General features: G+C 36.7%; 12 protein-coding genes across 22 annotated transcripts; 5 read left to right on the forward strand and 7 right to left on the reverse strand.

Moving 5' to 3' along the window:
• Nucleotides 1-8,179: 8,179 nt before the first annotated feature.
• Nucleotides 8,180-18,489, forward strand: LOC137390075 (serine-rich adhesin for platelets-like). Of its 3 annotated transcripts, XM_068076319.1 has the most exons (11): nucleotides 8,180-8,239; nucleotides 8,686-9,499; nucleotides 10,102-10,161; nucleotides 10,878-11,039; nucleotides 11,151-11,297; nucleotides 11,387-13,107; nucleotides 13,633-13,821; nucleotides 14,860-14,959; nucleotides 15,395-15,568; nucleotides 17,591-17,770; nucleotides 18,073-18,489. In XM_068076319.1, exons 2-11 carry the CDS (start codon nucleotides 8,752-8,754, stop codon nucleotides 18,213-18,215), a joined length of 3,624 nt encoding a protein of 1,207 aa, XP_067932420.1. In that variant the 5' UTR covers nucleotides 8,180-8,239; nucleotides 8,686-8,751; the 3' UTR covers nucleotides 18,216-18,489. The 3 variants fall into 3 exon arrangements, with proteins under 3 accessions (XP_067932420.1, XP_067932421.1, XP_067932422.1); XM_068076320.1 differs by lacking the exons at nucleotides 8,180-8,239; nucleotides 10,102-10,161 and having other exon boundaries at nucleotides 8,623-9,499; XM_068076321.1 differs by lacking the exons at nucleotides 8,180-8,239; nucleotides 14,860-14,959; nucleotides 15,395-15,568; nucleotides 17,591-17,770; nucleotides 18,073-18,489 and adding an exon at nucleotides 14,120-14,659 and having other exon boundaries at nucleotides 8,623-9,499.
• A 1,442-nt stretch (nucleotides 18,490-19,931) lies between these two features.
• Nucleotides 19,932-23,684, forward strand: LOC137390870 (T-box-containing protein TBX6L-like). The gene is made up of 5 exons (XM_068077186.1): nucleotides 19,932-19,958; nucleotides 20,666-20,822; nucleotides 22,102-22,372; nucleotides 23,029-23,178; nucleotides 23,298-23,684. The coding sequence occupies exons 2-5, from the start codon at nucleotides 20,800-20,802 to the stop codon at nucleotides 23,682-23,684; spliced, it is 831 nt and encodes a 276-aa protein (XP_067933287.1). The 5' UTR covers nucleotides 19,932-19,958; nucleotides 20,666-20,799.
• A 428-nt stretch (nucleotides 23,685-24,112) lies between these two features.
• Nucleotides 24,113-41,794, reverse strand: LOC137389699 (ATPase MORC2-like). Of its 3 annotated transcripts, XM_068075777.1 has the most exons (23): nucleotides 41,730-41,794; nucleotides 41,511-41,589; nucleotides 41,312-41,400; nucleotides 40,999-41,067; nucleotides 40,639-40,835; nucleotides 40,348-40,413; nucleotides 39,719-39,924; nucleotides 39,238-39,498; nucleotides 38,381-38,653; nucleotides 38,032-38,186; nucleotides 37,257-37,391; nucleotides 36,912-37,177; nucleotides 36,504-36,622; nucleotides 35,522-35,816; nucleotides 35,204-35,320; nucleotides 30,963-31,049; nucleotides 30,728-30,822; nucleotides 30,548-30,619; nucleotides 28,967-29,018; nucleotides 26,691-26,803; nucleotides 25,413-25,527; nucleotides 25,050-25,250; nucleotides 24,113-24,513 (listed from the first exon to the last, which is right to left on the reverse strand). In XM_068075777.1, the coding sequence occupies exons 2-23, from the start codon at nucleotides 41,570-41,572 to the stop codon at nucleotides 24,436-24,438; spliced, it is 3,123 nt and encodes a 1,040-aa protein (XP_067931878.1). In that variant the 5' UTR covers nucleotides 41,573-41,589; nucleotides 41,730-41,794; the 3' UTR covers nucleotides 24,113-24,435. The 3 variants fall into 3 exon arrangements, with proteins under 3 accessions (XP_067931878.1, XP_067931877.1, XP_067931876.1); XM_068075776.1 differs by lacking the exon at nucleotides 41,730-41,794 and having other exon boundaries at nucleotides 36,513-36,622; nucleotides 41,511-41,632; XM_068075775.1 differs by lacking the exon at nucleotides 41,730-41,794 and having other exon boundaries at nucleotides 41,511-41,632.
• Nucleotides 41,795-43,452: 1,658 nt separating this feature from the next.
• LOC137391605 (coiled-coil domain-containing protein 42 homolog) lies at nucleotides 43,453-46,537 on the reverse strand. 2 transcript variants are annotated; one of them, XM_068078118.1, is made up of 6 exons: nucleotides 46,412-46,537; nucleotides 45,640-45,744; nucleotides 44,492-44,663; nucleotides 44,088-44,320; nucleotides 43,891-43,990; nucleotides 43,453-43,576 (listed from the first exon to the last, which is right to left on the reverse strand). In XM_068078118.1, the coding sequence occupies exons 3-6, from the start codon at nucleotides 44,636-44,638 to the stop codon at nucleotides 43,466-43,468; spliced, it is 591 nt and encodes a 196-aa protein (XP_067934219.1). In that variant the 5' UTR covers nucleotides 44,639-44,663; nucleotides 45,640-45,744; nucleotides 46,412-46,537; the 3' UTR covers nucleotides 43,453-43,465. The 2 variants fall into 2 exon arrangements, with proteins under 2 accessions (XP_067934219.1, XP_067934218.1); XM_068078117.1 differs by lacking the exons at nucleotides 45,640-45,744; nucleotides 46,412-46,537 and adding an exon at nucleotides 45,044-45,124.
• A 6,126-nt stretch (nucleotides 46,538-52,663) lies between these two features.
• LOC137389878 (protein NipSnap-like) lies at nucleotides 52,664-67,064 on the forward strand. Its single transcript, XM_068076029.1, has 8 exons — nucleotides 52,664-52,836; nucleotides 58,113-58,249; nucleotides 58,445-58,490; nucleotides 62,514-62,605; nucleotides 62,735-62,805; nucleotides 63,136-63,276; nucleotides 63,832-64,042; nucleotides 66,550-67,064. The coding sequence occupies exons 1-8, from the start codon at nucleotides 52,742-52,744 to the stop codon at nucleotides 66,612-66,614; spliced, it is 858 nt and encodes a 285-aa protein (XP_067932130.1). The 5' UTR covers nucleotides 52,664-52,741; the 3' UTR covers nucleotides 66,615-67,064.
• Nucleotides 67,065-67,787: 723 nt separating this feature from the next.
• Nucleotides 67,788-96,885, forward strand: LOC137392112 (bromodomain adjacent to zinc finger domain protein 2B-like). Of its 3 annotated transcripts, none has more exons than XM_068078736.1 (31): nucleotides 67,788-67,835; nucleotides 71,848-72,040; nucleotides 73,774-74,007; nucleotides 74,340-74,746; nucleotides 75,011-75,136; nucleotides 75,433-75,600; nucleotides 76,139-76,359; nucleotides 76,806-76,947; nucleotides 77,048-77,155; nucleotides 77,384-77,480; nucleotides 80,246-80,584; nucleotides 80,715-80,992; nucleotides 81,196-81,351; nucleotides 83,018-83,215; nucleotides 84,060-84,125; nucleotides 84,240-84,368; nucleotides 84,502-84,753; nucleotides 85,674-85,781; nucleotides 86,212-86,396; nucleotides 88,458-88,617; nucleotides 89,480-90,162; nucleotides 90,503-90,669; nucleotides 90,933-91,094; nucleotides 91,485-91,663; nucleotides 91,802-91,971; nucleotides 92,072-92,218; nucleotides 92,384-92,567; nucleotides 93,281-93,450; nucleotides 94,240-94,419; nucleotides 94,830-94,973; nucleotides 96,735-96,885. In XM_068078736.1, the coding sequence occupies exons 2-31, from the start codon at nucleotides 71,944-71,946 to the stop codon at nucleotides 96,883-96,885; spliced, it is 5,808 nt and encodes a 1,935-aa protein (XP_067934837.1). In that variant the 5' UTR covers nucleotides 67,788-67,835; nucleotides 71,848-71,943. The 3 variants fall into 3 exon arrangements, with proteins under 3 accessions (XP_067934837.1, XP_067934838.1, XP_067934840.1); XM_068078737.1 differs by having other exon boundaries at nucleotides 80,718-80,992; XM_068078739.1 differs by lacking the exon at nucleotides 83,018-83,215.
• A 293-nt stretch (nucleotides 96,886-97,178) lies between these two features.
• LOC137392113 (Krueppel-like factor 7) lies at nucleotides 97,179-100,224 on the reverse strand. Of its 2 annotated transcripts, none has more exons than XM_068078741.1 (4): nucleotides 100,021-100,224; nucleotides 98,187-98,507; nucleotides 97,541-98,075; nucleotides 97,179-97,437 (listed from the first exon to the last, which is right to left on the reverse strand). In XM_068078741.1, the coding sequence occupies exons 1-4, from the start codon at nucleotides 100,132-100,134 to the stop codon at nucleotides 97,196-97,198; spliced, it is 1,212 nt and encodes a 403-aa protein (XP_067934842.1). In that variant the 5' UTR covers nucleotides 100,135-100,224; the 3' UTR covers nucleotides 97,179-97,195. The 2 variants fall into 2 exon arrangements, with proteins under 2 accessions (XP_067934842.1, XP_067934841.1); XM_068078740.1 differs by having other exon boundaries at nucleotides 98,187-98,510.
• Nucleotides 100,225-107,208: 6,984 nt separating this feature from the next.
• LOC137392114 (centrosome and spindle pole-associated protein 1-like) lies at nucleotides 107,209-139,202 on the reverse strand. The gene is made up of 24 exons (XM_068078742.1): nucleotides 139,130-139,202; nucleotides 138,235-138,360; nucleotides 137,702-137,902; nucleotides 137,089-137,231; nucleotides 136,891-136,945; nucleotides 136,271-136,314; nucleotides 136,084-136,141; nucleotides 134,555-134,778; nucleotides 132,868-133,390; nucleotides 132,407-132,545; nucleotides 131,564-131,763; nucleotides 131,205-131,258; nucleotides 130,900-131,049; nucleotides 130,486-130,656; nucleotides 129,926-129,994; nucleotides 129,626-129,694; nucleotides 129,238-129,334; nucleotides 128,934-129,022; nucleotides 126,841-126,887; nucleotides 126,553-126,653; nucleotides 123,901-123,954; nucleotides 122,548-122,651; nucleotides 110,068-110,225; nucleotides 107,209-107,888 (listed from the first exon to the last, which is right to left on the reverse strand). Exons 3-24 carry the CDS (start codon nucleotides 137,807-137,809, stop codon nucleotides 107,840-107,842), a joined length of 2,706 nt encoding a protein of 901 aa, XP_067934843.1. The 5' UTR covers nucleotides 137,810-137,902; nucleotides 138,235-138,360; nucleotides 139,130-139,202; the 3' UTR covers nucleotides 107,209-107,839.
• A 3,600-nt stretch (nucleotides 139,203-142,802) lies between these two features.
• LOC137391822 (alcohol dehydrogenase-like) lies at nucleotides 142,803-155,136 on the reverse strand. The gene is made up of 9 exons (XM_068078361.1): nucleotides 154,992-155,136; nucleotides 154,482-154,627; nucleotides 154,060-154,150; nucleotides 150,733-150,844; nucleotides 148,924-149,084; nucleotides 148,036-148,163; nucleotides 147,316-147,498; nucleotides 145,435-145,584; nucleotides 142,803-143,513 (listed from the first exon to the last, which is right to left on the reverse strand). Exons 1-9 carry the CDS (start codon nucleotides 155,020-155,022, stop codon nucleotides 143,394-143,396), a joined length of 1,122 nt encoding a protein of 373 aa, XP_067934462.1. The 5' UTR covers nucleotides 155,023-155,136; the 3' UTR covers nucleotides 142,803-143,393.
• Nucleotides 155,137-155,198: 62 nt separating this feature from the next.
• Nucleotides 155,199-178,628, reverse strand: LOC137391820 (MYND-type zinc finger-containing chromatin reader ZMYND8-like). 2 transcript variants are annotated; one of them, XM_068078358.1, is made up of 20 exons: nucleotides 178,386-178,628; nucleotides 177,828-177,942; nucleotides 175,900-176,084; nucleotides 175,552-175,689; nucleotides 175,317-175,430; nucleotides 173,773-173,953; nucleotides 172,260-172,393; nucleotides 171,867-171,982; nucleotides 169,801-169,926; nucleotides 169,490-169,637; nucleotides 169,175-169,226; nucleotides 168,909-169,047; nucleotides 168,324-168,817; nucleotides 168,107-168,203; nucleotides 165,960-166,011; nucleotides 164,582-164,963; nucleotides 164,261-164,385; nucleotides 163,857-164,048; nucleotides 163,244-163,402; nucleotides 155,199-155,905 (listed from the first exon to the last, which is right to left on the reverse strand). In XM_068078358.1, the coding sequence occupies exons 2-20, from the start codon at nucleotides 177,886-177,888 to the stop codon at nucleotides 155,729-155,731; spliced, it is 3,072 nt and encodes a 1,023-aa protein (XP_067934459.1). In that variant the 5' UTR covers nucleotides 177,889-177,942; nucleotides 178,386-178,628; the 3' UTR covers nucleotides 155,199-155,728. The 2 variants fall into 2 exon arrangements, with proteins under 2 accessions (XP_067934459.1, XP_067934457.1); XM_068078356.1 differs by having other exon boundaries at nucleotides 163,244-163,414; nucleotides 168,107-168,219; nucleotides 168,346-168,817; nucleotides 169,175-169,228; nucleotides 169,459-169,637.
• Nucleotides 178,624-196,725, forward strand: LOC137391821 (coiled-coil domain-containing protein 6-like). Of its 2 annotated transcripts, none has more exons than XM_068078360.1 (8): nucleotides 178,624-179,026; nucleotides 182,546-182,695; nucleotides 183,056-183,288; nucleotides 183,577-183,728; nucleotides 184,414-184,570; nucleotides 185,909-186,054; nucleotides 191,964-192,148; nucleotides 196,157-196,725. In XM_068078360.1, exons 1-8 carry the CDS (start codon nucleotides 178,796-178,798, stop codon nucleotides 196,205-196,207), a joined length of 1,305 nt encoding a protein of 434 aa, XP_067934461.1. In that variant the 5' UTR covers nucleotides 178,624-178,795; the 3' UTR covers nucleotides 196,208-196,725. The 2 variants fall into 2 exon arrangements, with proteins under 2 accessions (XP_067934461.1, XP_067934460.1); XM_068078359.1 differs by having other exon boundaries at nucleotides 185,909-186,033; nucleotides 191,952-192,148.
• A 187-nt stretch (nucleotides 196,726-196,912) lies between these two features.
• Nucleotides 196,913-200,227, reverse strand: LOC137391823 (F-actin-capping protein subunit alpha-2-like). The gene is made up of 8 exons (XM_068078362.1): nucleotides 200,174-200,227; nucleotides 199,605-199,668; nucleotides 199,407-199,458; nucleotides 199,070-199,204; nucleotides 198,584-198,799; nucleotides 198,338-198,494; nucleotides 198,172-198,234; nucleotides 196,913-197,363 (listed from the first exon to the last, which is right to left on the reverse strand). The coding sequence occupies exons 1-8, from the start codon at nucleotides 200,207-200,209 to the stop codon at nucleotides 197,226-197,228; spliced, it is 861 nt and encodes a 286-aa protein (XP_067934463.1). The 5' UTR covers nucleotides 200,210-200,227; the 3' UTR covers nucleotides 196,913-197,225.
• Nucleotides 200,228-224,163: the final 23,936 nt, after the last annotated feature.

Consider the following 224,163-nt stretch of genomic DNA (forward strand, 5'->3'; position numbering starts at 1 on the left):
GCAAATAGGTCAAGAGTTTGAATTTGAAACAGTTTGAATGCTTTACCAAAAATTTGGAAAGAAAGATTATCATGTTGCTGTAACGCTATACTTCGCCAGACAGTAACGGATTCCTCCAGACAACAAGTTTTCTTAACTTTCTAGTATTTGTTCTGTTTATCCAGAAAAACGTGTAATAACGGAGATGTGTCTCGTCTATGTGGCAACGACTCGTATTCTCCTAGACATATGATAAGAAGGATATGGGTTTGTTGCCATCAGGCAAGCAACTAACTGATAAGTGTTTTTATTTGTTTAAATGGCCGTTTTATCAGTGATGCACAAATAGCTACATTCACTTTAATACAACTGGCACAATTCATTAGAGCTATGCGCTAACTAGAGGCTCTATGAACTCAGTTATCCGGCTACAAGCTACACGCTAAAAATTTCTACCACGAGCTTCCCTTTCAGTTGCATCACGAACTACATACCAGGTTATGTATCTTCTCTATATTTAGGATGGGAAAAAATGATAAACAGTGATTACTATTAATAAACGGGTTGCAGGCTGTCATATTTTGCCGACTGCTGTCACAGTATCTCTACAATAGCAAACTATGCTGTCACAGTATCTCTACAATAGCAAACTATGTGCTGTCACAGTATCTCCACAATAGTAAACTATGAGTTGTCGCAGTATTTCTACAATAGCAAGCTATGAGTTGTCACAGTATCTCTACAATAGCAAACTATGTGCTGTCACAGTATCTCTACAATAGCAAACTGAGTGCTGTCACAGTATCTCTACAATAGCAAACTGTGTGCTGTCACAGTATCTCTACAATAGCAAACTGTGTGCTGTCACAGTATCTCTACAATAGCAAACTGTGTGCTGTCGCAGTATCTCTACAATAGTAAACTGTGTGCTGTCACAGTATCTCTACAATAGCAAACTGTGTGCTGTCACATTGTCTCTACAATAGCCAACTGTGTGCTGTTACAGCATCTCTACAATAGCAAACTATGTGCTGTCACAGTATCTCTACAATAACAAACTGTGTGCTGTCACAGTATCTCTACAATAACAAACTGTGTGCTGTCACAGTATCTCTACAATAACAAACTGTGTGCTGTCACAGTATCTCTACAATAGCAAACTGTGTGCTGTCGCAGTATCTCTACAATAGCAAATTATGTGCTGTCACAGTATCTCTACAATAGCAAACTGTGTGCTGTCACAGTATCTCTACAATAGTGAACTGTGTGCTGTCACTGTATCTCTACAATAGCAAACTGTGTGCTGTCACAGTATCTCTACAATAGCAAACTGTGTGCTGTCACAGTGTCTCTACAATAGCAAACTGTGTGCTGTCACAGTATCTCTACAATAGCGAATTATGTGCTGTCACAGTATCTCTACAATAGCAAACTGTGTGCTGTCACAGTATCTCTACAATAGCAAACTGTTTGCTGTTGCAGTATCTCTACAATAGCAAACTGTGTGCTGTCGCAGTAGCTCTACAATAGCAAACTGTGTGATGTCACAGTATCTCTACAATAGTGAACTGTGTGCTGTCACAGTATCCCTACAATAGCAAACTGTGTGCTGTCACAGTATCCCTACAACAGCAAACTGTGTGCTGTCACAGTATCCCTACAATAGCAAACTGTGTGCTGTCACAGTATCTCTACAATAGCAAACTGTGTGCTGTCACAGTATCTCTACAATAGCAATTTGTGTGCTGTCACAGTATCCCTACAATAGTAAACTGTGTGCTGTCACAGTATCTCTTCAATAGCAAACTATGTGCTGTCACAGTATCTCTACAATAGCAAACTGTGTGCTGTCACAGTATCTCTACAATAGCAAACTGTTTGCTGTTGCAGTATCTCTACAATAGCAAACTGTGTGCTGTCGCAGTAGCTCTACAATAGCAAACTGTGTGATGTCACAGTATCTCTACAATAGCAAACTGTGTGCTGTCACAGTATCCCTACAATAGCAAACTGTGTGCTGTCACAGTATCCCTACAACAGCAAACTGTGTGCTGTCACAGTATCTCTACAATAGCAAACTGTGTGCTGTCACAGTATCTCTACAATAGCAAACTGTGTGCTGTCACAGTATCTCTACAATAGCAAACTGTGTGCTGTCACAGTATCCCTACAATAGTAAACTGTGTGCTGTCACAGTATCTCTACAATAGCAAACTATGTGCTGTCACAGTATCTCTACAATAGCAAACTGTGTGCTGTCACAGTATCTCTACAATAGCAAACTGTGTGCTGTCACAGTATCCCTACAATAGTAAACTGTGTGCTGTCACAGTATCTCTACAATAGCAAACTATGTGCTGTCACAGTATCTCTACAATAGCAAACTGTGTGCTGTCACAGTATCTCTACAATAGCAAACTATGTGCTGTCACAGTATCTCTACAATAGCAAACTGTGTGCTGTCACAGTATCCCTACAACAGCAAACTGTATGCTGTCACAGTATCCCTACAATAGCAAACTGTGTGATGTCACAGTATCTCTACAATAGCAAACTGTGTGCTGTCATAGTATCCCTACAATAGCAAACTGTGTGCTGTCACAGTATCCCTACAATAGTGAACTGTGTGCTGTCACTGTATCTCTACAATAGCGAATTATGTGCTGTCACAGTATCTCTACAATAGCATACTGTGTGCTGTCACAGTATCTCTACAATAGCTAACTGTTTGCTGTTGCAGTATCTCTACAATAGCAAACTGTGTGCTGTCGCAGTAGCTCTACAATAGCAAACTGTGTGATGTCACAGTATCTCTACAATAGTAAACTGTGTGCTGTCGCAGTATCTCTACAATAGCATGCTCTCATACTGCTTGTATGTTTAATTTGAGTTAAAGTCAAAGAGCTCGCAGTTATTAAATATTACCACTTTGGTTTGCAAAATGCTGGTACACAGTAGCTCTTTTATTTCTTCCCCTTTGTTTTACACAGTTTGCCGTTTCATTGATTTGCAATAATATTCCCTCTGGTACCAGCCGTTTGTGCATTGTGCACCAGTAAGACGCTATTTTCCATCACAATCGCGTCATATCGCTATTCGTCTATATTAAATGATAGTTGTCACGGGGTTTCACCCAATGTAAATGTTCGCTTTGCATTCACTTCCTGTGAAGCGCTTTCTTTGGCTTACAAACTTACAAAACTGGCGGTATTTTTTTGCATAAACTTTTTCATGTTCAATACAACTACAGCAAATTTATAACAACTGAAATAAAAATTGCAACAGGGTAAACTTTTTGTGTGTTTGATTTTTATTGTGATCTGCTTATGTAGCACTCAAATCTACGGCATTTCTATTTTAGTTTCTCCGAAGTGCAAAAGAATCACATCAATTCATTTCAAACTCCTATTAATTATCATCAATAGTGTACAGTTGTGCATCTAGTAGTATCTCACAACATACAGCTACAGTGTCAATATTGAAACTATCAATTACCGCAGACAGTATGGAGAAACAGTGCCATGGCAGCATATTAATTAATCGGAAGATGAGTCAGACCTCAATGGCTGCTGCTCTTGAATTAGCGTGTAAGATATAAATGCTATACACTAGTGTCTTTGATCAACTGGTTTGTACTTGGGGTAAGTCTATTTTCCAATAACCTTTTTAATTGTACATACATTTGCTTATGAGTGCATCATCAGTGCCCAACGAATAACTATTAAGAGCTTTATAAGCAGTTTGTTCACAATGGGGACTGCAAATTATATCTTTGAAAAATCTATGTCTGGCTGTATTTGATCACCAATGTACAAAAGTTTTATTATGTCAACAAAAGTAGTGTGCCATATTATGGCTTGGGTATTCCAGTCATCTGGTATGTTTACTAGCAAACGCATGAATCAGATCTTGGAAACTTTAGAGAGTTCTAATTAGTTGAGGAAAGTCTAGTAGTGAGACAGTGTGTTGTGCATGGTATGACAACTGTGTGAGCAACCGCTCAAAGATCGAGTAGGATATCTGCTCAACGTATTGCTAGCAGCGGCTGCGCGTTTTTTTTAAGAGCATTATTGCACAAAGCATAGCTCTGTGATCTTATCTGGACATGTCTAAGTCCTGTGGCAAAGGGATTTCGACGAATGAAGACATGCCCGTTGCAGAGATCAATCCAAGGTTGGATACCATTTCTGTCACCAACAGTCTGGCCATTTTTGGAAATTCAACCTGACCTGTTGTTTGTTGGTCAGATGACCTAGACACCGGCCGCGACTGCTTTCTGACTAGGGCATCACCCGAACCATAGATCTTTTTCCATGTTGATCTGGAGTTGTTTGTGTAATACAAGATCCGTACTCAAGTACGTTCTCAGAAGCATGAAGTGGATGGCTCTACGACGATTAGTCGCTACTTGACAGTAAAGCTTTCACACGGTCTTTTGTTAGTGTGATTGCAATTTTTGTCTAATTGCATTTGTATGATTGAATAAAAGGTTTTTATATTATGCACAATAGCCATCTAACACTTTCGTCAATATGTTGACATTAGGGGGTCTTTCTGTAGCCTGTCTGTTGGATGTTAGTCTCTAGTAGACTACTGAATTGTATTAAACTATCTCGGAGATTCTAGGACCCGTATTCTGCATGGCAGTAGGTAAGGTAAACCTGTCTGTTGTAATTGCCTTTCATATTCCCTATAGCCTTTTGCTTATTATGAGCTTAGAGGATGCGACACGGCGAATTCATATCTATGTCGCGTTTTTCAGTGCGCTGGTAAACATAGGACATTTTTTATCACGCATATTTGTCATAACTATGAGCATTATCCCGAAGACTTGGGAAGTTTCTTGTGACCTGTCTCAATATTAGATAGACGAGTAATTGAATGAATAGCTTGGGTGTGAACAGCCGGCAGCTATCTGTTATTGAACAATTGGCCTCGCTCTTCAACAAACTTTTATAACAGACCGGCAGTGGCCTAGTTTGCTCTATAAAAATTTCATTTGAAATCAATTTCTTTCATTTTTATTGGATGCATTCCCCAGGTGTATTCTCGTTTACACGCGTACAGAAAGCTTTTTCATGTTACCCGCTTCCTTTATCACAGTGGAAGTGCTATCATCGCTTGGGCTCTACTGAAGGTTTTCCGACTTCGCAGAAAGTTTAGTAAGTTCTAAATAAGACAGACAGAACTGATATGGATGCTTTCAAGTGTTGCTGTGGGAAGAAAAGCGGAAAGACAGGAAAAAGCAAGTATTATAACTTTCTAAATTTTAGTGTTTTATATATAGATACTGCATGCATATCTAAATGTTGCAATATTGCTAAGCCTATTACAACTTTCTATGTCTGTGTACTCTATTATTACATAAGTTACTATGACATATTCTATGTCTGTGTACTCTATTGTTACATAAGTTACTGTGACATATTCTATGTCTGTGTACTCTATTGTTACAATAAGTTGCTGTGGCATTTAACATCCATGTGCACAATTATTGTAAACTACCACAACATTCTATGTATTCCATTGTTAGAACTCTGATAAGACATTCTATGTCTGTACACTCTGTCAGGGACTGTAATATTCTCAACTATTCCTACTATATGTATGTGTATTTCAAAAGGATTGCTTGTACGGCAGAACCCCGATTGTAGCTCTTAATTTCCATGCTATACTGTGTTGTGCTTTCCATATTTATTGTTTTATTATTGCCAGAGTGGTATCACCCTGTTCCCAATGATTATAAAAGTAGCAGTTTTGTGTATCTATTGTATAACATTTCACTATATATCTTAGCATATAATTAGGCTGTTTTTCGGGATGCAGCAGACAAAGCAGTGTTAATATTGAGAGGCACATGTATGCTATGCGCAACAAGAGACACAATCCTGCAACATCGACGTTAGCCGACTTGAGCACACTAAGTGTCACTATGAATATTCTGCTCAAATGCTCTTGGTCAGCAAAAAAAGCTCTGATTCTAGTCGCAGACTTGAGCATAAATATAGCTGCTGAGTTGCATATATAGGTTCTGTTTGTAGGCGACAAGACATCTACATAATTGTATGCGCGCTTATAGAGTCTATCTACATATCAGCATGCATAGCTTTTACATTTATGCTTGTTTGTATGCATCGGTTTGCGTGTGTTTCTTGCCTTCTCCATGTGAAAGAAGTAGCAAAGTATTGATTATGCTGACAGTTTGTCATGAGAGCTTTAAAAGCTTCCGGCCTCAAGGGTATAGTTACTTGTTAGTGCGTTACAAATGCTCTTTCTCCTCACCATCGAGCTCGCGATCTTAAAAACTCAGGGCTAAACCACGCTGCCATGGTTGCTCATAGTAGTAAGGCTGGTTGGCATATTTGGGGTCATGAGGGGGTCATGAGAAGGAATAACACAATTACCTGATTTCATTCAGAGCTTAACTCTTAGAGTGATACCAACCAGATTGAAATTACAGTGGTCCGTCCACAAATTGGACAGGTTGTGTTTACACAACTTATGTGAAATCAAACCACGCAAATTAAGCAATCACAATACAGTATCAGTTGTGTTGACATAATTATATTTTACTGAAAGGTGTGAAGTATCAGTTGTGTGAGGGTCTCACCCTCACCTTATACTGGCTCAACTTCTTTTGGAAGTAACTACGGTACCTGCAACACCACATCTCTCTTTTGCTCGTTAACCAAACAACGCGCGAGGTTGAGTTTTTTACAAGCATACAAGAATACATGCTTGTAATTTTTTTAGATATATGTTTTTATGTATCCTTTTTATGTACACAAGAATTAGCTTTACCATCCTATCTTATCTGCAGAAAATTTTGTTTTTTGTTGTTATTATGACAGGAAAGATAAATCCTTCCTTCTTTATCAGGCTATTGTTTCAATATGTATTTGTATTTGTCTGTCTGCTTATGATTCAAAGAGTCAAGTCAGCACTATTGTTATATCAGGAAAACAGGAAGCTGTCCAAGAATACTATTGCTGTAATATTTAGAGGTCACTTTAAGTCACCATAAACACTAGTAGTTTTGCGCTCCTTGTTCAATCAAGGGTAGACAATTACTGGATAGGTAACATCATTAAACCTTACAATTAACATGTGTAATCATTAGTTAGATGAAATTTCATGGCCTGCATGTAATGTACATGTGGTAATTATCACTCTGACCTTTTCAGAGCAACGCTTACTATCTAAAGATGATTTTAGTTACATAGGTTAGAATTCATCCACAACTTTTTTAAACTCTAATGGAAACATGTTTACAATTGGCTTTCTTCTTTAATTAGATATATTTGGCATGCAAGATGAAATTTTGAAGGTTGTAAGAATTAGTCAAGCGCGGTATGAAAAGATGGACAATATGGCACTGTTTCTTCTTTGCTTCACGTATCAATAAAAAAAAATTTCCAACTCTAGAAACGCTGATAAACTGCAGAATACTTTTCATAAAATAAATTTATAAGGTATTTGTCTAAACCATTAATTCATGTGCTTGTTTCTATTTTTGCCACTTTCTTATTGATATAGTGAACATGACATGACAACTTTAAATATTTATACAATAAGCATGACATGACAACTTTAAATATTTATACAATAAGCATGACATGACAACTTCAAATATTTCTATAGTAAACATGACATGACAACTTCAAATATTCATATAGTAAACATGAAATGACAACTTCAAATATTCATAAAGTGAACATGACAACTTCAAATATTCATATAGTAAACATGACAACTAGAAATATTCATTGCTTTTCAGTCAATTCAAGTCAGCCCATATATATGAAACCTGAATTATGAGAAACACAAAACCATGACTTGGTAGTCATATAGCTAGGTAGTCATGACTAGGTAGTCATTGTTAATTAAGCTCACATTGTTAATTTTGACGTTGTTTAGCAAAAAACTGATTGATTTGGGCATTCACACTTTGCATAGCATTGGTTTCGCGTTGCCTTAAAAATGTTTTTTGGTGTCAAGTAATCATTTGTGTAGATTATGCGCATGACTGACTTAAATAAATGAAGCAGTAAATACTATATATTGATTGTTAAATAACAATAAAAAGTCTAGCAAACAGAGATGCCAAGCTGCACCCTTCATTACACATCAGCTCTCATTGCTCTGCTTGAATGAGCATGTATACCTACATATATACATTATTGCATACGTAGAGTGTGGAGCTTACAGCTCTAGGAATGACCGTGTCGGCCTGCAGTCAGCTTGTACAGGATATTATTAGGTAAATAGATGAAGTATGATTGCGGCTTACAGGATATTGATTTAGTGGGAATTGATCTCATTTTGTTGACCGACACTAAAGGAGCATGTAGTTTGGCGGGGAACACAGAACGAAGAAAAATGCTGACTTGGCTGCCATTGCAGGGCAGGCTGTTTGGTATTTATGGCTATAAACATATTTATTGCATTCTACAAACATAGCGGTAACATGATTGTTAACAATGTCAGATGAAAGCAGCAGTTGATCCGCATTCTTCAAGTTATAGTATTGGCTGTTTGCTCTGTAAATAATGCCGTGTGCTCTAGCTCTACCTGTCGATTAGTTTATCATAATTTGCTGATACAATGGAGCTGCATTCACGCAGCTGACATCATATAGTAAAGGGTGCTTCTAGTTATCAGTTTTCTATCGGCGAGTGAACGGCATCTAGTTGTTATATTATACAGCCACGGATCGATTCACTGGTAATCAGAAAACAGACGGCGGATAGTGGCAATTTATGGCTGGCACTGATGCCTGCTAGCAGACAACAGAGGGTTGTAGCTACAGCAGTGTGTATTGCCTTGGGAGGCACTGCTCTTCTTACATGGGCTTTCTCCATCTTTACAGAAGAGAAATCTAAACGACGCCCTAGCAATGCTCCCTCATCACTCCCTCAAGCGACTGGAAGTCCTCGCCCGGACACTCCTGGGGCTAGCGACAGAAGTGCTGCTGATAAAGAGAGTGTGGCGAGTTTAGCTGCGGAGCAACTAGCGGGTCAAGGACAGGAGGGACCAGCGTTGGTGATCGAAAATACATCCGCCGTCGAATCAGGCAAAGGAACTGGCACTCAGTCTCATCCTTGGTACAATCGCTCCAATGAACAATCTCCGCCGACCACCGCTGCCAACCGTTCAGCCTCACCACTTGGCTCTAATGAAACTCCACCACAACAATCTGCTGACTTCTTTAAAAACTCTCCTAAATTTGATGAGAAATACAACTCATCACTGAGTAAAACGCCGATAGCCGATGCAGTCTCAGAAGAGCATATCGGTGTTGTAGAAAGAAAACGTTCATCATCACCTAGGCTAGTAGAGCAGCGAATTTCACAGTTGGACACTAAGGTTACAACATACGAGGAAAGGCAGCCTGTCACGCAGCAGATCTCTTCTGAGGCAGGAGAAAATGTGAAGGAATCCATACCAGCAAGTGTAAGCTGCAAGTCATTAGAAAAGGCTGTTATGTATGCTCCAAAACATGAAGCCCGTAGCCGGACAGGTGAGTCGTGTACATACACAAAGTATCACATTACACAAGCACCCTGCACAAGTGTCAGAGGCTTAAGAGACGTGTGAGCTTGATCCGCTCAATTCAGAGCATACGCTATGTTCAGATATTCTCACATCAGCCATTGTAGATGGTTTCATTTGATTTTACATGAATAAGTGTTAAAAACAAATACACAAAGCTATAAAGGCAAACTCAATGTAGCTACATAGGAACCTATTTTCCCTAGAGAGCTGAGAATCAATCATGTTCTTTATGATTAATCAGTACCACCTCCAAATGTCACAGTGGAATTCATTTCTACTGAGCAACATGACTGTCATATGTTATCTAGTCCGAAATCCATGATTAGCTACACGATTGTTTAAATTTGTATAAGGCTGCGATGATGTTATTCCATTTTCTGGCTAACATATGCTGAATTTGCAATCACTTTATCAGATGTTTAAAATCATTGCCAAGCTGTTAGTCGTTATGCCACCAACTAGTATCACTCTTGGCTAACTTTAACCATAAGTAAATGTACTAGGTATGATGTTAACAGTGCATGTCTTTTGCAATTATAGCAAAGTAAAAAGATATGACTTGTGTAGGTGTGCCAGCAAGGCAAGGAGCTAGATTTGTGCCCCGAATTAGTTCTGTGCGCACAAGAGGTGAGGGAGAGGCGTAGAAACTAATACATGTAACTAACTGCTTGTAGATTGTAATCACATTCAGCTGATGAACACTAGCTAACAATTTCCTGTTGCCCGGTAGCCACCTTTTCTAACATTAGCGCTTAATTAATACTAGTAAACTCTGCTATAGCCTTGGGCCTTACTCGTACATTCGCCTCCTTACTCATACATTTGCCTCAATGTTCACTTACCTCTAAGTCTAAGCATTATATCAGCTGAACTTGTAAAAAAGTTTCAAGTCCGTAACCTTAGCCTATGGAATGTAAGTAACTGTGTTATATGTTGGTTCAATTGCAATGAGAGAGTGCAGTAAAGTACTCATGCTTTATTCAAATGCTCAAGGCTGACTGCCCCAAAATACATTACACAGGAAGCAAGCTGGCTCACACTATGATGCAATCTACTAAAAATACATGACTCACTTGTATGATGCAGTCTACTAAAAATACATGACTCACATGTATGATACAGTCTACTAAAAATACATGACAAAGGAAGCAAGCGTGCTCACGTGTATGATGCAATCTACGACAAACTGTTAGCTGCAAAAAATTAAAGTTTCTCTCATATTATGTATGCTTCAAGAAGTTTTTATTTTGTTGAAGTCAACCCACACATCATTAACAGCCATTTTAGCAACTTATACTAGGCCTCGATGCTACTTAACACTATTTTGGTGTCCCCGGTTTTAGTTTCTTCAAGCGGAGTAGACAACTCCATAGCAGAGCTTAAAGGAGCCCCAAGGGAGGTGATGCATCTAGAATCAGGCGATGACTCTCAGGAATTTACATACAATAGATCTACCTCCTTTCTTTCAGAGAATGAGAAAGGTCAAAGTAAAACTCCACCATTAAGTAAGTAGCTACACCATCAGGTATTGCTACTCAAAGCATAGGTGAAACTCGTTTAATATAATTAGGAAATTAGTCAACAGAAATGTTTTATTTAGTTTGTTTCATTTTAAGGTAACAGAAAGAATCTGCAAAAAAGAGAAGGTGAGCAGCCTAGCTCTTTGGATGCTTCAGACCATTATAGCTCTTTAGCAGCATCTGACAATATGCATATATCCAAAGAAGAGAGCACAACTGCTTCTCAGCAAAAATTGATCACTGGTTAGTTATTTATTTTTAACAAACGTGTATTTTTGCAGTCCTTTTACAGCTGATGCATCTAACATTTAATTTTTTTCACTTTATTGCAGCCGCTAGTAGTACAGAAAGCGGATCTCAACCAGTTGGCCAAGTAGAAGACAAAATTGACCTTCGTGATCGGACACAGCCACCCCAAGGGTTTTCACAAACCGGAGATGATGCGTTTGATATCAATGACAATGTTTGTGCAGGAGTCAGGACAACATCAATTGAGCTGTTACCAGAAAGCATGAATGCTGATGAAGTCCAAGAACCAATTGGTTCAACTGCTGTTGCAGCAAGTTCACAATATCATACTGAAATTCATTTGCAGTCACCCATGCAAAAGGAACTCACGCCTGCTTCGTCACACGAATCCTGTAGTTCTTCACCCGGTTCTCATTCTATTGAGCGCTCTGAGATGAATTTTCAAATTGGTGTTGACAAAGTAGTTAGTTCTAGTCCGGAGTCGGGTTCACCACGGCATATCAGTCATTCACCTTTGTCTAAGTCTCAACTATCTGTGAATTCGTTGAGCGACACGCAGTCTATTGGTTCTATTGAAAGATCTGAATACTATTCTCCTCCCAAGTTAGAGCGTGAACTTCTTCCTGAGGTGTCCGGCTCATTGCCACAAAGTTTCAAATCTCTTCAACGTTCTGAAGTTAATTTTCAATTATCTGGCCAGAAATCTAAAAACATGCTGAATGATGACGGAATTGGAGATGCTACAGAAAAGCCAGAACCAGATAATTTAAACGTAGCTACTGCCAAACCTAGCATGCCGACAGCAGAGTTAAATGAGGAGAGTGAAATGAATGATAAGATGAGGAGACCTGGTTCAAAGTCCGTGAACTCGGTAGAGAAGAACGGAGCCGTTGGTGAACAAGAAAAATCTAATGTAACTTTGGAAAGTTCGGCCAAGGATGTCAATGATCCACATAAAATAACACAAGACCCCAACCTAACTCAAGAGCTTTCGATCCACACATCAAGTCCGAGACTTGACAAGAGCGCACAACTGCATACGGAAGACGTGCACCCTGAATGTCAGGAGCAGAGTTTTGCATCTAAAGATCCTATTAAACAAGCAATAATGTCAAACACAAACTCGATTTCTGATGTCGCTACTCTGAATGAAAAAACTCATACCGGAGATGGCCCAGAAGTAGCCGGGACGCAGTCCACAGTGGCTCCACCAAAATCAGCTGGCCTGCTTGACAAACATGCATCAGATGAAGAAGTAGGACCAACCACAGCAACAACATCTGCGATGAGAGATAAAGACCTTAGCCATGAGAGCACCACTGCTGCAAGTTCAACTCTTGAACCACGAAAAGCCACAGAACCTTCTTCTACTGATGCACAAAAGTCTGCTCCTCTAGATGCGAAGGATGACCCCAATCTACCGACAAGCAGATTCACACCGTTAGGTAGTACTCGGTCAGAGTCACTTCCACCTTCAATTGAAAATATGGCAACAGAAGTGAAAATTTTCGAAAATACTCCTACAGAGTCAAAACAGATAGATGGTTCGTTAGATAAAAGTGGTTTAGGGTGTGACAAAATGCCAGAAGAGGAAGTTATTAGTCCAAGACTCACTCCTGAGAAAACTTCCTTGCTTGAGCGTGAGCCACATTTCAAGATGGAAAAAGAAAAGCTTTCACCTGATTGTTCAGGCTTATCAAAAGACCAAAAAGAATTAAGAGATGACTGTTCAAGTACATCAAGTGAAGGCCCAGAATATTCTAGAAGACAATTGACTGAAACAGAAGAAGTGATAGAAACATCTGTAAGTTGATACTGTAGTTGTTAGACTCAACTTTCTATGGCAACAAATAAATAAGCCTAATTTAATTCAATCTTAATTAAAAAATCTTATCTAATTATTTTGTGAGATTGTATTTTAGTCACAATAACCTGGGTTTGTCCGTTTACCAGAAACTGTAAACTTGTATCTTATCTGGGGAGCTTGTTTCTCTACAATTTGCATCACAACAATTCTACGCAAGCATGAGAAGCTTTTAAATTTTTTGTAAACAACTTTAATGAGAATTTTGAATGTGGAAATATTTTAGTTTACTTTTGTATAAAAAGATTTTGCCGTTTTTATTTAGTAGTTGTTTCACCTTGAGCAAAGGAAAGACAACTCTAACAAAGTTTTCTCTGCATCAATTTGGTGCGGCTTCACTCAACCAACAAATAGGAGACTCTTGAGCATGCTGTAGCAATGAAGCTGTCCAAATGTTTCAGATTAATTGTGGGTGTATAAAACCTGTTCCACCAGAAATATTTAGCGTGTGGTTCTATTTCTTAGGTAGAAGAGACTGTCACCATGGTTATTACTGGAGTTGTCAGTAATCCTGAAGGAGAAAACGAAGAAATACTTTCAATGCAGGATGCTGTCAATCAAGGATTGCTAGATCTAGAGAATGGATTGTATCATAATCGTACAACTGGAGAAAAGATGTCTATGATAGAAGCAATGAATGCAGGCTATATCAAGGTAAAGGATTTATGACCAGATCGTTTTTATGATTTATGATTTTTTGTGTGCACGGTAATAAATGCCATGATTATTTGGAGACCCACTAAATGTGTGTATCATTTGTAAAGTAAGTCTTTGAAATTTTTTAACCGTGTGTGTTATTTGTTACATAGACATGTTGAACATTATATACATGGTGACTGCCGTCATTTCCTCCAAATAGGTTTAGCATTAAAAGCAGTGCTGTGAATTTTTAAAATGTTTTACAATTCAACAGTTTGGTACGTTAATTTGTGAGTTGTGATTAATTGCACAGAGGATCATCTCAACAGCGAGCCAGTGATTGGCCTTTGGTGATACTCAGCTTTCGTTAGCCTTCTATAACCATTGCATGCCTCAGCAACTCGGCTCTTAGTATTAACACAATGAGCTTGCTTTGTCCTTTTTCTGTTTTCTTTGGAGCCTGCTTTGCAATATTCTCTGTTGTGCCTCAATCCTGCTCCCGCATCCTTACTTCGTTTTAATATTATCTCTAGTCGCTGTCGGAAATTGTACAGTGTACAGTTGTACAATGAGTAAAGGTGTCTGTATATTTTTGACAGACTTACACTTTTTTTAATTATGTATATTTAAACACTTTTTATCAATTATTTGTTGTATTTTTAAAGTCAGTACTAAATAATCCATGTGCGATGTTGTAACTTTCTTAAAGAAATTCAGACCAGTTTGATTTGTGTACTGTATGAAATAGAACAGTGTCATGTTGTTTGGTATATTATCACGTCTTATGAGTGTACTTATTACACAAGAGACTTAAGTTCAATTAGCTGGCATATTGTTGTTCAACATTACTAAAGACCAGACTGGAAGAGAGGATGAATAGGTGAGATCCTATCAACATTCTGAACAGTCTTGACAGCATTTGATCTTGGGTGATAAATCTGGCTGCTTGGGTGCATTTCCTTTCTTATGCCACATGTCTTTGGGTAGTAGTAAAAGTGTTGCCCTCACTCTGTCTCCAAGTTTCACACCCTCTCACCTCTTTGTCTTCATCAGATGGGACCGAAGAAAGTGGAAACGTCAGAAGAAAAAGTCAAGTCTGTTGGAATTATCACGATAAAAACTATGCGAGAGACGATGCCCTATACAGTTAAAGGTGCTGTGGCCTTCTAATAAACTCTTTGACCAATTCCGATTGCTTAAATGTTTCCATACAAATATATTATACCGAGCATAACACATATCGTACATGTAACACATATCGTACGTGTAACACATATCGTATGTGTAACACATATTGTACGTGTAACACATATCATACATGTAACACATATTGTACATATAACACATATCATACATGTAACACATATTGTACATATAACACATATTGCACATGTAACACATATTGTACATGTAACACTTGTTGTACATGTGACACATATTGTACATGTAACACATATCGTACATGTAACACGTATTGTACATGGGATACGTATTGTACATGTAACACATATTGTACATGTAACACGTATTGTACATGTAACACATATCGTATGCTTATCTGTAAGGTTGTTTTTGGAAATTTTCACAGCTGCCAAAGACACTCGAAACAACCAGATGTACCACATCTTTCAAGCTACTAGAAGAAAGATTCTTGATTCCGAGAAGGGCACCTTTACTGATCTGCAGACAGGATCAAAGATGCTAATGGGAGATGCCATTGATCTCGGTCTTGTAGAGGTAGACTATGACACATCTGCCGCAGGTAAATAAAATTGATAAATAAGTAAATAAGTAGATAAGTAAATGCAACAGCCACAAAAGCTAATAAAACAAAAGTTTTGTTAACATAGTTTCATATGTGTAATGTTGATGTATAATGTAATGCAATGATAGTGTAATGCTGTGTATGCTCCACGCACAATATGGGGATGTGCGAAAAAATGGCAGCGTATTGCTAAGATCCACAAGCAAACCCAAATCACATGCTAAACAACACTTCAAACAATGATGGTAAAATGAATATTCTATGAATGATTCTATGGGCATTGCTATAATCGAATTACATGTGTGTAAGTAGCCAATCAGATGACTCAGAGTACAAAATGTGATGGAGCTTATATGGATATATTTGCGTTATTTTAACTGTTGGTCCTTCCTCGCTTTGTTTCTTCAACGTTTATGCAAATTAGCATCGTGGCAGTCTAGTGTGCTGTGAGAGATTGTCAGGTGTGCCGATAAAACACAAAAAATGACTATCTACATGGTTATTCCGAAATGTCAGAAAGTGTTTCATTGGTGTCGGTGTTGAAGTATTACACTACCAGGCTGAAAGTTGTGGGTTCGAATCCCATACAATGCAGTTTTTTTTCTAAAGCTTCAACCATGGCTTCAGGCAGACAGACAAACAGACAGACAGATGTACATGACCCATATTATAGAAAGATTATTATTATCAAATTATCAAAAAGTGTTGTTGTCATTTTAACAAAAAATTTCGCTAGAGACCGCAGTATAGTAAAGATTTGGTCAACAGAACAGTTTTTTTGGTGACAATGAAAAGCTAGAAATTGTGAAGACAACTGTTTTTATTTAAAAAAAAGTACCATTTGATGAAACTCTGTCTGTAGCGGGAATGTCAGTCTGCAAGCTTAATAAGCTGGGAGTGTGTTTAAGGAAATTTTGATTCTTATCGTATGTGAAAACTGTCACACTTGTGATGTAACTCCTTGGAATAGTGAGTCTCTCCCAACTTATCTCTAACACACGAGTTGGCACATTACGCTGTTAATAATCATGTATTTATGTTCGCATTGTGTAATTTACTTGCCAAGTCTCTAAAAGCACCCCCTCATCTGAATATCACATCATGGTTGAAAGAGAATGGGTTTGCCATCTTTTATATTATCTTTAGTTGGATACTCATTTCCTGTCAGCTCAACCGCGCGCTCCGCTCCGATCATAAACAGCAGGTCTATATTAATACTTTCCTCTGGATATAACTAGCTCCTTCTAGTGCTCTTGACTTCAGCGCATGCCTCAAAGAGCCCTCGAGAAATATCAACCATTCAAACTTTGTCTCGAGGTTCACCACTTCTTTATTGTTGATGATATTGCACAGTTGATTTTTTGATTTTAAATGAAAGCATCTCTCTCAAAGTCGCACAAAAATTTAAAAAATATGTATTATATTTTTTAGTTTATTTTATTCTAACATATGAGTATAGTATAATCGACATATCATATAGTATCCGGTATAATATTTAAAAAATTCGAAGGGGTGAATAAATTGCATCCAATGTGTGTAGAAACTCTTTCTTCCAATTGAAAACCCTTCCAAAAACTTAGAATGTGACCTGTGGCAGCACCTATGTACATATTAGAACAGGTATATTTAAATGATCAGTCCCAATGTTTACACTCCGCCACCTGCTCATGTCGAAGTTATTGCCAATCAAAGCCCTCGTTTGTTTGTTCATAATATTACATTCATTGTTGTTAAGCGATTCACGTAATTGTGAACAATCTTTTTTTCAATTTGAGCGTGTGTCCGCGTGTGTTTGATTTAACGTCAATTTAAATATTGATTGTACTTGAAGTTGCTGAACTATTCTGATCTCCACTTGACTCTGGCTATTAGAGGTGTATAGATTGGCTAGAGAATGGGCCGAGTTGATTACATTTAGCCTCAGATTCTAATCTTCTGTCTCTACTTATATGACTGTAAAACAAAAATGTGTTAGAATGTTCTCGCTCTAATTTGTGACCGAGGTAGTTCTATTTACAGAGACATTTCAAGAAGAGATAACTAAAACGTACTCAGTTCATGCTGTGGTTGACCAACAAGAGAGGGCGAGAGTTGCCTTTCACGAAGCCGTTTCTCGTGGGCTCATAGATCCTGACACAGGCGAATATGTTCATAACGTCACAAATGCTCGAGTCTCGGTGGAAGAGGCTATCAGCAGAGGTAATATAAACTTCTGGCCATCTTAATTAGTTGCTTTATTTTAACAAAACTAATTTCGTTATGCTGAAAGCGCAAAGACTTTGGGAACGTATCATTACATTCAGCCGATTATCTTACTCGCTCATTTTCCCTTCTAGAAAATGGCGTAATCATCAGCAATTGTAAAATGATTCGAATCTGTCATTACATTTATTTAGATGTTTGAAAACAAGTTAAGCTTGCTATGTTGATATTTTAAAAATTTAAGAAAAATATGTCTACTGTTATGTAAGATATTGCAGTTACCGATTTGTGTCATGTAGGATTTATCAAGGCCACACTCGCCAGCAGCGCAGAAGATATATCAGTGGATGGAATGGGAAGCAGAGTGGCCGAGCAAGGGGTAGACGCTATTCGCAAGAAGGTTCTGACACCTCTCCACGCTTTGCAACAAATGAAACAGTAACTCTTGTGGATTTTATGTATTTAGAAAGAAAGAAACAAACAATATTCTACCAGTCTTGATTATGTTTCTATTCATTTTACGTATTGAAAAGTTTTTGGAAAATAACTCTCTGTAATTTTTCCTTTTTTATTCATTATGTTGACGTAACGGGCTGGCAAGATTTCTTTATTATTATTATCATTTTTAAGAGATTGTAAAACGTTAAGGCCATTTTCTGTATTACGCATATTTTTTGATATTCAAGTAAATAAATCCACAATTTATTTACAGCAAACAGTTCTTAGTAGATTCAGTATGATACTATTAAAATAATATGGAACACCTGCAGCTGCTGCCAATAGAGATGAAAATCCACAGTACACTAAGAGCTGTATAAGATTTCAGTAAAAAGGTGAAACGATACTGAGAAGTAAGGTTGACTGTTTTTGTTCAAGACGATTTGTGTGGAACTCACAGCCTGTACTTATCTATGGAGATAATTGACAGGAAATGAATGCTATTTTACAAACATTACAATTACAACTGTAGCATCAAAGTACAAATGCGTAACAGAGTTTGATAAAATTGTATACATTTTTAACAGAATATGTAGCAAGACGTGTTTCTAGATTGAGCCTAATGTCTTGTTTAGCACAACATCATCCTGCATTAAGTGTGAGGATAGACACGAGAATCATCAGCATTATACACAACAGCTCACGCTTGGGTAGACTCCTTAGAAACACTCTCGAGGCGGGAAGATGAAAGGACTCTAAGCTGCTGTTTACTGAGATATAATTTAAGGTTTTGCATTTCTTCTCCTGCCCAGCGCAAAGGTCTCAATGATGGCAAATTATAATCAGTTGCGAAATTGAACATGACCCAAAGAGCCTTTTCACCACTCCTTGAAAATCTTCAAATGACCGCAAGCGCACGAAAGCAGTTGAAAGTTTTAAAAAGGGTTCAAGTCAGTCTCCAAAGACAATCTTTGGAACATTTTAAAGAGCAATAAAAGTATTAACATAGATTTGGGTTCAAATTATATAAATATATTTTAAAAAGCGTCAAACATGTTAACATATTGACATAATTATTTTTTCGTAAAAGAATAATACAGCCCGCCTGTGTGGTTTAACTGAAATCATTTAATGATCCAGTAATAGGAAAAGATTCTCAGTGAGTCATAATACCTGTTGGCACTGATAATAATATATGTATTACGATTATATCTGCTCAGTAGTGATACGAAGTAATAGCAGCGTTGATTTAAACTTCATCCACTTATTAACACCACCATTAGAATTCCACGCCATAGTTTGTATTATGTAAAATTAAGGTCGAACCAATGGATTAGTGTCTAGATTGCCCCTAAATGCCATTATTGTCAGTTGTAACAACAAAATTCATTGAATTTCATGGATTTGCCCAACTCTACGCTCTGATTGGTAGTTTCAAGCTGAGCAAACAATTGATAAACAAATTGTGCAAAACTAATTGGCTGTTTGTCACAATGGCTTACTTTCATGAAGCGGAGATTTCTCAAACAGTTGCAGAGTTGAGACTCTAGTCGAAGATACGTAGGTAAGGCTGTTAATAATATCAAGGCAGTGTGTTGGTAAAATATGGAACCGTGGAAGCCTTATTCCTTCCTCCTGCAACACTTTTACAGAAGACCATCGGCGGCAACCCCAACATTGCCAACCAGTTGCACGTCTTCTTCATTTCCTCCCCAGATACCAAATTATCTTCTATCAGGGCTATCAGGTAAGTTATTGGCAAACCTATGACTTATCTGGCTATGCATCTATGAATCAAACCATAGTATATTCTTTAATTAAATTTAAAGCAAAAATATTTTATCATGGTTATAAATTAATATTATTTTATTAATGGTCATAATAAACAATTATTACTTTTTTGAAACTGAAAGTTTTATACATTTTAAATATATTAGCCATAAGAAAATTTTAACATTAAATGAAAAAATATTAAATATTTGGTATTTTATTTTTAAGTTAATAAGCAAAATTTATATTATCCTGAAGAATGGAAACTAAAATTTCTATAGATTTGTCAATATTCTATAATTATTTTAAGATGCAATGCAAAGTAATATGGTGATGGAATGCTTAATACTGGTATCTAAAAGAGAAGTTTCCAGATCTCTAGTGAAACTATTTTAGTCTCTCAGCTACCAGCCAACATCAATACCGTTTTATAGAGGCTGTCTTATACCTGGACATAGCCATGTATTAACAGCATTTGTCATTGTAATATCTAAAAGGCTAATCATATCACACTTTACACAAAACATGAGAATATGTCAGGTGTTTGGACTACTTGCAAATTAGCATTGAGAGAAAATATCACTCTTTCAAATTGATTTACTTGAATGCGTTTTCACCTGCTTCTATGTCAGTACAGTACAACAAATACAAAGTCAACCTTTTATATTTTTGGGATGTCTGTAGATGCATCCTTGTCCTCACCATATAGCGGCAGCGTGAGCACGGACCTGCTGTCCCTGACAAACAAAGACAGTGCTATTAAAGTCACTCTGGATGAAGAAGACTTGTGGCAAAAATTCCATCAATTGGGAACAGAGATGATCGTGACTCGTTCCGGAAGGTTGGTAAATTCGGTGTCCGTAATTCAAGAATAACTTTTGTCATTGTAGGCCAACGGCAGCCACGCTGCTTCTATGTAATTACCCCTAATCAATTTAAAATAAGTTTTCAAGCTCCATATAAACTCATGATTTAAGCTAATTCCAATTTTAAATATTAATTGATGTATAACATGTTTTTGTTTTATTTATATGTTTTTACCTCTTTGTAGAACAGTCAAAACATTTTTAAATGTTTGAAAAATTCATAAGCCATTCTACTGTAAACTCAAGGAGCACAATGCACTTTACATCATAATAAAGCAACGACAATGCACTAACAATGCTCTCGCCATAGCTAACAGATTCTTTCCATCACATCATCAGAAACTGTACTATTAATATTTTTATTCTAAGTCATATTTAAATACCTTGCTACTATGATCAAAATTGATATAATAAACAGGTACTTATTATTGAACCAAGAATAGAAACAATAATTAATCCATCAAGGTGTAAGAGATCACAAAACTAGAATAAATGCTAGAAAATTTTTTAAAATAATGTCTCCTCTAAAATATTATTTGAATAAAAACCATTGGTTTAAAACAAATTATTAAAAAAATACACTGTCAATTGTCAGAGCACTGCTGAAGTTTGGAACATAAATATAGTGTGAGAAATAGTGAAATATGAAAATTGATAAACAAAAGATACTTTTCAATAAACAATCTGTTGACAACTTTGAGAATTTTACAGTTGTGATCATGACATTGCGAAAATATTATGCAGTCAGTGTGACACGGTTGAGTCCAAACCACTTCAATCACTTAATTTGTAAAATTTGTTGAAATTTATCCTCACCTAGCTTTCGCCCGTTTCAATAGCGATTTGGGTATTAAACACTTGAGACTGATCCACACGCCTTCTACAAAGGCTGACACTATCAGCAGGATTTTAACTCTAAGCTTCAGAAACTGGAAAGAGATGAAAGGACAATATCTTAAATGCCTGCTGTTTTCGCACATCATACAAGGTCGATGATTACAGCTGCACTATCAGCAGCAGAAAAGTAAAAGAATATAGCAAACATGGTGTTTAAATATTCAAGTAGGATTCTCAATGTATTTTAATATTATTTTATACCAAAAAGTAAAGCGCAGAAAAGATCTTTATTTAACTTTATTATCATATATGGGAACCTTGTATGGACATGAAGTCCTATCATACACCCGTGTTACCCTTCACTTGCTCACTAATAGATGATTGTGAGATAATCACAAACTATCATAATATTTGTAGGCGGATGTTTCCAATCCTGAAGGTGAGAATAGAGGGTCTGGAAGCGCATAAGAAATACTGTGTGATGCTGACTATTGTGCCACTAGACGAGGCTAGGTACAAATTCTGCAATGGTCGATGGGCTGTCTCCGGTCGAGCTGAGCCTCATTTTCCTGTCAGATATTTCATGCATCCCGACTCTCCGACGACAGGAAAACACTGGATGGAAGATGGACTTGTATCGTTTCACAGAGTTAAACTGACAAACAATAACAAAGACCAATCCGGAAACGTATGTTTTAAAAGATTTCTGGCATCACTTCACTAAAGCATCAACATACAAGTCTTTTTTCATTAGAAAATAATTTTAGGTAAAAATCGTCATGCAAATATATCCAAGGCTTTGCAATTACTCAAGCCTCTCTCAAGGGCTGTGTGATCGGAGGCACCTGAGGGACAGACATGTCTTTTGTGTAGATTGTATTTACTCCGTAAGACCGCCTGCTCGCTCTTTAACACAGCTGCAGGTAGTTCACTCATATTTAATCTCAGAATTAGCAAACAAAGTAGTGATCTGCTGGAGAAGAAATGGTTGATGTGATTGCGCCGTTAACATGTGTGATAATTACCACCTAGAATAAAGGATGGGCGGGGCTATGTACACATGTAAAACAAGCAAGCATTTGTAAGCTGTGTGGACCAGCTGACTGCTGTTTGCATCATTTTCATTAGCGGTCTAACTTTAATAACAATATACTGTCACAGCAGAACATTCTGATTAAAGCCTGGTAATGGTTTGTCACCTTATATCCGCCCTAACTCGTATACACGCCAGATAAGCTTTCAAACAATCCTTCCCGTCGGGGAAGGACACACGTGGGTGCCAGATATCTCATATAATAAAGCGTTTCACTGTCTTTATCTATATAGGCCTGATTTCTGTTGCAGATGCTGCTCAATTCGATGCACAGGTACATACCAAAAATCCACATTGTCGAGGCAGATGAGGTGCCATACTCCATACAGTTATCCACCTTCCAGACATTTTCCTTTCCAGAGACAGCATTCTTTGCAGTGACAGCTTATCAAAATGAAAATGTTAGTGTCTTATACCAAACATTGGATTATAAGGACGGTGCCAGTTGTTTGTGGCGTATATAAGCTTATTGTTTAGCAGCTCAGCACCTTGTTAATTCTTGACTATTTATGAATTGTAGATAACCCAGCTGAAGATTGATAACAATCCATTCGCGAAGGGATTTCGAGACCGCGAAAAGGTATTTCCACAAAAACGTGGAGCACCATTTCTGGAGCAGCTACGCAAGGCTGCCAGCACAGAAACCGGTGTAGCAACCGCGGAATCAGAAGGTGAATGTTCTCCACAGAAACAAGAAAGACTAAGTTCTAACCAGCTGTCCGTAAACCCGGTCACACTGTACAGCAATACAAGATTCGATCTATGGATGCAGCAACAGCGGCTACAGTTAGCTCAAAAGCAATCTGGTATCACAAACCCTTTCTTCAGTCTCGCGCTCAACAACCTACCGTTGTTAAACCATACTGATCCTCATTTTCCTTTTCTACCCAACTCAACAGGCACATAGAGTCAAAGCTGCAGGTGGTACACCAAAGTGATGTAAAACTGGAACCATCCATCCAATAGTTTTTAGTGTTACATTATATAATCTATTGTCAAGCGCTATTTTCAGAATGAAGTTCTTGTTACCTTGTTACTATTTATGCACGGAATGCCACAATTTTTGAGTACTAATAATGTTATCATAAACTATTATATTGTTTTGTTTCATAAGAAAACAGTTATTTTTATGCTATTTAGAAATATGACAAATCTGGGGTGGGATGAATTAAACCAGCTATTAGCGCAAGTGAGATATATTTTGTCCCTACTGTCTTGTGACAAAAACTTTAAATATTTCTTGATTTTGTATAGTTTTCGTTTCATATACAAAGTAATCAAATATACATCTACTGCAGGTGAGAATGGGCTGGTGAATGACAGAGTGATAAGAACTGAGGCAAATACATAGCTATTATTTATATGCATTCATGCATATCTACAATAATTGAAAACCAATCAATAAGTATTTGTGCCGACAGATTAGAGAGTAGCAAGCAGTTGTCTTCAGACTAAAAATAGAGATGAATGATAGATACCTTTCAAGCGTGTCACAGCTTCAATAGAAGCGCGCAACACCTATTTCAGGCCATCGAAATATATAACATGTATGTACACTTAAAACCTACACAAGCGGAGACAACTGAAGGCTCCAAAATGTAAAATTATGGAGCCAGACTGACTGCCCTTCTAAGCTGTTGACACCTAAACTAATTTCATCAATCTGCTAGGCTCGTAGCAATGTTTTCCAGCAGGCTGACCAACTCTTCATATGTTGTGAATCTTGACTCGGGGCCCTGTAAAAACAAGATAAAAAAGACTAACGCGCTTTTAAAATAGTAACAACCTCTACAAGAAAGCACCTATAAATCGACACAATGAGTCTTATAGAGACACCTTCCCAGATTAAACATAGGCTTGGAATACTTCACGTATAAGCTTTCATCTGTGGTATGCTACGCTAAATGGTGTGTGTAAAGGCTTTATATTCTATTCTTCATTCTACTCTAATCGCGAGTTCATTAAAACATTGGTGTCAAAGAGTTGGTGTGATTATTACACAAAAGTTTAGACAAATAGACTGAGATCCAACTACAGGCACACATATTTACGCTTAACCACTGTTACATCACTTTTATTTTTAAGCCATGAAACATGTGGGTTATATTAGTTCACAAGAAATAATGTAACCCTCATGTTTCTGTTCTTTACAATAGCCTGACCAGTGTGTATCCCATAAACATCTGTATGAAGCTGGTTGTTTTTCTATAGCGAGTCGAGCACTAAGGTGTTAGAGTAATGATGTAAAATAATGAAAAACAAATAAACTTACAGCGCCGATGCAGACAGTTAAAACTCGTGAAAATAGTTCCCTGATTCTCTCAAATCTCTCCGTTTCTCTTTTTTGCCATCTAGTATTTGTAGCTGCCAACTCAGTTACTTGCGCTTGCAGTTCTGTTTCCAGGCGGGTCCTCTCTGATTGCAGGGCATCAATTTCCCTGCGCGACTCATTCAGACTAGCGCCAGCTGCCTCCTACCATCAGATAATAACTTTTAACTAGCCACCATACAGACAGACACAACCAAACCTCTAGACTATCAAAGATAAAAACGCACTGCAAACTGAAATTCAAGAAGCTGTAGTCTCTGTTCAATAGCCTCTTGGTTTGAACCTGAGCGAGTGTGGCCTACTAACCTTCTTAACTTTGCTGGTGTATCTGTTAAGGAGAGCGAGCACATCGAGGTCGGCAAGATTGGAGAGACTCAGAGAGTCAACATCAAGAGATCTGTCTAAACTCTTTACCAGAGATCTGGAAGCAAAAGAACTGCCAGCTTCAAAATATGCGTGAATAAAAGTGTCTCTAATAGGATGTCATATAGAACTTGTTAAATTCCTATTTCTTAATATTAAACTTTATGTTTTAAAGTTCGGTTTTAGCAAAAAAATGTTGATAATGAACTTCTCTAGTAAGCAATTATGTACAAAGCGGCTAATGTATCAAGGGCAGCATTGCATCACTTTTTTGTCGACTCTATATGACAGCCTGAGTAACCCTACCGTTCACACAAACGCCCCGCAGTACTAAATAAATCTTTTTCCCGGCCATAAATAAAGCTCTTTATAATCAGACAGAATGAGAAAATTCTTCATGAAAATGACAAGAAATGAAATGAAGCGGAAGAAGATGAATGATGACGCTTACACCCGGTAGATTGAGAGTCAGCAAGGCATATTAAACCAGCTGCGGCTTATCAAAACACAAGCCGTAGACCAACGGGTGTTTGATAAGCCAGAGACACTGATCATGCGTTGGAATGATTTAAATGATAAAGTGTGTATGTGTACAAGGATTACTGGCGAGTGATCAACGTTCACATACAGGGATCAGAAGTTGTTTGCAATAGGTGCAAGATAGCACAACAAAGGTGTCGCCCAATTTGCTTACATTGTCATCAGACGTGTATTTACTGTAGACTATGTTTAAAAAATAACCTCTAGATTTATGCGATTATGTTGCACCACAAGCTACAAAGTGTTTATGAACCTTTGTTGGCCATGAAGACCTTTAGTATGTAGACTTCAAACATCTAATCAAACTAATTCTGCTTCTTAAATCTTCATATTTGGTAAAAGACAGCCGACTTGAAAGGTCAATTAAAGGTTACAGTTTCTTTAATTCTTGTAGTTAACTTCAATTTCATTAGAGTTGAAAATTGGGAACTAAGTTTTTGCTTAAGTTTAAGCTTTTATGCCCTAAAACGAACACAAAATAATTTATGTAGTTATGAGGCAGCAATAAATGTGACAGCAACTGACAAGTAGCCCTTTGTGGGTTCCAAACACAGTCTCAATTCTCATCAGCTCGGGTTCTTTAATAAATTAAATCCTCAGACACTGAAAAGAAATTCGACTAATCAAAACAGTAAAATGTCTCGCAGAACTCAAGAAACAAAATAGATTTAAAATACGCACGTGAGTTTTTTGTGATGAACGGTGGAGTATTGGCTAGATGGTGTAGAGAATGATTCATCGATGGTGGTTGATGAGGGCTGAGACATTTCTCCTAGATCTTCTTCTTCTTCTGTCTGTAAAAAACATGAGCTAGATATGCACACCACACTTCCATACACTTCATAGATGCAACACTCCCATAGACTTCATAGATGCAACACTCCCATAAATTTCATAAATGCAACACCCCCATAGACTTCATCGATGCAACATTCCCATAGACTGTATAGATGCAACACCCTCATAGACTTCATAGATGCAACACTCCCATAGACTTCATAGATGCACCGCTTCCATAAACTTCATAGATGCAACATTACTTCAACAGTCTACATAAATATCCACTGTATACATATGGCAGATAAGTTAGTGTATTAGTATATTATATTATGCTAGTACAGCCAGAAAAATACAGATGCATGAAACTATCAGTAGCTGGAAACAAAGATAAGCACGTAAACTTACTTACATATAGATATATATAGGCCTACATGTATATGTATTATAATATATATTATAATATATATATTATAATATATATATTATAATATATATATTATAATATATATATTATAATATATATATTATAATATATATATTATAATTATATATAATATAATTATAATTATATATATTATAATATATATTATATAATTATTATATAATTATATATTATAATTATATATATTATAATATATATATTATAATATATATATTATAATATATATATTATAATATATACACATGTATATATATCTATACATGTATATATATCTATACATTGCAGAAAAGCACTTTATTGGGAACGCCTAATGATCTTAGGCGTTCCCAATAAAGTGCTTTTCTGCAACTCACTTAATATATATTATATAAATAATGTATAATACATATCAAGAGAGTATTAATATTAATGCATATATATAATGTATTGTTATATCTAATATATATGTTATACATTATATATATGCACTATACATCATATATAATGTATATATAATGAATATCATATAACATAATATATACATATATTATATATATATAACATAATATTATAAGTATAATATTTTGTTATATATATAACAACTCACTTACAGGTTGACTTGCAAAAAATTCACATTGCAGTTATTTGGTATCAAAAGATTTACCAAGTCTTACTCTGCTGCGTTGTAGGTGCAACATATGTGGAAATGTGATTACAAGCTCTTATAAGCTCAAAAACGAAGTTAATTGCAGCCATCACGAAAACTCCGTAGATTGGAATCCCTTTCCAAAACGGCTCAAATGGGAAGTAGTTGAACACAATGTGCTTCTGTTTACACTTTCACGCAACCTCATTCGTCGAAATACTTTCACAAATATACTTCACGCATTTAATAAAACCATATCTATAGTCCTTACGCGTCTTTTTCATCATCATTGTAATGCTGTCACTTTGAGCACTGATATCTCAAAAGATACCGTAAAAATTCGTTTAATTTTTTAAACTTAGCTTGAAGGAGTGCATATCATCCCCTGATAAACATGACGACCCTGTTGGCCACCTGTGACAGTCAAAAAATGCTGCAGAAATTGTTCGCGCTATTTGGCAGAAAGTATGGGTCACACGATCACATTATGACTAGATGATTAGACCAGGCTGGAACGAAACTGTAAAGTAGCGAGCATTTATATTTGATATGGGCTTTCTGGTAGAACCCAAAGTGCTTGTCATAAAACTAGTGCTACGAGAAGTTTTATATTGAGCTTTTTATTTCACGTGATGACATCACATGTCAAAATAATAACCATAATGTTTGAGCACGTAATTGAAATGTGGATATTCGTCATTGAAATATGGATATTCCACACTACGACGTTTTCTTGATTGCTGCGATTAACTGTTCGATTTTGAGCTTTTAAGAGCTTGTAATCACATTTCCACATATGTTGCACCTACAACGCAGCAGAGTAAGACTTGGTAAATCTTTTGATACCAAATAACTGCAATGTGAACTCTGTTGCAAGTAAACCTTTAATAAACATTAATGCATATTATATATATTGATATATACATTGATATATTATATGTATTGATTCAGGTTGATAAGCCCGTAAAAGGGCTCACGCTAAGTGTAGCAGTATATTTCAAAAAATACCAGATTTTCTAATAGTTACATCTTTTCAAAACCGATTAAAAAAACTGAGAAAAACAACTTCCTGCCATAATAATATGAAGTACTTAACACAATAAGTCTTACCTCTATACGAAGTTCACCTTCTATGTTTTTCTCTGGATTTTTTACTTTCATCCTAAAAATCACCAAAAATCATCCTAAAAACCATTTGAGAGTTAATAGAAATATTCTCTAAACATAAGCAACTCTTGCCTAAGATATGTCATGTGGCTAACCATTTATTTACAAGGATAAAAATGACAACCTCGACAGCATCATGTAACATCTGCCAGCAAGCGCTTTATGCTAGATATCTAACAGCTGTGTTTGGTGTAATCATGTCTAACTGGGTATTTAAACATCAATTAGATGTCCAAACACAAGCACACATATCTATCAGTTGTCATACCATATACAGCTAAAAAATTCATCTACTGTTCCAGCGCGCCACATAAAAATTTTTTTTCAGAGAATATTAGGCGGTTTAAACTGACCCTGAACAGCGACAATTAATTGCAAAACTGACATTGAAAAAAACTAGTTCACCAGAATAAACAGAGAAATCAGCTCCTAATCCTTTTCTCAGCACCCGGAAAGGTTTGCTCTCCATTGTGTAGTTCGAGGTGTCATAGTTTAACATTAATTCGTAACTTGATTAAAATGAATGCACGAGGAGAGGTAATTGCTACTCTAACCTCTAATTATCCCTCATACCATGCAGTAAGGACACTTCAACTTCTGTGACAAGCTGAGCTCACGCCAAACTATTAGATATATTTCAATTAAAATAACTTGTTATCATCAATCATAAGAATATTATTCGATGTCAAAACAGCTTTGATATTATAAACTAATACTACTGTACTAGAGCATATATTAGAAAGCAGGAATGTTGGATGTAGAGAGAATTCTCATACCTTTTTCCCCGCGAGCCTACCCATTTCTCACATGAACTACTGCATGTGCATGCACTGAGTTATGTTCCAGAATTTCTTATGAGAAAACAAAACAAAGTCCTGACTAGAAACCGAAAAAAGATGAATGGTAAAAACTACTACTTTCATGAAGTAAAACAGTCTGATGGACGATTAACATAACGCTAAATCTACCAAATGCAACTCAAAAGGCAATCGATGTGAACATTACCAGCGTGTCAGATTGCCATAATTTTTTACAAAGAAATTACGCCATAAAATTTCTCACAAAGTGGTCTAACAGCTATAATCTCACACACTGCCAAATTATTGTTGTGAAAATCCTAAGAGCTGACACGCTGCCTTTATGCAATTCAGTTAAATGCTATTTGACCAGCGTGTCAGCGCGGCTGAGTGTAATGCTATAACAAGGAGAGTACGTGGCAGGGTGCTAAGCCTCGCTAAGCGTAGCGAATGTGACACATGCTTTTAACTTTCAAGAGAGATTTTCAGATCGGTACATTAATAGCACGAGGGCAATAGAGTTTGCCAATTACACGCTACGCAATGCAGTTCAAGAGGCTCTAGTCTACTCGAGTCCTTTATATTGTTTGTGTTTTTATACATGTGACGCCCTTCTTACAAATCTCTAATACCGAGATTAAAATATCTCTAGATATATGCGATCTATTGAACGACGAATGCCCTTCAAAAGGATAGCCTAGTTTCACAGGCTGTCTGCTGTACTTACGCTAAACTGATCTTGGACTTATATTTTACTAGAACATTGTCTGGACGAATTTCAAGAACCTCAGCATCTTGCCTACAAACGAATCAAATCAACGCTTTAACAGACCACAAAAATATATACAGATATGAGAATCTGTGCAACTATGGAACATGTGAGCGCAACCAACGTAGATTGACTTACCATTTGTTTTGGTATCTGCCTTGCACCTTATTACCTACTTCAAGCTCTCCAGTAGTGAGATCAGCAATAGTAATCACGCGGTACTTTGGAGTCGTCTGACAATGGAAAAAAAATATTGTACCATTTGAAACAAAAATGGGAAGCCTAACGAAACAACTAAGAAATTGCAAAAATCACTTCCTTATGTTCTGCATGCTTCAACACAGCACCTAAAATAAACAAAGTTATACCATACCTTGGGTGTCCACTTAATTTCCGCCTTTTTGGGCGATGTGACAGTGGATCTTGGTGTGGCAGTCTCCACTTTAATTGCTGATATCGACTGTCAAAATATGGTTGCCATGAAAAACTAAATTGTGAAGAAATAAAACCTCCTTAGATACGGAATAGTCTTTTCTCAATTTATTATTTCTGATACTACCCATAGAATAGTTCTTCTATGCACACGAATGTTAACACTACTACTGATAGACAATGAGAGTTTGTTATATCCGTGCTCAACTATTACATACAGTAATCCTTCATTTTCCGTAGTTAATCGGGACCAGCGCTCCCGACGATAAGTGAACATCCACGAAATAGAGACTAATAAAGTCGTATCTAATGAAGCCACATTGTTATTAATTCTAAACTATGTCCTCTTTTTTAGGTTCACTAGATGAGTTTGAGGGTTGAGTGCGTTTAAGAGGCATGATGAAGGGTGTCACAGGTACTTTGCTCATTTAAGAGACATGATGAAGGGTGTCACAGGTACTTTGCTCTTTTACACTTCATGAAATGTCACAAGAAAACAGTCAACTGGGGGCTGCTACCATAATGATGCTCGCCAAGGGATCTGACTGGACCAGAGTATGAGATAGATTAATCTATTTTAGTTTTTTATTTTTATTGATTTTCGCTGATCTTTGATTTTTTTAATGAAATATTAGTACCCTTCCAGATAGGTGAAGTAGCGAGGATCATTGTATGGCATGATAAATATACCATGACTAGTTAGCAGAATGACAGTCGTATGCCACCCAGCTAATATATAGAATTTAGAACTCCCGCCAGTCGACCTTGAATAGACTCTACCATACCGGTATGCTCACACTAGAAGTATTTCATAAAGCGTACTGTAAACAGACTTGTGACCCTCATGATTGTCTGTTATCTTTCCTTACTTCAACTTTACATTGATGCTTCACTCTATGCATTATCCTATTCAGTTTTTCCCTCGTTATTGCTCATCGGAGTTGCCCCAAAATACCATTTTCATTGCTTGTTTGTTCTTATAACCTTATTGCCTTATATGCAGGCCCAAGGTTGAGGAACTCCATAACCTTTTCAAAACCACCCTTACAACTTAGTAAAGACTGTTTTTTGGTACTTGGCATGCTGTGCGTAAGGTAAGACAACTTCAACTGAGAGTATAAATTATGTATAACACAAAAATAGTCCTGCCACTTCACTTTTTTATCACTTCATCTGCATGTTTAGTTATTTAGTATGATTCTACGAATTGCCCGCTTTCACACAACTGTGAATTTATCATAAAGCATGTTTACCAAACAACACTTGCATTCACCTAATACCTATGGCAATAGGATGCAATACTACTTGATACATGTGGTACAGTGCACCCTTGGGTTATGACATCCCTGTTTTACGGTTTTTTCGCCTTATAATGTGGAACACAATGTTTTTTCATCATATCTATACGGCATTATTTTCGCCATACCTCTATATGGCATTTTTATTGCTATACGACATCAACAAAAATGTTTCTCACAATTCAAATTTGGCAGTCGGTGTGCTGCATACATCGGAATAATGGCGATGCCGATATGCTGAATCCCCTTCCACAATGTCTGAAAGAGATACAATGCTCGCACTCTTTCAGTTCAGGATTCTTTGTGTTTCTCAAATGCTTAATATTGCGTGAGTGAACGAAGACGAAAATTTATTGTGCATTTTAGTGTTTAATATAACAATTACTATAAACTTTAATTCATTATACGTATATAACTATAGAATTACATAGGCCTATATAACTTTACTTCATTAGCCATGGGTCCTACGATTGATAACGATGTTAAAGGTAGAAGTATGAATCATAATCATAAGCAGATCATAACCACTAATAAAACATAAGTTACTGTGGGTAACTATAATTATTATGGTGAATATACTATTTTGTTACTAATTTTTAATATGTACAGCACATACATGTATATAAAATTTTGATGTTTTTACCAGGAGTGTTTACATTTGATATTTAATACGGGTTTTTCTATTCCTCTGTATGACATTTTCGCCTTTTATGATGCCAACACCGGAACAAATTAATGTCGTATGGCGGGGGTCTACAGTACAAAGATATAATACTACTTTATACATGTGATACTAAAATGCTGTCAAGCCTCTCTGAGACCACCGTTAGCCACTACGCGGGTCTCAAAGGCAAAAATTCCATACAACAATGTACATATCGAAGTAATGTTACATTTTATTGCAGAGCACAACAGGTGAATTACGTACTTGCTACTTTGTTAGCGTAAGTACTGAATAACAACAGTTATAACACGATTTTCCACCATAATACCTTGTTTTGTGTGGTTTTTCATAGTATGGTAACGGACTAATTTGTATTTAGTCTTTTATATAGAAAATAGTGCCTTGAGACACGAGTAAATTGATGTACGAGCTCACTCCCAGAATGCTATGACTGTAATTGATATGGTACTAAAATATAATACTACATTGGAGCCCCACCATACAATATTAATCCGTTCCAATGTTGGCAGCGCAAGGCGAAAATACCGTATAGAGGGGTATAGAAACACATAGTAATTATCAAATGAAAACATCCCCTGGTAACAAAACATCCAAATTTTATATACATACTGTACGTATTAAAAACTAATAACCAAATAGTATATTAATCATAGTAACTATAGCTACCTACAGTAACTTTAGCGTGTTGAGTGCATTTAGTAGTTATAATCTGCTTATGATTATGGTTATGATTTGTACTTCTTTCTTTATCACTATGCCATAATCAATCTTAGGACTCCTGGTTAACCAATTAAAGTTATATATGTAGTTATTTACGTATAATAAATTAAAGTTGGTAATAAATATAGCTTTCAGGCGTTGCGAGAGGGATTTTGGAAAATTGCATATTTTTATCTTTGTTATTCCGATGTATTCAGCACATCGACCACCAAATTCGAATTTTGAAAGATAATTTGGTTGATGCCGTATGGCAAAAAAAACACCATGTTCCACATCGTAAGCTAAAAACACCATGTTCCACATCGTAAGCTAAAAACACCATGTTCCACATCGTAAGCTAAAAACACCATGTTCCACATCGTAAGCTAAAAACACCATGTTCCACATCGTAAGCTAAAAACACCATGTTCCACATCGTAAGCTAAAAACACCATGTTCCACATCGTAAGCTAAAAACACCATGTTCCACATCGTAAGCTAAAAACACCATGTTCCACATCGTAAGCTAAAAACACCATGTTCCACATCGTAAGCTAAAAACAACTGTAAAATAGGGACGTCCTAACCTGGGGTGCAGTGCACTTAATTTATGCAAAATTGAGATATTATACAACTGCACTTTGCATACAACATTAAGATATAACTTCTGTGCATGACCATGCACTGCAATATTACTTGCTACATGTTACAAGAGCATGCAACTACAAATAGCCCAACATTGATATTTACTACAAAACCAGATTCGTAAAATTTGCAAAATGCTAATATAAACAAAAATGGATTTATTAATTAACAATGCAAAAAAAATTGCATAATAACATCAACATTTGGTATACAATCAAGGTTTGTGAGATTATGAAAACCGTTTTATAAAAATAATGGCTTTCAATGTCATTTAAATGTGCTGAACTAGTAACAAAATAGTACACTCTAATAGTGCACAATGATGATTTTAATCTCCAATGACTTACACTGTAATAATGTACAATGATTATTGTAATCTACAATGACTTACACTGTAATAATGTACAATGATTACTGTAACCTACAATGACTTACACTGTAATAATTTGCAAGGTTTATTGTATCATATGATGATTTACAAACATTGACATAACTCCGAATTGTTTAATGTAATTGTACGGTAAGATTATATATATTTTTAATCCAAGTATATTTAACCGTTACAAATCTTAAACTTTTAAATATAATTTTCCAAGGAAATGATTTCTTCAATGCCAGGATGAGTAGGCTTCTATAGTTTAAGTAGTCAACACTGTATCATTTAGTTCCAGCGAAGATCACCCATACTTAACACGTATTTATGCTGTAGGGTATCTTTACAAACTCTCTAGCTTAAACCAATCAATAAAACAAGCACAATCATGCGTCACAATGTTATTAATGTCTCATATGTTACTCTTTTCAAACTGATATAATCGAGCTCTTTAGCTTCAAAAGGCCAGATAGTCAACTCACCATGTTCCCATTCACAACGCTGGACTGTTTAGGAGAAGGTTTCGATGAGTCCGTGCTCGTGTCCATTGACTCTGGTAAGCCACTAGGTTCAGGTGGCTCGCTAGTCACTGCCCCGATCTGTCAATATAGCTAGTTTGTTGTCTTTGTATTTCAATCATAAAAGTACTACACCCTAAACACTAAAAGCCAACCATTTGTCATTACTCTATCGACAATAACTAGACCTGTAGCGCAGCGATCTTAGCTGTGACACAGCAATTCATAAATTGACTAGTCGAGCTGAGGAATACAAGCAACAACTCTGATCCTCCTACTCACATTGTTATGAGAGGACCGGCTGGCTCGTGTTGGTGTGGTCATGGATGGCGTTGATGGTTCTTGCTTTTTGACAGTGCGGGCAGGACTGGAACGCCTGGTGACGCGCATAGGAGGTAGTTCAGGAGAAGCCTCTTTAACTTGACCGGGAAGCGTAGACACAGCTGTCTTGTTGTTGACAGAAGGTGGTGAACTTAGTTTACTGCTGGAATTTGATGCAGACGTGCTGCTGATTCTTGAGCTGGAGGCACGGGCTGCAGTAACCGCAGTTGGAGGCCTGCGAATTGGTGAGGCAGCCCTACAATACATGACAGTTGATCTTTAATGCCCACTCATAATTTTTGCTGAGGTCAACAGTAAACATAACACCTAGCGTGTAACATAAACCCTAGCATGTTCGGCTGTTTTTTATCAACCCTGCAACAGCAAAGAGAATTGCCGGCTTTTATAAATCCTGTCTAGTAACTTTGATAGCAACGACTTCAAGTCCTAAACAGAAATTGATAACTCTCATGTGTGTACCCAACATGCGCCGGTTGACCTCTAGCACCCTAATGACATAACACATCTACTGAGCAAATACACAAATATTCAGAATTTGCAGATAAAACCGCTAAAATAGCTATCATAGGGTCTTATTTAAACAGCTTGCAGCTTGAAGGAATCATCTGGTAAATCATGGTGAAACCGCACTGGCATGCAAATAATTCTAACGAGGCAGATTATCTACTTGAAACAGAACAAAAAGTGCTCCCTAGGAGACCTTAAAATAGATAAACAAGTTCATGTACTTACCCTAAGCAGATGGGCTACAAACAACTCAGACATTTACCATTTGCTGATACGCTCCTATCGACCGACTACATTTGAGCAAACAGCTGCAGCCAGCAAGGCGCACATGATAATGACATCTACGGCAGGTTGTACAAGGTGAAAAACGAGCAACACGTCACATGACAGATATAAACATACAAAGAATTGTTACATTATCCACCTGGGAGGTGTTGGCTTAGATTTCACTGGTACCGAATCCTTCACAACTGATGGCTTGCTCTTCTTCTGAGCTGATGCTTTGGCAGCCTCCTCCGCAGCTTTTCTCTTTCGCTAACCAACCAAATCAACATACGACCAATATGAGTTTAATGACAATTGCTGAAAACACGTTGACGAGCCTTTCTGGGCTCTTTGCTTGATATTGCAATCGGAAAAATGCAACAGGTTCCAGCTGATGGCACCTTTTATGTATTTGGAATTTTTAATATTGTGCTCCTACCTTTTTGACTTCTGAATCAAAAACTAACATAAAATTAAAATACAATTAAAACGATACAATTGAAATCTGCTAAACATAATTCCTCCATCATCCTCCATCAAACATCATAACAGCACCAACCTCTTCAAGCCGTATTTGTTCCTGCTGGGCAGCTGACATCTTCTTGGATGGAGCGTCTCTCTTAGCTGGCGGCGTAGCAGCTACATCGGGTGGTTTCAACAAAGATTTGTGTTTAAGCGCGGAGCTGTCTATCTTTGGCAGCTGCTCAGGTTTGCTGCAGCTATTGGAGGCTGGGTCAAGTGAGTTTAGACATTGCCAATTGTCTGGGAAATCTTTGTAAAGATAGTTCTTGTGATACGGAATTACTCTCCATTTGAGACATTTATCTACAGAATATCCATGAATAGAAACAAATGTTCCAAATAAAAGCAAAGAAGACTAGCTCACAGGAAAGACGAGACTAACCGCACTGCTGCAGATGTTTCACCATCCTTGCTCTGCGTATCTTAAACTTTTCGTCCTCGCTAGGAGGCTTTCTCCAGTCATTAGTGTAACCTAATTCAGCCCAGAGGTTGAGGAGACCACGCTTAGCCCATTCACCTAGATAAGTTACATACGATACATAAGTGAAGCATCGATTATCAACATAGAATATGGCTATGATGGATAACAAACGCCGTTGTCTTCTGCGTGTTTCTAAGCTGCTAGGATGAGATATGCACCTTCAAAAAGCTTAAAGGTTCAAATTCAGCAACCGATATGTAAAGCCATATGCTACATTAAAGTGGAGTTGTTTGCTATTAGTAAATATTAGGATGAAGAATAAAGTCAATTCTGCAAGTATATGATATAAAAGATGATGCGACAAGAAGAACTTTAATATGACAGCCACGTAGTATACAGCTTTTAGTCATTCAAACCTAACAAAATAACTTTGGACAGTTTTCATCTAAAACAAAAAAAATTTCATGTTTTTAAAATAAATTTTTTACACAGGTAACTCTATGAATAGCTCTATGAATAATGCATTTGGCAGAGCTAATTGTTAGTATAGATGAGCCAACTTGAACGAATTATAGGAAGATGATAATGCATCCAACCTTGCCGAGAAATACAGAAACAAGGATGCAGACCTTGGCAATTGGTAAGGAGTAAAATATTATCTCTTTGAAACAGAAGCTTTAGAATAGCTATATTATTACATAAGGAATAAACAACACAATAAATATATATGACTGACCCATGACCACTTCCTCCCAATACTGCTGCATAGCCTGATCCACAGTCTTCCTCAGCTTTTTGTACTCAGCGTGATCATTGAAATCTTGTTTGTTGTGAGTCGGCAATAAGCTGCTCTTTGGTACACTCACCACTCCAATGATTCCACGGTATGTGCTGTAAAGTGCAACACAACTCGCTCTCACTGCTCTCATGTGATAGCCATTTTGTCAGGCTCGACCGTAAAAACCACTCAGCTAGTCTGAAGCACACGTTAATTCTGGCAATACAAGCGAAGAAGGGTCAGTCAAGCTAACCATATATTAACCATACAAATATAAAAAATATTAGAAAAGATTTAATGATCTTACATCTCCTCCTTAGACTGTAGTGTTCCTTCCTTCACATACATTTTGATGAGACGGTCAGCGTTGTAAAAAAAAAGGCCATCGTGATAACGCTCATTGGCATTTAGTCCAAAGTAAAATTCCAACTGTTCACTTTTCTTAGACTGCTTTTTCCGAAGTTCCATTATGCCCTTTTTCTCTGAAAGCTGCTGACTAAGCTCCGCCTCCACATTTTGCAACTTCCTTAACTGAATCATGTGGCTCTTATTAGCGATGCTGGTTGACTTGCTCAACTGGCTGGTTTGACAAATAACATAAGATGAAATGAATAGCTAAAAATATGGCTTCCTGTCTCAAAACTAAATACTACAAACCAATAGAACCAAAGACAAAATAACTTGTGAGCTGCTTCAAAAACACTTAAAAATTCTTAAATGTAATGGCAGCCGTGTATGATAAAATACTTATAAAAACAATCTTATGTGAATCAAACAATTGCAACTGTTATGAGAAACAACACCTTGATGACTTTGTACGGCTTCCATGGATTTGCATCGAATTTAGCGTACATAATTCTAGCGTACATCTAGTCATAGTTTGCCGCAAAACTTTAGTTGAATGTTTAATGGTTTCCTGCAAATGCGTGAATGTCGCATAAAACCTATTTGTGATCTTTGCATACTATTTTAACATGGAAAGGAAAGCTTTTCATAAAAAAGTCCCTATTTCCATCACTCATACATAACATATGATTCCCTTCTCTGAATTGCAATATCAGAATCATTTATATTGCAGAAGAGTCAAGAAGTATCTAGTTGAATAGAACATGCAAAACCACCTACTGAGAAATTGATAACTAAATGTTGACTTTTGCAAATCACCTGATTTGTGATTGTACTTCAATCAGCTTCCTTTTGGCCACATCAATCTGTTTTTTCGCCTCATTGACTTGCTTTTCACTCTGATTTTTAAAACTCTTGTAATTGACGAGGATTCGCTTTGGAAGGTAAAGAGAGAAGGCGAGAAGACGAGTTCTCACACGCCTGTTTTGCAGTATGATCTTCATGCGAGGTGATTTGTACAGAATTGAACAGTAAGCTCTAAACGATCTTCTCTCAATCACATCTGACATGTCATTTTCTCTACAATCCACGTAAAAACTTAACAATTTCGTACATAATTGTCCGAACTGCATAAAACTCGAGAAAATCATCTCCACAAACCCGAATGGGTTCATGTTGAGCATTGCTCTAGAAACTAATCATGAAAAAAATATTGTGCAAATATACAAATTTAATTCTGAACCAATTATTTCTAAGCAATGCTAAAAAGTTCTGATAGCTAGAATAAATAAAAAATTACACGTCGCTTTCCATGTTGATAGACGCTTTCATGTCGAGAGGGTCAGATTTAAAGTCCAGTTCTAGCTCTCCATTGGGAGTTGTACTTAGATTATAAACAATGATGATGGTGCCTGATGCCTCCTTGATAGAGTTGAACTGTTTAAAAAGAGCCTGTTCCGTCTTAAATGGCGAGTACTTTGTGATTAGTTGAACTTCCGTTGAGTGCTGAAAAATTATGACATGCTGTTAACCATATGTTATAATGTTAACTATATGTTATTATATTAACTATAGACAATTAAAACAACCAAACTTGCACACCATGCGCTACCGTTAAAGGAGAGAAAGTTTCCTAGATAGTCAATCAACAAATACAGGGTTTGTTACATAAAATGATGCTCTCATTTTGTAACAAAAACAGGTGAGCAATGCTTTGAAAAAAATTTTCGCATTTCAGTTAGCAACTCTATTAACTGTTAAGGTGACAGCAAGTCTTTTGTATCAAAATGTATCTACATCAGTGTTCTCCCACAATAATATAGTTAAATTGTGTAAATTTATTGCTAAAGCACTGTCATCTCAAAACCTTCTGTTCACAATAAACTCATAAGTCAAAATAACTGATACACAAACAATAGTTTATTTTACCTTCTTCTTGTCAGTGCCTACCATAGTCTTGGTACTCGCATGAAAGGCTGGCACTGGCACTTTGATCTAAAAATTCATACAGACCGGTTAGACAATTGAAATATAGCAAAATGTTAGTACCTCAAAGACGCATACATTTTCATACCATTGTAAAGGAACTTAGATATCATGGAATCTCTGTGCATGAAACCAAAGACACCAAATTCTTTTAATTTTTTACAAGATTGAAAAATTATATAATTATAGCTACTGGTCCAAGCAAATCGTCCAAACATGCGTGACGAATTATACCTGTGTAACATTCTCGGCCTGATAGAAAGTTCTGCTAATCATGAGACAGGTGCAGACATCATCCTTTTTTGTGAACAGTATCATATCTTTGCCCAGTCTCATAGAGCCTGACTTAAGACCATTGCCATACATGCCAATAGGCTCTTCCTGCACAGTCTTCTGACTTGAGCCAAATATGAGCACATTCTCAGCTTCCTCTGTTGATGATAAGTATCATAACTTTCATTACCTTATCTTCATCAACACCCATAGTTGTTTGAAAAATATATTCACAAGGAATATTAAAATAGTTTGCTCAAAAGTATAAACAGATCTAAGAGATCAGTGAAATCTTTTGACAAATTCTAGATTACATCCCACCTTTTGACATGCCACATCCATCATCCTTAAAGCAGAGTAATGGATTGCAGCTTTTTTCTTCTCCTTCCACTAGAAGACAGAAGTGACTAAGTTGAACAGTCTCTAACAGAGTATTAATAACTTACTTTTAAATGCATTCAACTGTCATTTTACCTCATGTTTACCCAATTTAAGGATAAAATAGAAGCATCAGCGCAACTTGAAAAAAAATACATCATGCGCAATTGACTAAATGTCAGCGCCAATCATGGTACATTCCACTATAATATAACCAAACATAACATCAAAATAGCTAACAAATAGTTTAACTTACTGGTGTATATTTCAAGTTTAGTTGACTTCGCATCTCTGGCATTATCAACTAACTCGGCCATGGCTCCAAAAATAAAACTATGTGTTGTACTATAAGAGAAAACAATGATAATAATGTAGATTAACTAAAGAAGCTTAATATCATATTTGAAAGCTAGTTGCTAGAAGAGCAAGGTATGAATTTAGAGTATAACACTTACGCATTTGTCATAAGATACTCAGTATCCAAGGAGGCAGTATTTAAATTGTTATACTCATCCATGATTGTCTTCGTCTCTTCTAAAAATAATTCAATTTTTTTGACCATAATTAAAAAGATGGTAAAGCCAACATACTGCTTTTCGATAAACAATAAGCTTTCGTTACCTGAATGGAACCACACTAATACAAACGTAGGGCGAAACGTCTAATATAGCCACCTGACAGCAAACACTGTTGAATTGCTTCAAAAACACCGCATAGCAATACAAATCCCACCAATGCCCTAGCCTACAAAATAAAATATTTACAAAGAACTATCGAATGATAAATCTTACAATATGACAACAATTCAAATTCCAGTTAGTTTGAAGTTTTGCGAAGTTTCTCTATGTGAATAAATGTTTCTAAATATAAACCTCAAAATAAAACGATGCTAATGATTAACGCAACAAAAGTTATAGACAGCTTTTTTTATTAAAAAAATACCCAAATAATCTAATACAAGTTGTAAAAAAGTATTCATTTGCAAGCCTGTTAGCTTTAATACAATCATGTAATGTTTTTAATCGTATATGAACATAAAGCTAGTAATTAATAAGATTAGAAAACCGTAACAACTTGAACATTGGCAATTTAAAAATACAATTTCGATTGATGTACCATATAGTGTACATTCTAATTTTTATTTAGATATTAGTTTTTAAAATGTCATCGCTACAAAACCAAACAGTTGGCCGCCTTACCGAAGCGCGGCATTACCTTCGTCGCAGTGATGTTAATGCGGTACGCGATTAGCATTTACCGCTAATTCGCTTTCTGGGAAAATCCGTTCTACGGGAGGCAACCCTAGAGGACTGTAAAGAACCGGAAAAGTCCTTGAATGTACATGTACTCTACTAGTGTGTACAAAGACGTGTTGTGACGGACGTAGAAAATAGCCTTTAAAATTCCAAAAGTGCTTTAGAAAGTTTAAAGGTTGACTCGCAACAAAATTCACATTACCGTTGTTTGATATGAAAAGATTCACCATGTCTTACTCTGTTGTGTTGTAGGTGCAAAATATGTGGAAAGGTGATTACAAGCTCTTAAAAGCTCAAAAAAGAACAGAAAATCGCAGCCACACGAGACCTAATCTAATCTAAAATTTTCCCACAACACCCTTCTAGAAGAAATGAGAGGTGTGGGAACTCTTTTATTACAAAAATTCTTTACTAAAAACCTCTCAGGTAGACCGCCATAGTTTGGATTCCCTTTCTAAAACGGATCAATGTGGGTGTAGTTGTGAGAGATGGTTTCTGTTTACACTTTCTTGCAACCTTAATCGTCGAAATGTTTTCACAAATATACTTCACGCATTCAATAAAACTATGTCTATTGTTCTTACGCGTCTATTTTATCATCACTGTAATGCTGTCACTTTTAGCAGTGATATCTTATAACTTACCGTAAAAATTCGTTTTTAGCCCTTTTAGCCTAAAAAAATCTTTTAGCCATTTCTTGCAGGAGTACATATCATTGTCTGATAATCATGACGAGCCTGTTGGTCACCTGTGATAATCGAAAAGTGCTGCAGAAATTATTTGCGAAGTTTTGGGTCACCTGATCAGATTACGACTTGCCAATTAGACCAGGCCGAAACAGAACTGTAAAGTAGCGAGCATCTATATTTGATACGGGGTCTCCGGGGTCAATCACACATTGACACGGCCATGACTCGCTCTAAACTCTAAACTTTAGAGTCTAAAGTATAGGTAAGTTTAGTTACGGAATAGTCTATATAGCCAGATCGCAAGCGTCTGAATAATGCATCATCGTTTTGGAAACATTTTGAGAGGTTCTTACTACATATATTTCTGATAATGTTTCTTCATTAGAATGAAAAGACATTCAGAAAATACAACACAAGATAAAGGAATCACAAAAAAACGTTGAACGGGAAATGCTGGACAGAGCATCACTCGCAAGCTTGGTACTTCCTCAAGGTTGTGTTACTTAGTTGACCATGAATACCAGACTTCTTTATATCATCAAGGATATGTGTCAAGTCCACGATATACGTGCAAATCTAAAATATCAGCAAAATAGGTTTTGGTAAAGGTCATACACAATAAATGTGTAAGATTCTGTTAATGAAAACAAACTAACAAGCACAAAAAATACTTCAAAGATTTTTCCCAACATGACTATATTTATTATTTTTTGCCTTGTGAGTCTCCAATATTTTAACTAATGTGTTACATTAAAATTGACATCAATGCCACAATAACATAAATTGCAGACATAATAAACTGAACAGCACATGTATCACCTACCTATTAATTTCACTTTTAGCCTCATCGTAATACACCTAAAATTAACACGCCTAAAACTAACACCTACCATGTCAAGCTGGTCAACAGGGTCAGTGATATCATTGAAATTATGACTGGACATCCTTGAGCTCTGGCGCAGCATAAGATGAAACATCGCATAGGTCGACCTGAACATGACACAATAAGGTAACTTAATAGTAGCAAGTACATATTCATACACAGTAAAAACGTTCAATAAAGTATATTACCTTATGCATAACTTACATGCGAATGCGCCCTAGCTCAAGTGTCTTATTAGCCGCAGTGTTCTCTATGTGAGTCATCTGGTTATCCAACCTCTCTGATCTCACAAGCAGTACCTCAAGCTCAAGCTGCAACTCGGACAGCCTGTTAGTAAGGGAGAGAATTTCTGCATCCTTCCTCGCAACATACCTACTCAACTGCTGCCGCTGTGACTCACCAATGGCATGAGAGCTCTCTTCCTTGCTGTACAACTCCTATAAGACAACAAATGGGCTACCACCACTACATCATGACAATGAGAGTTTAAACCCAAGCAGAACATAGCTGAATAGATGCGAGCACAAGTGATAGTAATATCGACTGTAATTGTTGTGCAGCAAAACAAAACATTCCCTAGTAAAATGCAATTTGTTTCATGAACAAACCTTATGAGTTTGTCGAAGAGTTTCGTATCGTGAAACAATATCCCTAACTTCATTAAATTCCTCTGAACTTTTAAGAAGTTGCTCCAAGAATTGAGCGTAATTGCGAAGTTTGTCTAGCATGGCCTTTAGAGCGTCTCGTCTCTCCATACACTCTGACAGACGACTCTCAAGCCTAAAGAAAAAGACACATAAACTACAGCTGCATAGATGGATAAACATTTCGGTACAGCAACCGATCAAAGCTATCAACTTTGATCCTTCTGCTAAAAGACTAAACACGCAACACTAAAAACTCACACAAGCAAATTTAGTGGTAAAATACTTGAAAATATACACACAATTCCGACGTTGCATTGCTTAAAACCCAAATTATGATAACTGGGACAGACCCGGTAGAGCTAGCCATATGTACAAATCTTACCATTTTGCATTACTTTTTTTACTCCAGTCCACCTAGTATGCCCAGCCCTTAATTTAGGCAACACTTTAAATGAGACAGCAACATTGCAACAAAATAACGACAAAAACAGCTCAACACAAAATGCTACAAACTCAGCAAGCTCGCGAGCTTTCTCTTCAGCCAGCAATTTTTCTAGACGCGCTTTCTTCATTGCCCGCAAGCTTTTCATATCATTTTCCTGCAATATTGTGATGACTGTTCGGTTAGTGGCAGTTATAATTTAATTACATAATCCTAGATGTAAGCATATTACACTTAACACTTCTCCAAATTACAACAACTTCCTGAGTTGATTCAGGCAAAAATGCAGTGAAGGTCATATGGGTTATACCGTTATAAGGTCATATGGGTTAAAAGGTAATATGGGTTATAAGATCATATGGGTTAAAAGGTCATATGGGTTATAAGGTCATATGGGTTATATAAGGTCATATGGGTTATAAGGTCATATGGGTTATAAGGTCAGGGGTTATAAGGTCATATGGGTTAAAAGGTCATATGGGTTATAAGGTCACATGGGTCATAAGGTCATATGGGTTAAAAGGTCATATGGGTGATAAGGTCATGTGGGTACATATGAACTTCATACATATGGGTAGTTACAAAAACTGAACAATGCCTTGAAGCTATTGATAGGCATTGTACAACGATAGGAGCTGATGATTATTATAGATAGAGATAAACTTACTCGAATATAAAACTCAAATCGAGCTAAGTGACTTTGCAACTGCTGCTCTTTTATTTTGAAAGCGACCCTCCGACTCTCAAGCCCAGCCATTTTGATTTTAAATTCCTACAAATATAACAAGCTGTATACAATGGTGGAAACTTATGCTCTGGCAGCTTAATTATCGCGTAACAAACTGACAGCCGCTGCTCATACAGCTGTTTTAACTGCTGATCAGAAGGGAGACAAAGACAGCAATGTTTCCAGAATCAAGCAGCTCGAATAATAAGAGTCTGACAAGATTCCTATTATCATTATTACTATTATTATGCATTACATATGCACGCATGAAATGGATGAACGGTTGTAATTCTGTATGTACTTTTATAGTGTTTACAGCGAAAGGTCTGCAACAAGTCCAGTTCTGTTTTAGAGAAATTAGACAATAAAACATTTTTGGCAATAATAGGTATTTCAACCCCACCTGGTTGGCTCAAAATATTAAAGGTTGACTTGCAATAAAATTCACATTACAGTTATTTGGTATCAAAAGATTCACCACGGCTTACTCTGTTGTGTTGTAGGTGCCAAATATGTGGAAATGTGATTACAAGCTCTTAAAAGCTCAAATTAGCTATATTAGTCCCTTTGCCATATTGCATAATGTTGGACTAATGTAAAAAGTACTACCAGACATTTATTATGATAATCTCTATACATAAAATAAACTCTAATATAATTTTAAAAGTACCTAAGGATAAACTTTAAAATAAAAATACGAAAATTGTTTGACCTCTTTTTTTATGGACAGAGTTTCGTCTAACTCAGCTAGCTGTTGTCGAGAGCTCAAAAGCTTAGCAGCTGCCGAGAACTTATCTAGTTGACTAGCTTCAGGTATTGGCACGAATGTTTTGTCAAGGAATCTATCAGATATCATCTCATCCATCTTCTTGTTAAAACTCCAAGCCATGTTACCTACAGTAATAGCACGCTTATACCATTGGTGAGAGTCAACTTCCAGAAATGTTAGCAAACAAAATAATACTTTTAAAATACATGGATAGTACATTTCATCATAAGATAAACTCAACTGCTCAGTCTGATATCAAAATTTATCAACATATAATAGCATATTTATTAAATGAGGGCATAAAATCCCTTTTAAATTTTTGTTCTACAGACTTATCTTTTCAAAGTAGTATGATCAAATTTTAATGTATTGTCTCAAGCCCATAGCTTTCTTTGACTTGACCCCAAAAATATGATAGAAGTATATATGAATGTATTATGACACCATTTAATTGGTTGTTACCACTTAAAGATCTTGCTTTGATATGGATTTCTTTGATTGAATCACCTTTATACAATGATATTTTGATATGATATTTTCAACATAAAAATCTAAGATAAATTTGAGAGCATTGAATTGACTCAGCATCTTTAAGAGTCGAAATACTGTCTGATTGTGCATGAGTGAACGAGTGACAAATGGGCCGGCCTTATGCCAGCTGGCTGCCAGTTGTGTGCAGGCTAGTCAGAAACTAGTTGCCAGCAAGACTTCCAAATAGTAAGTTCATACTAGCAACGTTATATTGGTATAACATTAAATTGATATTCATAAGACTTAATGTTTGATGTATTTAATCATCTTTATCTTGTTACACTTATTATTATTGTGTTAGTCTGGATTTATTTCGATGCATAACAATCCAATGAATGGGTGGAGCTGTTGTAAGAAAATTGGTTGGTTGCTCTGCAGAAGCCAGTTGGACTACAGTATTTAAACAAATATATTTTGTCAAATATATACATGTCAATAGTTTTCATTTTATTCGGAAGGCACCAAACTTGATTTAAAGGAGGTGAGGCATGAGAATTTTTTGCAATCGATTCTGGAATTGTTCACCTCAATCTGCCCTTTGGGCAATGAACTGCTGAAATGGTGATGACAATACATTTAAAGTGCTGACACAATACATCATATCAAAGCATGTTGCGAAAAAATGGGCTGATTTTTAATACAGTTGAAAATAGGGGACTTTGCATGGTTGTTTTTTTGCAGTTATTACATAAATTTGATGAAAACAAAGCGAAAATTTGAATAAAATTAAAAATTGCCAGATGGTCAAGCTATTGCAGTAGTGATATAATATTAATTGTATAGATAGACAACGACATGTAATAGACCGAAATTCCTTAGCAATGCATAGCCAAAAATTATGTAAAACAACAGCCAACCCACAAGTAGGCTACATATATTAGTGATAAAATGCCTCTTCATGAAGAATATCTTGATCAGTGTTCTTGAAAGCTTTGATAAGTCGAAAATGTTGTTGGAATAATGTGTAACTCAAAACATTAAATTTCTCAGTCAAGTAAGTACATAGGCAGCCACATAACTGTAAGAACAAGACTTCGGGCTTTTTGTTGACCCAAGTTTATGACCTGCACAAACATGCCAAACGATTACAAGTCATCCCACAATGAAACTATTTTCGATTAAAGTTGACTTGCCTGCCCTGCAACCATGTTTGCAAAATGTGCAAACTTAGCGGCTGTCACACTTGCTTTAAAAGCGGCACGCATATCTGTAGTTCAAGTATCATTAAGTTAGTTGTTATAGAGCAAGACATCTGGCTAGATGCAGGATTGCCAGTATTGAGTCGAGTAGTAGCTGGTTGGTATAGTGCTGCGCTATAAAACGATATCATTCAATGTGACAATATATGTCAGCGAATGATTTTATATTTGGTCAGTTTTCAAATCGATATGAATATCGAAGCCGATATTTTATCATTCATTTATTTACCCGATTTTATAGTCATATTGACTAAACTGGAGTTATCCACTCTCCTTATTGTAAAGAGGGAACAACTCCTGTTTTTCAACCGATAGTAACTAATATCTTTTCATATCGTCAATGTTAAAGGTTGACTTGCAACAAAATTCACATTACAGTTATTTGGTATCAAAAGATTCACCATGTCTTACTCTGTTGTGTTGGAGGTGCCAAATACGTGGAAATGTGATTACAAGCTCTTAAAAGCTCAAAAACGAAAAGCCGCCGTAGATTGGAATCTCTTTATTTCTCTGACATGTTCATTACAGTTTGGTTATCGTCTTGTCACGTGATTTTCTCACGTGAATTGAAGGCCAATAAAAAGCTCAATATAAAACTTATCGTAGCACTAGTTTAAGACAAAAATTCGGGTTTTACCGAAGACCCCGTATTAAATATAGATGCTCGCTACTTTACAGTTTTGTTTCGGCATTATTCAATCGTCAAGTCGTAATCTGATCACGTGACCCAATACTTCGCAAATAATTTTTGCAGCACTTCGATTATCACAGGTAATCAACAGGCTCATCATGATTATCAGACAATGATATGTACTCCTTCGAGCTAAGGTTAAAATGTTTAACGATTTTTTACGGTAAGTTATAAGATATTAGTGCTAAAAGTGACAGCATTACAATGACGATAAAACAGACACGTAAGAACAATAGACATGGTTTTATTGAATGCGTGAAGTATATTTGTGAAAATATTTCGACGAATGAGGTTGCATGAAAGTGTAAACAGAAACCATCCTGTAACAACTAGGTCCCATTTGAGCGGTTTTGGAAAGCGAATCCAAACTACAGCGGTCTCGTGTGGCTACGAATAACTGTTCGTTTTTTAGCTTTTAAGAGCTTGTAATCACATTCCCATATATTTTGCACCTACAACACAACAGAGTAAGACATGGTGAATCTTATGATACCAAATAACTGTAATGTGAATTTTGTTGCAAGTCAACCTTTAAGAAAATAATTTGTGGTTCGCAAGGCGAGTTGGATTGAAACAAGTAATATTAACAGCCTAACATTATATATCGATAGAAGACAACTCCAGTGTTCGATATTTTCCGCTATTCAATATACATGTATTTAGAGACCAAATAGGTAATCAAATGTGAAGATATTGTGCAGCACTAGTTGGTAGCATGCTGGATACCTTATTATGCTGGATACCTGATGTCTCTATTAATCGGTGCAGGAATAAAAGGAAATACTGCCGGGTTGCCTTTAAAGTGACAAAATAGTCTTTTTAAATTGGTAGGAATGGTGTGATCTAGAGAATCATGCACTTACAGTACCAATGATCATAGATGTTGATACCTTGAATACCTGATGGTTTCTTAAATGTGGCAGCCTAGCTTAAAAGACGTATTTTGATTCTTGCCTGAGTTGGATTGAAAATGGAATCTCAGCAACTTAAGCAAAAGTATTTATGCAATGGCATAACAAAATAAAGCAAAAGGTAGTGGCAAAAAAAAACACACTTGTCAATTTACTCAAAAGATTACCATAATTCCCACATATTAGCTGATTCTAAATTGAAAAAATTTTACCAAACCAAAGGGTCCAGCTTATATGCGCGTCACTCCGATTGAAAACAAACGAAATGACATTATGCTAACATAATATTAACAACTACAACCACAATTGAAAAACATGCAATGGAACCGGTACATTTAGCCTTTTTCTGTCCAGCTTTTGTTCTGACGGTAAGAGCGTGCATACCCACGCGAATCAGCTCTTGTTTGCTAATAATACACTATGGTGACAATAATGGTCTATGGTTGCTTACCATACACATGATTGCTTCCATTTTATCTGCGTCTCATGTAGTTGCATTGATAGTGTCGCTAATACAGTTAAAGTGATTTTACCTAAGAAAGGAAATGAATGCATCATTATTACTGTTACAAATAAATACTCAGTCGCTACTGCTATTGCTCAATAGATAATCATCATAAGTCCATTGATCTACATTTTGTGAAATCTATGTAGCTGTAATGCATATGATCACTGCAAAGAAGAAATAGCTATCAAAAGTGTTTTTGCAAAGTGAAACTACAGTCAACCTGAGATGCAAAAATGTTTTCCACTGGCTCAACACAAACAGATGATTGTTCCCTTTCGATTAAGTGAAGACGGGATAGGCTGATTATAAAGCTAATCACCACTTAAAAACGTTTTTTTTATTAAGCCTACAAAAGCCGCTCCACTTTCGCTATCTTTTGCTTTGATAGATATTTATGACATGTTACGATTTATGGGATAGACATATATGCGAGATAGGCTTCTATACGAACAAATGGTAACAAAACACACTTTTTACTGACTGCATGAACTTGGTAATACAAGAAAAACTAAAAGCCAATTCAGCCCAAATAAGCTGGCAGGACAAGTCGATGAAGCCTAGGCAAGGTGGCTAAAACTGTCCATTACACGAAGGTACCAGCAGGCAACACAGACAAAGAACCGATAGCAACCCTTTGTAGAAGGTGTTCCCATAGAGACTGGTACGGATGAAAAATCAGCTTCAAACAAAAGAGGCTGTACCACAACCAACAAGCCAGGGTAGCTGTTTTAAAGCGACGGAACGTAGGCGAGGAGGCAGTAACATCTGCTTTAAAAGCAACAGTTTCTAGGCTTGAAAGGCTATGTAACAACTCAATTAGTACTGGTCAACCAGAAGCAGAAAGAACCAGAAATTACTGCAGCTCAGGTGTTCCAGAGATTGTGTACCTTGCATTACGATTTCATTGATACACACTGCATTGCAAAGCTGCTGTCAAAATGGTTGTTAGACAGGCTTACAACTCCAGGTAAGAATTCGATAGCAGGATGCATTTCTAATGGCAAGATGGCTAATCAGACAGGGTGGCCATTTTATGGTGCTCAGAGGTTGCCAACGCAAATATAGGTCAATAAGATCAAAAAACAAATGGTTATCCTAAGAAGGATTAGTTTGGTCATAATCTTGCTAAGGGCTCATGAATTTCTATCAGTTCATATAACATGTAAACGGTAAAAACTAAGGTGCACCGATCGGCTAATCAGCAACATATAAGTAGCTATAGAGCTGTTAATTCATACCCCGACCATGGCCATGACACAGCAGTGTTGGGTAGCTGCCAAGAATGAGAGACGATTAAGGAAATTGTTTTTTCTGCTAGAACAAGCCTGATGACCATAGCAGCGTGACAACTATGTCATTGAATTATGCATACCAACTAATATGACTGAAAACTGGAACCACCATAGGAATGTTCAAAGGCGCGGAGGAGCAAGGAATGGATCCTACACAGCCATTGACAAGACATGAAAGAGCAATCAGTTTACCACAGCTTCAGATAAAAAAAAGTTGCTATTGATTCACCAACCAACATTAGGCTAGCAGAGATAGAGCAGGACTTGTATGTTGCTGATTAACTCGGTTAAGAGCACTTAAGTTGGTATTGAGCTAACCACCTGCCAACTGGCCAGCCGAAAAAAGATGAAAGTTATATTTTTGTTAGTTGGTACCAACTTAATAGGGATTATTAACAAGATTGCCTTGAAAGTGGAAAGGTACCAGCTACCTTAGCAGGTTTTATGTGGGGATGTATATCATTGCTTTCTTATAATATAATTCTATGCCGAAACAGCCAGCTAGCAACTAATTAGTAGCCATTTTTCAAGATAATGTCACAATTTTGTTATCGAAATAGAAACTTGGCAGCAAATAACAAAGTATTCCTACTGCAAACCTTTGTTATTTGTCCACTTGCTATGCCACAAATTTGCTAAAGGTATATCTGAAGCAGTAGAAAAAAAGTAAATAAATATTTAAAGGGAAACGGCTATGAATCCGATAGCCCAAATACTAAATTTGGTTGCAACGCTGGGTCGTCACGCTCACGTCTTGCCAGAAATGGTTACGAACACAAAATACAATGACTTCTTTAATGTGTTAGGTTTTAGCTGTATATACCTTGCAGGAGAGATTTAGCGTCAAACTACTAAAGCAATGAACGTCGATGACAACGTACGTCAACACAACATCAAACGAAAGTCGACACTAATACAGCAAATATTTTGGACATTATCGTCATTTCGCCAATGTTCGTTAGCTGCACAAACGTTACTTCGACAATGTCGAAGTTCGCGATAGATCGTATCGGCTTTTGTTTCTGTCAACGTGCCTGTCAGTCTACGCTCGTTCAAAGACTGTTCATTTCCACCGTCTAAAACAGTTGTTTGCGTAGCAAAGGTGCTAACTAGAGTTGGCTTTCGCTAATACTTGTTACGCATGATCATTTTCGAAATGTCTTTAAATGCCATAAAGTGTATTGGTCGAGTCAACAGGAATTTGATGCAATATGCTAAGGTTGTGTCTCAAACAAGGTACATGCATCTATACGTATATCACCCGATTTTGTGTATTATTTAACCAATGATATACGGCACCCACTGTATATAGCTGGGTTGTATATCATTGATTTAACTGAATGTAGACCGGCTAGAGTTTTATACCCACTGTGTTGATGGAGGTAAAAACGAATAACCTTTGCTTTTATCATCATAAAAAGTTATATCGCAGTGTTACACGTATCTTCCAGTTTTGTGTAATATTGTAATAAATACTTATTGGCTAACAAGAGATTGATTGAAAGCAACAACTCCAAACTTTTACAAGTTAGACTTTAACTATAAGCCCGATGTTATAGATTTGCTGCACCTCTGATTAATCGATTGATTGCATTACTTAATTAGGATGCAACTCTTGACATAGCTATATAGTACATAGTGTGTACTCAGACGCAAGCCCAGAAAGTGCATACATCATGTTGCAGATAAAGTGCACATGTTCAATACTGCTTAACACAATTTTTATATCAAACCACGTGTTTTTAGCACGGCGCTTAATTGTGCAATTCTATACACTATTTGGATAATTCCTTTCACCCAGCAAATAGCAGAGCAGTTTTAGCTTTTTATGGTGTTTTATTATTGCTGTTATTAGTTTTAGCAGTTTTATGGTGAATTGTGCTTATTTTGCTCATCCTTCAACACCAAGTTGTATTTTGTGTGCACACCATCTGCTATACTTATGTGGAGAGACATGGGTCGATAAACTCCGCTCTGTGAAAAACTCTCAGCCAGCTTTCAGTCATCGCCTACCTCCCAGATTGTCTTATACACCTTGATGAGGTTTAATCATAACAGTTATGAAAGCTCCTACCACTTTTTTTAGATAGTCACAGCTGTATTGCTACAGTGACTAATGTGAATGAAAACCTTCTTGAGTAGCATTTGCCTCACTTACCAAAGTAGCAGAATAACTTTGACTAATGTAGTAGTTGAGAACAGCAGATAGCTGTAATCACCAGCAATAGCTCGACTGGGCTGAAGATGGTAATTGCTTCCTTTTGGCTTGAGAGCGCTGCTGAGACTGACATCAGCATTAAGCGCATAAAACTGGCGCGAGTATTTTCTTATCTTAATGAGGGATGTTGTGATTGATTTACTACAGTGGTAATGAACTTTGTTGAACTTACCTGACATTCCATGATCTTACGAACCCATAACAGAAAGTGATCAGTATAATAGTGTCCACAAAATGGTGTTAATAATGACTCGATTACATCAATAATGATTAATTCTTTTGTTGTTACTGTAGTGCTTACCGAGGTTTTAGTGACGATGTATCTGAGAAAATTGATCATCACAATCATCAGAACTACACTCCGATTTGAAGGCACTAAGGTCTAATTCATTGTTTTCAGATTCGTCCATAATGTGGTTTACAATCTGACATAAAAACTAAAGCGTTGGGATGAACGATGAGAAGACTCTCCAGGAACACCGTAGGCCTACGGCGTAATAATAGCCATTGTTTTGGCATATTGACGTCCGTTTTCTAATTCTACAGCTTTATGATTTTTTCTTTAAAACTTTAAAAGTGACACCATTGAAATAATTAATAACTGTATCCAACTAACATATTGCAATCAAAGTAGTCCCTTGTTTAACTTTATCTGATACTTCAACATATAGCGTATAGAAAAAATGGATTACCAAAAATGCTGAGGCCTACGATATTAATGTCACTTCACTCGAAGGATAGTGCAAAATATAAGCGACATTAGCATCGCGTCGCTCGTAAAAAGGTTAAATTTATCTTCCATAAATTCTGACGAGTTAGCTGAAAATCGAGTGCCACAATCTATTTAAACATCACCTCTAATAAGAAATTAAAAAATATTTCACTATGGCATTCAAATAGAGGTTTGGCAGTAGTTGAGGAAATTATAGTCAAAAGGACTCTGATCACAGACAAATGTTAGTCAAATTATAGTTGAGGATTAGTTATAGCATTATTACCTAGCATTGCAAATTGCAAATGTTATACCTAATGATCAAAGCATATCAAATAATGAGTATCATGGTCTAAGTGTTAAGATAAGCTGGGGTCTGGGAAGCTCAGTGATTTTGTGAGAGAACGTGAATAGTAAGTGAATTGTGTTATTAGTGTTATTGAAAGTGTTATTATTTCTGGATGTTACTTTTGTCTCTCCTATCAGTAAGAATTTTTTGGAAATACCCAGTGATATGCAATTCTGGGTATAAATCGCAGCAATAATACAATGCTTAACCCAGTGTATTGACACATCTCAGTCAAAAAATTTTTACTATTGTGAAGGGACCATTCATTGACAAGCTCTCGCATTTCCGTATCTTGGAAAAATGAATCTTCAACATACATGTACATCTCGTGAGTGGATAATTAGTGAATGAAAGTAGATAAAAATTGGCATTTGGTTAACACTAATAATGAAGAAGAGCGTGTCTTCTCCACAGTTGCCTGTGCTGCTAAGTTTTACATGTGTTTTATCAAAGTATTAATATTGGCAGTATGTAGACATGTAATTAAAATGTCGGGCTAGATACCCATTCTAAAATACTCAGGAAGAAAAACCAAATCCGCTTATAGATTGTTCATATGCAAATTTTATTTTACATTTTTATTAACTTTATAAACATACTAGATGAATGCCTGCCGTTGCTCGAGTAATATAAAAGTCTTTGCATTGTTATTTTTATTTAACAAATAAAACATTTACCGTTCTAACTTTCATATCATGAGAAAAGTGTTTTGGGAAGTTTAAATAAATTAAGAAAAAATAAATCACTGTAAAGGTTTGTAAACTTTGTCAAACAACTGTAACTTTCAAATTTCATATCATGAGAAAAATGTTTTGCGCAGGTCGAATAAATTAAGAAACAAAATAAAACAACTATAAAAGGGTTTAAATGTAAATGTGAAATAATTAGCAAGTAATGGTTAAATAGAGTTTGTTTTGCTACAATTATAATGAAAAATGATTGGACAATGATACAGTTTGATACGAACTGAGAAACCAAAATAAAAATATTAATCATGCTGGATTAATAATAGCAATAATTAGTGCTTAAAAGTGTGTGTATAAATGTTACTGTTGCGGCAGAAGCTATCCATCAAGACTTGGAATACGATGATATTGTTACCTCTCGATATTGGTACAAACGTACAGTTGAGACATCGGGCTGTCTTTGCCTGGTACTTTGTCTGACCGAAGGGAGAGAGAATGTAGAGGCTATTCCTACTCGAGATAATACGATTGTCCACGTGAAAAGAATATATATAGCCTTTACAGATCTGACAAACAAACATTAGGAAAAACCAGAAATAGTATTGTAACGGCACATTTGAAATTGAAATGACCATTTAAAAATTACAAATTAAAAAAATAGGTAATGGCAGCCAAAATTAATTTAAAAAAAAAAAAATGCAAAAGATGATATTAATTAATAATAAAAAGTGCACATTTAGCGTGTGCAATCGCGAGAAGGATATAGAGTATGTATAAAAGCTATGGAATCATAAGAGCCTTCTTAGACTGGTGGTTATACAATTGGCTTACAAATATTTAGTGACATTCTTCATGAGTACAAACCCACGATGCAACGGATATTTCATTCCATTATTTTAATAGCTATAGCTGGACACAACGAGGTACAAAATCACAGAAAACGCACAAACCTTTGAGATTTATATGTAGAGACTATCTGTTGTATTCAAGTATAGAGAAGACTGGGTTTCTATGGTGTTCTCTAGCTATTCTAATTTTGGTTAAAGCCATATATGGGTTTTCATGATCAAGAAACATACATGTATGAAGTCGATCCATATTTTGCAAATGTGGCAGTCTAACTGCTGCGTTACCAACTGTGTAATAAAAAAAATTAGGCGTGTCCTATCTTAATTGATTTGTAAAATGATGTATGATAAAAAATTCTCTTATTTTCATAGTAAGGCTTAGTTTATACATTATTGAATCTAGGGTTTTACATCTAAGAATTAAAAACATCAGTTGTCTATAATCAGCTCGATGTAACTATTCCATCAAATGAGATATTCAATCCTTGATTTGCCACTAAATACCATTAAAGGCAAATCAATTAATATTTCTTGTTTCAATCCAACTCGCCTTGCGAACCACAAATTATTTTCTTAAGCCAAAGGTTTCTTCCATTTTACCAAATCCATTAGTTTGAATAACTAGGTGCTCGCTAGTTAATCAGTCTAAAAGCAACAATGTTAAAATTACTAACACCAGAGCGGCCATGAAATTGTAAATAATTTTTTTATTTAGCAAAGAGTAAATATTCAGAGTTGAAAACTGCGACCAATCGAGGCATCATGTGTAAATGTATTGGCAGAATTTATGCGTAATTAATTTTCTACTATCTTTAACAACACTTTCAGCATTTACTTTGTTCTCCATAGTTTAATAGTTTTATCATATATAAAAAAATCTGTGACTATAAAACATTATTACCGTATATTATATTATGTATATTATACTTGTATACAATCATAGAATTATAGTCTGTGCTGCTATTTGGTTGTCAGTTAGTTTCAAGATTTAACAGCTGTTACCAACAGTGATGCCGCCGGTAATTTCAACATGTATGAGGCTAGCCAAAGTTTAGGAAACAAAGTTGATCTATTATTTTATTTATAGGTTATCATTCTCATCAAGTTTTGTGTTTCCAAATGCTGCTTTGGGTTCAGGATTTATTTGGCTTATCTTATCTTCTTCTTCTATATATATATTTCTCAAAATATGTAGTACGCATTCCGGCTATAGATATAATTAGAACAGCGGAGCTGGACAACAATGCAGATGCAAAGTCATGGCTTACCATCATTAGAAGCCTAGCCTTATTAACTAGCTTAGTGGAATTTTCCAATGGTAATATGCCAGGCTATTAGCTTGAAAGGTACAGTTGTTTGACAAAGTTTTAAAACCTTCACAGTTGTTTTTATTTTTCTCTCAATTTATTTCAACTACGCAAAACACTTCTCTCATGATATGCAGTTTGAAAGTAAGAATGGGAAATGTTGTTATATGGTAAATACAAATCAATTTTCCATCCAAAGACTTTTTATTACCCAGGCGGCAACGCGGGGTGGTACAGCTAGTTAGTTAATATAATGTAGACGTATTATTGTTCTGTAGTATTCTCTGAAAATTAAAATCATTTGTAGACAGAAATATGAAAAAATTGATTGCACAATCTTATATCATCACTAGAGACCATTTTGCGCGTACATTTACATTGACACCTTACAGATGCTTCTCCGGCACTCCAGCATTGACGACCGATTCTTGGTTCAAGAAGATTATACCCTCTCGTCAACCAATGGACACCCCGAGTGAAACACAGTCTAAACTGCTGTCAGAACTCGACAGCGTCTATGAGCTACAATGTGAGTTAGAAATGGAAATAATGATTGCTTTGACTTACGTAGCGGATGCTTAGAGAGGTAATTAACATCCAGGGATTTGCTGATGTTATTGTACTGTTGGCAATACCTCATCTTTATACATGGCATCTGTCTTCAGTAGCCAGCTGAAATTTATTTTATCATGTTATAGCGTGTCTGTCTGGTGGCTTGTTGTAGTCCATAAAGTCAAGCCTGAGAACATGCTGACTTACCTGACACAGTTGTAAGTTGCTAGCATTTCCTAGTGCCATCTAGCTGTAAGTAAACCATTATTCATTCACTTACGCTGCCTATACCTTTATAGTTTTTTGTTATATTGGACATCGTGTTGGTAGCAGTAGAAAATAGTCACTTTTAGTGTCAGAGTGTTAAAAAAATAAAAGTTTTAGAAGATAATCTAATCCCACGACCAAACGAGCGGATGCGAAGTTTGAGAGTTTTTATGATAAATGCATGGGTACACAACTTACAAAAATTATTCATCAACAATGAGACGAACCCTTGTCTTGAAATCTCATCAACAAATTTAACCATCGTTTTGTAGAGTCGTTAAAGTATAATAACGATACAAAACACATATAAGCCTATTTAAATATATTACCAAGTCTTTGTATACCGTCGGCATTATCTTAAAACTTACCCATCTGATCGTATTATACACAAATAGACAAATTAATTTGGCTGAAATTCTTCACAAAATGCTTGACAAGTTTGGTTTAATAAAAGTTAAGACCGGAAATTGAAACGCCGAGCGACAAAGAATAGAATGATTAAGTCGTGCGCATTTCATGGAAAAATAACGTGCACATTTCAACCAGTCTGTAGCATTGTCGAATTGCCGAAGGTTTCTGTAATTAACGTAGGAGTACTGAAATCATTTCATGAAAGTTTCATTTTTGCCGATTTCAAAGTAACTGACATTTTAGTCACTCTTGGTATTCTAACTGATGTCCATCGCAGTGTAAGTAAAGGAAATGACGATGATTTTTTTTCTAACAATCCTAATGAGGTTATTACAATATTTAATTATAAGTTTGGATGACTACAGAACAATGACTACGTAGTACAGATTTTCTAAATATCTATATAAATATCACAACTTTTTGATATAGCTATGACGTTTTGAAATGTAAACGAAATTGTGCATTGGTTTTATATTATTACTACATTAATAATATTGGTTATTCTAATAATATCAGTACATTTTACTTCTAATATTGGCCAATATTGCATTTCTCCTATTGCAGGGGGAGAGATATAAACACATAATCTTTTCCTTTCATTATTGCTATTTGTTGTATATAATAACACCCAGTACATTACAGCTACCATTGCAGTTATCCTATTGCACTGCAGTGCCATTTGACTGCTAATATTGCATTTCTCAACCATCAGTACCCTTTCTTTTTTCCAATATCTCTTTGGTCGTGGGCTGTATGACAGGGGAATTTCTAGTAATATAAAAAGTTATGGGTAAACTATTTGTTTGTTATTGCTTAACAAGACTGATATTGAACTCATATTATTAGGTATATTTTTGATACTTATGATTACCCTTAATATATATACATATATATATATACTTGTTATATGTGTCTGTTATATATATTGTGGGCAAAGCAGGGGTACATCATAACAAAGGCTAGGATTCCTTGTGACAAAGGAGAACGGGATTTTTGGAATAAACATTGATCTATATGCCTTTATTTATATCTATGTATTTAGCTATTTACTCATCTACATATTTATATATTATCTTTTTTTTCATGTGTTTATCTATTATTTATGTATTCATCTATGTATGTATTTTTTATATGTATTTTTTGCATATTTGTCTATACTTCATATATGTGTCTGTTCATGTATTTATGATGGATAAGTAGTCAGGCCTACTGCTGAAAGGCCCTGAAATGTATGGCGTGTTATAAATAAATTTAATTACTTAACTGTACATAAAATAAGAAAAAGACAAGTACAATTAACCCATTCCATTACTCTAATCATTATCTATGTATTTATATATATTATCTGTGCATTTATTTATGTTTTTTTCTATTATTTATGCCCCTCCTTATTTTTTGAAGAACTTCAGTTACCCAAAGATTTATTTTTCTGTCTAGCACAATTTATCCGTTAGAATGTTTTCATTCGCAAGAACCTACAACAAGGTTGGCTCGGTTTAAACCAATTGTTTAAACCAGCCGAAAGAACTGGTTTTTTCAGTTTTTTCATTATTTTTTGTGAAAAACATAATATTTTAAGCTCCTAGTGGTTCGCGTGCGATAGATGCAATTATATGTAATTATCAGCTGTGGAAGTTTATTTAGGACACAGTAGTAAATTGATGGCAGAGCTCAAGTTGAAACTACATGAAATCCTAGCACAACAATGAATTAGCGAATTTCATTTTCATTTGCTTTTAGCAAGTGATATAATGATCTCTTTAATGATGAAATGTGAACTATGTGAAATATACTAATCCAATCATCGTCTTTAATAAAGAATGAATACTTTCTCAAGTCTGGCCAGGGAGGAAGGATTACTTATAATTAGAAATTAAAACAAAAAAATCCTTTTGGGCAGAAGCTTTGTTTGCAAACTAATATTTCATTTATTGGGCACAAGCCAAAGTAGTTGGATTGTTAGAATTCAGTTTATCAAGTTTTTTGTGTTTTGAAAAGTTAGTTGTGTCTCAAATTTCTAACACGCCTCGCAAACAAGATCCCATTTGGCAGTTTTTCACTCGAACTGCAAAAGGCAAAGGTTTCAAGGCAAAATGTAATAGGTGGGCTGTCGTAACGCAAGGTCACGCAGATAGGCTTAAAGCTCACGTAGCAAAATGTCAAGCTGAAAACACCAACTTAGACAGTGATGCTAGAATTCAGGTGGTAGAAGTTGAGTCATCTGCCACTGCTCCAAACAGTAGCAATGCATCTGCATTACAGTAGCAATGCTCTGCTCTACACTACCACACGACTAATCACTTGGATTAAAATTTCTACTTATACATAGAGCTGTATGTAAAATATTCACTTTGTCATAAGATTTATGCTCTGTATTTCATCAACCATGTTTGATTAGAGACTCATTTCGAAATTTCCATGTTTTCTCTTTTTTCCCATAACAACTCTCACAGTACCATCTTTAACAGATGATTTCACATATGTATGTTCAATACTCAATCATGCAGCTAAAGTAAGGGATGTTAATTAGACTTAAAATTGCAAAAACCTTAGTAAAATTATAAAAACCATAAAAACTGGTTTAAACCATAAAAACTGGTTTAGACCAAAAAAACCTGGCTTTTTCATAAAAACCATGATTTTTTCCAACCCTGACTTACAACTTTGTCAGAAACATGAAACTTTTCCTTTTGTGATGAAATGCATCTCATTTATTGGCTTATCTTCATATTCCAGTTAACTTACAGATGAGTTTGTATATAGGTCATATTCTACGGAGGAGTTTGCATATAGGTCATATCCTACGGATGAGTTTGTTTATAGGTCATATCCTACAGATGAGTTTGTATATAGGTCATATTCTACGGATGAGTTTGTATATAGGTCATATCCTACGGATGAGTTTGTATATAGGTCATATCCTACGAATGAGTTTGTTTATAGGTCATATCCTACGAATGAGTTTGTATATAGGTCATATTCTACGGGTGAGTTTGTATATAGGTCATATCCTACGGATGAGTTTGTTTATAGGTCATATCCTACAGATGAGTTTGTATATAGGTCATATTCTACGGATGAGTTTGTATATAGGTCATATCCTACGGATGAGTTTGTATATAGGTCATATCCTACGAATGAGTTTGTTTATAGGTCATATCCTACGAATGAGTTTGTATATAGGTCATATCCTACGGATGAGTTTGTATATAGGTCATATTCTACGGGTGAGTTTGTATATAGGTCATATCCTACGGATGAGTTTGTATATAGGTCATATCCTACGAATGAGTTTGTTTATAGGTCATATCCTACGAATGAGTTTGTATATAGGTCATATCCTACGGATGAGTTTGTTTATAGGTCATATCCTACAGATGAGTTTGTATATAGGTCATATTCTACGGATGAGTTTGTATATAGGTCATATCCTACGGATGAGTTTGTATATAGGTCATATCCTACGAATGAGTTTGTATATAGGTCATATCCTACGGATGAGTTTGTGTATAGGTAATTCATAGTTCATTCGTAGGTCATTCGTAGGTCATTTGGTTATCTAGTGGGAAGTTTGTGGATCTGATGGATGAGAAGAACACAGGCGCCCAGCTGATGGCAAGCTTCACTGTTATGATTGGAGACCAGGATGAAGCCAGTAAGCTTCCCTTTTTTCTACTTGACCCATGAGCATTGTTCCGATCTACCTATATTCCCATGTTATTAAGCTTGTGTAAAAGTTCTTCCTGTTGCTGGTTACTTTTAGAATGCGCTTTCTATGTTGTAGTACATCTATGGAAATATAAAGGAGGCTACGCAGCATACAACAAGGCTTTGATGGCATACAGAACTGATCCTGTAAATATTTTTTTGGTTTTTACGTGCAGAAGCCTTGAAATGTTAAAACAGAAACTTGCTGTTGTTTTATCCCTTCTGTTGATGAAATATATATTTAATACGATAAATCACAGTTGACAAATCGAATATGAAAGCTCCTTTATCTGTCCATATCTCAAGGCCATTTATATGACAATTATATAATTCTTGGGGGCCTTGTCTTTAGTACTTTTGAGTACTAAAATTTGCTATTTTTAGTATGTTAGTACTTTCAGATTTATGTATTTTCTTTGCTGTCTGATACACGTACTCATAACTAATAGAAATTATTCTGCTCTTCCATACTTGCAGGATATCCTGGAGTACAGGCTTGAAAGAAACTCCATGCTAAGGTCTAGATATAATCAAATACTGCTTAGATTTGGGTTCTGGGAATTCAAACGAGACAGAGAGCCAAATAACATGTACGAGCTGAGAAGTTATGATTTGAAGGTAATGTTCACTAGAGTTAACTGAAGAGTGAGGGCTTGCAGGTGCTGTTCTCTTGAGCTCACTGAGTAGTAATGGCAATGTTCAGTATGGCTTGCTGTTGTAGCATAAAAATGTTGAGTAATGCAGTTGAAATGAATTGATAGAGTTAACAGGATGATATGGTTGACCTGTGGTCAGTATACAAGTCACATAACTGTATCAACTTTATCTGCCTAGTTCATAAATTGTAAGGAATGTTCCTTGAATGTAAAAAATCCTTATGAAAATCAAATTATAACGTATTGGAAACTATAGTCTTCTAGTATTGAGTATTCCGCCAGTGTAGCGCAGTGTATTCATGAAAGAAAAGGCATCTACAAGTTAGTTGTTTACTTGACCACATGTGTTAAACAGATTCAAATCTTGTTACATGTATAATTATGTAATTGTGTAAACTGTATCAAAATACAATGCACGTACATGTTGCGGTGTAGACCAGCTCAAGGTATTCTATGGTCGGTAAATTATTTGTCATATATTCCAAAATACTGACAGAATATGCACTTGTGGTTGAAGGCAGGATCTATGATAGAGTGGGGCAATCACTGGGCTCGCGGCCTTAAACACAGACAAGGCAACAACGAGGCTGTCTGTGGCTTTTTCTCTCACATCGGAAATCTCAACCAGTGTCATCATCTCTGGGCTTATAAAGACTTGCAGACACGGAAGGAGACGCGAGATGCTGCATGGCAGCGCCCTGGTTGGGATGAGAATGTTAGATACACAGGTAGGTACCTCTGAGTGATTGATATTACACATTCACTCATCCACAGTCTAGATCACTCCACAACTCTGTGTTAGATTTTATGTACATTCATTGCTGAGTGTATCACTGTGTTTCCTTGCTTTGATTGGGTTCGGAGTTGTCCATTGTCGATAAATTTACACCTTACCGTTTTAACAATTTGGAGTTGTACTGTATAGATCTTTCCAAGATTACTCAATGTGTTCCTCAAAATAAAACTCATTAAAGTAGACTCGGTTACGGGTCACGGTCACTTTTCAATTCATGCATAGCCAACTAGCTGCACTAACTAAGCCAGGGATGCCTGATCGCATTGCTAAGATATCTTTACCTCCAGCGGGGAAGGCTTAGTCTAGGATTATTGATTTGGATCCGTCAGCTCGTTTATGATGTCGAATAGTACTCTTGCAACGAATTTACAAATTGAGTGAAATGGCGTCAAATGCGTCTGGATTTTACTGTCCATGATTTAGAGTGAACACAACTCCAAGCCCATTCGAAGCATGTAAGCACATTGTATGAGTAGTTGTTAAAGGTTGACTTGCAATAAAATTCACATTAAAGTTATTTGGTATCAAAAGATTCACCATGTCTTACTTTGTTGTGTTGTAGGTGCCAAATATGTGGAAATGTGATTACAAGCTCTTAAAAGCTCAAAAACATGCTCAAAAAGCTCAGCGTTTTTGAGTTTTTAAGAGCTTGTAATCACCTTTCCACGTACATGTATTTGGCACCTACAACACAACAGAGTAAGACATGGTGAATCTTTTGGTACCAAATAACTTCAATGTGAATTTTATTGCAAGTCAACCTTTTAACACTCACTATATATAGGACAAACCGTTGCATGCATGCTCCCGGCTGAACAGCTTTTTTCACTTGTCTGTGAAAATGGTTCTGAACAGAGTTAAAAGTGTTAATACTTTCCTTCAGTCTCCAATTTTTTTGAAGCATTTTTCATGCCCTCCTCGGATATAGTCACTTATGGAAATTGTCATTTTCCACAAGAAGTATCTCTGACATCTGTAAACATACATGTGTCAGATAGTTTGGGGTTTTTGTTTATTCAAACTGCACAGGTATCATACTGTTATAGATCTGTCATTTCTGAAGTACATTCATTTCAGCTTCTATTTACTTGCTGATGTAGAATGTAAAACTCTGTTGTTAGTGTTAGCTAGTGTTGTCTTCTCTTTCTTGCTAGCCATGATTGGTATAGAATGATGATTTCTATCAATAGAATCCTGCAGCAATCGTTTTGGTTATTTAAAGATGGCGTTTTATGGAACTTGAAAGCGCCTCACGTGCCTCACTAAACTACAGAAACAAATGACACACATTTTGCTTCATAACTTTTTGAAGAGTATTAGGTTGCCTGCAGAGATTGCATGCTGTCATCAATGATATAAAACCCCCCACAAGGGTAGGCGAAGGCTATCATATGGGTGGGGTTTAATGATCGAGCTCTGTTGGGATAAACTCGAATGTAGCATCAGAACAAAGAAATATGCTGAACAAAGCCCTTTGCAAATTTACAAATATTATGAACACTTGGTGTTATTCTACTGATCTGTTGGTTTCGTTTTGTTGTCAAAAAATATAGTTGCCCAATATTGTCACCGTTATGATCAGTCAGTTGCCATTCACAAGCATTTGTGATATTAATAGTCACCATTGTGAAATCGTCCAAATTAGGTTTTATATTTAGATTTAGAGTATTAAAACTACACTGCACAGCTTTGCCTGCTGTCCCATCTTATTGGCCAGGTCAAACGATGTGACAACGATGAAAGACTGTCATTTTATATTAGGGGTGGCAAAATATTAATCAAAAATTAGAGGAAAAAGGACATTGTTCGGGTGATTTTGGGTAAATTATATTTAACTTTAAGCATATATTACAACCCTTAATAATCTCAAAATTGGTAAAAATAGGTAATTTGAAATGTTTTATTTTCCATGGATCAATTTTTCTGGTTAGGTATTACCCCTAAACTGTAGTATTTCAAGGTTCACTATTGTGAACCGCTGGGGCTACTGACTGAATGAGCTAATGTCACGATAACAGCGAGTCGTGTTTTCAAAAACCTAACAAGGCGACGCGACTGCCCCGCCAGAACTGTGTTAGCTCCGAGGCCCAGGCTAGCACAACCCCAACAGAGCTCGATCATTAAACCCCGCCCATATGATAGCCGTTGCCTATCCTTGTGGGGGTGTTTATATCATTACTGTCATGTAACCTATACTCAAACTATCAACCCCACAATCTGGGTATTCGCTGACGTTGCTGAGCACCATTTCTTAATTTTTGAGGTGGTTTGTATGTGAAAAAGGGTTGTGTGTGTGCGTGCTCCAGTCTCGTGGAGATTTTTCAATAATTTTCTTGGTTTTTGCAAGTTTATACCATTTTTTCAATTATGATTTCGTTCAAGTTCAACTGTTCACAGACTTTTACTCAATGAGTGAGTCATTCTGTTTTTCACTTTCAGTGCCCCTCATCAGGAACCATCAGTCTAGAATTCTCATACCTACTCCATCTTCTCCTCTACAGTAACTCATATAGATTCTACCAACTACCTGCATGATGTCAAAGGCTACACGGCTATATCTATGCATGCAGGAAGAAATTCTTCAATGTTATTTTTCAGTGAATTTTGCAGCCTTTCGTATCAATGAGTTTGCAAGTTTCTTTGTGACTGGGTTGGCTCTGAGTTGTTCACAGATTTCCATCACTTTCACAGAATTATGATGATAAGGAGGATGATCTGGTTTATTAAGAAACTGGTGGTTTTTATTTTTCAGCCTGGTAGTTCAGTAACCTATTCAGCTGATGCTTGTATGTTCGAAATACCTCAATAACCTACGTTATGCCGTTTTGTTGATGTGTTTTTTAAGCACAGGGTGCTCAAATGTATATAAAATTGGCAAGAATAGAAGACTTGTTTTCTCTATAGCTTTTTCATCTTTGGTAGACTTGAGTTATTCACATGGCTTCTTTGAAAGATATTAACTCTCTCAATTTATTGACTTGAGCTTTCAAAGCATCACACTTGGAATGGTTCGTATAACTAATCAATGCAGATCCTTTAGATTCATCGAATTTTTAGCTTTTTGTCAGTAATACTAAGCTTGCTCCTTCATACATTCTTGACTTTGACATTATATGCCATGTGATCTGTAGATACCAGTTGGTTTAAATTTTGTTGCTTCTGATTAAGATCATGCAGAACTTGGAAAAAATTATTGGGTTTATTATTTCTTGTACTGAACTACATTTTAAAACTATCCAGTCTAGAGTTGAAATTTACTTACACCGAGATAGCTGTACACAATACATATTTTGCATGTGGAAAAATCCTTATTTTTATTGCATTATGTTGTATTAAAAAAGTGTCTGTCAGAGATACAGATGCTTAGGCTTAGCACTTCATGCTCTGTAAGTTGCCTGTACAGCCAATGCGATATTGGTGTTATTTTTAGTGCTGCAAGCTTGTTCTCCGTGGAACAGCAGTTTTCCATTGCTAGTTTTAATGTTAGAGTTGTCTTCTTCGAACATCGGACAGCACTAAATCAGATCCGGTGAATCATTCGCTCAGATGATAATTAGAATTCAGTCTTCTATAATTTTACGAACATCTACACTACGTTCTATAATCTATATATTATTACGGCTAAGGCTATTTGAATGTCACGACTGTAGGCTCAGCTTACATTCTGTGAGTTAATTATAAATAACAACGTTTTCTGGAGCAGGACGCGTCGAATACTTTTAAAGGTGAGATTTCATTGGTGTTATGCTAATGTGTACTAATTAATAATTAAAAACGCTACTTCTAGGTTGTTAGAAAATAATTCTTCAGGCAACGACAATGGAGAGCTTCCGTTGCATAGTTTGCCAGATTATATTGCTCACTCTTCGTAATCTCTTGTGTTCTTTCAATGAGTGTCAGTGTCTTAAATGTGAGAGTTGAACACATTTTGTGCTTTTCAACTCTTTGGTTAATCTTTCACCATTGAACGTCGGTAGCTGTTGTATCTAACTTTCTTTTTTACTATGTGCAGTCAACATTTAAGCGAGGGTAAAAACCCGATGCTTGAAACCATCTTGGCCTACAAGAATACATGAAACTCGATCTTACTTGTCCGAAATTTGGAATAGCTATTACTATTAAATTAGTGGTTTCATCAAGAGTTTTGTTAGCAAGCTAAATTAAAAATTGCACAATGCTTGTTTTGCTTTTACCAAATTTGTTTTCATTTGGTTCACTGACGATTGGTACACTCAACATGAGCTGCTGAACGTTTTTTCCCAAATTTGAATAAAATTGTTTTATTTAAACTATGTGATGTTTTACTTGTATCGATTTCAATGCTTGAAATAATATATATACCGTGTATTTGATAGATTTAAGCTATTCTCAACAAATATCCGGATTTTATCTCTCGCTTACTATGCTAAGAAAATAGCTTAATAGCTAAGATTTTTTAATAGTTCAAACATGTAATTTGAATGCAAGATAACTCAATAAGCCTAACTCTACTAGCATTAATTTCAATTATTAGACAAGCAAGAACTATTTTATTATATCTCATTAATATTATTGTTAGTACTATTCATGCAATTGTTAATAATTACTAGGTTCATTTGGCTGTACATATTTGCAACCTGTACATGTTGGTTATCTTATTGAGAATTGTGGTGTTTCTCAGCAGTTAAGCTGTCGTGCAGTTGTTTGTTGTCAACAAGTTTGTTGGATCCTTGACCAGTCAAAGCTCCATAAGGCTACACAGCCACACTGTTCCTAATTCATTTTAACCATTATAACATACTACCTATATGCATGCTAGGAGTTGCTATGAAAGCCTTTAAATCACGTAGCCATTCTGCAGTCAACGGATTGCTATGCATATGAATTCGATGATTTATATTGTAATGGAAGAGAGTGCAGAAGAGTAATGAATACGTAATCATTTACATAGGCTTAAGTGTTTGTTACTCTATTGACTAGTTTTCTGAGTGTTAGTAGCAGCCATGCAGACAATGAAACCACCTATTTACATTTCATTTCACCGTACCTTATTAGACAGACTAATAGACAGTTACTGCGTGTACAGAGCCGTGCAATACATAATATGCTACACGCGTGTTTGGCGATACATCATTGACAGGCGCCATACTATTGCTTGTCAATCCATTCTCTGTAGCATTTTAGCTGCATTGCTATTTCTTACCAGTAGGTTAGCCATCCAAGCATCATCGTCAATTCGTGCTTATCACATCCCGCTTGATCTAGTTATACCTGTCATGTTATATACGCAGTCTATTGATTTGATATGAGTCCTGTTAGTTGCATGTTAATTGCTCTTTGTACAAAACAGTTAACATATTTATAGCAAAGGAACTGAACAGTAAAGTTGCACTCCTTATACATGAGTTTATCTGTTACCTACAGTTAAGCAGGTTTTCTTTTCTCAAGGAATCAGTTGAGCAGGTGTTCTTTTTGGTAATGTTGTGAGTCAGTTTTAACATTTATTCAAACGTTTATGATAAGTTGTGTGACTAACTGCATAGTGTCTGCTGATAAAACTACAAAAGTAGGTAAATAGCTGATTCTGCTGGACTGCTCTCATCGGCCTCCTCCCTCTAGTCTAATGCATGTTGGTAATGTTTGTGTTATGCTATACATGACTGCATTTGGCATACGTTTCAAGGGACACTATTAGCATTTGTTATGCATTGTTTTTGACCTAGCCGTTTCAATGAAACATCTCATAATCTTGGCTTGTTGTCATTCAAACACAGCTCTAATAGTAGTGCTGAGTTCCCTTCTTTGCTGCCAGTAGTACCTCCTCGTCTGCGCGTCTGCTCGCTGTCAACAATTGAGAACTGTAGCCTACTTGTTAGTTGTATCACTCTAAAATATTGCTAGCTTAAAGGCATGCTAAATTTTTGTGGTTGTAAGTGTACAACTGCTGTTTGCTCTCATCTCTAATCTAGATTTTAAATTTTCTTAGGTTAATCAAATGTTGCCTATATGATGTCTGATTCCGCTATGTTCTCACAGCTGAGTAGTACTCGGTCATCCCTGAATGACATGCAGTGCCAGTGTCTGGGCTTGTTGTTAAAACTAGAAGGTTGTTGAATCGCAATGACTGGCTGTCATTTTTGAGCAAGCCACAAAGTTGGAGCTAGCAAGCAGGCGCGTGAAATCCTAAAGGGTGTCTGCATTCTAGCACAGGTCCGCACACTCAGTGACATGAGATTACGTATGCAGACATAATTATTAACTCGCGTTTTTCAAATTTTTTTGAAATAGCTTATGTATCAAGAATATTGAAATTCCTAATGAAACTTGACCAAAGTTGCTGATCAATGTAGTGAACTGTTACTTATGTTTACGGTTTCAGTACACTAACCAAGTCCATTAGGAAAATCTGTTATCAATAAACCCAAACTTTCTTGTCCAACTTTTTAATGAATCATGGGCTCAGCCATCCTTACTTTTGACTGTTAATTACAAATTTATAACAATTCTTTGTCATTGCCGCTTAACTTCCATAGCCTTAGGAATGTGTACAAAATGCAGTGTGTGCGCAGATGTTTTCCTAGTCTGATTCTGATCTACATTAACTTCTCAAAGCAGATGCTGGTCAGGTAGTTATTCTAATTTCGCCATTTTTAACCATTCAGAAAGATGCCTTCACACATGTCTATCTAAATGTCTTGTTGGTAAAATATGGCCAAAAGGCCATTGTGCAATACGTTTAGAATAAACTGTATCCTTTATACCCTGTTAATTATCTCAAAAGTTTAAATTTGTGTCGCTCAATCTAGCCATAGTAAATGTTGATAGAATACAAACAAAATGGCATAACTGGTTGACAATATTGTTATAACAGAATATAACCTACTACATGCCAGCTTTCATACATCTATCATCATTAGATGATAAGTTACACTTTGAGATTACACAGACTTTTGTGTCATAAGTTAAGTATTTTTAGTGTGCATTTTGTTGGGTAACTGTTCCAGAGCTATGCCTACTCCTGACATCAATATAACCTCATTTTGTCCTGTGAAGTTGTCGGAGAAGGAATGCTTTTTCATGCAGTGTTATAATCTAACAGACATGCTGGTGTGCAGCGCATCTTCCTAGTAGCCCACAACGCCTGGCCTACAAACAACGGGTTTATGTTGAATTCCCAAAAAATGCTATTGGTGGTGACAGGAAAGATATACAACCGTAAGTTGCTCTCTGCAACTGGACATGTCTCCAGTCGTCGAGGTCCCTTGCCAATGGACTCAGACATGTCCAGCCAACATAACAGAGCCGTTGTTTGTCCAAAAATGTTATTAAAAAACGTGCCCAGTCTCTGCTTGCTGTAAGCTAAGCAGACATACTTGACTTTTGAGGTCTTGCTCACACCTATGCTGCAATATGCAGTTCATCCGTGCATTGCCTTAAAGTGTGGTGAAAAGAGTTTAGAGATGATAGGGCAGAGGCCTTAGTGACAATGGCAGTCGTTATTCTGGCCGAATGAAATATTGACAAATGTCACCCGCAGACGATTAGACTGTTAGGATTGCTGTGCATAGCTAGTGAGCTAAACAAAGGCAACAAGTATATGCCACTCGCTCGGCTGATAGTAGTACGCATAAATTACATTTCTATATCTCACTCGGTCGGTCGAGAAATAGTTTTGCCCTACTCAAGCGTATTTCACATCATTGATCATTGTGTGTTGAATGCCTGCGCATTACAGCCATTCTTCCTTGTGTTTGATAGGACGCAGATTGATTAAAACGCTACTAGTGGCTAGAGGAATAAGATGCTTTGCTGAAAGGGCTCCCATGCAGGCCCTCTCAGCCATACCAAGGGAAAATGGATAATGTACGAGCTAACAATGCTACAACAAATGGATCAACGAGTCGTGCCGACTCGTCAAATATTTCCTCGGCTGAAAATGCCTACGCTCAAGGTAAGTGTATTGGCATATTGTGTTAGTGGGAGTTTATAGTAAACATCGTAAGCTGTATTAAGTTTACATTGGTGAGTATATATTCCCGCTTAGCATTTTCAATGTACTTTTTATTCAGTCCTCCTATGTAAGTATTCCGTCAGCTGATTAATATGTGATATAAACTATAAATAGGATGGAGGTGGTAGACTGGAGACTGGGGCTCCACGAAACATTCTTGCAACATTTTGTAGTACTGCCTGTTCATTTTTACGACTATCATTTATATGTGTATCCACAGTTATAACTGTAATTCTTTCCTTAACTACTTAAATATGTCCATTGGGCTGTCTCACCTTGCCAGCATTCAAGTGTTGATCTCATTGAGTATTTGGCATTGTACATGTGGAGTTCATAGCATCACAGTTGGACTGTTTGCTCTAGGTTAGAATCAAATTCCTGATGGTAGCTAGATAGAGAAGGAATTCATAACTGTTTGTCCTGTCATGTTAATCCTTCTCTGTCATTACATAATTGCCATATTTAATACATTCAAACTCTTACTCCCTGATCTGGTAGCAAGTTAAGGCTGGTTCACATTATATTGAACGTTGATGCCGCAATACTTCATTGATGCCGCAATACTTCGATGATAACAATGTTCACACTATCACAGACGCATTTGCAATTGCATCGGCAAATATTCCGTGGCGTAGTGTTCTCATTTATCTTTTTTATTTTTCGCGAAAAAACCTCTTTGTTTTTGTGTACTTTAATCAAAACTAGTCTCGCAACAACTATCATAAATAGAAATAAATAAATCACGCTATCCGCGACGGCGAATTACTCTATCAAAAATTGTTCTCACTTTGCAGGCTGTCGTCGATGCTCGGCGAAATATCGAAAAAGTTTGCCAGCTAAAAGTTTTTCGACGTATCCGCATTGTTTCGTCGATGCTATCGGCCCCGGTTCGCATAATCGATGATGAACACCTAAAGGAAAATGTCGACACATGATGATATAGTGTGAAGCAGCCTTTAGTGTACTCACAGGAGGTCTGGCAGATTTTTGAGGCCTCCAATGTCTCAGCCTCTCAAACCAGCCGCAGTTATGTATCAGATTAATTACACCTATCAACTTGATTAGCATGACTACTCAGGCTCCCTTATCAATACTATAATCTAAACCTGCCATCTTTGTTCTCACTCGCTACTTGTCGAGGGATGATTAGGCAGGCTTGTGTCCAAATGTAGTTTTATTAAGATGGCCCTGCTTGTCATTCGCTCTTAGTACAGCATCTGCATTATTCACTAGCCTCACTGGCCGCAGCGATGAATAGTGGCCTAGCGCCCAACGGGTTAAAGTGTGATCGTGTGTTGACAGTGTTGGGCTGGCACACAATCCTGCTGATATTCTTTAGTAGCGTTGTGTTACTTATTCAATGTGAGCAGAATTGAACTTCAGTACCGCAGTTGCTGACAGAGACTAGGCAGTGATTGGCTGCTTATAAGCTCGGCAGTGCATCCAGTTGCCATTATCGCTTGGCTTTTGGATATGTACTGGTAATAGCTAAATAATCAATGTCATTGTTGCCTCTAATATTATATGTAGATGTCATCTGTTTCTACTGCCCAATTGTTATTTAGATAAAATAACTTTCAGTAGCTATTCATTCACCTGGCCTGTCTAGCCTCCAGTTGTCAGGCAATCTATGAATCTCTCGTGAACAAAGTTATCTCTGCTCTTGTTTCTAGCCATGCAGCGGATCCTCGAACAGCAGCAGATGGCCAATCTCGCTGACATAAACCAGGCCGCCGCTTCCAGCATGTTGGCCTACAACAACCCGTATGTAATGGCTTCTTTGGCTACCCTCGGCGCTGGTTTCTCTGGAATGCCTCCCTTGGCTGGACTGCCGGGTATGGCTGGAATGATTGGCCCGGACTACCAGTCAGCCATGGCAGCTATGGCTGGTAGTTTTCCTGCTGCCGGTGAGTCGCTACAATGGTTCTTGTACAATATCTTTTCAGCGTATCAGAAGTTCTCAGTCATCTCCATCTGATGGTCACGATTGCATTCAGATCTCCAAATCTATCTTACAAGACTGAGGTGATTCGAGGGCAGATGTGAGTGTAGAATGCCCTGCTGATGCATTCACAATTCACCTTTCAATTGAAGGCATGACTATGCTTTGACATGCGTTGTCAGTGATTTATAACACGCTTCTTAAAATCAAAAGTGTATGGGCTCTTACATGAATAATATTGATGGCCATTACCGTAGTCATAGAGTAGGAACCTTTGTAATGTTTTCTTCGTTGCAGCTATGTACTCACCGGCGACCCTTGCATATCCGTCCATGCCTTTTACTGCTGCGGACTACGCGAGCACTCTGGCCGCATATGCCTCCTCTTTGGCTTCGAACCCCTCACAGATTACTCAAAGCAGCGCGGTGTCATCAGACAGAGAGCACGCCAGTCCCATTCTCTCTAACAGATCCAGCGCTGGGGGAGCCGCTCGTAGTGGTAGCTCTAGGCAGAGCACGCCTCTCCGGACCAGCTCTACGCCACTCCAGTCGACCACCTTGTCACATAGAGCTACTCCGACTGACCCTAGTTCCACAAATAAATCCTTGGCACCTTCGCCGAAGAAACCGCGACTCTCTGGTAGCAAGAGAGACAAAACTTGCGCCAAGGAAGTGCCTCACACAGATATGGACACTTTCTACAAGGTGAGGGAGCTGGCAAGCCGCAGCAAGCATTATTAACTGGGCGAGTTTGGCCAGTTGTTACTGTTCTTTGTCATTACGCTGGCTCTCCGAGTCACATTAGCATCTCTGTTTTTGTTTGTCAATGCGAGTGGCTGCTAACATTCCAATGTAATCCTTTTGTGTTGGATACAGCAATGGCTACAGGCACTAGCGTATGATATGAGCAGTCAATATTTTACCGACTAGCAATGCGCCCTCTCACACTCTTTTCCTTTCTCTCGTCAGGGCCTGACAGCCGATGAGTTTGATGTAAATACTCATTTTAAGAATTCTTTGGGCAATCTGTATGACAATGGTTTGTTGGTCGACAAACAAAGCAGTCCTGTTGCGGTCTCATCATCTCATTTACATGTAAGTATTGTTTTTCATGCAGCAGGATATCATCATTTCGGTTGTACAACTAACTGTGTGGCATTCGTCGCTTCCATTTACTCTCAAAGCATAACCTGCCAACTAAAAATGACAGGTGTAGCGAAGCTGGCAGGTAGTAAGTTACATTCTGTTGTAATAACATTGTCAACCAGCCCGCCCGTTATGTTTGTATTCTCCGAAAGTTTACTAGGGTCTGTGTGGATAACTCAAATTTCCATTTTTAGGATGAATAATAGGGTATCAAGGGTGCAATGTTGTTGATTGATTTCTTTTAGGATACTGGAGGAGATGCAGCGGTAGATGAAGAAAGTGCCGGACTCGATTTATCTGTCAAAAGCAAACCAACCGCTACTGCGGGCCAGACAGAATCTTCTTGCGATACAAATGATACAGCAGTGCGCAAGTCTGTCATACAGGTTTCTAAGCCTCTTATTCCTGCAACAGTAAGTCCGAGTATACCGCTATTTACAGCTTGTGTATATCTCTGTTACTCGCGGCGTACCTATCACAAACGCTGAGGGCCAGCCTAGTGAGTCAACAGGAGTGAGGTTACGCTTGCTAATCAATTGCTAACAAGTTGCTAGAAATATAAAGATGAAAAGACTCGAGTGTCTAAGCTAGTGGTTGATTCATTGCCGTGCGCAGCTCGGTATGATAGGCCAGCGATCTGTCCACAAACACTGCGCAAGCAATGGCATGTCCTAATATGCTGTTAGATTGTCACCAAGGAATAAGATGTCACGGGTATTGACTCCCGGAGTGGGACTGCGTATGATAGCCAGTTATTTCAAGCTTGACCACGACTGTGTGTGGCAGGGCATTATTCCTCCTATGTTTAGTGTGATACTATCAGTGTGCTGGGCTCCTAGTTATGGACTGCGCAAATGATTGTCATAATTGTTAATCTAACCAGAGAAATGTTTGTTTGTGAAACTTGTATAATCTTGTAAACGCTTATATTTCTCTTCCCTCTCGTTTCAGGTGAGTTCTACGCGGCTCAGCGATGCTTCAAAATTGTCACATTCAAGTGAAAAAGCTTCGTTGTCTGCCCTCGGCTCACAGTCTAAGCCATATTCTAAGATAAGCAGTGATGGTGCAGCAGGAGAGAGGTCTGGGGACCAGTACTCTGCTCTGCCCAACCTCAAACGACTTTCTGAGCAGTTGAAGAATGAGCCATCTGAAGTATCGCTGCCATCAAATGAGTATGCGCTGCCTAGCCTCTGTTCTCTGTAATATTGCTTTGCCTTTATTATTTTTTGTATTATCTAATATCTGTTATTTGGCGTAGCCTCTGTACTCTGTTGTACTGTCTAGCCTCTGCTCTCTATTACTTCAACTTGCTTCTTTTTCTAGTCACATTGCCTGGTCTCTGTTTCTAGTTGTAGTGCTCAACTTCTGTTCTCTGCTGCATTGCCTAACCTCTGTTTTCCATTATATTGTTTAGCCTCTGTTCTATGTGTATTAGTAAACTGGTGTTATTCTTCATGACTGGACATCTGTAATCTTTAGATTAGGTGTGTTTTGTCATATTCATTTTAATAGATTTGGATATTTTGTGTTAATGTGTTTCTTATTTTTGCCTCTTATTCGGTTCCTTTCAAGCCCATTTACATTCCTTCTACTATTATTATCTTTGTTGTTTCTGCAGGACCAAGTCTAAGAACGTTCTGTCATTGCTCAAGCGCAACCCAGCGGCACCCGCGGAGACAAAGGTCAAAAGAAGGGCGAGGAAGGCTAAAGCTTCTATAGAGTTGCCATCAACAACCTTGCCACCAATGGCTCTCTCACAGGTTCATTTGGACACTCCTTGTTCTACCTTATTACTGCTGAGTAAGTCCTCAACTTGACCAGCGATATACAGTATTAGAGATATCTCTGCTTTATTTATAGCCCAACCTCGAAGAGGAAAGAGATGAAATAAAGAGAAAGTTAGAGAGAGATATGAAACAGCCGAGGTTTGCTGGCCGCGGATCACAGAAGGCTGGACGACCTCTCCAGGTACCGCTTGTCTTTCCTTTCTGTATATATACATCCTGTTTTGCTGCTTTTTTGATATGCTTTTTGAATACCTGGAGTTACAAAACTTCTCAATTTCTCATCTGGTGATACTCGATATATAATGGACAATCAGACCTTGTTCAGGCAGAATATCGCTATGAGATTAGGGTGCAAATTTGTTCCAAAACAAACTAATATCGAGTTCATTTGGAGTGCGTTGTTTTGCAGAAGCGTGGAGGTGGACGGGGTAGAGGTCGTCGTAGAGTTAATCAGGCTCGACAAATACTGGATGGACAGGACATGCCTCCTGAACAAGCCATGCCAGGTAGGTGCTTGACTCAACGACATCTTCCACTTATTCATAGTGGACCACTTCTTCTTACAAGCATCTCGCTTGTTCCCCCATTATGTGGTTAGAGTGCGTGAGTAACCATGCGGAAATTTATTCACCAATTCTTTGTCGTCAAGCGTCTGCTGCAGTGTTTCTTATGGAGGAGCTGCTATACCCAGCACTATATGGTTATACCAATAGACTTATTAGTTCACAGCTATTATTATTGATAAATAGGCAACACAGTATCCAAGTTCTTACCCTTATTAACCTAAAATCTATGTTCTACAGTACGACTCTTGACTGTAACTTTGAGACTTAACACTAACAAGCCTGGGTTACTTGTGCATATTTTGGCAGTGGTGCTATTATATTAACGATAGCCGCATTACTGACAACATGGTTGAGCGTTTAGGTGGCTTCCAACTTTTCTGTAAAACATTGAGACATAAAGACATATAAACATAACGACATTGAAAGTTTTATGTTTGTAGCAGATGGTTTTTTATTTTATCGATTTTACACTTCATATTACAGCATTGATGGTTAAATGATTGTTGGCCAAAACATTAAACGTTATGTACTGTATTACAGCTTGTATTAAAATATGCCTTTTGTGAACATATGTATTCAGAATAAGGCTCAGCTATATCTATTGTATTAGATCACACAAAACTTTTGAATTGTTTTTCAGTTTTTAGGGTTCTTCTTCATTTAAATGAGTAAAAGAAGAGGCAAGACTTGGAACAAATATTTTTGTGTGTAGCAAGTTATGTTGGCATTGTGAGAATTCAAAATAGAATTCACTCTTTAATAAACAAAATGAAAATGGGAAAACTGGTGTACTGTGAGCAAGTTGAGTCTTTTCAGCTGCCAAGAAATCAGCTGATGACATACAACAGTATGCTGCTGTTATAGTGTGTATTTAGTACATTATTACCAATTATTGCAACATCGTTAGTTGAGGCAAAAAGTGTGGTAGGGTAATAATGAAATCATCGGTTCATCCAGTAAAAGTTAATGATTAGTACTGCGTATGAAAGTTCTTTTCAAGTGTCTATTTTGTTCACAAAATATGTCTAAACTATAACCACTTGAAATCTCAGTTATGTTAACAGTTTGCGTAAATAGCAGTTCGTGTTACTATGATTATAGCCTTTCTTAACTCGTAGTACCAGAGCGCATTGTTCCACATCTCAAATATTTTATTAGCCTATGTGAAATGTTGTACCGTGTATTTTAGAGTTGGATTTGCAAACTCGAGGTCTTATGAGGACAGTTTTACGATGAATTGGTTGAAGCGAGGTTTATAATTTAGTGTTTTCTGTTGGGCTCTAGAAATGGCTCGGGTACTCTATCAAACAACCATCTTTTGGTAAACATAGGCTAGTCATAAGCTAGTATTATATTAACTGGAAGCGTAATAATGCCCATGATGGAACTGAGTATGCCACTGAATGATGATAAGATGTTGTGTGTTTAAAATAATAAGTGTTTACATGCAAAATGAACTTGTTTTCAGGGGACTTGCATGGCAGTATCTACTCTAGACAGTCGTAGACAACGACCAAGCGAGGTTATAGGTCGGGTCATGTGCAATAAACTTCATTTCATTCAATTAACTATGAACGCCAATGAGTAGTTGAAATGATGCCTAGCGCTGTGTAGCGTTGGCAAATACATAAGAATAAATATTTTTTCTAATCTTTAATTCTGTTGGTTAGTATAACGGTAGTCAAGATTGCACATCGACTCGCAATGTTTCTCCAAGTGAAACTCACCCAAAATGGCTTTCTGCTCTTTTATTGTATCTTTATGCATTTTCTGTAATAGCTTATTGACAATAACTGAAAAGTTTAGTAGAACAATATGACCTCTTCTAGTCTAATCATCAATGATATTACTCATTGACTCTACACTCGCTGGCAGTGTGAGGAATTCATGTGACACAGTTAACTCAATTTAAATGTCATGTTATCTTAATCATCTACCCAGTACACAAATGCATCTTCAATGTTTGCATTCTTTAATTAGAAAGCTTTTAGTTCTGTTAAAACTAGCCTTAGATTGTGAAAGAATTATTCACCGAAGACCAATCCTTGAAAACATGAACTAGTGAACACCCTTTGAAATTATTATTCATATAGACACATTGTACATGTTCGTATGCAGCCTAGCTGTTTGAACTATAACTACGTTGGAGTAGTACCGGGTGAAGTAGAAAAATAAATTGAATCGAGCCATCTCGTCAATGGCAGCGTATTTTAGCGGTTGGGTGGTCATCATATTTCACAAGATGCTGTATGTTTTACCTGACAACTGTAACATGTCGCGGTGTTAACTACTAGAATGCAAAAACGATCTATATTCTCATAAACACTGCGGTGTTTTGTCTCATGTACTTTTTGCATTGCCCACTTATGATTATTTAAACCTTAGTAAGCATTAGTTATGCATTGTTTGAACAGCATTGAATGACGTTTTGAATGGATTGAACAGTGCAGTATTTACATTTGCCATTGTGGCTCATAATACTAGACCGGTTTGTAAAATCTCAACTCTGTCATTATAAAAATGATATTGCGATCATCTCATTATTTTGTTTGGGTGCTGCCACAGCAGATATCTCAATTACGTTAAATGCTACATAGGCCTAGGTATAAAATTTCGAGCAGAAGCTCCAAAAAAATGAAAACGTATTCATTACACGTTGGCTTTCTCAGTAAGGAAATATTGCAGACACGCTCTTTTACTTGCAGAGCCGATCAGACCCAAACGCTCATATATCAGGACCAAAATATCCAAAGAAAAGCCAGTCAACATGGAGAAGCTAATGATTCCATTTGAGTACGACTGGCGAAGAGAAACCAGGCTACGGGGCATAAGCAAGAGCGGTAAGATTATTGGAGAAGTGTTCTATTACACTCCGAGTGACAAGCGAGTGAGGAGCTACAACGATGTACACAAGTACCTTAAGCAAGTACAAGAAAGCTACAAAAGAGGCCTAACTGATGAAAAAGGGCTGCCGATTGGCAGCAAGGCTTCAGAAGACTCTCTTGTAGCAGAGGAAGAGAGGGCAACTCCCCCTATAAGCAACAGTATGTCTGTTGTGTATTCATTGCAGTTCAAAAAAGCAGTGTTTTACATACATATATGACCTTGCACTGATCTAACGATTGTATCTGTCTTTAACTTGTTCACAATACATTTGTTGTTTGATTTTGCTAGCAGATCACCTGATTGACAAGTCGGCTTCGACTAATGACTCTACAGCTACCACTGGAGAGAGAGCTGTCACATCAATGACTAATGGTTGGCCAGAGTCAGAACAAAAAGAAAAGGAATCATCTGCTCCCAAGACAAGAGTGTACGACTCCAGTGAGGACAAGACACATTCTAAAGGAATGAAGATGCCTCATCAATGGGAGATGCTGACGAAGGAACACTTCTCATTCAACACTAGAGTAAAGCTTGGTGACTTTATGGAACAGAAACCAGGAGAAAAGGTTACTAAGTAAACAGTTACCATAGTAGGACTGAAGTTTGTCAATGTCGAATCAAGGTCAAGATAGAACGCATGACAATTTAATGCATGTTTCTCATGGTGATGTTAATGATCTTATCAGCGCTTGTAATGATATTCTTGCCGAAGCTGCATAAACTTTAAATAGCTATATTTGTATTGTTGAACCGCTTGCTCTGATCTTAGTATGTGCTGCTCAATGACACGGAGAGAGACGAGAGGATTGAATCATCTAATGAAAAGCGTAACAAACAGCTAGAAAAATTTAACAAAATGAAGGCAAAAAAAGAGGCGGTGAAAGAAACAGCCCGTAGATTGGAATTGGCGAAAGTTGAGAAAGAGGTATAGCTGATTTATTCTCTTAGACTGCATTTAGTGTTGTTTATATTATTCATTGCGTCGCATGGAGCACCTATGGAGTGACTTGCCTAGCTAGTGGCTTCAGTTTACCATGCATCCTATTGGCTATTACTTAGCTTCGTAGGGGTAATTCATGAGGCCTTTATTTCCTACAAATAATGCTAACATGAAGTTTTACGTTTTAACAATTGCCTAAGAAAGACTTAGATGAGTTAAATGAAGAGTTCAGTCGTTTAGAAGAAGCAAAACATTTGCTACGAAGCTGACAGCACTCTCTTGCTAAACATAATAATATTTATTTTTAAGTTCCACAAGTTTCAAAAATTCAAAAAATGCTTGGTTTTCCTCCACATGCGCACGAATAACTCAGATTTTGCCGCCGAATATTGCTTAATGGTTTTATGAATGTAATATGAATAAACAATGTTACTCAAAGTACTAGCAGTTGAGATGGCAGTTCGTGAATATTAAGATGGCTTTTGTCAAATTTTAGACCTTTGCAAGCATTATTTTGGGGTGCGATAAGATTTAGATTAACAATATTCAGTGTTGTGCGCAGTAATGTCGAAAGACGATGCTTTTTCTTATTTGAGTCTCACCTACTCTGTTGATAGTCAGAATGGATATTGTCAAAGTTTAGGCTTTATAAATTGTTTAAATCTATGTGAAGTCCCAGTTTCACAGGTCAAACTACTCAGGATTTCATCTGGTTTTAGAACAAATACAATCCGGCGCTTTACAAATTAACTATGTTTTATTGTAGTACTTCCTGTTTACTCAGCTATATCGCATTGTGTATAATTTTTACGTTTGTTTAGTTAACCATTTTTACTAGACATGCTCCAGATTTGTCTAGTATTTTTTGAAAATTTTGTTTACAGTGTAAAGAGTAACTCCCATGAGCCTGATCTTTGATGTACAAACTTTTTATTTTTCCGATTACTGGGTTAGTCTGCGACATTGTCACGAGTTGGTTTGAACCTTCTACCATCAATGCTACGACACGGAGCGTTGTTTTGTACATATAGTGAGTTTTAAGCCATATATCATCGCTTCTCACCATGAACAGCTCGGAGTGTTTGCATTTGAACATTTTTTAAAAAGTTTTCTATGAGTTTTATTGGCTGGAGGATTATGCCTGCGTTTACCCATCGATTCGAAACTAGTTTCTAAGCATTTGCAAATCATCGACATAATTAACTAGTAGAATCATCTCTTTGGTTCAATTAGATTGATTCAAACCAGTGGCCAGCTTTTAACCAAGTTTATAAGGTCTTTCTTTACATATTTTTTTAATCTTTTGTGAGACTGTATGATATTAAAATCTCTGTTTAGTTATATCCAACATCTAATTTAATTATAACTTCTACCTCATCCCATTTTATAATAGGAAATATCTGCTTACACAGAAGCAGACAACCCCTCGTAAGATGTTGATTTATGATAACAACTCACTAACTACATATTTTTACATTTCTCTTCTTGATGAAGGGTTCTATTGTCAGCAAAAATATATGTTACTTTAAAAGAAAAATATATACCAGTATACCTGGATATACATTATTTATGTCACATTTCAAGATACTTCAAAGTTGAGTCTAGAAATGAAGGCTATCTTGTCACTGACCATTCCTCGTATTTAACTCAGCGAAAACACATGGAGACAGCGCAGAGGTCCTTGCAAGCCAAGCTGAAGAAACAGTTGGAGAAGGCGAGAAGCAAAGCTCAGCATGAACTGCTAAAGCAGCAGAGAGCTGTCGCTGTGCAAATGAGGAAGAAGCAACTGCAGGAAGAGCGTGACCGAGATCGTTTGGAGAAACAGGAACGCAGTAAACACCTCTTAGAGGTCAGCATTCAAGTCCTACAAGTGTTAACGCATGTGAACTTAAACGTTTACTAGGTTAGATATATCTGCCGGTAGTCTTACGCCTGGTAAACCCATCTAAATGGCTTGGGGGAACCTTTTTTGGACTAACATTGGAACTGTCTCACTGTAGCTGAGAGCTTGGATAGTTTTTAAGTTTAATAATGCCAAGTCTATATAAGCTATGCTGTGGTTAGGAGCGGCAGAGACAGCTGACTCTAGCGAAGCAGCGTAAAGCTCAGCAACGAGTCGAAAAAGCAATGGTAAAAAGCTCTCGCAGGCACTCTTCTCTCCCTCTCGCACTCAGTTTACTTTTCCTGCCTTCTCTCAGGAGTCACTGTGTCTCTTTATTAGTTACATTCTCTGCACTCGCTATGCGGATACACGCTTCCCTCCATCTGACGGACAGTCCTAGGATGGCTGACAAACTTCATTTGCCTATTCCGCTAGATTTGCTCTCCCCAGTAGAATGTGCGCTAATAGAATCTAGGTTTCGTTCTGTTTGGACTGTTGTGTCAGCCTACGTAGATGAGTTGCACCCAAAAACTTAAGATAGATTTCTCTAGAACATTTGTAAATATCTGTATCTGAAATAAACCTGCAAGCTGCTAAACATGAATGCTAAGACACACAGATACAGATAGAAAAATGTGTACTATTTGTAGAGAGTTTTTGATTGTAATTCGGTGGTGGGAATTCTTTCTTTGCTCTGTTGGTGCTCATTGTAGGAAATTGTTTCAATAACTTTTCAATCAGATTTGAACTTGTTTCTAGATATCTATCTTATTTATAATAAATAGTTTATGAGTTGTGGCTCCTTTTTTAGATCAGAGAGCGGCAGAGACTTAGTCTAATCAACAGTAAGCTTATGGAGACGCGGCGTAGAGAAGAAGTATGTATTTTCATTTACACCCGTGTTTTGCCACTTTATTTCATTCTTCCTACTCTTACCTTGGCGAGAATTTTGTGTTAATAGTCGTATTGTTAAAAGACTCTGTGTTGCTAGGAGCGACGACGTCTGCACATGGACAAAATCATTCAGAAAGAACGGAAACATGAAATTAGAAAGCGTCAACTTGAGCTGACAAGGGAGCTTAAACAGCCAACTGAAGATCTCAGGCTACCTAATGTCAAGGTAAAACTGTGGCCTTCTTTTCACTCGGACTTTAGCACTATCCTCATTTTGAATGTGAATACAAATTGTGTACTTTTCTATTTATCTGTCATATCGAGCCTTCCGATATTACATATAGGGTACTATTTGACAGGCCCTTCCCACACTCAACAGAATTCCAGGGATGAAGCTACCAGCAAAAGTATTTGCAAATGTGCTGCAGTTTCACCAATTCATCACAAACTTCTACGATTGTCTGGAACTCAAGCACAGCATTCCAACACTGAACATGTTGCAGCAGGCGCTGCTAGCTGATAATAGGCAAAGCAAGCAGGCTCTTGACAAGGTCCTATGTCATCTCCTCGGTTTCGGTCTCTCTGATCCAGGTGTTCGTAACTCAGCCAAGGTTAGTTATAAGTTTCAGCTTTAACAATAGTTCTATGAGATTATCTTTGGAGTTGCTGTCAGAATTCTGTACTTAACAAGGAAAATCTTATTGCTTTCACTGTTTGTGGTTAGTTGACGATGTAACTTGTTACTGGTTTATATTTATTAATCCTGACAGTGTTTGCTGTGAAGTTTGCCCCAGAGATGCCTTTAGTCAAACTACATAAGCAAATCTGGACACCAATCCAGTCAACAAATCTTACATAACTTATTAACTTGCTCCAGATACCCATCTAAATCGTTGGTGTAGAGTGTTTGATGGTTTCTTTTACTGCAAAAATATTTATACGAAGTATGCTTATATTTATTGGTTGATAGTTAAAAAACGTACACCTGTCTGTTTAATTTGGTAATGGTGATAAATATAGGTAAATATTACACCAAATTATCAGCCCAAAATTGGTTATAATAATTTTCATCAATGTAAATGGAAATTGCGATACTCATTATTTACATCCTGATTGAAACAAGAAAATTATTTGCTGAGTTTAACAACTTTTTTGCTCAAGTATAAATTAAAATAATTTTTTAGTATCAAAATTTGCAAGACAATAATATTTGAATGATAAGATATTTCAGTTTTCTACGATACTATTACTGTGGTCGATGGTAAAATTCTAGAAGGTATTTCAGGTGATAGATATTCAGTATTTAAGAAAAGTTGAGCTGATTCCAATCCAGATACTTTCACTCTGTATCGACTCCGATACAGAGATCAGGGTATTTCATGTTGTTTCGATATATATTTTTTGAAGAGTTGTTATCCCTCTAATGATTTTATTCTTAGGTCAGCCACTTTAGGTTAAGAAAGCAGACAACTCTACAAAGCCTTTAATTTTATTTCTTTTTGTGATTTCATTCTATATATAACTCTTACAGTTCACCAACGAGTTGGGGCAGAAACTCAGTAAGTGTATAGTGGATGAGTTTAACTTCTCGGAAATACTTCGAATTTTCATTATGGAAAGGAACGGCTCTTGCACTCGGGTATGATTTTGGTTTATCATCTATTTTTGGTAATAGGAACACTCATCTTGTACTACCAGTTAAGTTTCAGTTGGAAATTAAAGTAAACTTCAAAGAAAACATGCTGCGCATTTTATACAACTGTATTCTCTGTGAGTAAATGACCAACATGCTGTTATGATTACAAAAAAAGTGGATGTGATAGGTTAACCTCCGGCTAAATTTCACACTCACTCTGGTGAAACCTTGTGGATTACAGGAACATCATTTAGTTAGTAAGAATCGACATAGACATTTCATGTCAGCCAATTCAAATTCAACTGATTTCTTTTTCTAGTTGTTTCGCCAAAATGTGTGATTACGTAGGTCTAAACATGTTCAACCCATATATTTGGTCTCGTCCAATTACGCTCGCTTCATACTTCCATAAGATATGTATGTTGCTTGGCAGCTGTCTCGTGAATTGGAGACGAAACCATTTGTGTCACTAACGGCCGAGCTTAAATCGGAAGCTATGGTCTGGCTGTGTGATGAGCTGAACACGAGCCAAGCTGTGACGAACGAGATAGATAACAACATGGAGCAAGTACTGAACCATCGGAGGGATAAGTGGGAACTCGAAGGCAAGATACGAGAGTGAGTTTAGTAGATGTTACCTGACCCATTTTATTGCGGTTTCGCTCTTGCATTGTGGGATCTACACGTATTAGTATATAACGAGGGGCCCCTTATTTACAGTCAAACTTTGACATATACAATGAATTCGTTTTAATATTTGCTTCACATGTCAAAACTGTTGTATGTTGAATCAAAGATTGTTATAAGAAAGCGTTTTTATTTGTTTAAATTGCTTCACTGCCCAAAAACTCAACAATGAAGTACTTATTCCATGAAAAGAAATGCATTATATCAAACTATGGAAAAAATATGACAAATATATTGTATGTAAAACTCAACGAAATGAAGTTATTATCATTTTAAAGAAGTCATTATTATTACATTGCCTTCGCTTTAACGGCAGGCAAGTTGAGGTGCAACATTGGCAATACAGGAGATGAAAAGTACATAGATTGAGATGCTGATAGAGACATGGAGGATGGAGCTGGTCTAACTGAAACTATGTGAACTTTTTTTGGTGTTTACTTAAAAAAATTTTTAATTAAATTTTAATTACATCCAGCCTCTCGACTTTTAGTCTTTTCAGGTTTTACTTTCACTTTTTTAACTTATGATAACTTTTAGATAGCTTCTGAAATTTTTTTAAAGACCCGCTCCAAAGATATTTGATATTTTTATATTAGTTGTTGTTTTAATTCTAATAACAGCATAACCACCACATAACCACCACATAACCACCACATAACCACCACATAACCACCACATAACCATAACTCTGTCTACCACTACTACTGCTGCTCACACTAATCCTGTAATTTCGTGGTTTTCAAATTAAAAATTGAAGGTATGAAGTTTAACATCGTTTGAACAATGCCAAAAAAATTATGTCAAGGAGAACTGTGTTTATATATATTGATTGCCATTATTTGGAGAAAATTTGAACATGGTGTATTTGAAATAATTTAGTACGTTTGGACAAATATTTGATGAAATGTTAAAGTTTATGTTCCGTCTGCTAATCTGGAGCGGTGTTAAATGATTGGTATTAGAATAAAATTTCTTTTGCGATTTTGACCAATCACCATTTTTATCAACACAAGTCATGAAAATGGACAAAAAGATTCGCGACCTTTGCAAAATGTCAAATGGAAATAGCTGCAACGCTATATAATTTTATTTAAATCCCTCGTTTTTGAACTAGATTATCTAAAGATTATCTGTTCAAAACTCTTATCCAGGAAAGTAGAGCTTGCGCTATAAGGGTTTAAAAAGACAGCTTCCAAGATTAGCTAATTTTTATGGACAGTTTTTTAAATTTGTTATTTGTGTGAAAGAAGAATTGCTTGCTAACGCACTCCAAAGATGATGCGCATAAACCAATTAGTATAAATAATTTTATATATTCTACATAGTTGATTTTTGATATTTGCAGAGTCTACTTCAACATTGTGTTAAAATTTTCTGCCATGTTGGGTAACCAAAACGTTTACCATATACAGTATATGGTAAGTGCAATGAGAATGATAAGAACGGCTTAGCCTTATGGTTACGCGTGTTTGTTAGTAGACTTGTAATTTGGATGTCACGAGTTCAAATCTAGTACAAAGGTGGTTTTATCCTGCTACAACTTTATTCCTGTGACTGGGCAGACAAACGACAGACAGACAGACAAACATTCAGATTTATATATATAGATTATGACTAATGTTTCTATTATTCACTTGCTTTTTAATAATCCAATAGCATATTGCCATCTCTTTCATTATCGGCTAAATTTATGCTGATTCTGCGACAGAATAAGTTTAATTTCATCAATTTGTTGTTATTACAAGTTAAATATTAACTTTATGCTGGCAAGTATTGGTATGGTTTTTGTAATACTTTTATCATCTATGTGAATTGATATGTCGAGTGTGACCCTTTGTTGTCTCACTTGAATATTATAAACCAAATGATAAAGCAGCAAAGATGCGCCCTGCATGGGAGTTATGCTTTCATTGTGTGTGCAACTCCTTTAGTTTTAATGCATAGCATATCCATATAGATTTTTCTCAGTACATTGCATTGCTGGTAATATAGAGTAAAGACAAATGCAACCCTAGAAGGAGTCGGGAAAGCGAGTAGACCCAAGGATATGGACCAAAGTGACCAGAGTGATAATGATGAAGATCAGAACACAGATCAGTTGCCCACATTTCACTCCAATAAATCTCAAACATCCGGCACCCCTACAAAACAGGTTGGTAAAAGCTTGTCTCACATGTAGGTTTTGCAGCAGAACCACCTGAAACATTTTGAAACAAAGGTTTTAAAATCTTCATTTAACTTTGTGTAATGGTTACAGTCATGAATTTATGTTCTGTTGGATTCCATTATTCACCTATACAAATAATACGATCTATAGAACTATCTCAAATGCGGTGTTCGTTACTGTTATCTCAAACTGAATACAAGTATTTTGAGTTGCTACAAATAGCGTTTAACCTCTATTTGAATGTCACCTTTGTCCAATTCCACTTTTAATAGAACGCCATTATAGGGAAAAGGTTGAAAAATAGAGCACCATGGCGTTCAAGTAGAGGTTTTACAGTATGTTCAGTTAGTGTGGATGACTTGCGCATTTATTTCTCATATTTTTAGTTTGTTTAATTTTAAGCCGTGACCACAAAACTGAGTGATGAACAAGTTTTCAATCATTAATTCTTAGTGAACTTCTCAGCATCCATAGTTATATCAATATATAAAATTTGTAAAATTTAAGAAATGCATCAAAAAATGCATTTTGTATTTGCTGTTTTTGCAGCTCTCTTCCTCTCGCTGTGTCCTTTGTTAATATTTTTAGTGTAGTTGCAGTGTGAATATCGCAGACTCGAAATATTTTAACGATCTATAAAGGAAATTTCATGCTTTTGGTATTAATTGCGGATGACTAAGCTGAAACATGCGTTTTAGAACATATGTTTAATGGACGCGTTAAAAACAGAAACTAAACACTTTTTTGGCACGGAAGGCATTTATTGGATGTTTGTGCCGCTAAATTGAGCCAACAGAGAAGGAACATATTAACTGTGCATATCCTTGCTATCCTTTCTACAATGTAGATGGGTGAAGACAAACCTGATGGGGAAGACAAGAAGCTGGAAAAGTTACTTAAGCAGTACAGCAAGTGCTGCAAGGATGTGGTGACTCGGTCAAGTACTGTACGTACCTTTCCTTATGGCATGGACAGGTACCGGCGATATTATTGGTGTCTCCCTTCTTTCAAAGGTATTCTAGTCGAGTCATCCGAGAGTTCGGTACATAAACTATCCAGTGATCCCACTGACCTCAACCTCACGCTCAAGAGTCCAGCGGAACTCCCTCCAGCTGACTCCCGGCCGGAAGTAGATAAAGAAAGTATATCTCAGAACGTTCTAGAAGCTTCTGATGCAACTAGTCTTGAACCAGCCACAAGTTCTATTTCAACCTCAATATTGTCTACCTGCGCAAGTTCTATAGCCTGTGATAAGACTATTAGCCCTAGCAATTTTGACTTGTCTCGTTCTGTTCCAAATGGCTTAAAGCCATCTAACCATAGTATATCCTCCTGGCTGTCTAGTGCCATAGATCAATTCTTTGCTCCTAAGTCAACTAACAACTCGTCTAGTCAAAGCTCTAGTCCATGTGCAGCCAGTACGTCTGCTGCTGATCTCAAACCTACTACCTCCAACAGCTCCGTCAGCATGGCTACCGGAGCAGATTTCACCAGTTCTGACGGCTTGGATACGTGGTTTGAATTGGACAGGTCTGTACTCAGATAATTTGTTCCGCATTAGCATATCTTTTGTTCTGTTTTGGAGTTGCCCTTGTTAAAATAGATTTTGTACAAAAATGTATGTCTATTTTTGTATAATCAGGATATCTGCAATTGGTTAAAGGCCGCTAAGAGAGCCTAGAATGGCAAGCTTTTAGGTTTATCAATCTAAGAAGTTTCTAGATCTACCAGTTTGACGATACAGTTTGCAATTTTTGAATAATTTCAGCTTCAGACGTTAGTATTGGTTGAGAATCATTGAGTAACTAGAGGCTATCAATGTTTTCTGTTAAGTTACCGCTTTATTGTTAACCAACTTTATCTGCTTCAGGAAACTGCCGTGTGACAAGCTGCAGAGGTTCAGCTCACAACTGATCGCCAACTCGTTGGCATTCATGAACTGCGTGACTGGCAGTGAAGAACAAAAGGAATTGGAAGCCTTGGAGAGACTCGCTGCAAAGGCTGCTCTGTTGGACCAAGCTCGGCCTCTACCCCCAGGTACGAGTTGTCCTTTTGGCCTATCTGACCTTGCATATATTTCGAACATGTTTGTTGTACTACATGTGTTCAATCAATCATAAAATGACAAACTTGGTAGCAAATTTTTATTAACTTGTTTTCATGTTCTGCAAAGAATCCTACAGTACGGAGTTTACCTCCTTTTATTCCAATCTATTATGTTTGAATATGCCTGACTCGCCAGTGGTGAGGGTCTATTGTAATTTGTCAATTAGGATAGGCTCAATACTTTCTCTATGTAGATGTTCAGAAGGGCTGGTGGATCATAACCGATTCCGAACAAGTCAAATCAGTTTCTACCTCCTTGCATCCAAGAGCTCTTCGCGAGAGACTTTTGAATCGATCATTGAACAAACACAAAGAGAAGATAGAAATTATGTGCTCTGATCAGAATATGCGTACAGGTAAACGTAGTACTAGTACTAATGTCCACTTGTATTAATTGTTTCACCAACCCAGACTTGTCGATGATGAGGGAGAAATCTTTTGAGAAGGTATTAATCTCAGAGCAATTGTAATGTGGTATGTGCTTTACTTGTCATGTACGTAAAACTTGAGATTTTGACTGAAGCACAGTTGTCTTTGATATACTCTGTTTGAATATGTTACGGTAAGCGAAAATTTAAAGTGATAGCCTAGCTTTTGAGGTTGATGCTACCAGCTAATAGTATTCCTAATTTCTATCGAGCAAGGAAGTCACCATCAGGAGATTAGAATGAGTTGAGAAGCTTGCCAACACAGCTGTACAGTACCTTTCTCTAACAGTATGTAACCCCTTGAGCACTTTACTGCAGATGTTGATTTTGAATGTGATGAGAGGGACAGCGAGATAGCTAAGTCTGCCTACCAGGCTGTTGTTGTTGACGACTCAAGCACGTGGTTGGAAAAGCAATGCAGACCCATAGAACTAACCATCCTAGACAAGGTGGAAGATTTAGAAGAGAGGGTATATCAGGCCAGCATTTACACAAAGGTAAGCAGTTCTTCTTTTGCTGTGTCGCTGCAATAGCTGTTCATTTTATTCACAGAAGATTTATGGAGCCAACAGTTGTTGTAACTCAGGAGATGTTCAAATGTTGAAAGTTGTAACTCTTTGTTTCTTCTGTGTTAGAACTGGGCTGACAAGAAGAAGCACGACGCAACAGATCTTGAGCTTGTGGTAACACCAGCTACAGAGGTGGCTGAAGGACAGAAGAGGATTATAGATCTGGTGAAAGAGAAGCTTTTGCTTCTGGAAGCGGGTGTTGAGCGACGCTACCTCAAGCCTCCGTTCATCAAAAGGTCGGCACCTCACACGCCTATTAACAGTTAGGTTTTCATATAAGCAGAAAAGCGAGTGCATGATATGCGCTAGGTTCCAGCTGTGATATTCCTCTTGCAGCACAACTCTTCATCTGGCTGATATAGTCTCTTCGAAGTCATCGGTAAATGGAACCGGAGAAGGTAGTGATGCTGATAGCGAAGACACGGCGGAAGACTCAAAGGCTAGCGAAGACAACTGCAGCAAGGGTCTGCTTGATTGGCAAAGGTATTCTAAATCACTCACAAGAACTCACTTGCAAGGGCAAACCAAATGCAACCGTGTTGCCAATAACACAACATTATTATTATTATAATAATCTCTGTGTTATTTTATTTGAAGCTTTTGCGCAGAACTGTTGCCCTTGTTTTATTTTTAACTTATGCGATTTAGGGCGGTGCGAGGGGCTGTCAATATGTCTCAACTTTACATAAGTTTAGTGCAACTGGAGACATGCATAGCCTGGGAGAAGTCTGTAATGAGAGTGCTGTGTCAAGTGTGCAGGTCAGATGACAAGGAGGACCAACTTTTGTTGTGTGACAGCTGTGACAAAGGCTATCATACCTACTGCTTCAGGGTGGGTGGCATTGACCTCACATCGCTAGCAGTTTGAGATGCAATAGCTAGGGTTATACTACTCTATAGGTGGTTTGTGGCTAGCCATCTATTGATCTTTATTATCATGAAATTTGCTCAAAAATATACTTACAACTTCCCTTTGAATGGATAAAATTTGCAGTTGCTTTTGCTACTATGGCTATTCCGTCGTCGAATGGATGGTTTAGTGAAGTATAATTTTGATCAAGGCGGTCTTGAACACAATGCTGCTTTTAAAAAGTCGAAATTGCATACATTATGAATGGCAAGCCAACACGATTCAGCTGCATATTTAGAAAAGGTTTTTTTTTCATCACCAGATCGTTTACAACATTATCAGCTTAGTTTCTTCATGCGTGGAATAACTTATCTCTGAATTCATTTGTTACTTGTGACAAGTATGAGTACATTTTTATTGCCGCAAATAGTCTATTGTAAATTGAGCAAAAAAAGGCTGATGCTCCTGACCTAATACTGTCAAATCTTTACTAACAATCCTTTCTACAATTGATCAAATAGTTGTCTTGGCATACAAAGTAGTCTTTAACATACAACGTTCGAAGTTTGGAAGCATACGCTTTTCTTCAAATAGTTTGTTTCTACATAAGCGCATGATATAATTCTGCGAAGCTATCTTTTCCAATGCTCTAACGTTCCCTACGAGTAACAACGAGGCTCTTCTTTACTGTGCAGCCAAAGATGTTAACGATACCAAATGGTGACTGGTACTGTTGGGAGTGTAAATCTAAGGCTTCAAGTATCGCTCACTGCATCAGATGTGGCAAACCTACCGGCAAGATGGCTCAATGTCACAAATGTCCTCAGGCTATTCACTTAGACTGCTGCTCTCCTTCTCTCTCTAGGTAATCATATTACGCTACTATATCTCCAACTTAGAGTAGATCTGGATGCCCTGTGGATTGCATAGCTCCCTGCACTAGTAGTAGGTTTTGAAAGGTTATTTTGTGGAGGCTTTTTTCACAGCTAATTTATATGGCATCTAGTGAGTAGACTTGATTTCCTTTGGCCATTGTGCAGCTGGCTTTAAAGGTTTAGTCAAGCAAGATTTTCAACTATCAGCAGCTGAGTTATATTGAGTGTGCAAGTTGCTTGTCATTGGTTATGGCAGCGCTTCTCTATTTGTTTTCATTGCCGAACTCCTTACGTCTGACGAGGCGAGCTCGCATCTCCTTGTTTTGAATGAAACTAGAAAGGTTCAAACAATGAAAAATAGATATAATCGCGGAATATATAAAACAAGATGTTATTCAAAGGTCACACTAAGAAGAGTCTAACGTTTTCACACAGAAGCAACATATGTAAAAAAAAAAACTATGATCTTTTACTTTGTTACCGCCTTGTTTCCTCTATTATCTGATCAAAATGTGGTTTCTCGCAGGTAAGTGAAAAGCGCAGATCATTTTCAGGATTGATGGCGTTACAGTATTATTTCTGATGTATAGAAGAAATGAACATCTGGCTTCATATAAGCCAGTTGACAAAGGAAGCGTAGTTGTCGCAATAACAAATACGCTTTCTTTGTCTTCACAGTTGATTCTTGCATTCCCGCGAATAACAGCTTGCATCCCTAGTCAGGGAGCCCTGGATTATGGTTTTAAGTTCATTCTTGCAAATTATCTTGCATTTTTAAGGGTGCCAAGGAAATACACTTGCGGACATTGTCTACAATTAACTAATCAAAATACCCATAAGAGAAGGCGGCGGTCTAAACACAAGACCTATGAGAGTGCAAGTGAAAGTGACGACATGGCTGCTCAAGAGTCGACTGATGAGGAACGGGAAGAAGATTCTGCAGACATGAGCGTGTGTCGGTAAGCTGTCAGCGCTGACTGCTGCTGAATAGTTAACAGTAGTTGAACTTGCTGAGTACTCCCAGCTTATGTAAACAGTATTGGCTACTTGTAAAAATGTGGGTATGAACATGAATATGGGAATACACTCAAATGCAGCATTGATCATAGAATCATATACAAAGATATTTACATGTGTTGTTTGACATCACTTCAAGGCAGCATTATTTTACATAACTTCTCTGTCTTTTCAGCATGATCAGCATTTTTCCGAATATTATAAGTAATTCGCAAAAACCAGCAAACAAATCCATGACTAAATACATATGGAGTCGTCTTTCCATCGCCTTGTCATTGAAGTGGTGGAAGCAACACATGAGCCGAACAGTTTTGAACATGGCTTACACCACTTGACCTTTGGTGTGTTTTAGGGAAATAATGACAGAAATTGAAAGTCACAAAGATGCTGAACCATTCCTGGAACCAGTTGACACCAAAGCATTTCCACAATACAAAAAGTACATTAAACAGCCTATGGACCTGAGTAAAATCTCTGAGAAACTCACTAACAACCAGTGAGTACAACTAACCTGTTTTTAAAAATCTTAGGGATACGCCGAAAAGTTAATTATGGCAACTAGGAAACAGCTCAGATTGTCTTTATAGTTCTAGGGTTATGCTGGGGCTGGGGCGTTACGCTCTTCTTTGGTTTAGAGCTACACCATGTAGTGCAACATATTGAACGTCAAGTAAAGCGAAGTTGTGTTTCACAGTTTGGGGCTATGCGAGAGTTGCTACACTCGCAATTATTGACCATCGCAGCCATCTTCTGCTTTCTACTGAGCTATTTTTCTAGAGCATGCGCTCTCACCCTAGCAGTTGACCTTTTGCTTTTCCGGTTGCTGATGTCATAACCCTGGAATTTTGATTCCATGGTTATGACATGGAATCACCATGTCATCCAAGGCTGATTTAAAGGTTGACTTGCAATAAAATTCATGTTACAGTTATTTGTTATCAAAAGATTCACTCACCATGTCTTACTCTGCTGTGTTGTAGGTGCAAAATATGTGGAAATGTGATTACAAGCTCTTAAAAGCTCAAAAACGAACAGTTAATCGCAGCCGTCACGAAAAGGCTGTAGTTTGGAATCCCTTTATTTTGACGACGTACTCAACCCGACGTGGTTATTGTTTTGACACGTGATGTTATCACGTGAAATGAAAGCCAATAAAAGGCTCAATATAAAACGTTTCGTAGCACTAGTTTATGACGAACACTTCGAGTTTTACCGGAAAGCCTTTATCAAATATAGATGCTCGCTACTTTACAGTTTTGCTTCAGTTTGGTGTAATCATCTAGTCGTAATCTGATCATGTGACCCATACTTCCTGCGAGAACTGTGAAAAACGGGAAAATGGCGGGACCAGTTTCTGCAGCACCTTTCGACTATCACAGGTGACCAATAGGCTCGTCATGTTTATCAGAGGATGATATACCCTCTTCCGAGCTAAGGTTAAAAAATTAAACTGGTTTTTATTTTAGGTTTTGAGATATCAGTGCTCAAAGTGACAGCATTACAAAGATGATGAAATGGGCGTGTAAGGACAATAAACATGGTGTTATTGAATGCGTGAAGTATATCCAAAGAAAATATTTTGACAAATAAAGGCTGCATGAATGTGTAAACAGAAGCTATCGTGTTCAACTACGTCCCATTTCAGCCATTTTGGAGAGGGATTCCAACCTACGGCATTTTTGTGATGGCTGCGATTAACTTTTCGTTTTTGAGCTTGTAACGTTTAAGAGCTTGTAATCATATTTTGCACTTACAACACAGCAGAGTAAGACATGGTGGATCTTTTGATACCAAATAACTGTAATGTGAAGTTTGTTGCAAGTCAACTTTTAAGGTAGCCTGTCTTGACAAACTGTTGTTTTTGTGGAGTTGTCCCCCAGCGAGCGGAGTGAGCAAAACAGCAGCTTGGCACCTGATGCATCAGCTGCCCTGAAAGGGAATTGTTCTCTTCAGTCCATGCAGTTTGTTTGCGATTTTATGTTGGTCGCTCCATTGATAATCAACGGATTTTTGTTGATTATCAGCCTGTCATTTGTTGCTAGTCAACCTTAGACCACTCTTGGATTTAAAAGCTTTACATATGTATTCACGTTGTCAATACTAGTGGCATCACGAATATTTGCCTCACTGTATATTTTATATGGTATCATTTGTAAAAGGAGTTTTGAACATGTCTCTCATTTGCAAAGCCCTCACTTCTTGGAAGGTTAACTCGAGTCACGTTCTCTTGATCAAATCTTATTGACATTAATTACAGGTATGCAAGCCAGGTGGAGTTCTATGATGATATGATTCTCATCTTTGACAATTGTTTGCTATTCAATGAAGATAGTTCAGTCGTCGGGAAGTCTGGCAAGGTGTTGAGAAGGCTCTTTCAGAAGAGATGGAAGCAGTCGACTAGTTCTTAATCCGCCATATTTTATCTAGAATTTTCTTTGAGAATGTAGTATAAAACTCAGATGTATGTGCACATATGGTAGCTACTGTTGCATCTATTGTACATAGACTTATATATTTTGTATATATTTACGAGAATTAGTAGTAATTATTACATTTCCTACTGTATTTACTGATACTTGGTTGTTCTCTCTTTGAACGTTTTATTGACTTGTTCTTAAAATAAATATCTATATGATATATAATATAGCATTGAAATGTTAAATATGTATAATAAATAACAATGAGGATGAAAAATATACATAAAAATTTTGGTATGCGCTATGCAGTTCCAACGTGTAAAAGTTCATTGACTCTTCTCCACTGTGGCGCCTTCACTCTCATGTTGATGCTGTGACGCTTGAGATGCTTGGCTAAGTGATCGGATCTCATGAACTTTCGCTCACACATTGAACAAACAAATCGCTTTTCCCCGGTATGGGTGTGTTTGTGTCGAGATAATTCGTCAGATCTGGCAAATTTCTTCTCACACTTGGGCCATGAACATATGAATGGTCGTTCCCCTACAAAGGGAACAACAAATGAGTGCCTATTCACGGAATGAATGCGTGCAGTTTACGCGATCTGTTAAAATGTGGTTTCGTGAAACCGCTGGTAGTCACCTACCTGTATGAGTTCTGTTGTGGGCCTTGAGATGTGAGCTTTTAAGGTAGGTTTTCTTACAGCCGGTATATGTGCACACATATGACCTTGACCTCTCTTGCTGCCAGCTAGAGCTATTCTCATTGCCCGCTGATGTATAGATGGCGGGAGCAGGAGCTATCTTGCAGGTACTGTTAGTGTGTGGAGTAAAGGTAGTTGGAGTAGTGGCGTTACTAGGGACGGGAGGTTGGAGAACTATAAGCTGGATGACTGGTGGACTGGACTGGGCACAGGAAGACTCATGCTGACTAGAGCCATTTGTGCTAAGGTTAATCGGTTGTGTAGTTGTACAGTCCATAGCGGATGTATTGTCCTGGTTCTGGTGAGACTTTGGCAAGCTATAGTCAATAGGGGCAGTCTGACAGGAATAGGATGACGAAAGACGTAACTGAGAAGCATCAGCTGTATGACTGCAGTCTAATGGTGTGCTTGGCGGGTCACCAGATAACGGGTGTGTGAGGCAAGTGAATGAAGAATCTGTCATTACACCAGCTTTTTCCTACAATTAGCATTCAACAAATTATTTAGTAGTATATACAGGTGTTGGATATTGACATCACTCATTGCAGGAATGCCATTAGCAACATGACCGTAATCGGTGGAAACTTACCGACGCTCCGTTCGAGTCTGCTGCAGCAACCAAACACCGCCGCTCAAAATGATCATTTCTAATAGATTTTGGCTGCATCAATGATCTCATCACCTGTCGATGACCAATTTTCTTCATTATTCCTCCTGTGACAGGTAAATCAATAGTGTCTTCACCGGAGGAAGCGATTCCACTGTCAGTTGAGAGGCTGCCAGTGTCGCCTTCGGATGATAGACTAGAGAGAGAAGAAGTAGGAGAAGAGCTTCGTATCTGACTAAATGAGAGCAAAGTGTTAACAGCATCCTCTTCCTTTGAATCGCGGAATCCAGTAAATCCATAGAGCTGCTAAAAACAAACAGTCGGTATAATTGCTTAGCTTTATACCAATCACAATTATATTAATTTTACACATCATTGCAAAATAAATTTATAGTAATTTACTGAACAAAGGTTTAACAAAAAATATGACTACTAGATAAGCTTCATTGATATTTATTTACTAATATATTCTACATAATAATTTTTATAAAAAGTAGGTCTCCATTACTGACCTAACGGGGATGCTGGCCAAAATGCCCGCAAGTTTTTTATGTATTGAAACTTAAATCAAAAACTTATCACTAGTAATTAATTTTCCTTAGAACAGTTTACAAATTTAATAAACTTTAAATATAAGAACGCAGAGATACGGAGGGCAAATGTATAACAACTCCCCTTGATGCTGTTGATTATTCAATGGGGGAATAAAATAACCTTTTCATCTGTCTAGCTAAGTTACAAATAAAACATTCCTTCGAAGTGGCACTTATCTACTACAAAGAAAGCTTCGCTGGTAATAACCAGTTTTATCTAGAGCACAGCCCAGCAATTGCGTACATGTTAAGGAAGCGTGAGTCATCAGTACGTAATAGGAATATCCACGCTTCAAGGCGGTTATTGGTCAATTGGAAACAGACAATAACAAACTTGGATGAGCATGCCGACTGTGCGTGATAGAATATGCCAACGCTTGGTCTCAGCCTTGTAATGAGTGAAAACTCGAATGCTAGACCCGACGATGACCAATAACATAATAGAACATGTATCATCGGTACAACATTAACAATGACGTTTCGATAGCTGATATGCTTGAAATGTCACATCTATCAACTACCATACACGAAATGAGGGGCTGCCCAGCAGATACCTAACATGATCGGTATTGCTGAGCCTGGGTCAAATATATCATAGCACACTAGAACATGGGAGGCACTCTCACTACAACAACGGTGACAAAGAGTGTTCTACCTCATAGGAGGTAATCATCTGTACTACAAGCTAGTTACGAGTATGTTTACCCTCTAAGACTACCACAACAAATACTTGGATCATATTTGTATATACATGGTTCATATTGCGGTCCTATATTTAAAATTCAACAAATTTATATGATATACGCAGTTACATATGATAACTTGGTCACTATAATGACGAGCAGTTGCTAAAAATGTCTTACATTTCATGTTTTAAAAACAATAGATCACAACAGTACTTGTAGTAAAGACTGCTTTCGTCAGACTTTTTCAAATTAATTGCTGTATCTGTGTATTAAATCTTTATTGTGATGAATTTCATACCGGTGGACAAGTAGTTGGTGTTTTAAGACATCGACAACGTAAGTGGGTACCGTAAAAGAAGCTAATGACAGAGAACTAGGTATTAATTCCTAAACTTTATCCTCCAGTATAGTAGCTTAAAAATAACCTTCAGCTAAGGGAAACTAAAAACTATCAACTATCGAGTTGTAACAATTTATTGTAATATTGTGTAGACACAAAAATAATAGAAAATATTAACAATTTTAATACATGCATACCTTGTTAGTGCAATAACTGCTGGTCCTGTTATAATCAGATGCAGAATTATGAGCGGTCGTGTTTATCCCTGAAACAGCTGTCCAGATAGAGAAAGTGGTTTTGTTGTGTTCCATATCGGTGTTACTCGTACTATAATTCTACACTAGTTATGACCATAATAAAAATAGCAAGATCTACCACTTTGCCGCCCGTCGTGTTTAGAATGCTATACATACATGTGAAAGCGTTTCACGTTGTAATTGTGTACTTCAAAAGGGGTGGGAATAAATTTAGCCAATCACAGATTAGGGGTATGTTTGCTATTGACCAATGGCGCTAAAGACACTTATACCTTAATCCAATAAAGTTATCTCATCTCCGCGTGTACAGGGAATGATCATCGATCACTCGCCAAGGTCGTGACAGTGAACGCTTCGTTGAACAAGATTCTATTCAATTCTAGTCTGGGACTACTTGGAGTTGTCTATTGTCGTTTGTTGCATTTGCGTCTTGTGTATTTTAGTTAAGGAGTCATTGATATAGGTCAGCCTAATAGCATATAGCAATTATACTTTCATCACATTTTTGCATTTAGTGGTTTCTTGAAATTCTTCATGTTAGACACAGTAAACATAACTTTGACATGCCTACGCATTTCAACCTTCAAAGAGAAAACCTTCAAATAGTGAGATTTTACAAGCTGCTGTTAAGATTTTCAGGGGTTTACTCTGCCATAAAACTAGGTAATTTTAATAATTACAAAATAACTCCGTAAATATAATTAAAGATAATCTATATATACTATATATATTTCTCAAAGTATGTGTGTTCGTGGATCTGTCTGTCGTTCCGGCTATAGATATAGCTATAGCTCACGCTGATTATTCTACAGATGCGGATAATGATGCCCTGTTTAGAAATATTTTTCATAAGGTTCAATTATTATATCTGGGGTCCTTTAAGGCCAATTCTTCTCACACGAACAATTATATCGTCTCTGTAGGAAAGCCTCGACATTATACCTCTGTTCGGTCAGACAAAGAGAGTACCATATCTCATTTTTACATTTGTACTGGTATCGAGAGGTATCAGTATCGCCGTATTCAAAGTTTTGACAGATAGCTTCTGCTGAAACAGTAACCTTTTTTATACACACGTACCTCTGCAAGAATTGTCATTATTAATTCAACATACCCAGAGTTTTTCTTTTGTTTTCTCAGCTCGTATTGGCAATTGTATCATTACAGAATCACCTTCTATTATAATCGTAGCAAAACCGACTTAATTTAGCTATTACTAGCTAACTATTTCCCATTTACATCTAAACCTTGTTATATGCGTTTTATTTTTTTCAATTTATTTGACCTGTACGAAACACTTTCCTCCTGATATGAATTTTAAAAGTTGTCTGACAAAATTTAAAGCCTTTAGTTGTTTTTATTTTCTCTCTTAATTTATTTCAATTACACAAAAAACTTTTCTTATGACATGGATGTAGTTTGAAAGTTAGAATGGCAAATGTTGTATATGTTAAATACAGATCAATTTTCTGACAAAAAACTTGTTGATTACCCGGCAACGCGGGTGGTACAGCGAGTTATTGTTTAAAGATAACAAAATCATTAGTTAGTTACTAGCTCATCTCAGTATGTTGTTGCACATCCATGTGTTCCCCACCCTTATGCTGACATCAGTAATGTTGTTTTTAAAAAATGATACAGAATGTAGTTTTAGAAATATGCATCGAGAAACTACTATAAGTATATTTCATTGGATAGAATTTCATATATAATATTTGTAAGATATTTACATAAAAATGTCATTATGTATGTCATTAATGGCAGTAGATTTCATTGCGCAGAATTTGATACACTATTAACTATTGTAGGTTATACAAAGAGAGCTATTCAATAATTATTTTACTGATGAAAAACTTGAACAAGTTAATAAATAACTAAATTTTACTCAATTTTTTTTAAGTCATAAAAGTGAAACAATTTATAGATACCTATTTGTTTGGTTTCGTAAGCCTTGTGCTGATAAAAAAGCTATCTATTGCAAGTTTGGAGTAGAACTTAAATGGAGGGTACACAAAGACTAATTGTCCACACAAGTACAGCTAGTAATACGTCAACAGTGTGCTAATTAGGTGTGACAAGCTTGTACTTGGTCTGGTCACTCGCTTGGGTCTGAGTTCCTTGTTCCCTGTAGAAGGGGGTGAGGGGGGTCACGCAAGTTGAGCTGAAAGGCCTCAATGATCAGCAACTTGGGCACCACATTTCTGGTTATGATCACTCGTTGAAAGTACCTCAGTTACTTGTGCTGGACAAAATTTCAGTAGACTGACATGTCAGTCCGAGCAGAGTTATTCATGGAGAACCTGTGAATCCTCTATAAGACAAGTAGTTATGATTCTTCAATCCTGATTTGTATTGTAATACTGGAGAGTTTTGATGTTAGGACTGCAGTTAATTGTTGAAATTACGGCATTCTAATTGGTTCAGAGACTGGCACAAATGTGATATACATGTATTTCCAAGACATCTGCTGTGGCTTGATATGATCAAACTAAGGCTGGTCTAACGAGAAAATAGTATATCGATACAATGGACTTACAGAAAAAAAGTCAAGTTTTAATGGGTCGCAAGCTCTGCGATTGATTGCCCTGCCCCACCCAGATTAAACTTATTATTCTACCTCTGGCTTTATTCATATCCAATGAATAACTAGACTACAGAAAATAGCACAAGGCTGAAACAGTTTTGCAAATAATGCAGCTAAGGACAGTCAGAAGAACACTATTATTCACTATCCCTTGCATTAAAGGTTGACTTGCAACAAAATTCACATTACAGTTATTTGTTATCAAAAGATTCACCATGTCTTACTCTGTTGTGTTGTAGGTGCAAAATATGTGGGAATGTGATTACAAGCTCTTAAAAGCTAAAAAAACGAACAGTTAATCGCAGCCACACCAAAACGCCGTAGTTTGGATTCTCTTTCCAAAACGGCTCAAATGGGACGTAGCTGTGGTAGATGGTTTCTGTTTACACTTTCATGCAACCTTATTCGTCGAAATATTTTCATAAATATACTTCACGCATTCAATAAAACCAGGTCTATTGTTCTTACGCGTCTATTTTATCGTCATTGTAATGCTGTCACTTTTAGCAGTGATAACTTATAACTTACCGTAAAAATTCATTTAATTTTTTAAACCTTAGCTCGAAGGAGTACATATCATTGTCTGATAATCATGACGAGCCCGTTGGTCACCTGTGATGATCGAAAAATGCTGCAAAAATTATTTGCTAAGTATAGGGTCACATGATCAGATTATGACTCGCTGATTAGACCAAACTGAAACAAAACTGAAAAGTAGCGAGCATCTATATTTGATACGGGGTCTTCGGTAAAACCCGAAGTGTTTGTCATAAACTAGTGCTACGATAAGTTTATATGGAGGTTTTTATTGGCCTTTCAATTCACGTGAGAACATCACGTGACAAGACAATAACCAAACTGTCATGGCTACATCAGAGAAATATATGTAAATAGATTCCAATCCACGGCGGCTTTTCGTTTTTGAGCTTTTAAGAGCTTGTAATCACTTTCCACACATTTGGCACCTTCAACACAACAGAGTAAGACATAGTGAATCTTTTGATATCAAATAACTGTAATGTGAATTTTGTTGCAAGTCAACCTTTAATTAACAAAAAATGACCAGCAACTTGTATCTGCACAATATTTCTGCACATATATTCTTGCACAATATTCGTCTTTTTTTAAATAACAGTTTCGCCTGAGAGTGCCACATCTTTTCCCATTTTTAGTGTTAGTCTCTACGAATTGAATTCGTTGTCCTCAATTATAGGCACTATACAGGCATTATACAATTTTCAATCACACTCTTCACTTCTCTTGCAATACCCTCAAACTACCTTTTTAATATTTTTCCGACTTCTCTGTTTCTCATTTCAGCTCTCATTCTCGCTCTTACTCCTTTTTTCCCTCTCTCTCTCTCTCTTTTCGTCTCTTTCTTCATCTCGCCCCCGTCCCCTTCTCTTTCCATCTCTCTCTCCCCGTCTCTTTCCTCGTCTTTCTCTCCGTCTCTCTCCCCCATCCCTCTCTACGTATTTTCCTGGGTCTCTCTCTCTCCGTCTCTCTCTCTCTCTCTCTCTCCTGATCTATCTATATCTGGCTTTCTATCTTCTTCACTATCTCTCCGTTTTTCACTCTGTCTCTAACCATGTCCTATCTCCATCTTTCTCTACGCCTCTCTCTCCATTTTTTATCTCTCTCCGCCTTTCTTTGCATCTCTTTGTTTCTCTCTTTCTCTCTCTCTCTTTCAATCTTTTTCTTTCATTCCTCTCTTCATCTTTCTTTCTCTTTCTATCGTATACCTCCCCATGTATCTCCCTATGCATCTCCTGATGTATTTCTCTATATATATCTCTCTCTCTCTATGTATCTCTCTCTCTCTATGTATCTCTCTCTCTCTATGTATCTCTCTCTCTCTTTATGTATCTCTCTCTCTCTCTCTATGTATCTCTCTCTCTCTATGTATCTCTCTCTTTCTCTATGTATCTCTCTCTCTCTATGTATCTCTCTCTCTATGTATCTCTCTCTCTCTCCGTCTTTCTCTCTCTCTCTCCGTCTTTCTCTCTCTCTCCGTCTTTCTCTCTCTCTCTCTCTCTCTCTCTCTCTCTCCGTCTTTCTCTCTCTCTCTCTCTCCCTCTCTCTCCGTCTTTCTCTCTCTCTCTCTCTCTCTCTCCGTCTTTCTCTCTCTCTCTCCGTCTTTCTCTCTCTCTCTCTCTCTCTCTCTCTCCGTCTTTCTCTCTCTCTCTCCGTCTTTCTCTCTCTCTCTCCGTCTTTCTCCTCATCTATCTATATCTGTCTAACTATCTTATTGACTAGGTATCTCTCTTCGTTTTTCACTCTGTCCCTAGCCATCTCCTATCTCTCCATCTTTCTCTGCGTTTCTCTTTCTCCATCTTCTATTTCTCTCCGTCTTTCTTTGCATCTCTTTGTTTCTCTCTCTCTCTTTGTCTCTCTTTCGATCTTTTTCTTTCATTCCTCTCTTCATTTTTCTCTCTGCCATTATCATAATCTCTTTATTGCTCTCTTCATCTTTCTTTCTCTCTCTATCGTATACCTCCCCATGTATCTCCCTATGCATCTCCTGATGTATTTCTCTATACATCTCTCTGTCTCTTTCTCTATGTATCTCTCTCTATGTATCTCTCTCCATATAGCTCTTTCCATGTATCTCTTTCCATGTATCTCTCTGCCTCTCTTTCCAAAATTTTTTTCTCTATCCACATATGGTACCTCTGTATGTATTGCTCTGTACATATCTCTTGGTCTCTCTCCATGTATTTTTATATTTTTTTATGTAACTCTTCATCCCCTTCTGTCTGCCACTTGCTCTGTTTCTCTTCATCTGTCTCTTTCTGTTTTTGTCTCACTTGTCGTTACTCACCTAATTTCACTAGCGTGTGGTAGTCTGTTATCTGTTTACTTTTGACATTAGCAAAAAATTTGTTACGATTATCAATAAAAATCAATAAAAAAAGGAATTAACGCTTCACATATCTGTTCCCTAAACAAAATGATGATTACAAAGCAAAATATGAATGAACAAAACTGGCCATGCTATACCACTAATAAATAAAAACATGGATAAGCAGTTAAATGCAATCGCACTCTGCTATTGGTTGATTCACCTTAACCAATCATTTGTAACCAGCATAAATGTGTTGCTGATGAGACCTTATCACAAGCGATATGAATTTGTAAGTACAGCTTCAATGTACAACATTTTAATCTACTATAAAACAATTTATGATTTGCATTGAGAGCTATCGTAAATTACTAACAAAATCATATAGTCCAAATAGTTCCATAACATTAGATACAGGCAGTTGACAAATGGGGAATAATATTTTCTTAATTTAAAAAATGTCCCTAGTAGTATCAGTCGGCAAAAGCATTGAAAAACTGGTGAAATTCATCAAGTATGTCTAATGTAAACATGCCTGAAGGTTAATAGGGATTTAGAAAACTAGCATACTGCGTTGCATACTGCATACTAGTACATTGTAAAAGTATTTTGTATTTGCTTACAACAAAATGAGTAATAAATTCAGTAATTAGTTACTGTTCGAATAATACGAGAAAAATCACAGTGTGCGAATCTTAGTAATTGGTCTATACTCACCTTGTACCGGAACTTACCTGTCTGTTGCCTTCGCAAGTTGATACTTGTTGATTTGAACTATACCAAAACAAGTGTCTCCTTTTTCTCCATATGGAAATTTTTATTTTATTAGGCAGTTGTCTCATCAATTTGTGTCAAGTTTAACAATGTTAGTTAGTTAAAATGTATGTTATGTTATGCTATGTTATGTCAGTGTTATGTTAGTTTTCAATGTTTTCCAGAAAAGAACAGACTTAGCCTAAAATGCAGGTGGGCCAAAAACGCAAATCTTTATCAAGTTTTAGCGCAAGTTGAAAAATAAAAAGGTAGTGTTTAAACAGCTGGTTCAGAGCTCACCAGATCTAATTAAATTTGGCTAACTCTTCGAAAATGATAACAAGCAGCATTCGATGTTTATTCTTGGAATGAATCCAATTATTATTGCTCTTTGTTGTTGCAAGAAGAGTATGCTGTCAAGTGGTGGTGTTTCAACTACATGTAAGTAGTGAAACAAACAGATTGGTGATCTGAACGAGTTCAGTTTTGTTTTGAAGCTGACGGCATTAAGGGAGATTAAGAGTGATTAAGGGGCACTAATGTCGGTTCACCCAAACGAGAATGTAAAATAAAGGCGACATTAACATAGCTTCACCCGTAAAAGAGTTAGATTTATTTTCCCAAAATTCTGACAAGCTAGTCAAAGAATACAGCGCCACCCCTTATATGAAAGTCAATTCTAATAAAACGGCACTATGGAGGAAGGGTTGAAAAATAGAGCGCCATGGCATTCAAATAGAGGTTTCGTTTCAGTTGAACAGAAGCTGGTGAGCTGGCGAAATTCCCTAGTTATTCCTTATCATCTAGCTACAAATCACTTGAATCTCTCATTGCAAAAACACTCATTAGTTCTCAATGTTTGAAATTAATGATGCGTTTACAGCTGGAATGAAAGCTAAATGATGATTATATAACAAATTTCAAATGAGTAAAAAACACCTTGAAATTGTAGCCTCATCAATATTCTGAGTGGAGGGTTGGTGAAATGAATCTGGTTAAACCTTGGCACAAAACACTAAAATAAAGAATGAACCAGAGACTATTTCTTACAGCAATGTATTATTGAATTAGCAATTGTGTAACTGGTATCAGCTCAATCAGCGAGCATGAGTTGACAATTGCTAACAAAGCATAGCAAAACTAAAGCACAATTGAATCATAGCAGTACGAAAGATGAGGGTTGCATAGCCGATGGGTATCCGCCTAAGGTCTCCATGGAGTGCCCGCACTGCATCAAAACAGCAACCATATACTCCTTAGAAAATTTATAATGTACACGGCTCATTCATAGAGTCGCTAGAGAATTCATAGAGTCGCTAGAGAATTCATAGAGTATAAAGCGTTCATAATGAGTCGTTGGAATAATGATGTAGACTATATGCTGCAGGACGGAATTGGACGGATTTTAGTCAATGAATAAAATCTAGCCAGGAGAGCTTAATAATAACGGGTAACAAGAGTTGATGATCACACACGGGAACAAGGCATAATATCATGATGTAGGCAACACCGAACAACCAAATATTCCTGTAAGTGTCCCTCGCCAAGGAATAGTCATTATGTTGAATCATGACACTTGTTCACCTGTTGATCCAGCTATCGTCTGTCAGAGTCTGACCAGAAGGTGGCCTACAGAGACATATCATTAATGTACCCACAGCACAGATACAAGTAGGCTAGGCGCATCCTTGATATAAAAAGACCAATGCAAGCGCGTAACATGTGGATATAATAACTGTGTCACCCAAGCCATCAGCCTAATCCGGATTGCTCCAGTAATATTTTATCAGCAATATTTCGTAACCAGCTGACTTGATTGTTTTGAATCTAGTTTTCTAGTGTTGGCAAGCCGTAACTATCTGTAAATAAACTACAGGAAATCACCAGTCAAGTATTTAGGGTGAGCGTGGTCTACGTGAGATATCACAGAAGGGGTGGAGGCTTAGAGACTAGGGTATGGCATTTGTTAGATAACTAACTCCGCTAGCAAAGAGTTGCTCATATTTGCTGTTAAACCTCATCCTATCACCCTCATTATGGTCAATCTTAAAATATTACAAACTATAAAAATAGATGTTTTACCACTCTATAGCTTACAATTAAATATTGATACAATTGTCTATGTGGTAGGTATATATTGGTGCAACTGTCAGTGTGGTATGTATATTGGTGCAACTGTTTATGTGGTATGTGTATATTGATACAATTGTCTATACGGTATGTGTATATTGATACAGTTGTCTTTGTGGTAGGTGTATATTGGTGCAACTGTCTGTGTGGTATGTGTATACTGGTGCAACTGTCTATACGGTATGTGTATATTGATACAATTCTCTATACGGTATGTGTATATTGATACAATTGTCTATGTAGTATGTGGATATTGATACAATGTCTATGTGGTATGTGTATATTGATACAATTGTCTATGTGGTATGTGTATATTGATACAATTGTCTATGTGGTATGTGTATATTGATACAGTTGTCTATGTGGTATGTGTATGTTGAGACAATTGTCTAAGTGGTATGCCCAGATACCACTTTGTTAATGCCTAATTTTATATTAGAAATGACAAAGTTTTTGAAAGCTTTGATAATATATATCTGTATACAACAAAATCTTAATGTAAATTCATAGATGGCAATATGGTTGTCGCAAGGACCTTTCTAAACTAGCTGAAATACAACGGTGCTTCTTACCAGCAATACTCAGCACAGAACTGATTAAAAATAAATTTTCAACGTTATAAAATAGAACAAGGCATGACCGGTAAAAGTAGGAGGGAGGATATGTCCAAAGAGGGTAGGAAGGAGAGGACAAGGCATGGCTGAAGCGCAAAGGAAAAGAAGATAAGGGCATCGCCATGGTCAAGGGAAAGTCCTAGATATTGACACGAGCGCTAGCCATTCAACGGTTGTCAAGGATAAAGTACGACCGAACACTGTTTGCCCGCGTGATAGGCTTTACAGTTCACCGGGCATCTGGAGGGCGGCCAGCGCGCTACGTGAATCACACAATACTGGTGTACTCTGATCCTAAGCCAACCCTTATGCAAGCCATAATATTGGCGTCCTTGTGGGGGTTGTACAGATAGGAATGGCACAAACGCTGATAGGGAAATGACATTGTCTCAAGAACACTAGTAGTATTTATGTGTAAATAAGACGATTCATCAAAGTACTATCTACAACTGGGCATAATGAGCACGCGCGATCAGCCTGCTCGACTGACAGCAGCAGTTGTGCTACACGTGACTCCTCATTTCTGAAACTAGCTGTATCCTGAGCCAACATCTGATGTGACAAATATGACAAGAATTAACGAGGCGTGCCAATTAGAAGGCGCTATACATTTGACCAAATGACAGCCGACAGTCCAACTCAGTCCAACATTACTGAATCGACTCGGATCCTTTGAGAATGCATAAGTGCTCTTAGGACGATCATCGACAGTCAAAATATCGTCCACTTAAGCAAATAGTGTGAGCTGGCTAAGTATTTTATTATGGAAAATCTTTTATAAAGCAACGCGTTAAGCGAAGTGAAGGATTCAAATATTTTCGAGCTGATGCAGATTCCATTGAGTAGTCACTCATTGTTAAATTATACAACTAATGCCACAAAACCTTGATGAAAACGCTTTCTATAAATTCTTTCTGAACAAGGAAGTATTTGACAGAGTTTATATTAATTTGAAATGTTTATCTGAGAGACACGGATGAGAAGCTTGAGCCAGCAGAAAAAAGTCATAGAGGCGTTCAAAGTAGCGCATCTAAGCTGTTATACCAGCAATGCTCATGGCTCACCTTTTGTGATTTTGCTTGGTCATAAATCTATCTATGATGTCATCGGGATCGTCCAGCGAGATTTCATCACCAGCGATTGCTTTTAGTTTTCGTAATCTGTCTTGATTCTTCCTGGTGATACGGTCGGGATCCACGCTATGTATTGATTCGGTGTCCTTCTGCAACAAGAAAAATGACTTATACTATAAGACAAAAACATGCTATACCAGCGCATGTTATAAGTTAATTACAACCATGTTGAAATAAGAATTCATTTAAAGTCTGATTTTAGTTTAAAGGCAATTGATAGATGCAGAGGTAAATCTGAAAAAGTAGACTAGCTACCAGCAAGATATGGAATACTAAAGCAACTTGGTTAACTCACGGAGCTCAGTCTTAGGTAGAGAAATGGTAGATATGTATATATGTAGACTGATTAGCTGTATATCAATTGACCTAAAACCTTGAGCTCTAGTAATTACGCAAATGTTGGAGTTGTCTAATCAGGGGAACAACAGACTACCCGATATTGAAATAAGTACCAACATACATCTATGTCGAACACGAGTAGAAAATTAAAAATAATATTAAGATATTTTTAGATTTGACATGAATTTTCCGATAATTCTAGTTGATTTTGGTATTCTATTTCAAATGTTGCTTGCTGTGAAGTACAAAAACCCAAAAGATTTTGTGCTTGAAAAGGTTGGTTTCCAGCGAACACCAATATTTTATAGTCTACCATTATTATGACAAAAAGCTGATGTTTGTAGGGTTTAATCTCACAGACTTTAAACAGTAGCCTATTAGGATACGCCATGAACACAGATGTTATGATATACCACTACTATCTTTGCTGTTATATATTTATACAACTACAGCAGGGGTTCCCAACCAGGGAGGAATTCACAAACATGGAAACAGCGGCAGCACATGTTAAACGAGGTGTGAGAGCGTCAAAGTCCATGCATATGATGAACGTCATTAGAGTGCAGATAAATTAACTGTAATCAATATTAAAATTTGAGGGAGACAGTATACAAACATTCAGCGTAAGAGTAGTAACATACCGTAAAACCTCTATTTGACCGCCGTGTCCCTCTATTTTTCAAACCTTTTCTCATTGTGGCGGTCAAGTAGAGGTGGCGTTCAAATAGAGGTTTTACGGTAGATGAATGATACACAATCATTATGTTTCCATGATGAGCAGTACTTCGATGCAGCCCCCTCCGAAGTCGAGGGGATTGTACATTTACATGCTGCGCAGTGGTTTTCAGCAAATTAGCCAGAGAAGAGAAATTGTATAAATCGAATCGCCGGATGGAGACATGGAATCGATCATGAATACCGAACTTCAGAAACTGTCTTTTTATGCTTTTGTCGTCATTATACTTTTATTTACAATACACATTCACAAGGTTTTACAAACCTTAACACAATTTTTATAAAATTAATATATTTTTAATAAGTATTTTTTAAGTAATATATTATTTAAATGTTAATTTAGGACTTACCACCTATTTTTCGAAAAGTGTTGGTATCGATAACAAAGTCCAGGAAAGTAATCACCTCATCATCCTCGTGGGTGCAGACCATAATTAAATTTAAGTGAAGAAGATCAGAAGAATAAAAAAAACAAGATAAGCGGGATAACTTTTGTACGAGTTTATGGCCCTCGATGAATCTGCCTCCACAGCAAGAGAGCTATGCGCAGCCACTGCGCATGTGCCGTTTCTTTGCTGCGAATTTGCACTGGCTTCGCACTGATCAGTGCACAGTGATTTCAGTGCGACGACGCCGGTTCCATGATTCAGAGAGAGCGCAACTCTGAAGTACTGCGCATCATGGAAACAGTGATAATTCTACAGTTACAGTGGCTGTAGCCAACTATCTGCTGCGCTAACTAAAAGGGTTAATGTCCTGGGCAATGCATTATTACCGCATCATTTTCTTTAGCCAAATCTTTACACCATAACTGTCACCTACAACTTTTATCATATTTACTAAGTAAATCAGACACACTGATTCCGATTTTGTACTCAAAATAAAGATTGGTCCACTAACTTTCAGAGTAATGAAAGCTTTTTTACAGCGTTTTAATAACGGTCTCGAAAACAACATGATCGGCGCAACAAGCTCCGCCCATAAATACGTGACGTAACCTAGCTTTTTAGGAACGGAAGTTAGGGATGTTTAGACCGATTTAGAATGATAGAGATGGGTGTTTTAAAATCCATTATTATCTAAATTCAGCCTTAAAAATAATCAGTCTTTTCTGAAAGGTAGATAAGCTATTTAACATTGCATATTTAAAAATGAGCTCAAAAAAGCGCGATAACAACGCTAGCTTGTGATAAAATCACGCTTTTTGAGCTCATTTTTCTCGCGTTCAGCCTATTTAAACATCATGTAACAAGCTATGAGCAAGTTTAAATAGTTTATATACCTTTCATAAAAGACTGAGATTATTTTACAAACTGGATTTAGATAATAATGGGTTTTAAGACACCCATCTCTATTATTCTAAATCGGACTAAACATCCCTAACTTCCGTTCTTGATAAAGCTAGGTTTCGTCACATATTTATGGGCGGAGCTTGTTATGCCGATTGTGTCGTTTTCGAGACGGATATTGAAATGCTTTAAAAAAGCCTTAATGACTTTGAAGGTTAGTGGACCAATCTTTATTTTGAGTACAAAATCGGAATCAGCGTGTCTGATTTACCTAGTAAATATGATACAAGTTGCACGTGACAGTTATGGTTTAAGGAGCTTTGTCTAAGATAGCCCAAGATTTATCACAAAAACAAAGCTCATCGGTAATACACTTTACTAAAGAGTTTGAGTCAAATTACCTGTTGCTGTCTATTGACATGAGCAATAGCATATCACTATTCCAACAACTCCGCAGTAGAAACACTAAATATTAGTTCAATTGTGGTTTTGTTTTTATCAAACTTATTTAAACATTAAAAACAGCATATATGCAATATGTCCTATTGCTAGCTGCAGCACAAATATAGAAATTAGCCAACTTTTCGATATATATATATATATATATATGCATAAATGGAGTGTTGTGCACTTGAATAATTAAAAGCGTAGCACGTAGAGCAGACAAAGAGAGGTGGAGCTATAATTAGTTTTGCAGAAATCAAAACGTAAAGTTTTGTCAAAATTCTCATTTCATACCTTCAAGCAATTTGTGTCACTGGCTGATAGATTCCATGCTAGAGCTAATGTTAACATGACATCCAAAAAGTGACCAGTGATTGGGAATTGTTGCCCTACAACTGCTGTATTTAGCTAGTAACTAATAGGGCTTATGTGGATCAAACTGGTTTCATTGGCTATCAGTTATAACCAGTTTGTACCGCATTGATTAGAGCACTTGCAAGGCAGACTTGACAAATGCCAACTTGGGATCTGTCTACTGCATAATTATGTGAACTACCTAGAAAGCTCTATTGAAAGCATTAAACATGTCAAATAGTCTTGAGAGATGGCTGGGTGAAACCACTGGCTATTGTTACAGGGGGTTTACAATAATATTATCTAAACAGTGCTGTCGGCAGCATTCATATATTAGCAGCGAGCGAGCGGAGAGCCTTGACTCTTCAGCACGTAGAGCCATCACACAATTATGTACACTCTGAAGCAGCCACTAGCAGTAACCTGCTCATCATGGGCCAAGCCATGAACTTGGTCATCAAATTTCACCTGCCATCAAGATGAATAAAATACATGTATAATGGTAAACATTATTGATGATTGTTAATAAGAAATGTTCATTTTGTTTCTATAACTATATGACAGAACTTGTAACTTACTCAAACTGACAGTAGTAGACTAGCTGAATGCTCGGCATTTCCCGGGTAATCAAATAGTATTTGCACAGAAAAAAATTTTCTTTTCAACATTTACCATTCTAAACTTTCAAACTTCATATCATAAAAAAGTGTTTTCGCGCAGTTGAAATAACTTCATTAAAAAAAATCAAAAAATAAGTACATGGAAGAGTGTGTATAAAAAGGTTACTGTTGCAGCAGAAGCTCGTTGTATTCAAAGTTTTGATGGCCGATACTGGTACCTCTCGATACTGGTACAAATGTAAAAATGAGATATCAGGCTTTCTTTGTCTGATAGGTCGTCTCATCGAACAGAGAGAGTATGTTGAGGCAATTCCTACTCCAGGTAATACAATTGTCCACGTGAAAAGCATTTAGGTTTTACAGATTTACCGAAGCAGGAAATCTGAGAGTAACAGCACATTTGAAATTAAAACAGCGCATTCAAAAATTACAAAAAATAACAAACGGGAAGGAGTAATATTAATTGGTTATAAAAAGTGCACATTCAGCGAGTTCAATCGCGAAAAGAGTATACAGTATATGGTAAGAGCAATGGGAATGATAAGAATGGCTTAGCCTCGTGGTTATGCGCGCTTGTTAGTAGACTTACGATTAGAAAAACCTGAGTTCTAATCCAGTACTGAGGCTATATTTGAACACTAAAACTTCACTGCTGTAACTAGACAAATGAATGATATACAGACAAACCCTGAGATTTATAAATATTGATAAGTAATCATCTCTCACCCAACTGAACACTTAAACTATATTTTGATGATACAACAAACTTTCCAACTTCTTGTACCAACAAAAAGCTGTGTTACCAACAGCTTTTGCCGCATTGCCCCCTTCACATTCAGATGTGCAGGTATCCGTACTGCCTTCCCAAAGGTAAGCTTACACAATTGAAGTGATGCAAATGGAAATGATCTTAATCTATATACAGTCAAACATGGATAACTCGTCCACGGATAGCTCGAACACATGGTTAATTCGAACATTTCCTTTGGTCCGTTCCCACGTAATGATAAATTGCTATAGATAACTCGAACTCAACACTGTTAATTCGAACTGTTTTTTTGCCCAACAGCTACCGAAACGATTGTTTTCGCTTTAGAAAATCACTTTATTCAAAGCCATAGAGGTAAACTTCATCTTTTCGTAATTCATAAGCGTCGTTATTACCTCCATCGGCAAAATAGTTTTGTCAACGACTTTTCTAAAAGTTTGGTGAAATTTGATTTATACTGCGATACAATGAATAGCACGGGCTAGCCGGGTCACGCGCGCAAGAATTTTCGCCACGCACATACAAAACAAAAATCGCATGTTGTTTTGTATGTGGGTGGCGAAAATCCTTGAGTGCGTGACTTGGCTAGCCCGTGATGAATAGTTTTCCGACGTTGATTCCGTGTTGAATCAACGTCGGAATGTTGAATGTTTAAAACGTTTTAAAAAATGTTGTAATTAAACGTATACGTTGTCTGAGCTACAAAAAACTATTCATCGTTTGACCTAAACACAGAATACGTGTGTACATTCAATAAGTATCTATCAAAAAAGCGTGAGTGATATAGAATGTACCGTAAAACCTCGTAAAACTTCTAATTGAACTGCCTCGGAGTGTTGCTCTTAACGAATCCCAGGTAAAGTAAGGTAATCTGCATAAACTTCAAGAAAAAACGGCAAAATTGATCGTAGGTAAAACCCCAAAAGAAAAAAATGTCTTTTCTTTTGAGCATTTCAACAACGATCAAGTTTTGCCAATGTCAATCTGAAAAACGTCCTGGCAATAACATCACCTCAAACAACAAACCAATCTCAAGTGATAGAAAAATCTCTATACTTTTTCATGAAAACGTTTTAAACTTTACATTAGAAGCATTTAATTTGAAACAAGCCATTTGTGCTTTTGATTTATATTATAGTTTGTATATGTACATGTATCTACTAATAAATAAGTAAATATATGGACTTGTGACAGTGCTCTGATAACTTGAATGCTCTGATAATTCGAACACTTTTGCTCGGTCCCTTGAAGTTCGAGTTATTCATGTTTGACTGTATATATTTCTCAAAGTTGGTCGTCGTATGTGTATTCGTAGGTTTGATTGTCCGGCTATGGATCATAAAATCTTTGGAATAAAGATTCCCCACCGAAGAAGATTTTATCTCGGACCCTGCCGTTTGCCAGTCTGACGCCCTACCCACTAGACTACAGAAATCAAATTGCTAGCTTGCCAATATAAGTCATTATATGAGAGCTAATACCTAACTGCTTTGCGTACGATGGCGGGTCATAGCATAACGTCACGAAAAGCTGTTCGCTCACATTATTAAACGTACTGGCTAATAGTGCGCAGGCTAATAGCGAGCAACTCTTACTACTTCTCTTTTTTTATAAGACAAAACACTTTTCTCATGATATGTAGTTTGAAAGTTAGAATGGAAAATGTTGCTATATATGTTAAATACAAATCAATTTTCTGTCCAAAGACTTTTCTATTACCCGGCAACGTCGGGTAGCACAGCTATAAATATAAAGCTAAGACATTGAGCTTGTTTGTTTTTGTAAACCCAGTCCAGAGATATAACAGTTTTAATGAGATCTTTGTTTGGAACGCTCGAATTCAAGTGAAAGTTCGATTATGGCGTCTAATAATTGCACTTTGGCAAAGAGACTGACAGAATAGAAACGCGTAACTCTGCAACTTGAATGTAATAGCCGATATCAATAGTGAGAGACAGACAGACAGACAGCTGCGCAATTAAAGATGAGCAATTTTAAGCTTCAAACATCCCGGCACTCAGATCACCTCAAACATTAAAAACAATCGCAAATAATAAAATATATTGATACTTTCTAATAAAATCCACTAATATTTTATTGTAAGTTCGTCTTTACAGGATCAAGAAACTTTAGTTAAAGGATGACTTGCAACAAAATTCACATTACAGTTAATTGGTAGCAAAAGATTCACCATGTCTTACTCTGTTGTGTTGTAAGTGCCAAATATGTGGAAATGTGATTACAAGCTCTTAAAAGCTCAAAAACGAAAAGGCGCCGTAAGGCGCCGTAGATTGGAATCTCTTTATTTCGATGACATAGCCACGAAATTTAGTTATCGTCTTGTCACGTATGTTCTCACGTGAATTGAAAGGCCAATAAAAAGCTCAATATAAACTTATCGTAGCACTAGTTTATGACAAGCACTTCGGGTTTTACCGAAGACCCCGTATCAAATATAGATGCTCGCTACTTTACAGTTTTGTTTCGGTTTGGTCTAATTGGCAAGACGTAATCTGATCATGTGACCCAATACTTCGCAAATAATTTCTGCGGCACTTTTCGATTATCACAAGTGACCAACAGGCTCGTCATGATTATCAGACAATGATATGTACTCCTTCGAGCTGAGGTTAAAAAATTAAACAAATTTTTACGGTAAGTTATAAGATATCACTGCTAAAAGTGACAGCATTACAATGACGATAAAACAGACGCGTAAGAACAATAGACATGGTTTTATTGAATGCGTGAAGTATATTTGTGAAATATTTCGACGAATAAGGTTGCAAGAAAGTGTAAACAGAAACCATCTCTCACAACTACATCACATTTGAGCCGTTTTGGAAAGGGAATCCAAACTACGGCGGTCTCGTGTGGCTGCAATTTTCTGTTCGTTTTTGAGCTTTTAAGAGCTTGTAATCACCTTTTCACATATTTTGCACCTACAACACAACAGAGTAAGACATGGTGAATCTTTTGATATCAAATGACGGTAATGTGAATTTTGTTGCAAGTCAACCTTTAAGCTACATTTTCTAATGGTCCATCTTTATTGATCTACGACATCTGATACTCCTATTAGAAGTTATATTTAAAAGTTTAGTACCATGTCTTAAATTGTCAGTTTAAAGTCAAAATCACTATAAACTAAATTTCATTATAGCGGACTTATATAACTGGCTATGGTAGCAGTTAACGTATGCAATCTTGAACAAAATCAAATATTGTCCGAAATCTCTGAAGATAAGCGTCTATGCTCATAATAAACTCGCTCATAAAATAATTCAAAGGCAGGCATCCATTGAAATCTTATTTAATAAATGGATAAATTTACCTCCTAGCTTAGTCCTACGGAATGCAGAGTTATGATTTGAATCCATTGAAAAATAATCTAGCTACACCCAGATAAAAGTGTGTGATACAATACTAGATGTGTCCAAGACTTTGAACTTATTGATATGAGATGAAATCATTGGATATTTACATGCCAGTTTGCCAAATCTTATCACGAGTGATGTACAGAAGAACAGTGTTTATAAATACTCTAGCAATGTGCCCTCTTTAGAGGCTAGTGGCCTTCACAAGCAAGGACAAATCAAACTGAAACGCATAGCTAGCGTGCTGACCTTGCAACGACAATGTGGCGCTGAGTAAATACTAATGTGAACTTGGTCACGCAAATATTATTCCTGAAAGCAGGCGGTTAATGAATCAAAGAGCACACAACTCCAGCTATGATGGTTCAAGCTTCTAGTAAGAAGTGAAGACTACCCTAGGACACTTATGTATTCGCGGCATCTAACTTTCGCATTTTCGCGGAGTCATCCTCTCGCGAAAATTTCATGAGCGAAACTAAATTATCATAACGAACGAGCGAAAACGCGAAATTAAATGGCTTTGTTCATTGATATTCACAATAAAATCGTCATATTAGAAATGCAGGCAATTTTTGTGTGTGGTTGGCTCATTGGGCAATTTCTGCTAAACTCATTATAGCTAATACACCAACTGAGCAGCATGGCAAAACAAATTAAGATAATAAGTTTTTTGGAAAAGCCTAGACAAATGAAGAAGATGATGATATTAGTTTAGTCATTGAATTTGTAACTGATGAAGATGACAGTCTGGTAGGGAAAGTCATAAAATTGAATAATAACTATTGTGGTGATGAATTTTATTACCAACCAAAAACAATAACAACCCGGAGCCATGGCCACTGCGTGCTATAAATACTTGAGATCTAATATTGGTACCACATCAGTCACGGCAGCAGGAACCTTGACATCATTGATAGTCCAGGAAACAAATGGCAGCAAGCCATCAAATTGCATTATTGATCTCGCCTACACATTTCTACCTGCTGTACACAAATACAAACTACCGTACTTTTTGGACTATTAGCCGCTACTTTTTTCTGATGATTTGAGCCATGCGGCTTATATATGGGTGCGGCTAATCTGTGGCTTTTTCTTTCGGTGAAATTTATAAACAATAGATTTCGGCATCCAATCACAGGGCATTGTCAATTTCAATGTCATTTGTCATCCTAACAACAAACGACCCGATCTCGTGGGCTGTAGGGCAAAAAGTCTGACATTACTGTTACTACTGATAATCAATAATATGATAGTATAATAATAATATGATGATTAATCAGTAATCATGATCAAACATTTAATTTATGATATTGCATTTTAGTATTACTTGATACAAAAATCAACACCGCTTTTCATTATTTCAATTATATTATCCTTTCTGTTACTTTTTATTTCACAACACTAAAGGAATGAAGAGTAATTAAATCAGAAAATCATATTGGGATCACTTGCCACCGGTAACAAGCTCAAAACATGACTGTTTTCGGTTTAACAATAGGCGGTCCAAACGTCATTTATGCCGAAGTCTATTGTTTATAAATTTCACCTTTTCTTTCACCGCTAGGGCGCACTAACGAGAATCTCCAATTAGTGCGCTTCTAGCGGTGAAAGAAAATACGAAACAATGCCTCACGGTACTGTCCCGTTAGGCACTAAATTAAAAAGCGTCGGATAATACGAAACTGTGCCGTTCTGCACTGTTCCATTTTAAACAGCAAACTTGCTGCCGCGTTAAAAAGCACAGCCCTGAGGCCTATACAAAGGTGCAGCTTATGTATTGTTTTATTATCGTTTTTTGGAAAATAAAGCAGATGCGGCTTATATAGAGGTGCGGTTTATAGTCCAAAAAGTATGGTAGCCCCAAATTGAAAAATATTTCGTACCAGTGAACTGGACCTGAGGAATCTAATGATGTTTGTTCCACTGCATTTATTTTCACATCACTATAATTATTTTCGCACTCATCAAAGCTGCGAAATTAAGTTGCAGCGAAATTTTACTCTGTTTTTACTCACGAAACTAAATACTAGCGAAATATAAGTGTCCTAGGGTAGACCAAAGCAGAAGTGGTCGAACTATTAGCTTGTGTTCGTGTTACAGTTTAAGTTGTTGTTATTCAGAGCGCTAGTTAATGGATAAATCCACTTCAAACTTCACCCGCCACGCTCAAACCTTTCTCGACTGCCTCGGTTCTCGATGCTGCCGATAGTGTTCAAGCATTTCACTCGGAGAGTCTGGCGTCGAGACATACTCTCGCATCAAATGTCTAAACTCGTCATCCTGCTTTGAAAGACAACTCCTGATTAGACTGCATTACCCAAGCTGAAGTTCAAGTCGACAGCAACAATACATACTACCATCAATGAAGTCATGCTAAAGAAACTACGTGGCTGGTAGTATAGCTCTGCTAAGAGATGAAGTTACTTGCTAATCCAACAAATCTAATTTGTACAAATCACCTGCAAGCTGGCTCAAAAACCTTCACCGGTTACAAGGCAGACAACGAGTACCTTGACCAGCTAGACATACCAAAATACAACACATATTATAAATTTAGCAATATACCCTAATTGTATGGTTATTTCAGTGATGAGCCTGTAGGCTGTTTAGGCTTGCAAGGATTCTCCTAACTGTTTCCATTTGATGAAATGCTCATTTAGTTTAGCTATAGAGCTATCAGTCAAGTTTGTTCAGTAAGGGTGATACTATTAGCAGTTATTAGCTTTTAAAACTGCTCAAATCTACACTCTTGTTAATAGATCTTAGGCCGTTGGCATTATTTTAAAATTGAAACAAAATGTGATAACTGATAGGAAAAAATAATTTACATGTACGTAGTTGTCATTCAAATTTTGTTTGAAAGTGCCTAACTACCTCTTATTAAGGAATTGTCTTTCCATGATACTGTTTATAGATGGCTCTATATATAAGGAAGGTTGGTTCACACTGTATCACCGTATCTCAGTGTTGATGTCACAATACTTCAGTGATCGTCGATGATAACAATATTCACACTATCACAAAACCATCCGCCTTTGCATCAGAAAATACTCTGTAATGTAGTGTTCTCATTTTTCTTTTTGACTTTTCGCGAACAAATCTTTTTGTTTTCGCGTGCACGAATCAAATACCAGTCCTGCAGCAACTATCATAAACAGAAATAAATAAATCACGCTATCCACAACCGCGAATTACTATCGCCGAAATAAATCACATTGTATATATGCTGGCGTCGAAGCTCGGCGAAATATCGGGCGAAATGTTTGACAGCTGCAAACCTGCTAAATGAATCTGCGTCGCTTCGTCGATGCTATCACTCCCCGCTGCACATAGTTGACGATGACATGGACAATGCCGACATATGGCGATATAATGTGAAACAGGCTTAAGACTATATCCATATGACAAATCACATATTTTGTCTTTTTGAACTTCAGAAGCTAATTTTAATCTTGAATGAGTAATAAATAGAACAGAAGAAGTTGATGCTAGTCAGCTTATCCAGAGTCAGGTCAGGGTGTATGATGGGAATTGTATGAATAAAAGCGATATGCAGATATTAAATGATATAGCATATACTCCTACCACATTTATATTTGGAATACAGGCTGTTATTAGGAATACATTTATTCAATAAAACAACATTTTCTAAAATCCTGATCATATTGTATGAGTTGATTGAGATAAAACAACAATGGACACATCGAGAACCGCTTCAAACCTGTGGTAAAAAACTATCATTTGCTGAAGTGACACAAGTCAAAAGATTAATGAAATCTTGATCTAGAAATTTATAGAACCGCAGTTAAGTGAGTGTTTTAAAGTTTTTATAAATAAACAGTGCAAGGGCTCTCAAGTCTTGACCATTACACGAAAAATATTAAAATGACATCTCGTGAGTGATTTACATGCCATGTTTTATGCTTGTCTGTTATCAATTTTCTGATACTCAGCACATTCTTATTTAGTTTAAAGTAATGCTTGGCTCCTAACATGCTTCAAATACACGACAAGAGTCCTCATAAGAATGTCTATGAGAAGGAAGACAATCATAGGCTGAAAAGCTCCTGTGTACTAGACTAGCAGTTACTGGATCATATTCAGCTAGGCACTACTGTGCAAAGTAAACTGTTATTCATTCTACATTGTTTTGTACATGGTTAGATCAGCGAAGGGGATTCACTAGTCTTGCTGGAAATATATGCGCAAGATGAGACAACTCCAAGCATTTTCAGACTTACCGCTATAAAATTGGTTTCATTATGCTTAATTCTATTAACTCCAGTTGTGAACTAAAAAAAGCCAGCAACTAAATATTTCAGAAGATCTCCAAAAACCTGAGCTCAACCCCAGTTGCTAGTCCTGTAAGAACAGGCTCAACACCAACTTGACCTGTTTGAACTCTAGTTGTGAAATATAAGTACAAACTGGGTCAGTTTAGGTGAAATACACACTCGAACGCAATCTGCAAACTGGGTACTTACTTCAGGGTTGTTTTTCATTCGATCCCGCCTCCGTCGGCGAGCATTTTGATTGGTCGCAAGTGTGTCAAAGTCATCTGGAAATGCTGCTCTCATACCAGTGTCATCTACAATTGCCCAAAACTCATACAGCTGATATGGCAAACAGCCTTGACAGCCACTAAAACTGTAGACATCTAAGTTTCTAATATAGACTCGGCAAGAACAAAAGTGATCCAGGCATTTACACCTGGATGTAAAAACTATTCCCTTCAAGAATCATTGTGATCTTGAAATTCAAATTTAAAATGTACAAAATTAATCCATGGGCAGATAACTCCTTTTCAATTCAGTTTATTTCATTCATGGGTAAGCTATTTCTTGTTGAATGAGCACATGCGCCTGCAGACCATTGCAGCTGTATCACCATTTCTCTTACTTTCAGCAATCATTAAGTTTATTTGTCTCCATAATTCGAGTCTTTCAGACTCGTAATGATCTCTATAGACCTAGCTACAACGCTATTGCAACATCTCAAGTCAGTATTAAAGTCTGCAACATTTATTCCACATTCAAGATTATACGCAAGATATGGAACTTTGTATCATTATCTTACATCGATAATCAACAACAGTATTTCCAATAACGTGGCTGTTTGGCAGTAATGATACATCATAAAATTGTTTGACTACTTGAGAAAAACTCATGCAGAGGACAGAAAGTGAATTTATGTACTTGTTGAACTCTACAACTGCAGCTAATACAACGATAGTCCGATAACATTATACACTGGACAAAAGGTTAGCTCTAATCTTATGACATGCATACAATGATCAAATATTGTCCAAACATTACATATTTAAAGCATCACAGTGCACTACCACATAGTCGATAATATTTATTTATGATTGAAATCTGACAAAAAATTTGCAGAGCATTTTAAAAACATCACTCAACAGCTATTAAGATAAGTCAACTTTTTTGAGGGTGACATACCTGATAAATCATCCAGTTTAAATACGATTTTAAGCTTACTTCTATATAACTGTATTTATAAGTAAAATATGACCTGAACAACAATAATATGCAGAAAGGTTAACAGCTGAGCCAAGCTTACATCGTATTAAAGTCTACAGGTAAGATGAGACTTCTCCTTCAACCATGTTGCTAGCCAAACACAATAACAAGTAATAGTTACAGTACAGTATATCAAAACTTCAAACACCTAAAAATAGATTATCAGATTAGAGACTACCTCGGTTTAATGGACACGTTACGACAGGTTAAACTAGACTTGACCTAGTTGTGTATGTTTGACAGCTGTCTAAATACAATTGACCAACTAACGGCATAAGAGATTAAATTTGTATGATTTACCTATGAATGCAGAGTCTGAGTGCAAAAGGGATGTCGCTGTTTGAGGTGGTTTTGCTGAAATAGACAAAGCAGTATATGATGCTAGAGTAAAAGTATGCACAAACACTGTAACACTTCTCTTTAAGAGCTCAGCAACGAATGAAAGAATTATAAAACAAGCAAGAGCCTAAATATAAAGTCAGATTTGAAAGGTTCTCAAGCTATGAAGACTTAGAAGGAACCTTCTGCTGAGATTTTTACAAATAATTTTTTAATCTTCAGCTATTCAAATTACAATGCAGTGATCAACAGCAGTGGACAAAAGCATGCCTCAAATCTCTACAAACAATCAGAGAATAGCAGAGCAAATCCAGGCTTACAGATAAACACTTAGATTAACATCTGGTATGACCGAGGCGAAACAACTCTACAGAGTGTGATATTATTAGAGAAAATTAAGTATTTATGACAAGTTAATAGTGCGCAAAAGAACCTAGGACTGTTGTGAAACAGAACAAAGGTAAAAGGAGAACAGAGAAAGACTGCCACTAGCAGTGGCTTGCTGTTGACATCAATTCGACCTTGAGCAGATAAATTTAATAATTTGCAAAATGCTATAATTTGATTGATTAAACAAATGCAACGATTTTTTTCGCAAACAATAATGATGGCTAACAAGGCATTTGTCAAGCAAATCCTTCTTATCAGAAAGTGTAATATAGATCACATGTGATTGTGAAAGTCAGAATTAAACAAAAATAAGCAGAGATCCAACTCAACGAATTTTGCACCAAAAATGCTGTGATAATGCGCTCACTCGCATTTTCCTCCAATACACTTCAGCCTTGACATTATTTGAATGGCCTGTAGAAGAGTTACGAGTTCAAGAAATTGAGAAATAGAAAAGTACATGTAGATAGATTGATGTTTAAAAGAATAGAGACATCAGGACGGGAGAGTGGAGTAAAAAAGACAGAATAGAGAGATGCAATGAACTGTTGAGTGAGATGAAATGACATTACTTATGATAGCCATCTTAGGGCTGTGCTGCAGATGAAGTGCCTGCACTGACTCAGGCTCAAGAGGGTAGAGGTGGTAGAGAGTGAGGGATGGAGTGAACCGGCCTGTAAACAAGTAGACAGAGAAACATTTGAAGTAGAGTTCTATGACTATTGGTTACATAAACACGATAGTACGCATGAGGTGATGTCATGGAAAACAAAAGTAGAAACATACATTTCGGTAAAAATATATTAATGTGTATCCATAGCGACAATCTGGTATTTAGCACATGTTTGTTATGAACTAACAGGGCTTGTAACCATCGGTATATTATACAGCAGATGAAGCTATTTAAACTATACACATACACACCCGTACCACACATATACACATGCACACCCGTACATACATATCCACATACACACCCGTACCACACATATACACATGCACACCCGTACATATATATCCACATACACACCCGTACCACACATATACACATGCACACCCGTACATACATATCCACATGCACACCCGTACACACATATCCACATGCACGCCCGTACATACATATCCACATGCACACCTACCTGTACACACATATCCCTATGCACACCCGTACATACATATCCACATGCACACCCATACACACATATCCACATGCACACCCACACACAAATACGTATATGCCCACACACACACACACAATTAAAATAATCGTCAGTCATGTAAGAGTGAAAATACTACAGAGTAAGCTTCATTGTATCTTATTATTGAGACCACACACTGGCAGTCTAGTGTGCTGTGAGAGATCATCTGGTGTGCTGAATAATTGTAGAGAATAAGTGTATGCACAATTATTCCAAGTTGCTGCAGGTCTATCAAGCTGAATGTCAATAAGTTTGAGTTCTATTAAAAGGAAGCTGGTTTACCCTAACTTCTAACCACTGGTTTCGGAGAGACGGATAGACACACAGACAGACACTGTTCTTATTATTGTAAAGATTATCATTGGAGTAATTTAAGGCCTAGACAATTGGCTAACATACTGAGCCGTCCTTTACACTATCAGAGTATATAACTGGTTTAAATCACAGGAATGCAATACAAGAGTATATTTGCTCATAACTACCAACATGGATGTAAACTACCGTACTTTTCGGACTATAAACCGCACCCTTATACAAGCCGCATCTGCTTTATTTTCCAAAAACCGATAATAAAACAATACATAAGCCGCACCTTTGTATAGGCCGCAGAACTTAGGACGGTGCTTTTTAACGCGGCAGCAACTTTGCTGTTTAAAACGGAACAGTGCCTAACTGCACTGTTTCGTATTAACCGATGCTTTTTAACCTAATGACTGACGGAACAGTACCGTTAGGCATTGTTTCGTATTTTCTTTCACCGCTAGAGGCGCACTAACCAGAGTTCTGGTTAATGCACCCTAGTGATGAAAGAAAAAGCCACAGAATAGCCGAACCCTTATATAAGCCGCATGACTCCAATCGTCAGAAAAAAGTAGCGGCTAATAGTCCAAAAAGTACGGCACACATTTTATAATTATTTGTAATATTTATCTTTCACCAACATTTTAAATGTATTTATGTTATTATATTATTATTATTTATTAATTAAATTCAGCATTTCTAGAATTTCCATAATTTAACATACGTAAATCTTGCTGGTCGTCATCATTGTTGTCCAACTTGGACCCTGTCCTTCGCGCTGTCACTGGTTTTCTGCTTCTGGCCGTCTCAAATATATCAGCGGAACTACAAGTGCAGCAAATTAGAAAATTGAGCCAACCGATATACACAAGCACTACCAGTGAAGACATAGAAATTCAGAATTATGATCCATGAATATATCAGACAAACTGAATACCTATCTCTCCATCAACTATCCCCTAGATAGTCAATCACTACGCCCCTCAATGACAGAATATAGCCAGTAACTTACTCTTGTCTGGTTATTCTTTCCCGAGGATCATATATCTCCACATCTGCCTGTCAATTAAAATAATTGTATGCTTAAAGAATGAAAAGCAGCAAAATAATAACACAAAGAGAAATCTGCCAAAAGAATGGAATCAAGAAAGGACTGGAATATAGCGAATGGAGAAGCAAAGCTGCAGTCAGCACAAACCAAAGTTGTAATATTGCAGACAAGGCAAATGGAAAGAAAGTAAATACATGTATACAATGCAAATCTCATTTGAATCACATAGAAGTCTACAAATACGGACACTACACTGGCTGATACCGAGAGGGCTCTGCAGTTACCTTCTCCTGTGGAATTCCATAGACATTTATTACACTGGGTGGAGAGGCAACTTTCACAGTCGTCTAATGTAATATAGAATAATCAACACTGTCAACAAGTGTCAAATAAATTCTCACTGCTACTGGAGTGAATGTATATTATAAACAGCAAGCACTGTGGAGTCAGAGAGTAACATTGCCTTAAGACAGTTTTTCTGTAACTTCGTAGTTTTTGAGAATAGTGCAAGACTAGCGTCATTTCAGTTTTGTCTTGGTCATGATTTATGAGCAAGTTTTGATCTGATACTATTTTAGATTATTCCATATGCTAAAGAACAGGTCAAACTTTTAGAAATCAGACTTTCTTATGAGTTGCAACGGGTAAACAACTCCTCATTTAACTTGTCAAACAAGGAACATCTGAACGAGGAGATAAATTTCTGGCTAAACCTTTTATTTCAAGAGACCATGAAATTTAATAATAAAATACCTTTGATTTAAAATCATTATTCTTGACTGAAAATTATATTAACAGAAAAAGCAATAAATAATATAGGGAGTAGACGCTCCTACAATGTAAATAATCCGTTCTAAAAACAATTTCGTTATAGGGATTTTAAGTTATACAAACAGTAAAATGTAACATAAATGTAAACATGTAAATTGCCTAATATGGTCTAAGATCTTTCCAAGTTCCCCCCCCCTTTGGCCTCTCAAATAGGAAAATAAACTTGACATTTTAATTTAATTACTGTACAGTAACTGTGGTATTACTGGTTTGCATAGATAACTTTTCTCTTTTTTTTCTCCCTTTCACTTGGTTTAGCGTTCATTACTGCAGTAATTGTATGTTAAGTTAAGGAGATCACACACAATGAATGTTAATTTAGATCAATTTTTTCACTGTTTTTCTAGACAGCAAGGTCTATGCTGCAAAGAAAACAATAAAAAATATTGTATATGTCTAAAATAATGTGAAGCAAAAATATATATTTACTACAGTAAGAGAGGTATCTGTTTGTCCGTCTATTCAACGCCCGGGTTAGAGACATGGCGTTGGATAGATGGCATGTCTCTAACAACAGACACGCCATACAACAGAAAGCTTTCAACGAGACTCCAACTCGTTATATTCAGTTTGGTAGACCGACACTCAAACACCTCCACCAATCAACAACATTTCCGATTTCTCAAAAAATTTCGCAGCTACTTATCCATTGTGATTTACTGACACACCTGGAAATCTCTCATGGCACACAAGACTGCCAGGATACTAGTAAATATATGAGAGAAATACCCCTACACGTTGTTTTCCCTCGCTAGTGCACAAAAAAGAGAAAACAGTATATTAAGACTACTGATGAGACTCTTGTTATTCAAATCGAATTTGAGCGCTCGCACCAACTTGACGCTTTCCCTTATATGGAATCTCTTATGCAACACGAAGCACAAACTATACATAAATTCTTTATGTTCAGTAAAATTTACGTAAAAGAAGGCGTACCTCATAGGAGCATTTACCGTATTTAGTAAATGATAGCTGTTGACTCCGTACAAACTGACAGCAATTATGAAAGTCACTTGATCGAAGGATCTTATTATTATTCTTACCCTACGATAGGCTGGTTAAACAACTCATTTCTATGACTTAATAGTCAACATTCATTAACAAGTGTGACCAAACCTTCACGCTACTTGGAGACAAACAAACATTGAAACATGAATATATGAACACTCATTAAAAAACTTACATGTAAGTGTCAACAACTAATTCAAGAGATCTGAACTAACCTTTTGTTTGTTCAGCGCATTTTCCACTCGCTGCCTCTCCTGCTGCAGCTGCCGCCGCATATGCGCGAGCTGATTGAGGACCTCAGCACCTGAGGCAGCATACAAAACAGTTTACGCAGGCAGTTTTATGTAAGTTTGTGGTGTGTATCAAATATAGATGTTGTAGCAGTGAAATTACGCCGTATCAAAAACTAAACCGAAAACTCATAGATAAACCGAATCAGCTGAAGTTATCGAAAAACTTTGAAGCAGAAGAACAATAATAAAAGACCTACAAACCATAAGGATCATAGGATATACTCACTCTTAGCACGACTTTCAGGTCTATCTCTTTTAGCGGGCTGCGTGTCTGAAGCTCGATTTGCAGGTGGATCTGCATCTTTGATCACAGGCTTTGAATCCTGCGAGTGAAATGAGGCAAGGAGAGGGTTTAGATCAACTAAGAACATAGTACACAGGCAGCCTTGAGTGCCAACACGCGCTCTCAACTGTCTACCGCCGCAAACTAATCGCTTACTCCAGAGATAAGGGTGTGTTATTCATTGTTTGCATGATAAAATGTCAGCTTGTTCGCTGCTTAAACATTCCTATTCTTATCACGCGCAACAGCAAATTGGAAAGTGTGCAGAGGTTTAAAAACTATTATTGAAACAATAAATAAAGAAAAGGTACATAGTATATCGAATACTCACTCGTAAGGCTTTATCATGCTGAGTTTTTGCTCTCTGAGCTGGAAGAAGTGGAGAGTTTTCTCTCAATTCCTGTATAAATATTGGTGTCATAATACATGTAAAGTTCCTGGAAAAACATTTGGCAGCAACTGTGTATTAACCCTTTCGCTACCACAAGCCGAATGGTACGACTCAGCAAAGTATTTGCCAATGGTGAAATATTTCTTGTATAGTAATCAACAAATGATAAACATAGGCAGTAACAAGGAACCAAATTCTGATCTGAGGAAGTCATAAGAGAATCAAGGATAGACAACTTACCATAGAACCAGGAGGCTGTGTTTTAGACCTGAGGGTTGGAATAGGAGGTGATTCTGCCCTATTTACTTCCTATAAAACACATCATATGGTAATGTCATATCTGGTGACACTAGTAACATAACACGACATGTTGTAGTGTCATATTTGGTGACACTAGTAACATAACACGACATGTTGTAGTGTCATATTTGGTGACACTAGTAACATAACACGACATGTTGTAGTGTCATATTTGGTGACACTAGTAACATAACACGACATGCTGTAGTGTTTTATTTGGTGACACTAGTAACATAACACGATACGTTGTAGCCATATATACGGTGATGCTAGTGATGTAACACAATATGTTGTAACATTATCATTTGTGGTGCTAGTAAACATTGTGGCAGTATGTTTATTTCTCCATGTTGTGTTAGTAGCTCAACAGTACAAAATTTCTAAATATATTCTGTAACAGGTATTGCGACAACATTCCCTGTTGCATAAGAATACAAAGACTATATAAGAAATTTATGTTTGTGAAGTCAGAGGGTTAGCGATCAAAAATTGGTGTTTACCCTGTTTTTGTCTTCTGCTAGTCTTCGCTCTTCTTCCTTTTCTTTAAGCGCTAGCTGCCGCGCTTCCTCGTCCTTTGCCAGCCGTTTCTTTTCCGCCTCTTCACGCTGTTGCTCCGCTAATCGTCTCTTTTCCTCAGCGGCTTGTTTCATCTGCTCATTTTTTCGTCTCGTCTAAATGTTGAGAGAAAACAAACTCAGTGCAAATTTCTACTATTATACTTTCTCTGTGGATTGCCCGATAGCAAAGAACAGAAGATGAACCATGAATAATCTCCACACAGTTCAGGGTTCTTTCTGCATCCACAATAGACTTGGTAGAAAAAGATTTAGTTATTAGCTTTTTCACAAACATGTTTACTCTTCCGATATCAAAACCACACATAGTTAGAAAATAAATAAACAGTGAAAACCGACCTCCTCTTCCTTGGCCTTAGCCTTAGCTTGCTCCGCCTCATACTCTTTTTGGATTTTAACTCTGTCTTCCTCGAGCCTTTTCATCTCACGTTCCTCCTCCTCCTTCAGTTTTTGTTTTTCCAGTTCAGCGACTCTCTTTTTCTCATCGATCTACCATAAATAATGATAGAAGTCATTGCCAACGTTTGAAAATAGGAGATTTAATGGAAGGCATATCTAATGCTGAAATGTCTACATGGACCAGCAAATTAGCGTGTAATAGATAGCAGACTCATGACTCATATTTCTACATAAATTGAGTTTACTTGTTTCTGCAGGTCCTCTTTATATCGGTCAGTCGCTGTCTTTTGGACCTCAGTCTACAAATATCGATGAAGTACTACACATGAAAAAAAAGATGATGAAATTCTACAACAGAAACAACATCATCAAATCATAGCAGCAGAGCAAGAGTAGACTGAAACAGGCCCATATATCATAACCAAAAATTTATCTTTAAATGTGCCGCAAGAAGGATCATGATTATTAAAAACACCAATTAAAGTAATACCCTTCAGCAGATGTCACTTACACATGAACACCATTGAATACATTCATATACAATAACATAGGAATGTCACATACAGTATGAGGTATGCAACAGATATGACATGAGAGAACGTACCTTGGGCTCCCCAAAAATTCCATGACCTCCTCTGGCATATCCTACGCTGTCGAGGCCGTCAGCACCATAAGATGAATTCAGATTTGGCAAAGTTGGATCAAACTGAGGAGCAGCTTGGACAGGAGCTGGTACAGGCGCTGCCTGAACATTGGGTCTCGGGGTCTGCCCGGTGTTGGCTTGTTTCATGCTCCGTAGGTCAGCTGCAAGAGACAAACTAGCTTATAATTATACTTAAGCCTTTACTTACGATCACCATGACATACAAATCTTCGAACATAAGATGTAAAATTCACGCAAATATTAAACTTGTGCCAAATATTGAGATTTGTAAGAGAATGCAAAAAGCGACCTTTTGATAATGCCTTTGTTTCATTGCCATATTTAATAGCACATATTGAGAAATTATCATGTTTTTAGACTATGAAAGAAATTATATAATCTAGAGAGCATTCTTGTAGCAATATTTCATCCTACTTACAATCGTTTTAACATACAAAGCAGATGATAAAATGAATTAAGTTCATTTAAGGAGTTTTGACTGAAGAAACATACTAAACACTGATTGGATGCAGAGGTCGTGATTACAAATATCAGTATGAAAGAATGATATGACAATTCTATTAACAGTATAGACATATAAAGAAGTCAAGTTAGCTGAAATATGATCTTAACTCAAAGCTAGCTCAGTTCAAAGTCTCCATGAAAGCATCATCTACAATTATATAGTATAAACACAAAAGCATAGAGTTAATTAAGGAAAGACTGCAGTACATAGAGTTAACTAAGGTGAGACTTCAGTACTGTACCATCACCTTATTCACAAGAAATAAACTGGTGACTAACCAATGACATTTCCCGTAGAATCTTTCATAGGAGCGCCAGCTCCTCCTCTACCAAATGGGTTGTAATTGGCTATTTCCTCATTTAGCTTTTTGTCATACGCCTCCTGTTCAGCCTTCTTTGCCCTATCGATTCGCTGTTTCTCTTCCATCTAGTGTACGAGATAGAGAGTTGATACTACAGAGTTACACATTTATAACGAGCTCAACTCTGGTCATTCAAAACAGTTGGTAATAAGAAGATCACTGGCAGCATATAGGATTCATATAGACCAGATACAGGCTACAGCACGCTACTTATTAGCTAACAAACCGAACAAAAAAGAATGCCTGCGTGAGACTGCATGCTTCCAGCAAGCATGTAAATATTCATTAGCATGATAAGACATAGGCAGATGGAAACAGCTAAGAAATGGCAGCCTGTAGGCATAAAATGAGTAAAGCTATGAGGTTTGTGAAACTAACTTGTCTCTTGAGTTCTTGTTGGTAAGTTAGTTGGGTGTCCTTCTTCAGCTGCCCCCTGTCATTTTGTTCAGAGGGAAAGGCTCCCACTGCAGACGCTTTAGGAAGAGAGCGTGGTGTCAGATGCTGTGTCTGTACAGGAAAGGGTTGTTCTCGGCCAGGAGATGGTGCTGTGAATCCCGCGAGAGGATCGTGTGTGCCGTAGTAATTGTAGGCAGCATCAGCGGGTGTTTGATAGTTTTGTGTTGGTTGATACCCTCCGGACTGCCCTTGCGTTTGTGTTTGAGGTTGTGACACAGGCTGGCTGAGCACAGAGGGCTCGTATAAACCGGTGAAGCCCCTCTCCAGCAAACCAGCCCCGAGTCCTAACCTCACAGCATTGCCTCTCGGGGATGTGTCAACCAAGTCCCGTCTCTCATTGAGTATTGATGCCAGTGGTCTTCTGTCATCCAACAGTGAACCGTTCTGATCACTGAAAGACAACAGAAATGTAATTGTGAGCAGGTTCCTTGAATAGCAAAGCAGCCTTATGGAGCCACCAACTTCGAGCACGTGAGCGCATTCAGAGACCTTGGAAATGAAAATACTAGAGCAAACTTATAGAACAAATAAAGTGCCTACCCAAACAGAGGCTTGCTTGGCTGAGCTGGAGCAAAGGCTGGCTCTCTCGGGCGGCTCCTGAATGTACATCAGAGAGAAATCAGATAGTCATGAGCAATTGACTAGCACAAGTATATGAAAACTCGCATTCATAAACCTGACAGCTCAACGTGTAACATGTACAGACAGAATGTTTACCTGTGACTCTTATGGCTAGTGGTTGACAGGGGCTAGCTGCTAACAACATACAACCTTTACATTTACATTGCCAAAATGATGAACAATAGTGAGCGATTTGCTTATTCAAATCGGCATTTGGCAATTGGCTAACACAAAAATTATTATAGGACAAGCAATGGCGCAATGTCCATATCAATTTTCTGTTAAGTCAATTACTAGGAAACTAACCAAAGTGCCAATGAAATGGTCACATGATAACGCCGGTGAATGGCAAATGTCCAATTCCAAAATGACAATCATGATCTGTTATTGGCCAGTTAGCAGCGGTAAATTGCTTACACCCAACACAGATGTGTTAGCCATAATTACCCCAAGTCAGTGCAAAACACAACTTACTGTTTAGACAAGCAGTCTTGTCACGCTAACAGCGTTCGTTCGAAACATTGGCGCATTGAGACTGCTCAAATAAAAATAAAAATGACTGAAGCGTGAAAATGTTTAGAATGGAATAGCATGCGCTATATTTAAATGCGATCATTTGCAAGTGCAGTTTCCATCATTCGCAAGCATGATGGACTCGATAAAGATTTACGAATCGCAAAACTCGCTTAGCTTGCGGATTTATGCCATTTCCATGATGCAGGTAACTTGCGGATTGGCTCAAATTTGCGCATCAAGCGTGTCATGGAAACATAGTAATTGTAAAACCTCTTGCACGTTCATACATTATGAATGTACTTGATGGATAACTATTAGACTATGTGGCTGGTAGGTCAGCATGTAATCGTGTGGCTGGTAATTTAACATATGATTTGTGCCCAATCCATACAACTAAGAAACGAACAACCGGTTTATAGAAATGGACCAGTTGTGTACGACTGACAATTTAGCGTGTGATCCAAATACATACGGCTGGTAGTTTCCTCGCACAGAAGATATCTGTTGATCTAAATCATGTCGGTACTGATCCTTGCGCCTCTTGGCAGCGCTTGCAGTTTCAGAGTGACCGATTGCGAGTCCTGTCATAACTTCCTGTTTGGGAGGGACAGAGCGAGAGCGCTCATATGGGTCCAATGTTGATCTAGGATCGGGATCCTGGTAGAACGATCTGCTTCTGCCCTGTTTACTGTGCTCCTGCATGTGCAGAACATATACCCTCACCTTTTATTCACCGCTCCATATAAAGCTAATCATGTATAAAAACTTTTAACCAAAATCACCACACTAACTGGATGTATTTACCAACAGTTGTTTACAAGTTTTTTACAGTTGTTTGATTGTTTGCAACTCGGTGAATACAATAACTGACACAAAGATAAGTAATGCATTGGGAAAACAACTGATGAGATAACACAATAATTGATGCAAATACTGACAACATGGTATGACAACTGATGCAATGAAACAACAGCTGACGGGGTACCAACACCAGCAATGAGATAATACCTAATGCATTAATAAAGTATTTGATAAAATAGATAAAATCTTGAACACGAGGATGTGAAAAGCAGAAAGAATATGCAGTCAAAGCGGCCTCTGCCATTTTGTGAGCATAGAAGAAAGAATATGTGTAGATGTGGCATTGTATGTTACTGAGGTAAATGTTAAAATATTCATCAGTTATATGGGAATGAAAATATTACAGAATAGACTTCATTCTACATTATTATTAAAATTGCCTTACTATATACTATATTTCATTATTATTATCGAAGGCATCTAAAACCTAATTTTGTGAACCTCTTTTATCGATAGTCTTTAGTATTACCAGTGAGAGAGAGCTTTAGATAGCTTGGTGTTTTGCCAGAATAATTTTTTCACGAAGCACCTAAAGAGAAGAAAACGACTAAAGCATAACAACTTAACTATCACCGTAGCACCAAACAACACTTGCTACCATGTGCCACAAACCATGAAACAGGGTGCAGTGTATCTTAAAGTTTACCTTGATAGGTGCTTGAATTTCATCAACACCAAACTTTTTCTTGACCTTTTTAAGCTAAATCACAAGGAAAATTAAACAGTGACAATAGGGCGAGGAGAGAGAGAGCTCATACCGAATTAATGCCAGAGTGGCTAGTAAAGTCATGCTGGTAGGTGGTAGATAATGAAGAGGGAGCGTGACGGTTGCGAGTAATACAGTCGACATTGCAGAGAGTTGGGAAGCGCATACATGCACACGCTGCAGAAATGCATGATGGGCATAATGGTGGGTGACGGACACTACAATGATGGTATTTAGGAGATCAGCAAATTGAGAGAAGGCAAATAAGAACAGATTCGATCTCATATGCAAGAAATAACCCAAGAGCACTTCAGAACATCTTTCTACTTTAGGAGAGTTTAACCAGTTACATCAGCAACGGAAAAAAAGATAAAGAGAGATTGCTATAGAGAATGCAGCGATGAAGTCGAATAGCAATTCCTGCTTCTACCTACCCAATCATAGACGTCAGCATTATCTTCATTTGATCGTTGAGTAGCAAACTTTACCCTCCTAGAACAGCAAACAGCGAACAGTTGAAAAAGACAAACATAGAAATATAATAAAAATAGAACAAACAAATCAGAACTGAGATGAGAGATCATGTTGGCCGCAGTATAGGTACTCGTTAAACAGGCTCACCTCTGTTCAAACTGTCTGTCCAGATCATCAAACCGTCTCTCATCCTATAAAAGTCACAATCAACACGCTTAGGTGAACAGGAGTGTGTCGGCGGATGACTCAAAACTAGTGCTGGGCACGGGTAATAAAACTCATTGAACTCGCGGGTTTACATGTATCTTCTCTCGAGTGATAGAAATTTTGAGAATTTTGATCTTGCGGGTTCGGGCACACGAATCCGTCGAGTAGAGTGAGCAAAAACTCGGTCTATTGCACCTTGCGCAATGAGCACTGTTTAACAACCTGCCTGTTAGCGTTGCAAGCATGAATTCTGGTCGATATAAAATAGTAAGAAATAATAAATAAATTGGAAAGAATTACAATTGCATTGTAAATTTTAAAATATGTCCGCTGTTTGGAAATTTTAGACATGAAATCTGTACCTACAAACCCGATATCCGAAAAATCCGATGGCCAAAAAGTACTTGTGCCCAGCACTACTCAAAACCCTCGATAAGTTGACCAACAAACTATGCTAGAATCCAGCTGGCAAGAACGCCATGTTGGATTTCAGCCAATAAGCATTACTCACTGTCTGGCAAGCACACTAAATTCCATTTCAGCCAATAGGCATTACTCACTGGCTGACGATGTGTGGTTGGGTATGAATTCACTGCTTCTGGCCCATTGCTCCTTCTACGAATAGATAAAACCGTAGGTGACAACTTTACAAAAATTCATTAGAATGTCTAAATAACCAGCTAATCCAGATAGAACCCTCTGTCAATATCATTAGATCCCACTGACAGGAGGAGGAAGAAGGCATGCTAATCAAGCACCTGTATGACTGCTCTTGCCTACGTTTCTCATCCAATAATTGCTCATAACTTGGCTGCGCACCAGTCTGTCTTGGAGTTGTACTCTGTACGTTATTAGGTTGTCTCTGTGCCACTCTATCTTGGTACGATCTAGATGGTTCCGGCTGCAAGCATATAACAATAACTAAATGGTAAGCAGCAGTGTAGAAAGACCAGCAGAGCAAAACACGAAAACTATTGCTATATCACCACAGAAGGAGATAGTAATCAAGGCATGCAATTGGGTGAGTCGTGAGGAGGATAGAGAGAGAGGAGGCTTAGGCGGTTAAGGATCTCGTACAGGATGTTAGTAATGCAGCAACTTCGACCAATAGAAGACCTGGTAGACCCACTCGTGCTGATGCTACAACTGGCTAGTCTCAACTCACATATCGCGCGTCTACATACTATTATGCATGCCCAACTAGCTTTATAAGGGACGAGTTATAAAGCAAGCCAATTACCGTGAGCATTGACTGCAGCGTTCTGTCGTACTCAGAGCGACCCTGTTCAAACAAATTAGGAAATACTAATTTACTGCGGAAAGTTTTAATGTCAAGTAAGCAATGCAAAGATTGACAACTCCTAGACATACCAAAGGTGTCCCTTGCACCGGGTGGCCTTTCTTGTCAGCAAATCTATTGTTGAGCTTTTCTTGTTGTGATTGGAGGAATTCATTATATTCAGCATTTCTCTGCTTCATTTTCAGTTGATTGGCCGATGGGTGATCTCGGAGGCCAGGTAGACCTGGCTCATTGTTAACACTCGGAGGACGGCCAGTTCTTCGAAAGTCACTCTATAAATAGACCTTTATTTTAGTGATAATTCATGCTAACACAAAACCAAGACAATGCTAACGCGAAAAAAAAAACTGGCAACAAACGAGAGAGCTTGCAATCATTAGTCATTGAAACTACATCATGACTATTGGCTCTTCCAGGATGTGCATTACCTAAAAATGTACTGGGATGTATTTTTCCCACATTCTTCGATACTGGCTAGACTTATCATATATAATCATAACACGAAGACTGTGTAACACCCAGTATTACAACATCCTACTCCCATGTTGCTAAAATATTGCCCGACTCAAGAAAATAACAGCGAGCCTCAAGGGTTCCAGCCGACCTGCGCGAGTTGTCGGTTGTATTCATTGTTCCTTTCAATGTCCAACACTTTGCGTCGATCGCCGTATTGTCCAAGTTTAGAGAAGATATCAGAATCTTCATTGCTCACTCTAACGCTTGGCACACTCTACAAGGTTACACTAATAGCTGCATGCAACAAATACTGTGCAAAACAAAGAATATGGAAGCAAACGAAAATGAACATCTAATGAAATACACCAGAGTGAGAAGTAGCCTTAAAACTGGTTCACACTATGTCGCCACATGTTGGTGTTGTCCTCTCGCCGATTATTCATCGATTATGTGCACTGTGAACCGGAGGCATCATTGAAGCAACGCGGCTATTTCAAGTAAAATTGAAAGCGTCAAACTTTCCCGGTAGTTCGCGGAGCATCCGCAACAGCCTGTGCAATGTGTACCACTTCGGCAATGGAGATTGGCTGTCGCAGATTGCTTGATTCATGTTTTCTTTAATGATAGCCGCTGCGGGACTAGTATTTTGTCATTTCTGTGACCACATTTCATTATGAGAATGCTATGCCAAGAAAATTTCACTGATGTAAACCGGAATAGTTTTGTGGTAGTGTGAACATAGTTATCACAGATGATCATCAAAGTATTGTGCGATTAACACTGATATACTGTGATATAGTGTGAACCAACCTTCATGGTACCTATTCCAAATAATCTATAATGTCTTAAAGTATATATTTGGCTGAGTACCAGAGGCAGGTGTTATGCAGACCACATAGCAGGCGCACAAAGGTTAATAGGTTTACATAACAGTCATTAGCCGAAAGAGTCATTGACCTTGGCTTGCTCTTTTCATTGGCAATAAAGTACACTGAAGCTGAAATATATGATATTAACAAAAAGTGAAAACAACATAGGCTCACACGCTGCGCGGGTTTCTGTTGGACTCGCTCATTGTATTCCTTCTTCCGTTCTTCATCCAACTTTTTGCGGCGGTCATCATATTCACCAAGCCTCGGTGCATGCGATGGTCGATTATTTGATATAGACTTTGACAGTTGTTCTCCATTCTGTTGTGAGTTATTCAGTGAGGGTTTGTTATCCAATGGCTGCACAAACATGAAAGCAGTGCACAAATAGATGACTTGTTTAGAAGTAGAATGAAGCCATTTGATAAAATACCAATCAATGTCAACTCTTCAGTGCTAAGAGCAGGTAACGCATATCCAGTACTTGATGTCATTTTCGCAAAAGCAGCTAAAGGTGAAATAAATTTTTTTGATAAAATATAGAACATAAACAAAATACTAACTGCTTGCTCCTGCAAACTATTTTTGACTCATAGTGTCTGAGGTTGATAAAATCTAAAGCCCAGCCTTTCCTGCCTGAGCCTAGATGTATTCTTGTGATAACAACAGAATCCTAAACTTATTGCAAATTATAATAATTATATACATTATTTTTCAAATGAAATATAACTTTTATTTTGTTACATTGCTTCAGATATGAGGATCTCACCCAAAAGCAAATGATGAAATATGTTTGTAGAAATGCCTAACAAAATATGAATGTGATTATTAACATAACACATCGTAATATTGCAAAGCCTGAGCTAAGCCAGCATTAGGTATTTCTCCCCAGTTGACATGCCTTGTTTTGTAGGTAGCCCTGACCATAGTCAGACTTATGGTGAAGATTTTCTCTTTCCTGGGCTAGTTTCTGCTTTTGCAGTTGTATGAAACTCTCTATGTCATTCTCAGAGCCCATTGTTCATCAAGGACACAATCATGAGCGCTAGAGATATGGCTCTTCAGTTAGCCACTCAAGCTCATCAGAGCTGTTCTGCACCTAGCCATCAATGAAAAATTTCACGAACGTGTTTAAACTCTGCAAGTAATATAAATAAGATTTGAGAAAAATGTCTTTGGGCTGATGAAAGTTCAACTTGTAGCATTTCTTATGTGATGGTTAAAATCTTGTCTAGTCTTATTGACAGTTATGTAACTATGTAAGACCTATAATCAAATCATAGTGTCAAAGTTACATATGTGATCAGAAATAATACCGTTTAGCTTGAATATGCATTGTAATCTGTACAGAAAATCTTTCTTGGGCAAAGCATATCCTCAAGCTTATCATATGATGGCATGTCCAGTTTTGAAACATGCTTGGAGCTCTATGCTAGTAGCAAAAATGATGGTCAGTTAGAAACCCACATTCCAAACCTAATAAGTAAAATGCCAACAAGTGAATACAAGCATTGCATCAAACTGACCACTGTAAGGCCGAGGTGCATCCGTTAAGTCATGTAGTCATCGTTAATATTCAAACTGCATCATTAAAATTGTTGGTTTTCATTTTTGAAAAATAATTAATTTTTCGTCTGTTAACAACTGTTCATACCGTGACTATGATAGACTTTGCAGCAATTTAACAAAAAGAACAAATTCCTAAAGTTAGGTTTGTGCTAAACAAAATTTTAACAGCCATTGGAGTCAATAATGTGGTACCTTGTGGAAAACATGTTGTAAAATATGACTATTGATTACCACAATAAAGATTGCTCATAATAATAGTGATGTAACTATTTGCACATCAGTCTTTGATTAAAAATCCATAAAGGTTGCTACAGCAATAAAGTTGAACTGGAAAGCACTTGTGTTGATGCGTTTAATAAGTCTTACCTTTTTAGTCTACTGACGAAATTTTAACCACGATTATACCACTAAGATTGTTTGAACCCTAAAATTTCAAGTTCCAGTTTATTACAGTTTCTGCATTAGTTTTATCTCACTTTATTTTTCTTTTTATTATTGTAATTATATTTCAAAGTTACATGAAATTCAAAAAAATTGTAGAGGCTTAAAAAGCAGCTACTAATGATAGCAATACAATGTCATCCTATACAATTTTTGTTGATTTAAACCATGATTTTTTCAGTAAAAATGCTTATTACAAGTCTGTTCTACAAATTTTGCTGCCAACTATTTGAAAAATATTAATAATAACGTAGAACCTACTGTGTGATTAAATTAAGTTTGGGCTGGTGAAGACCACTGAGCGGTTCGTCAAAGGTCTGTATTCTGTAAATAAAGTCTTACCGAAAACGCTTGAACGGCAAGTGATTTGTTTATAGTTGGCAAGCGCAACCATTTCAAATTTCTAAATTGACGTGCTGATGATCGCATGCATGCGATTTAAATAAGGCTTACATCGAATTTCTTACATCTTTGTAGCTCTACGTTGTTTAAAATATTATCAATAACGTGCAACGTGTAATTTCGGACTAGAACAACGCTGTTATTACGATTAAAATTAGTAGTTACTTCCCTTCTTCACCTTTGCGTCTACATGTAAAAGACAACTCCACAATTGTGTAAAACATTCGCTCTCCTACACGTTTTATTCTTAATTTGCTTGATGCAAAAAATTGCACACACAAGTGATGTCAAAAGTCATTTTCACTAATGTTTATTTTAGTTTAGTTTCATCATGACGTGCAGTACTAAAAATTGTCTCTACAAACACGCGCGTCTTACTAGCGTCTGACAAATGCACAAAACAATTTATAGCATAAATCTATTTTAGTTTACAATCTGTTTAAACTATTTTAAACACTTGTGGCCACTTGTGTATGTATATAGAGCTTCTTTGCACTATCATTTCATGTGAGGTTATGTTTGAGTACATGTATTTAAGTCTGACATGCTCTGTAAAACATGTTTTTGTAATGCTATAAATAATTGTGCAAGTCACATCTATTGTATAGACATCTTTATGATATGACTGCTAATACTACTGCCCCCAATGATATACAGCCCACCACACAATGGGGGGCTGTATATCATTGCTGCCACTCTTGCTAACCAGCAATTTTTCTTTGTGTAAGACATGATTTTCTGCCGATTCTGTAGGAATTGAGCAACTATATATTATATAGTTATATATTTTATTGAATACAATCTGTAGAAACTGCAACTCTCCCTTTCCCTGCAAGTCTATATATGAATTAATGTGTACATTTATACAGTACGTATATATTAATGGCTTATGCTCTTTCATAAGAGGCCAGCTCTTATTTTCATGACTTGAACCAATTAAATCTTGACAAGGCAGTCTAAATGACAGCATAGTCGCTAATAAGCCTCCCAAGGTGGTCAGCATGGTATACACCTAGGAGGTTCACTCTCTTTTATTCATCCCCAAGAGCTCAACAAAAAAAAGCACGTTTTTTGGGTGTTTTTTGGTGGCCTGACACTCTGGAGTGTTTTCATAAAAAAGGGTATTTTTGTTAGCTAGATACATGGATACCCATTTCCACACAGTGAAAAGGGGTATCCATGAGCAAAAAAGGGGCAATTAGTCTGCGGTGATGTAGTGATAAGAGGTAGTTTTTTTATTAATGATTAAGTCAGTAGAAAGGGTGCATTTTATAACATCTCAGACTAGCCCTTGGGAATGAAGAGACGAGAGTGAACCCCCTGGGAGTATATGTTGTGCATTTCAAGTTTGAAACTTTACATAACATGCTGTAGAATATTGCTGATCAGTTGATCACTGTACATTGGAAAGGGTTCGAGATAACGCCATGAAGAATTTTATCTCAGCTAGAAATTATATTTGCTGATCTAGTGAGTTAGATAAATCTGTTGCCTGTATAAGACAAACCAGTAACATAAAAATCATACAATGGACTTCAGATATGAATATCAAGCTTTTTTGCAGTAACTTTTTTGAGATGATTTCATAGTTCCATCCCTATTAACAAGACTGCATAAAACTATTGACATCTATATAACTATGCTAAAATACTTCAAAATATAAAATCACGAAATGCGATGGAATATTAAACCAGGTCTTCAACATTGAATATACAAACAGAGCATTTCATTTAAATATGTACAGTCATGATATTGCAAATGGTTAAACATGCTAGGCTAAAGAGTTTTTCTGTAAATACACTCAATATGGCCAAGAAAGTAAAGAAACAAATAGAAAAATATCATCTGAAACAACGCAAGGTAAGAGCAATGATATACAGCCCTCCATGGGTGGCTGTATATCATTGGTAAGAGCTAGAAGCCGTGCATAAATAATGAATATATATTTTTTATAGAAGCATTACATCGATTTGCATACTATATATGTATACTATATTTGTATACTATATTTGTATACTATATTTTGTTAAATGAACGTAGGTGACACTTTTAAAACAGCTCTACCATTCAGTTTGCAGTCAGAAAGTTCTTGAAACACTGTGTTGGCTTGAGTTAGTTGGAATGTATCGTAATGCGGAGTTGAAACCTGAAGAACATCGAGTAAAGAGCTGATTATGTACAAGATAAAACAAACTCTAAAAGATCCACAAAAATTTACTCAAATTATCTTTTACATAAACTAGTAGAAACAACGAAGGTTTTCATTTTAAGCTTAAGACTAACCCCTTATCCACTACAATCAGAGCTGCCAAATCATGTAATCGATGTGAGATTACGGAAACAACAATAATTAATAAAAATACAAGCTGAATGATAGCTACCAGCTATTATCATTCAGCTTGTTTATAATTAAAATTAAAACAAAGGATTATCTCGAGGTGTTTTTCTTGATTACCATTAATCATTACCATAGCAACCGTTCTCTCTGTTTATAAGCCTTCGCAATTGAGCAATGAGAAATAGTTTACGTATATTTGATTTGTTGAAACGAGTGGTGTTCCTTAGACAGATTATAACTTCCATTGTAATTCTCTCTATCTTAAATCAGCTTCATTTGATTTCACGTAACTCACAGATTCTTCGTTATTAAAAGGTGACTTTTGACTCGATATTAAATTGTCAAAGATGATAAAATGCAGCATGGATGCCACAGCCTATGATCTTTGTATTACATTGGCAGTTGTTTTAAAGGTGCAAACTTTCATAAAACCACACAACTCTTTACACAACTCTGTACACAATTCTGTAGATGCAATACATGAGATTATTAGTATGTTGGCCAATATGGGTCACGGACTCTTCATATTCAGCCTATTAAACTGACTCTCTAACCAACTGGGTTAATCAGCCACATCATAACGGCTCAAAATAATTGCGTCAATATTTATTCTCTGTACTTTATGACAAAAAAAGCGAAAAGATGGACAGAAAAGGGTCAATAATAATACAGATTTAGCAACTCTTTTCACCTCTATGGCATTACATACTAAACTGCTGTCTCCAGTCAGATTTTTGTTAAAATGGCAACATATCACTTTTTTGATAATAGGCCTAATAATCTTTACTATAATAATAATAATCTTTACTATAATAATAATAATAATCTTTACTATAATGATAATAATCTTTACTATAATAATAATAATCTCTACTATTATAATAATAATCTTTACTATAATAAAAATAATCTTTACTATAATAATAATCTTTACTATAACAATAATAATCTTTACTATAATAATAATAATCTTTACTATAATAATAATAATCTTTACTATAATAATAATAATAATCTTTACTATAATGATAATAATCTTTACTATAATAATAATAATCTCTACTATTATAATAATAATCTTTACTATAATAAAAATAATCTTTACTATAATAATAATCTTTACTATAATAATAATAATCTTTACTATAATAATAATAATCTTTACTATAATAATAATAATCTTTACTATAATAATAATAATCTTTACTATAACAATAATAATCTTTACTATAATAATAATGATCTTTACTATAATAATAATAATCTTTACTATAACAATAATAATCTTTACTATAATAATAATCTTTACAATAATAATCTTTACTATAATAATAATAATCTTTACTATAATAATAATAATCTTTACTATAACAATAATAATCTTTACTATAATAACAATAATCTTTACTATAATAATAATAAGCTTTACTATAATAATAATCTTTACTATAATAATAATTATAATCTTTACTATAATAATCTTTACTATAATAAAAGATGTGTCCATCCATCCGAAGCCACAATTAAAAGTTTACAAAAAAGATTGCATCCTGCGGGATTCATACTCATAACATGCTTTGTCACCTAGCACACTATCACATGCCCTAATCATTCGCTTCAAGGATTTCAGAATAATTGTGCACATATTTATTCTCTGTGGCTTGTTGACACACCTGACAATATTTCACGACACACCAGACCGCCTGGGTACTTAGAATAATAAACTCACCATGCCGGAAGAGACCATGTTGACGAGGTCTAGTAACTCGCTTCTCGTACCTTTTCTCACACCAATGATTGTCTGCTCATTTTTGGCAAGATCTGAGAGATTGAAAGACACTGAGTGCTGAGAGTTTCCACCAACCACCATAACTCCCCTCTAAAAGTACATCGCATATTGTATTACCGCAAATTCACATATATTACAAATATATATACGGTAACACCTCTATTTGAACGCCATGGCATTCTATTTTTCAACCATTCCTCTATAGTGGTGGTCTCTATAGTGGTGGTCAAATAGAGGTTTTACAGTATATAAAATTCTTATATCTCAAATGGTCAGCTGAGATAAACAAAAAAAATAATGGTATAACTATATAAGACGCATCAATTTTTTTAGCAAACAAAATTTTAGCCAGGGGCACTTCTGGTGAATTTCCAAACTAAATCTAATAAAAGGACTATTTTCAAGACAGGCGGGCGAGTATCAACTACACAAGATAAAAAGGATAAATTACAAACAGACTCGTGATGGGTGTAGGAAATGTGTACCACATGCTGTGGACTATATTTTGCTGCCAGAATCAAAGCAAGATGCTGGCCCCCTTACTCCTGACTTAAAACAACTTCAATTTACAGTAATGAGCAGAACATTACTTGTCAGCTACAATAACCTCAAACTAAAAGGCCTCGCTGTGAACCCTGACAAAACGCACATTTATTTAGCCGATGTGACGGTCGGCTAAATAAAATGAGATGTGGTAGTCTTACTTTAAACAAACATAAAAATCACTAATAAAAATTAAAACTGCTCCATGAACATTTCAGATAATTTTTTGTGATAATTGAATTCCCTCTTTCTATAAGAAGATTTTCCATGAATCTAAAGGCGTTTTGTACTGGGCTGTTTCCATCGTTAATGTGTAATGTTTTCCCTTTGTGCCAATATAGCAGTGCAAATAGCTGTACTACAGATATTATTTTTGTCCCAGATAGTTGATGATTTGTATTAGACAATAAATATTCTGAAGATGCGTAAATGTCATGGCTTCCCATCGCAGAGGTCAATACTCACTGGTGAAGCAATGTGTCAACACGATGCATTTTTTAGTAGCATTGATGTGTGTAGCCACAGTGTATTTATATATATAAATCTCGGTGCTTGTCTGTCAGTTGTCGTTCGACAGTTATATCGATAGTTTTAGAAACGAAAAAAACCGCATCGCAATGAATTTGAACTCGGAAATCCCAGATCTGTAGACAGGTGTGCGGAACAGCGCCACATGGCCTACTTGCCATCCTATGAAATAATTGTGCACATAAATATTACACAAATCTTTAACGGCAATTGATTAAAATATCCATGCTTCAGTTAGCACGCTTGAACTATATTACTAAAAGAACTTCTCAAGAAGAAAAATACATGCCCAGACTTCCCCAAAATGCTATAAATATACATGTGTGTACATATAGCAAAACCTTAATTAAACTTATCGCACACACAGAAATAAACAAACATCTTTATTTAAAATTTAGAAAGGGGAATGTTGTAAATGTTGTTGAAAATAAATTTTCTGAGCAAAAACCTTTTATTACATGTACAACGCCGGCCTTCAGCCAGTATCTACATATATCTGTGTTGCAACAGTTTAGACCATAACCTGCTGCTGACCTGCTGTTGATCAAGTATGCAACATAGGCAATTAATTAACAGCGTAAATTAATGTTTAGGCATTGACTGAAGAATATGCATTTTGTACATCGAGAGTGACATTCTTTTACATCAGCTTATTGACAGCACAAATAAGACATTTGAAATCTGATGCAAAAAATGTTTCATTTTTCAAATTGTGGTCAACCTTCCTGCTGCCACTAACTATAAGATTACCTTGTTTAGGAACTTCATTGCTCTGCAGATGGTGCGCGGTGAGCTGACAAAGTCAATAACCACATCAATTCCCTGAGGACACGCGTTTTCAGTTATTTCCTGTATCTGCTGCTCATAAGCATTGCTTGGCCAGTGCACTACTCCGTAGCACCCGTGTTCTCTTGCCACCTTTAGCTTCTCACTCTGCGAAACCATTTACCCAGTCAATTAATTTGTATTACTCATACAGACTAATGTGGGCTGTATTAAGGAGACGAGCTGTGAAAAATTAAAAAAGTCTAAATAATAATACCCTTTTGACTAAATTTAGATTTGTTTCTAGAATTACTAAAAATTATTCCACGAGAAAATTTTCTTGAATTAAAATGAATTGTCGGTCTTGTAACAATTTTTTCTATATATGTAGACTGCTGCTAAGACACTTCTTGTAAATGACAGTTATTCAAATGTTAAGATGATAATGTTAACAATGTTAACATTGTTAACATTAATTTAATTAACATTAATGTTAACAATGTTAAGACAACTATTGAATGAGCTGTCCTCCACTTTGGTAAACTAATAGAAATTATTTCTTACATAGCTCATTTCAATACAGGTACTGACAACTCGAATGAAATAAGAATCAACAAACTATGTCTAATTCAGAGGCTAGTCACTTTGGTCTTAAATGGTTTTAGTAGCAGTCTCTGAGAGGTAATGAACTTTTATCAAACTCACGTTGGTGTCCGCAACTAAAACTTTAATACGATTGTCACAAGTGCCAGGAGGTCCGCTTAGATGTGAAGCCATTATTGTAGCCCAGAGACCGAGTCCACCGGCACCAACTATCAGTAAATTACACTTTCCTGCAAGTATGTAGTATTTGCATACATAAAGGCAGTCGTGAAGAGATACATATACGGTATGTGAATAAACAAAGTTACTATATCAACAATACAGATTTTACGACGCAGCTTTTAAACATAATAATAACAATGCTGTTTAACAACATATCAATATATGTTTTACTTGAATGGCATGGTTTTAATATACCATTTAAGCTAATATGACTTGTAAGTGTTACGCGCTTGATACTGCAATATTAACATACATGTAATCATTCTCAAAAATCGCTAAAATATCTTTTTAAACAAAGCAAAAAATCTAATCATTTTAATGATTTTATTTGATTATTAACAGCCTTAGTGCTTCATCAGTGAGGATAGTTGGTGTGACTATAAAACCTCAAATATAAAGCAAAACTTAATCTGTGTATTATAGTAAAAGATAAAATTTTCATGCACACATCAATGCTCATGACCTAATACATGAGCCCCAAAAGATCGCACCAGTCATAGGGTACATATTCATTGTAAAAACAAGTTGATTTCATTTAACTTATATCATGCTGAGCCGTGTTTAATTTGTGTGCATTTTCATCAAACTTTCAATTCTTGTGCGACTTTGTGTATTGGGGTGTTCAATCAGGAGATACATGAAAACCAAAACTGGAGTACGATACAATAGCTCTTTTCATATACCGCACAGCTCTGGCACAAACACTTGAGTACGTGAGACATTTGTACACTAAAGCAGATTAGCCTGAGTAAAACCTAATCTACTAACCTTTTAGCTTCTCACATTCCTCGATATAAGGTTTGGCCCTGAGGCACGCAGTGTAAGCTGTCAGACCACCACATGGCAGCAGCGCTGCCACTTCCAAACTCATATCATCAGGTATTGGTAGGATATTGTCGATGTCTTTGATTGTTACATATTCTGTGTACCTAAAGGAGTTATCAAAAACATACAAATATATGGTGGCAGCGATCATTTTACCCTAAATAGCCATGATGATTCAAATCTCATCCTGAGCTATGATGTGAGAATTTATAGGGGAAAAAAACATCTGAGCTTCAAGTCATCTACATTCCAAATTATAAAAGCAGTTACAACAATCCCTCACTACTTCGTGCGGGATTGTTCAACTCTTCTTCACCTCTACCATTCACGGTTTCAGTACGTCATGGTTAAAAATGTTCATTAAAAAAATGAAAATTGATTAAAATACATAAACAAAAGTTTAAATACATTAACATACATACATAAAATACATTTACAAACATGTGACTTCCTTCTCACAATGAACCCAGTTAATCACAAATAAGAATATTCAAGCCAGATGAAGTTCAAACTAACACCGTGCATTCTCTGGTTTAAAATTCTGGCAATGAAGTTGAAAGATAAATAGAAAGCCAATCAAGATAATTTCAATTTACCTAACTTATTATATTCGAAATAAATACAATATGTTTAAAAAGCAGTTTAAATGTTCTGGGGATAAATTTTGGCTTATACATATACTTTGAAAATTAGTTTCTATTCCGTTGATTTTCACTTGTCACTTTCCCCCTATTGTTTTCAGATTTGTCCATAAGGTGGTTTACAACCTGATCTGAAGACTTTAAAATGTTTGGATGAACAGTAAAATACTCCTCAGGAACACTGTACAATGTAGTAGAAGCCATTGTTACAACGTATACTAACTCCAAAACTTTTCCAGTTTTCCTTAAAACTTTGAAAGTAAAAACCTCGAAACAAGTAATAACTATATCTGTCTAATATGTTTTACTCAAAGGAGTTCCTTGCCTAACTCGGTCTAATACTTTGACGTATGTGAAAAACCATTTAGCAGAAATGTTGAGGCTGACAGCACCAATGTCACTCTGCCCAACAGAGAGTACAAAATATAAGTGATATTAGCATCGCTTTGCCCGGAAAAGGCTTAAATTCATCATTTCGAAATTCTGAGCAGTAAATCGAACAGTAAAGCACCACCCTTTATTTGAAATTAACGCCACCTCTAATAAAGCGCCACTATAATGGAAGGGTTGAAAAATGCAGCGCAATGGCACTTAAATAGAGGTTTCACGGCATCTACAATTCACAAAATTGAGACCCATTTCCTCTTGATTCACTTCTGCTGTTTTTGAGGCGCAAGATATGTTTGTTTAGTTAAAGTTACATTTTAAAAAACATACAGCGGTTTGCATTGAGAGTCAAATTTTACTGCTGTTTATCCAACTTTAATAAACAATTTTTTTAAACTAGTTTTTCGAAGCATTTGGTCAGCCAATCATCAATTTCCTTAATAGTTTAACAAGATAATTCAGCACTAAAAACAAATTTTGATGAAACCTGAGATTGTGGGAATACACCATAAGCTAAATAAATAATTTTCTGTGTAAACAGACGGTTGTATTAATTATAGATTGATTTCATGTTTTGTAAGCTAATCTGATCACAAATTCACTTACATAATTTGACCACAAATGTTGCATCTGTTTTGTAGTACCCATAGCAACAGTCGTGCAAGCAGCTGTTTTAAAAAGAGCAAACTTAGGAACTAACTCATGTGCCGATAAGAAATATTACCCTTCATCAAAACCGATATCCTCTTCTTGATAAAGCAGTACACGATCTCCACTAGTCAGCGTTGTTTGAGCATCTGGACCGACTTCATCGACAATTCCTGATATTTCATAACCTGTGCAAAATGAGAATTATTTAATAGAATTGCTTAATATTTTGACTAAGGTAAACAATTGTTGAGTGGTTTTAAGGTGAATTAAAAACGATTACACGTTCCGTTAATATCCACCTGCCTGCAGGACTAGTCATAATGCTAGGCTACCATCATACTGAATGGCCATTGACAAAAACAAAGCAGCAATTCCGATACAGTAATAATAAAAAGAAGCATTGGTACACTTTGCCTGGACCCAGTGTCAACACCATTGGAAGCACATGCTGAACAGGTTGGTGTCTGCATTGAAGTAAACATCAAAATGTAAAGCCATTCCTCCGTTGTCAACCTTAGCAATATGCCTTAAAACAGCAGACCAGCTCTATCATATTTTTAATTTCCAAATGAGCCTCCGCAACATTGGACCCCTTTGCCACCGTGCATCCTTTTTACTCATGGCTTTTCTAACTAGCCTACTGACTCTTTTACTAGTCGCAGACTACCCAACTGATAAGAGAGTAACATTGAGTTCTGCAGCTCCGGCATCTACAGTGCCTTGATACTGTGCAGTACCGCTATGCTATGGCACCGTGCCAAAATGTTTTTTTATCATTGCCTAAGATGAAGCATTTTTGGCATGCATCAAACCAATGATAGGTAGGTCAACGTCTAAATAAATGAGAACCACTCGAGTGAATGCAAGCCTCACATTCCAACAGCTGTGTGTCCATGGCTCAGATATGCAGCAGGTCAAACAAAAGGATGTAATGCATAAGCATTACATACAAGTTCTATCTCCATGGTGATTCATGTGCATGAAGAGCCTATGGTCATAAAGAGCACAAGCTTATCAACGCATGAAGGTTTAGGGATGCTGTGCCAACGGAAAAGCTCTGGTATTTACACCCTAGGTAGAATCTCCTACATTTTGTGCGCAAGTGTTTCCCTTTTTCTTACATAGTCTTCATCTAGTAGATATGTATTATGTGTTTGTCAAACCTAGTACGCATCTATGTACGCATCTATGAGCATGACTGATAACAAAAGAGGCTAAATATAAAATACAGCTAATTCACTTGACATGACCCTGTGCTGCCCTGCTTCAACAACTGATTCCTCATGACATTCTTCAATTAATAGACCAAATATCCAACAGTCTGGTTGACATATTTTAGACACTGATGAGACTCTGGAACCATTGTCGCAATGAGGGCTGGCGATATCATCCAAACACTCACATGGCTCGTGAGCGTGCAGTGTTATAATATCCTATGCTGTTAAAGCATAACCATTCTTATAAATTGTATCCATTCAGGAGACAATGAATCTAATTGTCTGGCTGATTTTATTTGAGTATGACTTAATGATGTCCATAATGATCATTGGTATTACTGAGGACCACCTGAAGCGAATAGGTAGCCATTAATGATATTTCGTCAATCTCAGCCAATCAAAGAAAATGTTGTATCGATTGTTAAGCTTGGCTTTCACAAATCTTGTTTCTTATGCAAAATAATGTACTGCATGCGATGGCTCACATGTAGGAACCCAAGCTTCACCTGGCCTTCAGCAGCAGGTGTGAATATGACAAGCTGACACATGCAGCAAGAATGTAGAAAGATACTCAAAGATGGGGATGAATACTGTTTATGGGCTGTATGTGGTTGAGAAATCAGACAATACAGACAAAATGTTATCTTTGTAGGAACACAGCAGTGTTATTGACAAAAGTTGTTGCAGTTAAACTGTTCCATGATACTGTATGTAAAACTCTGCATCACTCTGCAGTCACACCAGCTTGTATAGCGCTCCGCATTATTCACATAGCCCGCTTGAGATTTATTAGTGGCTCCTTCCTTTTAGGACTGGCAAAATTAGTGACTCACTTTTACTAAGTTTCCATAGAGGGCTAGCATTGTGACATACCCCCATATGGCTCTGCAATGCCATCATGGAAACAGACGCTGTCGATGTTTTAGTGTCGATGTTTAGAAGCGAAAAACTCGTGCGATGCGCCCTCTTTGTGCCATGAAAATGAACTTAGCGATCAATGGCAAGGCACATGTGTGCATGCATAGGTCTTGACCCCTTAAAGATACAACCTTGATGCACCATCATTCTACCATAATGCCATATGGAAATGTGACCTGCTTGTTGGCTCTGCGTAGTGTAATGACACTGGCGGAACCAAGTGTCATTACACTATCTCTGTATGGAGACTGGTGAATAATGGCCGAAATGCACCTTGCAACAATAGCAAAAGTTTGCTGGTCTACTGTGCTAGCAATTTCACAAGGTATCCAATCCCTTGTCTGGCTTACAAGTGCTTCAGAGATGCTGAGTGTATGGTAGGCCACAGACACTGCCTTCAATATGAGCGTGTACATGTAGCTTGTGACTATAGCTACTAGCAACTATAAATAGACCCTAGATAAGGGAGCTAATTCAATCCACATCCCATTATGCTGTGATGAATATGTGGGAAGTCTAAATGACTGCACAATGGATAAGTAAACAAGCCATCCTTGATGCAACCTTCAAATTTTGAGTTGCCGACATAATCTGAAGAGATAGAAGCATGGAAAACGAAACCTCAAAAGTGTCGGTGTACATGTATTTGCAGCCACGAACACTCACTAGCAACAAGAATAGTGTTATTTAATGAGTTTGGACAAAATGATTGCTTTATTGTAGATTGCATTAGATTATACTTATTATTTTAGAAACATCTTTTGTTTTTTGTTAGTTGTTGTAATACCAATGAAACCAAAAAACACAGACTTTTTTGCTGATGACACGGTTGATTATTAAATGCCTTTCTTCAGCTACATATCGCCCGCCTCTGATCTCCACAAAAATATTCCGATCACTTATACAGGGGTTGACATATGCGGCAAGTGCACTCCAAAACCACAATTTTGAAACTACTAGATAGTTACTAGGAGCTTCAAAGTTCCATTCGCACATATGGCATACCTTATATGGCGATGTAAACGATCGTTTTATAAAAAATGGAATTTTAACAGATTATCAATATCTTAGTTCTCAGATTTGCATGTTTTCGAAACTAATGACTGTTCACTACTAGCAATCACCCCAGAATTATGAGCGAAGAGGAATAAAAAAGGTTGGGATGGACAAGTGAGAGGGGGAGCCTTCACTTTCCTCCCGGCAGTTTCTCATCAAATGCAATCTTTCACTCAAGTTGAAGAATATTTTAGGTGGAACTAACATACCTGGAAACAAAGATGTGTCCATCAGTCCATCATTTCTAATTGAGTTGCGATCTCTTTTGGTATCTGGTGAACAGGCACCAGCATAGCAAACCTACAAACAATAAGATGGATGGTGATTTCCTACAGCCAAGGAGGAAGTCTTATGAATAGGTTTTTCCCGTATGTTGCGGAACAATATTGAAACACATATTGAACCACAAGAAGTGCAATGAAAACTGATATACGCGATCATTGATATTCAAAATGAATGTCTGTACCACTTCCACCAATGAATACAAATTTTGGAGCTACTTCCACCTACATTAAGCCCCATGTCTAGAAGACATTTCCAACAGCAGTGAGCTGTATACATGTGAGTGGTACATGTTGGAGCCATACCTACTACCCCGAACGGCACACACATTTGAGCCATTTCCACTTACCCTGAGCCGCACACATTTTGAAGGCAGTTCTGGCAAAGGTTCATCTCTAGAAACCTCAAACTTTGTTGAGCACACCATGTCCTTCTCAATACTGGCGATCCTCATCATCTTTCTGCGTGGATTGTGGACCTTCTCTCCACTCATCGCTTAAGTGTATAAATAACTATTACACTACAGATAAGCTATGCATACCTTATCTTTATCAGCAAAACAAACACTGTACCACACCAAAAAACCTGGTTCAAAACACTTGCGTATTGGGTGCAGAGCCCATACCTGAATGAATAATATTCGTATCACATCAACAGCTAATGTCTGCAGATACTATTACGCTAACACAATTGGCCGCACTCATCACAATGCAGCCACACAATCATTTTGACCTTACATCGTATGCATATTCTTGAGCCTATTCTAGCATGTCTGTCAGCTTATCACGACTAGCATCTTCAATATGCATAACTACTTTCATATCTAACCTCAAAACCTCCAGAAACTAATGATACTAACCTGTCGTCGTCCAAGAGTTTGTGATTACCATTGTGCTAGAGTAACTTTTCAGGTTCAGAGAGTTGAGAGTTCAGAGAACCGATATGTAAGGAGGCCATATAAAAACTAACCTCTGGCCAACACGCTTATAGGAGCACGCGTTAGGAATCACATTCTTGTTGCATGATCACATGCAGTAGAGCGCTCCCTGCATTTGTATTGGTACAATGGGATATTAGTAATGAGGATATATCATCCACACAATGCGTGCAATGGAAATATCTAGTACATGCATTATTTGGTACCCCACAACAGTCCAAGTATCAAACAGACAACAAACAGGCCAGCTGCCCAAGACCATGATTAGGTAAAAAAAGCACAAAAATCTTGAAATAAAAATTTGCCACATTTATCATTCGAGAGATTATTATTTACATCAACATGCAAAACAAACAAATAATACATCATTTTACCTACTGTACATTATCATACACAGTCAATACTTAGAGTGTAGAATAAAAAAGAATAATCATAAAATGATTAGAGAAATGTACAAGCATATACATGTGTACAAATTAATATGTACAAGTACTGGTCAGCAGATCTTGTAAGCATGGAATAGTATCCTCCATGTTTAAACAATTCTTTTTGATTGCTACTTGGATGCTTGAAAATGTCTTGTCAGATGTGACACAAAATGAGATAGAAAATGAGTGATTTGTTCATAAACTGAGTGAGCCCCAACTGGGTTGAAAAAGTTAATTGTACTTTGGGGCTAGTCTGTAGGGTTGCCTCTGACTAAGCATATAACTCTGGGGCTGAGGGGGCCCTTGAGGGGCCGATGGAGGGGTCATCACCGGGTAGAGCATTGGAGCTGCCGAAGCCGATACAGGAATTCGCGGTCCAGACTGAATTGGCATGGCTTGCACAGGCAGCTGTAAGGAAAGAGTTTATGACCAATCTGAATTCATACATAAAATACCAAAAACCAAGATGAGTCTACCGAAAAAATAGTGAATCAAGTTTACTCTGACAGGCTAGTCAGAACGATTGGCTTGAACCATTATGCGCATTGATAGGTGTGAGCTATCACTCTAATAATATTAGTGCATGAAAATATTAAAATAGCAAGTGAATCAAAGCTAGACCAGACAGGCAGACATCAAATGTTTACAGTAACCAACATGCTGATAATCTCTTAGTCACCAGATTTCTGTTGACTAACGCATCAACAAACAACTGTATCAAGTACCTGTTACTAGCACAGGCTATCTGTAGTTGCTACGCTTGTATATTATGAATACACAAGCAAGTGACATTAAAACCCAATTTAGTAAATAACACTTACTACTAGCTATATAACTCATTTCCAAAATATTATTTTACACTGACATTTACAGTAATGTTAAAAATAATGGACTGCCTCAACTTTCACGCAAAGTTTGCAGCTAATTACCAATATTTTCACTTAGTCTGCCACAAACTATAGCAGACTAAATATCATTAAAAAGGGAATTCTCTCACCATTGTTCTGCAGAAATATGATTGCATGCTGATTGGGTTGCATCGAGTCAGGGATGTCAAACTCAATTGTACAAGGGGCCAAAATTCAAAACACAATCTAGGTCATGGGCTGAACAAGATAAACATTTACTGAACACCTAAAACTAAATGTTTTTGGAACATCAATATGGATAAAAACAGACAAGAATGTCATTCTGAAACAAACTTCAGGTTAAATTGACCCCGAAGTATGCAGCAAGGCAGCTGAAGCATTGCATTATGGGATCTGTAGTTCTGTACAGTATTATGTCATCAGCGCTTTATATCAATGGGCAACGAATAACAATAATGTAAAATGATCTTGCAGGCCAGATCTGATTGCAAGGTGGGCCGGATGTGGCCCGCGGGGAAATATGGCCTGCGAGCTGCGAGTTTGACACATGTGCATTAAGTGATCGGAAATCTCAGCAGTCTGTAAGGACGATTAAATCAGTTTCATACCCCTACAGCCTTTTTTCAGAGCCACTGATATTGTTAAAAAGTAGCTATATTGCTCAGGACATATTTTTGGTAAATTTCACTAAGTTGCATCGTGTCTGTTATAATGTTTGATTACATTGATGTAAAATTATTACACACTGGCAAAACTTACAATAGGTATGTTGTGATATTTAAGTATTTAAGTAACTTAATATAAAATATTTAAATTCTAGATATTTTAAGATTGCTAAAGATATATACCTTTGTTAAGTTTAACTTCAAACTAAATCCACGAAACAATGGATATCTTGGCAAATTTAAAGCGGTCTATCATTTCTGAACACCACTGTATAAGTATGTAATCAGTTCTACATATGCGAAATAAATCTGGCTAAACCTAGGGTCTAGCGGAAGTATTTGCTCTACAGCAATACAGTCTAACAATTTACTATTGTAAACTGAGAGTCAATGTGAGGATTACTCTAAGTGGACTAACACAAGAGATAGATAGCTCTAATTAGTTATATCAATGAGATACAGATGAAACTAGGACTATCTACAGATATTGTTCCATTGTATGATGAGTATTGACCATGATGTTTGCACATGCCTTATATTAAATTATACACATGCGAGATGGTAGGCAATGAGCACGCGGGAAAAACATGATAGTCATGATTGCCCTGAAAGAATTATGCAAAACTTTTCCCAAACGATAATCTGGAATATATATATGAAAGGAATGTAAAACCTTCCTTTAAAAACTGTCACACGGTGTATAAAAAAATAGGAATAGAACTCGACCTAGTGGCTGGCTAGAAGCTGCTGTAGTAAAAGCCCTGATGACTCCACTATCTATTCCTTTAAAACACAAAAGCTCTAAGACCTGTATGACTAAATATTTGATCATAGCAAGTGTGCAGTTACCAAAAACTTGAAACAATATATATATATATGTATAATATATACAATATATATATATATATATATATATATATATAGAAGTCTAGTCAAGGTACTAATTACTGATTATTCAAAGCTACACTGAATAAGCTTAGTTAATATCATATCTCGTGTCTCATATCTCTAAATAAAAACCTACATAGAGGACAGTCTTCAATTTCACAACACTATATAAAGAAAGATTTGATAGACAACCAAGTACATACCTTATTATCGCATCTATAAAATATTCTACATACAGTAGATACTCCTACAACGTAAATAATCTATTCTGAAAACGTATATGTTATAGGGATTTTACGTTAAACAAACAGTAAAATACATGTAAACTGCCTAATACGTTCCGAGATGTTCCCAAACTCACCCCTTTGGCCATTCAAAGAAGAAAAAAGCTAAACATAACTGTTTAATTTCATGACTGTACAGCAACTCTGGTATTATTGATTTGTATCAACAACTTATCTCCTTTTATATCACTTTAACTTGATTTAGGGTTATGATTTGGTAATTTTACATAAAGTTAAGGGGAGAACACAACTTCCATTTAAATAAAAAATTTTCACTTTTTTCTAGACAAACTTTATGCTGCAGAGAAAAAATTGGATGTCAAAATTGAAATACAAAAATATATCTTAACTATGATAAGAATGGTATCTGCTTGCCCAAACGTCTGTCCGAAGCCGGGGTTAAATGTTAGGATAAAACATCGCTTTAAACAGTACTCCAACTGATAACATTCAACTTGGTAGATCTAAACTCAAACACATGCATCGATCAAATTTACATAAATTATTTACGTTAATTGACATTCACGTTGGAGGTCTTCATAATAGGAGCGTCTACCGTATTGTAAAATCATGTGAGAAACGAAGGCCATATACTTACAGGAAAAGCCATTAATGATCTACCATTCCCATATACTACTATGAAGGTAGCTAATATTTTCTAACTACTTTCATCTAACTAAACCTAACAAAAGTGAAGTTTAATGCTTCCATAAAGTAACAGACATGGCAACAAATAGTACAAATATTTTACTAATAAAAGGACTAACATGATATGCTGGCGATGTGAGAGTTACAGTAACTATCTGCAATACTAATACAATCAATGTCTAACCGGCTTGGTTCATCTGAAGCGGTTGAAATAAAAGTGGCTGCAATGATTGTTTAGCAAAAGATTTGACCTTGACCAACAAAGTTCGCTCACATACCGCACAAATATTATACACTTCACGTCTAAAAACATATTGAAAGCATGATACGTTGAGAAGCACTTAAAAGAGATGCAAGTGAAGGTAGTCCTGTCTGAACATTATCGGCGCCTGTGAGAATGTACCCCCAAAATGTTCTACACATATTACTAGCAAAAGATCCTTACTCTAGAAAGAGATTGTAATTAGTGGAAGCATTGAGAAACTCATACTAGCATTTTGTGAACAACAACATGCAGTTCTTTGTATACATCATCTGGTGAGACAATGTATAAAAAGAACTGGTATAACTGGTGAGGTCGTCGCTGAATTTTAAGTCATGACCCAACAATGCTTCAAATAACCTGAACTTTGACGATTTCTAGATAAACAATTTTGCTTAACAACATTGTGTTAACACCATGGTTTTAACACCGTGGTGTTAATAGACTGTTTCACTAGAACATAGTCCAACACGACCTTTAAAAAGACAAGAGAAGACAAGACAAATTATTATCATTATTTGATGTTCTTTGTGATTTTATTACATAATTTTTGTTTCATTGGACTTTTTGTTCCATTGAACTTTTTGTTTTAAACAAAAAGTCCAATGGAACAAAATTATGTGGTAAAATCACAGAACACATCAAATAATGATAATTGTAACGCCTTCAACAAAAAGGCAGTAAAGCTATAATTTACATAATTAGTCATTTTTTTGGTAAAAAATAAACAAAAGTACATGAATCTTGTGTCATGTTTGAAGTGAAAAATGAGCCCATATTTACTTCTAGCTTATTGACAGCATAGGCTGTGCAGGTAAAATTGTGGAATGCAACATATCAAAGATAAATTATTTTGATACCTAAATTCTCAACCTGTGTTTCGATCAGATCAGTTCCAAAACATAATCTATATGCTAAAACAAGGTATTATGAATATTTCATATTTGGTGAACGTATTATTAAAATATATTCACGGAAAATGTTGAATTACTTGTGAATTACTTATGCTTGAAATACTTCTGTTTTCTACCACCCTTACACCTGCAGGCAGGAGAAAGCATAGCGCTTCACCATTGTGAAAATACATCTTCAATGAACCTTAGAACCTTTCTAAGCCTTGTACAAGGGTAACTAAAGCAATAAGGCTTTAGCAACAATTATCTTGCATGATATGTGATCGCAATGAACAGTTCATTTGTGGCCGATAGCATGATGTTGTTAGTGCTCGTCTACTTACACTAGAGTTTTGTACATTGGTGTGACAACTCTTATAAAGCTTTTATAAATAACAAATACCAACAACTAGCAGTAATAATGCAGTCAGTACTCATAGCGGTCAAGTCAGCTGTTTAAAATACGGCAAAACCAGCAGGATATCATGTGACAGACAATTTTACGCTTGAGTTTTTATTGGCATTTAAAATTTATAGTCAACATTCTTGTTGACGGTCGGTTGTTGAATGTCTTATTAACCTCCGAAGATGGAGTAAAAGCTTAAGCAGTTGACCTTATAGCAAGCAGTACAGAAGTTTCCAAAGTGTGCATATCTTAACTAAAACAACTAAAGTTTATTAGACACGAACCAAAATAAATAAAAAAGTAAAGACATTCCAGCTAACTGTATTTCCTGCACTACTGTCATCTATTGACGCGGAGTCAACTAACAACAAATTCTCATGCCCATGTTAGTTGGTGTAAGGTTAAAACACAAACAAAAGTCAATTGTAAGACCTATTATATAGCTTGGACTTTTTAAAAAAAGGTTAATATTAAAAGAATACAATATTTAACAACTTCTCATGCGATGTCATTTTTCCCCCTACAGTTGGTGAGTCGCCAAAAAATTTTAAGTGGAAAACTGAGTAGTTATCATAATCCAATATTCGATGTACCATCGCCTAATGGCAATTTTGAGAATAACCCTCGTAAAGCTGCAGAATATTAACCACTAGATATTAATTCTGAAAAGGGATGATGATCTCAACAAATTGAAAGGTGTCACATGTAGTGAACTCTAAAGCTACAAGTTACAAAGTAAAGCATACTACCACTCCGCTAATCAAACTGTATATGTATCAAACTGTAAATAAGCTAATGCAAATGTGAAAACCCATATGGCTGCACTACCTTTAACCGGAAAAGCAAAAATATAATAATTACACACCTTTTAGGCTAACCTTCAAGTGCCAACCTCAAAAAACACCTGAATGTGAAAAATGCAGGGTTATTAGAGAACTAGTATATAATAGTATGCAGGTTAAATAGTATGCAGGGTATATGTATGTATGACTATATGTATATGAGTATATACATATAGTCATACATACATATACCCTACATATATAGATATGTGTATATATATAACAGTATGCAGGGTTATTGGAAAACAATTAGGCGAAAGATAATTTTGCTACTATTATGTTAACAATTCATAAAGGATATTTCGTAAAATAAAGAATACGATTGGCTCAGTTTCTAAAAGTATTACAAGTGAACACATAATGTGACAATCTCATGTTATCACCTGATTAGATCAGATCTATTTCTGTTTGAAACAAATTTGCAGCGATTGACTAACATATCAAGTATTCTTTATTTTACGTCATATTTCACTCTACATATAGCGTGTTGAGTGTTCTTTCTTTATGAAACTAGTGTTTTAACAATACTAGCTACCTATGAATAGCTACCTACGAATAGCTACCTACGACTAGCTACCTACGACTAGCTACCCACGACTAGCTACCCACGACTAGCTACCTACTACTAGCTACCTACGACTAGCTACCTACGACTAGCTACCTACGACTAGCTACCTACTACTAGCTACCTACTACTAGCTACCAACCGCTAAATACCTACGACTAGCTACCTACCGCTAGCTACCTACCACTAGCTACTACAAGCTACCTACTACTAGATACCTACGACTAGCTACCTACGTCTAGCTACCTACGACTAGCTACCTACGACTAGCTACCTACTACTAGCTACCTACTACTAGCTACCTACTACTAGCTGCCTACCCCTAAATACCTACCACTAGATACCTACTAATAACTACCTAGAGACCTGTATATACTATACCTATATAATACTGGAGTATATACCATAGCCTTACATAAAATGTGTTAATGTAAACGTGCTATTTGCCAATGTTATATTGTCATCGTTGTGTTACCTATATCATCTGACAATCACTGGTTTATTTCGGAAAAGGGAGCAGACAATCCTGTGGTAACCACATATGCATTGAGTCATATATGTAAGTCATACATAGCTACAGGATAGATAGCTACAGTATACACAGCACATGGCATAGGTTATAAGGAAAGGCACTTTAAACATTAAGATATGCAAGCTATAGAGACTATACATGTATGGATGGATATATATACACGTGTGACTACTTTTCTCTAATGATAAACTGGAATATATACAGAAATAATCTACAATTTTCCTTTAATGACTGTAACAAAGTGAATAATAGAGAAGATAAGGACTAAAACTAACACTAGCAGCTGGCTAGAAGCTACTGAAGTACCAGCACTGATCACTCCACTATCTTTTCCTTTAATACATGTCCGCCCCAAGATCTGCATGACTAATTATTTGGTAGTAAAAATACAACTTTTGGTTAGAAAATAATTGCTACTGAGAAACATTTTGTGCATTTTATAACTATGAGCTTTTTAAACAACTACTCACACTATGTCGCTCATAGTCCGATCGACCAGCATTGAGTGTAAGGAAGAGCATGCTTCTTAGCAAACATTTTAAAGCTAAACTATCAGAGTTCTTGCTTTAAAGTAATCTATGCATGAAATTAAGCCAAGAATTCCTTTTTTCTGTAATAAAAAACGTACAAACAAATAGACGAACTTATGTCATTGCTGCTACGCTACTATATTTTTGTATCCTAGAAGAGAAATTGGAAGTGGCTGTTCCAGAGAGAATACTATTTGGCAGTCTTCCGTTTTAGCAAAAGGGCAAGTGTGCGTACTACCGCTGCCACCAACTGTGTTTTAATATCGAAACCAAGAATACCATCAGCTTGCTGTTTACCTTGCAAACATGCAGCGAAAAGATAGTACTTAATCCGAGTCTATCGGTGCCGGATGTAGTATTACCTGCGCTTGGTAGACATTGGGAGGCACAGAACCTGGTGCTGGCATGTATTGGACCTGCTGGCCTTGCATGATTTGGTACTGGGGGCTTGCAGAAACCTCCCCTTGCGTAGAGGAGGATGTAGACATGTATGGAGGTGGTGCTGAAGCAGAGTGGCCTGACTGCGGAGTCCTCTACCAAGAATAAATAACACCAACTGACTTCTCAAGTCCCTCACAACGTAGAGAACCTCTAAGCGTCCAACTTACTCCTTCACTTCCACAAACAACAATAATGATAAATGGATTACGCAATTCGTGAGAACATTTGACGAAATCTATAATTAATATTGCTGAAACTTGATAGTAGCCAGTATGCCACTGCCAATTTTAGACAATTTCTCTTGAAATAGGCTCTCAAGATTTGTAAAAATGCAGCTGCTTGAAACCATCTTAAAGCACAGAAACACAATTTCTGCACCAAAAAACCTTGAATGTCACATGTAGAATTGTATTGTAGAGATCAGAGCAAATGAATCTATCGAGGATAGTCATACCTACCATATATAATAAATTCAATTTGAAGTTAACAATAGGTAGCATGAAGTCAGCATTCGCAAGTAAATCAATAATCTACCTCAGTGCTAGTGTTGCCGGGAGACTGAGTACGAGGGTGCTGTTGGACGACCTTCTTTTCAACCCCATCATCCTTTGAGATCTGCGCACAGGTCTTCAGATGATTTGGCCAATGCTTTTGTTGACAAGGATAGTCACAGTAGCTGGTGTTCCAGCAGCAATAGAAAATAGCCTCTTTACCGCACATAGCACACTAAAAATTATACAATAATTCTGTCAAGAATAAATGAAGACTAAATACATAGAACTGACACTCAATTTGATAAAGATCAGTAGAAACATATAAATAGACAGAACATGGCTGCCACAAGCAGGGTAACTGATGAATAATAAATCAAGCATAGCAAATAAAATATTTACTAGTACTTAAGAGCAGAGGAGACAACTTCACGAATATAAACAAACCCATTGCTTTTTCTTTGTTTCTTCTATGATCTTTTTAAATTTATGCTCCAACTGCTTCCTTAACCGCCACAAAGCACGCTCTTTCTCTAGTTCAATAGATTTTCTCATCTCCATTGCTGTCAGCTCTACGGAGACAAAGGTAGACCACTACTGAAGACTAGAGAAGCTGTACACCAACAGATGAAATGCCACTGATGTCATCTAGACTAAAACAGTCTCATACAAAATAACTGGTCGATCGACACGAAAATATGTCTAAAGCATTTGACCTGTTGGTTGTGTAAAGGCTTGTCCTAGAAAAAATGAACAATTTTTGCTAACCTGCATTGTGCTTGATAGCCTCTATCTCACATTTGTGCTTCCATATCAGCTTTTCTTCTAGTTCTCTACCAACAGACGGATCGATACTTGTGTCCTGTGAATTCTCATTGTTTGTATGCTCAACAAGTGGTTCACCCTTTGGTATTGCATCACTAGATATATTAACAGAAGGCGATACTGAGTCTTCAGGTGTTGCTTTGGAAGAGATTCCAACTTCGGCCGTTTTCTGGTTTGTGGTTGACAACCGTGAGCTATGAGAAAGACTTTTAGTTTCTGATTGTGATTGAGAGCCTTCGGAAAGTTTGAGTGGAGATCCTAATAATTTCTGTCGCACAATATCTCGAATGACTGGTTGAATTCCTTCTCGCATCACGTCTAACATCTACAGCAAGACAAACTTTACACAATTTATTGACTGTTTTTTCCACAAGTAACCGCTGTGATGACAAGCTAAAGCATGTGACTAACAGATAACCCTATTTATACCTATTGATACCAATTTATACCTATTTTACCTATACCTCTATTTATACCAATAGATACCACCCGTTACAGGCAGTTATGACAACTGTCATTGATGTGATTGTAACCAATCACTCCGCAGTAATTCTTCGGTCTAAACCAAGAAACGAACGGAAGCTAACATTGACCAAGATCACAGCATACAATCCAATTACAATTCAATCCAGCATACAATACCAGTTAAGCTCTCCCCAATGGAGGTGAAAAAATTCAGCGCATCTCATCACACTACCACGCGGGTATATTATAACTACTATTGTTAACAATAGGTTGCTCATACGATGATGATGAGATAATTACCTTTGTTTTATTTTATTACTTTATTCATTAAATAACTGAACCTACCGATTGTACAGATTCCCACTACACTGGTTCCGACATCTTGCTAGGCTTAAGTCTTCTAGCATAGAAAAGTTTTTTTTAATGAAAGCGATTGTCGTTCATACGACCTTTGAAGTAATAACTGTATAGCAAGTAGTAAATTCTATTGCCGTTTTGTAATATAGAGGGATATTATTATTAATAAAAAAAATTCTGATCAGGTATCCTGGCTGAGTTGGTGCAACAAGTGTACGAAACATTGATTAAATAGTGACCGTGACACAAAATGAGTCTAGTTTAAAAATTTTTGTTTTGAGGCTAGTCTTGAAAAAATTGATAAAGTGCAACTCTGAATTGTTGACACGGTAGGGTGCGAATCCATTTGAAGCATGGAAACCCAGTAAATATAAACACGATGAACACAAAGTGTAAAGCTTTAAAACAAAATGGCACCTGCAACCTGTCACGGCTGGATCCAAAGGATACTTCGAGATAGACGCACCAATATTGGAAAAAATAATTAAGCCAACCATACCTGACGAGTAACCTCTAATTCTTTTTCTGTCAGGATTTCACGCACATCTTTTCTACAAAATTATTGCAAAATATAAACGCGTATATTAATTGAAAAAAATATGTATACTTACTTTAATTATTAAAAATACAAATAATAAGACTAATTATTACCAAATATAAGTACTTGTATTAATTACTTCAATATATACCTGTATATACATGTACAGTAGACGCTCTTATAATTTAAACCTTCTATAACGTAAATCCAACATGACCAAAAAAATTATGTCAAGTTTTTGCTTTGTAATAGGCAAAAAATTTTATATAACGTAACGTGTCAACTGGATGCTCAAATTTAATTTGAATAGCGAGAATATCTTAGCTGGCCTTAAAAATACTGCTTTTTCCCTTGCCGTACTTGGAAGAGAAAATGACATATAAGGTTCTCGCAATTATATATACCCGGCAGTCTAGAGAGATTGTCAGGTAAGTCGATAAAACACAAAGAATAAGTAGCTGAGCAATTATTCAGTAATAGTTAAAGGTGATCGATTGGCGCAGGTGTTAGATTGTCGGTATACCGAGCCAAATGTTACGCGTGGGAGTTTCGTCAAAAGCTATCTTTTGCCCTAACCTCGCACCTTAGCGACGAATAGATGAACGAACAACGCTTTTATTATAATAAAAATATATTTTTGTTTTACTTTACACATGTATATAAAAGTTTTTTTTATAATTTTTTCTTTGCAGAATAGACATTGTTTTCTAGCAAAAAAGAAAATCAATATAAATTGACATTGAAGGTATGAGCTCCAATTAATTTATCGTAAAATTATTGTAATCATGGATCATAAACTGGGTAAAAGTGGTAAGAAAAAGGAGAAAAATCGTCGATGCAAACCAAATTTACTAGTCATTGTACAGCCATTAAATTAAAAAAGTAAGTTCGTTTTTTTCTTTATGAAGGGCCAAAAGGATAAGTTTAGGAATATCTTAGAACGGATTAGGCAATGTACATGTATTTACATACATACATGTATTTCACTGTTCCTATAGTATAAAATCCCAATAACATAAATGTTTTCGTAACGAATTATTTACATTGTAGAAGCGTCTGCTGTACGTACTTCAATTGTCACAAAAAAATAGTTACTCTAATTATTACAAAGCATAGACACAATCAAACACCAACTTATGATCTCTTCTGCGTACAAATTTTTGACAAGCGATTTAAAATTGAACAGAAATTTGTGCTGACACACAGAATAATTCCAACATACGACGAGCGCAATTGTTCCAAGTGTTACAGTTTTGCAAGTAAAAGTAAGAAGCTAGTAGAAATTACAAATACAATAAAAGTAACGATTAAAATGTTTCTAAAGTAAAGTGACAATAAAAGCCTACTTTACTCTTAGTGTTATTACTTTATTAATACAATTGTAATCAGATAAAATTTACGCTATTACTTAGTTTTACAATGCACCTGTTTTAACGCTATATGTAATAACCTAAAATGTTTAGAGCTTTGATAGGCTCTAAAATAACTTACACAAATAAATACAACATAAGCCTGCTAAAATCTTTGCTCTCAACTTATAACGACTTGACATAGAAGTAAATATTGGAATGAATTAACTTTGTACGCAAAAGTTTGACTGTACACTAATGTACCCTATTTGGATATACTGTAGACATCCGTAAATGCAATAACTAATGCTTCACATTGGTTTTAATAATTCTCCTAACAACTTTCTTACAGGTTTGGATAAAGCCAATCATATATTATACCGTATATTCTTGGGCTCCAGAATAAGAATACTTGTAGTTAGACAGACAGGAAACTCAAAAATGTCAAAGACCTTATGGTAACATAGTTTGCTGTCAACTATGAATAATAAAATTGCAAATGATTTACTTGTATTCTATATTGGCATATTTTACCTTTTTGACTTTTATAGATTAATATCTTTTAAAGTGAAAAAGGTTTACCGTATAACAATAGCTATAGCTAGCAACAACGCAAGCTACAAATGTAGCACAGGTCCATCAAGAGTTGCTTGCCCCTTTTGATATCATCAATAACCTTATTGTGAGACTATACACCTTTGGTGCGAGTACATGACTTTTTATGTATGTTTATTTAACCTATACCATGTACATATTTACCTCTGTTTACGTTTCACATATTGCGAGTATCGAATTTTCCGTCTGCCGTTGTGGATCACTTCTTCATCGGATTCGATTTCATCGTCTGAATCACTCTCTTCTGATATTTCCTCCTGTGATCATACTTTGTCAGGTAAAACAAAAATCCTGAACATCAATTGCGTTTAGGAAACACATTTCTTACCACAGAGAAACATGAGAGCACAGTATTGACAACTTGATTTATACTGAGAACTTGCCTCCACAGTGTCCACACCAAGGCTGGTCTTGCATGATGCTATTGTGCGCTCCAGTTTCTGAGTGTACTCAGGATCAGTAGCAGTGATTGAAGGAGTACTGCCCACATCCATAGCATCAGACGCAGGCTCCACTATGTCCTCCTTTAATTCCGCAGCAATTGCTGACTCAGCGGATTGCACATGTTGACTAGGTGTGGGCTGTTCACTAACTTTCATATCTTCCGTAACCGTTTGCTGGCCACCTTTAGGCTCTGGCGTCTCTTCTGGTGTTTCTGTAGATTGAACAGTGGCAGCCGCTACCGATTTTATAGGTTGTGACAGGCTTTTGACCTCTAAGCTTGTGACTGGATTGTCCGTCTGTGCAACGAATCGATTAGAGTCACTCTTCGTAGGAATTGTATCAGAGACACCGACAGCATTAGAACCTTCCTGTGAGTTTTCCTTTTTGATATCGCCATTGACCGTCGAGGCACTGACAAAAAAATGAAAAAGTCATACAATTTTAAAAAGCTTAAAGTAAAGAGTGCATAAAAAGGTGACAAAAAGTTTTGAAAATGACATACTCGTCGGCTTGCGCCATTTTAAGAGCCTGCTCTATTTTGCTAACAACACTGCTTGTGACGATTGGCGCTATCTCTTCATAATTCACCAGAGTAAAATCTGTGGAACCAGCCAGCAAATCATCACTGATGGTGAATACACCTGTAAAGAAAGATAACAAATGCAATTTAGAAAAATAATAAAATGGGAATGGAAGTGTTGCGTATACATATTTGAATATAATTGCGTTTAGAAATTGTAAAAATTTATAGGCATTTATAAAACATACCAGGCTTTGCAGGTTCTGATTTAACCACAGGCTTTTCCTCTTTGACAACTGGCTCTAAAATAAAACAAAAAGTTTTTTATTAAAAAACAGCGGACAAACACCCATCCTTTACATAAATATCATCAAATTGTGTCTTTATCTATATTCCTTGTAATACTGCAGCATAAATAATAGGCAACAGAGTTAACATTAGTCTAACTGATCATTGGCGCATATGCTACACTAACTGTTATGATTGTTCTTGACACACAGGTGACTGAGTGACTCTCTGGTCAAACCCCCACCTAGTTTAACAACAGTCTCTGCCTGCATTACAGATTCTGTCTGTTTCTTGGCTTGAGGTTCTTCATTTGCTGATACTGGCACCAACTTCCTCTTTTTGCTATCAGTAACAGGAGTCTGACCATAATCAGCTCGGTAAGGCTCCTTTGGAGGTGCGTAGGAAAAAGTTCCATACCTAGCCCTGACAACAAAATGTAAAAACTAAGCTACTTGAAGATTTTATACGATACATGCTAGAGGAGACAATTTCTAAATGAAAAGTATAAAATAACTTGAGAATTCAACTTTATCAAATTTTAGATTTGTGAAATGGTCGCACCCAAGACTTGCAGTGTAACACTTACTTAAACTTGGTGATATACTTCTCCAGCTCAACCATAGCTTCTTCGAAACCTGAGCCCTTTTTGTTTTTCACGGGTGCAGGAGGCTCACTTGACAACATGAAAACTGAATTGGATGGAAGCCAGGCTCTAAAACGAATGTGAAACATCATAATTGTATGATAGACAGCGATGTGTTTCAACACAAGAATAACAAGTCGGCATGGTTAATATTATGACTTCAAGCAAAAACATTACATTTCTTAATTAGTTTACAAAAATACAACTCAACAATACTACAAAAACTTTTCTGATTGCAGTGTTGCTATTGTTTCAAACACAAACTTGAAATAATATTCCACATAACCAAACTTGTAGTGGTAATAAAATGGATGCTGTTGGTAGGACAGACTTGAAGGTCCGCTTTGGCAACTATAAACTTGTCATGAAAGCATCAATCTAGTGTGATTATCTAAATATGTAAGTTTAAAGTAAATAAAGTTAGTCTTATTAATCAGAAAGAATAAAAATAAACTTGTCAATAGCTGGCACTGTTTAAAAAACTACTACAGAATTTGACGAAAGGTTTCAGAGGAAAATACATCTAATGAAATTAGTTTTAAATTTAAGTTTCAAAATTAATTTCTTAAGCTTTTTTTAAAGCAAAGCCATAGTTCCTAATGTGTACTATGTTCATCATAAGTTGACAAACTGTACAACAGTAGGGAACTAAGCTCTGAAACTAAGCCTATCTATATGGGTCACATGAATGTTACCGCCAATGTTATACAACCTGAACGATTTCTAGATTTGGTTAACTGTGCACTGGAATATTGCCACACTTGTGCTTCATTTAAATATAACCAAAAGTATTCATCATAAAATGCTCCTTTTAGTTTGGATTATTAATAGGTGAAAATGCTGAAAGCCTACCATGTTGTTATCTAAAAATATAAAGTAATGATATAAGAAATTTTTGATGCAATCTTGCAGCTTATCTTGCATGTTAACCTATCATTGACAGATAGTCTCAAAGCAGATTATAAATGAACATGTTTTCACCAGATGATTGAAAAACTGTCTCTTCCTTTGGACTTTGCTGCAAGCAATGTGATTGTCCATCCATAGGATTTGTTGTATTTGATCGTAAGCCTAGTCTGTTGCCTAGTAAGTTGTTTTTTTAAAAGCACCTACTTTTGCTGGGAGCAATAAAAACGTCTGTTATCTTACAACAAAATAAATGGTACACTTTATCATCCTTTGTTGACTTCAAGTTTCCTACTACGTTGCACTTTTTGAAACTTTATGATAAATTTTAATCGAAAAACATCATTTACAGTGTCTAAAAGTGATAAATAATTTCTTTTGCAGCATTTTGATATTTCGCAGACTCAGTCTCATCACAGAAATACTGCTACCTTTTATATTATAATTCACATACCTTTACAATGGCCTCAAAAGGAAGTCCAATTCAATTGGCAACCAAACCATGAAAGCAAGGAAAACACTGCCGTTAGAGGCAAAGCTTAATATGATAAAGGGTGATAAAGCGAGACTCGCCAAACCTACTGCCTGATTTTGAACCTACTGCCTGAAAGTGTAGATAATGTACAACCCAAAAATAGATTTTAATGTTTTTTTACATGTATATTATTCAATTTCTATATATTGTTTCGTTGTGTTAATTTGTATTTTCAGTTTCTAATAAGAATCCTGTGTAGTATACATTTTATCACTTTATCCTATTGATTTACTATGATTATAAATTTATTATTTAGTATAACAATCAGAGTATTATTGGACACTTTTCATAAACTGAGAATGCTCTACAATGAGGACTCCAACGGACAATACGAGTAGGATCAACACTCTGCATCATATCTCCTTGAGTATACACTTCGACTGTATCTGATCCAAGTTACACCAGGTTGGCTTATGATAGCTGGTTGGTCGAACCCAATCTAGGTCGTAACTTGGATACTGAGTATATATGCAAATGTGAGTTCACAAAAATGTCTGATGCAAAGTGGAAGCGCAATACCAGTTTTGTATATGTGCTAACCTAAATAGCACTATCAAAGAAAACTTACTTGTCATGGGCTCCAAAAAATCTGCAGTCCACTTGACCATCATTTTCTCGAAGTGCTTTGGCTGGCCAAAATGGATAACCTTTTAATTTTGCCCATACGAGTGGGTGACTAAATCTCTACAATGATGAAACAAGTGGAGCTGAAAGTAGACGAATAGCTAAAGTAGGAATGATTCTTACGTTGCGGCTACCGCAGATGAATATAGAGATAAATGGGACCAATTAGTAAATAGAAAACATAAATTGAGCAGCAAGTGATAGAGCGCAGCAAGTGATAGAGCAATACTAATAGGAATCACTGCTTTAAGACAGGCCCTTCCAGTTTCCTACAGGAATCTAATGTTAAACAGCTTTTGCCTGTAATAATTTACATAAGAGCCTACATAAAACATACGCAAGGCTTGCAGAACCAGTTTGCTTCTTGTGTGCAAGAAGCAAGAAAACAATCTGGGCAGGTTTCTATCTCTGTCATCTGATTTCGACACATTTTCAGAACAGACTTGGCTGTCATCGTGTACTTGTTGTGAACTGCAAAGAAAAATATCCAACATAGTATGCCTACACCACAGTCCAACATATCATTGCATGATGAAAACTTCTTTAAGGAATAAAGACTCTCCATGATGTTATCTCAATTTTTAAGAAATTGAGATAACATCAAAAGTTTATCATAATTGGTCTTTTAAGATTTTAGGCGCCTAGAAGCGCATGAACATGAAAACAACTTTTGCATACCTACCCCCCGTTGAATCGTGCCTACCCCCCGTTGAATCGTACCTACCACCCGCTGAATCGTACCTACCCCCCGTTGAATCGTACCTACCCCCGTTGAATCGTACCTACCCCCCGTTGAATCGTACCTACCCCCCGTTGAATCGTACCTACCCCCGTTGAATCGTACCTACCCCTCGTTGAATCGTACCTACCACCCGTTGAATCGTATCTACCCCCGTTGAATCGTACCTACCCCCCCCCGTTGAATCATACCTACCACCCGTTGAATCGTACCTACCCTCCGTTGAATCGTACCTACCCCCCGTTGAATCGTACCTACCCCCTGTTGAATCGTACCTACCACTTGTTGAATCGTACCTACCACTCGTTGAATCGTACCTACCCCCCGTTGAATCGTACCTACCACCCGTTGAATCGTACCTACCCCCTGTTGAATCGTACCTACCACCCGTTGAATCGTACCTACCACCGTTGAATCGTACCCACCCCCCGTTGAATCGTACTTAACCCCCGTTGAATCGTAGCTAACCCCCGTTGAATCGTAGCTAACCCCCGTTGAATCGCACCTAACCCCCGTTGAATCGTACCTAACCCCCGTTGAATCGTACCTATCTCCGTTGTATGGTACATATTCCCAGTTGTATGGTACCTACCCCCGTTGTATGGTACCTACACCCGTTGTATAGTACCTACACCCGTTGTATAGTACCTACACCTGTTGTATAGAACCTACACCCATTGTATAGTACCTACCCTCGTTGTATAGTACTTACCCCCGTTGTATAGTACCTACCCCCGTTGTATAGTACCTACCACCGTTGTATAGTACCTACCCCATTGTATAGTACCTATAGCCGTTGTATAGTACCTACCCCTGTTGTATAGTACCTACCCCCGTTGTGTAGTACCTACCCCCATTGTATAGTATCTATACCCGTTGTATAGTACCTACCCCTGTTGTATAGTACCTACCCCGGTTGTATAGTACCTACCCCGGTTGTATAGTACCTACCCCCGTTGTATAGTACCTACCCCCATTGTATAGTACCTATACCCGTTGTATAGTACCTACCCCCGTTGTATAGTACCTAACCCCGTTGTATAGTACCTACCCCCATTGTATAGTACCTACCTCCGTTGTATAGTACCTAACCCCGTTGTATAGTACCTACCCCCGTTGTATAGTACACTGTTGTGAAGAATCCACATAGCATCAGAAAGAAATGCCTGAGTGCTGCCATACATCTTCTTTTTCGTATTCTTCTCAAGCTGCGACATGTCCATTGGGTGAGCTATGATGTTGTGATACTCAGGTTCCATGGCAGGGTCTACAGGTACTTGGAAAACTTCACTCTAGAGAACAGGAAAATGTCAATGATAACTTCTGACTGACAGCATTGTATAATAATTCCTTACATGTCCATTAGACAAGATAAAATTAAAAAACGATGTATAGGTGAAGAATAAATACAAATAGTTAATTAATTTATAATTATAAATAAAATATAGCTGATACATTGAAATGCTTTGAAGGTTGACTTGCAACAATATTCACATTACAGTTATTTGATATCAAAAGATTCACTATGTCTTACTCTGTGTTGTAGGTGCAAAATATGTGGAAATGTGATTACAAGCTCCTAAAAGCTCAAAAACAAACAGTTAATCGCCACCATCACAAAACCGCCATAGATTAGAATTTATTTCCAAAACGGCTCAAATGGGACGTAGTTGTACAAGATGGCTTCTGTTTACTCTTTCACACAACCTCATTCGTCGAAATATTTTCACAAATATACTTCACGCATTCAATAAAACCATTGTTTTTACGCATCTATTTTATCGTCATTGTAATGCTGTCACTTTCAGCACTGATGTCTTGTAACTTACCGTAAAAATTCGTTTAATTTTTTAACCTTAGCTCGAAGGAGCACATATCATTGTCTGATAATCATGACGAGCCTGTTGGTTACCTGTGATAATCAAAAAGTGCTGCAAAAACTATTTGTAAAGTATTGGGTCACATGATCAGATTACGACTAGACGATTAGACCAAGTCGAAACAAAACTGTAAAGTGGCGAGCATCTATATTTGATATGGGGTCTTCGGTAAAACCCGAAGTGTTTGACATAAACTAGTGCTACGATAAGTTTATATTGAGCTTTTTATTGGCCTTTCAATTTACATGAGAACATCACATGTGACAAAACAATAACCAAATGTAATGACAGCATCAGAGAAATAAACTGATTCCATTCTACGGCATAATCTAATCACATTTCCACATATTTTGCACCTACAACACAGCAGAGTAAGACATGGTGAATCTTTTGATACAAAATAACTGTAATGTGAAGTTTGTTGCAAGTCAACTTTTAATGAAAATGCATCATGGCTAAAAAAGAACAAAACAATACTCTTTGGACTCATTTACATCTCAAGAAATTTAGCTACACATTTTCCTTTAAAAAATTATTCCTAAACTATCTGTGCGAAAAAACATTATTTGACCTTTCGGAATGCATACTAATGCAAATATGCCTTTGGACTCGTCCAATCTACCCCCTGTTGTTCCTTAACACCAATCTTTCACGAGCAATGTATTTTGCAGGAGAGCAAGAAGGATACAAATAAATAACCATTAGTTTTGTAACTGAGACGTTTGTGAGTTGAATGAGACCACAAAACTGTTCAGCTTCCAACTTTTATACTTACATTAGGAATCTTCATGCGCTCAAGGGCGAACTGTAGGCAAGTTATGAGTTGGTCCATACTAAGGTTAACAAGAGCTCGAGGTTTTGTATCTTCATGTTCAGAGCGCATGACTTTCTACAAATTTCAATCATACAATAAATGACAATATGACTGTTTACCACAACATTTCAAGCAATTGCATTACTCTTTACAGATATTCAACAGCAGTTCATTATACGCCACCGAGTGAGCTAACCTCACACTCCATGCAGATCCAGTCATCGACAGGGTTAGCTGTAAGGTCTAGACACTTCAAGTGAAACACTCGCGGACACAGTTGGCAAGGGATGACACTGCCATCTTTTCTGCATCTCCAGCAATACTGATCAGACTCCTATGAAACAGCGGTGATGGTGAGTGCCAAATTTGCATCAGCGCATATAGCTAGATAATTTACCGTCAGTAGCTAATTACGAAGCAAATGCCATTATAAGTTATAACATTTAGTACACTAGTTAACTCTGAAACACAACAATTCCAGAGTTATCTCACTAATATGATTCTTTCATGTCTTTTTCATAGACCTCCCTCAGAAGCAACTCACCTCATCTGTGTTAAGTTTGTTTGAGGAGCGTAGACTTCGTCTGGTTACTTGCGGAGTAGGAGTGGGACTGACTATTCCCATTTTGCTCCTTTTTACCAGAGATGCAGTCTCGGCCGAGTTTAGTTCAGAAGCTGCAGCACCTGATGAATCTTGGCCTTGTGTGGCCATCGGTGAATTTGATCTCTCTACAGATCGCAAAGAACATTCATTATTTGAGAGAAAAAGCGTTTTATACCAAATGTTCATTTGTTATAGCCATAAGTCTACATCCCATCTATGGTTCCATATACTTCCTGCTCCAATTCACCTCTAGTGCACCTGTCCAGAGGTTATACAATTATATTTAAACAACATGAAAGTACATGAATGGCTTCAATACTGCTGGCGTTGCAACTTGTCAATTCAAAAGGATGTGATGGCCTATAATGGCTACTAGTGAGTACATATATTAGTGCAAAACCGTATGCATCCCTTATTAATGAATATCAACTCAATAAGCTGGTGCCTTCATCTCGATGATGACTCATACGTTTATTGTTTCTATGGATTGAAGTGGTGAAGTGTTTTAAAGAAATACTGAGAAAACTTTAAAGACCAAGAGTAAAAATTCATTCGTCAATATCTGTCTTGACCCAAGTACATATTTAAACTAGCTGTGCTAGTTAAAATAGTAATTAAAAAGTATTTGCGTAGAAAATTGATTTGTATTTAACATATAACAATATTTGCCATTCTAACTTTCAAACTACATATCACGAGAAAAGTGTTTTGTGTAATTGAAATAAATTAGGAGAGAAAATAAAAACAACTGCAAGGTTTTCAAACTTTGTCAAACAACTTTTAAACTCATATTTCCTCATATCCTGAGGAAAACGTTTCGTGCAGGTCAAATAAATTAAAAAAATAAAACGATTATAAAAAGGTTTAGATGTAAATGTGAAATAATTTGCAAGTAATAGCTAAATTAAATCGGTTTTACTACGACTACAATAAAATATTATTCGGTAATGATACAATTAATACGAACTGAGAAAACAAAACAACTATTTTGAATATGTAGAATTAATAATAACAATCCGTACATAGAAGAGTGTGTATATAAAAAAGGTTACTGTTCCACCAGAAGCTATCCATCAAAACTTTGAGTACGACCATATGGAAACGATATGATTGTCCGCATGAGAAGAATTGGCCTTGACCCCAAATATAATAATCGAACCTTACGAAAAATATTTCTTAAGATGGACATCGTAACGCGTGGGTGTCATGCTAAAATAATTAGCATGCGCATGAGGTATGCGGTATATGAAAACGTCTTAGATCAATATGCGTTCTAACTCAGTGGTAGAGCGTCCTGATAAGAAACTCGTCAATGCTTTGTCCTGAGTTCAATTCCATCAAACGTAGAATTTTAATATCAAGATTTTAATAGCTATAGCCAGAATGACAGACAGATCCACAGACAACGACATACATTGAAAAAAATATATACATGTATAGATGTAACAGCCATGAAATCATCTTAACTTTAACTACTAGTTAGCAAAATAACAAGTGAATATTGATAACATTCATGTGAAAAAAACTTAATCTTTTTAGGTGTGTTTTAGCTTGATCAGATATCAATGCAACAGAATTTTAAAAATTTAACATTATTGAGAACATTACATTGAAATAGTGCTACAACTAGACAAAGAACAGTAATAGATACAAAGATAAAAATGACTAATCTAGATATCACTGCAAATGCGAAGGTATCTGCTTATTCATATTAGAATATGACCAAGGATTCATATTCAGATGTACAGTAATACAAGAACATACTTTCTGCATCAGAATCTTGCAAAGATCATTGCTCCCCAACCAGCATTTTGCATGACACACAAACAAAACAGAAGGAGGGCAAAAAGATATATTACCATACTTACCAATGGATGAGCGAGTAATCCGCTGCTTTGGTTCTCCTGCTGTACTGGATGCATCACTCATACTGTCTAACAGATTTAGTGGTGATTCAATATATACGCCAGGCAGTTGCAGCTCCTAAATAAATTAAATGCAGTATAACTTCAATGTCATAAAGCCAAAAACTGTTGAACAATAAACATTTTTTATCATTTATACAGCTGCATGGTAAAATAATGTCATTTAGTGTGTAATCATCACAATACTACCAATGTTGCCAAAGCTATTAACAACAAAAAGAAGATAATTCCTGAAAATTGCAATGGTCGTACGAAAATTAACATTATCATTAAAAACAGCATACTAATACCAAAGCCAAAAGGTGGTAAGAATAAATAACCAAACTACAAAAATTCACCGATTACACAAAACAAATAAACAAACGCAAATTAGTGGTAGCGCTTCAATTAACACATTCGGTAACATTCTCCTGAAATTATTTTAAAATACACTATTTCTCATTTACAGCTACTCGATAATAACTGACGTCAACTCATATCAGCTTTTTTATGCAAACCCACTTTTTGGGTTATAGTCCGTTGTGAAATCCAAGATGGAGAACGTAGCTGCTGATTGACGGTGGAATGCGTAGAACCGTGAGGGGTGGAGCTTCATTCTCTGGAATTCAAGTTGCCACATGATTGGTTAATGGCGGCAATTGAATATGCAAATTAGGTTCTCTGGAAGCCACGGCGAGCCATGCTTTTGACACAAATAGAATTTCTGGAAAAATTCTTTCCGCTAGAACACGGAGCGAACATCAGTTTGAAAAAATGATTCAAAATAGTAAACTTTTTAAGTCACCGATTAATTTTTTAAAATTTATATCTTAAAAAACCGTTCATTACAACTACATTTCTCTTGAACATGCAGTCTCTCGTAATACAACAACTGTATCTATGGCACAAACATTACTATATCCGGCAAAACCATGGCCGACAGTGCGAGCGAAGTAGAAATGGAATCCGACACGAGTTCTGTCGATGGAGGAGGTAGTTTTGGCCTAGTCAATCCCAAACAAACTAAAGAAAGCGATGTAAAGCGAATTGAAAGTCTTTCTCAAGAAAATAGAGTTCTGCGCATGGAAATCGACACGTTGAAGTTAAAAAATAGATCGCTACAAGCCCAAAATAAGGAGCTGCGTCAAAATAGCGTAAACATAGTAAGTAAATCTTCTAGAAGCCTACGTTCTTTATTTTGCAACGATTAGTCATACTGTATATATTTTGATTAGTTACAATATTTAGCGTTACCATTTTGGCAACTCTCTTATCAACCACCAATGTAGTAGACTTTAGGGAAAAAAGAATTAGATATATACAGTATCTGATAACTACTATTTTTGTTGTAAATGGTACGATTTTCATTTGCTAATCTGTATGATGCTAAACCGGCAGTTGCTTTCTCAAAGTATCATCTGCACAATATGACATACAAAAGCTTGCAGTTTATATGCGCCATAAAAATTTATATTTTTATTTATATTCAAATGAGGAGTTTTGCTATCGTTTCAGGACTTTTCTTACAACACCCGTTGAGTGATTTTCTTAACTTTTTTATTGAACAGATCTTTTATTAATTGATAGTATTTTCTTTATTGCTTTTGCATTGCCTCATCGGGTTGAAACAGACATAATTTTGTTTTATAAATTTAAATCCGATCGTTTGGATGTTTGTTTTTTTGATAAATTTGACTTCTCGCTCATTTTTGTTCATGCAAATTGTCTGTGTATTGCATTGCACATCAGAATGCTAGTAAACCCACCTTTCAGTACCGCCTATCGGTGACTTACATGCTTGAATTGGACAACTTCTTATATTTCTTGCATTCAAGAGACAAAATCATAATGTGCAGACTACATGTAAGTTAGTGCAGTAAATTTACAAGCAGTTTCTCACAATGTAGGAATGAGAGTCAAAGACATAAAAATGAAATATTTAAGCACATCCTTCCTTGGTGTGGTCGATGCTGTTAATCAATCGAAATATAATTACCAATCATGCTGGCTTTTGGAGAACCTAGCATATTATTTCACATTTTTCAGAGCGTAACCAAGAGTTAAAAATATTTGCACTTGAATTGATTGTAGTAAGGAGTTTGATGTCATAATATAATTTAGTAAACAGAGTATTGAGGGAAAACTACTAGAACTTTACAGTTGCCACCTCACAATCAATCCTGCTGAGGTTTATTAAATAAACTCATTGGCTCTAACTTCGAAGGTCTACCTGTAGCATCGCATGCAATCAATTATCTCTAGACAATGTACGACAGAGTTTACAGGTTCGGTGCATACACATCAAAAGAAGATTGTCAAAAAACACTGATTTTTACAAAATTGTGGATAAATAAAACAATTGTGACTTTTTTCCCCTGAAAAAAATCAGGATTTAAATCAATGAGATACATGTAAATAGTTGGATTTTTTGTGCCAACCCTGTCATGAACGTTGATCAGCTTCTCTTTCAGCCTATATTGAAATAAATGTAGGCCTACATAGTGCCCAAAAGATTTTCCGATGGCTGTTACTGCAATCATAATATTTTGAACAATGTTAAAACTATTCAGTCACAATTAATAGGAACTGTTGAAGCACAACATCCCGCACGCACGAGTCTGTTTTTCTTTGACTTCCTAACCGGCGAAAGTGATTATATAATTAGTAAAAATAATCATGCGTAATGCATTATTAGTAGCAGTGCTCGCTTTAATTGCTATATGTTGAGGGAATACAAAGTGAGAAATAAAAAGGGATGCAAAAGAAGCAATACTTGAAGCATTTAAATGTATCTTCACTGTCATTAACTAAAATATAACTATTGCCGGCATCCGGTGTTCACCCAAATTTAGATCTGGTCTTAGTGAAGAGTCTCTAGTGTATGAATGAGTTAGCTGACACCCGCTTGGTGAGGATTACAGCATGTATTCATAACTCTCCTCCTTTCATCTTGCAAATTATTTAATCAGCCTTGAACTTATGAAATGTTTATTGTTGAATAGTCCGTTTCATTTACTAAAGAGCTACATCGATTTATAGTAGATCATTTGTAAATGAAAGAGCTGGGTTAGCTGGCAGTGATGCTAATCACTGTTTCTATGATGCTGATTAAGCGTATTTGGAGTTGTGCGCACGTTGTATTACTGTGCGATAAGTGTTTCAATAGACATTCGCAAGCTGCGGATTACCATGGGTGTTTTGTTAAAAAAATATCATGATTTATATGCCAGTGGTCATAGCGGCCCCTTTCGGTACAACTCAAATCGGAATAAGAATGACTGTTATGTGAAAAATGTTTAAAATGGAATAGCTTCCGCAGCATTTTCTTGCGCGACATTTTCTTCCACAAGTGCCGTTTTCATCTTTCGCAAACATGAAGCATTCTGTCAAACTTTGTGAGCAATAAAACTTGCTTTACTTGCGGATTTCTGCCTGATTTTCGGATAGATAACCCGAGTGTGCACCTCACCCTACGGATTAGCCATCACATGGAAACATAGTGATAGATAACCCGAGTGTGCAATCACCTCACCCTACAGATTAGCCATCACATGGAAACATAGTGATAGATAATCCGAGTGTGCACCTCACCCTATGGATTAGCCATCACATGGAAACATAGTGATAGATAACCCGAGTGTGCATCTCACCCTACGGATTAGCCATCACATGGAAACATGTGATAGATAACCCGAGTGTGCAATCACCTCACCCTACGGATTAGCCATCACATGGAAACATAGTGATAGATAATCCGAGTGTAGATAACTCGAGTGTAGATAACCCGAGTTTGCAACCACTGGACAGTATCCATTATTTTTAATCCGTTAGAGCACTTGTAAAGTAGTCAAAATGTGTTGTCAATTTAGGTGTTCAATTCATACAAACACTAGAAACATATTTATATAAGTTACTCATTTGTTATTCTGTTGTTGCAGTTATCAGTTTTGACTGTATTTCTTTATCATGTATGCTATTTTATCTATGGCAGACTGGCTGGTATATAAGTACTGAGTCTAGAGAAAATTGTGTATTATAATTATAGATCCGCAATTCATGTTGGAGATTCTGATGTATCCTTTGCTGCAATTTAGTCTTCTCTACAATACTTTTTTACACAAGTTTTTAGGTTTGCCTTTTTAGGTTTGCCTTAGCGGCGATGTTTTCAGCCTAGTACACGCCAAATGATTTGATTTACACTGTAAGCCATAACTCGTCTAGTTTACAATGTATAAGCTTGCAGTCACAACTCGGCAAGTGTATGATACTTAAATTAACATTCCTAACATTCATGCAAATATAATTAGAGCCTGACTATAGTTTTATTCCTCAATGTACCACCGATTCTTCACAGCTGCTATAGTTATTGAACAAAAAAGGGATATTTGATAAGCATTTCATGCCCTAACAGCATAATTCATCAATATACCGTAAAACCTCTATTGTAACGCCATGACGCTCTATTTTTCAACCCTTCTCCTATGGTGACGGTCAAATGGAGGTGGTGTTTAAATAGAGGTGGCGTTCTTATTAGAGTTTTTACAGTAAAACTGAACATGAGTGCATGGGTGTATGACATCTTATTATATGTGCCATCTTTGGCTTTTAATTCTTTTCATGTCACGGTAATGCGATATAATAGCATGATATTCATCACAAGATTTTGTGTTTATTCTCTGCAGCAAGCTCGGGCTGAGCAGGAAGAAGAGTACATCAGCAATACCCTGCTCAAAAAGATAAATTCTCTCAAGAGGGAGAAGGAGATGCTCGCTGTCAATTATGAACACGAGGAAGAGTTTCTCACCAATGACCTTACTCGCAAACTCAATCAGGTAGTTTTGTTTGTTTATCAATTATCTAGGCGTAACCTTACGTAGTTTGTGGTCGCGGTTCATTCTTGTGGCCGGATATTGATTTAGCTGATGTCATTTATCTAGTTTTTACATCACCTGTTGACTGCATTAATATCTGGAGTATGATAAAAATTCAAATTGTATTTTTTATTTACTGCTCACCTTCAAGTATGAGAAAAAGTGAACCTTAATTTTTTTATATGAACTCTTCCCCATCTTTTTCCATGTGGAAGTTGCAAGACCAATCGCTAATGTGACAATGGTATACAAACTATACAGAAAACCTTTTATAGAACATTTGAAGAGCTTTTTAATCTTCATCCGTTGCATTCACTGCAGCTGCGAAGTGAAAAGGTGGAACTAGAGCAGACGTTGGAACAGGAGCAGGAAGCTCAGGTTAACAAACTACTGAAAAGAATTGACAAACTCGAGTCCGAAATAGTGAGCAAACAGTCAACCTTGGAGCAGCTGAGACGCGAGAAGGTCGAACTAGAAAACTCCTTGGAGCAAGAACAAGAGGCCCTTGTGAACAAGTTATGGAAGCGAATGGACAAGCTAGAAGTTGAGAAGCGGTACGTTACTCTGCTTACATTTGTGTATGTCCCAAATATTGAAGATAGCAGTTTTTTTCCACAACCAAAATCGAAAATGGTTAACAGTTCTGATAGAAGAGTATGTTACATCAAATACAATTCTTTGTGAATACTGTTGGAGGTTTGTGCTACTAACATCAGAACTGTAGCAGGTTGAGTCTTTTAATTTTAGTTTGGGCATGATGGCATATATAGTTGGTCACTACAAGTGATTAGATTGATGATTTTTTGGGTACAATATTGTAAAATGTGCTTATCTGTTTGCAGCATGCTTCAGGAGCGGCTTGACCAGCCAGTATCAGCTCCTCCATCACCCAGAACAGGTGAACGGGACGTGACTCAACTCACTCAGAACATAATGAACCTGCGGCAAGAGGTTGCTCGTTACAGACACACTTTGGCTGCCACCAAACAAGAAAGTGAGATATGACTAACCCGTGCTCTTTTAGTTTTATTTTTAGAGCTTTTAGTAATTTTTAAATTTATTTGTTTCTAAATAAGGCCCACTAAATAAGTCTAAGTTTGAATAATATCCACCTACCAATTTTGATATAAAGCTCATCAAAAAATTACTACTTATTTCAATGTCTATGTAGTTTTGGCCTAGATTGCTCATAACAAAGCATTTTTAACAAAGGAAATCTTCATTACCGAAGGATCGCAAGTACATCCTAACTTGCTAAAGGCTGTGATCTTTTGCTGTCTTACACAGCCAGCGGCATTCGTCGTGCTCTCCTTTCACCTTCTTAAATATCTAACATGGTTCATTGCATTGAAGTTATTTTTGGTTTAACAAGAAACAGTTTTGGCAGAGGTTTATATATATTTAAATTTTTCACTTCAATAATTTTGAAATTATTTGCTTCATGATCCTTTGCAAATCTGTTAGAAATTGTGCTGAAATATGATTATCTTAAACTCTCTTTTTATATTAACACTTTTAAGATTTTGATAGCTTGTTGGAGTTGATGGCCTTGAAGGTTTCCTTAGGAAACTCTTAATTTGTTATGTATCTAAATTAATCATTGTTTTTATGTGTATTTCTGGGAGCAATGATATGTTACAACTAATTGCTCTCACCTTCTCTGCTCTTTTGTTATAAAGATTCTAAAAAAATGGCTGCACTCTTGGAAGAGGAGCGACAGATTAAGGCAGAAAACTTAAGACTACACAGGAAGCTGCAAATGGAGACTGAGAGGAGGGAGGCATTGTGCCGACACTTGTCAGAAAGTGAATCCAGCTTGGAAATGGATGACGAACGGTATGTAGGTGTTTTTAAATGCGTTGGGTGTAAAATCTCAACTTTATTGGACCAATTTCTGTTTTTAAATGCTTTGTAAATGTTTTTGGACATCATTCTGTATTTAAATAAGTCTTAATATATTAGGAAATTCGCTAAAGGATTTCAAGACCTTGTATCAAATAATTTTCATGTGATTATCTGATGTCTCTGCGAAGCCAGCTATATCAGTGTACTTGAGCTCCTGCTTTTACGTATCATAATAGCACATATAAATCCTTTGCAATTGAACTGACTGTCCCATAATTGCTGACCTAACCAACAACTTTTTGATCAGTCACATGACAGTTTTGAATTGTGTTGAAACTAAATATATATGCAGTCCAATCTTAATGTACAAAATTATCTTAAGTTTAGCCCCATGCATCAAAAACTGCATGTGTTGGTGCACATCTTGTTATAACAATATATTATATAGCAATATATAACAAAATATTGCGCTGTATTTTATTTAGTTCTCTCATTTTGTAGCTAAAAAACTTGACACAATAAATTCTTTAGGCAATTGTTTTCTACATGGACATGTATGGATTACATAAATCTGTTTAAAAAAGGAAATATAGAAAATAAATCTATAAATATTTATATTGTCTCTTAACATTAGAGATAGAAGGGAAAAGTAGCCTCGATGGTACAGCAGACGTGCCGTGCATAGGTAGAGACGATGATAAAGATAAAGAGCTAACCTAAGCTGTAAACTTTCATCATAATTCATTTATATATTTTTCTTATATTTTCTATCTTTCATATTTTATCTTTAATTATCATGTCCTGCATTTCCACTCACACTTGTTTCAGACATTTCTTATATCACATTCTTTCTCAGAAGACACACATGCTTTTTCGTTGTTATCAAAAATTTATCCAAGGATGTCTGCCACATCTTACTCCAATTGCTTGCTTTAATTCTTGGGTAAAGCTTTAATGAAAGTTTTAAAAAAAGCTTTCCTTCTTACTGGTTGTACAACTGCTACACTAATCTTTATCAATTTTAAAGGGCATAAAGCCTTCTTCAATATTATTTGAACATCCTAGAACCAAGCGATGTGAAGTTGTGCTATGTACATATGTACTGATTAACAAACCTGTGATGTTTTGAGAAACTGGACATTCATGTTGGAAACTATTTTGAATGTTGAGTAAACTATTTGTTCAAACCTTGATCTTACCTACAAATAGTCACATGTTGAGATGATCCGAAGTCGAAGGTTGCCTGTATATAATTGACTCATGTTCCTGCGCTAATGTTTGATTGATAATAATTGTCAAATCTTTGTACTAGTTCAGTTTCTTGTTTAGACAATTCAACGAAATCGCAAAGTCAAGCGATGGATCATCCAAAGACAACTCATCCGTGCGTACTCGCACCGTGTCAAGCCCCATACCCTATCATAGTAACATCACTCCTACCAAACCATTGACAGGTGCGTCTACATTTGCTATCTGTCATGCTGATATGTGGAATGCATCATGTGTTGTTGCCTGATAATAGCATGAGATATTATATATTAAATATGTGTATGATGTACCTCCCTTTGATTGTTTGACAGCGATTGCTGCCTTTGTTTCTAGAATATTGAGTTACAGGTATGAAGCAACAAATGCATGTAGTTTGAGTGAAATAGAAGTTTTCTGTGCTAAGACTTTTTCATTACCCAGGCAACGCTGGGCGTTCACGTAGTATATCTATATATCTGACTGCGTGTGTCCCTCTAGTTATGGTAATAAATAGCGGAATGAAAATTCCGCTATTAAATATTCGATGTCGATATTAAACCACTACGCTACGTTGACCTTGCTATGCTGAGAAGTGTTCAGACAAATGCTTTGCAACGCTTGCGAAAATACTGGCACGCATGGCTCTTAACTTGCGGGCTACAATAATTGAATACGAACAAAGCTTTGTCTCTTTTTTATTTACTGTTTTTCCGTTATTTATTCATTTGTTTTAATTGACACGAATTTTTTTTTGTAAGTATCTCAAATCAATTTTATTGAAAACCGTCGTTTGTTTGAATATCTTTTTGTTCAAACCTGGATATATTATACTAACATGCGCAATTTCCTTCCCTCAGCAGACGAATATTGGGTCTGTTAAGCACGTTTGTCACACAAGTTCATTACAGTACTTACTTTATGTATTTTCACGAAGTCGTAATTTGAGATTTTAATCAAATGTATTCTAGAACGAACATTGTTAGCGTACTACTTTACTGTACTATCATGTAAGGTTATAATTATCAGTTATTTCTCACACTCTTATATATGTTGAACAATTATTATATTGATCAAGTTCATATAAATTTACAAGATTGTACTAAAAGTTCATAAAGGTCGGTTTTGTTATTATTGTTTCAGAATTGCATTTTCTGTAAACATAGAAATGTAGAATGTAGTGTCCTAACTTTATTGTCAAGTAGATATTATTGTTGAACTCTTGAATTTGTTACTGTTAGGTAAATAGTTTTTTTTCAATTCCATAGTTCAACTTGTTTTATTAATATTAATTTATCATCTAACCAATTTTTCAGACATTGGTTCAATAAAATTTCAATTACAAAAGAGTTCCATATTCAGTTATAGTTTTTATTTTGAATTGATATGTTAAATATATGAATTTTGGAAAGTTATATATGATGTGATGTCTCCAAAGAAAATAACGTGCAATGATTCATCAGAGGAAAGAGAAGAAAGAAAGACTTACAAAAGACAGGGTAAGGAAAGCCATTGCTAAAGCTTTAGAAACCGAACAGCAAAAAATGAACGCTCAATAAATGACAAAGGACAGCAGGACTTCGAGCAATACAGACTGATCAGGAATGTCACCGAGCAAATGACCGAAAGAGGATTGCAGCAAAAAGATCTAATCCTTGACAAGCAAAGTTTAATGCTGCATATATTTACTGCTCCGTTAACTATGAGAGGGATTCTTTTTGTTTGATGGGAAAAATGGATAATGGTTGTCTCTATTGTCGTCAAGCACTCAAGTGGAAAGACGAAGATTCAGGCATGTGTTGCGCCAATGGAAAAATCATAGTAAGAGTAATTGCTGAACCATCTGAACTATTGAGTGTGTAATAAAAGTTTAATGCTTGGAGATAATTCAGATTCTCACCACTTTCTAATATTCGCAAATACATGTATAACAATTATTTTCATGTGACATCTTTTTGAGCGTGAAGAAAAATTCACGAGCCAGGTTTTATACCCACTTTCAAAGAACAAGGACAGGTTTATTGCATGGATTACTTTTGCCAGCCGAAAACAAAAGCAATGAGTTTTTGCAAATTTTCTTCATGGGCATTTCTGATGACGTAGTGAATCAAAGATGTCAACGTGTCTCAGGTGTCAGGCGTAGCATTGTCCAGAATTTGCAAAACTTTTTTCGCCACTTCAACAATTACATGTGTGTTCAGGAGTTTAAAACACCAATAGAAAATCTAACAGATCATAGTTTAAAAATCTTAATTCATGCTGATAGGCGACTAGCTGGAGCACATGAATGAAGATGCCATGCACCAGAATTTGATGAACCAGCAATTGTTAATGTTGGTCGGGACTTTGAAAAGAGAGATATCGTGTTGCACAAGCAGTAATCAGGATTTACAAGCGTTTGCAAAACGCATAGATGCACTGCAGTACCCAATCATATACTGCCAGGTGAACTCAAACAAAGGTAATCAAATACAAAAAGAAAAATGTATCTGTCATGGATTTTTATGCTTATAGAATAATGATATGGAACACAGGATCCAGCCACTTACACAGTTGCAGACACCTGCTCCATCAATTTCTAATAGAGATGTGTGTCAAAATCAAAAGTGATTGTCTTATATTAGACACAACCAAAGAAGATTTAGTACTGACAGTTACATTCATTTAAGAGATGCTGTGCAAAATGATGATGTACAGAACATTGGCCATACTTCTTTCCTCCTTTACTGGTAGCCTTCAACACATTCATGAGTACGTTCAAGAAGCTGTGACCTATGTCAGACAACATGGAAGACCAGATTTGTTTATAACATTAACGTGCAATTAGAAATGGATGGATATAAAAGAAGCTCTCATAGATGGACTAGCAGCTTACAACAGACATGACATTGTAGCTAGAGTTTTTGGGCTAAAAGTAAAACTGTTGCTCAATTTGCTAACAGAGGGATAATTTTTTGGAGATGCTCAATGTTTCCTCTATTCAATTGAATAGCAAAAGAGAGGTTTGCCTCATTGTCATCTTCTTCTATGGCTTGAAGAAAAAATGCGCTCTGTTCAGATCGACTCAATAATATTATCAGCAGAAATTTCAGATAAAGAAAAAACCCGACTCTATACAGCATTGTTACCAAGCAAATGATACATGGATCATGTGGCAACCTCAATCAGTTTTCTACTCGTATGAAAAATGGAAAATGCACCAATCAATACCCGCAAGAACTTATTCATGACACCCTGACTGTTGACGATGGATATTTACAGTATAGACAATGAAGAATGCAACTGAAGAACTCAACATGGTGGCACAGAAATACAAATTGGCAACATATGGATTGAGCCATACTGCTCACCTTTATCAAGAATTTTTAATACCCATCTAAATTTGGAACACTGTCATTGAGTTAAATCGATGAAGTACATTTGCAAATACATTCATGGAGGTAGTGATCAAACGGCTTTCGTAACGATAAATAACAAGGATGAAAACACTAGTAGTCAAACTGATAGATCTATTTCCAGCAATGAGGCTGCTAGGAGAATTTCAGGTTTGGCAATTCAACAGAAACAAACTACAGTAACACACCTTTGCGTACATTTGGAAAATGGATGGAGTGCATACTTTGATGAGGACAACATGGAACAACAGGCACAGGAACCCTAAGGACTACTTGAACAGAGTTGGTTTTTAGAACCTGCCAAAAAGATGAGTTTGCTAGAACTCAACTATATCATAAAATGCTTACTAACCACATGTGGACAGCACAAAAAAGTGGCAACCAAGAAAAGGGAATTTTGTTCAAAACTGGCCTTACATACGTGCATCAGATGCGATTGGAAGAGTATCAACCATTCATCCAACAAATGTAGTGTTGGATGAAATGTGTATCAACCTCTAGCTGATGATATCAAAGCTTACTTGAAGGATTATCATTTATGTAGAAGTGTGTAAACTATTGACAAATCTGAGAGTGCATATGAGGGGATGACACTTGAAGTTTTCCGCACAACTTTTAAATATCAGTAATGGAAAGCTACCAGTTAACAATGGATTAATTTCTCTTTCAGAAAATTGCGGATTTATTGTAGACACAAAAAATGATTTACTGCAAAAAGTCTACCCCATTATTCAGGAAAATCATATTTAGCACCAATGGTTGTAAGAAAAAACAATTCTGGCACATAAATTAACTACTTCTTGAAAAATTTCCGGGACTACAACTTCATTCCTTGGCATAGACTGCTTTGTTGAAGAGAATGACTCTCAGAAACTTTTGTTAATATTGTATAGTATGGTGGTCAATAGCTGAAAAAAACGTCCTTGTATGGCGAAGCTAAAAAACATTGTGTTTCATATTGTAAGACGAAAAAATCTTATAACATGGGCATCGTAACCCGAAGGCACACTGTATTAATTAATAATTTAGCGTGTGCAATTGCGAGAAGGTTATGCAGTAGATGGCAAGAGTGATCAGTGTGATGAAAAAGGCTTAGCCTTGTGGTTACGCACGCTTGTTAGTAGACTTGCTATTCGAATGTCGCGAGCTCAAATCCATTACAAAGGTGATTTTTCATTGCTAAAACCTTATTGCTTTAACTGGACAGATGGATGACAAGCAGACGACAGACAAATATTGGGATTTATATAGGTATATCTATATTGTGTACATACATATTGTATATAGTAGGGGCTCCCACAACGTAAATAAGCATTCCAGGAACGTTTAGGTTACAGGGAATTTACATTACAAGAGCAATAAAATACATGTAAATTGCCTAATCTGTTCAAAGATTTTTCCAAACTCACTCTTTTGGTCATGCAAGAAGGAAAAACTTGACTTGATACTTTTCATTTGTGAGCTGTACCTTAACTGCTGTATTATTGGTTTACATCGACAATTTTTCTCCTTTTTCTGATCAATCTCACTGGTTTTATTTCCATGATTGTGGTAATTTTACAATAAGTTAGTGGGTAGTGCACGTCTTCGACGTTTATTTACAGCATTTACAGTGATTTGCCTATTTTTTCTAAATATCAGTCTATTCAAGGTAAAACTAATAGCAAATATTTTATACATCTACAATAAAGCAAAACAACAAGATTTTTACTACAAAAAAAACGGTACTACCTGTTCGTCGTCTGTATCCAGGGGTCAAGGTTAGGATAAAAGAGAACTTTCAACGATACTCCAACTCGTGACATTCAGATCGGTAGGCGACGCTGTAACATCTGCACCAATCGATTGCCTTGGTATATATGAACAATTGCGCAGCTAGGTATCCTATTCTCTGTTTTGTCGACACATCTGATAATCTATTACGACAAACTAGAATGTCGCCAAAGTCGTATATAAAATAAATATAACGCTACAGGAATTTTGAACTTGCCCATCTTGACGCTTTATGTTATATGAAATTTTTTACGTAGTGCGAACCGAAAACTTCACTTAAATTTACGAAATCTGGAATTTATGTTATAGGAAGTATACGTTATAATATACGTCTACTGTATATATGTATTGTCTATATGTCAATAAGGTCTCGCCCACTTGGATGAACGGGTAAACACTTTAGGTAATACGTATGTTCTAGGACAGTTTAAATGAGCGTATTCAGCTATAGACAGAAAAAAAGGCACAGATACTTTTTTTACGTTTCCATTGTTAACTACTGCTGCCTCCTTATACCCCATTTTGCACCACCCTAACATATTTATGACCAGTAAATCACTCGGCTCACCTTTTAATGAGCAATGCATAGCTGACTGTTTGAAGTAGCAGTTATATCTAGTAGTGATCTTACGGGCAACGACGCTCTTTCAAATGTGGGTTTCGCTTTTTAAAGCATGCGTGTGTTGTTATGTTTAAGAGTTTGTGAAGTTTTGGCAAGCGAACTCTGTATCGTTATAAGTCTTCACTAAAATGGTTTTGAATGAATTGTAAAGATATCTCTTTTTCATCATTTGGTATATCTTCCAAGAATGGACAAAATTTTATCAAACATTAGATATCGAAGATGGATTGCCAAATGCTCATTTTCAATTAGTCACCTTACTAGTCACTTGAATAATCTTCAAGTCACAAAAGGCGTTCTCTCTGAAATATTGACCAAAAATGTTAATCTGTTACAGTTGTGACAGTAGCTGCCAGCCCTCCCAATCCAATTCGCTGCACCTCATGTGGACACATATATCACCATTCCGGGGCCACCAGTGTTGGAATGTCCACATCTCTTCCAAGCATGTCCCCACCCGCATCCTCTTTGCACCCGTCTCCTCACAGCTCCAGCAGCTCTTCCCAGGCTTCTTCCAGCCACTCAGTTAACCAGGTATGTTAGTTTAGTTGGGTTTCATCACCCTTTATGAAGAGTATCGCTAGCATTACATTTCACTTTCATTCCATTTTTTTCCAGCTGTGTAATTATTTTTATCAAGTCCGTATTAGAAAATCGGTAACATTGTTTTTATGCTTATACTTTTGTACTGCCAGATAGTCAGTCGCACCTTATGCTATAGTTCTATCGTGATATTGTCTTTTGCAGCTTAATCGAATAGCCAACAAATTACTGCTGGAAAATACTTCAGTTTGTTGTGCCGATAGACAGATTTAAAAGTCCTATAAAACTCTAATTTGCCATCATGGAGCTCAAATAGCTTGCCAATAATGTGATTGAAAACTGTTTCACTTTTTCAAGCAGTTTTTAGAAATGGCCGCAATACAAAAGTCATACCTTTGATGATAATCTAAATTGCAGTCAAGTTTGTTATAAACAATTTGTCAACTGCTCAAGCGCAATGGTTTAGTGATTGCAGCTGCAATAATCAAGTCTGGTGTTGAAAAATGAGCTGCAGCAATGTATTCAAGTGGCTTTTAGTAAATGGTAACTTGTCTTTTCACATTATTAACTGATAACGATGCAAGAAAATATATGCAAAAAATTGGAGATGTTTGCTCTATATGAAAATATAAACATTTCAACAGTTTCCTGACCTCATGAGCCATTTCTTTCATAACTGGGTGATTGACAAAGGAATCAATTGAAAGATGGTCTAACCTAAAAACCCTATTTTTTGAGAAAAACCGTGTCTTTAATTTCATGAAATTTGTTTAATGAAGTTCTGCCGTTGCAATCTAGATGACTATTGATGTCTCAAGTTTAATGCTAACCCATGCAGTAATGGTAGATAACTGAATACATCATCCAAGTTGAATAAATTTAAAATTTTGATTGTCTAGACTGTGATTCGACAAATGTAAGCTTAGCTATGTAATTAAAGTAAATAACTTTACTTGGGCATGCTTGTCTACTGTATATTCAACTAGTCACCTGTGGAACTAGGTGGACAAATTCAACTTTTGAGTCAAGTCGTCTATGACATGAAAAGAGTTAATGTAGGGAGCAAATAGATGTTGACAACTTGTCCAACAATAATTTACCATCATTTGGTTTAAACTTCAATGACAAGTCATCTATCGCTACACATGCCACTGTTAGATGTATAAACTGGTTGGGCTTTTCACACATAAAAAATAATCTCCATTTGAAAGTACAGTTGAACCTCGGTTCTCGAACACAATCCGTTTCAGAAGGTTGTTCGAAAACCGAGTTGTTCAAGATCTGAAACAAGTTTTCCTATTAGAATTAATGTATATAAATTTTAATTTGTTCCAAGTTGATTTAATAACTTCGGAAATTATTTTTTAACATTTTACACCATAAACTGTGCTGTATACTGCATACTATAAATAAAAACTGGTAGATATAGATCGTGTTTAATTTTAGTAAAAGATTTTCTATTTATGATGATGAAAAAAAGAAAACAAAAAGTAAACATTTCATATGCTTTGCTCTTAAAACATCGAAAACGTTAAAGGTTTACGATACCATAAGTCGCAGAAATTGATAATGAAACAGCAAAAAAATACAACAGATCAGTTACATCAAAAATCGTGTGAAAAAGAAAATAGAAACAGCAATTACACGTTTACTTCGTATCTCTGAAGAAGAATTCTTCATCAAAACAATTTAGGGTAACTCGACTGGAGGAGTTGTGTCTCAAGAAAATCTCTTCGCTAGAGGCAACGTCCTCCCAGATGGCTCCTTCTTTAAGTAAAGAATTTATGACGCGAAACTTCTCCTATTGTTCGAGAACCTTTCGAAAGTGGCTCATAACAACGCCGCTAAACGTATAAACATGCTGTTTCCGGAGCTGTTCCGAACGTTTCATTCCAATGTGCATGTTCCGGTTTGGTCGAGATCCGAGACAAACAAATCTCAAATTTTTTAGTCGGAAACCAAGATGGTCGAGAACTGAAGCGTTTGAGAACCGAGGTTCCACTATAGTCTTACACAATGCACTCACTGTAGACGCTCCTATAACATATACTTCTTACAATTTAAATTCCACATAACATAATAAATTTATGTAATGTTTTTGCTTCGTACAACGTAAAACAATTCATAAAACGTAAAGTGCCAAGTCAGATCAAGTTATCAAATTCCCTTTGCATAATGAAGAATATTGTAGTTATTCTTAAAATATCACTTTCTCTTTTGCCGCATTTGAAAGCGTAAACGACGAGTAAAGTAATATCTAATATACAGTCAAACATGGATAACTCGCCCACGGATAGCTCGAACACATAGTTAATTCGAACGGTTTCTTTGGTTCATTCCCACGTAATGATAAATTGCTATAGATAACTCGAACTCAACACTGTTAACTCGAACTGTTTTTTGCCCAACGGCTACCGAAACGGTTGTTATCGCTTTAGAAAATCCCTTTATTCCAAGCCATAGAGGTAAACCTCAACTTTTCGTAATTCATAAGCGTCGTTATTACCACCATCGGCAAAATATTTTTGTCAATGACTTTTCTAAAGGTTTGGTGAAATTTGATTTATACCAAACATCCGCTTAGCGATCGCCCTTCGGAAGCAAGGAAAGTGGTATTCGTTAAGAGCAACACTCCGAGGCAGTTCAATTAGAAGTTTTTCGAGGTTTTACGGTACATTGTATATCACTCTATCACTCACGCTTTTTGAATGGATACTTATTGAACGTACATGTATTCTGTGTTTAGGTCAAATGATGAATAGTTTTCCGACGTTGATTCCGTGTTGAATCAACGTTGGAATGTTGAATGTTTAAAACGTCTTAAAAATTGTTGTAATTAAACGTATACAATGTCTTAGCTAAAAAAAACCATTCATCGTTTGACCTAAACACAGAATACGTGTGTACATTCAATAAGTATCCATTCAAAAAGCGTGAGTGATATACAATGCACCGTAAAACCTCATAAAACTTCTAATTGAACTGCCTCGGAGTGTTGCTCTTAACGAATCCCGGGTAAAGTGAGGTAATCTTTGCATAAACTTCAAGAAAAAGCGGCAAAATTGATCGTGGGTAAAACGCTCAAAAGAAAAAGATGTCTTTTCTTTTGAGCATTTCAACAACAATCAAGTTTTGCCAATGTCAATCTAAAAAACGTCCTGGCAATAACATCACCTCAAACAACAAACCAATCTCGTGATAAAAAAATCTCTATACTTTTTGATAAAAACGTTTTAAACTTTACATTAGAAGCATTTAATTTGAAACAAGCCATTTGTGCTTTTGATTTATATTATAGTTTGTATATGTACATGTATCGACTAATAAATAAGTAAATACATGGACTTGTGACAGTGCTCTGATAACTTGAACGCTCTGATAATTCGAACACTTTCGCTCGGTTCCGTGAAGTTCGAGTTATCCATGTTTGACTGTATATACTAGTATCCTGGCAGTCTAGTTTGCCGTGAAAGATAATCAGGTGTGTCGATAAAACACAGAATAAGCACCTGCTCAATTAATCAGAAATACTTAAAAGCAATCAATTGGTGCAGGTGTTTGAGTGTTGATATACCAAGCTGAATGTCACGAATTGTCTGATGGATGAAGGATAGCCGGATGGTCAGACACTGCTCTTATTACTTATCGTAAAGACATATTTTTTACTGTATTTAGATATATAAAATATTTTTTATTGCTTTTTCTCAAAATAGACTCGTTTAAAAAAAAGTAAAAATTGCGGTAAATTGGCAGTAGAGGTTTATGCTCTCGTTCACTTATTGTAAAATTGCCACATTTATTGAAGGACCAAAGGCCTGAGCTTGGGAAAATCTTAGAACAGATAAGGCACTGCGCATGTATATTTTACTGCTTGTAAAATCCTTATGAAGTACACGTTCCTAGAATAGATTATTTATATTGTAAGATGTATTGTAATTTTACCGTGCTTTTTATTTTACTCGATAAAATGCAATGTAACCTCCCAATGATTGTTTGCAGAGACCCAGTGATAAATTTGCCAAACCACCACTTCCCACAACGAGGAGTTGAATCTTCCATTATTTCACCCATTATTTGTTGCTCACAATCCACATTCACCCATCCTAATTGTTGTCTAAGCCTGTGCCAGAAGCGCTATGATTTTCATTTTTGTATCACTCTAGTCACGTGAACTTGTATCCCATATAAGCCCCCATCCCAGTGAGCAAACGTCTTCAATGTCAACAGTTGTTAAAATAGTCATTCATTTAATTGTCAACATATAATCATAGACCGTTTATGCAAGTATTATACAATGTACTTATATGGGTGTCATGACTACTCCTTACAATGTTTTATAAATGTCTTCTTAATCTTTCTCTAAGGATTGTTCATCTTCTGATTGATTTCAAGTGTTTTTCATAAATTATGATTTTTTTTCAGTTAGCACGTGGCACTGCTGTCATCTTAGATTTATATTCTTAATTGTGAGCATATGCAAGGCAGTTCTAGATTTAATACCATTTCGTGTGCTCCTTTTGTTACATTTGGTTGCCAATTATTGTCGTTTTCACCAATAAAGTGTTGAAATACCCATGGTCTCCTGCTTACTCACATTGCTGTAATGGCTCACTTTTATCTATAATATCAGTAATATCTTATTCATTTTGAAATCAACACTTAGCAATAATACCAACGAGTAAAACTAAGAAAGGCTGAAATTATTGGTCTACAAACATAAAATAGGTGCATATAAAATTCGAAGAAAGCTTCAACTGTTAATCCATGTTGTATGTATTAGCAAATTTTAACAGAGGCGCAACCGATTGTTATAGAAACTATTTTGTCCAATCTACAAAGTGACCAAAACATACAAAAATTTATTGTTCCATTATGTAGCAAGCATGTAGAGAATCAGCTCTATACTTCTTATGAAAATCACTACCTTAGATATTGTAATAATCAAGAAAGCAGCAGATCACTGCCTCATCTTTTGAGATCAAGCAGCGATAAATATTCTTTCATGATTGGTGAAATCTCAACTTTATAAAACGGAATTGTGCTAACTATTTGTTGGTCCAAGAAAAACTTAATGTTTTAAATCCTGTCCGATCTTATAGCCAAGGATATTGTTCCAATCAAGTCTACTCTTGGTGACTGGCAGTTGTCTCCTCAATGCTTTGAAAGTTGTGTCTGACATCGTTATATAATTCTCAGATATTGCCATCTGCAAAATAAAAATTACCATCAAGAAATGTGCAGATGAGTTACCTCTGGCTTCGCTGACAATGTCTCTGACATCGATTAAACAACAGTAACAAAAGAACTTGTGTAAGGCAGTTTCACAAAAGTTAAACTCAAAACCAATCTGCTGCATGGAGAATAATTGAGATCAGTTAAAGTTTGATCAATATTTGATATCCTTGCTGGAAGCTAGTTTTGGAACAAGTTAATGCAAAGTTCACCCGAGGAAAATGTTTCAATGAAACCTTAAAATTTGTTTGACCCAAAATGATGTATCTGTCAAGGATGTGTGGTGATCAAGCGGAGTTAGTTTTCATAAAAATGCTATGGCAGCGATCGATTTGATGGTCATTGACTTTTGCAGTCTTTCCTGCCTCTCTATTGGAAGAAACTACGTAGATCTGTGCTATTGGCCAATTGTTCGCGGGGAAAATAAGCAATTTTTTTGTAACTTCTTGTCAATGCTCACAAAGTCGAGTAATAATGATTCATAATAAACTGATAACATAATAAGTTGATAACAAACAGAATCTTAGTCTAAAATTTAGACGAATTTTAAATTGAAATACAGCAAGATAATACCAGTGTGATCTCAAAATGAAATGCTACTTGGACATGGGCAGAATATAGTTTGCGTTATGTTATAATTGACCGATTCAGAGAGTGAGAAGAAACAACCAAAAAACTTGTGCTGATGTGTGATCGCCCAGATGAAACTAATGTTTCGTTCCTTTGTGAACTAAGCATAAATTATTTTAGAATGTTACGAACAAAGGAATAAATTCTTTTACCTGATATTCGTTTTCTGCAGTTCGCATCGCGGTCAGGAATGCTTTACACAGCTGTTGCTCATTCTGAAACATCAGTAAACCAATATGAACATAGGTAGATAAGAGTGAAGCACTGTGACAACCATTTAACTGTCTGTTGTTAACTCTTCAAGGCAGTATGACTCACATTGAATGCCACAGTATCTTTGACCTCTTTGGAAGTAACAAGCTGTACGTTTCCATCCTCATAGTAATGAACCTGCACCTTTAGTATGCCTGTGATCTCTACGGTGCCGCCAGATTCTGGAAATGTCAGTGACCACTGTGATCTCCACTTTCCATTCCTAAATATTATCACCATAAATATGTAGGCATCTGTGAAGGTTTGGCGAAACGTGGTAATTAGAATTAAGCAGAACTACAAGAGACTTACCAGAAATTGTGTGGCTGGTATTCGTGACTCTCAATGCATACAATGAGGGTCACATTGCCATTGGCACTCGTTCCATATACAGAACTTGTACCAGATTTGTAATGCTCTTTTATGTAAGTATTAACAGAGCTTTCCAAAGTCGACCTCCATGATTCGGAAGCAGCATCAGCAGCAGCTGGTTGGATGTCAGATGCTTCTTTTCGTAGGTGGTCATAACTACATGGGGAGATAGAATGAAGTCTTACTTAAACTGTCATACAGGGAGCATTAGAAATGCTCAAATTTGAAGAAAATCATACTTGTGAGCCATCACTACAAAGAAGATGGCTTTCAGCTAATTTCACCAGCAAATATATACCAATGCTCTCTTTCTTCAGCTGAATATATAACAACACTTCCTCATGAAGGAAGCTTATTGCAATGCTGCTTTAATAATGGAGAAATCCCTCAATTGCATAACTTTGGTTGATAAATACTGTTTATTACCGAAAGGAAGATTTGGATTTGGGATCAAAGAACCTTCCTTCTCCCAGATTGCCATGCTCTGTGATTAAACATTGGTCTGAATGGCCTTGTAAATGGCAAGGAGTGAACTGGTCTTTGTTATATTGAGCAAAGGCCCTGCAATCCATAACATAAATCCTTGTACACAATTTGTCTAGCATTATAGTCAAAAGCTGTAACAACATGCAACAAAATCAACGTTGAACTTTAGAGACAAAAACAAATTTTAACCTTTTCATCATGAACCATAGTACCAACTCAGAGCTATGGCAGATAGCATTGTGAGAAAAACTTGTAGGAATAAATCAAACAAACTCACCCACGAGCCCCTTCACGTAAAAGGGTGTCATTATTTAGCAGCAGTCTCGTATCTAAAATGTATGAATACGACTAGAATTGAAAACAAAGCATCCTATAAGCAGATGATTACTAACTATTAGAAACTGGACCTACTTTCAAGAGCGACTTGATACACTTATGCAGCAAGTTCTTCTGTCACTAAGATCCAGTTACTTACCATTAAACACTTCATTAAACTCTCCAGGAGGAGCATGCAAAATAAAGCCAGAGGCTATCCTGACCTGCAAAAAACAGTCATGTTGGTGTTGAAGACGGCAGATCAAAGCACAGGTACATTTCACTGATACATTCTAAAACCTAAATTAATTTTAATCAAATTAATTAATGAACTGTCAATTAGATTACAAAATCCTACTGCATCAATGCATTTTAGGGGCTACATATGGACATTTAGATCCAATAATTCATGAAATATTAGAATGAAACAAATTGTCGAGCGACAGATTAGAACGTTGAAATTCAGCAGTCAAAACTTTACTTCTCAACAATGTACTTCATTAGCAAATCAACATTGCCTGCAACTGACCGGCAAAGTTATTGCAGAAAAACCCCTCTCTAACTTCTATTTTGTAGTGATACTTGTCTACTAGTTTTTTAATGTTACACCATGTTTTAACAAAAGAGCGACAAAATATAGTCACATCCACATGTATTATTGAGAAAAAAAAGTTTTATTCAAATGGTAAAACTCAAATGGCCAAATATTTTCACCATTTCCTGGTTTACCTTATCGGAATCTGAAACCTCTTCGTAGTCCGCCATTGTGTTCCGCTTTAGGTTGTATCCGGTTAAAAATTTATTTGGTCACGTGATAATCTGTTATTGGCTGCTAATATCAAAACTCGAGGAGTTGATGCGTTCACCGATAAGTAATGGATCTATAACTAATTGCTGCGCTATACTGCAATTTTATTATCGTTTTTGTGTCAGGCAGTCTCAAAACTGGTTTGCCTGTTCGTGATTTGTCGTTATTGACTTTTAAATATGTGAAGTGACAATATGGCGAAATAAAAAGTATATTATGTCAAGATTATTGTCTTGTCTGCTTGATGCTGTACATGTATTATTCAGTCTTTTTTTGTTCGACGTATTGGAGGGTGTCAATTTTTTTTAAACACAGAGAGCAACTAGATTTATTATTTCAGTCATTTTTGTGTTGCCTGCCATAGTGATAAGTTTTTATTAACTGTTATACACTACTGAAACTGAACAAACTATGGTAAAGTAAACAGTTCTTAATTATCGATAGACCATTAATTTAACTTGTCATTGGTGGGTATGGAGAAATTATGCTATGCATAACTAATCTGAATTCACGCACAACATCAGTGTTGGATTTGCTTTGTCATTTTATGTTATTTGGACTATGTTCAGTTTATGCACATTTGCTTAGCTTATGGGAACTGGGTTGAACATTACTTGTCCTCATGTTGTTACCATCAGCATTTTAGTGGTGTCATGCCAATGGTCGTATTAGTAGTATTTGCTCGTTTTTAAAATTTAAGTTTAATTAACAACAAATTTATTTTATAATTCTCGCTGATCCGCACTGTTCAATAATGATACTCATCATTGGACAGCGCCTCAGCTGGTGTCCAATGATGAGTATCAGCACAAAAGGACTTGTGGTTCGCATCATAATGTGGACAAGATTTAGCCATCATTTAAATTTCATGGGCGATTGCTGGCCGCCATATGTAGTTGACCGCTGTTGTCTTTATCTTTATCCCTGGTGATTATTGTGTAGCTCTTCCAGTAGTTTGGACTGCAGGGTAAGTGTAACAACCAAATGTGACCCTCGCATCAAGCTGCTATTTTGAGTAGATAGTTCATGGCAATGTTCATAGCAGAGATGTTTATAAAGCTTTAAAAAATGACTCGATTCAATTAAATTCTCACCAAAAAATTAACAATTCAATTCCAAATTCTTTTGCATCATATTTCATGTAAGAATCAATTCAATTCACAATTCATTGCGAAACACCACAATTGAATTCTCAATTTTTTAGCTATTCTAATTTCAATGACTCAATTCAATTTTTCCAAATAAACAAAACCAATTCTTTATCAATTTTTACCAAAAATAGACTTATGGCAATATATCAAACTAACAATGAGCTATAATTGCTAATTTACCTACACACATTAGTTCAGTCCATTAAATTTATAGAAAATATCAACTATTTCACTATGGATTTCATTGCTTTCCCAGATGGAATTAAGTCATTTCTAATTTCTTTTGCTGGCATACACTCAGTATGTTTGTTGTAAAAGCAGTTTCTGTCATACATTTTCAATTTAAAGTTTTTTTAGAATCAGCAAAAGATCCTGCACAAGAATCAATGAAGGGCAACAACAAATTGAAAGTTAAATATTTTTTTAGTTTAGTGAAACCAGCTGCAAAAGAAAAACGCTACAGATTTTGCAGTTCGTAGACACCGATTATCTAATGTAAAAATGTAGTGATCAAAAAGAGTTTTGGTCCATTGTTGAAAAATTTCACTAGAAAAAATATGTTTAGGTCGCTGTTTACAATTTTTTTCTTTTCACCTATCCTAAACTGAAAATAAATAAAAAATGAAACCCTCATCTTATGTTGTTTTGTAGATCTGTGGATGTGTGATCCCAGAGATGTTGTTTTTGTAGAGAAAAACTACGTAACTAGTTCATTTTTTGGCAAAATAATTACCTACCTTTCTAAATTTATTGAGGCAGTTTTTAGGTGCATCTGTTAACACTGCGATCTGTTATCATTTTTTTTGTATAGATACAAAGGTGAGTTGTTATAAAGGCTTTTGGACAGAATGAACAATATTCGTGAGCAGTTTTAGAGCTTATAAATTAAAGAGATGCCCCAATTCTAAATTCACCAGCCGACTCAGATACTGATCCGATATACTGATTCTTTTTGAAAAATTATCTGATTCAGATCTTTTATGTTGCATAGATAGTTTTTCATTTTATTATAAAAATATAAATATTGATGTATTTAGTTGTTTGTATTTATTTATTTACGGAAAAAAATATATACATATTAACAGACTGACATACCGAGCATGTAATAACAAAACAGTCTATGTTTCTTGTAGTTTGTAATTAAAAATAATAGTAATTACTATTAGTGGTATGATGAAGTCTCTCTTCTATTGATGAACGAACTGCTGTGCCTTTACAAGTTTAGAGCAAATCAATGTTTCTTTTAATTACTGTTAGGGATTCAATTATCTCAGTGAGAAATCTCTTTCTTCTATCACTATCAATGTAGCCAATTGTACTGAAAAGGCACTCACTTGCCACAGATGATGGAGGACAGGCTAAATACCAATAAGTCACTAGGGTTATTTTGTACGATACAAACGATACATTGTATTGTCAGGACCAAGAGAGAGATAGATAACTTTATGCATCGTCTGCTCAATTTACTTCCGTAATCCTAGTAAATGGAAATATTACACTGCATTCTTGTTTCTTTGTTATCTTGTTCATGATTGGCTGCAATAAATCCTATTGCTGTAATTGGGAAATACCCCGCTTTGGGATCACGCCCTTACTAAAGCAAAAAGGTTCCTCAGCTGTGTTGATGTTGATCAGGCTATAGAAATGAAATAAATAGTGTGGCAGGTCCAGAATTTATTAGTTAAGAATAAGTAACTTGCAGTTGAGGATTTTTATTAGTATAGCAGGCTAAAATACTGTTTTATGCTAAATAGTCGATCTGTAAAAAATATTTGGAGTTTCAGATTTATCGAGAAAAGATCGGCCGATACTGATTCGGATACTTAACACCCAGGTCGGCACCAATACCGATTCCGATACCAAAATTGGGGAAACTCTAATAATAAGCTTAGTGTCAAGGTGCAGGCAAACCGTAAAGCTAGACTATATTAGTGACATTCATATGACATATACAAATTATTGACCAATAAAACATGCAGTGATATCGAGGTGTTGAAAAAAACATGCGCGGCTGGCAACACTGGTCTGCACTAATGTCTTCGTTTTTGCGCACATCAAGTTACAGAATGGGTTACACATGATATCACTGCTTGTGATGGATTTTTCATCGACGCAGTAATAATAAGGAGTAGCATTGGTGCAATTTGACTCGAATCATTTTGCTTATTGAAAATAAAAATTTCGAGCCAATTCGTCTATGGTGACAGTGAAGTTTCACTTTAATCCAATTATTACAGGTAGAATGCTCCGAGTCAATACAATTCTACAGTAAGTAAAAGGTTCCAGAATATCAATTCAATTACTTCACTTGTAAGATGAGTTTTAAGGCTTACTCGAGCAAACATGCTAACTTGAGTGCCCATCTCTGGTGCATAGAAAGCGGCTTCTGCTTGATCCTTGGGTTGTGTCCCTCCTTTTATGACGGCGCGATACATGTGCCTGAAAACTGGATTTTTTTCAGTTTTTTGGCGAACACACGCATAGGTCACTGGTAATGTGGAGAGATGGTCTAAGTGAAACAGTTTTAGTTGCTCACTGTGTGTGTATAATGACAACACTGTAGCAGGCGTAACATAACGTCTGCGTTGACATAATCTCCTGAGCACTTGTATTTGGTGTCTTAGTTGCAGGTGGTCGTAACAGCTGCCCATCTCTGCTTTCTCATGGCAGCTATTGTTAGATCATCTGTCTTAAGTCCTTGGATGGTTGTGAGGGGTTTGTAGTCTGTTAGAAAAGTGAAATGTCTACAATACAAGTATATGTGAAACTTGGTGACCCAGAAATAATAGATAGTGCCTCCCTTTTGATCTTGGCGGAATTGCTTTCACTAAGACTCAGCTTGGGGGAGGCAAATGCAACTGGTCTCTCTACCATCAGGCAAAATATGTGAAACCACCCCTCCCAGACCATAAGCTGAGGGTCATAAGCAAGGAGAAGATGCTTGCTAGTATCATAAAGTGTTAGTACTTGACCTGTAGAGAGAATCAGCTTGACCTTCTGAAATGAATCTTCACAAATAGCTGATCATTTCCAGGGTGTTTGTTTGCTAAGCAGTAGTTGCAATGGGTTTGAAAAACCAGGTCAGGAAGGAACCTTTGATAGTGGTTGATAAGTCCAATGAAGGAGCGTAGCTCTCCGACATTTGATCAGTGTGGTGCTTTCCGCACTACTGAGACCTTTCGTGGGTTGGGTGCAGGCCATCCTTATCTATGCAATGTCACAAATAGACAATCAATTGCTGTACGAGTGCGCATTTGTCTTTGTTCAGGTGGAGGCCATGATTCTGTAGAGCGTTTAACACCATATGCAGCGTTTGAACGTGGTCCTCTTGAAATGTACCCGTGACAAGGATGTAACCTTGATAGCACAATACATGTGGTATGCTCTGTAACAACCGATGACTTTTTGGTGACCAGCAGAAGCTGAGGAAACCCCATATGGGAAACGATTTTACTGAAATAGCTTTTTTATGAGTAGTGATGGTGACTGCTGTTTTGATTCTTCAGCTAGCTTGATTTAAATGACATCCGGTTTTGAAAAGATAGTTCCTCCAGTTATTTTTTTCTGCAAGTCTTCGATAATCGGCATAGGGTATAAGTCTATTTCCAGCTGGGGATTGAGTGTCACCTTGATATCACCACAGAGGCGGATGGCACCCATGGGTTTTATGACGGGCACTACTTTAGTCACTCATTCGCTTTGTTCTACAAGTGAGATAATGCTATCTTTTAGGAGATTATTTCTTTTTCAACTTTTTCTGTTATGGCAAAAGGAACTACCCAATACTTTGGATGACTGGAGATTGCATCCTACTGAATGTGTAGTTCTGCTTCCAGCGATTTTATAGCACCCAAAAATTCCTCAAAGACATCAGGGTACTTTGCCAGTATTGAGGCTAGCGTGTCTTGATCAGTGCTGACATGATGGATTGACTGCTGATGGTCCTCTAGTCCTACTGAAAGTGTTACAGCTACTTACGAGCAAATAACGGTACTTCTCTCTGGTCCAACACAAAGATGCGTGTCATTCTTCTGCTGATCGCTGTATGCAACTGTTGGCTTTAACACACCACTCAGTACAATACTGGCAGAGGTTTCATTGAGTTTCAACACACTGGAAGTTTTGTTTAAGGGTATGTTGGGGCACAACTGGTGGTACGCTAAGATTGGTATTGCTGATATACTCGAGCCTGTGTCCAGTTCCATTTCTAGAAGCTGGTCTTTAGTTTATACGGTCAGCATGAAGGGAGGATATCTAGGGTGATCGCTAGACTGTTTGCTAAAATAAGCTAAATGTGCTACCTCTTCGTCTTCATCCATTACTGCAGCCGATTTGCGTGCTCCCATTTTGCGTTGAGTGCTCACTTTGGTGTTTTTTCTCACAGACTGCTTGTAAATGGCCTTTGATGCCCAGTGCAGCACTCAGTTTGAAGACAATGTTTGCGCGCATGTTCAGTACTGCTACATGACCGAGATGGCATAAGTGTTGGGATTGTGAGGTAGGATACTGGGGCTGGTGTTGCCGTTGATGCTATGTTAGTGGATATGTTTTGCAATGTCATCTCTTTCATGCTCTTTTCAGCCTGCACCATTCTATGTGTCAACTTGACAGCACGTGTCAAGGGCAGATCAGTTTGACTTAGTTTATTTAGGTCACATTTGATTCCATGCTACTCGCTAGACAGTCACGGCTGCATGTTTGTCGGCATTTTTTTCCATAATGATTTAACAGTTTTTACAGCACTTTCTGCCATACCTTTAGAACTGCCCACAGGCAGTTCCCATAGGTGTGACTACCTATAGGCAGTCACGCCGATGCCTATGGGCTGTGCCAAAGTTACAATGCTCTGACATCAACTTTAATTTAGCCACATAATAATGAACAGATTCACCTGGTTGCTGTGGACGCTGGTGAAATCTATAAGTTTCAGCTATCTCAAGGGGAGCCAATGATAAGTGTTCCGTTAGTAGTGTAGATATCTCTGTGAAAGTCTTGTCATTAAGGTTAAGCCTGTTTATCCGGCTTTACGTCATCTTTAAAACTAACCTCGCCCAAGCTTTATGGATAAATCATTCACCGTACTCTCACCGCAGTGAAAGTTTTCTTAACCGGGCGCTGGTTGCAGTTTGCTATTACTGCTGGTAGCTGCAGACTTCACTTGAATCTGCGAGGTCGCCCAGGCTAACTGTTCTGACTACTTCTGCATTTGGCGCATTCTCACCTCCGCCGCTAGTGCCTCCAACACACCTCAATAATTGGTGCATCGTGGCTTTTGCCCATGTTGCCACTTGGAGTAGTCTTTGTGCCTGTAGGAGTCATACCAACATCATTGTTGGGTCTCCTTCGTTTGGCTTTTTGTCGTACATGTTACCACCTTGGTTACCTCGGTCAAGCATACTAGGGCCTTGAACATCTTGTTGCCCTTCTCAATCTGTCCGAACAGGCTGTCCTTTTTCTCTTAGAGTTTAGCCAATGTCTTGTCGTAGGCAACTTGGGTCTCTATCTGCTTTCTGTTGATGTCTATCTTGTTGGCATCAACATTGCCCTGTGATTTAAAATCACACCTGATATTACATAGGAATGACTGCACTTTGTCCACCACTGGCTGCTTTTTCAGTTTAATACTGGCGGTTGCCGAGTAGTTAGTTCGACGGTTGCCATCTTAGTCATAGGTGCTGCCTCTTTGGAGCTAGTGCTAGCTCTCCTTTTCTTTGTTAGCTTTTCTTTCTGGTGAAAGACGCTCTGCCCAATTGGCACATAGACATCGGGTGCTCTACTTCTGCACACCTACTCCTTAAACTCCTTGGCCCAGTGTCTATTTTCTCTACATTTTCCGAAGCAGTTGTTAGAGCAATCTATTGAGTAGTGGCTTTGGGGACATCCACAGAACCAGCAGTACCCCTCACCCTCCTTGCCATAGATCTCCCTGGCCTTTCTTTTAACCTTTTCAGCTACCTCCTTGCCAGCTTGGCTGGTGACCTCTTTAACGGATTGGTTTATGGGGCCATCCGCTTTCCTTCTCCCTTCTCCTCCAGAAGCAACAGAAATTGCTATCATAGTATTGTTTAATAGATATATCTGAAAATGATATACAATATGACCATAAGTCTTAGTAAACCTAGTCAGAGTTTGTATTGCACCTGACTCGCCTGCTACTTTTGGCGACCACACCATCATCACCGACCCCTTGATCTCTCTTTACTACTGGGTTAGGTGTCACGTTCTCACCATTCTTAATTGACACTTTAACTAGGGTATGCAGGTCATCTTCTACATCATCACCATTTTGTCCCTCCCCTTTGAGGTGGAGAACAAAAGGGTGTTTCGATTTTCACGAATCTCACTTTGTCTGACTCGCATCCAAAAACTGTCTTGAGAGTTGTCCCCAAGTACAGCACTTTTTGCTCCTAGATCTGTAGGTGCCCTGACAAAAACACACTGACTGTGGCTAAGTCTATTAATTGAAAAATCAATTTTTGTCCCATTTATATTTAAATTACTCATGCGAGAATTTTCTATTTCTTCAAACTGGCCATAATTGATGTTACTCTCATATACAGTCAAACATGGATAACTCGTCCACGGATAACTCGAACACATGGTTAATTCAAACGGTTTCTTTGGTCCGTTCCCACGTAATGATAAATTGCTATAGATAACTCGAACTCAACACTGTTAATTCGAACTGTTTTTTTCCCAACGGCTACCGAAACGGTTGTTATCGCTTTAGAAAATCACTTTATTCAAAGCCATAGAGGTAAACCTCATCTTTTCGTAATTCATAAGCGTTGTTATTACCACCATCGGCAAAATAATTTTGTCAACGACTTTTCTAAAGGTTTGGTCAAATTTGATTTATACTGCTATACGATTAATAGTACGGGCTTGCCGGGTCACACGCGCAAGGATTTTCGCCACGCACATACAAAACAAAAACAGCATGTTGTTTTGTATGTGCGTGGTGAAAATCCTTGAGTGCGTGACCCGGCTAGCCCGTGACGAATAGTTTTCCGACGTTGATTCCGTGTTGAATCAACATCGGAATGTTGAATGTTTAAAACGTCTTAAAAATTGTTTTTATTAAACGTATACGTTGTCTTAGCTAAAAAAACTATTCATCGTTTGACCTAAACACAGAATACGTGTGTACATTCAATAAGTATCCATTCAAAAAGCGTGAGTGATATACAAAGTACCGTTAAACCTCGTAAAACTTTTAATTGAACTGCCTCGGAGTGTTGCTTTTAACGAATCCCAGGTAAAGTAAGGGATTTTTCTTTGGTAACTTTTTCTTGAAGTTGCATAAACTTCAAGAAAAATCGGCAAAATTGATCGTGGGTAAAACGCTCAAAAAGAAAAGATGTCTTTTCTTTTGAGCATTTCAACAACGATCAAGTTTTGCCAATGTCAATCTAAAAAAACGTCCTGGCAATAACATCACCTCAAACAACAAACCAATCTCAAGTGATAGAAAAATCTCTATACTTTTTGATAAAAACGTTTTAAACTTTACATTAGAAGCATTTAATTTGAAACAAGCCATTTGTGCTTTTGATTTATATTATAGCTTGCATATGTACATGTATCTACTAATAAATAAGTAAATACATGGACTTGTGACAGTGCTCTGATAACTTGAACGCTCTGATAATTCGAACACTTTCGCTCGGTCCCGTGAAGTTCGAGTTATCCATGTTTGACTGTATCTTGTATGTCCAACTTAGCTTTTATTGGTCTGCCAAACATAAGCTCACTAAGCGCGAACCCAGAAGGCAGTGGAGTAGTAAGATAGGCTATCAATGCGGCATGTTTGTCGACATTTTTCTTCTATAATGATTTAACAATTTTTACAGCACTTTCTGCCATACCTTTAGAACAAAGGTATTTCGGACTAATGGTGAATAAAGTGAATGCCTGTTTTTCAGCGACCAACCTTAACTTTTTGCTATCTAACCATCTCTCATCATCTGACAAGACTGTGTTAGGGCACGCTAATTCTAGAAAATAATTTTCCCATAACAATAATTATCATCCTGGGTGTTTGTGAGGCTGTGGGCTTAATCTCTATCCCTTTGCAGTAATAATCAACCACCACTGTATACACACTGTTATCTAAGACTAACAGATCTGAATCTATGACCCTTCATGGCCTGAAAGGTAGTGTTGACACATGTATCGGCTGATGTTTTATTTGTGAATGTATAGCACAGCACGTACATTATATTTATTAATATAGTCCGCAATATCGTCGAAAAGCCTGCCCACCAAAAGCAACATTGGGCTCTTTTACGGCACTTTGTGTGTGCATTTTATTTCATCAATCAGTAGAAGTATAACATTAAGCAAAATTAAGATATGGTTATAATATTAAGTTGGACAAAATAAATGAAGCTTAGTTCCTACTCAATAAGGCATAATGAGGCCCACATGCGCAGTAGCACTGCAGCTAGTTGAGGCGCTGGGCCCACAGGAATTGGCAAACTCAAACAGCAGTCTGAATTAATCTAGGTTTAACAAGTGGCTTTCAACATTAACTCTAAAACTAGTAAATTCAGAGGTTTTGCGTAAGTCTATTGGAAAACTCTTCCATTGTGATGGTACTTGTATTCAATTGTTTTTAACCTAAAGCAGTATAAAATACCGGTAAAGTTAAATTGGTTTATAAAAATCTGGTGTTATAGTGTAAATCTTTCTTTGGTTTGTCATCACTTGAATCAAATTTTGAATGAGCTACAAGAGAATTTTATACTGGTAAAGTTTATCAACAGGCAACACAGCTAGCTGAACAAACAGGGACCGAGATGGAGTTAGTGGTGGTTTATTAAATATTATGCGCATTAGACGTTTTTTGTGATATTAGTATTTTTTTAAATAACAAAATGGAGCATTTTCCCGTGACTTCAGACAGTAACTAATTTTTGAGTTAATAAACGTGTTGTATATTAGTTTCATAATACTGCTGGGTAAAAATTTAGAATATCTACTGATCAGGCCTGACATAAATCCTATATCTGCTTATTTAAATTATTGATGCGTGTATCCCATATCAGGTGACTGTCCAAATGAGTTCCTAAAAATTTGGACAGTCACCTAGTGATCCCCTGGTGTCCTTCATGACATAACTCTAAGTTTTTACACCTCGAGACTTATGTACATGTATGTATATCCTAGAATTATACAACAACATGCCTCCATATGCACACAGACTGTTTCTTACTGTGTACAGCTTGGACATTTTGCTTTGGAGACAGTTGTGCTCACCCAGCCACGCATTAAATATTCAATACATTTGCTTCAACACTCATCATTAGCGATCACATCATCCTCTCTCACATCAGCATATATGCTGGGTAAAGGTTCGGCCACACGTAACGAATTATTCGTTCAATTTGACCGAATCCACAAATTTCACAGAATTCACAGATTTATTCTACCGAATATCATAGATTCGTCTGAGCTGTACATGCACACCGAATTCGTTACCGAAACGCTTTTAATTGGCTAACCATTTTTTTTTAGCGAGCACGGTTCTAGTAGCTTTGACAAGTGGTATAGTCCAAGACACGTACGACAACACACAATAAAAGTATCACCGCGATATGACTTGATACATACGATGCAACTGCCTATATGCGCTAGAGATAGCGACTGTTTTTGCGACGGAGCTTTTGCTGCATAAAAACAAATTATTATTATTGAAAAAGAAATAATTCATAGCTTCTAAAACATCTAAAAGAAAATTCTGGATACACGATGAGAAGTTCCTGTCATGGTGAACCAACGAGAGAGAACCAACAATAGCGCATATAGGCCGTTGCATCGTATGTATCAAGTCATATCGCGGTGATACTTTTATTGTGGGTCGTCATACGTGTCTTGGACTATACCACTTGTCAAAGCTACTAGAACCGTGCTCGCTAAAAAAAATTGGTTAGCCAATTAAAAGCGTTTCGTTAACGAATTCGGTGTGCATGCACAGCTCAGGCGAATCTATGATATTCGGCAGAATAAATCTGAATTCTGTGAAATTCGTGGATTCGGTCAGATTGAACGAATAATTCGTTACGTGTGGCCGGACCTTTAGACTATATTATACATATAGGCTTCAAACAAGACCCATTTAGATTTAAGAGCATCTCCCCGCAAGAGTCGTCATTCACACGACTTAAGGGATCATCCAAGTATATATGCTTAACTGCTCTATGAAAAATAGTGTAATCATACTGCATTCATTTTAGTTTAAGTGTTGTACCATCGTTGGCAAGCTAGTATGAACCAAGGAGTTTATACTATCAGAAAAAAATAACAATTAACAAATATATACAGTACATGACTGTGAAAGAATCGATATATTGTGCAGAGGTGTATCGTCAAAGAACCATGCTGTTTGGAGATCGTTCCAGCAACAATTCGTCGTTGTCTGGGATTCTGTAAAAGCTTGGGAAAAGTTTGTATTGGAAAAATCAGGTGCAGTTTAACTTACTCAATGGTAAGAAGATTTGCCTAACAACTTGGCAAGACCAAGTTAGGAGCCAAGTTCACAGTTACCAACAATGGTCATCTTCCAACTGAGCTGGCTGAATAACCTGACCAGGAGAGCTTTTTACCAGTGAACCGGCAAATGTTAAACTGTTCAAGTTCATATGTCCTCACTGTTTTACACCATTTGAGGTTTCTACAAAAGTGATAAAAATTCCTCCAGTGTGCTGATTCATCAATCATACCTAGCACAGCCAACCAAGTTTTTCGTCAAATTTAAAGAGCACAAAGTATAAAATAACATAAGTTCCTATTTTAAAAATGAAGTCTTCAACATTTTATAGCAGCTAAACTGCCCTCAGACGAGCTCCTGTTTTCAACTTGGCTGGCTTATTTCGTAAGAGTGTTCTCAAAGTGTAGATCTTGCGCATAAGTTTTGTTGGAGTCTTATATTGTTGACACTTATAGCTCATTTTTAGATATCTCGGAGTCTGGTTCATGTTTGCTTCTCTTTCCCAGGTTTGACAAAATTGTCCGCTTCACTTTCTTTGGCTTTTCTGATTAACAAGTGTACAGTATCCTTCGTTTTTTCGTGATGTCATTTTATCGTTGTCGGCCATCTTTATAGACAATTTTATCGGTAAAAACATGAAGCTTTTGCAATGAATTTTTGAAAACCTTGCTTTTGTTTGCATTTTTTTATTATAGTATCAAAATAACACCTAAAAGTACTAGTAAGTAAAAGAAAAACTATCGTTTTCTACAAATATGGCGGTTTTTTTGTAAACGAGCGCATGTGCAAATGACTTGATGACGTAAACAAAACAATGGATATGATTCTTAGAGATATGCTCCTGCGTGTAGCTGTGTTCTCAATATCTGTGGATTGATTCACTAGTATTTGCTGGTAACTAAAAATACCTGGTTAGCTACGTTGTTATTCTTTTTGATTGGCACAGTCATGGGTCTATTGACCAAGTTCTCATCACACTGTAGGACTTTTTTGGCTCTTGTACATTTTTTCCTTCAGTGGGTCCACATTGAACTATGATAAGTTGGTGGATTAAGACCAAAGCCGAGCAAATACAAGTTGCTACTTGCTCTTTGGAGCCACATCTGTGTTGTTCCAAATGAGTGATCTTCGATGAATGCAACTTTACTTGCAAATAGCTTATAGAATAGCGATTTTCTTAATTGGTTTTATAAGTTTAAGTTATTGTTTGATTATATAAGCAATTTAGTAATTTGTTATATTAAAAACTATTAAAATTGCTGTTACTTTAATGGAAAAATAACTCATTTTCACAAGCAACTAATTTATGTCTGAAATAAACACATGGAGAGCCTTATCAATTGTAAGAATCTCATGAAAAACTGATTATGAGTCTGTAAGACCTTCCTTATTTTTAATGAATTGTAGTTGTCAAAACAAATGTCACTCATGGGGTGTAAAATAGTTAAACCAGAAACAGAAACTTCTCTCCAAAAGCTTTTCATTTCGAACTTAGTAAAGCTGAAGAGGTAAGTTGCCGATGGAAAGAAAACAAGTCTATCACTCTAATTCTTCCGAGATAAAGAAGTTTATCACTAAAGATACCACCAGGGGTGACATGTTTTGGAAAGATCAAATATGGAAAAATTGTACGTATATTAGTTGAATGAGTTAAAAAAATATCAGTAAAACATGATTATATTTTAAAAGGCATACATCTAATTGGGGTTCCGCTGATATGAGTTTCAATAGTCATTTTCAGGGATGCCTTTTGTTCAACTGTAAAATTAACTGGCTATTACATTCTCTAGAATGTCAGTCATCAGTTTTTGTGGGTTGGGTGATCATTTTATAGAATGACACCATATTCTTTTTTTCTTTTTTTATTCTTCACCTTTTTAAGTTCATGTTGCTAAAAAGTATACTATATTGTGTGGCGATACCACACACCATACTATACCTGGAAAATAAACCAAAAATGAAAGCAGAATAAAACAAATTTTTTGTAGTTTGAAGATTTTTCTGTTACTATCACTATGTTTCCATGATGCGCAGTGCTTCGGAGTTGGGCCCTCTCCGAATCATGGAAACGGCGTCTTCGCACTGAAATCACTGCGCACTGATCAGTGCGAAGCCAGTGCAAATTCGCAGCAAGGAAACAGCTATTGCGCAGTGGCTGCGCATCGCTCTCTTGTTGTGGAGGCAGATTCATCGAGCGCCATAACCGCGCACGAAGGTTTTCTCGCGTATATTGTTCTTTTCTATTCTTCTGCTCTTCTTTCAATTAAATATGGTTTGCACTTATGAGGATGATGAAGTGATTACTTTTTTGGACTTTATTATTGATACCAACACTTTTCAAAAGATAGATGGCAAGTCCCAAAGTAATATTAAAATATTTGATATGCTGGCTGCAAAGGTGGCTGAGCGAGCTGCGGACGGTGAAGGGAAGTCGTGGAGTCCAAAGACAGGGACTCAGTGGCGTATTAAATGGAAATCATTGAAGTCGAAATATCTACGCTACAAGGCTGAAGCATCAAAGTCAGGTAAGTAAAAGTTGGTCAAACAAAGCACCAGATACTCTTTCCTATCACGTAAAATTAATTCTATTTTGCAGATAGTCGGTGATTGACTTACCTATTATGTATTACACGATGTATTATCATTATTTTTGTTAAAAATAATTGTTTTCTAATAGCAATAAAACATGTAATGTACAATCGTAACATTTTATCAATATGTTATTTTATCTTTGTGATATACCATACACAACTGCTCATACTCACGCTGATACATTTGTCATTTCCGTTATCCAGGAGCACCAGCACCCTCGTGGCGCTTTCACCTAAAGCTTCAGGAGGTTATGGGTCATAGACCCATAGCTAATGAGATCGACACGGAGGAGCAGGCAGAAAATACCCAAGGTTTGTGAAGCATGCTATTTACATACTATGTGATTGATCTTAAAAATAATTAAACAGAACTTGATTTCATGTAAAACCAGACCTGCTAGCTGCTGTTGAATTGTGTAAGGAAGGTGTTGCATTTGAGTGGGGTGGTCCTAACCTAGGGTATCTGGGTCGACAATACAAGACATATTTATAAAATTTTTATAAATTTATTTAAAAATATCTAATTTTAACAGATGTTGACTCTGATCAGGAGAGGCCCAGATCTGCTGTGTCAGCATGTTCATCTTCTTCGACCAACAGGAGAAAGAGGTCGAGAGATGATGAGGACATGCATGATTTGAAGAGGATCTTAACAGAGCAAAGACAAGACGACCTAAAGGCTGTTGCTGCCATTATCGAAAAAAGTTCAATGACAATGTTGAATGGAATTTCTACTATTATGCAACAGATAATGCAACAACCCTCCACACCTTATGCCATGCCAAACCACCTCCAGGGCTCTGTTTCTTTTCCGCAACCTCCTAATGATACTTTCGCCAGCCCACCCCACACCATCAGTTATACATTTCCTCACACCACCCATTCGTCAAATAATGCATTCGCTTCAACCATACCACCCCACCGCCACAATATTTCCCCTCGTGCACCCCACACTGCAACCAATCCTGAAAGGCTACCTACCTCATTGGCCAGTAATGAATTGTCAGGGTACAATGTGCCCACGTTAGACTAGTACTTTGAACTACGTAAAGACTTCACATAAATATTGGAGACAGTTCATGTATGTTCAGTTGAGATTATTATTTACATTATTATTTTCTACTCTGTAAAGATTTTACATAAATATTGAATACAGTAACACAATTAGTTCAACTCACTCACAAAATTAATGTAACAAATTCAAATGCGGTTTTACATGTGAAAGGGATGGAGTAATGGCTGGGTGTGAGCAAGGAACTCTTTGATAGTATCACGGATCTCAACTGCATCTCTAGTTTGCTCATGATTGAACACAGGTGGCAGCTGTTCACGTTCAGCTGGTTCATCTGCTAGTCTGTTAAGAAGGTGGCGGGGAATCACAACTTTTCTAGTTTCCAGCATGTTATGCAATATACAGCATGTAGTAATAAGCTTGGGCACCAACTTATACTTGACATCAATACACTTCCGCAGCATTCTCCAGCGTGCTTTGAGTCTTCCAAACGCAATCTCGACACACATGCGTGCTTTGCTGTGGTAAACATTAAATGACTCCTTTTCAGGTGACCTTTAATGATTTGTCTAGATATAGGGTATGCAGGGTCGCCAAGGATGTGGAGTGGAAGACTCTCCATGAACAATTTTATCCCGTTTTGGCATATTTTGCATCACTAATGTACTCAGCCTTGATCTTCTAAAAACGGCGGCATCGTGAGCACTGCCTGGGGTGTTGGCATAAATGTCTCTAAACAGATACTGAACATCAACCACCGCTTGCATGACAACACTTGGGTACATTTTCCTACATAGAAAATCAGCCATGCCATCAGCAGGTGGTATGATCTCAAAGTGTGTTCCATCGACAGCCCCTATGGCTTGTGGGTATTTGTAATTAGCTTCGATGATATCAGCAATCTCCCCTGCTTCTACATCTGAGTACCAGGTGATGAACTGATGTTTTTTTCTTGACATTGCATGGCAGAAAGCATACAAGCATCGATGAACTGTAGTCTTACTGACCCCGAACACTGTTGCAACTTTGCTATATTCGCAGCATGAAGCCAGTTTGAAGATTGCTATGCACACCCCTGTGAATAAGAGAATATTGCCACAATTAACCAAACAGTTTTACAAGACATATTGAAAAATGTACCATTATTCCTATATGGCATGTTTTCCGTATGCCACAATTCCTACATGACATAATAAATGAATGGCACTACCTCTTCTTCAGTGGAACAGGTTCCCGTACACATCTTTCTTGAGGAGACATATCGTCACGTACTAGCTCACAAATCTCATCCACAATGGTTTCTGGCATTCTGAAATGCTGCAGCCACACACCTGGCCTTGACTTAGGCAATACATTATCATACCAAGAGGGTGTCACCTGTGGGAGAGAGGAGACGATGAGTAGAAATGACAGAATAGTATGATGTGTTAACACTAATATTTTAGGATATTTATGTTTTAGCACTGTATTTCCAATTATTTTTTTTATAAATGTTATTTTTATATGTATTGTGAATATTGTTTGAAAAAATAAATGTCATACAGAAATTAAAATAAAAGCAACTAACATACTACTAATGAATGATAACTAAACAGACTTACACACTGAACAGATTCCCATTCAACAGGTAACTTTCTCTTTCTATTTTGTCTTCTTGTCCTTCTAGAAGTGGCTTCTAACAGTATGGCGTCTTGTCGCGTATTACTTTGTAAAAATTGTGTTAAAATTAGTAATACATTGTGAAGGTGTATTGTAAATAAAAGTGTAATTACGAGAAAAGCATAAAAAAAACGTTTCTGGCGTTCGGTCTGCATGATTGCTGTGCGCAAGCGCGGCGCGTGGCGTTCCTATTTATACAATTTCTCTTCTCCGACTGTTTTGCTGGAAATCATAATCATCACTGCGCAGCATGGAAACGCCCGATCCCCACGACTTCGGAGAGCGCAACTCCGAAGCACTGCGCATCATGGAAACAGTGTATATGCTCTTCTAGTTTCTAGTAGTGCATGGTAGTCTGTATACTTGAGGTATTATAGTGCCTGACTATTTTATATATATATATTTATGTATGTATGTAACACTCGTTTTTGTTTGGCCAATCTTTATGACTGCTGTCCAAGATTTTAGTTAGTCATATATTTTAGTATGTTAGTTGGGCTTCCTATTAATTAATGTTCAGTAAGTGATATGACTCATATTTGGAATCCCTATATCTGCCAAAATAGCTGGATCGGCTGGCATCTCTAAATAAGGACGCCCCAATTTTAGAGGAGGACAAAATCGGAGATCTGATTTACATAATGATATTACATTGTTTAGAGACTATTTTACCTTATATAAGCAAATAGATGAATGCTCGGCGTTGCCCGAGTAATAAAAGTCTTTGCACAGAAAATTTATTTTTATTTAACATATAACACCAGTGACCATTCTAACTTTCAAACTTCATGTCATAGAGAAAAGTGTTTTGTGCAGTTTAAATAAATTAAGAGAAAAAATGAAACAACTGTAAAGGTTTTCAAACTTTGTCAAACAGCTGTAACTTTCAAACTTCATATTATGAGGAAAATGTTTTGTGTAGGTCAAATAAATTTAAAAGAAAAAAACAGCTATAAAAGTGTTTAAATGTACATGTAAATGTGAAATAATTAGCAAGTAATAGCTAAATTAAGTCTGTTTTGCTACGATTACAATACAAGATGATTTGGTAATGATACAATTAATACGAACTGAGAAAACAAAACAAAATCCTGAATATGTTTAATCAATACTAACAATTCAAGCATAGAAGTGTGTGTGTATAAAAAAATGTTACCGTTCCAGCAGAAGCTATCCATCAAAACTTTGAATATGACGATACTTCATATCGTCATATATAAAGTACTGACTTCATATATGACTTCTCATATTACTTCTCAGTGCTGGTACTTCTCGATACTGGTACTTCTCGATACTGGTACTTCTCGATACTGGTACAAGTTTAAAAATGAGATATCGGTCTTTGTCTGGTACTTTTTCCGACCAAATGAAGAGAAGATTTAAAGGCTATTCCTACTCCAGATAATACAATTGTCCCCATGAGATGTATTAGCCTTTACTGATTTACTTTACTGAGAAATCATTAACATAAACAGAGCTGTTTTTCTGCCAATTCTTCCAAGTGCAAAATCTGGACAGACACAATAATGAGTCTTTTTGATTTGCTTAATTCATAACACTGCCTAGCATGCTATATTCGTTCCTGAACAAGTAGAAGCATGACTAGTATGCTATTGAACAGATTCTAGCTGCACCACCACTGTCCATCACCAAACTGATGATGACCACATGTAAAATGCACCCTCTGCCAACTTGCTAGATATCCTTGAGTCATGTCTACATGCCAGCTGTTTGCAGACACCTGGGATTACACTTTCATTTTTTGTCTCTCAACAACGAGCCTGTGTTGCAAGATTAAGAGCTTTTGGCGAGTCTTGCCATAATTTGGAAAAACTAGGCTGAAGCTGAAAGTTTATAACTTATGTGCTCACTTTTTCAATCTCAGGTTTTTCGATCGCAGGACTGACCATCATTATCGAACCTCACTGGGTGTGTATGTCTGCATCATATTTTAATTGTTGGTGCTGTTGCACATTATCACAGCAGAAATATTCCGATTTTTAAAACTGCTCTTGTGGCCATACTACAATATTCATTTTGGTGATTATCTATTATGGAGGCAGACACCGCTTTCCTTACAATGTTGTTATTGCCATTCAGATGATTAAACAGCAGTTCAAAGGATTTCAGAACCCGATAAGGCCTATAGCGCCGCCTAATTTCTGCACACTTTCCAACAGGAAAATGGTGGCTTTTATTTTGTGACAAACATTTTGAACATATTCACTCTATCAGTAATTTACTCAATTTGCTCATCTCCTCCCATATTTACTGTCCTAACTGCAACAAATGCAACCTCTTTGGCATTGCCTTCTAGCTCCTACAGATATGCACACCGATCATATGGCTCCTCTCCAGTGGATCAAGGCTATTGTCGATTTTAGCCAAAAAAGCACACCTCCTTAGTAAGTTATACCATTTAGTTTTCGGTAATAACAAAAAGTTGAACAATTTTTTTGGTTTTAGGACTACTAAAAGTTAAATGCCCCCTTTTCAAAAACTGGCCCTTTTAATGAGCGTTTCGACTAGAAGCATTCGTCGTGTGGTCAGCTTTGTTTTCTTTAAATTGTACTGTGCCCCACGAAAACTTTTGCTCCTCCATTTTATTGTCTATATTTCAACAGCTGTCTCCGACTAGTTGTCCTCATACCTCTACCAATTTCGGTTGCAGCTTACTTGATGTTTTCACTAAGTTGGCCAGTTAGCCCTGATCGTGAGTGGCAATGGTGATGTTGATCATAGTATTACACACGCCTTCTAATAAGGTCTTGGCATTACTGGTTTAATGAAGTGGCTACGAGTGAATCTGTGGTATTAGAAAAATTCCTCATTAAGGCCGTCTTAATTTCAGGGCTGCTTTGTAAACGCTGGTAGACCCTACATGATTTACTTTGCTTGTACAGAATTCTATTATGTTGCCAAAGTCATAAGCTCAATTCTATAACTTTAAGTCAAATGTCAGTGGTTTATTGCTGCTTTAGCGTTTATTAGATGCCCGTATCGGATAGAACCTTGTACAAAAAGCAGATAATTTAGATTTATCTCTCAGTTTTTGGGAAGGAACTGATAACTCTGCTAATAGATCAGTGAGTGTTTCAGTGATAGTAGTTACAGCTCATGGCTAACGTTTCAGTTGGAAATGACAACACTCGTAATAAAAATATATGGTGCAAAAATAGATAATTACTCCGAGTTCCATTCCAGTAGTAGTCAGTGTCTTGCTACAGATCTTTTTTTTTCAAACACAAAATAATAGATTTAACACAAGCCCATTAAATGTTGACAAACTTTTAAATTTTTTCATTCAGTTTTAATTTAGCATTCTTTGTGCATTAAATTGCTGTAAATGATTTAGTTAGTGTTATTAGTGCCGATGTCTCAGGAGATGGGAGGTCCACATTTTCGTATGGCTGATAAAATCAATAGGCTGGTAATGCCTCAGCGACTTCATTAGCAAAGAAATTACTAGGATCTACAGAAACCACAGAGCTATCATTTTGAATAGCTGTATTTAATGCTTTGTTGTTACTAAGAATGCCAGTACACAGTAGTTATTCATTTTTCAGGAACATCTCCTTTTATTAAAGGTTTCCTGGACATCAACTCAACATGATGGCTCTTTTTTTCAGCAGTTGATATAATTATTCAGTTGAAGTTGTGTAAACAAAGATTTTCTGCATTTTAATTCTGTGTAAAAGTTCGAATTGTTAGCTTCTTTGTGGAAACAAGGCAATTTACAAAGTTTTTTTTCAAGAACTGAGATAAACCTTTTTGGACTTGTAAAGCAATAAGTTTTGAAATTGATTATTTTTGTTGTTGGTCTTCACCACCAGAATAATAATTGAATTTTTTATCTGATAAATGCGCAATATCCAATGATATAAATTATAATAAAAAATGCTTTTGCTAATCTTTTAACATTGACAATCAGTATACGACACATACTGCCATACACAGCCTACCACCATACGACTGTTGCATTTACATGTATATACAAAATATAAACTCATCCTTGACCTCTTTTTCTTTACCAACGTGCAGTGTAGTTTTTTTGTAGACTCAAGGAGCATGTCAATTACAAGTGAGCAATCGCCTTCCTTAGGGTCGCACATGTCAGCCTATTGCATTAAATCATCAGAACTTTCTTGTACATTAAGCTTTGGCTCAACATCTGTGTTCTTAGAGCTCCTTTCATCAGAAGAATATCTGTTTTGCTTTATTTCTGTAGTTACTGCTGATGCTACATGAATATTGATTTTTAGCTCCTGAGATCATGTCAATACCACCAACACTTTTACTTGGCTCTGTAGACTGTTTTTTTCGCTTACCTCTTTGTTAATGGTCTTTGATACCATACCTTAGATTATTAAGATGGTCAGTAAAAGCTTCACCAACACTAGACTACTTGCTCAAGCTTCTGTTTCATTGTATGTAGAAGTGACCACACCACATTTGGATAGAGAGGGTGTATACCTGTTCTAAAACCTGACAGTAGGTTTGTTTTGCAGTTATGTTTCATCAAATCTGGCAAGAGCTTCAGAAGTGAAGGAAACTTGTCCTTGGCTAGTCTCACTCCTACCACCACTTGTTTTTTGTGAGGACATCACTTTTTTCCAGTTTGCTTTCAGTGGCCTATTAAGGGCCACACTTAGTGGATGGTATCTATGTGGGGAATTTGGTGATAAGCAAACAAACTTTATTTTGTGCTGTTGACACAATACAAGACTATCCTTATTAAAGTGTGAACTTGTATTATTGCAATATCCCTGGTACCTTTTTTCTTTCTGAAATAAGGCAAAGCAATGCTTCTAAACCAGTCTACGAAACAATGAGCCTTAAACCAGCCTGATTTGCTAAAATTATAACGAGTGTCAAGCAGACCACCCCGTGTCTATGAGTCCCACATATTTTTTGCTCTTTAGGCGACATATGGAGGTAGCATCTCAGTTGTTGCGGAACTAGCAAACACGCTGCTTTTGCTGCTGTGTGTTACCCTTCTCGGGTACTTGGAGCTTCTCCGAAACATGCATTTTTTTCCCGGTTTATCTGACAGATTTGTCTCACCATAATTTATGTTGCAAGGAGGGATGTCTTTAAGAGGGTTTTGTCAATTTCTGAAGATATTTTTAAGATCATTGGGATTCACCTGCGCATGCTTCAGCGCAATATTCTGGCACGACTGTGAGTCATTTATCTTTGTGCCTTTGCATAAAACTGAGACTCTGACTGACCTGGTTTAAGACCAGAGATCACAATTTCATATCCGTTTGTAGTTTCATGTAGGTACTTTTCTCCACCCACTTTTTCTAGCCAAGGTGTAAATACATACTTACATGGTATTAGTCTTTAAACAACCTTGAACTGACTTTGTTATTACAAATGTGGCACTCCTCCGATAGATCTGTGGCCGTAGTAGAACAATATTCTATGTTGAGGGGCACCAATATTCTCATTTTGAACGAACCATACAAATGATATAAAGTTATAATTGTTATTGAAAATATGTTTGGCATTGTTGGTAGATATGCCTTAGTGTGTTTTGTATCGTAATACCATCACATCGTTTTTTGTCTATCACTTTTGGTCACTTTTGACTTAAAGCTACAGAACAATGGCTTTTTCCTCATATGATTCAGTTCACAAGTGGTGCAACCACTCAGGCTCACGTAGGATGGCCAGATCATTTTAGGAGCATTTCAGAAAAATTTTCGTCATGGCACACTCAGGGATTCCTGTCAATCCGGTTAACCCTCCAGTCGTCATTTAATGATCATGAGTATTTTTTAAGGGTTCATAATCCTAGAAAAGCAGCTTCGATTATAATGTTAGTATTGTCTTGAAGAAAAAATATCTCATAGTCAATGGTTGACCCAGAAAAATAAAGTCAACCAAAAGTCCACGTGTCTTGTAAGGATTCTTTAAAGACTTACTCCAGCTGTCAACCAACAATCTCATAGCAATCATGTAGTTGAATATAAAGAGATTGTGGACTATCCATAAGCTACACTACAATTTATTTTTCATTGGAACTAATTTTTTAGTCGCACGGTTCATCACCCATATATTCTCTCGTCACCAGTCTCTGGTGACTAACAACTTCTCATCTTTATGAGATGAGAAGTTATTGGCAGAAGCTAATATGAGAAGTTATATGGCATACATCACTTTATAGAATCTGAAAAAAACATTCTGATATTGATAGCTATATACATGTGTATGTTTTTGCAAGTTTTTTTATTGCAAGCGCTAGGGTGTGTTATACTCCTTGTGTTCATCTAAGATCATTATACGAGAAGCTGAATTGTAAGTTTTCAATAGCAAGGGGTTATCAATAGACTTTCTTTTGTTGTAGAATGCTATATAATTATGAATTTTCCAATATTTTTGTACCAATTTACACATGAGGTTCATGGGTGAACATTTTGATGCATAAAATGTTTGTGTGCAAAACACAACTGCAATGTATATAAATGTTATGTGAATCATTTTAGATATTGGTAAAACTGACACCAGATAGGGTTACTCATAAGCACAATTCATTGTTATAAAATATACTATTCAAAGTCCGTTTCTATGCTAAAAACTGAAAGCTTATGGAGAACCTTGTGATGTCAGCCAAGTAAAACAGGCATTGGCATCAATGCAGAGTGTTGTCTGTTGTGGCTGCGTTGTCCAGATTGTATGAAGATCGTATACAATGCGTTATCCTTTTTCTGACCTTGGCTGTCGTTGCATAAAGCTTGTTTGTAAGTCCTAATGCTTTTACAGCGCTTGAACAGTTTTTTGACAAATACCCAGCATAGGAAAAATTTGCATGTATTGAAGATGGATGTTAAAGATTCTCCAGTTAGCATTGTAGCTGTCTTTGTCATGGATCATTGTCTACCAGTATTGGTCTTAACCTCTGCTCGCACTGGTAGACACTGGCATAAGATAAGAATGATGAACCAACTAGCATATATAGTATAAAATATGCTATATATATAATGTTATATAATATATTATA

This window comes from Watersipora subatra, chromosome 3 (assembly GCF_963576615.1).
Source record: "Watersipora subatra chromosome 3, tzWatSuba1.1, whole genome shotgun sequence".
Taxonomy (NCBI): domain Eukaryota; kingdom Metazoa; phylum Bryozoa; class Gymnolaemata; order Cheilostomatida; family Watersiporidae; genus Watersipora; species Watersipora subatra.

Bases quoted from the DNA above. Each gene is read 5' to 3' on its own strand.
- LOC137391821 (XM_068078360.1), top strand. From the start codon at position 178,796: ATGGCCGACAGTGCGAGCGAAGTAGAAATGGAATCCGACACGAGTTCT. The intron at 184,571-185,908 runs GTATGTAGGTGT...TTTCTTGTTTAG, and splicing joins TTGGAAATGGATGACGAACG to ACAATTCAACGAAATCGCAA. The intron at 192,149-196,156 runs GTATGTTAGTTT...GATTGTTTGCAG, and splicing joins CCAGCCACTCAGTTAACCAG to AGACCCAGTGATAAATTTGC.
- LOC137389699 (XM_068075775.1), bottom strand. From the start codon at position 41,617: ATGGTCAAAAAAATTGAATTATTTTTAGAAGAGACGAAGACAATCATG. The intron at 35,817-36,503 runs GTAACAATTCTT...CATGTATTGTAG, and splicing joins ACACCTCCCAGGTGGATAAT to GGCTGCCTCACCAATTCGCA. The intron at 24,514-25,049 runs GTAAGTTTATTT...TTGTTTTTACAG, and splicing joins TAACTGTCTGCATCGGCGCT to GGCCCCGAGTCAAGATTCAC.
- LOC137392113 (XM_068078740.1), bottom strand. From the start codon at position 100,134: ATGGAACACAACAAAACCACTTTCTCTATCTGGACAGCTGTTTCAGGG. The intron at 98,511-100,020 runs GTATGCATGTAT...GTTTGTTTTTAG, and splicing joins GCAGTTATTGCACTAACAAG to CAGCTCTATGGATTTACTGG. The intron at 98,076-98,186 runs GTAAGTTTCCAC...TGCTAATTGTAG, and splicing joins CAGACTCGAACGGAGCGTCG to GAAAAAGCTGGTGTAATGAC.
- LOC137391820 (XM_068078356.1), bottom strand. From the start codon at position 177,888: ATGAGTGATGCATCCAGTACAGCAGGAGAACCAAAGCAGCGGATTACT. The intron at 175,690-175,899 runs GTGAGTTGCTTC...GCTGTTTCATAG, and splicing joins ACAAACTTAACACAGATGAG to GAGTCTGATCAGTATTGCTG. The intron at 155,906-163,243 runs GTAATACTACAT...CTTTCCTTACAG, and splicing joins CCAATGTCTACCAAGCGCAG to CTGCCTGTGCAAGCCATGCC.
- LOC137391605 (XM_068078117.1), bottom strand. From the start codon at position 45,120: ATGAAAAGCTTGCGGGCAATGAAGAAAGCGCGTCTAGAAAAATTGCTG. The intron at 44,321-44,491 runs GTTTGTTCATGA...GTTGTCTTATAG, and splicing joins CTCTTCGACAAACTCATAAG to GAGTTGTACAGCAAGGAAGA. The intron at 43,577-43,890 runs GTAGGTGTTAGT...CTGATATTTTAG, and splicing joins CTGTTGACCAGCTTGACATG to ATTTGCACGTATATCGTGGA.
- LOC137391822 (XM_068078361.1), bottom strand. From the start codon at position 155,022: ATGGTAATCACAAACTCTTGGACGACGACAG. The intron at 154,628-154,991 runs GTTAGTATCATT...TATACACTTAAG, and splicing joins AAACTCTTGGACGACGACAG to CGATGAGTGGAGAGAAGGTC. The intron at 150,845-154,059 runs GTATGTTAGTTC...CATTTTGCACAG, and splicing joins GGACACATCTTTGTTTCCAG to GTTATGAAATATCAGGAATT.
- LOC137390075 (XM_068076319.1), top strand. From the start codon at position 8,752: ATGCCTGCTAGCAGACAACAGAGGGTTGTAGCTACAGCAGTGTGTATT. The intron at 11,040-11,150 runs GTAAGTAGCTAC...TTTCATTTTAAG, and splicing joins AAGTAAAACTCCACCATTAA to GTAACAGAAAGAATCTGCAA. The intron at 11,298-11,386 runs GTTAGTTATTTA...ACTTTATTGCAG, and splicing joins TCAGCAAAAATTGATCACTG to CCGCTAGTAGTACAGAAAGC.
- LOC137392112 (XM_068078736.1), top strand. From the start codon at position 71,944: ATGGATAATGTACGAGCTAACAATGCTACAACAAATGGATCAACGAGT. The intron at 74,747-75,010 runs GTGAGGGAGCTG...TTCTCTCGTCAG, and splicing joins ATATGGACACTTTCTACAAG to GGCCTGACAGCCGATGAGTT. The intron at 76,360-76,805 runs GTATGCGCTGCC...TTGTTTCTGCAG, and splicing joins GTATCGCTGCCATCAAATGA to GACCAAGTCTAAGAACGTTC.
- LOC137392114 (XM_068078742.1), bottom strand. From the start codon at position 137,809: ATGAAGCAGAGAAATGCTGAATATAATGAATTCCTCCAATCACAACAA. The intron at 133,391-134,554 runs GTATGTATTTGG...TGGCTCCATAAG, and splicing joins GTGCGAGGAAACTACCAGCC to GCTGCTTTGCTATTCAAGGA. The intron at 131,050-131,204 runs GTAAACTCAATT...TATTTATGGTAG, and splicing joins AAGAGGACCTGCAGAAACAA to ATCGATGAGAAAAAGAGAGT.
- LOC137390870 (XM_068077186.1), top strand. From the start codon at position 20,800: ATGATCGTGACTCGTTCCGGAAG. The intron at 22,373-23,028 runs GTATGTTTTAAA...TTTCTGTTGCAG, and splicing joins ACAAAGACCAATCCGGAAAC to ATGCTGCTCAATTCGATGCA. The intron at 23,179-23,297 runs GTTAGTGTCTTA...TATGAATTGTAG, and splicing joins CAGCTTATCAAAATGAAAAT to ATAACCCAGCTGAAGATTGA.
- LOC137391823 (XM_068078362.1), bottom strand. From the start codon at position 200,209: ATGGCGGACTACGAAGAGGTTTCAGATTCCGATAAG. The intron at 199,459-199,604 runs GTAAGTAACTGG...CATACATTTTAG, and splicing joins GTTTAATGAAGTGTTTAATG to ATACGAGACTGCTGCTAAAT. The intron at 198,495-198,583 runs GTAAGTCTCTTG...GATAATATTTAG, and splicing joins TACCAGCCACACAATTTCTG to GAATGGAAAGTGGAGATCAC.
- LOC137389878 (XM_068076029.1), top strand. From the start codon at position 52,742: ATGATCATTTTCGAAATGTCTTTAAATGCCATAAAGTGTATTGGTCGA. The intron at 52,837-58,112 runs GTACATGCATCT...GACACCTTACAG, and splicing joins AAGGTTGTGTCTCAAACAAG to ATGCTTCTCCGGCACTCCAG. The intron at 62,606-62,734 runs GTAAGCTTCCCT...TCTATGTTGTAG, and splicing joins TGGAGACCAGGATGAAGCCA to TACATCTATGGAAATATAAA.